The sequence below is a fragment of the Python bivittatus genome, unplaced genomic scaffold (assembly GCF_059951505.1).
Source record: "Python bivittatus isolate LINGU-HERP-01145 unplaced genomic scaffold, Pbiv_v1 ctg000400_np1212, whole genome shotgun sequence".
Classification (NCBI taxonomy): domain Eukaryota; kingdom Metazoa; phylum Chordata; class Lepidosauria; order Squamata; family Pythonidae; genus Python; species Python bivittatus.
This window is the reverse complement of record NW_028277073.1, coordinates 37,679-326,036: the sequence shown is the minus strand read 5'-3', so window position 1 is coordinate 326,036 and position 288,358 is coordinate 37,679. Positions and strand designations below refer to the sequence as shown.

General features: G+C 40.2%; 3 protein-coding genes and 1 non-coding gene across 9 annotated transcripts; 1 reads left to right on the top strand and 3 right to left on the bottom strand.

Moving 5' to 3' along the window:
- Nucleotides 1-21,559: 21,559 nt before the first annotated feature.
- Nucleotides 21,560-40,867, bottom strand: FBXL15 (F-box and leucine rich repeat protein 15). Of its 2 annotated transcripts, XM_088144265.1 has the most exons (5): nucleotides 40,803-40,867; nucleotides 40,037-40,196; nucleotides 38,264-38,766; nucleotides 38,144-38,190; nucleotides 30,172-30,310 (listed from the first exon to the last, which is right to left on the bottom strand). In XM_088144265.1, the coding sequence occupies exons 1-4, from the start codon at nucleotides 40,826-40,828 to the stop codon at nucleotides 38,169-38,171; spliced, it is 711 nt and encodes a 236-aa protein (XP_088000391.1). In that variant the 5' UTR covers nucleotides 40,829-40,867; the 3' UTR covers nucleotides 30,172-30,310; nucleotides 38,144-38,168. The 2 variants fall into 2 exon arrangements, with proteins under 2 accessions (XP_088000390.1, XP_088000391.1); XM_088144264.1 differs by lacking the exon at nucleotides 38,144-38,190 and having other exon boundaries at nucleotides 21,560-30,310.
- A 44,455-nt stretch (nucleotides 40,868-85,322) lies between these two features.
- Nucleotides 85,323-210,111, top strand: LOC103062811 (PH and SEC7 domain-containing protein 1). Its single transcript, XM_088144263.1, has 16 exons — nucleotides 85,323-86,273; nucleotides 86,384-86,486; nucleotides 88,939-89,413; nucleotides 93,425-93,868; nucleotides 116,575-116,772; nucleotides 117,181-117,264; nucleotides 127,397-127,509; nucleotides 128,785-128,843; nucleotides 130,016-130,105; nucleotides 177,089-177,132; nucleotides 190,910-191,088; nucleotides 196,583-196,653; nucleotides 198,911-199,068; nucleotides 203,588-203,732; nucleotides 204,105-204,248; nucleotides 205,394-210,111. The coding sequence occupies exons 1-16, from the start codon at nucleotides 85,335-85,337 to the stop codon at nucleotides 205,616-205,618; spliced, it is 3,471 nt and encodes a 1,156-aa protein (XP_088000389.1). The 5' UTR covers nucleotides 85,323-85,334; the 3' UTR covers nucleotides 205,619-210,111.
- On the bottom strand, nucleotides 99,403-99,588 carry LOC112541742 (U2 spliceosomal RNA). The gene has a single exon (XR_003085705.1). It is a non-coding gene; the product is annotated as a U2 spliceosomal RNA (small nuclear RNA).
- Nucleotides 210,112-210,267: 156 nt separating the features above from the next.
- NFKB2 (nuclear factor kappa B subunit 2) lies at nucleotides 210,268-262,756 on the bottom strand. 5 transcript variants are annotated; one of them, XM_088144258.1, is made up of 23 exons: nucleotides 262,465-262,756; nucleotides 261,739-261,802; nucleotides 260,778-260,856; nucleotides 260,547-260,587; nucleotides 260,330-260,428; nucleotides 258,283-258,434; nucleotides 253,262-253,368; nucleotides 251,853-252,014; nucleotides 250,251-250,355; nucleotides 248,577-248,662; nucleotides 243,644-243,782; nucleotides 243,433-243,552; nucleotides 233,999-234,184; nucleotides 232,083-232,224; nucleotides 226,666-226,780; nucleotides 224,825-225,032; nucleotides 224,408-224,577; nucleotides 217,376-217,478; nucleotides 214,289-214,521; nucleotides 213,963-214,041; nucleotides 211,913-212,085; nucleotides 211,725-211,836; nucleotides 210,268-211,644 (listed from the first exon to the last, which is right to left on the bottom strand). In XM_088144258.1, exons 2-23 carry the CDS (start codon nucleotides 261,760-261,762, stop codon nucleotides 211,508-211,510), a joined length of 2,772 nt encoding a protein of 923 aa, XP_088000384.1. In that variant the 5' UTR covers nucleotides 261,763-261,802; nucleotides 262,465-262,756; the 3' UTR covers nucleotides 210,268-211,507. The 5 variants fall into 5 exon arrangements, with proteins under 5 accessions (XP_088000384.1, XP_088000387.1, XP_088000386.1 ...); XM_088144261.1 differs by having other exon boundaries at nucleotides 251,853-252,011; nucleotides 262,465-262,755; XM_088144260.1 differs by having other exon boundaries at nucleotides 262,213-262,520.
- Between the last annotated feature and the right edge of the window lie 25,602 nt (nucleotides 262,757-288,358).

The following is a 288,358-nucleotide window of genomic DNA, read 5'->3' as shown; positions in this document are numbered from 1 at the left end:
CATTGACAATCTAGCATCAGCATCATTTGGGATTCTCAAGTAAGCTGCAGGGTGGAAAAACATCCTCTTAATTCCTGGCACATGTGATTCACTTCCTTGTTTGTGTGCAGGCTCACTTCTCTTATTTCCATAAGCACCATAGCTACCAATGCTCAAACCAACACTTAGACAACCCTCTCTTTTATTTATACACACACACATGTACATACACACATGTACACACACACGTACATACATACATACATACATACTCCACCCCCAAAGAGGATAAGTTCCAAATAGATCACCATCCTCTTGGCCTTCCTTTTCTGCAGATCTCCAGGAGTTTAGGAAGCAGCTTTTCACCAACTGGTTCTATTGTGGGATGGGAAACAAAGGCTAAAGACCTGGATTTAAGCTTAATAACAAGAAGTGCCTTCATGCAGAAAACCACCACAGAAAGAATGCCCTCTGATATGCACCAAAGGGGGAAGGGAGAGAAAAATCTTTCAAAATAACTAATTAAAGTTGTTTTAGCCTCTCTCACACGCTTCTAAGGGCACCTAATCTCACAGGGGCAGTGGCATATGGAACAATGGTCCCTCAACCCCCATTCCTCTGTGCCCCCAACCACTGTCTCAGAGGTTTTAAAACAAGAGCCACTTTAAGTTAATGAGCTCTCAGATGAAGAGAATAAGTCTCTAATGAACGCTGATGGTCACACATTCCCTGATTCAGTGAATAGGATCCTGCCAAATCCATGACTGTCAGAAAGTTTCATTCATAAAATCCACATGCCAGAAAAGTAGGAAGGTTGCAGGGGTGGGGAACTGCGGATTGTGAGGATAGGTGGTGTCAGCATGGAATGAGTTGGTGAAGAAGCAGCATATCCACATGATCAGCAGTAGCCAAACCCCAGGATTCTTGGATCCCACTCCTTGTTCTTTTGTCTAGTGGCCAATTAGGAATAATCCCCCCATCCCCACCATCAACAATTGTTGGAATAATCAGTAAGTATTTGAGTTATGTGTTTCCCGTATAATGCCAAAGATGGTGACAGTGGAAAGGAAGGGCAGGGAAGAATATGAAGACTATCCTCTAAGAAATAAATGTGGGGATTCTATAGTTTACCAACAAATGACTTCAAGAGGAATAGAAGCCACATTTTTAGGGATTTCAGAAGATAAAAGAGGGAACTCTGACATAGCACAATCCATGTCAGACTAAAAATGAAGAGCTCTTAAAATGGTTCCAAAATAGCTTGAATTAATGCTGAGCTGAACATTCTCACATAAGAACTCTGCTGCCTTCACAGAATAGCAATATCTTTGGGTTGTCTTAGAAAAAGCAGAGCCTTAAGCAGATTATTAAACCACACATTTGTGAGTGGTTGAACAGGAATACAAGAAGACTCAGCAGCGGTTTATCAGACACTGGTCATTCCAGAGATGGAAGTCCTATAGATGCTACTTTGCTGTTCTGCCTGGCCTGCTACATCAGTAACCCAGCAGACAAAACTGGGAGAGAGGAGCCCACCCTCCTCTCCCAGCCAGGCATGTGCAATTCATGCCAGGCCAGTATTTTCATTCAGGATTAAGACTTGGTAACAGATTTTCCCAGCAAGAGACATGGCATTAAAAAGTATATCTGTCAAGTTAGAAGTTATTACTTCACCTTTTGGATTTTATGCTCAATCTAATGGTATATAAATTATCACATCACTCTAATTAACATTAGAGTAATATGTTGGGGGAGGTTTTAGCAGCATGCAAATACTTGAGAAAATTCCTTGGAAAAAATGCATGAGAAAAGAGAACTAGATCATTCAAACTAGAACAAGGAATGGGGAAACAGAGGTTTAAATTCCTGCTCAATGGTGGAGCTCACTGAATTATACTGGCCAGCCACTATCTTTCTGTAACCTACCCCATAGTTGTTTAGAAGGTAAAATGGAAAAGGAAGAACCATGTGCATTACCTTGACTTCCTTTACATTTCAAGAAAATATTTAAATGTATTAAATAAATAATATGGATTGCTATTGACCAAAATGCAGCATAAATATGTAAACTGCATGACACAAGAAAAGGACAGAGCATTATATGCTTTTGGAAATATATTAGGTATGTAGGCCTGAAGAATGGATACAAGTGACAGCAGAGAAAAAGAAAAAATGTATAACAAAGAAGTGGTATGAAATGGAGGAAATGACTGATGAGAATGAAGATTTGCTATGCCGTACATCCTTTATATTCAGCAAATGAAAAGGAATTGTCATTTTAGCTGTGTGTTTTAAGAGCTCTTGTTCAATTCAAGAGATTCTTCTTTATAGAAGCAAGTGCTCTTAAGTGCTCAGAGGAGACAAAGACCTGTTTATTTGGATGGAGTGTGCTTTGGACAAGATGTCCTGGCGCCTGCAATAGTTCTTAATGTCAAGTACCTCTTAAATCAACCATAGTTTTGACAGAACCGCCAGCAAAGGATCAACATAGTTTAGGAATCAGACAAACATGTGTATGTCTCTTTGCATTGATAAATGCACTTAAAATCCTTCCATTCTGATGCAGAGATTAAATATCCACAGAACATTCAGTATCTAATATATATTTGTCTATACAGTATATGATATCCAATAGGGTTGACATCAAGACAAATGACAGTCAACAGGATTTGATACTTGTTTACCAACCGGCAATATCTGATATGTGATAACTGAAGGTATTCAGTGATTGACTTTGGGCATCTTATATCCAACTTCATTTTGATTATTTAAAACAATGGAATTTAATATTGATTTTCATAATTAGTAGGATGTTCTCATTTGCTCTCTTTTTATTTATAGAAATTACTTACATTATTTGATAATAAGATAATATTATTTGTTCATCTTCTATATTTAATATTAAACTTTCATTGTATTAAACCATTTTTAGGATATCAGGAGCTGTGTACCAGTAATGGAGTATACACACATGCACCCATCTGACCAGGACATTGTGATACTTGAAATGGTTCCTTCAAGGCACTGCCAGCTCTTCAGTCCTTAAATTATTTTGTCCAGCAGCCTCTTTTTTCAAGGGGCAAGGCAAGGGGTAGATAAAACCAGCTGTGATGCTAACTAAAAGTACCAATCTCCTTTGCAGTAGCAGTACAGTTTATTAATTAATTAATTAATTAATTAATTTGTATAGCTGCTCATGTTACATATGTGACTCAACCATATTAAAAATACTATTAAAAACCCAATGAAACACAAAACATAATCATAATTAGCAGTAAATACAATCAATACTTCCGATTCAGTACAACCATCAGAGAGGCTCACTACTACCACCAGACCTCACGTAGCCCTTGCCTTTTGTATCAGAAGACAAAGGAAGCCTGAAAATGGTGGTACCAGGGAACAGAAGGCTTTAAGTAGGGAGAGGAGAGACCTGGCAAGCTGAGGTTCTCTGTCCCTGATAGTAATAGCAAGATCAACAGCCAAAATATATGCAAAGTATTAGGGAATTCCACTTGAATCTTGGAAGTGTTTGGGATCATAGCATCACAAAATTGGAAAGGACCTTAAAGGTTATCTAGTCCAACTCACTGCTCAGAGTAGGATCTGCTCCAGCAGGGTTTTTCAGACTTTTTCAGGCTAAGGAACATGTTCCTTTTTTTCTTTTTTTAATTCCTGGAATCCTGATCAAGAGGCAAAATTCTAGTGATAGAAAATTGGCTGCATGGGAGTGAACATTATATATATATATATCATCAAGTTCCATTATATATCATCACGTTCCAATGGGACCCTAGGGCTCCATGGAACACAGTCTGAAAAAAACTTGCACTACAGCATCTCTGACAGATGATTATCCAGCTTTTGTTTGGATATGGGGATGACTATCCAGCTTCAGGAAAAATTAACTCACCAGTACACGTGTAGCCTATTCAACAGGCTGAGAGAACGTACAGTCAGGAAATTCTTTTCAATGTCTATTCTGAAGCTACCTCTTGTAGTTTTAACCCACTGGTTTTGATCTTGCTTTCTGGGGCAACAGAAAATAAGTCCACTCCATGATCACTGTGACATCCCTTCAGATATTTGAAGACTGCTATCTTATCTCCACCAAGCTTATCTGGATACATCAGCTAAGCATATCCAGATCCTTGAACTGGTTCTCCAGAGCCCTCACCTTCTTGGCAGCCCTTCTCTGAACTTGCTCCAATTTTTCACTGTGCTTTTTGAACTATGGTGCCTAGAACAGTATTTGAGGTGGGATCTGATCAGGGAAGAGCAGAGCAGGACAATTGCTTCCTAGAGCTTGACAGTAATCTGCCAACATACACCACATTTATGCAATAAGTAGTTGATAACTTTATAGCTCTTTAAAACAACCCTTGTTGCTCAACAATCATATTTCACTGAATGTTTAAATACTTCAGTTTCTTTAAAAATATTATGTAGAATTGTTGCAGTGATAAATGCAGTAGATAGACAAACAATAAAATAACCGCATCTGAGGTACACTCACTGACCACAAAGTAGTGATGAGAATGGGGAGACATAAAATCCAGGGCAATCATCAATCAGAAGGAAAATGCAACTAGCCTGATTCAGTGACATGAATCAGGTAGAGAAAAGACATTTTCTGATCAGCTGCCAAATAATGAGTAAGAAAGTTGTCAGATGAAATTTCATTAATATTTATGGGAGAAAAGGGAAAAACACAAAGAAGGAATAGCTAGTATCACATTCTATGATGCCGTGCTATTCAAGAAAGATTGACTGCAATAAAATAATTCCTACATAGAACATTTGCAGTCTAAGTTGTACTTTAAGTTGCTAGGAATCATGTTCTGTTTAAAGCAATAACTGCAGCACTAAATGCTCTTGAACATGAAGTGGAAATATACAGTACATCTCAAAAAGTCAAGAATATCTGATTAGGTAAATGTACATGCAGTATTAGAAGGGAAGGAGTAAGGACAGGTGACCAATCGTCATTTATCCAGAAATATTCTCATAATGGTTAATAATAAGCACCTAACCAAGAGACTGCCTAAATTCTCAAATTCTAGATTTCCAACCCTTACAGTCTATGATTCTATGGATGCATGTAAGAGAAGTGGGGTTGCCATTAGTTGGGGATGCTGTAATGGTGGATTTCTGCACTGGCCAGGCAACAATTTTCTTCAAAGCCCTTCCAACCCCTTATGTGATTCTATTATTTCCATTTTAACTCTAGTATCTTCCATCAATATAATTAATTTTTGAGTTTTATGTTTGGAGCTAAATAAGGTGATTGGCATGCTAAGTTAAAGCAAACAGAAAGGCAGAATGTCTGTCATGTTTTTAATAAGACTAATGCTCCTCACTCAGCAACTGAGATTTTGGTCCTGATCCCTCTTTTTCCTTTTGCCGCTTCCATTCTATTTATGTCTGCAACTCTTATCTCTATCTTTTATTGGTGTAGGTAGCCATCCTAATGTAGCTTAGATGATAAGCATTATCAGTCAAATAAATATAAATACAATAAGAATTAGCAAGAATATCTAACAAATCTGAAGCAGTAGCTTTATGGACAGACAAAACCTAGTGTTTCAGACCTGAACTTCAGATGCGACAGAAGTCTATGAAGGAAACTAGCATATGTAGGAAGTTAGACTCAGACTTATTTTGTAGATCTGAAGTTATTTTTGGCACTGATGCAGATTCCCAAAGCTTAATCTGCCAGTTCTCTAATGAAGGAATTGACTGTAGTTTCCAGTGAGTAGTGAAGAGTAACCTAGCAGCAATTTTATATGAAGACGCATATACTTTGTAGGAATGTAGGGCTTAAGTAGATTTAAAAGAAAAACACCTAAAACAAAAAGTCAATGTTTAAAATTTACTTCAGTCTTTGATTAATCATATTCCCGAATTGCTAAGATTTATGATATTGCCACCAGATAGGGAAAAATAATCTAAACTTATTATGGCATTTCCAGTAGTTTTTTTTTTAACATATCCATTTTGGCAATCAACACCTACCAAAATAAAAAAATATCTTATACCAAGTTCATTTATGTGTAGTATTCACAGAGAATTTCATTTTTGCCTTCCCTTGATGTTCCCATTGCTGCCTATCAATTGTCTTGTTTAAATTCTGCATCCAACAGATGTTCTGATTTTTGTGTTATTAGCATTTCAAATTCAGTCAAATCTCTAAGAATGGCGTCTTGTTTTTGTAGCTTCCTTTGAACCATATTTCAAGATACTGAAACCAGTGAGGCTTTTCTGATCATTCCAAAGAGAGAGTCTCAAAAAATTCCATATTTATTGTATTAAAATTGTTTGTTTTATTAAAGGTTAAATCTTGCAATCTGAATGAAGTATAATCTCTCCACTAATAAAACTTTAGGATATTTCCCTTTATGCAAATAAATAATTAATATTGAAGGAAGAGGTTATAAACACAGATTTCTCCTTTTTTTATATTTATCCTATACTTTTAATAAATTATTTATAATAGAATGGTCTCTTATGCACTAAAGACTTCTATTTGTATCACACCAGAGAGAGTTATGCAGGTCTTCTAGGAGTCCTGCTCCTTCTTTGGGAGTGAAATAACCCTCTGGTAATATAACCCATTCTATGTTCCAGGTCAAACAGCTAGCTTGATAGTATAACTTTAAATTTGGTAAGGCCAATTCACCTCACCTTTTTGCATTTTGTAGAATTCTGAATTTGGTCTTTTATTTGACCAAATGAAATTACTAGCCTTTGCAATTCATTCAATGTCTTTTCTTCAATTCTTATTGGGAACATTTGGAATACAACATTGATCATTGTGAAATATTTGTTTGTATTGTCAATATTTACCCTAGCCAGGATACTTTTCTCTTTTTCCAGTTTACTATATTAGGCATTATATTTTTCTAGATCTGTAAATATGTTCTATTTATATTTATTAAGAGTTTTCATATGACAAAAGACAAACCAAAAGAAAAACAAAGAAAAACAAAGAAAAACAAAGAAAAAGAAAAAAGTGCAAGAAAAAAGAAAAAGGAAACTAAAGTTAAGAAATATAGAAGTTACTGTACTTCTGACCTTATTTCAACAGATTATTTTCAACACATTCTTATTGTCCCTCCTCCCTTACCCCCTCGTTTAATCCACAACTTTCTTCATCTTCAAATCCATGAGTCATTCATATTTTTCTTCTTTCAGCAAAAAATCCATATAAGGTTTCCAGTCTTTCAAAAAAGTAGCTATTGTTTGTTCTCTGACGAAACAGTCAGTTTTGCCATTTCTGCAAGTTCATTATTCTTCCCTCTGTAAATAATTATTTTTGAATAAGTGTTTACTTATTTACTTTTATCACTTGATCAGTTTCACAAGTTTAACAATACCTGTTTGTTTCAAACATCATTTTTCCTCTTTAGGTAGATTCTATGTAAATATCTGTATCTTGTTCTTGTTAACCTGGTATCCTGATACCATATGTACTGAATAATTGTATTATTCCATAGTCAATTCTAAGGAATCCGTTGGGCAAGTGACAATGAAAATCAACAGCATATATTTTTAATTTATGCTGTGGATTATCAGAGTCAGATCTTCAAGTTTGGCCCAGTCAAGAAACAGTAGAGATTGCAAGAATGTTCTTTATTGTAGTATGGAAGGATAACAGAATCTCAAAAGCCTATCCAGGATTCTCTCTGTCAAACAAAATCAAGGCAGGGTCATTTTGAGTTTCTTTCTCAGGAATGTGTAATCTCTTCAAGTCCCCCCTTAATAGTTCACTCCATCCTTCCCCAGCTGTACATTCCTTTACAACCAGTTTGACAAACAAACAAACAAACAAAGAAGGAGAAAGGCCTTCTTATGCCTTGTCTTGTGCCTTTCATGATCATATATTTTTATGATAGAAGTCAATTTACAATTATTCTTGGCTTCTTGTTCATTGTAAATGCTCTTTATCCATGAAGAAACCTTTGAGTCCTAAATCATCTTTAGTCATGAATATAAAAGACCATTCCAAATTATCAAAAGCTTTTTTCATATCAAGAAAAATCATAGGTGTTTCTTATTTTTATTATTGTTAATGACATTCAAAATATATCTGGTATTATCTCTCCTGTACCTCTTTGGGACAAAACCTGTCTGATCAGGGTGCATATAAGTGAAATGCCTATATTTTATGTTTCCAGCAACCTGCTTTCATGGAATATCTTCTTGAAAAAGTTGGCACTGAGTGATGCTTCATTTCATTCCCCAAGCATTCCACAGAGAGTACTTTTCTCTAAACAGCTTTCACGTTCACACACATTCTTTTATATACTATTTTTTCATACTCGAACTCTAGAATACAGACTGTATCTCATTCTACCTCTTTTTACATATTTTACATTCAGGTTTAAGGAATATTTTTGCTCAGTTTATATTAGATGCAAGCTTTTATACTTACAATTTTTATTTCTAGAATCTCACCAGAAAGAATGGTGGTTGACTGAAGCCACGAGGGATGGCAGAGGTCAGTATCCATACCCCCATATGGGCATGACCATACCACATGAAAGATTGCGACTTGGAGTAAATGGTAAAGAGAATAACTCTATAAATGAAATATATAAGTGTCTGTGAAAGTAAGAGAAAGGGAAAGGAGAATATCTGGATACTGGGATTAGTCTTATTTGACTATTATCACATGTACTTCAGTTGAGTGATGGCATCACAGTGGGTTTAATATTTCCAGCGACCTAGAAAGGTACTGTCAGAACCTGCATCAACCAACAATTGTTAATTTACAAAGCATAGCAGTCAATGGGAATTTGATTGATTTGCTTCTGCCAATTGTGACTAGGGAGGGGGGCTAGTAGTTAATGGTTGTAATAGGAGTCGTAATGGGAGATGGTGAGGAGCTTAACCTTATATGGGCAATGAGGCCGGACCTGATTGCAGGCAAGGCCAGTGGGGGCCTGATGGCCAGGAAGGAGCCATGTATCCGTGGGAGGAAGGAAAGAGGTCACCACCAGGTGAAAAGGAATTGAGGCACCAGGGCAACAAGGGGAGGGGGGATAAATAGAGGGAAGTTTACCAAGGCTTTAGTTTTAGCAATGTTTTGTTTTAAGCTGCATGTACCAGGCCTGGTTTCATGAGAATTCTTCTGAATTGGGGTTTGGACTTTGTGGACTTGACAGGTACCATGCAAGATATGATGATATAGCTAAAAATTGTAAGACATTTTTGACTTGGAGGGGAAAATTAAGTTGCTTCCTGATTTGGTGCAGGGCATATGTTTATTATTATATACAAAATAGGTTGTGTCCAAACATAACCTTGATTTTGCAGTCTGTTGTGACTTTTCTGTTTCCTGTTGCTTTTTGAACTAGATTTTCATTTTTTATTTAGCCCCTCCCCACATTTGATACATACCAGCAAGGTGGATCTAGACATGGTATATTTGAATTTTTAAGTGTTTGTCCTGGAACACTTCAGCCACTGTTTCAAATCCTGTTACCCTGTTAATGACCTTGTCTCCAACACAGGGACAGTTATGAACACAACTGTTCTATACAACCATTATATCAATTACAAAAGTTACAACCTGTCATGGTTTAGGGCCTGGGTATCTTTGGGATAAATGAATCCCAGTATCCAGATATTCTCCTTTCCCTTTCTCTTACTTTCATAGACACTTATATATTTCATTTATAAAGTTATTCTCTTTACCATTTACTCCAAGTCGCAATCTTTCATGTGGTATGGTCATGCCCATATGGGGGAATGGATACTGACCATTGCCATCCCTCGTGGCTTCAGTCAACCACCATTCTTTCTGGTGAGATTCTAGAAATAAAAATTGTAAGTATAAAAGCTTGCATCTAATATAAACTGAGCAACAATTCTACCACATTCTGCACCAAATGTTCCATAACTGGACAGCATCTACATCGAGCCCTACTTGTGTGTGAGGTACCACAATAGTGGTGTTTTTCTTTTTCTTTTTCTTTTTTATAATTTGAAGTTTTTAATAAACATAGTAAAAACTAATAAAAACCAAACTAGAAAAAAATGAAAAATAAAAGTTCATAAGATGACAAAAAAACAAAAACAAAAGGAAAAGAAAAAAAGTAGAAGAGAAAAGGAAAAGGAAAAGGCAACAAAGACAGTAATAAAGAAGGGCTTCCAACCTTCATCACACTGAGCATAAGCTAATATACTAACTTTTCACCCTTTTTTAAAGTTACAGATTAAAAAAATCTCTTCTCTCCATAGCCTAATTTTTATCTATATACAATCCAGAAATCGTCATCTTTTCAGTCCTGGTTCAGCAAAAAGTCCATTAGGGGTTACCAGAAGTATCAAACAAATAATTTATCCCTGATCAAATAGTCCAACTTTATATTCCTTCTTGCTCTTCACAGTCTTAACCTTTAAATAATTCCACTACAGGATTTGATCTTCTGTCAACCTTTAGCATTCAAGAGGAGTCTTCAAAGCTCCCCTCAAACTACTTTGTAAATCCCATAAAGAGACATCGTCCAGGATTTCTTGTTGCAGCTGTTCCATATTCAGATCCTTTTCTTGATTTGTCTTTTGCATTCCCATTTTGGTGATCTCAATTTTCTTGTCTTCCATGCCTTCAAACTCTATAATATAGACATTATAGAGTTTGGTAAAAGATTTTAAAAAATTTTTCATCATCTTCTAAAAATTTGTCCATTGACATCTGTATCCTTTCTGAGATTTTAGTGATTAATGTCAGTCCATTTATCAAAAAACTCTTTAAGATAAGAAAAGGTTATAGTTGGCTTAGCCATTTTAACTCTTTTCTGCCTGGTCCTTTAGTTCCCTCTAGTGTCCATTTGCAACCTTCATTATTATTATTATTATTATTATTATTATTATTATTATTATTATTATTATTATTATTTGCTTTTTGCCAGTTGTATATTATTTTAAATTCTTAAGTCTCTGTTAAAAATTTCTTAAATCCAAAGAAGAAGGTAAAACTCACCAGATGTCAAATTAAGCTCACCATTTTGGAGGTCTCTAATATCCATAAAGTGGTTAAATTGAACATTCCCACTTTGAAAGTGAGATCAGCTTACTTAGTTTCCTTATTAAAGGCTTTACCATTGCTCAGAGCAAAGATGTTGTCTCCCTTGGCTCCTGGCACTCACACCTGCAGGAGACTGCTGTTTTATGCTCTCCTCACAAGGAGCTCCCATTTAGAGCACTCATGGGTGATCTCCTGGTCTCTCCTTTTCCAGAGAGTTTCAAAGGATCAATCTATTCACCAATCTTTCATTCTTCACAGTGGCCACTGTCTCTGCTCATTCGTGGAAATGTCTTCAGTCAGCCATGACTCACAGTGGAAACCAATAGTGGTTCTGAAATATAATTCTGAATATAATTATAAATATATTTATATTTATATAATTATATATAATTATATCTGAAATATAATTCTTCTTAGTGAACACATGAATAAATCAAAGTGTAAAGTGTATTTAATGTGTGAGCCCATAATACACACCAAAATAAAGTATTGTTATTGTGGGTGAAATTAGAGACACTAGAAAAGTCATGTGGTTTTGACAACCTGCAGCACTACTCCAATATTTTTAAGTCCAAGGTTATTCTACAATTATACATGGTAACAAAGTTTAAAAAGTAAGAAATCACTGCGTGTATTGTATACCTGAACCTTTGTTTCTCTTTTTTTTTTAATGCCTTAAAAAACAATACTTTCTTGTCTATTCATTTTTTTTTCCTTTGGACAGTTAAACAATATATCACTTGCTGGCCCTATTTGGCTGGATATCTTATGATGATGATGATGATGATGATGATGATGATGATGATGATGATGATGATGATGATTCTCTTGAACTTGCTTTTTTCCCATCTTTGTTTCTTTTCACAGAAAACCTATTAAAATTACTTTCTCTACTACATTTTAAAATCATTATACTGGAGGTCCCCTTAGTTTTTGAACTAGAACTGAAGAGTTTAAAAATGCTAATGAGCTCAAATCAAAAAGGAATCCAAAACTTTCATATCATGGTTGTTCAAGGGAGTAATTTCCCTACATATAGGAATTGTTTTGCTGTTAATATTTGAATTTACCCTATGGCTGGTTGGCTCAATGAATGGACCTCGCTAGTAACAACATGGCCTAGGGGGACATCCAGTGTTCAGATAGGGCAATGCCCTTCCTTGGAAATTATTAGTAGCAGAAATAATACTGCAGTACCAAAGGGGGAAGGCTTATATTAAATGAAAATTTTAGTCACATTCCCCATCTCTCTTTCTCTCTCTCTCTCTCTCTCTCTCACACACACACACACACACACAATTTGTATCATTAGCAGTTGTTCACACACTCTGTAAAAAGTGTGAAGCCATTAAAAGACAGACCAGAAGAAAGAGAGTAGGCAATCAAACAAATTCGCCTTCTTCCTAATGTACTCTATTAATAGGTGGCATATCTATCCACACAGAATCACAGAAGGTGTGAACTGAAGGTCATATAATTTAACCTGCTACTCAGTGCAGAAATCCATTAAAACATTCCTGAAAGTTACTCTGTTCCCTTTTGAACAGCTGTTCTAGACAGGCTGTTCTACTGCTTAACAGCCCCTTCTGATCAAAATACCTCTCCCAAGATTCAGCCTCAATCTGCTTTCTTTTAATTTCAACGTGTTGGTCCTTCTTCTGCTATTAATTTAAACAGGTCTAGCCCTTCTTACACATTACAGCTTTTTATATATTTGTTCACCTGCTTTCATATCCCTCCTCAATCTTCTCTTTTGTACATATTATTAATGAAATTGCAGAAACATGTCAGAAAATATTCTGAATGCCTGGGTAATATGAATGTTCTGCATCTTCAACCAGCATCCCCTATGTTATCATGTGGCCCCAGAAGTATCATCTCATTTACTAATCAGGAGTAGATAACCTGGAGCCCTTCAAATGATTTGACTAAAAATCACAAAATCTGTTACCATTAGCCATGCTGGGGTTAATGACAGCTGAAGTGCAAAAGACCAGAAGTGCATCAGATTGCCAATGCCTATCCTACATGATCCCTGATTGGCTGGTCACACTGTGATTAAACTATTTCAAGTGAAACACTCCAACAGCAGCAAAGGAAGGGGAGCAGGAGCAGGAGCAGGAGCAGGAGCAGGAGCAGGAGCAGGAGCAGGAGCAGGAGCAGGAGCAGGAGCAGGAGCAGGAGCAGGAGCAGGCAGAGTTATTGTGAACATTGGCCGAAAACCTCAAGTCCTTCATCCAAAATTTATTTTCACACATACTGAAGTATAGCACTAGTAATATGATGGGAACTTGACCAGAATCTTTATATAAAATCCATAATCTCAAAAATATTGACTGGATAAAATTTTGGAAGGAAAGGAACATCAGGCATTAAAACAATTACTGCCATGGTGGAAATCTAATATTTACTACAGCATCAGGACTGCATGCTTCATTAGAAAGAGCAGCCCTGGCTACTGTAATCTTTGGTCACCATATTCCATACTCCGTTTTCTTTACTGCGAAGAAACTGGAGGCAATGGGCTCTTTCCATATTTTTTTTCAGCTTCCAAGTTGGCCTTAACTATTATTAACTAACACCTTATGTTGCAGAATAGGCAGAAGGCTGGAGGTCTCAAACCCGTTCCTCCCAGACACCTCTGAGTCCCGCACCCTTGCTCTGCCTTCTACTTTGGGTTAGTACCTTAGTAATTCCTGCCTACACCACCTACCTTCCACAGAGCACCTCACTGTGCATCCTGTGCCTAACTCCCATACAGGAGACAGAGAGGGCTCTCATAGTCTTTTTTGGTGACTAAAAGGGAAAATGGAAACGATAAAATAATTTCTACGATACAGCAATGTAGCATAGAGACATGTGGCTAGAGGGTTCAGCCTTTATCTCCCCTCCCTCTATGGGAGATAAACCAATCTCACAGAAGAGAAAATCAAATTTTATTGGAAAAAGAAAGATAAGCTATATAAACCCATGTTATTTTGCATTAAATAATAAAAGGCAAATATTCAATGTTTTAAAAAAGATAATTTATATAGTTGCCTAATGTCACAGGGAAACAACAGCTTATTATTTGGTTAAAAAGAGAACTGTACATAAAAAAGTTGGTAATGCTCCTGCTAGACCACAAGACAGTGATGGCCAGCTACAACCAAAAGCTCCCAGCTCAAGATCTCATAGAGCACAAGAAGATTGTAAGGAAAATTTATCATCTAAATTTACTAACAGCAAAATCAAAAACACAATTCCTAATCAGGTACAAAGAAATAAAAGACTTTAGCACAACACTGTAAAAGAAGACTAAACTTAATGCAGCATTTCTAGCTTAAGAGTTTTTACATATTTTTTCAGAGACAGTCTTTTCCCAAAAGAGATACTCCCTTTGCCTCAATTATTCCCAGACTTTGCACTTCCTGGAGATTCCAATAAGCTAATTCAGGAGCTTATTGAGGAGAAAGCTGGCACCCAGTCCCTTCCCCAGCCTTGGTCTTGAACTTCTGCCTTTGTGTTTTCGAATAAAACATTAAAGCTGAATCATTATCCTTGATTCATTACATTTATTTGATCAATGATTTTCTCAGTGCTTGATGTAAAAATAATGTCCTCAGGAGATACTGTTGGAGATTGCACCATCTCTTTGCACCTGTGAATTTTTTAACCATTAGGCATATAGCAAAAGATAGATAAGGGGAAGAGTCTTCACAAGGATTATGAGAAAATGTTATCTGGCTTTTTTGGGGGGTGGTCTGGGGAAGAGAACTGAATTCTGATGAGACCTAGCCTAGATTGAAATATATTAATATTATATATCAGACACTTGCATTCTAACCTTGCAGAACTTGAAGCAATCCAAGATATCTAAAAGCAATAGAGATGAAAGAAGTCCAGAGATTTTAGGAAATAGTAAACTACCTGGCAAACTATTGCAAAGATCTTGCCAAACCATGCCAACTGGTTGCACAAGAAAGTTGAGTGGTAATAGTAAAAAAAAAAAAAAATCATTTGATTTAATTAAGGACACAATTCAAATTATATAGTATTACGTCCGGGACAGCAAATTGTGTTACAGATTGACACTTCAAAGACAGGATTAAAGGTTGCCTTGCTTTTATAACAGCAACCTATCTTATATTCCAGTATAGTATTAAGATAGAATTAAATGAAATTATGCATAAATTGAAAAAGAACCATGGCTGAACATTGTTTGGCATGGAAAGCTTCCATCAGCTTGCATGTGGCCAGACATTATAAATCTAATAACAATGTAAGCATCTGGAACCATTATGTGAAAATCATTCTTGAGTCCCACCTGCTGAGGCTTTGATCTGGTATTTGACACTGGCTGCTATACTTACAAGTAAACTTAAACATCACTTGCTATGAAAGAGTTGATTTTCAGATAATGGTCTGCAATTCTTACTAGCAGAGTTCAAGATCTTCTGGACATTGTGGGAATCTTAGCATCATTGCAGGCAATAAGAAAGCAGAGTTAGTTGTCAAGATATCAGCCCTTTGGGTTAGACCAGATCAGGAAACAGCTCCACTGGAAGACTAGAACTATGCTTTGTTACTTTATTATCCAGTAACAGAATCTTGCAAGTCTGATTTTGCTTTACGTCTCTTCCCCCATATATCCCATAGAATCAGGGAGAAGCCTGTCTGAGTCTCTTCCGAATACTATCTTGTTTCCCAGGACTTAAGAAATGTTTTGGCCCTCTTTACTTATATAACAGTTCTTGCCTATTTCCCTCAAGGTCATCTCCCTAATTTTCTTCATAAAAAGGCCAAGAGAACATTGGAGAAAGCTAAGAAATCTGATTAGCTATCCTTGACCCCTGGGCTATATCATCACCATGTTAAACTCAGAATCCTGCTAAAGGATGAAGGGTCAATGAAGTAACCCCTTGCTGCCCATCCAAGCTAATCTGCTACTGGCAAGCAGTGGAGGGGAGAGACAGGCACAACACCCATCAGCACTTTTAGAGAGTAAAACCACCTACGGCCTCAGCAAATCTTGGCTCTATATTCGGACAGTGTTGAGCAGTGATTCTATTTCAGGTGGTGTTTTTCCATGCAGCTTCAGATTGTTCATATAAAGGAGGTGGGATAGCTTGGCAGATGATTTGGATGTTTGATAGCCAGGGCCTGACTTGTTCAATATTGTTGACAGAGGAATCAGTTGCAGTGATAAACAGTAGTGGTGATAGTGAGTCTCCTTGAAAGATTCCTCTCTTGATATTAGCCTCTCCCAGTCTGTTACCATTGACCACCAACTGTGTCTTCCATTGTGCCACTGATCTTTGCACAAGGCTTCTGAGGTTTCTACTGAGTCCTGTTATTTCTAGGCACTTGATTATCCAATCATGTGGCAGGGAGTTGAATGTGTTGTTGTTATACAAAGAAATAATGGAAAAATAATACAAATACAAGTTTAATGGAATATAGAAATAGATAACATAGGTAAAAAACCAAATATCAACAGCAAAATGTAGACTGACAGTCAACAAATATGAAATATGACTAATATACACTAGTACATTATTTGAAAGCTTATAATACTATAAAACATTTCATATACCTTTGTAACCAAATATGTGTCTATTAAACTTTAAAGATAGTTAGCACAACTGAAGTCATTAAAGGGGAAAGAAAGAAAGAAAGAAAGAAAGAAAGAAAGAAAGAAAGAAAGAAAGAAAGAAAGAAAGAAAGAAAGAAAGAAAGAGAAACTATAGGTGATAAATAATACATTAAGAGAACATTGTAAATTATGTGTAGCTTATATGTCAAGTTAGAATATAAGCCCACATTGTACACTCTAAAACCTGAATGTAGGTTGTGGCACAATTCCATGTATAAAATTATAGTTAAAAATGCTTTCCAAATAAAATTGAATTCTACATCAGATTTACTTTTGAAATAATGAAATTATTCTAAACATTGAAGCATATTCCCACAATTTGGTTGGCCAATCTTCCATAGAGGGAATCAAATATATTTTCCAATTAAAAAAATACAAAATTATTGCAGTCATTAATATGCACAATGCCTGAAATACAGTTCAATGTATTTTGAAGGCATGTATAGTTTAGTGAAGTTTAATAAAAATATATTGGGATGAAATAGGATTACAACTATCAGAATTTGGTCCATTCTACAATGGATTTTTTTTCCAGTCTCCACCAAGCAAATTTCTTATGATTTCGTCTTGGTAGACATTCAGTAATGAATCAAGAAGGGAGAAATCTGGACTTATTCTTCTCCTGCATTTGTCCCAAGTATTCAATAAGTTTGTTTCTGTGTGTACCAAACCAATTATATATACGAAGCCCCTCTGAAGACCAGCCCCTCCCACAAAAGTGATGGAACCATAAGTAAATATAATCCATTCTAAATTCATATTAAACAGCTATCATGATTGTACAATCTGAATTTGAACCCACTAGACTACTTTGTTCTTTTGAATCCTGTAAATTCTTAAATTTAATTCTTGGCCTTTTATTAAACCATATACAATTCATTATTTGTTTGTGCCAGTCATTTCATGTTTTACTTTCAATAAAAACTGGGATCATTTGAAATACAAAATTTGATCCCGGTAGAATATTTATTTTAACCACTGGAATTCAGTCTAACCATAACAAATTTAATTTCTTCCATCTAGAAATATCTGTTATGTATTTCCCAAGTTGGTAAATAATTATCCTTGAATAGATTTTTATTGTTTCTTGTAAAAAAAAAACCCTAAATATCTGAGCTTCTTAGCAGTAATATTAAAGCCTTTTAGATGGTAGACAAATTGCTTTTCATCGAATTCCATGTTAGCATTTGAATTTTCTCTTTAGTGATTTGGTAGCCTGACATCAAACCATATTGTTGCATACATTCCATCAATACTATTAAGGAGATTCTAGGTTGAACAATTGTAATTATAATATCATCAGCAAGAGGCTACAATTTATGTTCTGTGCTTGACTCCTAATTTGACTCCTAAGATTCTGTTTCCTTGACATATCTGAATTTTCAATACAGGTAGTCCTTGCTTAGCGACCATTTGTTCAGTGACCATTTGAAGTTACAACAGTGCTGAACGAGGAGACTTATGGCTGGTCCTCAAAGTTCTGGCTGTCGCAGCGTTCCCACAGTCACATGATTGTGATTTGAGCACTTGGCAACCGGTGCACAATTACAAAGTTCGCAGCATCCCACAGTCATGTGATCACCATTTGTGACTTTCACTGTTGGCTTCCAACAAGCAAAGTCAATGGGAAGCCAGCAGGAAGTCTCAAGTCACAGTCACATGATGTTGCACTTAATGACCATGCGCAATTTGCTTAACAACCACAACCAGAACTGCTGTCATAAGTCAGCGTGGTCACATGATTTTTCACTTTATGATTATATTACTTAGTGACAGAGTTCCCAGGGTCAATTACAGTTGTTAACCAAGGTCTACCTGTAGTTCTAATGCTAGTAAAAATAGAAAATGAGAGAGGACATCCTTGTCTTGTTTCTTCAATACTTGCATTTATTTGTACCTTCGAGTCAGTATTGATGCCTGGCAACTGCCTAGGCAAGTCCGTGCAGTTTTCTTGACAAAATTTCAGAAGTGGCTTGCCGCTGCCTTCTTCTTCCTAGGTCTGAGAGAGAGTGATTGGCCCAAGGTTACCCAGCCGGCTTTGTGCCTAAAGGCAGGACTAGAATTCATGTTCTCCTGGTTTCTAGCCTCATGCTTTAACCACACCACCAAACTGGCTCTTGTAAAGTCCACATCTCAGTAAATGCATTTACCTCCCAATTTTAGCCTTTTGTTCTTTATTTAATACTCTGTAGCCATGCAAAAAAATTTGGGCTGCAACCCATTTTTTTGAGAACTACAAACAAAAAGTCCACTTTAAGTTGTCAAAAGCCTTTTCAGCTTCAAGAGAAATCATGGCTATTTTTTTATCTTTCTGATTTATCTTATCTTACATTTAGAATATATCTAATATTATTTCTCATATATCTCTTCAGGACAAAGCCCAGTGTTTTTCCATTTTCGAAATTGAAGAGTTAACATTTGACCCAAGTATCCTGGTAACTCTTCATCCTCCACCAAGTGAAAAGATCACTTACATGTGGAAGTGGTCTAAATGATCCTTCCAGGGTCTTTTGTAGCTCTGTAAGATTTAGTTATAAGATTGGAGTTTAGTTGAGGGAAAGTTAACGGAACCAGTACGAACTTCTGAAAAAGATCTTGATTGCTCTTGCAGAGTGGTCAAGCACTCCGCTTTTGGAATAAAAATGTTTCTTCTGAATTGAATGGAAAGAGCTATTTGGGGAATCACAATTTAATCAAGTCTTCTGCCAAGGTGTATAATTTTTAGGTATATTGTCAGAGGATACTTCCACACTCCCACTCCTTCCATCCCCCAGTTCCTTGAATGCTATTTACAGCTGATCCTCAATCTGCGTCACTGTCATAATCCTCAAATGGTTGAGAACATCATGAACCAATCAGTGTTCTCTCCAAGTAACCAACTAGATAGTACTGAAAATGGTATTTAATCAGTGTCCCCCACCTCCACCATATTTATGTATTTTTCTGGCAATTTCTTTAAAAAAATATGGGGAAAAAAGCAATTGGGGAGATCTGCAAATTCACCCAGGCACTATCCTTCTATTGCAGTTTAAAGAGCTGTGAAATCACAGCCACAATGGCTGACCTTCTATGGAGAGAAGCTGGGGGCCAGGAAGCGAGGTGACTTAAGACTTCCTGTCAATGGGAAAGTGACCTTTCCCACAAGTTGTCCAGTATAGCAAAAGGAAAATCATTCTAATTGCACATTTCAAATACACTGCAACTAATGCTCAACCACTGCTGACACTGTGGGATCACAGCAGCTGGCTTTAAACTGGCACCAATCACTGTGTTGAAGTACCCAGGCTGAAGAAAGGGTATTTATTTTGAATTCTTTTTTTTTTTTATAATGTTTTTTTTATTTTTACAACAAACACAAAACAAACATGAACAAACAAAAACATAAAAAGGCATAAAAAAGCATCTTCCATTTTATACCGTGTGTCAACCAGTTAAACTCGTTGGTGCCCCTTTCATAATCTTAAATTCTCATATCATCTATTCAAAAATATACTTGTATACTTATCAATTAACAATTATTAATCATTCATAGCTAATCTATAAAATCATATATTACAAAAAATTTTAACTTTCAATAGGATTAGTAATACATCTCCATCTATCTATTATATGTGTATATATATAATAATTAATATCAAATTTCTATTATAAAATTTCCTAATCTATTACATTACTATATTTTCTCATCTAATCATTAATAAAAACAAATCCCGTGTCATATAAAATTGCTTATCTTCTTACTCTAATTTCAAATCTCAATTTAACTCATCTCTGCACATTCCATAATTTTGAATAACTTCCTCCTGCATAAGTACTTTTTAATTTTTCCAATTCTTAAGAGTTACAATTCTAACCAATATCAGTTACAGTATCAATTACAATTCTAACCAAGTTACAGTTCTAACCAGATTTCACTACATGTTATACAATTTTTAACTATATATCTCAGATTTATACTTTATTCCAGCGCTTGCATAATTTTGAGTTCACCCTTTTCATTCAATGTCCCAAAATATCTGGCTGTTCATCCCTTTTTCTATATTATTGGATAAGAGAAAGCAATAATAAGTGTCCTTTTGAACATTCTGCTTTTGGAAGCTTCTGTCAGTTCCATCATTGTTGTATTCCCCTGATTTTCTCTTTAAACATCTGCAATAGTTTCTTTCAATATTGTTTTACTTCTTCTTTTTGTACATTCTCTTAGTACGATTTTCCATTATAATCTTGTATAATCTTTTTCTCACCCTCAGTGCCAAGAACAAATCTGTCTCTCTTCATTTATCAGTTGATTAACCCTTTTAATTCTCAGTTTATAGGCCTCACAATAATTCCGTTTAATGTTTCTGATTTCTTGTACTATTTCTTCCTTTTCCAATGATCCCGTTTTATGTTTAATTAAGTCCATTTTAGCTTTAATATCTTTTTCTTTTTTTTTCTTTTTTTTTTGAGAGTTTCTGCAGCTCTTCTTCCAATTTTTTATAGTCATCCTCAATAGTTTAAAGATCTTTTTCTGCATTGTGTTTCTCGTATAGTCTATTATCTTGATAAACCTTCATTGAGTCAAAGGATTCTTTATCTTTGTTCTTGCCAAAAATAAGAGAAAAAAGAAGCAAAAGGAGAGAAAAAAAAGAAGTAAAAATAAAAAGAAATGTAAAAGAAGTAAAAGGCTAAGCCTCTTTAAAAAAAAAAATCCATCTGGGGGAATAGAAAGCAAAGCAGAGCTTCTAGCAGAAAAAAGAGCTACTGCCACTAATCAAGGCTCTTGTGACTGGCTCAAACTTTCCATCTTAATGTTTTCAAAGTCGCTTTCAACTCCACTTTCTTGTTTATAGTTACGGATGGCACCTGTATAAACATGCACATCCCACTATCTTTTTAGAAAGCACAGGGTCTTTGAGCGTGCGTCACAATGAAAAAAAAAAAGCACTAATTCGCGCCTCTAAATGGCAGTGCAACTTTCTTTCATTTACTTTCTCTTAACTCCACTTTCCCCATTTCAAAGTCAAAAAGATATAAATTTCTTATAACAATAAAAAAATCTTAGTAAAAAAAAAGGCTTAAAATATAAAGTTATTGAGTATTAAAAAGAGAAAGCCAATCCAGTTAAAAATATATTTTTTTAAAAGAAAAACATCTTGTCAATTCCACTAAAAAGGGAAAGTTGAAAAGAAAAATTTTCTCCCCCTTCTTTTTTTTAATAGGGTTCAATCTCGCCGCTTAATCCACTTTTCTTCACTTTTAAAAATCTCTTTAAGTTACTTAAGGTGTTCTCTAAGAATAGTTGAATAGTAAAAGTCCATCTCACCCAGTTGACACCCTTCTCTTCCATCTTCCTTTGGAGCTGTCCCGGCTTTCGCAGCCATTTTTGGCTGCCTCTCCTCCACCGGCTTCAAGAGCTTCTCCCCGGATCGATCTGGGACTTGCGGCGTCCCTGAGATCCGCGGGACGCGCCCTTTGCGTTCGCCATCTCTACGGGACGGCTTAGGTCCATCGGGACCGTCCGGGCGAGGAGATATCGGCTGCCATCCTGGGAGCCCAGGATCGCCCGCCGTATCGCCGCGACGCCAGCTCCGCCCTCTCCGGTATTTATTTTGAATTCTGAAGAGTCTTGGCTGACATGTAGAAAGAGGATAAGGAGTTTTCCTCCCTCTTTCAAAACCCTAGTACCAAAGGTTGAACAGTAAGCTGATCAGAAGATTTAGAACAGAAAAAACAGTCATTCTTCATACAACACATAATTTACCTGTGGAATTCATTAACACAACTAACTTAGATAGTTTAAAAGGGGATTAGATAATTTCAGCATTGGAGCAGCATCACAGAAAAATACCCACAGTTACTCCAACAATGGACTTCCAGTGCCCCCATTGTGCTAGACTCTGCACTTCCAGACTGGGACTGCAGAGCCACCTCTGTGTCCATAGTTGAACTGCACAACAGGGTTGTCTTCAAACCCAAAGGACTACCATAGACAGACAGATGATAGATGGATAGATAGATAGATAGATAGATAGATAGATAGATAGATAGATAGATAGATAGATAGATAGATAGATAGATAAATTTAATGGAAGACAGGACTATCAAAAATTAATTCCCTTTCAGGAGAAAGTTGCCACAAATACCAGTTGCACAGAAAAAACAGTGGGAGAGGAGTGTGAATGATCTGTTTGTGAGCACCCTAGTGCACCCTAGATTAACCCTGTGAGAAACAAAATGCTGGACTAAGGACTTTTTTTGTATTACAGCCTTAAGTTGATTGACTCCCATGCATAAATCACATGGAAATGAAGTCACCTTGAGAAATCTCTTTCTGGATTTTAACCCCTTTCTCTGCTTTCACCATAGTGATGGCCTGGTGTTCCAAACCATACTTTCCTATTGGGGGGCTTCGCTCTCTTTTCCCCCTATCCCAACCATGCCAGGAAAACAAGCATCAATCACTTTCCTTTCTATGGACAGGTCTTTGCTGATATATGATTTCTGAAAAATGCTCTAGCTTCCCCATGATTTTCTGGCTTTCTTTTTATTCAACTTTTATCTTAATGGAATTGTTCAGGCCCTTTCCAAATGTGAATTCCCCTCCTCCACCAAATCAGAGGCTAAATTCCACATGCCTCTACACTGATGATACAGCTATTCTCTCCCTCATCCAAACTGGACTCCATTGCAGCCTCTGGGCTCTGGCTGAATACTGCCAAACAGAGGAACTGGAAATCAATTATATGAAAACAAAGGTGTTGCTTTTCACCAAGTAACATAGCCAGTATACATGGGAAATCAATAGCCAATTGATAAGAGAAAATATGGGAGGAGGGGCGCTGTGTATGCTGCCTTGAGCACCTGTACAAAAGGCAAGTTATAAATATATCAAATCAATCAATCAATCAATCAATCAATCAACAAATTAAGAAAACAAAAAAATTGCAATTCCAAATTTTAGCTGCTCATAATGGTTGGCATCATTTTCTGTTTTAGTTTTTATCTTCATTGCCTTGACTGTCACAATACTGCAGATGACATAATGCTAACACCAAGAATCGAGTAGTTTCATCCACCTTTATAAACCTAACCAGATGTTTTCAGCTCTTTTAAAAACAAGGACATTAGAGGTAAGTGTTTAGCATTTAGGGCTTTTTCTAGAATATGGAGTATTTCATACTTCAGGAATATTCAGGAATACCTGAAGTAGCAGAACAGGACTTCTATGATAATTTTCTATCTTACTACATCAGCCTCCTATAGTCATAAGTAGGTGCCAAGATTGTTGGCTTGACAGGCTGGAAGCTGTTTTCTAGGCTGCTTCTCACAATATGAATTAGTGCAATCAGGACAACACTGATAGGAAGTTTCATATTTTTGCATCAGTCCTTGTAGTCACGTGACTCGGGGATTGGGTTGGTTTGCTTTACATAGAAGAAATGGTGCACAATTTCTTCTGAGCTAAGGACTATACTCATGGTCAAATTCCTGTAGATCCAGTTAGACCTAATCCACAGGCACATTCTGCCTCTCACCTAGATAAGGCCACTCAGATAAAATTGAGATGCTTTTTAAGAGCTACAGTGGAAAGCATATTAGAACAAATAGAACTCCACAAACCTAGCTAAGGAAAAAAAAAAAAAGACCAAGCTCCACAATGCCATGGTTACATGATGTCAGACTTCTCTCTGACAACTAGGCAAAAATATCTGCCGACAGTAATTGGGAGTCAGGTGGTATACACATTTAATTAAATCATCATCATCATCATCATCATCATCATCATCATCATCATCATCATCATCATCATCCCAGGACACAATGAGTCAGGTAAGTTGATTCACTGCAGCAAAGTTGAGTCACTGTGAAAGAATTTCAATGATTGCTATATATCAAATGCAAGCCCTATTTACAATGAAAGCAAGGTTCAAGCTCTTACACCTCATTTTCCCACCTTTGCAATGTAATGGTGGGAGCAATAGTTTCCTCTTGTCTCTTGTTTTAGGAGTGGATTGACTTGGTTACAGGCTATTCACTTGTGACCATGTGAGAACTTGCTTTCACACTCCACTTTAAACTTTCTCAAGATCTAGATCCAGGCTAAATTCATTCTCTAGCTCCTCACTAAGTAGCTTATGGTGTCCTAATCTTAGAATGATGTCATGAGAAACCCCTTTTATTGTTTTATGTTAATATTTTTATTTTATTTTGCTTTATTTTGTTCTTGTTTACTTCTTATACATATACATTTTAACTGGCAGGTCTTTATGATGGTTTTATTGCTCTTATTGTATTTGAGCCTGTTTTATGTGTTATTTTCGGTTATTGTCACTACTTTTCTGGTCATTAACCATACATACATACATACTATATTGAACAGATGAACTTAAGACCTCTCTTGCCATTTTTCCAGATGAATTCTATTTCCCTTTCAACTATTTTCAACCTTTGGCTTTAGGTGGACTCAAGCCAAGTAAGTGCAGTTTTGCAATGGTAAGTCACTTACAAGAATCTGAGCATAGCTCCTCATTTAGGATTTCCAAACACTCTCTCTCTCCAGCTGTACAATAGCCTCAGTATCTAAATATCTTGGATGTAATACTGTATATGTAAATGTGAGAGAGAGAAATGTCAGTGATCATGAGAGAATTCATTCAGATGAGTGGATTTTGTGCTGTGGGAGTGTGGGTTATTGGATTAGGATATCATCTAGAATATGTGAGAGAAATAAGTGAACTCTAAGTATGGTGCACTCAAACCCTACATCTGCTATATAGTCAGATTCTTGGGCCAATTATTTGCCTTGACAAAAAGGCAAACTTATGAGGCTCAATTGTTTTGTGATTGGTCATAATCATCCTGTCAGTCATTTTCCCTTAGAAAGGATATGCATTCCACCAAAAAATGGTGAAAAACTGGTTAAAAGAGCAGGGTTAGCTCGAGTCTGTCAGAAATGTAATTAGGAAATACCTATTGATCATGAATGAGTTCAAGAGCTAGTGCATCCAAGGATACCAATGGCTGGACCTCTCCCCATTATCTTTATGTAATCCTAAAGAATGAGTAAAGTGCCAGGTAATTGGAAGACAGATGTTAATTCTACTTTCAAGAAAAGGGAAGAGGAGGATCTGGGAAAACAAAAGATCAGTTGACTGATTTCTGGGAGGATTCTAGAGGAAATCAAATATATTGATCTCTAAGCATCTTGAAAACAATGTAGTAAACTACAGGCAGCCCTCACTTAACAACTGCCCTGTTTAGCAACGGTTGTTATGATGGCGCTGAAAAAGTAGCTTTACAAGTGGTCCTCGCATTTTCAACCATTGTGGTGTCCCTGTGGTCATATGATCAAGATTCAAGCACTTCGCAACAGGTGGGTGTTTACACCAACTGCAGCGTCCCAGTCACATGATCACCATTTACACGCTTCATAGCCAGCTTCCGACGAGCAGTCAGTGGAAAAGCTGGCAGTAAAATCAGAAGTCACGGTCACATGTTTCACTTAACGATTGCAGGTGACTTGCTTAATGACCACAGAGGAAGTGATATTGTAAGTCCATCAGAGTCACATGTTATCTCGCTTAATGACCATGTCACTTAGCAATGGCGTTACTGGTCCCAATTGGTTGTTAAGCGAGGACTACCTAGACTAGAAATCAACTCATCTTTGTCAAGAAGGGCTGTGATCCTTTGTGGATTGTGGGAAGGGTGATGATATATATTGATTTCAGCAAACCATCACAAAGAAAGACAATGTTAGAGAGCCATCTGTAGGAGAAGCTTGGATCTGGATTACTGTACCAAGCAGCGGGTAGGTCTTAATGGCCTAAACAGACTTTTTCAATGCTATGATTCAAGTATCCTATCATATTCTAATTAATAAGCTTTTTAAAGTGTGGTCTGAATGGCAAAACAATTGTAAATTTTAAAACTAAAACTAAAAAATAAGTACTCAACAATATCTCCTCTTCAAATTGGAGTAAGAAATAAAGTAGAATGCAACAGGATACTACACTTCAGTATTTTTAGTAAATACCTTGATGAAGAGGTGGAAGATATATTTACCAAATTTGCAGTGACATAAAAAAAGGCTGGGTAAGCTAAAACCCTAGAAGAAAGAAATCAAAATTCAGTATGATCTTGATAAGTTTTATAATGGGCTGAAAAGTAAAAAAAAATTAATAGAGACAAATATATAAAGTTTTTCACTTAGGAAAAAGTAAACAAATGCTCAGGCAAAGAATGGGGGAACCCAATGATAACAGCACATGTGAAAGGTATCTTGGAATTACAGTTGATCACAACATGAATGTATGTCAACGGTATCACATGGCTGCAAAGAAGCAAATGTAATTTTATGCTCCATCAATAGAAATTCATTTTCATAATCACTGCAGTCAAAGTCCTCCTCAAGCATTATGTCCAGTTCTCAACATCCCACTTTAAGACAGACTCAAACAAATTGGAATATGTTCATAAAACAAGAATGATCAAGGGATGAAAACTTAAATATTGCAAAAAGAGATTGAGGGGACTGGGTATATTTAGCTGTTGGAAAAGATAACTTGGAAGGAGGATATGATAGCATTCTTCAAGTATTCAACAAGGTGCCAAACCAAAGATGAACTGATCTTAATCACTGCAGAATGTAGGTCACAGATCAATGATATTAAATTACAGGAAAACAAATTTACCTAATGATAAAAGTAGTTCAATACTGGAAGATATTACTAACAGAAATTAAAAATTCCTATTGGCAGAATACTTTGAACAGAAACAACATCCATCAATCTGAAATCCCTTGATTCCTGTACTGAGTATGGGGTTGAATTCAGGGACCTACACATTCCTTTCAAATTCTTACAATTCTATGATCTTGTGAATTTTGATGCTCTCAACATTCTAAATGAACCAATTGGACCCAAAAGTTTGGAAATATTAGTACGTGAAGGTGGATAACAAAGAGGAACAGAAAGCACACAAGCACACATTCTGAAAGGAGGCTGCTGAAGTTTATTATCTAGCCTTGCCTAAATATTAACAATTATTTACAGTCATGCAAGGCTGAGAAGAAAAACCGTAGCAGAAATCCTGCAAATGTAGACAAAATACACTAAAGCAGATTTATTAGATGAGTATAATGGCATAAATTATACTTGTAGCCCACAGCTCTAGCTCTGCCAGCAGAGACTCAGTAACAGCACTGCATTTTACCGGGACTGTTCATTTCTACCAACAGCAGAGAACAACTTTACTAGGCAGGTTTTTTTTTAATTTCCAAGGGATATTTGTTTACTTCACAATGAATTCTCCTAAGCAACAAGATCAAACAGTACTATATTTAAACTTAATTTAAACAAGTTTGCTTTCTAATGATTTTTTAAATTATGTGATTCAATTTAGCCTTTCAGACAATCCCTAATCCTTAAAGGAAGTTAATATCTCTAAAAATTAATCTGATCTAACATACCCTAACTTATCAAATTCCACTTGCATGAATTGTACCCATGATCACCAACCTCTGGGAATTATAACTGCAAAGAAGATAACATTAAGCAAGGTAACATATGTAGTTTAACAAGCTGCAACTATCTGAAGAAAAATCCTTCTTTATAGTGCAATATATCCTTCTCATAAGAAAGAGTGTGCAGTTCTACATTTAGAATTATTATAGTACTCATCAAACAAGCAGCAGCACACAAAAATTCTGTCTAAACTGAATTAGATACTGCAGGTTTGGGGCAAAGACAATATATGTATTCTATTAAGTTCCCATTTTTTTGAGAACTGAAATACATACTCTTTTTTTGTACAGTATTAAAATTGGAAGCACATCTCATGCACGTTTGGATTGCACAACTGTATTCCACAGTACCAACTTTATGCCTCTTGATAAGGTGAGAGAAGTAAATTTTGCTTGTAACTGACAGATTCAGTCACTCTTACTAGATATTCTGACTACCAATTTCCCAACCGTAATACAGAGATGGATCAGCCATGTTAACATAGTTGACTTTGCACATACTTTGAGACTTATTATAATGAACTCTTTCTGGTTACAATCCACAAAATTGGTGGTGACAAACAGGTTAGTTCAAAAGGAGAAAAAGGAGAATGCAATAAAGAGAAGGATATAACATAGATCAGTATTAAGCCAGACAGGAAAAACAAGCTCCACTGAGTTATCTGACTTCATCCTGTGCATTCTCAAGGAAGCACTTGATTTACTAGTTACTGGCCAAGAACTGGGACATTAAACTCCTTAGTTATCTAAGACATTAGGATTTCCAGTTAGTCTATATATACAATCTTTAAAACTCATCTTCTGCATACAGAAGACCTACAACTGTTAACAGAATATTTTTGCTGATCTACAAGGCTTTATACATAATTTAACCATATTCATCTAACATTACTATGAAGTATGCCTTTTTTTCGGAAAGGAACTTTCCAATAGTTTTCCGTCCATTTGAATATTAGTTACAGTAATTTTATCCATACACATAATTACCATCTTTGTCTTTCAAAGGGGACAATTTTGTGGATGTCATTATAATCCTCTGGCACCAGAAAACATCTGTTCTGTAACAGTGACCATGTCTAGGTTCAAAAACTAAGCAGCAGGGATATGCAGAACATTTTAAACTGAACTGTCTTGAAACAACAGATTGTTTCATACATGGAACACAACTGTTTTGAGCTTGAAATACTTCCAAATTACTTAGAGTAGGTACTTCTCATTCAAGGCAAGATGCTTCATAGTTGAAACAGCATGTTTCAAAGGAGGAACAGTTCAATTTGAAATGTTTTCCAGAGGTCTACTAAGCAGGGTTAATACTTGGATCACCAGTGAATATTAGGGGTATAGATAAGAATGCAAAGTCAAGAATGTCCCAAAGGAAAATGGCAAACCACCTCCATAGTGCTGCTAATAAAAGTGCACATTATGTCCACACAGTCACCAAGATTTCAAGCTTGATTTAAAGGTGTCTTTCCTTTTAACTCTGAAAGGAAGAACAGAGTTAAACTACAAAACTAAAAGAAAGCAGCAACTCCAAACAGGTGCAGTAGTATTCCTCAAGTATTCAGTTCAACCAACAGGAAGGTGATAGTGTTGCTCATCTCTTGGCCTCCAATGAGTTTTGATTATCTCCCCACAGTATTTCCAAACTGATTTGTCAAGATCCATATGAAAAGGTAGCTGGGTAACAGGTTCAACAATGCCATGGCTTGGAGCTACTTTACAGTATCAAGTTCAAATCAATCTCTAGAATATCTTTAATAATAGATTTGTAGACCAATTAATGAGAAGCATCATAATGCAAGCTGGAAATTATACTTTTCATGAGAATGCATATTGTTTTTCCAATACAGGCTTTCACATGAGGAATAGCTCAAAACAGGCTCAGTTCACAATGATAAAGATGAAATCTTTGACTTTTAAACTTCTTTGTAGGATTACTCAGAGGCAGGCTCCAGTATCTTCTTTTCATTAGATCTGAAGATTAATAAATGGGGCAAAGCCCACTACATCCTGTAAGAGAACTAGGGCACGTTGCAATGGAGGTTCAACATCCAACTCCACTCCACGACTACGTAATATGCTCAGGCTGGATTCCACAACATCATGACAGTGCTTCACCTTCAAAGCACGCAGCTTAGGGCAGTACTCTGCCAAGGTCCTACCAAAAGAGAACATACAAAACATCAAGAACAGAGTCATCTACCAGGAGCTACTCTTTCTATTTGGAAATGAATAGTGCGGAGTCTGTATGCAGCCAATTCCTGGCATTTCCTACTGTATCTGGAATGGGCATACAGCCTTTACATACCTCCCATTTTGGGAACAAAATGGCCAATTTTGGGTTGCACAATTTTTCAGCCCTACCCTGCTAATGTTGGAATGGGCAAAGGAGCTCTCAAGGAAGCAAAGTGCTCCCATTTCTCAAAAAATTCATGAAAACCTCCAAGCCTTCCAAGAATGACCACTTCCCCTTTCCTTTGAATGGCCAGAACTGCCTCTTTGGTTTCAGTATCTACAAATAACCAGCATACAGTGGGGCAAAAAAGTATTTAGTCAGCCACCAATTGTGCAAGTTCTCCCACTTAAAAAGATGAGAGAGGCCTGTAATTTTCATCATAGGTATACCTCAACTATGAGAGACAAAATGGGGGAAAAAATCCAGAAAATCACAGTCTGATTTTTAAAGAATTTATTTGCAAATCATGGTGGATAAGTATTTGGTCATCTACAAACAAGCAAGATGTCTGGCTCTCACAGACCTGTAACTACTTCTTTAAGAGGCTCCTCTGTCCTCCATTCATTACCTGTAGTAATGGCACCTGTTTGACCTTGTTATCAGTATAAAAGACACCTGTCCACAACCTCAAACAGTCACACTCCAAACTCCACTATGGCCAAGACCAAAGAGCTGTCGAAGGACACCAGAAACAAAATTGTAGACCTGCACCAGGCTGGGAAGACTGAATCTGCAATAGGCAAGCAGCTGGGTGTGAAGAAATCAACTGTGGGAACAATAATTAGAAAATGGAAGACATATAAGACCACTGATAATCTCCCTCGATCTGGGGCTCCATGCAAGATCTCACCCTGTGGGGTCAAAATGATCACAAGAACAGTGAGCAAAAATCCCAGAACCACATGGGGGGACCTAGTGAATGACCTGCAGAGAGCTGGGACCAAAGTAACAAAGGCTTACTCCATGCAAGGGAGGGATAATCTCCCTCGATCTGGGGCTCCATGCAAGATCTCACCCCGTGGGGTCAAAATGATCACAAGAACAGTGAGCAAAAATCCCAGAACCACATGGGGGGACCTAGTGAATGACCTGCAAAGAGCTGGGACCATCAGTAACACACTACGCCACCAGGGACTCAAATCCTGCAGTTCCAGAAGTGTCCCCCTGCTTAAGCCAGTACATGTCTGGGCCCGTCTGAAGTTTGCTAGAGAGCATTTGGATGATCCAGAAGAGGATTGGGAGAATGTCATATGGTCAGATGAAACCAAAGTAGAATGTTTTGGTCTAAACTGAACTTGTTGTGTTTGGAGGAGAGAGAATGCTGAGTTGCATCCAAAGAACACCATACCTATTGTGAAGCATGGGGGTGGAAACATCATGCTTTGGGGCTGTTTCTCTGCAAAGGGACCAGGACGATGGATCCGTGTAAAGGAAAGAATGAATGGGGCCATGTATCGTGAGATTTTGAGTGAACACCTCCTTCCATCAGCAAGGGCACTGAAGATGAAATGTGGCTGGGTCTTTCAGCATGACAATGATCCGAAGCACACCGCCAGGCAACGAAGGAGTGGCTTCATAAGAAGCATTTCAAGGTCCTGGAGTGGCCTAGCCAGTCTCCAGATCTCAACCCCATGGAAAACCTTTGGAGGGAGTTGAAAGTCCGTATTGCCCAGTGACAGCCCCAAAACATCACTGCTCTAGAGGAGATCTGCATGGAGGAATGGGCCAAAATACCAGCAACAGTGTGTGAAAACCTTGTGAAGACTTACAGAAAAGTTTGACCTCTGTCATTGCCAACAAAGGATATATAACAAAGTATTGAGATGAACTTTTGATATTGACCAAATACTTATTTTCCACCATGATTTGCAAATAAATTCTTTAAAAATCAGACAATGTGATTTTCTGGATTTTTTTCCCCATTTTGTCTCTCATAGTTGAGGTATACCTATGATGAAAATTATAGGCCTCTCTCATCTTTTAAGTGGGAGAACTTGCACAATTGGTGGCTGACTAAATACTTTTTTGCCCCACTGTAGTTCAAAAGGTATTACAAAAACAAGTTGGAATTCTCAGATTTGACTGAATTTGAAAAACCTGTAATACAAAACTCAGAACATCTGTTGGGGCTCATAAGTTGTTACTGGAACAGAATTCAAAAACTAAACTTTGTCTGATTAAATGGATGTAGAATTTAAACTGGACAATTGATATGCTGCAATGGAAATGTAAATGGAAGACAAATATCAAATTTACTGTGAATAGTATACTCAGAGATATACTCAGCAATAATGAGGTTGAATCATTTGTCTACATAGTAGTTAGCAATAATGTTATAAAGCTCAACAAGTCTCGAAGATGATTTATTACAAAAGGAAAATGTCCCTTTCCTGCCAGTTGTTTATCTGCTAAGCATTACCAAATCTTATATCCCTACAAAATATATGGAGTTGTGTTATATACAATAGTACCAAGATACTTTATGCCTTTTACTGGAAATCATACATAATTCATTCTTTAAAAGAATGGCAGACCACTTTGTGGGAATATGCATCAATGTCAAAAATAATTCATATTGGAAAAACAAGTCTGACACAGAATTCAATTTAAATCATTTATGGATATTAATTCTGCAAGTTTTGGCAACAACTTGGTCCCCACAAGGAGCTGCAGATTCAGTGATGCGCCATATGGGGCAACTTAGGGAACATATTTGTTCCTATAAATTATTATTTTAACAAATATTTAATAACACAACAATTAAGAAAGAAGGGGAAAAAACCAGAAAAAAATAAAAGGAGATTTGCATACTGGATAAAATAGTCTTAATTATTACTGAAATCAGATCAGTGATCAGTAATTATCAAAAGTAGTCAATGTAATAAGAATCATCAATTAAAATAAAGGTTTCTATCAAATAAAAAAATCCATTCTTCTTATGACAAGACAGATCTATTTTTAAAATCTTACATTAAGAGAAATTCAAACTTTGGATGTGATATACAGTACTGTGCAAAAGTTTTAGGCCGGTGTGAAAAAATGCTGTAAAGTAAGAATGCTTTCAAAAATATATATTGTAATTGTTTATGTTTATCAATTTACAAAATGCAAAGTGAGCAAACAGAAGAGAAATCCAAATCAAATCAATATTTGGTGCCTTCAAAACAGCACCAATTCTTACACTTGCACACTTTGTACACTTGCACAAAGTCAGGGATCTTGCAGGATTAGAGTCAGGTGTATGATTAACCAATTATACCAAGCAGGTGCTAATGATCATCAATTTCATATATAGGTTGAAACACAGCCATTAACTGAAACAGAAACAGCTGTGTAGGAGGCTTAAAACTGGGTGAGGAAAAGCCAAATGCTGCTACTACAGTGAGGTTGTGGAGGATGGTTTCATGTCACAGGTCATACACCATGGCAAGACTTAGTACAGCAACAAGACACAAGGTTATTATACTGCATCAGCAAGCTCTGCATCTGCCAGGCAAAAATTGCAAAGCAGACTGGGGTTTCAAGATATGCCGTTTAAGCTCTTTTGAAGAAGCACAAAGAAATGGGCAACGTTGAGGACTGTAAATGTGGTGGTCAGCCAAGGAAACTTAATGCAGCAGATGAAAGACACATCATGCTTACTTCCCTTCGACATCGGAACATGTCCAGTAGTACCATCAGCACAGAACTGGTGGAAACCAGTGGGACCCAGGTACACCCATCTACTGTCCGGAGAAGTCTGGCCAGAAGTGGTCTTCATGGAAGAATTGCGGCCAAAAAGCCATACCTCCGATGTGGAAACAAGGCTAAGTGACTCAACTATGCATGAAAACATAGGAACTGGGGTGCAGAAAAATGGCAGCAGGTGCTCTGGACTGGTGAGTCAAAATCTGAAAGATTTGGCTGTAGCAGGAGGCAGTTTGTTTGCCGAAGGGCTGGAGAGCGGTACAATAATGAGTGTCTGCAGGCAACAGTGAAGCATGGTAGCGGTTCCTTGCACATTTGGGGCTGCATTTCTACAAATGGAGTTGGAGATTTGGTCAGGATCAGTGGTGTCCTCAATGCTGAGAAATACAGGCAGATACTTACCCATCATGCCATACCATCAGGGAGGCGTGTGATCGGCCCCAAATTTATTCTGCAGCAGGACAACGACCCCAAACATACAGCCAATGTCATTAAGAACTATCTTCAGCGTAAAGAACAAGGAGGAGTTCTGGAAGTGATGGTTTGGCCCCCACAGAGCCCTGATCTCAGCATCATTGACTCTGTCTGGGATTACATGAAGAGACAGAAGGATTTGAGGCAGCCTATGTCCACAGGAGATCTGTGGTTAGTTCTGCAAGATGTTTGGAACAACCTACCTGCCGAGTTCCTTCAAAAACTGTGTGCAAGTGTACCTAAAAGAACTGATGCTGTTTTGAAGGCAAAGGGTGGTCACATCAAATATTGATTTGATTTGGGTTTTTCTTCTGTTCTTTGCATTTTGTAAATTGATAAACAAACAATTACAATATAGTACTGTACTGTATATGACATCCAAAGTTTGAATTTCTCTTAATGTAAGATTTTAAAAATAGATCCGTCTTGTCATAAGAAGAATGGATTTTTTTATTTGATAGAAACTTTTATTTTAATCGATGATTATTACACTGACTACTTTTGATAATTATTGATCACTGATCTGATTTCAATAATAATTAAGACTATTTTATCCAGTATGCAAATCTTTTTATTTTTTTCTGGGTTTTTTTCCCTTCTTTCTTAATTGTTATTAAATATTTGTTAAAATAAAAATAATTTATAGAAACAAATATGTTCCCTAAGTTGCCCCATATGGTGCATCACTGAATCTGCAGCTCCTTGTGGGGACCAAATTGTTGCCAAAACTTGCTCGTCACTGTATGAGAGGATCAAAAACAGGTTGGGAGAAGCTCTTCAAAACCCCAAAGAACTGCTGCAAATCAGAGCAGATAATCTGAACTAGATTGGCCAACAGTTGATCTGTTAGAAGGCAGTACCACAGACTTAGCAAATCAATAGAGCTGAAGCAGTTTGGTACAGAAATAAGACAGTTTGCTTACGTTTGATTAAAACAAGTAGAAACTTCTAATGTAAAAAAAAAGTTTTAGGACAAGCAGTGCTATGTTCTATTCAACATGAGTAAGGGACAGAGGCTGTTCTTCACCACAACTACTGTGGTGAACTGTGCCTAAACTTTCCAAGCTCCAGCTGAGTTTTATTTTTAATAAATACCTTTTTTCTTTTATCAGTTTAAAATAAAGTAGGAAATCAATACAATCAGAGAAATACCGACACATTATCATTCAGCAGAAATCCCTGCTAGAGGAACTGGACCAAATGTTAAACACCAAAATATAAGTCCCATCACTGCAAACAATCAAGCAGGCCTATAGACCCATTTGTCTTTTCTTAAATAAGGATCTTCTCAGGGTGCAGTATATATACCATCTATATAAACTACTGCAAATTTACTGTACTAAATGGACGTTATAATTAGTGGTGTTGTTGGTTCTGGATTTCAGTATTCATTTTAATAATATTCCATTTGTACTGATTTTAAATTGTGAATGTTACTGCACACCTCCTAGTTTAGGAAGCACACAACCTGCAAGATTAAGACAATTTTATCCTAACCTCTAGGAGTAGCCCCACCCAAATGTTTCTCCAAATACCAATAACAACTCACACTCAACTTATTCCTGCTTCAGATTAGCACCCGAACTGGAATTCCTGACGTTTGCTATGAGATCAAGGAACTATCTCTGACTTCCCTCCCATCCATGCCCTCTTTGTATTCTTTGTTTCAGTCATTTCTGCAGCTCACTGGTTTTCACCGCTTACTGTTTATACTTCTCCCATTTTCTTCCTTGCTCTTTATGTCTGCACACCTATGTGATGTGCATGGAAGAAAGACAGTAGTGCCTGAGGTGTATATATAGCTTTCTTTCAATGCACCTTTTCCCCAAAACTGATTGTTTATTTTTTTATTTGTAACTGGGCCTCTGTATAATTGAAGGATTCTCCTATTGCTGGCTAATTTTTATTTTTTGTGCCTTCAAGTCTGTGTTGACTCCTGGCACCTACCTGGACAAGTCCCTGCAGTCTCCTCGGCGAGCTTTCGAAAGTGGTTTGCCCTTGCCTGCTTCTTAGGGCCAAGAGACAATGACTGACCCAAGGTCATCCAGCTGGCTTCATGCCTAAGGTGGGACTAGAACTCATGGTCTCCTGATTTCTAGACTGATGTCTTAACCACTATACCAAACTGGCTCTCTTGCTGGAAAGGTGGAAGAGGAGGAACGCAGAGTGCAGGAATTACAGTAATTACAAATGTGGGCAATGCAGACAATTATTTTCCCAGTACCCCATGGTCATCACAAGGAAGCGTAGAGACTGCTGGTCAAAGAGGCTTCCCCCCAGGCTTGGGCTTCCTCAGTGTATATACTTGGAAATCCCTGCTTAGTGGTTGCAGAAAACTAGGAATCTAGAAGCTGTTTGCTTAGAGAGTTATGGGGGAGGGGGTTTCCTTGAACAGGATCTATAATAAGCAAACAGGTGTACATACATATGTATGGTGGGGAAGAGTAAAATTGCTTAACTATACAAAAGTAATGAACATAATATTTAGTATTACACAGAGATTTTTTAATTTAAATGTTTTTCATAGCCATACTCATTTTCTACAATGCAGTCCCTAGCACACCACACAAACATTAATATAGTCCATGGTCCAACCAAAGTTGCACATTCTTAGTTTAAAAATTATGAGCTTCCCCAACCAGGACAACTGCCAAGTATACATCAGAGTATCATATGCCTTTTCAAAAGTTTCTTATCCAGCAAGTAATCTTTTCATGTAATTAATCAGAATGACCAAAATCCTTTCCAATAGTTACACCCACTCCTCATTTAGTGAAAACCTCAGTTAGCAACCATTCACAAATCTGACAGTAATAAAAAAATCATTTTCTGACCAATGTACACATTTACAACCAAATTTCATCTGCCTGACAACGCATGACAGAGTAAGAGTAATGTTGGCATAGCTGTATGAGATAACTTTATCTGAATGAGACGGCAGCAACCAGTGATCTTTGCAGAGTCTGTGTGCCATGTATTCACTTAGCGACCATTTCACTTAATGACCTGGTCACTGGAATGGAATTTGGTCACTAAACAAGGAGCGGGTATACAGGTAGTCCCCAGTTTAAGAATGAGTTCCATTCCCAAGGTCTGTCTTTAAGTCAAATTTATATGTAAGCTGGAATAATATTATTGTATAATACTGTATAAGTAGTATTGTGTAATTAACTTGAACCATTGTGTATTTAACTCAAATTTTGTACAATAGACTCTGTTCTAAACTATGGGTTGTCCTTAAACCTGGAGTTCTTAACCTGGGGACTACCTGTACTCATTTTCTGGTCAAAAGAAGAAATTTCCCAGGGTTTTTGTTTGTTTTCTCTTGGTTAAGCATTTAAAATAGGGATAAGTCTGTTCCAAAGTTTAAACCATTAACATTACTCTTAAAATAACTGAACACCACATGCCAATTCTTGGTGTTCTAATACCAAATTCTGATCACAGAGTCAGAAGGAGTTCTGTCACTGCAAAATATTTAGAGGCTACGTGGTTGTAGTAGCCACCTACCCCATATCAACCTAAAACTGAATAGATCAAGGCTCCATCTTCATTCAGCCAGGACACCCATCACAATCTATCAGCCTAACCTACCTCATAAGACTGTTGAGAGGACAAGTCATGTCTGCCATCCTGAGGCCCTTGAAGAAAAGATGAAATATAAATGTACTGCAAGCAAAAGAACAATATTTTTGCTCTACATACGCAGATTACCTAATGGAGTTGTTCTTAACTCGGAGGCAGCCCGTGAGGTCCAAGTGCTCCAGATCAGAACAAGCTTTGGCAATCTCTTCTATGGCCATATCACCAACATTTGCATTAACAGCCAGTGAAAGTGATTTTAATCTGTTGCATCTTTGAGCAAGATAGCAAATGGCTTCATCTTTCAGTTGCCGGCAGGCAGTAAGATCTAGGGATTCAAGCTCTTTACAGTGATCAGCGAGGCTCCGCAAGGAAAGTCCGTCCACCCATTCACAATGGGCCAAAGAAAGTTGGCGTAAATTGGGGCAGCCCAAAGAGATAGCCACCAAAGCATGGCGGCTCAGCTCTATGCAGCCATTCAATTTGATCTGTTGCAACTGATGGTTTTGACTAATCACAGGAAGCAGCTCCTTGTCAGATAACCAGTCAGAGCAGTTTTGCAAGGCTAGTTGCTGCAGCACTTTATTATCTCTTAATAGGAAACAGAATGCAGCTTTTGGAATATGAGATCCAACCTATTTGTAGGCAAGAAAACAAATCATTATATCCTATTCTGTATTTTTGCACTCCCTGTATAACAATATAGGAAAAAAATGGAATCAATCCAAATCATCTTAGCATTACAGAGCTATCTCAAAAAGATTATTACAAATTTCGCCCTATAAAGAGAATGCTATTCTAGTTCTTTTTGCTGTTCTAATAAAATTAATAAATACAAATTGGTATTGAAAGTTGGAGTGTAAATTTCAAAGAAGTAGAGCAAAACAAAAAGATGAAACAAATATTACCATCCTTTACCAGTGATAAACTGAGTCATACAAGACTTGGGATAGAACTGATATGGAAGAAAAAAGCAGACATCTGCAACCACTATATTTGACAGTATGACATTAAAAATGACTAAGAAACTATATTAGAGAGACCATATATGGCCACTTAACAAAATGTTAAGTGAAGGGACATGGAAGAGAAATTTCCATTAACTTTCATAAAAATGTAAAGTTCAGCTCTACCAATTACAATGGGATTTTTTTTTTTGCCACTGTATTTTCTGTTGTCATTCTTCTACAATTATGTCATACTTGGACAACCTTTGTCACTAAAGATATGCTCCAAGCAATGCAAAATCTTTTCTTCTCCAATTATTTTTAAACTTTATTTCAACCAAGTTGTCTCTTAAAAGAATCTACAATTCTTTATTGATTTTGCTGGTAGTTGCATGAAGCTGTAAGAGAGCAAATTATCTAAAGACAGAATTCAACATAAATTCTAGTAACTCCAAGAATATTTTTGGGCTCCAAAGTGCCCCAGAACATAAACCAGGCAACTGGCTTTATCCCAATGCTTAGTTTTAAGATATGCCCAACTTACAAGGAAAAAAACCCACTATTCTTTTTTTCAGAATAAAAAAGTTAAAATAACTTGAGGGAATAGAGGTGAGGTATAACCTCTTTTCAGGTTATTATAAAGCTGACTTTCAACCTATGTTTTAATTGAAAACTTCAACAGAAACCGAAGACTATCTGATTTATTCTTCTCAACTAAATTGCTTACTTTGCATCAGTGTTTGTATTTTGGATTTCCTAATAAAATCACTGCTAAATTTTAAAAGGCTTAACAACCAGGGATGTTAATTCAGCAAGTAAATTATCTCTCATTTAATGTTTCATCATTTCTGATATTAATCTGAAAACCACCTGAATTGAAATTTGAGTTTATTACAATTTAACAACTAACCTTATGCACTCTAGAGATCTGAATGAGAGGACATATTATTTCTAATACCTGACTAGAATCAAAATGGCGCATGTTGGTAACATAAAGCTGGATTAGATTTCGGAATGCCTTGCTGACTCTCTGCAGACTCAAGAGCTGTCTCAGAGGAAGATACGAAAGAACATGAGGGAACAAGATGTCTTCCCAAGGCAAATCCAAGAAATGTTTTCTGGAATAAAAAGCAAAAACAATCAAGACAGCTGTTACACCAAAAGACAGAGTGAAGGAGACCGACTACCCTGCTTTCAAAAAGCCAAGCAAGTCTTTTGATCTTTCGGCATCACAGATCAACCGGCCGTCACATCAGTTTCTGCAGCATGCAGTCCCGTCCCGGAGCTACTCCGTTACACTCCTTTCCTTCTTGCACAGGCACTAAATCCAAGGAATGCTCTGCAGAACAGAACGAAACCGCCCTCAAGCCGAGCCCCAAATCATGCTTTCCTCCGGTGGCGCAGGAGAGGCGAGCGAGCGAGCGACGCCCCTCCCCAAACCGGCTTCGGCCGTCCAACAGCCAAACCAGGGAAGGCCACACTCTGCGCCTCCATGCATCGAGGCAAGGATTGAACGGAGGCCGCACTTGGGCACCAATGGCGGACCCAAGCCGGAGGGAGAACCTGGAAGGCGCCGTCGGCGCAAGGCCAGCCCCGCTTAGCGCCACAGAAGCGGAGGGGTGGACAAAGCGACATCGCCGCCGCCGCCGCCTTGCTACTCCAGCGCCCACCCAACCGCGGGCGCTCCTGCGCAGCCCAGCCTGCCTGCCTGCTCCTTCCCGGACCTTGGCCCCGCCGAAAGGGCCGCCATCCTCCGCACCGGCCGCCGCCGCCGCTGCTTTCCGCGGAAATGACGTTAGGCAGAAGGCGGAAACGGGGGCGATGGGGAAGTCCGTAGAGATAGGAAAGGGTAGAGGTAAGAGGCTGACAATGCCGCGCGGCCGAGATACTCGTAGCAAAGCCCGCGGAACACTAGCTGCTCGGATGCATGGAGCCAGTTCTGAAACGAAGCCGGTTGGGGTCAAGGAAGGCAACCGGCGGCGTTGTCCGTAACTCAGAACGGAAGGCTGAGCTTCGAAAGACTGGAGATTTGCTGGAGATGGAGCAAAACGATTCGCTGCCCTCAGGATGGAAGGCGGGCAGCGGCTGGTATGGTGACCCTTCAGAGTAGAAGTAGAACGGGGCTTTGAGTCGAAGGATCGGTCAGAACTGAATCAAGATCCGTGGAATGAAGCCAAAATCTGAATAAACTGGAGCCTTGAAAACAAACACATCTCCCTGTTACCTGGGATCCACTTGAAACCACTACCAAACATCTACAGGTGAAACTCGAAAAATTAGAATATCGTGCAAATGTTCATTTATGTCAGTAAGGCAACTCAAAAGGTGAAACTAATATATGAGATAGACGCATTACATGCAAAGCGAGATATGTCAAGCCTTACTTTGGTATAATTGTGATGATTATGGCGTACAGCTTATGAAAACCCCAAATTCACAATCTCAGAAAATTAGAATAGTGTGAAAAGGTTTGATATTCTAGGCTCAAAGTGTCCCACTCTAATCAGCTAATGAATCCATAACAGCTGCAAAGGGTTCCTGAGCCTTTAAATGGTCGCTCAGGCTGGTTCAGTAGGAATCACAAGCATGGGAAAGACTGCTGACCTGACAGTTGTGCAGAAAACCATCATTGACACCCTCCATAAGGAGGGAAAGCCCCAAAAGGTAATTGCAAAAGAAGTTGGATGTTCCCAAAGTGCTGTATCAAAGCACATCAATAGAAGGTTATGTGGAAGGGAAAAGTGTGGAAGAAAAAGGTGCACAAGCAGCAGGGATGACCGCAGCCTGGAGAGGATTGTCAGGAAAAGGCCATTCAAAAGTGTTGGGGACTTTCACAAGGAGTGGACTGAGGCTGGAGTTAGTGCATCAAGAGCCACCACACACAGACGGATCCTGGACATGGGCTTCAAATGTTGTATTCCTCTTGTCAAGCCGCTCCTGAACAACAAACAACGTCAGAAGCGTCTTACCTGGGCTACAGAAAAAAAGAACTGGTCTGTTGCCCAGGGGTCCAAAGTCCTCTTTTCTGATGAGAGCAACTTTTGCATCTCATTTGGGAACCAAGGACCCAGAGTCTGGAGGAAGAATGGAGAGGCACACAATGCACGATGCTTGAAGTCCAGTGTGAAGTTTCCACAGTCTGTGTTGATTTGGGGAGCCATGTCATCTGCTGGTGTTGGTCCACTGTGCCTCATTAAGTCCAGGGTCAACGCAGCCGCCTACCAAGGGGTTTTGGAGCACTTCATGCTTCCTTCCACAGAAAAGCTTTATGGGGATGCTGACTTCATTTTCCAGCAGGACTTGGCACCTGCCCACACTGCCAAAAGTACCAAAACCTGGTTCAATGACCATGGGATTACTGTGCTTGATTGGCCAGCAAACTCGCCTGACCTGAGCCCCATAGAGAATCTATGGGGCATTGCCAAGAGAAAGATGAGGGACATGAGACCGAACAATGCAGCGGAGCTGAAGGCCGCTATTGAAGCATCCTGGTCTTCCATAACACCTCAGCAGTGCCGCAGGCTGATAGCATCCATGCCACGCCGCATTGCGGCAGTCATTGGTGCAAAAGGGGCCCAGACCAAGTACTGAGTGCATATGCATGCTTATACTTTGCAGAGGTCCGATATTGTTCTATTTCCAATCCTTGTGTTATTGATGTCATGTAATATTCTAATTTTCTGAGATTGTGAATTTGGGGTTTTCATCAGCTGTATGCCATAATCATCACAATTATACCAAAGTAAGGCTTGACATATCTCGCTCTGCATGTAATGCGTCTATCTCATATATTGGTTTCACCTTTTGAGTTGCCTTACTGACATAAATGAACATCTGCACGATATTCTAATTTTTCGAGTTTCACCTGTATATGCACTCTATATTATGGATCTAGCCACTACACGCCTGCAGAATGTGAATCCGAAGCTCAGGTCCTTCTGATTTTGCGGGACTGTTACATGACAGCACGTGAAATCATCAAATCACAACATCCGTTTGTCTACGTGCAACATGCCATACAATAAACTGCCACAATAACAGATTCAACAACTTTGGCCTCACTTGAGTTTGCTTAAATTAGCTCTCTTACAGGCTCCTAAACTGCAGTCACCTCATTCCCCAGGGGCATTACAGTGGCCAGCTAGGGCTCCATTTCCCTTTCGAGGGAAAGTAGATGCACAGTAGGAGTTAAATTCTGCGTTTTTTCTCCTCAGATCAGACCTACACCCTTTTTACCTCTCCTTTTGTTAATAATGTACTCAAATAGATCTTTTTTGCTATTTTTGATATCTCACTAGATTGAGTTTTTGCCTTTCATTATAGTTTCTGAAGACTGCCTTGTATTCTTGTTTTGTTTCCATCCTATAAGCGTCCCTTCTGCATTTTAAAGAACACTGCATCTGCCCACACTGTCTTCTTGGGATTTCTCTAATTTTTAGTTCTTGTAGGATTTATTTTTGGTTGCACCTTCAGTTATCTCATTTCACAGGATTTCCCATCCTTTCTGGACATTTTTCTCTTTCAGGAAACATTGGATCTGACTCTTCTCAATTTCTCTCCCCCAAGACGTCACAAATTCAATAATAACATTATCAGTTTTTCCCAAGGCATCAGTCACTTTCACTACTTCAATCAACTCTTTTCTGCCCAGGATAGCAGACCCCCTTGTTCTGTCTTCCACCTTCTGACAAATGAAGTTGTCAGTGACAGAGGACAAGAATTGGATATTTTCTGCCTGCCCAGGCACTGTATAAATAAGCAAAACTCCCACATTGGTATCACTTTTGTTTTTCTTTCCTTTTAGTCTTGGCTTGGCACTTTGATACCTGCAGGACTGCTTACTCCAGGCAGAGATTAGGCCACTCTTCGTTGAGATTTTGAAAATTGCTAAAGGTGGAGTTGTTTTGGAGATCCTTCCCTTGATTTTATGATGCCATATTTAATTCTAAAGTTCTGATTTTACTTGTGTGATGCTGTTTTTACTGCATAATATACATAGATGTTTTAAATTGTTTTATTATATTCTATGTAAGCTGCCAAGAATCTTTTTGATTTGCGTTGGGGTAGAAATGTATTTAATCAATAGATAAATATTCTCCTTGACAGGTTTTTATAGAATATTCCTTTAATTAACTGTGTTTTGAGCAGCTCTATATTTTGAATGTTTTACATGTTCTTTTTCTCTTTTGTAATAAAGTTGATTTTAATTTATGCCATACTTTTGATCCAGCTCCCCAAAGAGTTGGGGTAATTTCCTTATAGTTTATAGCTATAAACTAACAAGGACCAGGAGATGATGCTACAGAAACTATTCACTTTTCCCATCTTTTTTCTTTCTGTTTGCCATAAGGCAAACAGGATGTGAGATATCTACCTGTCATACACCAGGTAAAGGCATCCCACTGATGGTCCTGGGAATATTACATGTTCCGTGAGGGAAGATGCAATCTGAATGTCTCCGCAAAAGGAATTAAATGAAGATGATGTTAAATGAAGATGTTACCTAGCCAGGTAATGAAACATTTGCAAGCAAACAACCAAGCTTAGAGATCACCAAGGACTCCACAGTTCAACCGTGAGCTGCAGAGATTCTCTTCTATTGGAATTACATGAATTAGCCTCCACTGAGCTCAAAACTAACCATTTCACTGCAGTGTTGCAAAAGGTGCTTCCCTCAGCAGGGAAACCTCTTGTCACTCCACCAAAAACAGACTCTCCCACTCTGAAAGGCAAGATAGGATCATAATAGGGCAGGGAGGTGCAAATATGGGCATGCCTTTCTGGTACAGCAGAAAGTCTGTAAAGAGTTACCAGAGCTTTATAAAAACATGTCTTATTTTAACCTTGATCAAACAAACCAACTCTATTTCTTCCTTTTACTTCTAACAATCTTAATCTTTAATTCATTCAGATGTTGTCATAGGATTTGGTCTCTCTTCAATTTTTCTTTTTCCCCTTGCTGAGGCTTCTTCGAGGCTTTATCAAACCTCTTTTGTAAATCCAGTAAAAAGTCATTATCCAGGTCATTGCCTTGATTTGTCATTTGTATTTCCACTTTGATTTTCAAAGCTTTAACCAGCTTCTTTTGTATATCCAGTAAAAAGTCCTTATCAGGGTCATTCTCTTGGTTTGTCATTTCTATTTCTGCCTTAACTGCCTCCTCTATCTTGTAATCTACACTTCTTTATTATCCAGTATTTCTGGTTCTAGTATTTCTGCATCAGATTTAACATCTTTCGAACATAGTCTATCCATAGAAGCAGACATCATTGCTGGCATTTCTGATATTGTAGCTACTAATGTCTGGTCCCATTCTTCGAACATCTCCTGAAGTATTTCTAATTTTGTGTCATTTTGTAAATCCCCATACTAATCAAAAACCAAACACATTTACACTTTTTTTTTCCTTTTCTACCTGGAATCTTTAGTTCCCTCTAGTGTCCAATTTCTGAAATCATAAAGTCTCCAATTTCAGTTTTGATTTAAGATAGACAGAACATTCTGGTTCCCACAAAATGTTATTTTATTTAATTAAAATTAAATTAATTTATGTAATTATAGTAAAAGTCTCAATGTTCCAAAATTGTCCGGACCTTTAATTCATTTATAACTTTCTTAAATCAAAATCTTATTTAGCTTTTTGCTGTTTAATTCCAATTCTTTAAATTCTTAAACTTATAATTAATTTTTCTTTTGTTCAAGAAGAAAGGTAAACTCACCAGGTGGTTTTTCAAAGTCTCATTCTGAAGATCTCTAATAGCCTTAGAATAGTAAATAAGCAATTTCCAAAATGATTAGAAAGTGAGGATTGCGAAGTCAGTGTTCTTCAAAAGGCTGTGCCGTGGTTGTGAGCATGATAGCTGATCCCTTCGTCTCCTGGCTCTCAAACCTCCAGAGACTGCTATCTTGTGGTCTCCTCGTGAGGAACAGCTGTCCAGAGCACATGTAAATGATTTCCCATCCTCTCTTTATCTGGAGAGGTTCTGAAGAACCGGTCTACTCACCAGTTCGTCTTTTTCCATAGCCATCATCTCCATCTCTGTAAGAGACATCTTTAGTTCGCCATACCTCCACCAGAAGTCAGGAACAATAAAAAACCATGCAAGTTTTGACAACAAATTGAAACCTTCTGACATACAGATTAAAAAAAAAAAATCTCCAACCCCCAAAAGAATATTCTGTAGCTGGTCACCATAGAGACCAGCTGACTCAAATTATTTGACAAAAGATAAAATAAGGAATAATTGTTGGGACTTCATCTGAATATAATTCAGTCCAATTGTGGCAGTCCCAGAACCTAATGGAAAGATTTATAGGATTATTAATTATAGAATTCTGAACCAAGCATCAAAAGCTTATGCAGCACAGTTAATCAGTTCTGCAGCTATCCTAGACAGTATGCCAAACAGGTGATAGAAAACAACTTCTGATTTAGCTAATGGCTTCTGGGGAATTCCAGTTATCAACAAAAGTCAACCACTAGCAGCATTCACCTTTTATGACTAGCAGTATGTCTACACAGTTTTACCCCAACTCTCCACAAGTTTTTTCTTTAATATTCAGGAAATATTAAATGATTAACCAGACACCATAAGTATGTCGATTAAATTTTTATTACAGCAGAAACTATGCCAGAATTGCTTGCTAATGTTAATATACAGTAAGAGAATTTTCCCAGGGGTACATTTGAACCAAAGTCCAGGACACATTTACATTGAAGCACAGATTGGTTTATTGGCAGCACTTGAGGCAAGAGCAGGTCTAAAGAGGGTAGAGGCTACAATACTTTTTATGGATTTATGTAAATTAGAGTACAGACATGATTGGATAGAGCAGCAAGGTATTTGGGTATGTAAAGGATAATACAGATTTCCTCTATATCCTCAAGTCATAGGTACAAACTCTTCCCCCCTCCCCCCAACCTCATTCATCTACTAACCAGACTAAAAAGACTAGCCCTGAAGCAAAGATTTTTCCTCTAACATCTTTTCATCCTTGACTAAATCAAGCCAAAGACTCTCCCATAAGCACCTTTTTCCATTCCTAATCAAATCAAGGCAATGACTTCCTTGAATCAGTGCAAGGCCTGGTAACACACTCTTTCCAGTACCATTTGCTAAAATAATTCCTTGGCTTTGAAGTTAAATCTCAAGGCTCTGTTACCAACTTTGAGTTAAAATAAAAGCTGTTTAATGAGCCACCAAAGACCAAAAGGCAACTCCAAAGCATTCTAAGATCACCTGATTTCAGCCAAAACTGGTACCCAGTTATGCCTTAAAGGTACAGCCTCTTGACAATTTTCTAAAAACCAAAGGAGACCAAAGGACCACCTGGAATGATCAACACCCGCAACTGCTAAAATAATTACTGTCAGAAATTAACTGTTCAGCCTCTCACAGTCAGAAATCCCTTGAAGCCACTGACAGTGAGGCTTAAAGTAGCATTCACTACATCACTTGAAAACAGCCAAGCTACTAGATGATCTTTCTCATATGTATACAATTACATAACAAAAATTTATCTTTGTGGACAAAATGCTAGCAGCTACTTGCTATGTACTCCCTAAAGTCAAGGCACTGAAAAAGGCATACATATATATCGCTATCCCCAAGATGTCTGCAGTAACCAGAGCTGCTCTTCCACAAGCTCAGCTAATAAACCTGAGTTGAGTACAGTGGTTCTCAGAATTCCAAGGGACTATGTGCATTTTTATTACGATCTGTCACTGATGCCCAGTGATGCAGACTCAATTCCTATGCCCTTAGCCCTCACATCTCCCATGGAACTCAATCTAGAGGAGATGAATTGTTTAATTTACACAGGCAAACGTGCTATTTACTCCTCTGTGCCCTCATCTTATGTATAATGCTGCTGCTTTTATCCTCAGACACATCCAATGGCCAGTTCATACAAACTGAACATAAACCTTTTGCCTAGGAGACCTTAATGCTCAGCCATATATGACCTATATATGTAGGTCATAGCCAAAGAGCTCCTGCCAACCAAACTGTTTTAATTTGCATTGACTCCACGATCCTATTGAACCACAGGATTCAATAATATCTGGATTCTTGGGTGGCATCCACATGGAAGGACTCTGAAGGTCAGCCCATCAGTCAAAGAGCCCATTGGAAAGTAATAGCTGACTTGAAGGAAACAGCCCAAGATGTGGGGCACCCATGTCCATGTCCTCCAAACAAAAGGTCTTCATGCTTCTGGCAATAATGCTGCAGATGAATAAGCCAAACAAACTGTAGCTATCCAAGATGCTGAAAATCATGCAGCTCTTCATGCAAAAAAACCTGTGCTGTGACAGATGACATGAAGGCGCAAAAAGCCTACTCAAAATATTGTTAGGATTTTTTAGCTTCCTCCATAGAAACAGAAACTTCTTTTAATGATAAGGGTAAACCAGTTACAAGCAATTATATATGCATAATGCAACATTATGATGTTCAAACTGATATGAACTATAATGTCCCTACCATTGCTTTCTTTAATTTGTGAACAGTGTAATTGGCCAAGAATGAGGAACACTGTCAGTACATTTGTCACATCTTATCTTACTAACACACAGCTCCTCTATAGTGTACATCCATGTAAAACCAAGAAGTAAACTGAGACCAGCTGATCAAAAGCAATAACCACTATTATTCAAAACTTTAATGCACAAATTACTTAGTCTTACTCAGAGCCAGCTGTTATTAAATTATTTCATTTCAATCCAAACCAACAACTTAAGCCTCCCATCCTATCTCCAACTACTATCAAGATGGAGGACCCTGTTTCTCTGCTTTTCCATAGGATGGAGACATAATCCTGCTCCAAAACTTCACCACAATCTCTCTGGATCCATTCTGGTCCAAACCCTATTGAGTCCTAATTCACCAGGTTACAGTCAGCTGGAGACTTTTGCCCGAGAAGTGTGGAGAAAATGCACCTCATGCATGTCAGAGACATCAAATTAGTTCCCACCCAATGGACACAATCACCTGTGTGCACCACCTCAGAGCTTCTGCAAATGGAAGACTTCACATTCTTTTGACTCCAGTCCCAGACCAGCACCCTCCAGTGCATGCAGAAAACATCCTACTGCTCCACACGTATTCTACTCAAGGATTGCTGCTCCCAGCAAATCTCCTCATCCAAGATCAGCCAATCCTCCAGCCCCACCACCGCTGACAGTTCTCACTATCTTGTTACACACAACCTTTGAACCATACATTGATGATGAAACTGAGACTTTTCATTCTAGGCATGACACCCCAGCTAGGTTTCTTACACCTGACTGCCTAGCTCTTTTCTGGTTTTGCATAAAACTAATGAGAAAAATCTCTTGTGGTCTTTCTGATTTTATTTGGATTCTTTTAGCTCCTTTTATAAAATTTTCTGCTTCCCATTGGTGAAAATGTGGCTTGCCTCGTGCAATTTGTCTTTGTGGAAGAGTAGACTGCTTGACAAAATTGCAGGCACCTGTGCTGCCTTCTTTCCCTATCATTTGAGCCTCTCCCCCAGCTTCAGGATGGCAGAGGTGCCAATAAAGCAGCAACCTTGACACAGGTGTGGGAGGAGAAGGGAGGTATGGCATGTTTTTGGAGCTCTGCAGCCACCAGCAAATGGAAAAGTTCAGCAGCCAGAGGAAAGAAGGTGTTTTTCCTTCAGAGGGAGTGGATGGTCCAGAGGAAAAAGAAGGATAAAGATCCAGCAAGGCAAAGCACAATGTAGAAAGGTGCAAGAGCTCTACATGCTGTCATTAACAGAGAAGAAAAAAGAAGAAATCCCAGAGGAAAAAAGATAGAATAGGCTCTATAAGAAAGAAACGTTGATGTATAATAGTAGTAATATAGAGCATAATACATTAGTAATAGAATATAGGACAGAGATAATAGGAAGTCTGATGATAAGTGGGCTACTGGAACAAACCATACATGAGACTATCTGAAAATAAATACAAAGATGGAACTAAGAAAAATAACTTTTATGTTTACATTATTTTATATTTAATTCTTGCTTGCTGAATTGTGCTGACTTATCTGAAAAACCTGGACCATCTACCTCTTGTTCTCTGCCAAATGAGATAGAAAGGGAAATTCTCTTTGCGTACCTCTGCCGGACTGATAGTATTTCACCCTGCTCCCTGATAGCTGGCAAAATAGAAGAAAAGAATTCCTGAGGAGTATAATTTATGTCTGAGTGTTCAATTTTTGCTGCCCTTATCTGTGGATGCAAACTGTTGTTAATGATGGGGACCTGACTGAAATGTCTCCACTATAATAGAATCAGAGTGGATAGTAGAATAAGAACAGGAACCCCTCTTTCTATATCATGGCAGAATGTTTTGGTTGAAAATGGATGGAGAAATTTTAAGACATACAAATGCTGATGAAACATGGCCTAAAGAGGCCCTCTCTCGATCCAGCTAGCTTATACAACTACTAGCCAAGCTCCAAGCTCCCCTTTAAGTAGGGTTTCAGTTGCAGAGGATTTTTAATGGGTTTCAGGCCAAGGCATGGGACAGAAACAGCATTGTTTATCTTGATGGATTACGTTTGTTGCAACATGGAAGGAGGGAGCACACCCTTTCTGATCCTATTAGAACACTCAGAAGCATTTTATGCTTCCCCAGTACCTGTGAGAGTTGGGAATTGGAGATACTATTTTGCAGTTGAGTGCTTCAGTCGGGAGCCAGTGGTTGCTCCAAAGTGGGGTACCAATTCCAGGCTTACCTGGATCAGAATGCCCTGTCTACAGTGATTTATGTCCTTGTAGCCTCCTGTTTAGACTGCTGCAATGCATTCTACATGGAGCTACCTTTGAAATTCCAAAATACAGTGCCAAACTAGTGATAGCAGATTCTTTTTTTTTAAATTATTTTATTACAAAAAAGGAAAAAATACATAAAAGTGCTTTAACATAAAAGTGAAAAAGTTCAATGAAAAAAAGTTAATATATCATTAGAATCGGTAATGATTGAGTGCGGATAAAAAAAAATAGTACACAGTTCCAATTTTATATATGCTTATCTAATACAAATATTATTCAAGTACATATATATTTCTAATAGAGTTATAGGAGCATCCTGTTTTTAACCCAGTGTATTTTGTATAAATGACTCCCATATTTCATTATATTTGTCCATACAAAGTCTACGTCTACAGGCAATCTGATCATAGGTAGTAAGTTGTCAGGTTCAGCCCAAAGAATTCCACGAGACAGTACAGATACAGTTCTGTTGCATTTATTAGCTTCAGCCTCTCAGACAGAATCTCTCCAGACTGAATCTAAACTTCCCAAGCCAGCCAGCCAAAACACCATGATTTACTTAGGGTGGTGCCAGTCTCATCTTCTTAACCTTCCCACACTCCTGCTGGGGGCTAAGGAAATGCTTATCTCCCCGAGCACAGCCTTCATCAAACCATTCCATCACAAGGGCATTGTAAAAACATATGTTTTAAAGAAGCATTGTCCTTATTACATCTTCAACAAAATGCGGTTTTTGACAGTCCTTTTCTATACATACATAGTGGAGTCCAATAAATTCTAAATATTTTTTGTTGTATAAATCATAATTTAAGATCTGTTGACACTCTTGGTATAGAAGTTAAGACAGTCTCCCATTGTCTAGGCAATATAGAAACCTCTAATTCTTTTTTCCACTCATCCCTTAACATCTGCATATCATATTGATTTATTGATAACAAATATCTATACTAGTATAGATACCAACGAATAGTAGGTTTTTTAGTTTTCAAGGATTTAACAGGTTGTTCTAATATCTCAGTTGTCTCAGAAGCTGAAAATGCTGCTGGTCCAAACAATGTTGTTAACAAATGTTGTAATTGTAAATATTGCCATTGGGTTACATCTGGTTGATGATATTTATCTCTTACGTTAAAAATTCAGCTTCATAATCTATCAGTTGATCCAAAGTCAATATCCCTGCTTCCATCCAATTTTTCCATATCACCATCTTTTCCAAATTTTTAAAGTTGGGTTTCCCCTTAAAGACAGCTTGGCATGGGAAAAAGGGTCTTTTTTTTTTTTTTTATTAGACATTACACTCCATAGCTTTCTAACTGATGAAATTGTTTCCAGAGATATTAGAGTTTTAGCGTATTTTGATCCTAATACTGCCATCCAACCAAAGGTGCTATATATGTATATTCCAAAGTTGCCCAAATTGGAAAATTAACACCACTTGTTAGCTTCCAGTATTTAATACTTGACAATATGTAAGTATGATGATATAGCTCCAGATTTGGAAGACCAGATCCTCCCTCATTAATTGATAATTGTATTTTCTGTAAAGGTATTCTCAGAATTGAAAAAACCCATAGAAATTTTCTAAGCAAAGAATTTATTTTCTGAATATATTTTCCAGATATAAAAACTGGAATTCCTCTCAGAATATAAATAAATCTGGGAATAATATTCATTTTGAGAGTGTTCACCTTTCCCCAAAGGTGAGATTTAATGACTCCCATCTATTGATATCTGAAGAAGCCTCTCTATGTATTTTATTTATATTACATGTTGCTAACCAAGTTATATCCTTTGGTATAGTCATAACTAAGTATTTAATAGATTTCATACAAATACAGAACTGATATTCCTTAAATGAATGGGTAAGCAAGTTTTCACCTACTGGCATCAATTCCAATTTGGACCAGTTAATAGAGTGTCCTGCTATTTTACTAAAGGCATCTACCATTTGCATCAACACTGGAATAGTAGTATGAGGTTTAGAAATAAACAAAAGAATATCATCTACAAATAAAACCAATGCATGTTCAACTGAAAACTAGAGGTAGCAGATTCAGCCAAATACTTATGCTACAGTTACTGTACTGGTTACTGGGTCTAATTCAAAGTGTTGGTTGTCACCTTTAAAGCCCTGTGTGGCTTCGCTCTCAGATACTTACAGGACCCTCTCTCTAATTAGAATCTGGCCCATCCTGTGTGTTCTTGCAAGAAGGAATTATGGATTGCACCAATCTGAATCAAACCCAATAACATGCCTGTTCCGTAGCTGCTCCCACGCTGCGGGCCACCTTGCCTCCTGAAATATAGAATGCTCTGAATTTCCTCATCTTTCACAAATCACTTAACACCTGGCTGTTCTGTCAACTATAAATATGGTTCAAAATGACTGGCTTCACTAATCTTAGATTGACTTAGAACTAGGAGGCTTGAGTGAAAATATTTATCTTCTTTTTCTTCTGTAAGAATAATATCTTTTTGATGTCACTCCCTAGACCAACTGTTGAAAATTAATATTTGTATTAATGTTTGTTTGTTGGACAAAATGGAAATATCTGCTTTCTATCTTAAAAATATATTTAACAGATTTCTGTTAAAAGCATATGTAATACATATAGTGTTTGTATTCCAAATATGTTATATTTTACTAATAATGTATTTATGTACAGTTTAAGTTTTGGAAATGCACATGTCTAAATCTCTTTTCTCTATTGTTTGAAAAGAAGGTCCGATGCTGTAAAGAACAATACTGTATAGGTACCTGGAATGTAAGAACTATGAACCAAGGCAAGCTGGATGTGGTCAAACATGAGATGACAAGATTGAACATCGACATCTTGGGAATCAGCGAACTGAAATGGACGGGAATGGGTGAATTTAATTCGGGTGACCATTATATCTACTACTGTGGGCAAGAAACTCTTAGAAGAAATGGAGTTGCACTCATAGTCAATAGGAGAGTGGGAAAGGCAGTAATGGGGTACAACCTCAAAAACGACAGAATGATCTCAGTGCGTATCCAAGGCAAACCATTCAACATCACAGTCATCCAAGTCTATGCCCCAACCACTGATGCTGAAGAAGCTGAAGTTGACCGCTTCTATGAAGACCTACAACACCTTCTAGAACTAGCACCAAAAAAAGATGTCCTTTTCATCATAGGGGATTGGAATGCTAAAGTAGGAAGTCAAGGAGTAATCGGAATAACAGGCAAGTTTGGCCTTGGAGTACAAAATGAAGCAGGGCAAAGGCTAATAGAGTTCTGTCAAGAGAACAAGCTAGTCATAGCAAACACTCTTTTCCAACAACACAAGAGACGACTCTACACATGGACATCACCAGATGGTCAATACCAAAACCAGATTGATTATATACTTTGCAGCCAAAGATGGAGAAGCTCTATACAGACAGCAAAAACAAGACCAGGAGCTGACTGTGGCTCAGATCATGAGCTTCTTACTGCAAAATTTAGGCTTAAATTGAAGAATGTAGGGAAAACCACTAGACCACTCAGGTATGACTTAGATCATATTCCTTGTGAGTACACAGTGAAGGTGATGAATAGATTTAGGGGATTAGATTTGGTAGACAGAGTGCCTGAAGAACTATGGACGGAGGTCCGTAACATTGTACAGGAGGCAGCAACTAAAACGATCCCAAAGAAAAAGAAATGCAAGAAAGCAAAATGGCTGTCTGATGAGGCTTTACAAATAGCTGTGGAAAGAAGGAATGCGAAAAGCAAGGGTGAAAGGGAAAGATATAAGCAACTGAATGCAGATTTCCAGAGAATAGCAAGGAGAGATAAGAAGGCCTTCTTAAATGAACAATGCAAAGAAATTGAGGAAAACAATAGAATGGGGAAGACTAGAGATCTCTACAAGAAAATTGGAGATATGTAAGGAACGTTTAGTGCAAAGATGGGCATGATAAAGGACAAAAAAGGCAGGGACCTAACAGAAGCAGAAGAGATTAAGAAGAGGTGGCAAGAATACACAGAAGAACTATACAAGAAAGATCTTAATGTCCCTGATGTCCACGCTGGTGTGATCACTGACCTTGAGCCAGACATCCTAGAGAGTGAAGTCAAGTGGGCCTTAGGAAGCATTGCTAACAACAAAGCTAGTGGAGATGACAGTATTCCAGCTGAGTTATTTAAAATACTAAAAGATGATGGTGTTAAAGTGCTGCACTCAATATGCCAGCAAGTTTGGAAAACGCAACCGTGGCCACGGGATTGGAAAAGGTCAGTTTATGTTCCAATTCCAAAGAAGGGCAATGCCAAAGAATGCTCAAACTATCGCACAATTGCACTCATTTCACATGCTAGCAAGGTTATGCTGAAAATCCTACAAGCTAGGCTTCAGCAATACATGAACTGAGAACTACCGGATGTACAAGCTGGGTTTCGAAGAGGCAGAGGAACTAGAGATCAAATCGCCAACATTCGCTGGGTCATGGAGAAAGCACGAGAGTTCCAGAAAAATATCTACTTCTGCTTCATTGACTATGCAAAAGCCTTTGATTGTGTGGATCACAACAAACTCTGGCAAATTCTTAAAGAGATGGGAGTACCAGACCACCTTACCTGTCTCCTGAGAAATCTGTATGCGGGCCAAGAAGCAACAGTTAGAACCGGTCATGGAACAACCGATTGGTTCAAAATAGGGAAAGGTGTACGACAAGGCTGTATACTGTCACCCTGCTTATTTAACCTATATGCAGAGTACATCATGAGAAATGCCAGGCTGGAAGAATCACAAGCTGGAATTAAGATTGCAGGGAGAATCATCAACAACCTCAGATATGCGGACGATACCACCCTAATGGCAGAAAGTGAAGAAGAACTAAAGAGCCTCTTGATGAGGGTGAAAGAGGAGAGTGCAAAAGCTGGCTTGAAACTCAACATTAAAAAAACTAAGATCATGGCATCTGGACCCATCAATTCCTGGCAAATAGAAGGGGTAGAAATGGAAGCAGTAACAGACTTCATTTATTTGGGCTCCAAGATCATCACAGACGGAGACTGCAGCCATGAAATTAAAAGACGCTTGCTCCTTGGGAGGAAAGCTATGGCAAACCTAGATAGCATATTAAAAAGCAGAGACATCACCTTGCCGACAAAGATCCGCATAGTCAAAGCTATGGTTTTTCCAGTAGTAATGTATGGCTGTGAGAGCTGGACCATAAAAAAGGCCGAGCGCCGAAGAATTGATGCCTTTGAACTGTGGTGCTGGAGAAGACTCTTGAGAGTCCCCTGGACTGCTAGGAGGTCAAACCAGTCAATCTTAAAGGAAATCAACCCTGATTGCTCATTGGAAGGATCGATAATGAAGCTCAAGCTCAGATATTTTGGTCACCTAATGCAAAGAGAGATCTCTTTGGAGAAGACCCTGATGCTGGGAAAGATTGAAGGCAAAAGGAGAAGAGGACGGCAGAGGATGAGATGGTTAGATAGCATCACTGAAGCAATGAGCATGAAACTGAGCAAACTCAGGGAGGCAGTGAAGGACAGGAAGGCCTGGCGCAATATGGTTCATGGGGTCACGAAGAGTCGGACACGACTTAACGACTAAACAACAACAACAAGTCTTTCTTTTTCATTCTATATACTTTTTGTTCCTCCTTGTTTGTTTATTAGTGGACGCAGATTGGTTTCTTGTTTGAGCATGGCCCAAATTATTAAGAACTGTATAACATAATACCAAATCTTAAGTCTGCTTTGATAGCAAATCAACAGCTGTTTGCAGTTCTTTCAGTAAATGTTTTATGTAGTAGTACCATGTTACTGCATTTTACTGTAACTGCATTTTACTGTAACACTTCTGATCATGCATAAATATGGCTCCAAATCCAGTAGATTACAGTAATGGCAATTATCAATGGTTTCTGTGGCTAAGATAACTCTATTCACGAATAGCTACCTCAAATGAAGTGGTAAAAGATGTCACTGCAGCCATATACACCTCATATGTTTTTCATAACAGAAAAACAATGAGTAAAATAGGATCTAAAAAAAGAACATATATAATAAAATAACACAAAAATAGTATAATAAATAGTGATGAATAAATGACTTTCCAAATTTAATTAATGGTATGATGTATTATACAGATGGTAATACAAATCTGGGCGACTTGAGAAGATATTTTTGAGTCCTTGTCTGAAAGAAGTAACAATAATTAGAAATAATGATCCCTGCCCAGAAATTTCTTCAAGATCAGATAAATGAAGGTCTGTCTAGAGTCCTTATATAGGGAACAGCAAAGTAGCACATGGCTTAGAGTTTTTACTGGACCATCACCACATGGACCTAACTGGAGAGACATGGGAGTACCCTTAAAATGCCCAAAAAGGACTGCTGAGGGCAATGTATCCAGCTTGGCTAAAGTGAAAGCTTTACAAAATTCCAGAATCGTGATGGATGATAAATAAGAGGCTGGAGTGATCCCTTTCAGAAGAATATGATAAATAATGGGGTGTGACACCTTGCTTAAATTTGTTTGGAGATCTATATCCCAAATACATTGTTTGAGGGCAGTTCTAGCATTGTCAAAACCTAAGGAGCACAGACTTTCCATTGAGAAGCCCAGTAAATGAATTTTATCTGGGGCTTTTTAAAGCCATGATTATTTAAAATGATCTCTAAGTACTAATGGGGCCAAACCTACAGGAAGTAGGATTAACTTCAGCCAAAAGGTTATAAGAAGAAAGTTATAAGGATGCTCTAGCATCCAGCGAAACTATACCTGTCTCTACATGTAATATAGCATTTTTGATACTTTTTGGAACCATCAATATGGCTCTAATAAATTTATTTTGAATAGTTCCAAGAATATTAAACTTTGCAGATGAGCAAATTTGGGAGCCATAAAGAAGCTGAGGAACTGCCTTATCTTGGAAAACCTTTCAAGCTGCAGAGATACAATGGGCTCCCTTTTTGTGGCAAAATCTTAGGATAGCTGTAGAGGTATGCTGTACGGCATTCATCTGGTTAAAAAAAAAAAAAAAAAGAGCACTCCAGGATAGAGAAACATGAAACTGTACTCCAAGATATTTATAGGTATGCACCTGCTCAGTTTGAGTCCCATTTACTTGCCATTTTGTGAATTTTATGACTATGTTGGGCAAAAACTAAAACGTTGGTTTACTGATAGTTTATTGATAATTGTTGTTCTGTACAGAACAGAGCTAGCGCCCTGAGTGCTTTTCTCATTCCCACCTGTGAAGCAGACATAATAACCACATTGTCTGGAATCTCACAATCAGCTAAAATAGGTGGGTAATGGGCTGAAACAAGAAGCACTTGGATTATTGGATTTAGATATAGATAAAAAAGTAATGGAGCTAACATGCAACCTTGTCTTACACCTCTATAAGTTGGGACTGCTTAGATAGATGTCCCCAAGGAGTATATTTAATTCTCAGGGAGATATTTGAATAAAGCGGCTGAATACATAGGAGCAGCCTTTTATCAATAGTGGAATGTCTCTCCCTTGGTGTAAGGTCAAAAGCTGACTTACACCTGTCTTACACCTCTATAAGTTGGGACTGCTTAGATAGATGTCCCCAAGGAGTATATTTAATTCTCAGGGAGATATTTGAATAAAGTGGCTGAATACATAGGAGCAGCCTTTTATCAATAGTGGAATGTCTCTCCCTTGGTGTAAGGTCAAAAGCTGACTTAAAATCAACAAAAGTTGCAAAAAGGGAACCTCGAGGGGGCACAGAATATTTTTCTGCCAAATGATGGAGAACCAAACAATGATTTAATGGTGATCATTCCCCTCTAAATCCAGCCTATTCTTCAGCAATATTTTCATTTTGTACCCAACCACCAATTTTGGTTATAAAAATCTGGCATAGAGTTTACTTATTGTGTTTAATAAACTAATAGGCCTATAAGTTGTAGGGTGAAGTCTATTTCCTTTATTTTTGTATAACAGTATGACAATAGCCTGATTCCAATCAGATGGAAATTGGCCTGTTAATGTGTGTGAATAGTGGTCAGAACTGGAGCCCACCAACCTTTGTTTTCCCTTATTAATTCTGGGGGAATGAAATCACCTCCAGATGCTTTATCTGGTTTTAATTGTGCAATAATATATTTAACCTCAGCTATAGACACAGTGGCCAATCTGGGAGGTCATTATAAGAGGGAATCACATCTGAGATTACAGCAGTTTCCCTTTTAAAGATGTTACAGAAGTCTCCCATTTATCCACAGATACACATGCATGATAGGGCCAAAACGTCTATAAGGGACTGATTGATTAAGCACCAGAACCAAGTGGAATTCTTAAGTTTTGCTGCTGAAATTAAGTTCCTCCAATTATCTCTTATAGCTTGCCTTTTCTTTATTTTCAAAAAGTCTTTATAATTTTTTTTTCTGAACCTTAAGTAATTTAAAAGCACTGAAGGAATTTTCCTGAAGAAAGGAATTTATTGCATTTAAGAGAACCTTTTCAGCCTTGATGCTATCATTACCATACCAAGGTTTGGACCTTTTATGTGTATAAGCAGCACTGTCTGTTGAAAATCTTGCCAGGAGACTTAGAGATTAACAATAATTGACCGAAACATTGACACTGCTTGTTCATACGAATTAGCTGAGCACATTGTGATGTGCATTTGAAGCAGGGGCTCTGACATCAAAATCCCAGACAAAACTTTACCCAGACCTTGAGACCATTTATTCTGTACTCACCCTTTGTTGTAATTTCAATAAGGCAGTGGGCTACTTCTAATGATTCAAGATTTGTTTTAGAATCAAAAAGACAGATTAGTGGAAAGTGGTCACTATCAGGGTGAGTTCCAATAGAAGTAAGCTACAAGATGAACATAGTTCCAGGAAATCATGGTATAATCAACCACACTGGTCCCATTAGGGTGCCAGAAAGTAAACTCCCCTTTTATATCACCCCTGACAGTGCCATTAAGTATAACTACATCTAAACTGTCCACAAGTTGAACCAAACAAAATCCTGAAATGTTACAGTGTTGGTCTTTAGATTGTCTGGCCAGTAAGTAGTCCACATCAGTTGTAGGGGGCATTGGCCATTTAAAATAAGCTTGCAAAAGGGCATCGGACTGGCCAATACACATGTTAAAGTCACAAGCAATGACTTTATGCTTTGGGTAATGTCTGGGTACTGATATAACACATTCATGTAAGTATCAAATTGATCCCACAATTTATTTATTTCCCTATGTGTCAGGCCCGGCCCAAGAACAATGGTGAAACAGTCTAGTCGAGTATAGTTCCTTTATTGCTTACACCTTATAGACAGCATCTTGCCAAACTAAATCTGTACTACAGCAACTAATGGATACACCCTGGAAGATTCTAGGGAGTAGCTATCCTGAACCTCTTTCACTTCCCACACTCCCCTTGAGGACTGCTTTGTCTCTTATCTTCTTTCCCCTCCGAGTAGCCTTGATCTCCCACATTACTCTCCTCCTGGTAGATACATTCCATCACACTATGCTCATGTACTGGGGGAAAATATAGACAGACAAGTAAGACAGAGTAGGACTTAAATCTGAGCAGAAGGGCTAGAGCCACATTTAAGCAGGACTGCAACATAAGTACTGGAACATTAAGTTTGATAGAAACCATAGAACTCAAGCCATATTGGATAATGCATTCAGAATATAGGGAATATATCCAGGTATTGATAAATCCTCCATAGTTATGTTTCTTGAAACTTAAGAATATCAAAAATATATTCCGTAAATGAAGCATCTGAGATCTTTGCTTTCCAGCCTGCAACATTCCAGAAGTGGATAGAGATCCCCCCTTCTGTAAAATAGAGTGAGAGTCTAAGGGTACTATCAATGGATCAGCTGGACATACAGAAACTTTCATCAATATAGGTAAAGGGTATTTGAGATGTGTTCTACACCCTCTAATGTTTGGAATGGGGCTAGAGTCGAAGTTTCATCTGGTGTTGCTTGTTATAACACCACTTGGGTTGGTGGGGGGGATAACTTCCAGTTGGATGATTTCAGAACTTCCAGTAGCAGTATCCACATTTGAATTTTGGGGAGGAAGACTAGTAGGCTCTAAGAGGTGTAATAAAAGGTCATCACGTGGAGACAGTCTAGGATCTAGAGAGCATGGTTCAGCATCTGCTCGTGGTATGGAGAATATCTCCTCCTTAATAGTTAGCATGGCCTGGCACTCTCCAGCAGGCTCCCCATCTGCCCAATAAGGGCTAGAACAATATTATTTGGAGAGCAATCGCCAACCATTCCATTGTCTGCTGGAGGACAGCAATTAGTGTCTGTGTTTGGAGACTCAGGGTCAATAAGTAGCTTGGCTGTAGCAACTGTAACAATTAAGTTTTTCTTAAGGTTTTCCAGCTTATATATTATATTATCTTGTTGATTTGTTGATTCCTAGGCAGAAAACCAAAAACACTGATAAGGCCAACTCCAGTTGAATCTGACACATCTTCATTTAGTGTTTTCCACACCTTGCTTTTTCAAGGCCAGGTGAGGGGGAGAAGACGACTTGCTGAGATCTGGTAAAATTTTGAAACAGTTATAGAATCTAGGTGAGACAGAGCTGAACAGAGAATTAATTTTTACTTCACACAAGACTCTGGTGGGAAAAAATTGAAATGATGCTGAGTATAATTTGTTCAAAAGAAACAGACCCAACAAAAGAGGAGGAGGAGTTGCATTGTATGTAAAGAATTACTACATCTGTACAGAAATACATGATGCCAAGGATGAAAGCCTTCTTGAAAGTATTTGGGTGAATATTAGGGGGGAAAATGACATTGCTATAGGTGTGTACTACACACCACCCAACCGAGCAGAGGAAATAGATGAACTTTTTGTAAATCAGTTAGTTGAGGTGTACAGGAAACACACCACTATAGTAATAGAGGACTTTAACTACCCTGACATCAACTAGGAAACAAACTGCAGCAAGTGGGAGATTGAACAGGTTCCTGACATGCCTAGCTGACAACTTTTTTTATATATAATATTTTATTGAGATTTTAAAGATACATATTTAAAAGTTAGAAATGAAAAGGAAAATTTGAAATACAAAATATAAAGAGAAGGAAAAGAAAAAGTGAGGTAAAGTAAAAGAAGAAAAGATATGAAAAACAGATAACTTCCAACCTACCTCTGATCTTAGGAATAATAAGAGTATCATAAGTGCTAGTTTTTAATACATTAAATAGGAATAATTCTTTGTCTAAACATATCCCATTACATTTATAATCTAATCTTCAAATCCCCATGTAAGCTTCACCCCACCTGCATTTTGCAAATAGTCCATCAATGGTTTCCATTCTTTAAGGTAATAGTTGTCTGAGTTTTCTTTTAATAAGCAAGTCAGTTTATCATTTTCTGCCATTTCCATCAGTTTTAACAACCATTCTTGTATTGTTGGTAGTGTCTGGGTTTTCCAAAATTGTGCATAAAGAAGTCTTGCTCCAGTAATCATATGCTGAGTAATTCTAATAAGATGTTTTCCTATTTGAAAATCCATTATCCCCAACAGGAATAGTTCTGGTTTAAAGGGAATCTGTATTTGTAGTATGCTCTGCATCAACGTTTGTATTTGAGTCCAAAATTTCTTTGCAATTTTACATGTCCACCACAAATGGTAAAATGACCCCTCTTGTTGGTTACATTTCCAACAAACAGTGTCCCATACATTTTTGATAGTCTTTGGGGTGTCATATATCATCAATACATCATTTTATAGAAATTTTCTTTCAAGTTATAACATAAAGTAAATTCTAATCCTTTAGACCACATATTTTCCCATTTGCTACATATGTATATTATGACCAATAATTTTTGCCCATTTAATCATGCATTCTTTGACTTGTTCTTCAACCATTTCCTCTCTCAACAATAATTTGTACATTTTGCTATTAAATGTTCATCTGTTTCACATAATTGAATTTCAAATTCCGATTTATTCTGTTCAAATCCAAATTCTTTTTTTATCAGTTTTAAATTTTTCTTTGTATTGCATATAAGAAAGCCATTGAAAGGTATATCCTTCTAAAACCAAGTGTTCTTTTGATTTAATTTTATATTATCCTTGTTCTTTTTCTAATAAGTCTTGATATCTCATCCATTTATTTTTATCTCTTGTTTCAGTTCTATAGAAGGCTTCTTGTGTAGAGGTCCACATCGGCATCTTAGGGCATAAAAGTGGTCTACATTTAGTCCAAACTTTTAATAGAGATCTTCTAATATAGTGATTTTTAAAGTCCACATTAACTTTAACTTTATCATACCACAAATATCCATGCCATCCAAATCTCAAATTGTGACCTTCCAAGTTTAGCCTAGCTGACAACTTTATCATCCAAAAGATGGAGGAGGGAACTAGAGGGTCAGCTATACTGGACTTGATACTTACTAATAGGGATGAAGTGACTGAGGGAGTGGAAGTTGTAGGAACTTTGGGAGAGAGTGACCATGTCATACTAGGATTCACCACAATGCAGGCAAGGGTAACTGAACAAAGTCAGACTAGTGTTCTAGATTTTAAGAGAGCTGACCAACAAATTTCCTATTCAGCAAGTAAGAAGGATCTTGCTGGATGCAAATCCTAGAGGGAAAAATGGTTCAGGATGCTTGGGAAACTCTGAAAAATGAGATAAAGGGCCAAAAAAAAAAACAATACCACAGAGAAAGAAAAACAAGAGACACCTGATGAGACCAGCATGGTTGCACAAAGAGGTCTCTGGTGACCTGAGGGACAAAAAGGACAAGTATAAAAATGGAAAGAGAGGCTTGTAACTACAGCAGAATACCTGCAAATAGCCCAAATCTGCAAGGACAGAATCAGGAAGGCTAAGGCTCAGAATGAACTAAGACTTGCAACAAATGCCAAAAATAAGAAAACAAGTTTCTTTCGATATGTAAGGAGCAAGATGAAAATCAAGGTTGGTCCACTAGTGGGAGAAGATGGCAAGAAGGTGAGGGCAGCAGGGAGAAGGTGGAACTGCTTAATTCCGTTTTTTGCATTTGTCTTTACGCAAAAGGAAAAAATAGTCCAACCTGTCAAAAGCAGCACCGTGAGAGACAGAAGAGGGATGCAGGTCAAAATAGGTAAGGAATTGGTTAGAGAACACCTAACAAGTTCAGGTCTCCTGGAGTGGATGGTTTACACCCCAGGGTACTGAAGGGGCTGGCAGATGTGATCTCAGAACCACTGAATGAAATCTTTGAGAGCTCATGGAGCATAGGGGAATTGCCAGAGGACTGGAAAAGAGCAGATGTAATTCCAATCTTTAAAAAGGGGGGGAAAGTGGATCCAAGAAACTACAGACCAATCAGCTTGACATCAATACCTGGGAAAATCCTGGAAAAGGTAATCAAGCAGGGGGTTTGTGAGTACCTAGAAATGAACAAAGTGATTACTAGAAGCCAGCATGTGTTTGTTAAGAATAGGTCATGCCAAACAAATCTTATTGCCTTCTTTGATAAAGTGACTAAAGTAGTGGACAAGGAAATGCTGTGGATATAGTATACTTAGATTTTAGTAAGGCATTTGATAAACTAGACCACAGCCTACTTCTTGGTGAGATAGAACAATGTGGGAAAGACAGTACCGCTACCAGATGGATTTGCAGTTGGCTGACCAACCACACTCAGCATGTAGTCCTTAATGGAACTATATCTTCATGGAGGGAAGTATGCAGTGGGGTACCTCAAGGTTCTGTCTTGGGCCCAGTGCTCTTCAACATCTTCATAAATGACCTAGATTGGGGTTTGAAGGGGTGCTCATCAAATTTGTGGATGACACAAAGCTGGGGGGAATTGCTAACACTTTGGAAGATAGATTCAAGATTCAGAAGGATCTTGACAGACTTGAGCATTGGGCCCTATCCAATGAAATGCAGTTCAGTGTGTCAGGTTCAGCCTGCACCGCACACCTAGGAACTTGCCCAGCCGCACTTTAGTCAATTTCACCGCTCGAGCGCTAGCGCAGAAAGAGGAAGTGCAAAACCGCAAGCTAATGAATGGCCCACCTGGCACCACTTCACTAATCTGGAGCGGATGCGTTGTGTTAAGCCAGAGGGCCGCGGGCACTATAGACCAGTGTTTCTCAACCTTGGCAACTTTAAGATATGTGGACTTCAACTCCCAGGATTGGGAGTTGGCTGGGGAATCCTGGGAGTTGAAGTCCACACATCTTAAAGTTGCTAAGGTTGAGAAACACTGCTATAGACAAAGGAGAGAGCCCCGGAATTGAGGAAGAGAACAGCGCGCGAGGGGAGCTCCCGGCTGGGCGCGCGACAGAAGCCCCAACGAAGGCAACGACCACGCCACAGGCAACAACAATCAAAGAAACAAGAGAACTGGGCTGAACCTGCCATTCCAGTAGAAGGGGGGGGGGATTACAGGGGGCAATCTGCAATCTAATTTGTAATATGTAACCTAGCAACGGGGCCCGCGGGGGGATTGAGACAACTATAAAGGAGCAATGTAAATGTGCCAAGCCAGTCCTGGCTTTGCTTGTGACTGCTACGTTACGCATGAGTAAACCTCTTTTGTGAACCACACATGTGTCACGGGAGTTTCTCTGTCGAACGGGGCAAACCTTACACAGTGGAGAGAAAAGTAAAGTCCTGCACTTAGGCAGGAAAAACCAGATGCACGGGTACAGGATAGGCAGTACCTGGCTCAACAGTAGTGCCTATGAGAGGGAACTTGGTGTCCTGGTGGCCCACCACTTAAGTATGAGTCAGCAGTGTGCTGCAGCTGTCAAAAAAAGCCAATGCAGTCCTGAACTGCATCAACAGGATAGTATCAAGATCATGGGAAATGACAGTACCACTCTATACTGCACTGGTGAGGCCACATCTGGAATACAGCATCCAGTTCTGGTCACCACAATATAAAAAAGATGCTGAGAAAGGGTCCAGAGAAGAGCAACAAAGATGATAAGGGGTCTGGAGGCTAAATCCTATGAAGAACAGCTAAAGGAACTAGATATGTTTAGCTTAATGAAGAGAAGACTGAGGGGAGACATGATAGCAATTGAACAACAATAACAATTGAAGGGCTGCTACAGGAAAGAGGGCATCAATTTATTCTCCATAGCACCTGAGAGTAGAACAAGAAGCCATGGGTGGAAGCTCATCAGAGGGAGATCCAACCTGGAAATAAGGAGGAATTTCCTGATAGTAAGAACTATTAAGCAGTGGAACAGCTTGCCTCCCAGAGTTGTGAGTGCTCCATTTGTCTGAGGTGGTATGAGGACTACTGCCTGGGCAGTAAGTTGAACTAGAAGACCTCCAAGGTCCCTTCCAACCCTATGATTCTATGATCTCATCTTGAATAGCGATAGTAGGCTGATTAAAAGACAACAAAATCTGTTTTCAGTTTTGAGCACTTGGAAGCCATTCAACAGTACATAAATCTATGTGTCTGTGGTGACAGTGAAAAAGTTGTCCTACGGAAGTTGCAATTGCCCTCTTAGAATCCCAACATCCAATATTGAGACTGTTCAGGGAGATATAGAACAATCTGTTGTGTTTGAAGTGAACAATTTAACTTGCAGGGAATTACTTCTTTTGTATCCAAAGAGGCTTTAGTATGTATGAAGCCCCCACTCTTTGCCTTGTCAGAGAATAAAGGTTTATTAATATATTTATTTGACCATTGCACAGTTTTGTCAGTTTGTCTTACTTTAATGGCTTGCCCTTTATCAGAGTGCATGTCAGGAATATGTGGCCTACCCAGAGCTTCTGCATAAGTCTTAATGGAAATGGTAGGTCCAGCTTTATATTTTTGAATAAAAACCTCAAAAACTTTTTTCAGCATTTCCAGATCATATTTTAGAGCTGACAGCTGCTCAAATAATGAGATAACAGTTTGTGCTGCAAAAAGGCATTGTTTTGCCATAAGCTCCATTGAATTTTCCCATGGGAGCCTCTCCATATTCTGATTTTACATCTTATTTTTAAGCTTATTTTTATTTCCGTTGAAGTTAGCAGGTGAACTAGCATGTTGTACTGGAGACACACAGTGAGAGACCAGAAGAGAATCCAGATTCTCATTCAGGAAATTGCTCAATGAGGACTCATAGTAAAAGATCTAACAGCTGTTGCTTTTCTTGTTCTGTCTAAAAGTCCCATTCAAGAGATTCAAGGGCTGAAAATTTGTTAAAGGTGGAAGGGAAGTTTGTTTTCCTTATAGATTCCTTTCATATAAAATGTTCTATCTTTGGTTGTTTAGCAGGCTTTAATGAAAAAAGGGAGCCCAGACTGATGCCATGATGTTTCTTTCTGTTTCCCATATTGTACAAATCTACTCAGAATTTTTTGCCTCCTTTTTCATCTTACCCAAAAAAGTTATGATTAAATTTAACAAGGTCTAATACGTCTAATAAAAATCTAATAAGTCTGTTGTAGCTTACTATACTTATTTTAACTAAAAATTATCTAAAAAGAAACAAAAGAAGCTAGAATATGCTGTTTGAAAGTAACATAAAACTGAAAGCACAGGAGCTTAGAAAAACGCATGTTCCTGGACTGATGCCTTGTCCCCATCCCCAAACCACATTACTGAAATTCAAGTCAATTAAGACTATGTTTGCACTACATGCTGAAGCACAAACTAGCCAGCTGCACAACATATGTTGTTGAATTTAGTATATTTATTAATTTATGGTAATGTATTGTATGGTTCCAGAAAATTGGTTTGAGTAAACCACAGGTTGGCATGTCATATTTCCCAAGCACAGCTTTCCTCAACATTTGATATAGTAGATAATAGTATTGTCTCCCTACGTTTATAGTACCATAATTATTTTCAAAGCTTTAAATATTTTAAAAATATCAAATATGCAAATGAGAAAGTAATTCTACTATCTGCTACAGTAGAACAGGCGTAATTGTTTGGGTTCTTGCAATAATATGCAATCGTATTCCAAAACAACATGGAAAGAGTAGAGAGAAGCACTTTTTAAATACTGGGGAAATATTGTCTAAGACAGAAGAGAGAGAAAGAGAGAGAGAGAGAGAGAAGATAGGCTGCATATTAAGACTGCCTTGAGATACACATGTATTAGAAAGTAATAACAGGTGGTGGAGCTGTTCCTTCAGCACCATGTTACATTTTCCGAATCAAAATCCCAAGGCTGGTTCTTGCTCTGCTTTATATATCTAGGTATGTATGCACAACAAGTATAACTTTCAGTCTGTACACACACTGAGAGAAGCACCACCAGTTGCTTCCAGGAATATAGTGAAGCTTTTTAGGGACAATGACATTTACATTTTAAGATAAATCAACACAGTTTCTAAGGAAAGGACATTCACCACAGAGATGTGATTTTAGTGTCATCCTTTTGCAGTTCATGATTTGACTCTACATCATTGTGAAAGAAGAAAAGTTGCTTATTAGAACACAGTTAAGATCATGAAGCATCTAGTGACATGTTCCCCAATGATGGACTTGTGTAGGTATTAAATATACATAGATGTACAGGGACAGCAAAAGATAGCCAACTGTACTGAGTCTGTCAGCAAAATCATTTTCAGGGCAGCACAGCTTTCTGTCTCTACAACATGGCTGCAATGAAGATACAATGTGTGCAGTTCTGTCTTTCCATCACATGCCCACTTCTTCAATGAAACTGCCATTTGTGCAAGTCAGTAAGAACAGAATCTAGTTTCCCCTCTTGCTAATTGCCTGGTAAAAATTTGTCTGTTTATTTTAAAGGTGAACATGCTAATTTTATATTTACATAATATCCATCTAAATTAATCAGAAAACCACAGAAAACCTTTATCTCTAGTAGCGGTTTGCATATTTGTGTATTCTTACATCAGAAATAAAAGAGCATCCATCAGGCACAGACAATACACATAAGCAGATGAGCTCCATTTTCCAACATACATCCTGGATCAGAAGATTTGCTCATCCATGGCATTAAAAGACAAACTGCTTCAAGTAATGCTGCTCGTAGTGTTCTTCACCCACACCGCACCTCTCTTTTGCGTCTCTACCTGGGAATGCGGACTTTCTCAATCACCTGAATATTATCTCAGGCTACTAATATAATCTAATATAACCAATTTGCCCCGTGGGTACATTTTGAATTTTGAGAATGTATTGTAGACACTCCCACAAAATGGCTGCCACAAAGGGGTGATGGATTCACAGAGCAAGTGTTTTGGGGTCACAGCCAGTCACAATACACCCACATACAAGAAAGCAAACCTTTTAGCCTTGCTAAACAGGACTGGCTGATGAACAGCCAATAGCATTCTCTCTGCCCTCCTATGCTGCCAGCACCTGCCTCGGGGCTTTCCCCAGGAGTAATAACTGGTCAGGAGTAGCCACATGAATTCCTCTCTCCAAGCTGGGAGGGAAAGTTCAAGAAAGTTCACATGCCGTTGCCTGGTGACAAATCAAGCTGGATAAACGAATTATCTGTCCCGAGCGACAGGCTCCCTTTAGACAATTTCAGCTCCCAGAGACTACCTAGACATATCAATGACATCCACGATGTTTTTTGGGGAATAGTCTGTAAGTGGTTTGCTATGGCCTTCTTGGGAGAATCTTGGGGGGGGGCACTTCCGGATCGATCTGCAGCCCCGATGGTCTCCCATCCAAGTACCAGCTACGTCTGACCCTAAGTTTATTGGAGATCTGCTAGCTGTGACAACGGCCAGAATCAAATCGTTTAAAACGGGGCTCGGATTGGGAAAAGCCGCGTCGCGGGATCCGTGGGCGAAGTCAAAGCTGCCAGGACAATGGTGCTGATGGAAACACCAAATCGGGGAAAGGCAGACGAGTTTGCTGCCGCTTCTGCACTGATGCGAAACACGTTTCCCCAAGATTAAACGCTACAGGATTTTTACAGCAAAAATTATAAAACAGCGGATAAACAAACTGTCCACATGCGTGTCCAGTACGGATGCGACGATCCGTACTCCAGGCCTGGCCACGGACGCCAATCCTGCGGCCAGTCTGCCGGCCGCTTCTCCCATTACCTCGCGCTCCTGAGGGTCCTTCGGGAGCCGAGCCCAGCACTCCCCGCCGATGTATTTGTATCCCTGACCCAGGAAGAGGCCCGCCGCCCCACCCAGCTGCGGGTCTCCGCGGGCCCAAGGCGAGGAGAGAGCCGCCCGCCCCTCCCGACAGCGGCGCCCCTTCGGCTTGCCATGGATCGCGCGGCGGGGGGGTGGGCGAACGAGCGGGCGCGCGCGCGCGCGCCCCGGGTGTCACCGGCTTCCCTCGCCGCCTTGGGGAGTCTTCAGCCGCTGGGGGCCTGCCGCAATCTGAGCGCAGCGTTACCGGCAGCTGCGGCAGCTTTTCTGTTGGGCGGGGAGGGGCGGAGCCGTAGCTGCTGGCCGGGGCTCGCGGAGGAAGGAGGCAGCCAAGCTGCGGCGTCCACGGGTGAGTAGAGCCAGCGCGAGCCGGGCAAAGGCAGGGACAAAGGCGGGGGCTTCCCCGTGCAGGCTGGGGTCCAGGCTCCAGAGCCAGGCTGGGGGAGCGGGAGGAGGGCGGTCCCCAGCCCAGGCGAATATAAGCGGACTTTCACTGGGGGGGGGGGAAGAGGCAGACAGAGGAGGCTCCTCCGATAAGGGTCGCTGGGCGTCTGGCTCCGAAGGCTCCCGTGTATGCGACACCCTGCCCCGCCCCGCCCCGAGAGGCGAGAACACGGCCTTCCGCCTTTCCTTTGTGGAAGGTGCCGAGCGGCCGCCGAAATGCAGCCCCTGAAGGCGGCAGCGGCGGCGGAGTGGCTCAGTGCTTCGTGCGCCGCGGAAGGAGAGGCCGGGGCATCGGTAGAAGAGAAATCAGGTGGCAGCAAGAAAAAGTTTGCCCGAGCTGCCGGAGGAGAAGGGGGGAACCCAGCTCAGTCTCGCCCACCCCCCAACCTTCACCTGCCAATCTGAGGACGCCGCGCGCCGGGCGCTCCCGGGGGCGCCCCTTCTGCCCGACGTCGGGGCGGTAAGCAGCTCCAGAACCCCGAGAGATGCAGCGTGGCTTCCTTACGGAATCCTCCCCGCTGCCGGTCGTTGCCTGGTGACTTTGCATGCGGTGGAGAGACCCTCTCGAACTTGCTAGTTCTCCTTCGGCTCAAACGGCTTTTTCTCTGAATGGAAGATGAAAGTGCAGCAAGGTTCCATTCCCAGTCCCAGGAGCTGCAACAGAAATGAAGGATGCAGAAAAAAGGACACGACTTGACGCAAGAGTCTATTGTAGAAAAGCAGATAAAGATGCTTCTCTTCCCCCACTAGCTAGTGAATTCAGGAAAAACAAAAAACCCCAAAACTGTACTTTTACAGTAAGGAATGAAAATACACTGAATTCAATGAATTCACATACAGTGCTTTAAAAATCAAGGTAGCCTATTTGACAAATGGAGCACAGGACAATTTGCTGATCAGTAAAGTTTTGCATTCTGAGGAGAGGAGGGAGCTAAGCCCTCTGAGCTGGAATGTAAGAACACCAAGAAACACAGTTGCTGATTCTCCTTGTAACATGAAGTGCTGGTGCACCTTCATGGTAGGTCCAAATAAAAGGTAGGCATTTCCACCGTTCACCCTTGACTCTGTCTAGTGGATTGCACTGTGTAGTTATGGTGGATTTCCATGTTTAGGAATGCTGAAGGCAGAATTAAAGAGACAACTGTTAAGGCCAGTCTTACTGACTATTCAATTGCTATATGAGCCCCTAATGAGCTCAGGTTTTATCTGCAATAATGGATACAAGTCATTCTTTGTCTCCTAACCTAAAATTGACAAAAATCACTTGACAGAGGTAGTACAGGCTTCCCCTTCTGCTTTTACTCATGAGGTACAGGGGCTCCGAACTTGTTTACTGTGTATTTGATCTACCAGGAAATTGTTCTTTGCTGATCCAGATGGATGTCACATCTATTCAGAGCTGATCCATTGTGAGGATCAGCTGATTCTGCTCTAATAGGCAGCAAGGGGAGGGTAGAGAACTGCAAATATAATTCTTAGTGTACTAAGAGTGAAGCTACAAAACTAGGCAGCAAGGCAAAGAGACTATGTTTACAGAAAGCTCTGGGGAACTATGTTCTGCCTTTTTCTGTGTTTGTTCTAGTCAATAAAATAATGAAATTTTATTGCATCATGATGAAGTTGATGCGCTACATAAACCAGCCAGTTAGTGAGATATGATATGTTGGTTTGCAGGGCAGTCTCTAGGTTAGACATCCTAGCTTGCACAGAATAGTGTGAGCATGCCTGGTTGGGCATTGGTTGCATTTGTGGCATACTGCCTAAATGTGACTAGTACTGTGTCCTTAATGTTAGCAAGAAATACTGTGTTTTTCCATGGGCACGACTAAGGATGGTCATCTAGTGTACTCTATCTTACTAAAAAGCATTGTGTGAAAGTCTCAGTTGACAAAGCCATGATTAAAAGAGTGGTTTTGATTGAAGTAGACAGCTGTTTTGGAAATGTATAAAATGTGCTAACCAAGGAGCCTCCAGCAAAATGAATGGAGTAAGTAAAAGTATTAAATAATATCAGATGAAACTGAAATAGGGAATGCTGGAGGAAGAATTTCAGGGATTTTAATGTGAATGATATCTCAAAGAGTAGAACTGAAATTAATGATATAAATATCAGTATCTAAGAGTGATGAAATGGAAGTCATACATTCTGAGAATGTTAAAAATTGATAAAGTTGCAGGTAAATAGAGACGTTTTAAAATAGAGATATGGTTGGTTATGAAGTGGCAGTGCAACTTCTTTACCACATGTATGCAGATTGCATTTGTCCTGACAACTGGAAAAATGCTATAACATTTTCCATGCACAAAGGGAGAAACAACAAACGTCCAATATGTTTATTAAGTGTACCTGTGAAAATATTTGGCAGAATTCTAATTGAAAGAGTATGAGCAAATTTTCAAAAGTGCTGTGCAGTCTTTAATGGATATGGAGGGCAACTTTTTGCCATTGAGAAATATATGAATATGAGAAAGTTTATTGCATATTTGTTGATTTGTTGTTACAAGTATATGCTAAAATTGATCATTTTAATTGTGGATTTGTTGAATATTGTGTGTGAATATGGAATTAAAGATTGGTTGCTGAATGCAATGAAGGTGATACACAATGGAAGGAAAACAATATGGAGAATAAATCAAATGTTTAGCAAGGGATTCTCCATCGAGTAAACTCTGCCCAAATAACTTATGGGATATTAGGGGGCTGGGGTGAAAGCCTTCTATCTCAGATGACTAGACAATCAATAAACTGGTAGAACTTCCTTCTTCAAGAAAAATAAAGGCAAGGATTTAACTGATTGTACTATTATAACAATCAAGTTAAAGGGGAGGTCTGAAAAATACTAGAGCTAATGCTAAGCATTGGCTCAGCTGGTGATCCTTCCTCTGGAAAGTAGCCAATGAACTACTAAGGTTAGCCTACACCAAATAAAAACATTCTTGCCCAAACAGATAAGAGCGTTTAAGGCAACATAAGGAGGAAAAGTGTACTCTTGAAGTGGAGCAAGAGGTTGCCTTCAGAATGAGCAGAAGATCACTAGTGGGTGACATCTTCTGTTTCTGCCCTCCAAAAATGTTTGCCAGCCAGTTATGACAACCGGGAAGAGGTAAATCTGGATCTGCTTTTAGACGATGCCATGTTGTTGGCAGAGAACCCAAATGACTGCTAGATAAATTGTATGATGCAATATTGAGTATGCATCTGAAAATTATCATATCAAAGACTAAGGTAGGTGTTTCACAAGGAAAATGGAGTGAAATATTGCAAGTTATATATAAATGGGAAGAAAATAGAGCAAGTAAGTTAATTTGTGTATCTTGGTAGAATATTTATTAAATATAGAACCATTCTACCTTTTTAAGACATGCAAAAGAAGGTATTGGGAACTGTGTCCTCTTTTTTGAAAAATTAATATTTGTTAAAAGAAGTGAAAGCTGAATATGTCAGAACAAACATAAAAGTAAATTGAATTCATTTTTGAACAGGTCTTACTGTTAGGATTTGTTTGTTTTGGATGTACAACCAAAATCTACTTCCTTGTAATTTAAACTCAGTATTTAAATTCCGGACCAGTTTTGAACAATTCTGTCCCCTCTTCTTTGTAACAGCCCTTCTTCACTTTCTTGAAATCTCCCACATACTTCCCTTCTCCAGACTGAATTTGTAATTCATAAGTTTTTCATCTTGTTATTTTTGTTTAAACATTCTTGAGTTTGTCAATACCCTTCCTAAAATACAGTGTCCAGAATGGCTGTTGATGTAGCCTTGGTATGCATTTCCTCTTTTTGTAGCTGAATTGTGCTGTTGGCTCATGTTCAGCTTCTGAGCCACCAAGACATCCAAATCCTTTTTCCATTATGCATTTGGCATAATTCTTTTTGCATTTTTGCAGTATGGTCCCTCCACCCCTGTCCATCCTACACTTGTACTGTACTATATCCTATACCACATTTTTCCACCCAAATGTAGGACTTTGCTTCTCCCTATTGAAATTTATATTGCTGGTTTCTGCCCATTGTTCCAATCTGTCAAGGTCCTCCTGAATCTTGATACTGTCCTCTAAACATGTTTGCTAGTCCCATATCTTGTCATCTGCAAATTTGATAATCATATTTTGTAACTCCTCATCCAAGCCATTTATAAGTATGTTAAACAGCACAGAATGAATTCCAGCGCTACACAACTCTTAGTGATTACACATATCTTCCATTTCCTATACATTCTTAGCTCAGTTGAAAAAAACTCTATGCATCCATGATGGTTTCCTGAGCCGCTCTCTATTTTATGTGACTGCACTTCTGGTAGATTATATCTGAGAAGTTTTCAATCCTGAAACTATCTTCCACTTTCTCTTTTTGTAGTATTTTGAACCATAATATGATGTAGCCATTTTCATCCAAAGTTCCCACTTCTTTCCTTCAAGCATCTTGTCTGTGTTGCTTAGGATCAAATCTGGGAGAGTCAATCTCCTTGTCTCTTTTTCAATCATCTGGGAAATGAAACAAAAACACTAAGGAACTTTGGGGAACTTGACAGAGCTGGTTTTTCAATAGTTGTCTGAGAAGTTGAAGTCTCTTATTATTACTATGTCTCTCCTCCCTGAAAGGTCTGTAGCCTGGTCCAGGGGGGCATTAATAGTCTGCCTGATTTGGTGATCTATAGCACATCCACATTATTTTCTCTTCCTTGCATTAGTACCCTCTTTAGTGGACTCTTATGCTCAGATTTCTGAATCAAAAGACATATATGCACTTTGTTTATATATAGTGAGATTCTTCTGCTGCTTTTGTCTGTCCTATGACTTCTGAATATATTATATAGCCTTCAATCCTTGCATTCCATTCATGAGTTTTATCCCACTCAGTTTCAATAATACCTACTAAAACATATTCACCTTCCTGCATTGAGACTTCTGGTTCTTTCCGTTTGTTCCCCATACTCTGTCCTTTTGTACAGACACCTTAGAAGAGTGAACGGATTGAGAGGAAGGGTAAAACCAAGAAAGTCATGGTTGAAATGAGTTGATGAGATCTTCTGAAGTTTAAAAGACATAAGATGAAGAAGCATATGGATGTGGAAGCAGAAAAAAAGTATAATTAATGGTGTTGGTGTACATTAGATTTATATATACAGTGTGTGTGTGTGTGTGTGTGTGTGTGTATATATAAAGACTTTGTGTGTGTATGTATCCTGTCTTTAATTTATTTTGCTCATTGCTTCTTATACTTTTTTGCACTTTGCATAATGTTGGTCATCCTGAAAAGGAATAGTGTAATATATATATACAGTGTAATATATATACAGTCAGGTCCAGAAATATTGGGACATCGACACAATTCTAACATCTTTGGCTCTATACACCACCACAATGGATTTGGAATGAAACAAACACAATGTGCCTTAACTGCAGCTTGTCAGCTTTAATTTGAGGGTATGTACATCCAACTCAGGTGAACGGTGTAGGAATTACAAGAGTTTGCATATGTGCCTCCCACTTGTTAAGGGACCAAAAGTAATGGGACAATTGGCTTCTCAGCTGTTCCATGGCCAGGTGTGTGATATTCCCTCAGTACCCCAATTACAATGTGCAGATAAAAGGCCCAGAGTTCATTTCAAGTGTGCTATTTGCATTTGGAATCTGTTGCTGTCAACTCTCAAGATGAGATCCATAGAGCTGTCACTATTAGTGAAGCAAGCCATCGTTAGGCTGAAGAAACAAAACAAACCCATCAGAGAGGTAGCAAGAACATTAGGCGTGGCCAAAACAACTGTTTGGAACATTCTCAAAAAGAAGGAACACACCGGTGAGCTCAGCAACACCAAAAGACCCGGGAGACAACAGAAAACAAATGTGGTGGATGACCGAAGAATCCTTTCCCTGGTGAAGAAAACACCCTTCACAACAGTTGGCCAGATCAAGAACACTCTCCAGGAAGTAGGTGTATGTGTGTCAAAGTCAACAATCAAAAGAAGACTTCACCAGAGTGAATACAGAGGGTTCACCACAAGATGTAAACCATTGGTGAGCCTCAAAAACAGGAAGGCCAGATTAGAGTTTGCCAAACGACATTTAAAAAAGCCTTCACAGTTCTGGAACAACATCCTATGGACAGATGAGACCAAGATCAACTTGTACCAGAGTGATGGGAAGAGAAGAGTATGGAGAAGGAAAGGAACTGCTCATGATCCTAAGCATACCACCTCATCAGTGAAGCATGGTGGTGGTAGTGTCATGGCGTGGGCATGTATGGCTGCCAATGGAACTGGTTCTCTTGTATTTATTGATGATGTGACTGCTGACAAAAGCAGCAGGATGAATTCTGCAGTGTTTCGGGCAATATTATCTGCTCACATTCAGCCAAATGCTGCAGAACTCATTGGACGGCGCTTCACAGTACAGATGGACAATGACCCAAAGCATACTGCAAAAGCAACCAAAAAGTTTTTGAAGGGACAGAAGTGGAATGTTATGCAATGGCCAAGTCAATCACCTGACCTGAATCCCATTGAGCATGCATTTCACTTGCTGAAGACAAAACTGAAGGGAAAATGCCCCAAGAACAAGCAGGAACTGAAGACAGTTGCAGTAGAGGCCTGGCAGAGCATCACCAGGGATGAAACCCAGCGTCTGGTGATGTCTATGAGTTCCAGGCTTCAGGCTGTGATTGACTGCAACGGATTTGCAACCAAGTATTAAAAAGGGAAAGTTTGATTTATGATTATTATTCTGTCCCATTACTTTTGGTCCCTTAACAGGTGGGAGGCACATATGCAAACTGTTGTAATTCCTACACCGTTCACCTGAGTTGGATGTACATACCCTCAAATTAAAGCTGACAGTCTGCAGTTAACGCACATTGTGTTTGTTTCATTCCAAATCCATTGTGGTGGTGTATAGAGCCAAAGATGTTAGAATTGTGTCAATGTCCCAATATTTCTGGACCTGACTGTATATGCATGCATGCATGTATGAAATTTGATTGTACTTTTTCCCTTGTTTTAGAGAACATGTCCAAGATTTGAAGACATTTTTTAAATCTTCCCTGTATTTTCTGTATGATGATGTGTACAGTAGTGGTTAACATTTCTATGTGGAGATTACACATAAAAGGGCAGAGGAGGGTGACATTTCAACTTTAATTTTTGGAAAATAAAAGGCTATGGTTATGTTTTATTAATATATAATGCAATTAAATATTACCATAGTGGACAAGGTATTATCAGACTTTAGAAGAATTTGAATAATTTTCTGGGGGTAGACTGCTGGTATGTTAGCATTTATCAAGAGTAAGATTGGCCATTAAAACTAAAGTGGACTGAGCAAGTGGCAATCATTTGGGAGTCTAAATGACCCTAGGATTCAACTAGGTTTGAAGATAAAACCACTTGCCATAAAATGACCAGCCATCTGTTCATGTACAATGTCAACTAATTAAGCAAGCCTTTTTTTTAGATTTAAAAAAATGTGTATGCTATGCTTGGTTAGAGCATGGGGTTCACACATGAAAGAATGTAAAATCATTACCAGTGTTGCAGCTGGTGATAAATAAAAGTATGTTACTTTGATGTAATGTAAGTATTGTGCAGTATTACTTCTTTGGACTATTGCAGCAGTTCTTCAGTTTATATCTCAATTATTTCAAAATAAAATCATGTTACACATACGCAGGATAATATTGAAGTAGGCTCAAGAGAGTGTCCCATGCCATGAATTTTCCTTGTTTATAGTCATGTACTGCATGAAAATCTTGCATGCTACTGTCATAAATCCCCCACACTCTCTTCCTCTCTGTCTTATTCTTACATACATACTCTAAGTAGCAATCATTCTGTGCTTTAGCTGCAGCCTCAACTTTTTTTTTTTGCCTTCTTCCATTGTTTTTATTGCCATGTTCAAAGCAGATGGAAAATGGGGGGAGGGGTGTCTTTTGCTTCTCACCTCCACCAAAACTGGCAGGGCAAGCTATTATATATAAAGAAGCAGCAAATCCCACATTCACTCCCACTGCTGATGTTACCTAGTTGGGTAATGAAATGTCTGCAAGCAAACAGCCAAGCGCAGACAGCACCAAGAACTCCACAGTTCAACCCTGAGCTACGGATATTTTTCTTCTATTGGAACTTTTGCTTCTCTGTTGATAAGCTTTCTATGCCATAAATATTAACAGATCTCAACCCCTGCAGTAATATGCCCACTGATGTACAGGTAGTCCCCGGGTTAAGAATGCCCGATTTACTGTGACCCATAGTTAAGAATGGACCCTATTGTAGCAAAATTAAAAAATACACAATGATTCAAGTTAAACACACAATACTACTTATGCAGTATTACACAATAATATTGTTTTGGCTTACATACAAGTTCAACTTAAGGACAGACCTTGGGAATGGAACTCGTTCTTAAACTGGGGACTACCTGTAGTATTTAGCACTGTCTTATGGCAGATGCTGATAAAGCATATTACTACTGTGTCATAATCCATTACTCATTCTGTGCTGAACAATGAGAATTATAGGTCCTTATTTTAAGAAAGCCTTTTAAGCTCCAGCAGATTTTTATGACATCTGTCACGCAGATTTCCGCAGAGGAACCCTGTCTCAGGAGTTTCTCCTGCAGAGACCATGTTAAAATGAATGTGGGTAAGGGTATTGCTGGAACCTACTAAAAGTACTGTGCATCTTTTAGGAGAATGGATGTCAGACTTTTTGCTGAGGCTGAGAAACAAAGAGTATCACTGAAACACAAACAATCAGCAGGTTTATCAAATAAACAGTCTCTTAATCCATCACGCAAACACTTAGGGAAAGAGATTTAAAAGCTTCTTAGAGGCCACACCTTAATTCACTCACTAATAAAGGAGGACTAGAGGGATCCTATTCTCAAGATTCTGTACTCTAACCAATAATTCTTGGCATTAGAATTTGCTGAAGAAAGTCTGTATGAATCTTGCTTCCTTCATTGTGGTCTACAGTTAAGGAGTTTGACAAAGAAGTATGTGTTGGGTTTTTCCTTCTCAGGCCACTTGCCTGGGAAGCCTATGCTGGACCTCCAACTCTTCATGGAGCAAAATAAACATTCTATAATGCATCGTTACTCCATGCATTACTCAGAAATTCCTCAAAGTGTGGCATTTCTAATGGAGAGTCTCAAATCTAAGAATTAATCACTTGTTATAAAATGAATTTTAAAAGGCTATCTCATTTGTCATGCTTCGGACAAATACATTTTTGCTAGTCCTTGTGAAATACAACTTATCTCATGTCAGAAATCCATCACCTAAATAATTAAATCATGGTCCCAGAAGCCAAATCTTTCCTGTCAACACCATTGGTGCAGCTAGTCACTGACTTGCAGAATTCCTCTTTACCCTCCAATCTGCTTCCATGGTCTAGAAAGATAGATGAGAATACCACCTGAATATCTATGCTGTTATGTTCCTTCTGAGTTTTTCAAAATCCATGGTCACAGTTGTAGCTGTTCTATGTAGTATCATTTCTCCCCATATGTATAGCAGGAAAGGATTGATTAATTTATTAAAATTCTAGGCTGCCCAACTCTCCCCAACTTTGGTAATCTTCACAAAGGACAGCAATTCCATAACCAAAGCACAAGTAACAACTGACCCAAGCACAAAGTGCAAAGAATAAATGAACAGAAACATATTTCTGCATCTCCTTCCAGCTGAAATGGGCCCATCAATCCAACTTAACTCAAAGCTTGAAGAAAAAAAAACAAAACAGGTTTTTAAAGAGCACTTGAAGTGGGCAAGGTGGGGGAGACAAATATCTGGAAGGATGTTGTTTAAAAAGGTAGACACAGTGATAAAGAAGGTTTGCTTCCTGGTTCTCTCTATGATGTTGTTTAATCTATGGGATTTGAAGCAAGCTACATAAATCTGTCAGAGCATGAGGATGGGTGGACACTATTGGAAGTAAGCGGTTCCTATGCTACCCAGGGCTTTCTAAGAGGTAATAACCAGCATTTTGAATTGCACCTGGAAGCCAGCTGGTAACCAGTGCAGCTCACATAGCACAGATGTTATATGGGCATAGTGAGGCTTGCCCATCTTTGCTTATGACATTGTATTCTAAACCAGGTACAGCTTCCAAGTGGTCTTCAAGGGCAAGAGGAAAGGATAATAGTGGATTTAATAAGTCTTGGAAGCTATCCTTACATCTGGCAGACAGAAGATTTCAAGAGCCAGTAGAGCTAGTCCTTGACTTAGGAGCATTCAGTTAGCAACCGTTCAAAGTTACAACAGTGCTGAAAAAAGTGACTGATGACTGATTCTTGCACTTACAACCATCGCAGCATCCCTGGGGTCATGTGATCAAAATTCGGGCATTTGGCAACCAGCATGACTTTACCGTGGTTGCAGCATCCCAGGATCACATGATTACTATTTGCAACATTCCCAGCCAGCTTCTGACAAGCAAAATCAGTGAACTATGTGATTCACTTAATGACCGTGTGATTCACTTAACAGCCATGGTGATTCGCTTAACAACCAGCACAAAAAATGTGATAAAATCAGATGTGGTCATATGATGCCTAGCTTAATGACCGCAACATTTAACAATGAATTTTCCAGTTCCTATTGTGGTCATAAGTCGAGGACTACCTGTAGATTCAGTCAGCATACATTTGTTTCAGTTATCTTAGTAGAGTCAACAACTACCATAACTCTTCTTATTGGTCTTTTTATAGGACATAGTAGCATCTTGTCTGCTATTTAGGGATCGACCATCCCAGCTCCCTCTCTTTTTCTTCCCATGAATGCTTAGGTCCTATTTCACCAGTAGGTCTTGAAAAGTATTTTTGAGTTCCAGTTTTCAGGATATCTGCTGTTGCTTTTATTTCTAATTGTTATTCTCATTCACTGGATTTGCTCCCCTGCCTGTCTTCCTTATGAGCAGTTACTTTTTAAAAAAAATACAGCCATATTTCTTCAAACTTATAAATCTTTATCTTTTCATAGTTGAAATATGGTCATTCACTGCTCAATTCCTTTGACTTTTTCTTCAAGGACTGCTACAAGCTTCTAATTGCTGCAAAACTATGCCAAGTTGTTTTCAAGCAGCAAAACAAAGATATCAGAAGCATTTTGAGTCACAATTGCAGACTCCTGTCCATTCATCTTTACTTTTGCTTCCTAGAGGATCAGTAGTAGAAAGGCTTTTACTTATTTCTTCTTCTCAGGCTTGCATGTTAGTCAAGTACATAGTCTTGACCAAGAGGAAACAATTGTTAGAAGCTCTCACATAAACTGCCCACTGAGATGCCCTCACTCTCCCTATTCACTAGCCCAGGCAATCTCACTTGCTGAAACCTGGCTGCCATATATTTCCGAGTGCATCCATCATCTTCTTTCAAGGCTGCATTTCTAGAGACAAGCTTCAATATTGGACGTAGAAAGATAGCTTCACTCTATCTGAGATTATTGCTGTTGCTGGATGAGTGTTAAAAAGGTAAAATCTCCTTTAAGATGAGCTCCACTCACTTATGACACAGAAATGTTTAGCCATTATCTTCTTCTGGGACTTCTTTTTCAACCTCCCATTCTAGTGTATCACCCTCATAATTTCTGGTAGTTTCCCAACTGAAGGATACCATTTGTTCAAAAGGAACAGAGGGGAAGGGGAGGACCGTGTGTTAAAAAAATAACCCTTCCTGATCAGAAAGCTAATAAATTAACTTGGCAATGGTAGAGAGAACATGTGATAAAAATAAGGGAAGAACAAACAAAAAGAATATTGTTGGTGTCTACACTTGCTTACCCAACCAAGGGGAAAATGTAGAGAATATCTTCCAAAAGCAAACTTCAGATTCTTTGAACTAATCAGGAAAGTATAGTGGTGGATTATTTTAATTACCCTGACATCTACTGGGAGATACTTGGCTAAGAATTCTCCCTTCAGGAAGTTCATTACTTGTCTTGCTTACAACTTTTTCTTTAAAAGGGTAGCAGAAGTCTCAAGATATTCAGCTAACCTTGACTTGATACTAATCAGTGAGGAAGACTTAACTGAGGAAGTGGAAGAATTAGGAACAGTGGGAGAAAGTGACCATGTAATCCTCAAATTTTTTATTTTCAGGGAAACTAAAACTGGGCATTATATGTATCTTGGTTCTCAAAAAAGCAAGACTTTAATAGACTCAGAGCAATGATAAGTAGAATCCCATGGCAGAAAGATACGACAGGAAGAGGAGCTGAAGTTCAGAGGCTAAGTGGAAGTTTCTAAAGAAGGAGATACTAAAAGCATAATTGCAAACAATTCCAGTGAGGAGGAAAAAAATGCAGGAGCATAGAAGAAGCCAATACTGAAAGCTAATTTAAGAACTGAAAACAAAATTGAAAACAAAAAAAAATCTGGGAAATGGAAAGGCAGACAGATCATAAAAGTAGAGTACACATACATAATTTGGAACAGTACAGTTCATGTCATGAAATTAAAACTCAGAATGAGATTAACAAAGGACTAAGAATAACATAGTTTTATTTCAATATATTCAGAATAAAAGGAAAAGAATCACTATACAAACTGTTTAGCGAAGATGGCAAAATACTAATAGGTAACAAAAGACATAGTTGTTTATGTTCTATTTTTATTCATTTTCTAACCAAATTGAAGAAAACGAATTGAAACTTGAGTTTGAGAGATACCTCTATCATTCAATTAACCTAAAGTACTAAAAGAATTAGCTAATGGCCTAGCCAATTTCTTATGTGTTATCATTGAGCAGTCCTGGAGAGCTGGTGAAGTACCTGATGACTGGAGGAGAACAAAACTCCCTATCTTCAAAAAGGAGAAAGGAAGATCTAGGAAACTGCAGACCAGTCTATCTACCTGGAAGGTTTTCGAACAGAGTATACAGATTATTCTGTAAGCACTTTGAAAACCATGTAGTACCTAGCAGAAGTCAGCATGGATTTGTCAAGAACAAATCTTACCAAACAAACCTTATTTTATTTAATCTGGGTATCTGTCTTCATAGATTATGAAAAATGCTGTGTATATTTTGACTTCAGTAAAGCATTTGATAAAGTACTCCATGAGATGTGTGCACGTCCTGGGAATGTGGTAGGTTGGCTTATCTCTTGGTCTCTGAGCCTTCCTCCAAAATAATACACCCTCTCACTATCCTAGGGAGATACCATCTACTTTTCCCCATAGAAATCATCTCCGTCACTCACGGGAATTCCTCAGTTGTAGGTAGGTGGTGACCTCCTTCCCCCCCTTTTTTTTTGTATCTTAACTGAGTAGGTATGCCCGTGCATATGCTAAACTCCTTTTAGAATGAAAATGCTGATTCAATACCAAGTCTATTTTGTATATCAAGGAAATAAGCATGATTTGGAAGAAGAAAAGAGAAAGGAAAAAACACCCCAATGATTTCTAAAGGGATTGTCCCAGTTTGCCATTCCTTCAGAGAGAAATACACTTGCAAGCATGCACAGAACAGAACAGGGGCAAAATTCCTTTTCAAATCTAGCTTCCACTAATTCCTAGATTACTATATATTTCCTGAATCTCCAGTCCCAGATTCCTGCAGATTAGAGTTTGTTTTTCTGCTCTTTGTTATGAAAAAAGGCCCAGAACAAAAATAAAACAGACTTGCTCCTTCCTCATTTTAAAAGTAATTTTCAGAAATAGGAATCATGGGATTTTGACTTTTGAGTTGTCCTACAGTCTTTGTTTAATACAGGAAAAGACCAGTGCTATACCCCTAGGAAACCAATGACTGGGATCAATACCAATCTGGCCTATTTTTGTTTGTTTAAACCATGTATTTGCCTAGGAATCATTTGGAATTTCACATAACAATCCTTCCTTTTTTTGAAAATGTATACTTGGAGCCAAAGCCTAATTGTATTTAGACAACATATGCTGATTAGTAAGCTAATAAAGTGTGAGGAGGAGTGGCATGACAATTGTGGATACCTACCTGGCTCAGAAATGATTCAAAACACTCATCAATGGTTCCTCATCAAATTGGAAACAAGTATCAGTCACAGGTCCTTTACATTTCAGTACTGTAATATAATTAATGTCTTAATGAGATGGAGGGAATCCTTACCACATTTGGAAATGCCCAAAATTGGGTGAGATACTTAAGAGAAGGCAAAAATAAAAACTTCATATGTTAGAGAAATGGTAACAAGATTAAATTTAACAGAGACAAGTTCTTCATTTAGGAAACCAAAGTCAAACACACTGGTATAGAATAGGGAGTTTCTGGTTTGGTAATGACAGTTGCAAAAATGATCTAGGAATATCAGTATATTACAAACTGAATAAGAGTCAGTAGTGTTGTACGGCTACAAAAAATGAAATGAAATGTAAGGCTACATCAGCAGAAGTATAATTTCTAATAACAGGAAGTAATTATTCCATTTTATTCTGTTTTGGACAGATCCCACCTCACTGCACTCTTCAAATACCTGCAAGAATGCCACAGAGAAGATCAAGACCTGTTCTCTCTCGTTCCAGAACATAGAACACAGAATAATGGATTTCAGTTAACAGGAAGGCAGATTGTGACAGAATGCTAGGAAAAAAATTCTAACAGTAAGAGTAGTTTGACAATGGAACTAATTATTCAGAGAGGGGGTGGATGTATTCATTGGGTACGCAGCTGTCTGGATTGTTTTAATTCGGATTCCTGCACTGACCATAGGTTGGGCTTGATGGTGTAAATGATTCCTTCCAATTCAATATTTCTATAATTTTGTGCTATTAGTGAGAAATAAACCAGAGAAGGGTTCCCCCCCCCCCCAATAAAACTCAGCATTGAAATGAATATCAAAGGAGACGTATTTTTTGCCCTTGTTTCTGTGGTTTGGTGTGCTGTGTAACAAAATGTTTCTGAGACCTTGATCTCTTTTTCTGTATTTCAGGGCCATGTAATGCTGCTACTTCTCTTAGATTTACCAACTCCCCATTTGGAAAATTGCTTCTACTCTTTCTCCTTTTCCTTTTTTGCTCTAACTCATTCTTCCAAGATGGCCCATGATGGAGCAGTCATGTGCTTCCATCCTAACCACGCTATGTCATGTCAGCACTATGTTCAAGAAATGGAGAAGATACCACAGCTTTCTCCTGCCAAGAATGTGGTACCTGCTTCTTTTAACCCTAATCACAGTGACTCACCCAGTGTTGGCAGGATTCATTTACTCCGCAAGGGACTGACTCCAGAACCCTTGCGATCCCAGCTGGGCATATATAATAGCACTGGCTCCCTAACCCAGAAGATAACAAAGATGAGTAATCTTGGAAGTGCCAGCTGCCCTATCTCAGGAAGAGTGACAGCTCCATGTACTCCATTAAGAAACAGGTATCCAAACTCCCCATGTCCCTCAGGCAACCAAGTTCCCCTGGCAGTCCCAGTCACCGGTGGTCAAAGTTCTGTAGTGACCTTTCGCTTTATTGAGAAGGCTAATGTGAAAACTTTAAATGGCTTCCCACTGATAGAGTCCAGGAAAGAAAATGGTTTGAGCAGAAGTTTGGAATCTGAAGAGGCCTTCCACTTTGAGTCCAACAAGCAAAGAAGCTATAACATGAATGTTCAGACACAATATTCCTTACAGCACAAAGTCACAGCATCCCTGAATCCTGTTGTTTTGGATAACAGAGCAAGCTTCAAAGTCCAGACAGATAAATCCTCTTTGACCATTACAGATGAACAAGAGCCAGTGGTTCTCAGCAGTAGGCAGGAGCATCTTGGCTTTAAGCCGAAGCCAGAGATATCTGCTTCAGATCCTCTTCTTGCTGGAAACAGGTTCCTTTTAAATGCACAGCCATCTTTGTGTTGGAGTAATGGAAGCCAACTTTCTCTTGGTGCCAGCTGCCCTTCCAATTCCCTCACCAGTGGGATGAGCAGCCTGTCTAATGATCTCTTGTGGCATCGAAGGCACCCACAGAGCAGGGAGTCACAGTACCAGGTACTTAGTAAGATCAAATATTTTCTTGCCAGAAATGTTATCTAAGCCTAGGCAACGGAGATCTCACATCTAGGGATCCTCCCAAATAAAAGTCTCTGTCCTTTCTACAGGGAAACTTGTGGGCATATTCACAAGAAAGCTCTGTCCATGCCCAGCGTGTTGCCAAGGCCAAGTGGGAATTTTTCTATGGCTCAATGGAACCTTCCAAGACAGGTAACCCACATACCAGTAGTGTATTATGACAAATATTTCTTTATGATCCACCACCTGAAACAATGTTCTGAGCTTACGTTTGCTATAGATAATGCAAGTATTGTGGAACGCCAATGTACTTGTACATTTTGAAAATGCAAAACAGAAAGAACACTGTCTTGTATAGTATTCTAAAAATAAAAACAGGATCTCTTGCTGCGTAACTCAGCAAGAAATAATGACCTGAAATTCAGTAGCAAAACCCCCCAGAAACATCAAATGCATGAGTAAAAAATAAGGTATTTAGCTGTACTATTGTTGAAAAGGATCGTCATTCAATTCATGGCTGCAGCTGCAATTAACTATAGTAGTATTTATTTTTTTACCTGAGATCCGTAGATGATCTTTCTATTGAACATGTCCAAGCCCTGTGTTAAGCAAAGGTTGCTATATGTGGCATGATCCAGCCAAAGCTAATCTCAACTTAAATTATGTTAAATAGGGCAGCTCAATATACAGTACTATGCAAAAGTTTTAGGCTGGTGTGAAAAAATGCTGTAAAGTAAGAATGCTTTCAAAAATATATATTGTATTTGTTTATGTTTATCAATTTATAAAATGCAAAGTGAGCAAACAGAAAAAAAACCCAAATCAAATCAATATTTGGTGTGACCACCCTTTGCCTTCAAAACAGCATCAATTCTTCTAGGTACACTTGCACACAGTTTTTGAAGGAACTCGGCAGGTAGGTTGTTCCAAACATCTTGCAGAACTAACCACAGATCTCCTGCGGATGTAGGCTGCCTCAGATTCTTCTGTCTCTTCATGTAATCCCAGATAGACTCGATGATGCTGAGATCAGGGCTCTGTGGGGGCCAAACCATCACTTCCAGGGCTCCTTGTTCTTTACGCTGAAGATAGTTCTTAATGACATTGGCTGTATGTTTGGGGTCATTGTCCTGCTGCAGAATAAATTTGGGGCCGATCACACGCCTCCCTGATGGTATGGCATGATGGGTAAGTATCTGCCTGTATTTCTCAGCATTGAGGACACCACTGATCCTGACCAAATCTCCAACTCCATTTGTAGAAATGCAGCCCCAAATGTGCAAGGAACCGCTACCATGCTTCACTGTTGCCTGCAGACACTCATTATTGTACCGCTCTCCAGCCCTTCGGCAAACAAACTGCCTCCTGCTACAGCCAAATCTTTCAGATTTTGACTCACCAGTCCAGAGCACCTGCTGCCATTTTTCTGCACCCCAGTTCCTATGTTTTCATGCATAGTTGAGTCACTTAGCCTTGTTTCCACATCGGAGGTATGGCTTTTTGGCCGCAATTCTTCCATGAAGACCACTTCTGGCCAGACTTCTCCGGACAGTAGATGGGTGTACCTGGGTCCCACCGGTTTCCACCAGTTCTGTGCTGATGGTACTGCTGGACATCTTCCGATGTTGAAGGGAAGTAAGCATGATGTGTCTTTCATCTGCTGCATTAAGTTTCCTTGGCCAACCACCGTGTCTATGGTCCTCAACGTTGCCCATTTCTTTGTGCTTCTTCAAAAGAGCTTGAACAGCATATCTTGAACTTGCTTTGCAATTTTTGCCTGGGAGAGACTTTGCTGATGCAATACTGCATCTAACCACCTTATGTCTTGTTGCTGTGCTCAGCCTTGCCATGGTGTATGACCTGTGACATGAAACCATCTTCCACAACCTCACCATAGTAGCAGAGTTTGGCTGTTCCTCACCCAGTTTTAAGCCTCCTACACAGCTGTTTCTGTTTCAGTTAATGACTGTGTTTCAACCTACATATGAAATTGATGATCATTAGCACCTGCTTGGTATAATTGGTTAATCATACACCTGACTCTAATCCTGCAAGATCCCTGACTTTGTGCAAGTGTACAAAGTATGCAAGTGTAAGAACCAATGCTGGTTTGAAGCCATATTGATTTGATTTGGGTTTTTCTTCTGTTTGCTCACTTTGCATTTTGTAAATTGATAAACATAAACAATTACAATATATATTTTTGAAAGCATTCTTACTTTACAGCATTTTTTCACACCTGCTAAAACTTTGCCACAGTACTGTATATTTGAATCATTCAGTTAAAATCAGTGTTGTTTTAACCAGGGTATTATGGGTTACATACTGTTAACAGTGGTTTTCATCTTTGTATAATGCCCAGAGTCACTGGTGTGAAACAGGTGGCTCTATAAATCATATACATAAGTAAATGACATGTTGGGAGCTGTCTGCTGCCTGTTAGCTACCTATAATATATTATAAATAGACACTTCTAAAGAAAGTATAAACTTAACATGTATACTTTAATAACTTAGGCTTTGTGCTGACAATGATTAGTAGTGATGATATAGATGTACTGGGCAAATGCCATACATAAAGAGCCAGAATCACTTAGGAACTGATAAGTCCATTTTGTTTGTAATGTGGAATTTCTGTATTCTAGGGATGCCATCTCAGAATGCACTTGATCCTTCACCTCAGCTCCTTGGGAAATCCACCCTCTCAGTGCAACAAAAACCAGATCAGATGAGGCCAGAACACAGTCTGTGTCATGTAGAGGTAGAAATTGAGATGACTCCATCAGGTAGTACAAAACTTGGAAACTATGAAACTGGAATAATCCGCAGAACAGTGAAGTATTCAGAGACTGATCTGGACTCTGTCCCCTTGAGATGCTACCATGAAACAAATATTGATGATATTTTGGCTGAGAAAGAAGAAGTGGATTCAGCCATTGAGAGCCAAAAGGACAGTGAGAGCAATCTTAGTTCCATGGGAGTCCCAAGGAAAGGAAACATCATTCCAAATGAACTCTGTATTCACCATGCCATGGAAGAGGATGGCAAATATTTAGACAACAAGAATCAGGGCAATAAAGATGATGAAATATTTGAAGCCACGGTACATCACCAGGAGAGGTGAGGATTTCTCCAGAGTAGTCAATAGAGTGCCACCAATGCTAACTGTTTATTTCTTTGGCAGAGGCCTAATTTACATAATAGCATAACATTTCAATGCAATTTTTCATTAGAGCAATTGAGCACTGGTTTCCTGCAATCAACTGGAAGCAGGAGCTATAACAGTTGTTCCACACAGTAACTAGTCTTCTTCCTCCCCCCCCCCCCCCAGGAGTTCAAAGCAATATACATACACTGAAAAAGGAAAATATAAGTATAGCCTTTAGCTGTATGACCAATTAAAAACTCTTTTATTCACTCAAAAAATACTACTCAATACAATAAATATTTTGGTACTGTGGCATTGTTTGCCTTGCATGTGCAAAAGTGAACAGACATAACAAAACTGGACTGCATGGAGGCCAGTATATTTCCCAAGGAAGACAGTTCCATAGTTTGGATACTACATTTAAAATATAATTTTTCATCTTCTCCCAATACAATTTTTGCCCTAGACCAAGGTCCGAGGGCTAGCCAGAGTCCCATAAGAAAGCTGGGCTAGTGTCTTAGCTTGAAAGAGCTTAACTGTGGCTAGCATATAAGATCCACCTTTGGAGTGAAGAAATTTAAGAATCATGTTGTGGCATATTCACAGCAGCTTTCCTTGAGCCACGGGCATGCTGAACTGCTCCTAGATCATTTGAAACAGGTCACCTGTTCTATGTTGCAACTGTTAAAGGCCCATGAGCAGGGGGTTTGGCCTCTTGACAAATGCCATGGTCTTAGATTTTTGTTAATTTATTGAAAAGCCAAAGTAGTATTGGGCAAGTGTTCTCAAAGGTCTTTTAAGGCCTGCTGGTGTTCTGGACAGGGTGATGCTGCAATCTCTTAACTTGAGAGGAATGGAAATACAAATCTTATCATACCACTGATACTTTATAGGGTGGGCAGCCACAATTGAAGAAAGCTGGTCTTGGAAATAACCAGCTTCTGAAATCTAAAAACATTTATAAATCACAACCAGCATCTTGAATTGCACTCAGAAACCAACTGGTATCTTGTCCATCTTGTGAAGGAGAGAGAAACAAAAGGTTACCTTTGTGGGAGTTTATTATGACTGTTCCTGACAGAAGATATTTAATCAAATAAGAATACATGTCAGTCACTAGAAACTATATGAATTGTGTCAGAAAAGCTGAAGTTTAAAATGAGCTGAGGATTATAAACAGAAAAAAAAAAGTTTTTCAGATGTATGTACCTACACCAAAAGCAGGAAGAAACATGGAGATTTTCTAACCTATAACATACGGATACAAAAACACAAATAATTTTTACTCAGGAGGATTAATCAGTAGTCCTACTAAATTTCCAAGTGCTCACAGGTCTATTTAATCTTTATATACCTAGAGGCAGTCCCATTCAAAATTGTCGTCTTCATTTCTCTGGTGACTTCATTTATCTCCTGCTGCAACCATTAGGCTGGAAATGCTTAGTTTAAGAAATAAGAGGAGATGTAAAGAGGAATGCCAGGTACTCTGTCTGGGTATGGGGACTTGTTATCAGTGAATGGTCAATGGTGTGATGACTAGAAAGCAATTATCAAAAGGACAGCAGCCTATTGAACCACTCTGTAATGAAAGCCTCATTTTACTGCAAGTATAGTTACATTCTTGTTTTGTTTTTACACTGAGCTAAGAGCAAGCTGAAACTGTGGAGGTAATGCTCTGAAAATCTTACCATCCCCTTTGCTTTTCTCAGCTGGGGTTTCACAAGACATCACAAGGGGTTGCATGAGAAATTGTGATTGGAAAACAAACAAACATTGGTGTTTGGACTTCTTTATAATTTTTAATTACTTTTTAATTAATAATAAAAAATTAATAACAAAAAACCATTAAGTGCTATTACAAAAAAGTGACAAAAATACAACAAAGGAAATAAAAACTTGGCATACTATATCATTATAACAGTAAATAGTTACAAATATATATATATATATATAATGCAAATATTATTTAGATGCATAAATATTTCCAACACATTTATGTGACTATCATTTTTTTTTAACTTACTGTCTATAAATGAGTCCCATATTTCATTATACTTGTCCATACAAAGTCTATGTTTATAGGCAATCTGCTTATAAATGGCAAGTGCAATCAGGTCTTCAATTCATTGAATAAATGGAGCCATATATTTATTCTTTCCAAAGCTGCAATGTCAGACTTTTGGCCATAGTAAGGGCACGGAGACTCCTTTTATGTTGTCCAGATGTCAAATTCTGTGTACTAGGTATATAGTTTAAAAGAATATTATCCTCTGAAAATTTTAGCTTTTGTTGCACAATCATATTTATATAGTCTACTACTTTCTCCCAAAACTTAGGACATATGCTTTAAAGAGGTATTGTTCTTATTCCATCTCCAACAAAATGCTGTTTTTGACAATCCCTTTCTATACAGATGTAGTGGAGTCCAATAAACTCTAAATATTATTTTTTGTTGTATAAGTTGTAGCTTAAGGTCCATTGACACTCTTGCTCTAGAAGTTAAGACACTCTCCCATTGTCTTGGCAACATAGAAACCTCTATTTTTTTTTTCCATTCATCCCTTAACATCTGCATATCAAATTTATTGATAACAAATATCTATAAAAGCTAATAGTACTTTTTTTAGTTCTAAAGGATTTAACAAGTTGTTCTAGTATCTCGGCTGTCTCGGAAGCTGAAAATGCTGGTGGTCCAAACAATGTTGTTAACAAATGTTGTAGCTGTAGATATTGCCATCTGGATACATCTAATAGATGATATTTATCTCTTAACACAGCATATGTTAAAAAATCATCTTCATCATCTATCAATGGGTCCTGAGTCAATATTCCTGCTTCCATCCATCTTTTCCATATCACCATCTTTTTCCCAATTTTTAATGTTGGGTTTCCCCATAACGTCAATTTGGCATACGAAAAAGGAAGGAACCTTTTTTTAATTAGACGTTGCATTCCATAGCTTTCTAACTGACATAACATTGCTGTTTGAACTTAGTGTGCTGCACAACACTAGAATTCACAGTGGTGAGAATTTTTATGTACAACTCAGCTGCTTGACCTGGATGGTGTAGGTTAGAAATGAATTGTATTGTGAAGTTTTTGTATTTTTTGCTATTTTTATGCAGGGGTTCCTTGAGGCCTGAAAACAAGGTTGAGAAAGGCTAATCTAACCTCTCTTTGGCTGGTGTGGGTCTTCCGGGCTGTGTGGCCGTGGTCTTGAAGTTTTGTTTCCTAACATTTCGCCAGCACCTGTGACCGGCATCTTCAGAGTGCAGGAGCACAGACAGGAGCAGTTCTCTCTGTGCCCAGGGTGATGTGACCCTTTTTGTGGGTATTTATAGAGATCTGAGTGGGGGGGAAGGAAGGGGGGGAGATTGGGGGTGTGTGGGTGGGGTTGGGTTACTGAGTGGCTGCTTGTTTTGGTGTCAGAATCTGTGTGTATCTTCCTGGGGATTAGGCAGGGTTTTTTCTTCTATTGAATTGTTAATGAGGGGCTGCTGGGGGTGATTAGCAAGTTCATTGTGTGAACTGTTCACATGTCCTGGTGGTTGAGCTGAGTTCGTTGACCTTTTGCAGGCTGTATTTTTCAGGATTGGTAGCCAGGTTTTGTTGATTTTTAGACTCTCCTCTTTTTTATTGAAGCTATGCTGGTGTTTGTGAATCTCAATGGCTTCCCAGTATAGCCTGGGAACCCACACACCCCCAATCTCCCCCCCCCTTCCTTCTCCCCCACTCAGATCTCTATAAATACCCACAAAAAGGGTCACATCACCCTGGGCACAGAGAGAACCGCTCCTGTCTGTGTTCCTGCACTCTGAAGATGCCGGTCACAGGTGCTGGCGAAACGTTAGGAAACAAAACTTCAAGACCACGGCCACACAGCCCAGAAGACCCACACCAGCCATCGTATGCCGGCTGTGAAAGCCTTCGACAATACATTAACCTCTCTTTCTTTTCTCTTTACCACTGCACATCAGCACCAGGATCATCAACAGAAATTCTCAGTTACTCAAGTCTCCTGTGCCCTTCCTCTTTGGGCAGAGCCTATCCAAGGACGGTATGGATTCATTCAGCAGGCATTTTGAGAGCATAATGGAGTCACATCGAGCCAAAGGAACCTCTTATACCAGCCTAGATTCCATTGATATCCTGTCCTCCCCAACTCATACGCAAAGTGGAACTGTCTTCACCTTTGATCTTCCTACTTTTACCCCAGAAATTCAGGAGGAAATTCAAGACAGTGCTAAACTCACTGAGCAGAATTTTGCCCCTCTAGCTCTTCTGGAGCCAGATTCTGGAACCAGTTCTGCCACAGATGTTCCTTGGGCTGAACAGGAAGAGGAAGCAAGACAAAAATGGAAAAGTAGCTTGCAGAGTCCCTGCCATTCAGAGGACAGTTTAGGAATTCCTCTGACCTCCATCATAAGGTGAGTGAATAAGATTAATTCCAGATAGTGCATATCTAGTGAAATGTCTTGTGATTGTTTAACTGATCATCTTTCTGTTTTGGATATGTGTTGTCGGACAGAAATTGCTCAAAAATGTGGACTTACTGGCATTCTTTTCCAGTGTTAACTGATCTGTGCAACTAGTGAGAAGGATGAAAAGTATATGTGGCAATCAGAATATTTAATGTTATTTCTACAGTTAGAAGGTGGAGAAAATGTTGCAAATAAAATGGAGGCCTTTTTCCTCTCTGTCATTTAGACATGACCAGGGTAAAACCCAGCTCCTTTCTTTGCCTAATCCTATCAGACCCAAATTGACTCTCCCTGCCCACAGGCAAAGGCCCCTGCAATCCCATTGAAAACAAAGAATAGAAGTCTCCCTCACACCCAAGGGCAGCCCTAACAGGGGAGTTGCAACACAGAGAAATCCCGAGGTTCATCTTCAATCAGGTTGATGACTTCAGCATTCCAGCTCCTTTAACAATGGACTTCCTCAGCTCTGCTGCCTTTCTGCAAGGGTGACAGAAGTAATCCCAGGGACCTGCCTAGCTTCCCCAAAAGTTACCAGCAAATCAGATCCCTTTGATTTATGCTTGTAGCCATCAACTTCTATGAAAATTTTTGCTTTCCCATTGTTTGGGGTCCCTCTTTCTTGTAAAGCAGGCATTAAATGATGTTGCAATAAACATGGTTTCTTCTCCTTAGTGTTGTGCTCTGTACTTCTGAATTTTCCATGACAAGACATGGATCTTTACTATTCTGAAAGTCACTCTTTCTGAAGGGGGGCTGTGTGCTCTGCTTCAAAATAATTAGTGCTCTGTTGATTTTTTTCCTGATAACCAATTTTCTCTATGGAAATTACTATTTCAAAAGTGAGAAAAAATCTACAGAATAACCCAACCTTTCACCATTTCAGTTCTTTTCCCCAATAATTTTTATAACAACAGTAGTTCTCCTGATCTTAAGGTGTCCTTATTCCATTTTTGTAATTTATAAAATATTGCTTGTTTCCTTGCTTCTTCTTGCTGTTGGCATATATGCTTTGTAAAAGCATCTACTGTGCCTGATTTTTAAAAAATTAACCATTTTAGAAATCCCATCTCTTCAGATATTTTCATATTTTTAGACATTTGCAGAAAGTATCTAAATTGAAAAGGAATGTTCAAAAAATGCAAACATATGTTAAATTGTTCCCTTACCTTTTCAGCGCAGCACAAAAAATCCTTCAATTCTTATGTAAATGAAAGTAACACTTTGAATTAAACATCAGCTATGCAGATGTTAACTGTATATCTGTGGATTCCTCAATTCAGTTGCTGAAAAGCAAAAAAGAAGAGGTAACATTTGACAAATGTATGTCTCAAAGGGAATTTCTTTCTGTTCTGGCTAGCAGCTGAGAGATTGGCAGAAAGATATTTAAAAAAAGGTTTTAAAAAACATTTGTTGTAGTTTTGATCCTCCTATGAGCATGTACTGTATGCTTGTTCTCTGAGAATAGATTTAAGAAATATTGTGTACATAGTTATCAGCTAGATAAATAAGTTATGTACTTAGCATATTTGGGCTGAGTTCTTCTGTATTATCTTCTTAATTTAGGGTGGAAATTGTTCTTCTGGATAGCACTTCTGTGTGTTCCATAGTTATTCACTTTCCATAGAATGATTACTGTCAGCTTAAATCAAATAGGTAATACAAATATGAATAGGTAATGATAACTGTGCAGGATGAAATCTAACTTCTCAACACTAGCAGCATGACCATTCAAATACATGTACTATTTCCATTCTGTGATTTATCTGATACAAAATTGGGTTCTCTAGATTTTATCGTTCAGCCTAAGTTGAATACTCCTGTACTGTTGTAATGATGAACTGGGGGTAAGGATGTGGGGAGGGGGTTCCATGTATTGTTTTGGGTTTCTGGAATAAGGATAAGATATAAATACTATGGTAAATAAATAAATAAATAGTAAAGGAATAAAGAATATTTGCCACTTCTCTTGACAAAGTTTTCCAAAAAAAGTTAAAAATGCTTCCAGATTAGGCTTGTATTGTATAATCTTCCTGCCCCTTTCACAGAATTTTAATGTAGGAGACCCAAATATGTTCCATTTTGTTGTATTCCTACTGTTTCTTTTATTTCTACCAGGAAAAAAGAAACATCTTTTAACTGGTAATGCTAAGTCATTTACTAGGAAATATCCCAATATATACAACACCCTCCCCTGCCATAATAGGGTTACTACCTCTTTGGGTTTGGCCTGGAAAGTCTGGGTTTCCATCTCTTGTATCTGGGTTTGATATTATAGTCTACAGAACCCACCAATTATGTGATGAAGCTAGAATCTCCCTCTCACTGCAGGACACCATCTTTTCCCCACACACATGCACCTACAAGAAACCAGAAGGAACTAGACTCTCTCACTACTCAAAGCAGAATAGCTCTGGAGGACAGTGCCAAAGGATCAGAGGAGAGGGCACAGCCACATTACTATAAAGTAGGTTGATCCCACTCCCTAGGGGTCATCTGATATCTATCTATCTATCTATCTATCTATCTATCTATCTATCTATCTATCTATCTACCTACCTACCTACCTACCTACCTACCTACCTACCTATCTCACTTTTATATTTAAAGGGCTGCCCAATGCATAGCAATTCTGGGCAAGCTACAGACTGAAAATGAAACCCTGGTATATTAAATTGATTTTTAAAAAGTTGATCATAATTGTCATACCACAAACATGCTGAACATAATCCAGTGCAGGGGGACACATATCCCAACCTAACCCAGAGCCTGGAGAAAAAGCCGGTTCTTAAAGGATAGCAGGGTTGGGGCCATTTGATTTCCAGGGAGATGCTATTCCAAAGAGCAGATGCTATGACAGGGAAGATACACCTCCTGTTAGATGGCATTGCTTAATAGATGGGACATGGAGCATGCCCATTCTGTCAGATCTTATGGAATGTGCAAAAATAATGGGCGAAAAACAGTCTCTCAGATAGCCATGCAATATTCCATGAAGGGCTTTGTAGATGACAGCCAGTATCTTGAATTGTACCCAGAAGCTCACCCTGAAAACCAACATAGCTCATACAGCAGATGTACCAGATATACATATAATACATACATACATACATACATAGTGTGTGCATGTACGTGTGTGTGTGTGTATGTGGGGTATGTATATGTATGTGTGTACGCGCGCATATGTGTGTGTATATGTGGGGTATGTGTCTGTATGTGTCTGTACGTAAGTGGGATAAATATATAACATACCAGATATACATATAGGTATACTGAAATAAGCCCATCATTGCTCACATGACTAGATTCTGGACTAGCTGTAACTTCTGAGACACTTTGGACTACTGACAATGGTCTGTGAAATGTCATATTATATCCATGACAAAAACATGTGTCAGGATAAAACTGCATATGCTTCCTAAGCCCCTACACAGCTGAGGCTGCCTCAAGGCTGCCACAGGTGTGGGCTGGTGATCCAGTGAAACAACATCACAGGAACACAGCAGGAAAAAGAGGCTGCCACGGCATGACTGGATTAGATTCAAGCGAAGAAAAGCGCTCAAAATACAGAAGTGTATCTACTGCTTGAGGAAAGGGTAGGAGCCTTTCAGTAGCAATAGGGAGTTTCTGTATTACAAAATGTTGCAATGTATGAGATACAACAGTTATATAAAAGGAAATATGAAATGAAAAGCTGAGTTTTTGGTTGCATTTTAGGGTTGCCAGGTGAAGGTGGTAACTCTGACTATAAATTATAAATTAGGAATTCTGTGATTAGTCTAGACAAAATTTCCTTTTACAAAAATCAGCAATGGAGGGCTCTAACACAAACAATAACTATCACACCCAGAATGGGGAATTAACACCCTCCCTCATCAATTTTTGACTAAAATATCCTCTTGAACAAAACTTACAAATATTGTTTATAATATTATAAAAACAGTAAAAAGGGCACCAAGTATATGTATAAACCATGGGCATATGATACATCAAGCATCTACAATCAGGCTATGTTGGCTCTACTGGCCAGCAATTCCAAGTATACTGCTCCAGGAGAAGCCTATGGAAGAGAGATAAATATACATCTTTCAAATCTTCTAACATTCAGACTAGTGCACAATTATATCCTCTGGCCTAGTGGTACAATTGTTTTAATATCTTCATTTGAATCAAAGAGACAGATTAGGCCTGTAGTTTGCATACCATCAACCCTTCTGCTTAACAATATCCCTGACCAAGTGGTCTTATGCCTGATGCTGGAAATTCCATGACAAAGCTGTGGTGAGTGGACCAGCTTGGACTTTACAACCTTCATGACTACCACAGTGGTATCTTAATTAGGTACTGGTCCAAAAATCATAGCACAGGACTTATCCTTCAGGTACAGTGGTACCTCGGGTTACGAACTTAATCTGTTCCGTGACTCCGGTCGCAACTCGAATTGGTCGCAACCCGAGGCAAATTTCCCCCATAAGATTGAATGTAAATATGGTTAATCTGTTCTGAAACATATGCATTTTATTTTTAAACCACAAAAACCTGAAAAAAAGTACAGTACAGCACAGTATGAAGAGAGAGAATGGGGTGGGGAGGCAGTTATTGTTTGGAGGGAGAGTCCCCCTCCAAAAGGACATCGGGGAGATCTCCTTCAGGGGTTTCCTCTCTTCTTTGCCTCTTAGCTGCAGGCTCAGTTCTGGGGAAAAACCTGTCTAAAGTCAGTTGTTTTTTCCTGCGCTGCATAACCCTCCGGAAATGAGAGAACATGTTATCGTTCATCATCATTATTCTTGCCAAGCCTGCTCTGCATTTTCTTTGGAGCCATGCTGACAAGCACACCAAAAAACTTCCAAAACGCCACAAAACACACCACAAGCCTCACCGAACGTCTCCTTGCTACCGCGATCTCGCCCACAGGAAGCCGCAACCGCGTGGCAGCAGGGAAAATGGCCGCGGATCCGGTTCGTAACCTGAGGTAAATTTTTGCAGCCGGAGCTGGTTGTAACCCAAAAAATTCGTTAACAGAGGCGTTCGTAACCCAAGGTACCACTGTAGCATTTCCCTTAAGGGATGGTTACAGAAAACCCATATTCAATTTCAGACTATTTCCCATTAAAATTTGGCTTATTGTACAAGAAGAGATCTATTAAAATTATCCATCCTCAGAAAGACTTGTGGAATCTAATAGATTACTGAATGCTTTGGATGATTTTTTAGTAACTAGTCTTGCTGATCTTGTTGAGTCTCTGATCTTAGTATGGAATAGTGAGATCCAGTGGGCCATGAACATGATTGCTTATGAGTTCTCTTTTTGATGTTCTGAAATATGAGTTGCTTTATGATTTACCAGTGAGCTCTGAGCAATGAAACAGATTGGATGATAGCTAGCACCATAGGCAGAGAACCATAGTCAGAGAACTGGCGAGTCTGATGAAAATAGTAGTCTCCAGATGTTTTAACCACAATTTCCATCAGCCTCACCCAACATGGCATTAGATGCAGTTGATATGATTGGAAATCCAACATATTTGGAAAGCATTAGTCTGGAGAAAAGCAGGCTAATGTGGGTTATTTGCTAAGCACTTTGTATATCAAATCCAGTATAACTGAACTTACCACTGATAAGAACAGATACTACACTTGATCTTAGCCAAAAAAGGCTGAGGTGCACTAAAGGCCAGTTGAGCCTGAAATCTTCCACTTATATCTGTCACCATCTTGCCTTTTACTTTAGCTCTTGAGTGAAGAGATAGTTTCAGAGAATGCAGAACAAGTGCATTTTCAAAAAGATGCAGCTAATCACCTGTTTATTTGACCCATGGTCAAAAGGCCAAAGAAAAATTAGAGGAATGGTCGATTTGGCCCAGGAGGTGGTGAATGTCTTATCGAACAGTTCTCATTGTTCAAAGATTATGAGACCAGTTTTTAACAATCCCTTTTTAAACTGAGCCAACCCCTGATTACACACATCATTTTTGAAACAGTAGACTTGAATTATAACAGACTTGGCAGCACAGATTCAGGCATTCCTGTGTGCTGGAAACTCTCTCATCAATTTCACTCTAGCTTCTTGTCCAGCTTTTAGATTGAAACTAACTAACCTGAATGACATTTTCAATTTGCTGGCCAACCACGCCCATTCCACCATATCCCCCCCCCCCATTTGATTCCTTCCTATTTTCTTTTTCAAGCTATAGTAAAACAAGCACATTTATTTAAGAACAGAGTTGGGAAAATATGAGATGGGAATGTGATTAAATTGAAGACAGATATGTCCTCAGAAATAAAACAAACTAGACAATCCTGTGACCTGTTGGGTCATCCTTTGAGAGAAAGGTGGTGCTAAATTTAATGAACATTAACTTTTAGGCTGACCATATTTTTTTACCCCAATTCTGGATGGTCCTGTGATCATCTAAGAAGAGTATATATCATAAATAGAAAAATAATTGTAGTGGCAAACGAACTTCAGTAATAAGTCAATATTTCTTTCCTAAATAGATAATCAGAATGACCATGGGTAGGCAAAAAAGCAGTGGGAGTGGGAGTGACTTCTGACTTTCTGCTGGCTTCCCCATTGATTTTGCTTGTGGGAAGCTGGCAGGGCCCATCAGAAAGCACGATCATGCAACCGCGGGGACACTGCAACGGCCACAACTTTGCAAATAAAACTGGTCTGAACATTGTGGAAATTTCAATTCTACAGGAGTAATGGGTCCCAGATTTTTTATGCATTTTTTAATTAGCGGATTTTAGGTACCTTGATTCAAAAATTGTTGCAGTATAATGCACCATTTGGGCTAACGTGAGGGTACAAACAGTTAAACACAATGAGTTTTAGTAGTATATAGATTAGAAATCCAAAACTTTCTGTCTCTTTTGTGTGTTCTAATTCTAAATGAGAAGTATAGAGTGACTATACCCCAGAACCCTACAGTTCTGTGAGAGGTCACTAGGGGTTCCCTGGGAGATCATGATTTATTTTAAAAAAGCGGAGACCAAAGAAAACCTCCAACACTGGGTTGGCCCACCAGAGCACGTGCAGACCCTGGGCAGGGGCAGGGATTGCACATGTGCGTGCAAGCAGGGAGGTGAGGAGTGAGGAGAGAGCAGCAGGTGGCGAGAGAGTGCATGAGAGACACACCACCAGGACCTCCATGCCAGGGCTCTCCTTGCCGGCACGTGCCTGCCTTTCTGCAGGTGCCCGCCTGCCTTTGTGCAGATGCACTTTCTGCCTTTCTGCAGGCACCCGCCTGTCTTTCGGCAGGTGCAGCAACCTAGGGGGGCTCTGTCTCAGGGTGGGCACAGGATATCCAGGGCTGGGCTGACCTGGGTACCAGTGGCAGCAGAAGCCATTCATGGCAGGAGGGGGGGGAGGAGGCAGGGGAAATGGAAAATGGTGGTGGTGTGAAGGCTTTGGCATCAGGGTGTCAAAATTTCAGGAGAGGTTGAGGAGTCCAAATATTGAGGGGAGGAATATTGGAGGTTGCAAGGCTTCAGCCCCCTTCTAGTTTTGCAAAGGGGTCCTTGGGAGAGGAGGTGGAATGGGGGGGTGAGAAAGGAGAAGCTGGATTTGAGGAATGAGGTACTGGTGGTGCAGGGAGAGGGCAGGAGGCCGTAGGCCGACTCAGTGTGCCAGAATCATCTACTTCCCTGTGATGCATTTTGCAGTTATCATTCATGACAGTTTGAGATATTGTTCAAAAACTGTACACACTCTTAAAAATAGCCCAAAATAGCCCAAAAAATGCAACCTGCAAAGGCCAAACATTTCCCACAACTCATCTCCAAAACTCAAGTTTGCCCCAGAATCGAGTATTTGTGCAGCAAAAAACAAGCACAGGTTTCACATTAAAGAGGTAAGTTTCAGGCTGTATTTTTAGTTTAAGAACACTGTTAATGCATATATTCTGGTGTACACATGAAACGAATATAATAATTTTGTAACTTCTGGCCTATATTTGAGCCTGTATATGCAGGGGTTCCCTGAGGCCTGAAAAATATTTCGAGGGTTCCTCCAGGGTCAAAAGGTTGAGAAAGGCTGATCTAAGGTAAGTCTGGAAGAAATATGCCTATATAGTTGTAGATAACTTGAAGCCCCAGATCCCTTTTTGCAGTCCATAGAATCACTTCTGACTGCATTTAGTGAAAATATGTGGTATTTCCTGCTATGTGGAGAGGGAAAACACTCAAAGCTAAAGTAAGTTTAATGTAACTTTTTAAAAAACTTCTTCATGGCCCTGCTCACTTTGCATCATCCTTCTACCTCAAAAACAATAGCTTGTAAACATCAAATAGCCTAACTGCAGCTGCAGAGGAAGCAGAAGTTGAACAGTTCTGTGGTGCTCTGCAACACCTTGTCAATGCAACACATGCCTCCTCAAAGATGCCATGCTAATTATAGGAAAATAGAATGTTAAAGTTGGAAGTAAAATAGCACCTGGAATGACAGGAAGATTTGTCCTCGGTGTAGAAGATGAACCAAGACAATAGAGTTCTGCCAAGACAACTGAATGTTTATTAAAACATAGCGCACAACTTTACAGTGCATATGGACTTCACCAAATGGATAACTCTGAAATCATACTGATTAAACTTTACAAGCAAAAATGGAGAAACTATAGCGATAATCAGTCCAACAAGTTATGATTTCAACATTTCATATGTTTATGCAGTGAAATAAATAGATTTGATGGTTTAGAATTGATCTGAGAATGGCTAAATAATTCTACATTGAAACTAATGTTATAATTAATGAAGTTAACAAAAATATCCTGAATGTAAAAATGGCTATCTGCTGACAAATTGAAAATAGCTGAAGATAAGTGGAAAATAAAGGGCAACAGAAACACAGCCAGGAGGATTTATCCAACTAAATGCTGAGTGCCAGAGAAGAGTAAAAATAGACACAGATTTATATCTAAATCAACAATGCAAAGAAATTAAAGATAACAATAAAATGGGAAGGACAGGAACTTTATTTAAGAAAACTACAGAAATCAAGGGAAATTTTTATGCAAAGGTGGACATGTTAAAAGTCAAAGCAAAGATCTGCTGAAATAAGATACAAAGAAGTGATGGTGTAAATTTACATAAGAACTGTTAAAAAAACCAAAATAAATGATACATTTGTAGGTTAGATCACTGAACTGGAGCAAAACATTCTGGAAAGTGAAGTTAATAGGTGCTAAGGAAGATATTACTAATACCAAAGCTGTAGAAATTGAAGAGATGCAGCAGAACTATTTAAAACCTTGTAAGAATGATGCGTTTAGAGTCCTATATATGGTTTATAAGTAGATATGGAAAACACAACTGTAGCCAAGGGATTGGAAAAGATCTATTTACAGTAGTGCTTAAACATTTGTGAACCCTTTTGAATTTTCAATATTTCTGCATAAATATGACCTAAAATGTGATCCGTTCTTCACATATATCCTAAAACTAGATAAAGGCAACCCACTTAAACAAATGAATAAAAAACATTATACTTGTTCATTTATTTATTCAGGAAAATGAGCCAAAGCTACCTAATTGTGTATGGCAAAAGTATGTGAACCTCTAGGATTATCAGTTCATTTGAAGGGGAAAGTAGAGTAAGGTGTTTCAATCAGTGGGATGATAATCAGGTGTGAGTGTGGGAGGTCCTGCCTTATTTAAAGAACAGAATTCTGAGTATTCACTATCAGGAACTAAAGGCCTCTTTTGCATTGGTGAATGTCAGTGTTCATGAGACTACCATCAGGAGAACACTGAAAACAATGGTGTGCATAGCAGGGTTGCAAGGAGAAAGCCACTACTCTCCAAAAAAAAGATTGTTGCCCATCTACAGTTTCTGAAAGATCTTGTGGATAAGCTGGAAGACTACTGGAAGAATGTTCTGTGGATGGATGAGACCAAAATAGAACTTTTTGGCCTGAATGAAAACCGTTATGTTTGGTGAAAGACAAACATTGCATTTCAGCATAAAAACCTTATCCCATCTGTGAAACATGGTGGCGGCAGTATCATGTTTGGGCCTGCTTTGCTGCTTCTGGACCAGGACGGCTTGCCATAATTGATGGAACTATGAATTCTGAGTTGTATCAGCAAATTCTACAGGAAAATGTCAGGATATCTGTCCGTGAACTGAAGCTCAAGAGAAAGTGGGTCATGCAGCAAGACAACAACCCAAAACACACAAGTTGTACAACCAAAGAATGATTAAAGCAGAAGAAAGTTAATGTTTTGGAATGGCCAAGTCAAACTCCTAATCTTAATCCTATAGAAATGTTGTGGAAGGACCTGAAGTGGGCAGTTCATACAAGGAAGCCCACCAACATTCCTGAATTGAAGCTGTTCTGTAAGGAGGAATGGGCTAAAATTCACCCAAGCCAATGTGCAGGACTGATCAACAGTTATTGAAAAACTTATTTAAGTTGTAGTTATTGCTGCCCAAGAGGGACACACCAGTTACTGAAAGCAAAGGTTCACATACTTTTGCCACACACAATTAGGTAGCTCTGGCTAATTTTCCTCAACAAATAAATTAACAAGTATAATGTTTCTGACTCATTTGTTTAATTGGGTTCTCTTTATCTAGTTTTAGGACTTCTGAGGGGAACAGATCACATTTTAGGTCATATTTATGCAGAAATATTAAAAATTCAAAAGGGTTCACAAACCTTTAAGCACCACTGTATATTCCAATGCAAAAGAATGTTCAGATTATTAAGCAGTTGTACTTATCTCACATGCTAGGAAAATAATGCTCAAGATCTTGTAATAGAGACTTCCAATACATGGAATGAGCTAGATTCAGAAGAGCAGTGACATCCAAGTTCACACTGTTAATATCCACTGGATAATGAAAAAGGGGATGGAGTTCCAAAAGACATCTGTTTTTGCCTTATTGGTTATACAATGGCTTTTGGATATGTAGGCCACAACAAATTTTGGATTGCCCTTGAAAATATGGGTGTACAGGCCATTTCATCTGTCTGTTGAAGAACTGTTGACAACTGGAAAATAACAATTACAATGGAACATGGACCAACTAAATGGTTCAAAACAGGGAAAGGTATATATATTGTTATAGAGTTTTATATAGTTATATATTGCCATCTTAATTATTTTATTTTAATTTAATTTATATGTCAAATATATCATGAGAAATAATGGACAAGAAGAAATAGAAATTGGAATGAATATTGCTGAAAGAAATATCAACAACTCAGATATGCTGATGACTGGAAGCAAGAAAGACCTAAGGAATCTCTTACTGAAAGTCAAAAACCAGAGTGCAAAAGCTGGGCTGGTGCTGAATATTAAAAAAAAAATCCACCCACACAATTATGTTGACAGTGCCAACCCAATGCAAATAGGTGGAGAAGGGGTTGAAATAAGTTCAAAAATCCATTGGGGTGGTAGTTATATCTATAGTTTCTACTTTGGAGAAACACAATGATAGATGTAGACCCTGTATACCCTGATTTTCAGGGGTATAACATAAGGTTGTGAAAGCAAAGCTGAAAGAAGAAAAATGGAGGTATTTGAACTGTAGAAAATACTGTAGAAAATTGTTGAGAATACTGGACTGCAAGAAGAACAACTCAAACCAAAACTCAATGAAGTAAAATCAGACTGCTCACTGGAGGCATCAATAGTGAAGCTGGAGCTTAAATATTTTTGAAAGATTAAATAATGCAAAGGCAAGAATAATTGGAGAAGAATCTGATGCTTGAGAAAATTAAAAGGAAGTTTTAAAAAAGATCCTTACAGAAAATAGGTGGTTAGACACTGAGGACACCACCATGAGCTTCAAGCACTCAGTTAAGCAGTTACTAACAGACTATAATAATGAAATGATGTCAATCCACTAAACAATCAGAAGTAAGAGAACAGCAATCACTGTACCACTGCTTTTGCCTGCTTTCTTTGTGTGATGGAGCATGGCTCACACCATTGACTGTGTCAGAAAGGCAGGGAAAATTAATGAAATTGGATTTGGGTATGGAAATATAATCTGAAGCAGATTTAAGAATTAATATATTCATGGAGTAGAAATATGAAAAACTCAGTTGTAATTATTTGAAGGTTCCAGCCAAGAAATTGCTTTGCCATTCTCTGTCCCCTTTCCCCCATCATTTATTTCTTTTTATCCAGTAGGTGGCACCTGTTGCTTATTAAATTTCCTTGCTGGGGCAAAGAGCAGATGAAGATTAAGACTTTATGAGCTGCTGCTTCAGTGCAATTTAATTCTAACTGATTGCACAATCTTGTTTAAAAATATGGAGGGCAATCTGCAAAACAGAGATGGAAACCTCAAACCACAACCTGCAGGGAAAGATCTTAGTTGCATAACAGAAATATCAGAAATCAGTGAAAGTTACCAAGTGAGCAAAATAGAATGTGCTGTCACTAAAATATGACAGGTGTACCAAACAAAAATGCAATTTTGTTAAGGAGGGAGTTCTTAAGGATTCTGAGTAGATGCTTAATGAGTGTTTTTCTGCAAAGGTTCAAATGGTTCGGAATGCTAGGTGAACCTCTTTGTAATTCATGATTCGATTACAGAATCCATCAAGAAATGGGCTTAATAACGATACAAGAGGAACTTCTGTATGACACAATTTGTTCTGCAAAGTAAGATGTCAAAAAACAACATCCTAAAATCTATACACTTGCCTCCAGGATTGTGATTCCCTTATCTTCTTGTTCTTAGCACTGAACTCATGGATGCATGGACTCTTTGGGAGTCTTTGTTCCTATTTTCAACATGTCTCTATATCTACTATACTTTCTCCTATGGTCTTCAGTGGCTCCTACTTTCGGTCAGGGAAAATAAACAGAGTGCACCCTGTCAATGGGCATCTTGCCATTTAATTAATAAACATGGATTAGTAAGGAGAAATGGCTTATGCTAGCTACTTCCTCCTGTTTCTGCCTACCTTAACAGTGGGTGGTATAGCAACAAAGAGAAGAAAGGGAGGGAAGCCTAGCAACGGGTTGACTTCAGATTTCTAAGAAAGACTATAGGAACATGGTAGCTGAATGCGGGCAAGTGATAGTATGGGAAAGGAAAGGGAACCCCACTGAGCTGTGAGATGAAAACAACAGAATTGGTCTTTCTTGTTCTTTAGAATGAAACTGGCATTTCTCCATTGGTGTATTTTCATAGGTGAAAATAACACAAGAATTAGCATAGAGTAACTGGAATCATGTCTTCTAAATATTGGTCAGTTGGAAGAATATAATAGTGAAGCTATCACTATGGCAATAGGGATATATGTATGTCAAGCCAGGTTCAAGATTAAAGTCAGGGGAGGCTTTTCTACAAAACAATGTTGATGCTTAATTTTAAACCAGGAATAGGTCACCTGTAGCCTGCTAGAAGCTATTGGACAGCAATTTCCATCATCCCTTACCACTGGCCATGATGACTGGGACTGCTGGGAATTGTAGTTGAAGAATATCTGGATGCCCTGTCCTTGTTTTAAAATACCTGCTATGAGTAGGTAAACATTCTTATCACAAAAAGATGTACTCCAAATACCTAGATTTAGCTAAGATTGTTTGGTTTTTGCAAACAAAAGTAAAGAATAAATAGGCCTCAGATGGGGATGTTAGAGCAAGCAGTTCTAGTGGTCTGCCATACATCTCCTGGCAGAAAATAAAGAAATAACTTAATTCCATTAAATACTGTTTGTGACTTGTAGATACATAAATACTTTTTCTACAAACATAGATCAGCACAAAAAGGGATATAACCAATTTGCAACCCATCCAGTAAGAAGTCAAAACATTATAAAATCATTATAAAACAGTAGAAACAAGACTACAATTAATATGAAAAACTATGTAAATACAGTAACTAGTGTGGTGAAAAATATAGAGTATAAAAAGGCAACTGACTAGCTCAAACTAATTTAGCAAATCACAAAATTAATCAGATTGCTGTAAGGCTGAAAATAATATAAACTGGCAGCTATGCAAATATCAATATGGCATAATTGCCTATTGCAAACTTTTCAGATGTGGCAGTGTTTATGTTCCACATATGAAGCCTAAGAATATTAGAAAATCCAGATTGGATGAGTCCAATCATTGGTCCATTCTTATATTACAGTGTGCCAAAGGATTTGTGAGAAATTGAGAGAACCACAGAAGGAAATAGTTTTTAATTAATTGTTAATTGCTAGAAGAATGGTTATAGGCAGACTGGCAAGATGGCATACAGTATTTAGAGTTAATAAGGTAACTAAACTTACTAATGTTATTGTAACACATCTCTCTAACTTGTTTTCACAGCGCTTACTCTTTTACTGGAACTGCTAGAAGTTTTAGATAATCTCTTTACCCTCTAAGTAATAATGCTGCATTCATGTGTAAGGTGCTATTGAACAGCCCGTGCGTCTTTTGCCCACAAGCCATCTTCTCTTCTCTGACACATATCAAAGTGACATATGAAATTGCATTCACAGTAATTGCTCACATAGCTAATATCATCCCCTTCTCATCCCACTAATCTCAATGCCTGAAATCTAATTCTCCATGTACTAGACAGCCTATCATTAATTATATTTCTCCATAACATAAGAGCAGTAGCTATCATTTTATTATAACAGTTATATCTCTGTTCTCCAGACAGTAGCCTAGCTGGGTATTTGCACGTTAGTCAGCACCCCCAATTTGCATATTGACCAAAATGAATTGTGATACAGCATAAACTTGCTCTCTTGCTTTCAATATTTGGAACTTTCAAACATTTCAGACTCAACAAACAATTCAAACAGAACCAACAATAATAAATAACTCAATTGAGCATCATAGCTGTTAACACAGAATGATATAACACAGATGTTAACTACTTTACATGCAATACATTTTCATCAGTGATTTTTTCCCAGTGTTTTATAATGGCAGGCAAATAAACTGACACAATATGAGAGTAAATTTACTGTTATTTGCCAGAAGCGTTTCTAAATTCCTCTTGTTTAACCAGTTTAAATACTACTCCTATTTTTTTAAAATCTAAGTACTCAGAAGAAGGCATTAACAAATAACAAACCCCTTTTGTACTGTTGCAAAGAAAACTACATAGATATGATACAAAGAGTTGAGCTTGACTTGAAGGAGTCTTTATTGTTAAGCTTAGATGAAAACGCAGGAGAAGGTTTAGAAACCTGTAAGCAAATTTTCCAACTCTTACCATTTTTACTGCTGCTAGAAGAGCCACCTCCACATGCTGCTGCAGATCCAAGCTGGCCCTGGCTATTTTCTCCACTGGCCAGATGATCCTTCCCGTCAGGAAACTGATCACTAATTCTGTCCTGTTATTAATTGCACATTAATTATTAATTAATTAATCTCCCTGTCCATTTATTAATTCCCTGCTCACATGACTGCCAGGGATAGATCACTAGTTTCCCACTAATAACAGTAGCAAATCTGCAATGGATTGCACAAAAGCATGGGAACGAGGGGAGAGAGAACTGAGGTGTGTGTGAACCTGGTGTGCATGTGCATATGATTGTGCATGTGAAAGGGTGGCTTCCAACTTTCTCTGACTTTGAAAACCATACGGCCCTTGGGACTCAAAAGATTGTCCACCAATGTTCTTACACAAACTCTTCTTTTATGTTGTTTTTTGCTACCCTTGGCAACAAAGAATTATAAAGATACTTCATACAAATGACTTGTCTATTTTTCAAGTCAAGTTATAAGTAAAGTGATCACTTAGAAACAAGCGTTAGAGAATCTACCTATTAATAGGTATTTAATTATTAAATTAATACTTATTCATTTATTTAATGTAATTATTAAATTAATACATTTAATTGTTAAAATGAATTAACATACATCCTTGCTTCACCCCTTTCTTCTAGGTTTTCTCTAATAGCAGTCATGTTTTCTTTAAAAATCCTGACTTGCACCTCGCAAAGGCTGCCTGTGTATCTACACAAAGACCTACTCCACAGGGATAATATGGTTGATCCAAACAATTACCACTGGGTGTGTCCCAAGATCTAACTGCTACTTCAATAATAGATAGATACAGAATGGAGCTTCGAACTTACACAAATATATATTGATGTGTGTTGCATACTCCCATTGTTTTGAGGTCCTTTTTAATTTTTTTCTTTCATAATCCCCATAACCCAGGGATATCTGAAAAGATCGCCTGGCTTTCCTGCTACCACCATTCCTTATCTCGGAATTCTTGTCTATATTTTAATCCATCTCTCTCTCTCTCTTGTTAATGTTTAAAAAAGAAAACAAATTAGCTTTTATTAAATATCTTACAATGGGAGAAAAACAACTTATCTTAATATTACAGTGTATCTATAGGCTGCCAATCCTTGCCTTGCCTAGCATTAAATATATTCATAAACCTGTCATTGTAACAGATGGAGGTTTTTAAGGATGCTAAGTTTCCCTTGCCCCCCTCTTCCATTTTCCAAAGTCCTTCTCTCTTCACCTTCCCCTCCCTCTGGAATATACATTGGGAGGATGTTCCCTGCATTGCTGTGCTTTGATTAATAGTTCTAATTCCAAAGCCTCACAAGACATAATCTAGCTATTATATCCTACAGCCTCTAAAAACACTTTTCCTCCTCATGAATTAAACTGTCAGCCACTTTGTTAATGTTGCTTGATTCAAATTTAGTAGTCACCGGACATCAGATAAAATCATGTGGGTTCAGCTTACCATCTGTGAGCTAAACTAAAAACAATTTTTAAATTTATTTAATAAAGGCAGTAGGACATAAGAAGGCTTTCCTCACAAAGATATATTTAAATATTAATATTCAACATTATCATCTCACTCCACAGATGGATGGTATCCCTGAGGATAGGGAACCATCCTTCTAATCACACTATGTTTTCTCCTTTTTTGATTATGTGCCATCAAATTGTTGTCAACTCTTCAGCAACCTCATAGATAAGATTAGATGACAATCTGTTCCTAACCTGATCTTTCAGGTCTTCCAAGGGTGAATACATTAGCAATTTACATCTGTTCTGTAGTCAGCACCTGGCCATGTCTTTGAGGCTATAATTGAGTTCCTCCACCTCCTTTTAGATATAACTAGGCAACCCGTGACCCACTGGGTCATCGTTTCAGAGATATTTCGTTGCCTAAACAGAAAAACAGAGTGACCAAGAGCAAAAGAGCAGTGGGAGTGTGAGCAACTTGCGACTTGCTGCCGGCTTCCCCACTGACTTTCCTTGTGAGAAGCTGGCAGGGAGCGTCAGAAATCTTCCTGCCTGCCTGCCTCTCTCCTCCCTCCCTCTCTCCTCCCTCCCTTCCCACATAGGATATAGGCTTATGCCACTTGCCCTCCCCTCATGACCCTCAGAGAGCCCTGATAAAGCCGCCTCCTCCTCCTCGGCTGACCCATGGAACTGCCTGTCATTTTGCTGGGGGGAGGTGGAACAAAGGGAGCTACGGCCATGAGGAAAACTGCACCCCCACTCCTCATTCCAGCATGTGCCCAAGAGCCCGCTCCCTCAAGGAAGAGGGCTCACCCATTGACTGCCAGCGCCCCACAGCCAGACCTATCTTACCAGCAGGCATCCAACTCACTCCCTCATCCTTCTCTCAACACCCACAGCCATTAAGAGAGTTCAAATTTCTGCCTCGTTTCCAAGGCACCCATTCACCACTTGCCCATGGGGGCTTGCTGCAAGCCAACTGGGTGCAGGGGACAGAGGAAGGTGGGATTTGGGCTGACCACAGTGGTGCAGCAGCACAGTGATACTGAAGCAGCCACAAATTTCACAAATTTCAATCCCATGGGAGTAATGGGTCCCAGATTTTGGACACATTCTGTAAGTTAGCCCATTTGAGGTACCTTGGTTCAAAAATTGTTGGCCTATGATGCACCATTTTGCCCAGTTAAGATTACAGACACAAGAGTTTTAGTAATAAATAGATATAATCAATTTGATTTCTATATACCCCATTTAGTGATGTCCAGGTATACAAGCATCATTTCGGTTGTTTGAAGACAGTGTCAGCTATCAAGAAATCATGAAGTGGCAGAAACTGATAAGTTGGTTTCCTGCTTAATTTCAATTTCCTAAGCCATGCAATCCAACTACATTTTCCTCTTTCATGTTTCCAAGTTTGACATCTAGCCACATCATAAACACTTTTTTTTTTGGTGTGTTCAAGTCAGTGTTGACTCCTCGCAACAGCTTGGACAAGTCCCTAGAGTTTTCTTGGCAAGATTTTGGAAGTGGCCTCACCCACAGTTCTCCAAATCACACACACCATTCTCACGATGCTTCAGAAAGCCTTTGGAAAGGTTTCAGAAGCCTTCCGAAATATCATGAGTACAGCATGCGCTATTTGGAGAACAGTACAAGCAGCCTTGGCCAGCAGCTGCCTCGCATCGGGCCAGCCAGGCGTGCCTCATCAGCAGCAGGAGGAAGACGACGGTGAAGGACAGCTGGATGTGGCATGGCCTGTAGAGCACAGGGCAGCAGGGAAAGCTGGGGCTTTGTGCTGTAGCACTGGGGTGGCTGGCCATGGTGCAGGGCTTGAGGCGGCACTCCTTGGCAGTGGTGGCACTGGGACTGAAGTAGAGACCCAGGGGCAGTGGAGGCCAGCTGAAACTGAAGGCCCCAAGTCTCTACTTCAGCTCCAGTGCTGCCACTGCTAAGGAGTGACACTGTGCAGGGCAGCCAAAAGGGCAGATGTGGGGGGGGAGTGAGAGGCAGGTGGGAGGAGCTGAAGAGGAGGCAGAGAAGGAAGTCCTTTATCTTACCAAGGCTTGGGGCTGGGAGGAACAAGTAGGGAATGGCTTGGATCAGGGTGGGTCCTTACTTAATGACCAGTGGGATTCGGCTAACAACAGCAACAGGGACTGCCGCAATTGCCATCACTAAGTGATGCAGTCGCATAACTTTGTGTTTTACACATACTTAGTGACAGAAATTCCGTTCCCAATTACCATCGTAACTCATGCACCACCTGTATATTTATTACAGATAACGTTGCTTCAATCAGTGAGACTCTAAGTCGCTCACAGCAGCAATACAATACATAATAAAACAATAATCACCAACATTGCAAAATATAATGATTATAAACAAATAAAAAATAATGCTCTAATCATAAAATCATTATGCCATAGATCATCAGAACTTAAAAACTGATATACACTCAGATATCCAGCCATGAATTCCTCCGTTGTGGAGTCCTTGGGGTTCTCTGAGCTTGGTTGTTTTCTTGCAAACGTTTCATTACCTGGCTGGGTAACATCTTCAGTGCTAGAATGGAGTAGGGTTTACTCTCTGTTTATATACAGTGGCTTGCCCTGCCAGTGTGTGTATGTGTGTGTGTTTTTCTCTGGTTGTTCCTTGAGTAGGGTATTATTTACTGCTTGATTGTATGTTTGGTGATAATCTCTGCTTATCTGGGTGATGATTGCTGGTGAGGAGATGTTCTGGTCTTTTATTTCCTTTTTATTGTGTCTTTTGAATAGTGTGTAGATGTTGTTTATCTCTATGTGCCTGTTGATGGCTGCCTTGTCTGAATACCAAACTTCCAGGAATTCCCTCACATTTTTGTATTTAGCTTCCTCCATTCTCAAACACTCTTAGAAACAACCAGTTCTTTAGCAGTTTTCCAAATGTTGCAAGTGAGAGTGTAGATCTGGAGGGGGCATCCACATGAAGGGAGCTCTTGCAGCGAATGTTCATCTCCTCTTCTATTGTACCTCGTGAAGAGTGAGACCTTTCAGCAAGGACTCTCTTCAGGCAGACCTTGGTCAGCAGATTCTACTTAGAGTAGATGGCCTGAGAGATAGCCAGACCCAAGCTGTGTAGGCAGTCACCAACAGCTCGAATTGCATCTGGAAACAAACTGGCAACCAGTACAGTGCAAAATTGCTATTTTATGACAATATCAGGTTGACCTTGTTAACAATGCAGGCCACTGCATGTTACATTAGTTGCAGCTTCTTGGTGGCCTTCAAGGGCAATCCCATGTGGAATGCATGACAGCAGTCCACCCATGAGCAAGGGCAAGAGTGAGCACAGCCAATGCCTTCTGTTCTAGGAATGACTGCAACTCATATGTTAGGCAAAGTTAGGCAAAGGGCTTCCTAGCCAGAGTTTCCATCTGCTCTCCCAGTTTTGTTGGTTTTCATTCAGACCTCCATTTATGTAGAGCACCATAAATGCTAAGGACTATAAAAACTGAAATGCCTGAATGAACAAGTGGAAATAGCCTAGAAGGAACGAAGTGGTAGCCTACAGATTGTACACTGTACTCTTGCTCTGCTGCCACTTGTTAGAGCCACTTCTTTTAATGTTTAATACTCCCATATTGCTACCTGTTCTTTCCTCACTATCTTTTGATAATTCACAGAAAGTAGATTTACACAGGGATACCCTACTGGGAAAAAATGTTTCTAAGCCCTAATTAGTAGAAGGATATCATGTTTTCCAACCTTAGAGAGGGTTACCCCCCCCCTTTTTTTTTGCTGCTTTAACAGCTCAATAATTTGCATAGGCCCTGGTCAGCATACACAGCACTTCTTCTCCTGCCCCCAATAATCCCTTTTCCTTTTTAAGCAGTTATAAGTACAATTACAAATTTACCTCTTTCTCTAAAGTTACATGTCTCTCTTCTTTCTACAATCTATCCTGTCTAATCTTCAAAACCATACATCATAAGTTCATTTTTTTCTGTTTTCTGCAAAAAGTCCATAAGGGGTTTCCAGTGAGCAATAAACATAGATATTATCTTTTCTCTAATCAAAGAAGTCAATTTGGCCATATAACGATTTTTTTTTCTCTTTTGAGGAGCATTTGCTCCATTTATATTCCACATTAAGCATTTGTAATCCATAATCAAGCCAAAATTTTTAAAAAGTTGATACTTTTAGTGCCTAGTTCAGTATTATCCCTTTCAGTTTCCTGTTGCACCTGCAAGTTTTTGTGTAGACTCATCTGACACCTTTGTTTGAAACTCCTGCAATTCCTCTTTAAATTTTTCTAGAAATCCCTCGCCTTCTGGACAGAATTCAGTCGAAACCTCTGCTGCTTAAAAATAAAAATTGCATCTTCCAATTTATCCCATCAAAGTGGAATCTCTTTTTGTTTTAATCTATCAGTCAAAAAAGAATACTGTTTTCTCTTATGCAGGATTCTAATAGAAATTTCTTTAAGAAGAATTGCATCTGTATTATCAATCTTCAGTCTTGTATTAAAATGCTGCTGCAAAACTTGACCTCTTGCCTTCTTCCTAACAAAATGTACCAAGACATCCCTTGGAACATTTCTTATTCTTGCAAATCTTGTATTTATTCTACATATCTTATCAATTTCTGCTTTGTATCCTCATCTCAATCCAAAAAAATTGCTAAAGCTTTAATAATTTTTTCTCTTAATATCTTCACCAGAACCCTCTGGAACTGCTCTAAATCTCAAACAAAATTTTGTCTGAGTTCCAGTAGTGCCAAATTACCTAATTCTCTTTCCAATTCTCTGTCCATAACTCCGTCTTACTCTCCAGAATTTCACCTTCTTGACTTCTTCTTTCATCTCCTCGTTCATCTTTAAATGTCTTTGATCCATTCTTTTTTCAAAAGCTGTCAATTTAGTATCCAATAATTTAGTGGATACTAGTGTCAAGTGATTCAGCTAACCTATTGCCCAATTCCTCAAACATTTTCTGAAGTAAATCTGGTGTAACTCTTTGCAGGTTGCTCTGGCGATCCTCTCTTCCCCTCTGCTATTTTTGTTGCTTTTCTGGTGGTTGCCATTGTAATATTGTAACCCCAAAGTGAAAGTGTCTCAATTATAAGGGCAAGAGTAAAAGGCAAGTGTTCTTGTTTTGTTTCGTTTCGTCTTCCTATGCCTTTAATACTTTGATCTCAAATGGCACTCCATACTTATAATCAGCATCAGTTTGGTTTATATTACCTTTATCTTTTGTTTTGTAAAATCCACCAATTGTCTGCACTCTTTAATAGTAAACAAAAAACATTCCCACAAAGGTCCAGTTCATTTGTCTATTTTAATTCCAATTCATTCAAAAGCACTTTCACTCACACACACACAAATTCAAAAAAGCTGTCCCCTTTATTCATTTGAAACTTTCTTATATCCACTTCTTGTTGAGCTTTTTGCCAAAAGTTTTTAAATCTTTAACCCTTCCCCCCCCTTTTTTTCCTTTTTAGTCCAGAAAGAATGTTGACTCACCAAGTGGAATTCTCTTATGCTACCTCTCAGAAAATCTCTCTTTAGCTGTAAATTAATTACATCCAAGAGTGTTTAAGAAAGTGGAGCTTGTGCAAACCTTGTGTCCATATAGGCTGCATCACGGCTGTGAGCTTGATTGAAATCCCTCGACTCCCAGCTGCTCAATTCACAAGTCGACTGCAAAAGCCTCAATACCTGCGGTCATGAGGAGCAGCTGTCCGGAATGCAAGTGGGTGATCTCACGATCTCACCTGTATCCAGAAAGACAGCGATGGCCAGAATTTGATCTCCATTGCAATGCCATCCCCACTCCTTCACGGATGTGTAGTCCACTATAGATCCTCACCCAGAAGCACTAACATATCCCTCTTCTCATAGAAACAACATGTTATGGAAAACTGGATAAAAAGTGACTAGATAGCAAGGCTAATATGACAACGTCTGTGTTTTTGTTCTAGCAAGCATCATCTCAGTCAGCTGGTCTCTGACTCGGATTCTGAAGTGGACAGCACAGAGCAACTAGCCCTGGGTAGTACTGACACTCTTTCTAGTGGGCATAATGCTGATCTAGAGGCTGCTAAGCGCCTGGCAAAAAGGCTGTACAACTTGGATGGTTTCAAAAAAGCAGATGTAGCTCGTCACCTGGGAAAGAAGTAAGTATGTGTGGATATTAAGAGAAGACTGTTCATCCAGATTTTACTCACTCTGTAAAGAAATATGGCTGCCTGCTACGCTACTGCATTGCTCCCTTGAGAGGAAGGAATTATGGCTATAATAGGTAAGTCACAGCCTTCATAATGGAAACAACAGAGGAAGCTTTTGTTTGGTTTTACAAACATTCTTGGGATGGTAGTATTTTTGCTGTGGCCCATATAGCTTATGTCAAAGGGATGGCTTATCCTCTCTTTCCACTAGCTTGGCAGCAACATTCCCACAACTGCACATGTTCTATGGCCACTACAGTCTGGGGGCCTTTCCTGGCCCATACTGCCTGTCATGATCTCTTCTCCAGTTTTTATCTCTCTCATATAACAAGTCTGTAAATGAGATGTTTCTCTCATTTCTAGTAATGATTTCAGTAAGATGGTGGCAGGGGAGTACCTCAAGTTCTTTGAATTCACTGGAATGAGCCTGGATCAAGCTCTTAGGTAAGTGTCCAAGCAGGGACCTCTGCAATCTTCACAAAGGTTGAGTTTAATACAAGTTCAGAGGAAAATTAAACTAGCTGTAGCAGTCAACTGTTTCCAAGTTTAGCATTTATTTACATTTATCCAGTAAGACTATCATATGATTTTGTGTATTTCTTTAGCCATGGTAATTCACCAGCATTTCCTTAATCTATTTATGCTGCCTACAGATAGTCCTCAACTTACAATGGCAACTGGGACTGGAATTTCCATCACTAAGCGATGCGGTGATAAAGTACGACTGCATTGCTTAACAATGGCAATCCTTCCAGTCCCATTGCCATCATTAACTGAATCCCACGGTAGTTAGTGAGGCAACTTCCTGCCAGCTTCCCACAACCAAAGTCAGTGGGGAAGCTGGCAGGAAGTTGCAAGTCCCAGGCCCGCAGACAGATAAGTGGCTGCTGCTAGGTGGGGGAGGGAGCAAGGGGGTGCGTGGCAGTGAGAGGGAGGGTTGGGGAGGGTGCATGAGGGTGGGTTGGGGAGGGTGCACAAGGGGGTGAGGGAGTGCACAAGAAGCACCACGTGGGTCAGGCAGGGCATGAGGGTGTGCAGCACAGGTCAGAGAGGGTGCATGGAGGTATGAAGAAGGGTTGGGGAAGGTGTGAGGGACTGCAGTGCAAGTTGGGTAGGGTGTGCGGGGGAGTGAGGGGATGTACAAGGGTGCGAGGGTCAGGTAGGGTGCGCAGGGATGCACGAGTGGCTGCCACAGCACAAGCACAGAGGGGTTGTGGGAGGCTTCCCGATTAGCTTTCTGGGGAAGCTGGCAGAGAAGGTTGCAAATGGCAATCATGTGATTGTGGGGTGCTTGGCAACTGGTTGTAAGTGTGAATGGGTTGCAAAGATTGCGATCACATGACTGTGGGGATGCTGGGACAGCCAAACACCAAGGACTGGTCATAGCCACCATTTGTTCAATGCCGTCATAACTTCAAACGGTCACTGAATGAATGTACATGAGTCAAGGACTACCTGTATTTAAAATTGCCAAAACAGGGAGGTGGGGAGATGATGATGGTGATTAAAGTTATATGCCACTCGATTCCCAGCAGCTCTAGCACAAGTGTGTGAAAACTTCAGTCTTCCTAGATCTATGTTATTTTTGTCAGAGCACATTGTCTACTAATATTAAAATATTGTTTCCATAGTTAAACAGTTGTAATATACATACATTTATTGATTACCAAGACAAATCAGAGAAACAAACATTTAAAACTTAGCTTCAGGATAAAAGAGAAATCAGAACTTAAACCAAATGAAAAGCATAATTAAAACCTCCAAACTAAAATAAAAGTAAAAGTAAAGTAACGAATTGTTAAAAAGAAACAATCATTCTCTCCAAATACAAATCTTTATATTTTATGATTTTATATGGCAGTCCACCTCAGTCAAAACCAAATGTTATTTTCTTAGCTGATAGGAGCTGCATCCACAGGAATTTGCCATTTTGGTCCAAATGACGAAAGCAACATTGTAATGTCACAAGCAAGCTCTAACCCTTTGGGACATGCATGTGACATCACAACACATATAAAAAAGGGGGTAAGGCTTGTGTTTTGATGTCATAACACTTCTGATGTCAGTCTGATCAAGAATTTCTTCCATTGCTTGTCCCCTGCAAAACAGTTTTTCTCAAGCTGGTTTCATCATAGTGTCCAAGCGTCCAAACGAAAGCTTTACTGAAAGCATATTTCATGTTGAATGCTATATACTTTTCAATTTGAAAACCATAGGTATATGAAAACTTAAATCACTTAGGGCCAAAACAATGTCACTTACATAAAAGGTTTTTAAAAAGGATCTGAAATATAAACTTGATGCACTCCTTTAGTTTGTAGGAATTTTTAATTTTCCCATTACAATCTGTATATGCCCTTGTATACACCCTGAAGAATGTTTCTTTATATAGAACACTGATTAATAGCAGGAGTCTCAAATCTTATTTAACCATTTTTCTCCACAAACAGCCCCTAACTATAGAATCAAAGGCTGGTTCTCTGGGTAGCTCTGTCAGAAGCATTCAATACCAGTAATCCTTGTATGCTGCCTAGAGTCACCTGTGTGAGATGGGCAGCTATATAAAACATATCAGTAAATAAAATTGACCTTTGAAGCCAAAAGAACAGGAGGACCAATATTGCAGACACTGCCAGTTAAGTTTCTGAGTACAGTTCAAAGTGCTGATTTTGACCTATTTGGCTTGGGTCCATATTACTTATAGGACCATCTCTCCAAACAGAGCCTGCTCACTCTATGTGATCTCCCATAAAGTGATCCTTCAGGCCTTTTCGCCTCATTAGTAGGATTTATCTGTGATGGCTTTCTCATTTTGGAACATTCTATTCCTGAAGGTCCAGATGGCCCCCACGCTTTTAGAGTTCAGGAGGACAGTGATGACTGGCTGTTCTGTTGGGGTTTAGGAGATGGAGGAATCTACGTATCAAGGGGAGGGGGTATACTCTCTACTGATTTTTGCAAAATAAGAGTATATATGTGATTGAATACAGGAGCAAGTATTTGATTGGATATATATCACAGCAAGTATTTTGACTGAATATAACATATCATGTGCCTAGTATGGTCAGTGAGGACATTGGGATTTAACTATGAGGTAATGTGGCAGGACTACAGAGACAATGGGGGATTGAAAGAATAAAGAGGCAGGATCTCATGATCATTGTTTCTTTCTAGGGAGTCACTTTGTTTTGCTTTCTCAGAGCTCACTTCACAGTATCTTTTCCTAGTTAATCAGCATTCTATGGCCTTCTAAATGTTTTATGGCTGAGCTGAGTTTTAGTTTCCCTGAAAAAGTACATTTAGATTAGGGGATTTTAGCTTGACCCCCCAAATTCTCCTTCAGAATTAAGCTTTAACTTGCCTCTTTGAGAGAAGGGGTAATCCTGCCAGCTCTGAAAGAGGCGGTGGTACACTCTTTCCTCAAGAGGCCATCCCTGGATCCAGCCGATCTAGACAACCTTTGCCCAGCCTTTTCTTTTTAGGGAAGGTCGTTGAGGAGGTGGTTGGGCTCCAGCTTCAGAGTGTCCTAGAGGAAGTGGATTATCTGGACCCTTTTCATTCATGATTCAGAACTAGGTATAATACAGAGATGGCTTTGGTCATGCTTGTCTATGACCTATGACAAGCTGGGGGGGGGGGGCGGTGCATCCATCCTGGCTGTCACTGATTTCTCAGCAGTCTTTGATACCATCAACCATAGTATCCTTCTGGACTGGCTAAGGGGGTTGGAGGTGGGAGGCACTGTTTTGCTGTGGTTCTCCTTCCTCCAAGGCCGGTTCCACTTGGCGTTGGTGGGAGGGGAATGGTAGGGCCCTAGACCCCTGCCTTTTAGGGTGCCTCGGTGCTCTGCCCTCTCCCTCTTCTTCTTAACCTCTAGATGAAGTCACTGGGGGAGATCATCTGTTGGTTTGGGGTCAGGTATCATCAATATGCAATAGCATCCAAGTGAAACTGTCAAGGTTCTTTCCCAGTGTCTGGAGGCTGTGAAGGTCTGATGGGGAAGAACAAGTTGCAGCTCAACCCTGCTAAGACTGACTGGCTATGGGTTTTGGGTCCCCCAGATCTGAGAGTTGCAGAGTTTCCATCTGATTTTGTTTGGGGTGGCATTACACCATTCAGACATGGTGTGTAATCTGGAGGTTCTCCTGGACTCATAGCTCCTGCTCAAAGAGCAGGTGGCAGCTGTGGCCAAAGGAGTCTTTGCACCACTATGTCTTCTGTGCCAGTTATGCCCATTCCTAGACTGGGAGGCCCTGCTCATGATCACTCATGCCTTCATTATCTCCTGGCTGGACTACTGCAATACACTCTACATGGGGCTGCCCTTGAAAACCATCCAGAAGCCTCGATTGGTCCAGAATACAGCAGCACAGGTATTGTGGGTGCATCTCATTATGCTCATGTAACACTGCTACTCCACAAGCTGCACCGGCCCCCGATAGGCTTCCAGGTACAATTCAAGATGCTGGTGATTACCTTTAAAGTCCTCCATGGTATAAGACCGGGTTACTTGAGGGGCTGCCTTCTCCCAAGAACATCTGCCCACTCCACATAGGGCATGCTCCAGGTTCCTTCTTTTAAGTTTTGTCATCTTATGGGACCTAGGAAGCATGCCTTTTCTGTGGTTGCCTCTGCTCTGGAATGATGTCCCCCCGATATACAACAGGCCCCAACTCTCCTCGCCTTTAGGAAATCCCTTAAGGCTTGGCTTTTCTCCCAGGCATTAGGGGTCGGTTGAATGGGAGTCCCTCCCCCCAAGGTTGTCTTGTTGTGTGTTTTGTTGCCATTTTACATTTTGTATTTATATACTGTTTATTTGTTGTTAGTTTTTTTTCTTTTTGATTTATTGTGTTTATATTATATGCCACTCAGAGTCACACAGTCTGAGTTGGGCAGCCTTATAAATCTTGAAATAAATAAATAAAATCTAGCAAAAACTGGCTGTGGGTGCACCAATCTTTCAGACTTTCCCTCTCTAATTCTGAACGGAATTGTACTTCCCAAGATGGAATTGGTACAGTTTGGGAATCTTCCAGGACTCTCAACTCTTGCTTGCAGACGGCAGCTACAGCCAGGAAGGCTTTCACATAGATTTGTTTTAGGTGCCAGCTGCAACCCTGGGCTAAGAGGCACTTCTCATGGTCACTCCTGTGTTGATTACTTCAAATGTGGATTACTGCAATGTGCCTCTTGAAGACCATCTGGAAGCTTCAGCTGGTCCAGAGTATGATGACAATAGTTATGGACATGCCACAGTATCCCTATTTAACAGTGCTGCTTTGCAAACTACACTGGTTAACAGTAGGTGTCTAGGTGCAATTTAAGTGGCTAGTCATAGGGCCTAGTTACTTGAGGCACCATCTCTCTCCTGTTGTTTCTGCCCATCCTGTAAGATCAGACAGATTTGGCATGCTCTGGGTCCCACCCATTGAATAATGCAATCTGTGTGACCCAGGATGGTATTTTTTCTATTGTGACATCTGCTCTTTGTAACAGCACCCCCCCCCAAAAAAAAAAAAGATTCAGGCTCTCTTTTAAATGAATGTTGAAGACCTGAATCTTACTCTAGGTTTTGGATTGGTGGGATGTGGGCGCCCTGTATGAGGGATTTTATGTCTGTTCCATTGGGATGGCTATCTTCCTTTTTTTGTTATCTGGAGTTGTTCTATTTCTTTTATTTTAAATTTTTATGCCATTTTATGCCATCAAGAAGTTGGGTGGCTTTGGAAATGTGATAAGAAGCAAACAAACAAGTCTCCTGCCATTCCTTGACATTGTTGTATCTTGTTTACTAACTGAGTTAATGAATTGGTCAACATTACTTTGAAGGTGTTATATTGCAGATAATCCATCTGGTCCTGGGGATTTATTCACTTTTAACTTCTGTATTCCTTGCTTTGTCTCATCTTCTGTAATTGGCTTATTAAGTAATTCCTTTTGCTGATCTTAATTTTTTTAATATGTGCTGTATCCACTATTCTATAGTCTTCACTTTTTATGCTGTATCTTGCATTGGGTTCTGCTTGTGCCTTGATTCTAATTATTTCAAATCATTCAACAGTATATATTTTTTGTTTTGTGAGGCTTTCTCTCTATTCAATGCAAAATAAATAAATAAATAATCCTCTTGTAAACATTTTACTAGGTTCTGATACTCTAAATAAAGAAACATCAGGAATTGAGTTAGTTTGAAAGAAACTCTAATTCAGATTGTCACTTCAGTTTGATATCTTCTTGTAATATTGGGCCATTCAATCCCCATCTTTCTGAATGGGATTCCTCTGGGCAATTTTACAATTATTGCATTATGATCTGCATTAAGTGCTGCAACCTCCACTTTTGTAAATTTAAGTAATAGTGAATTACACCTCCGGCATGGATCTTTTCTTAAATAAGTTTTATAAGAAAGGGAAAAATAAAAACTGTATATTTTTTCTCTAAAGGATATTTATATCTCCACTCATTTAAGAGAGAAAATAATGACATATAATCCACAACATTTTTGGCAATTTGCCAGAACTCCTTTTGTATTAACCAGATTTATCAGGATTTGAAGGGGGGGAAATCAAAACATCTCCTTCTGCAATTTCAATGAGTGAAGAAAAATTCATACAATTTTGTTCTATTATCACTTGGAACATAAACTGAAGCAATTGTAATTTTTCCTTGCTGAGTTTGATGCCATAGTAGTAAAAATCTCCCTACTTCATCTTGAATCTTTTTTTCCAAGTTTTATGAATTCCTAATGTCTTTTGCTACTCCATGCTACAGCCCTGGATTTTAATGGTAAATGTATATATTAAATTTATAGGCTTATGCCACCCATCTCATACGCATGACTCTGGGAGGCTCACAATTAAAAAAGAATAAGAACAATGACCTAAAAATAGCAGCCAAGAAGATTCATAAATACTCATACAAGCCATGACAGAGGCTCGCCCATGTTATCAGGGTCCCAGGCTCAATGGCAAAGCCTGGTTTTTAGCGCCTTATGAAAGGCCAGCAGAGTCAGGGCAAGTCTAATTTCTGGGGGGATGATGTTCCAGAGGGTGGGCACCATGCCAGAAAAGGCTTTTGTGAAGCTTTCTCCTGGCTCCTAGGTCCTGACAGATGATACTCTCTCACAAATGGGACCCAGAGCATGCCTCTCCTGCCAGATCTAACAGGATGAGTAGACACAACTGGGGAGAGACGGTCCTGTAAGAAACCCAGCCCCAAACCATGAAGGCTTTAAAAATAACCACCAGCACCTTAAATTGCACCTGAAAGCATATTGGTACCCAATGCAGCTTGTGGAATGGAGATGTCACATGTGTCAAATGACCAGCACCCATAACTGCTTGTGCCGCCCCATTTTGCACCAGCTGAAGCCTCTGAAATCTCTTCAAGGGTAGCCTCATGTAGAGTGCATTTTAGTAATCCATTTAGGAGGTGAATAAGGCATGAGTGACTGTGAGCAGAGCCCCCCAGTCCAGAAACAGGCACAACTGGCACACAACATGAAGCAGTGCAAAGGCCCCCCTGGTCATGACTGCCACCAGCTCATCAAGGAGGAGCTGCAAGTGCAGAAGGACCACCAGATTGTGCACAGGATCTCTCTGGGGCATTGCAACCCCATCCAGAACAACAAATGGAAGGTCCCCAGAACCAGAGGGTCCTAAAACCCTAAACCACTCAGTCTTCTTAGGGTTGAGCCAAAGCCTTTTGTTCCCCATCCAGACCTCCACACCCTCCAGATACTGAGACAGAATCTCCACAGCATCACTCAGATAGCCCAGGGTAGAGATGTATAACTAGGTTATTATCTGCATACTGGTGATACCTCACCCCAAACTAATAGATGACCTCACCCAATGGCTCCATGTAACTGTTACACAGGAGAGGAGAGAGCAGTGAGCCCTATGGCACTCCACATAGAGGGCATGGATTGGATCTCTTCTCCCCATCAACACCAACTGGAACCAAACTCGGAGGAAGGAGGAGAATCAGGATGACATGGTGCTACCCACCCCCAGGTCCTGAAGCTGGTCCAGAAGAATACCATGATTTGAAAGCCCCTGAGAGGTCAAGAAGAGCAAGGACGGATGCACCAGCCCCGTCCCACTCCCACCAGAGACCATCCAAAAGTGTGATCAATGCAACCTCGGTCCCATACCCAAGCCTGAATCCTGACTGAAAAGGGTCCAGATAATCTGCTTCTTCCAGAGTTCTTTGAAGATGCTGCACAACTACATTCTCCACAACCTTCTCCAAAAAGGGAAGGTTGGAAACTGGATGAAAATTGTCCAGTACCATTAGGTCCAGCGATGGCCTCTTGAGGAGGGGGCAGACCACCACCTCCTCAAGAGATGGAGGAACCCCCTCTCTCAAAGAGGAATTAACCACTGCCAAGACCCAATCACACATCACCTACCAGGTGTCCTTAGCCAGCCAGGAAGGACATGCATTGAAAACAGAGGTGGCTAATCTAACAGTTGCAAGTACCCTGTCCACTTCCTCAGGTACAACAAGATCAAACGCCTCCCTCATAACCAAGTTAGACCTTGCCCCAATCACCTCCATAGGACCTGCTACAAGGCGAGAGTTCAATGTAGCACAAGTCCGATTTACTTTATCTGTCAGACATCTAGCAAACTCCTCAGCACCTTGTAGGTAGACCTCTGAGCAACCCCCTCCCAAGAGGGCTTGGATGACCTGAAACAAGGTTGCTGGGCAGTTATCTGCAGACGCAATAAGGGTGGAGAAATATTGATGCTTCGCTGCCCTTATGCCACAGGGTAGGTGTAATGGTATGGAGGAATGACCTTGAAAGACAGGAGGAAGAGCACAGACTGGGCAACTGTCATGTAAAAGATATCTCAGTTCACAGAAGGGGGTATAGGGTATGGGAAGCATTTCAGAAAGGATCTTCCCTAGTTTTCTGGAGAATAAAAGGAGAGGAGGGTAGAAATACTTTCAGTCTTGAAAGATTCTGTTAATATAACCTTACAATAAAGTTAGTACTCATAGTTGTGCTTCTTGTCTGGACTATCCTGAAGGGCTAATAGTAGGCCCTAATAGCGGCTTTAACCTGTGTTCAATCAGATTCACACTGTGGCGCTCTCCAGTAGCGCTCCAAGCATCTCTTCACCCACTTCATTTTCCTCAACTCTTCCATAAATCAAGGGGGGTTCCGGGATCCTGGGTGCAAAGAGGTCCCTCAAGCACAATCCAATCCAGAGCCTCCGCCACCCTTTCATTCCAGGTGGCTCAGTTGGACTGAGCAGCAAACCCTCAGGAACAATTCCAAGCTCCCTCTGGAACCCAATCAGGTCCATCAGTTGCCTGGGATGGACCAATCTAATAGGTCCTGCCTCTCTGTGGTAGACAGCAGTGCCAGAGAACTGTAGGGCCATCAGAAAGTAATCTGACCATGACAGGAAAAACAGAAACCTTTTTATCAAACCTTAATTTGATATACCCCACCTTATTACTTCGGGATGTATTCAAGGCAGCTATTTGTACTCCTTGAAATAATACATATATAGAAAACAGTAATCCTATAATGTTCACACCATATTCTGTGATGCAGTTTTCTAATTAAAAAACAAGTACAAAAATGTCTACATTAGGAAAACAAGTATACAAAAATGCATTAAAATACATTTTTAGGAAGTGGCACATATAAAAGCATAGAAAGCATAGGGCTTGCAAATATGGTCTTCTGTTTCAATGTGAAATATGTTCATTTATGTAAAGCATTTTACCCCATTGTTCAGTTTAAACACCTCGCAAAGGAGCTTACAGATCAGTTTAAAAAACAAGGTGCAAGGTAGTTCTGTAGTTCTCTAGCCTGAATGCACTTCACAAAAGAAACAAGGTGGGGAAAAAATGAGCAGCACAGTCCTGGGATTCTTTCTCTTTCTCTTTAATGCTGAATTGTATGATTCAGGAGGGAGGAGGGGACTTAGAACAGAGTGCCGTAGCAATAACACGCCCAGCTACTTTCCCCATAGATGTGCAATGGGAGATTATTTCCTGGATTTTTTTTTAACCAGAGCTGCTGGCTGGATCTGGCCAATTTTCGAACTGAATCTTTCTTTTGCCAGTTTCTCTTACCATGCAGCAAATCTGATTCTGTTTTCAGAGAATTATTCTGTGGCAGTCTACTTTTACATATTTTCTTTCCAATATTCCATTGGATTGGAAAAAATAAAAGGGATGGAATGGAAATAAATTCTCAATATTACAAGGTTCTTATAACAACTAGTAGGGTTGGAAACAGTTCAGGAACAGATTATTATTCCAGAATCAGATTTTAAAATGACTATCCTGATTCTAGACCATTGTGTCTGTGCTGCAGTGACTCCCTGCCACATTGCTGGGCACGATGAGATGGTAGAGCTTGCTCATGGCCTGGGTGAAGGTGTTTTGGAATTGTAACCTTTGACTGGGAGCTGTTGCTGTGGCGTTGACAGAGTTGCTGGGACCTACCGACTAAGACAGAAAAGCTTCATGGTTCCAGAGTGAAAGCAGGAAGTCCTAGAGCAGTGGATAGTATACTTGAGAAATAGCCATGTCTTCCTTTTCTCTTTAGGTCTTTTCTGAAGGAGCTGGCCCTCATGGGAGAAACTCAAGAGCGGGAGCGGGTCCTAGCTCATTTTTCACAACGTTATTATGAGTGCAATCCCAAAGCCATCTCTTCTGAGGGTGAGATAAAATAAGTTAAAATAAAATAAATGGACAAGGCTTTTCAGCTTATTAGTTCTCACTGTGAACATCTTCTACTCCATTCAGGCAGAACACTTTTACTGCTTTCACTAGAGCGCTAGCACTCAGGCCCAGCACCTGTGCGTGCAACTTTGGTTAGGGTGGGATTAAGCACTGCAAAGAATGCCTCCCCACACAAGTTCAAGAAGTTTTGCCTGGTAGAACACAGATCTGGGTGGCCTGGACCCCAGCGATTTTTTGTAAGGTGCTAAAACCTGGGTTTTCTCTTATGCACTGGACCAGGAAGTTAAGTGGGCTTGGTTTTAGCAGAGTAATTGGTGCAGATACATGAGCTGCCCTGGGCATGTGCTTTAATTTCTACTGGTGATTTTGTTGCTGTTTGTTTTTTAACTGGATGTTAGTTACCCGGAGTCACATGGCAACTAGACAGTCATACAAATTGATTGACCAATTAAATAAATAAATAAATAAATGGAAGGCTGGAGGCCCATAAGTAAAATGCTGGTAAAGGAGAAAGCAAGATGGAGGGTCTTGCTTTCGCCTACAGTTAGCACCATCTATCATGGCAATTCTCTACTTCTGGTTGTGAGGGAGATGCATGAGGAGGAAGCCGGACTCTAAAACTTTTTCCTAGACTTGCTTTCTTTTGCACCCTGCTCTATTCATAGGAAGACTTTAAGCATTCCCCTGACATCTGCTGAATAATTTTAGTATTAAAGCTAGAAACATCTTACTACATTATGTCCACTTCCTTCAAAAGAGAACACTGGAAATTTATAATGCCTTTAATGTTTGCAAGAGTCACAGCATACAAGCAGACCGTAAGTGGTGTCAAAAGGCACTTTTACAAGGCATCTCTGCATTAGATCCCAGGGCCCCATCATTCCAGTAATGCTTTGTAGGTAAGAACAGTCACGCACATTTTGGGAAAATTTAAAAAGGCAATGTCTAACTCACTATTAATACTAATGAAACATTCTAAGCATTAGCCATCATTTCTTAGAAACTATTTTGTGGAGTACAAAAACTCATATTGCTTTTCTTCTAAATATTCATTGCAACAGTGAACTATCTGTGTATAGCCATAACAGGCTTTTAACAGTTTACTTCCATTTTTCTGTACATGCATAGAAGATATATTTTTAAACAATAGATTTTTTTTTTTGTCCAGTGAGGATCATATGGTAGAAATTAATAATAAGTACAATAAAAAGTGCCTGGGCTAATTCTCTCTCTTTGGTGCTTGTGCTACAGATGGAGCCCACACTCTGGCTTGTGCCTTGATGCTCTTAAATACAGACCTTCATGGACACGTAAGTGCTTCCTGTCCTTTAGCTCATCCAACCTGGCACCTTTGAGATGAGTTTAGTGAAAAAGGAAAAAGGAAACTGGCTGCTAGATAGATCTGTTCTCTCCAGCAGCCAAGAGAAATGGCCATGGAGACCCAGAATCCCATGGCTGGATGGGAAGGGGCGCTTCTTCGTAGACCATTTTGAGCCCTGCAGATTGCCAGCCCCCTCTGGCTTCTCCTGCGGTCAGAATATTCACATGGAGGACTTGCTCTATTTCTCATGGCAAACACTATTTTCCTGCCGAAAGATAAAGGCTTTGCTGCGAGGACATATAATGATCAGTAAGCAACTACTTGGTGCTGGGTTGGGGGGCTGAATAGATTATAGAAAAGGATGGCAAAGCCTGCACTGGGGAAAATCTTAAGCATAACAAATAAAGATCTGCAACACTTTTTTTTCTAAAATAATGGGCAAGTGCTATTTTGTTCCATTTTGCGAAGTGCCTTTTAGCCTTTTTCCATGAGTGGGTAGGCTTTCTGAAAGACCCATGTATACTATGTGCTTATATGTGTTTGAATAAAAATAGGGGTATATTGTTCTGCTGCTGAGTAAGCTTTGCTTCTCTCTGCCTTTGTTCTTGAAATAACATTTGTAGACTGCATTCACACAACATTTTTTAACCTGGATTCACCCATTTTCTGGGTTCACATTATGCAATGACCAAACAGACTGGGTTTGCACAATAGCCTAACCCACAATAACACCCAAGGTTAACACTAACCAACCTGAGTACTGTATGTACATATGAATTGCTAGAGCCTTATTTTTCCTGGTTAAGTATGTTTTGTGAACACAGTCATAGACTTTCTGCATCCAACATAATAAGCCCTGATGCCCGAAATGACCTTCCAATATCCATTTTTAATAACCAATTATTTTAATTTTTGAAATATTTTATGCTATGAAAACATTTCATTCATTCAGATCTAAACTGCTGTCAGAGAAAGGAGTTCCACCAAGCTATCATTAATTGTCCTTGATACAGCTCTATCCTCACATTTGCTTTTTTTTAGAAAGCCACACAACCCACTGTCATATTTTGTGATACATTTTTTCCAGAAATCTTAATTGAAACAGTCTTGTTAAACTTATGATCTAGTCTCCCTTCCTCTTTCCTCTCTTCCTCTTTATAGAACATTGGGAAGCGAATGTCTTGCTCAGATTTCATTGGGAACCTGGAAGGACTCAATCAAGGTAGTGATTTCCCTCGAGAACTACTCAAGGTAAATCCAACTACAACTCTTCCTGGAAACACAGTGCAGTATAAGAAAAGCCTTTGAAAAGTGTTTGCTTGTCACTTTTACTAAGCCAGTTCCCTAGATCTGGCAAGTCCAAGAGGGTTTTTTTTTTATTCCGGAGAGTTCATTGGAATAAGAATTAATCCATCTTGAACTACACCATTTTCAAGAAGAGACCTACTTGCAGCCATATTTATGCTAGCTCCATTTTCTTCTAGCAAAGGTCCTACTGTGTGTGGGTGTATTGTGTGCATGTGCATTAAGAAATGTTTGTGTAGGTATATATACTATGTGTGTGTGTATATATAGAGATATACAGATAGATGTATATAGATATACATATATAGATATAAGTCAGTGTAGATAGATTGATATAGATAGATAGATGTAGACTGATTGATTGATATACTGTAGATAAGTGTAAGTGAACAGAGGTTTTGTGTGCATTTTGGGGAAAGTTACAAATGTGCTTCCACAGGTGTGTAGGGGTACTTGTACAGGTAGGTTGCATGTATATTCAAATTGAATATATCCTGAAAGGCTGCTTTTGTACCTCAGGTTTCCTTAAGTGAAAAACTGCCTACACCCAAGGTGCAGGGCAAGGCAGATTCACACTCCTCTACCTTAATGGCACTACTTATTCCCCATGAAGCTTGTAGGAGATAAAATGTTCCAAATTTCAGGGTAGCTATAAAAAGTGGAAGATATTTTTGTGTGCAATTATTTCTTTTTTGTTACATGCTGAAGGTCTATTTTTAAAAAATAACAAAACAAAAGATCAGCTTCCTTGTTTAAGTTCTTTTGGAAAATATATCCATAATGTCTCTGGAAAGGTCATGATATCGCTATGTAATTTCAACAGGGCAACCTTTGTGCAGTAACTCTCTTGTCTATCTAAACGTTTAATGATTCCTTCCACAAAGATTAGTATTATTTTGTGGAGAGCTTTTGGAATTTCCCCCAAACCTCTAACCAAATAAGTTCAGCACCTGTATTCTTAGAGGCCATTCATATTTAAGATCTAGGAGGTCCAGTTAAAATGTTGTCCTGGTTTGGGATTAAATCAGTATCTTATATTGATTGATGAAGAATTGTAACCCTGTTTTATTGGTCTTGCTGTTTTTTAAATTTAAAAATTTATAAACCACCCATTTCCATTTTGAGTCTCAAGACAACTTACAAATATCAATATATAACAAAATCCAAGTGAGTCAGTTAGGTTCCATCGAACTGGGTTCCAATCCTACTGATTGCATGCACAAATACATGCCATCCTGACCTGTTGTAATAACTTGCAGCTTTTCCAAGGACATTCCAGTAATCTCTTTGATCTTATGCACCCACCTTATCTGCCTTGAATCCCCATCTACTGCCCTCACCTTACCAAAAAGGACCATCACTCACTTATATCATGTGTTCCAAATGTGTGAGTTTCTGTTTGTTGATCATCACTTCAAGGGAGCAACTAACTTTTGATTTGGTCCAGTGATGATCATGTCATGGTACTGCTTTCAAATCCATAGTTCAAAGGTGTCTTTCAAAGCGATACATTGTGGAAATACAGTGGTACCTCTACTTACGAACTTAATCCGTTCCGTGACTCTGATCGCAAGTCGAGTTGGTCGCAAGTCGAAGTAAATTTTCCCATAAGGTTCAATGTAATTACCGTCAATCCGTTCCGGCGTCCGCGGACCACACGTCGGGGGGGAAAAACGGCCTCTGACCACGCGGCAGGGCGGAAAAATGGCCGCGGACCACGTGTCAGGGGCGGAAAAACGGCCACGGACCACGTGGAACGGGTGGAAAAATGGCCGCGGACCACGTGGAACGGGTGGAAAATGGCCGTGGACCACGTGGAACGGGCGGAAAAATGGCCGTGGACCACGTGGAACGGGCGGAAAATGGTTCGTAAGTAGAGGTGAGTTCGTAAGTAGAGGTAAATTTTTGGGGCCGGAGCTAATCGTATCTCGAAAATTTCGTAAGTAGGGGCATTCGTAAGTAGAGGTACCACTGTACCATTAAGTATTCATCATTGATCTTTGTTGTCATAGAAATATTTTTATAATTATCTAATTAATAAGATTTGTAATTGCCTTCCTCCCTAGAATTAATCCCCTTTTTACTTCTGCAAGATTCTACCCATCTTTATTCTAGAGCACCAAAAATAAAATGATCATCTTCTTCACCATCAGCTATGACTAAGTACACAGACCTTTGTCTCCTTAATATTTTATATTAACACAAAATTTTGACATTCCTTATTTTCATAGCAACCTCTTCTAAGTTTTCTTTACTTTCAGCTAACAAAGTGGTGTTACCTGCATAATTTAACATTTTGAGCTCCAGTTTTGATTCCAGCTTTCATCCTCTTCAGTTCAGCCATTTGTATATTTGCTTTATAAAGTCAACAGATATGTAGACCAATATGCATCCTTGTAAAGATTTATCAGAATAATAATCCAATATTCTGGAAAACACCCTAGTCTTAATACATTCCACATTCTTGCAAGACCTATACAGTCAAGGTTTTGCTTTACAGTGAAAAAAGATACATTTTCCTTGCATTTTATTTTCTTCATGATTCAATTGGCATTTGTCTCTTGATGTATGGCTCAATTTTTTGTGAGATCTTCAGCAAAATTATGCCTGTGTGAAGTAAAATAGCTTATTAATTTTCATATTCCCTCACGTTTCCTTTTTTGGCATGGCATATACACACTTCTTTTCTAATCACAGTCTTTGTTGACATACAGCTGTTAATATTTTCTCCTGAAGCTTTAAACAATTGTGCACCTGGTGCTTTCCTCTTTGACAGCTGCTCTATTGTCTCCCATCTCTCTCTTTCTAGTGGAGTTATTGAATAGTTTCTCTCTCTGGGAATGTTCCTTACATTCTATAATCCTATTTTTAAAAGGGTTCAGTATAGCCTTTCCATCTCTCTTTACCTCATTACTCATGATCATAATTGTTAGTTTTACTTTGGTTGATGTTAAAAGTATATCTTTTTCCTTTTCTTGCCATATTCTTCTATTAGTTAAATTCTTGGTTGAGACAGCTTTCCTTGTCCTTTCTTGCTGTATCCCAAAAGTATGCATTGTCATACGTTCTTCCTATTACCCAAGGCATTCATCCTCCTTTCTCTGCCTAGCTAACAAGCTTTCTTGGGGTTCTCTGAGTTTGGTTGTTTTCTTGCAAACATTTCATTACCCGGCTAGGTAACATCTTCAGTGCTAGAATGGAGTGGTGTTTGCTCTCTGTATATAAGCTCTCTGTATATAAACAGAGAGCAAACCCCACTCCATTGTAGCAATGAAGATGTTACCAAGTCAGGTAACAAAATGTTTGCAAGAAAACAACCAAGCTCAGAGAACCCAAGGACTCCACAGTTCAACCCTGAGCTACATATATTCTCTTCTATTGGTAACAAGCTTTCCCTAATAACTTGCACTGAAAACTACTTAGATCTTTTAATCTTTAAAACTGTGAGTTTTTTTTTCCTATCATTTTTTGCAATGATTCTTTTCTATTACCATTGCTCCTCAGGTTCACCTTAACCTACTAACTTCCAGGATCCTTCATTTCTCCAACTTTTGCATTCCAGTCACCAGTCACCCATATTCTTAGTTGAATATGCATTTAACACTCCTGCAATTTGCCAGAACTCCTCAATGGCTTTTGCCATTGTATTTGTAGTAGGTGCATCTACTCCCCTTTTATCCTAACCAGCAAGGTTCTCTCTTAGATACACATACTCCCATTGGAGCAATTAAAGGTCACTGGAGAATTGAAGACTTCCCACATCAAAGTGATAGTAACACACCATTAAAACCTAAAAAAAAAAAAAAAAAAATCTACAGGGCATAGAAAAAGGACATTTTAAAAAACACACCTGAACTGTAATAGGAAGGAAGCCAGCCTGAATTCCAATGACAAATTGTTTCCACCCAAAGTGGAAAAAGCAGAATTAATTCTTTAAGTTAGTGAAAAGGTTGAGGTTGGCAATGGAGGAACCAACAGTTCCTATGTAAGAGAGGACCATTATGTAAACTTATCTCAGTTTCCAAGGCTATCAAATGAACCATCAAGTATCTGTTAAGTGGGAAAGACAGGAAGAAGAAATTTAGAGCTTAAATGCTGCAGCACAGATATATGAAGGTTCTGCAGTAGTCAATCAACTGTTATGTTAAGGCTTCATTCTTGCTTGCACTAAATATTCTAAAGTAGCAGAGTTGCATCCGGGAGTTTCTGCCTATCCGGCAGATTAAGGTTTAAGTGGCTTGAATGTTCTTGTGATCTACTTTCATTCACTAACAAACACTCATCAAATCCTCAGATGGGAACTCTGCACTGTTTTCCATCCATTTTTGTTAAAGTAGATATATGTTTATTATTTGATCTCACTTTTCCTCCAGGAGCTCAAGGTGGCATACAGAGCACTCCCTCCTCAAACGTTCCGTTCCCCATAACAACAATCTAGTGAAATAGTCAAACTGAGAGAGTGACAACTCAAAGTCACCCACTGAGTTTTTATGGCTGAAAGTGGACCTGGTTCTTCCTGCCCCTAGTGTAGTACCTTAACCACTGCTTCATGTTGTGGAATTGGTCTCAGGAGAAAGAATTATACAGCTCCATCTTTTCCCCAGTCCTTTTTACAATCTATATGAACTCAGACTAAATAAATTAATTATTTTGGAATCTAGATTATTTAATATGTTGATGATAGCCAAATCTTTTTCCTCACAAAATCTAAGAAAAGCTGTCCTTTCTAACTTCAGTGTTTAAATGCTATTACGAGTAAAAATGAACAAAATCAAGCTGAATCCTACTAGTGGGAATCATGCAAGAGATTCCTAAAAAGCATGTCTGTTTGCTCTAGAGTTCATATGCAAGTGTTTTTGTATCCAAGTCTTGAGTGTTCAGGTTGCAACTGTTCACCCTTAATAATTGAAACATTAACTGGTTCTTGCCATAATTATCCATGCCTTAGAAATTCTAGGGACACTCTTTAATAATATTTTACTATAAACTCCAGTTATTCTTTGGACTTCCTGTGACCAGCATAGTTCCAGTACAGTTTTAAGGTGCTTGAGGGGGGGTGCCTTCGAGTCAGTATTGACTCCTGGCAACTGTCTGGACAAGTCCCTGCAGTTTTCTTGGCAAGATTTCAGAAGTGGTTTACCCTTACCTTCCTCCTAGGGCTGAAAGAGACTGGCCCAAGGTCACCCAGCTGGCTTTGTGCCTAAGGCAGGACTAGAACTCACTCTCCCATTTTCTAGCCTGGTGCTTTAACCACTGCAGTACACCAAACTGGCTCTCTTAAGGTACATACCATTACCTTTAAATATCAGCTCTGCCTAGGCCCAGCATATTTATTATTACCTTCTCTTCCCCAGGAGTGTCCTCATCTAAGATTTTTTGAGTTTCATATTCATTTCTTCCTCCCAAGAGCTGGCCAGAAGAGGGTCCTTCTCTGTGGTACTATGATTGCACTGAAAGATTTCTTCAGGGATGCTAATTACGCTGTTTTTATTGTTAAAACTTATTTACTGTCTCGGATATTACAGTATTTACTTTCTAGCTGCAAGTGATGAGTTTCAGACTCTCTGATTCCTGTGCAAGTGTTGCTTCTGATATTTTTTTATTCTGTATTTTATTAATCATCCTCAGCGTTTTATAAATATGAGCTATATATTTTAATGCTAAGCAAAACAAATTTCAAATGTTAGTGCCATACCACGGGTTTATTAAATAGTGTGACTGCAGCTGATGGTGGTCTGTTAGAAGTGACTGAAATAGTGCTATTCTCTTCCATTCTCTCAGATGCAAGCTGGAGGGGCAGCTACTGTCCCACCCCTGGAAAATAAAACAATACAAGGCTTACTCTCTGTTCCCTTATTAGTTGAGAAAGCAGGTTTAAGCACGTCTCTAAGCTGATCAGATTTGCAGTTGTTCCCTGTATTTTACTGCAGGTAGGAGACTGATCACACATGTCCATTCTCAATTCTATTTGACCCTGAGCAACTAACTAGTTAAGCCCACAGGAGTGCTTCTGCTCTGAGGTTTTAGGGTGCCAGGCTTCATTCATTCACTTTATAGCATGCTGCCATCCCGCATTTGTTCATCATTCTTCTTTCTTTTCTCCAATTTTAGGAAATAAAATTATTTTCCAAATTGTAGCATAAAATCTCTACATAGGTATAAATGTATTTAGTGTTACTTTATCATTTTTTAACAGGTAAAATTATATTGGTAGTGCCATACAGGTAGTCCTCATTAAATGACCATTCATTCAGTGACTGTTTGAAGTTACAACAGCGCTGAACAAATCATACTTACACCCAGTCCTTGAAGGCATAGCTGTTGCAATGCCCCCACAGTCATGTAATCAAAATTCCAGTGCTTGGCAGCCCACCCACAACCGCAGCATGCGCTTCAACTCTTCCCACCTGTCTATATCCCCCCATCTCTGCCCTTTTGGCTGCCTACCCCTGCCGCCCCAGCTGAACTTTGCCGTCTTCTTCATCCTGCTGCTGTGCCTGGCCGGGGCGGCTGCTGGCCCTTTGTGAGGCCTCAAACGGCTTCAGGGAGGCTGCATAGAGGCCTCATGAGGCTTCGGGGAGGCCTCGCAAGGGAGGGTAGAAGAAGTATGAGGTCCTGGCCTAATGCCTACAACCAGGACTGCTGGAACTGCTGTTGCTAAGTGGTGCAGTCACGTGATGTTTCATCTAACAACACTTAGCAACAGAAATTCCGGTCCCAATTAGCGTTGTTAAGCAAGGACTACCCGTACTAGGAAAATGAATCAAGCACACATTCATTGAAAGCTGCTTTTAAATCATTACTGTTTTACAGTGTGATTAACAATTATAACATAAAAGGCTGTATTTAAAGTAAATAAATAAAATATGTTACTTCTCTTTTTTAAAAAAAGTCAGGAAAGCAAGTGTCAGGTTCAACCCCTGATACCTATAGGTACATATCCATGTTGTTTCCTTAACCGCTTGTATTTTTGGATGTTTTGCAAGTTCCCACTCTAACTTAGAGTCCTGGTGGTCCCCCATCCTAACTTCAGGCAAGGTGCTTAGACTGCCAACCTAGCTTAAGAGTAATATAATGTACAGAGTATCAAATGATACTATTTAGAGTAATTAGGACACATTCACTGATATGGATAGAACAAGGCAAGATAAAAAGTATTCAGTTGCCATTGAAGATCCTTAACTATAACATTTATTCTCAAAATTATATTAACATATGTATTGATCTGAAATCAAAACAAAGCTGTAACAGAACAGGACCAAATCATTTGAGTTAAAGAACCTTCACATTTCTTATACTATCAACATAAGAAATCTGACTAACAGATTCTATTTCAGTAAATAACTGTTCGTCATTAGCCTGAATTCCTTCATTGTTTTTATTGCTTCAAATGATAAGCAAATAACTTCTCAGCATTCTTTCTGAATCCCAATATTTCTGATTAATACATTTCAAAGAGACCTCAAATTGTTCTGAATGTAAAAGCCCCAATTTAAACTTTGTTGCTCAGTATGAGTCATCTGTGGCATTTCTGGCAAATAATAAAAGTCAGTCCTTAACCATCTGTTCCAACTATATAAAATTAAGAATTTCTAGGTATGTTTTTTGCTGAGGCAAAAACAATAATATATCACCTAATGAATAACTTAAATGTGCCTCAGAGAGTTAGAGTATTAGTTGAACCCTGACTGATTTCAAAAAATCCGTCTTAATATGCTGCATAAAAAAGAGAGTCTTTAAGGAGAGAAATATTTAAGTACCATCTGGAATTAGATGATGTATAATTTTTTATTTTTGACAATGATGTTACAAGAGCATGATATGAAATTACAATGGGGCCTAATGAAGAGTCCATAACTTCATCCACTAAAAGAGGGGAAATTAAAAAATAATCAGATCTAAAACAACTGATGTGCATGTGAAAAAAAGTACGTTCTCTATGTTTTAGATTTCAAAAGTGCCAAAAATTATTAAATTGAACATATTTGCTTGTAATATGTTCCAGTTTTGAGAAAAAGTATTTTTTCAAGCACTTCTGCCTGAGAATCTTGAATTTTATTAAAATCATTAACACAGATTTCATGATAGTTTGCAGAATATAGTTTTGCAGAACCACTATGAAATATTTTAGAGGTCTTTCTTAATAGGGCCATAAAACTAATAAGGAAAATAGTGAAAGCAGCTATAAAAAATAATGCATCCTTTATTGTCACAGTGTTCCAAGCAGATCTGAGCCCAGGTACAAATTAGCATCCCAGTTATTGACACTGACTATGCTCATACAACATATTTAGCCATAATCCGTTTCACTTGGTTTGAGTTATTATGTTGTATTTTGCCATTTGTGATTTATTCAAAAAACCATGGTTAAGCAAACCACGGCTTAATGAAGTATATAAACCAAGTCAAACTCACTATTTAACACTGTAACACCCCTTTGCTATTACTGAGACAGGCACTGGCCGTGTGAACTATCTGCTTCCACTAGTATATAAGCAACTGTGGGTGGGAATAGGCGGTTTCATTTAATATTTTAGAGGACTTAATTATGGGAGTGCACAGAGAATTCTGGGATCCTATTGAAGCAACTTACTGTGTGGATGTGAGGTTACAAGTAACTGACGAAAAGGAACCAGAAGAAGAAAACAGTAATTGGAGTGATCTATCTACTCCCCACTACCAATTTACCATCACAATACTGAAGGTTTGCTAGCATTACCTGCATGGGTACATCTGTGCGAAATCCATACTGGGAAGAGAACCAAGTGAACAACTGACATAGGAAAGGTTGTGCTCAGTTCAAATAGCTGAAGTAGATTTCTTCCTCAGCTGATGTGCTATTAGTATCATTTCTTTTTGCTATGCAGTTGATTTATACTTTATACTAAAGTTGGATAAATCATACAGCTTTTTATCACTAATGTCCCAGACATTTTCACCCAAATCTCCTGTTATATGGATTCTGAAGAAATAGTTATCCTCAAAGCAGAAGGACTTTTTGAAGAGAAGACAATTGGCTTTTCAGTGATTCCAGTAGGCATCACTGAAAGCCTGTTTGTTTGCAAATATTCAGACCTCTCACCCCATTAGATTTCACACACATCAAAACACCTAGATTTTTCTAAAATCTATAAAACTTTCCTGTCTTCTGTCCTTGCCATTTCTTTCCCAGCTGTGGATAGTCACAGTTAAGAGGACCTGTACCTGGTTGAAGCTTTCTGTGTTTCTGTGTTGATGACATATTGTTGACATATATTGGGTTGGTTAGTTTAATATTATGTCTAGATTCATATACCACTCTAAGCCATGATTTCTTTTAACCTTTTTTTAACAAGGCATAGTTGTTCACACGTATTGCTAAGTCATAGACCAGTCTATCTTAAGACTTTGCTCTGGTGATTTTCTTTTTTGATTTTGATCTAACATCATAGCATGGAACTTGACTCTCTTTCATGAATTATCTTGAGTAGTTTTTCTTGCAGATTCTAAGGGCTTGACTTTCAGAAGTGTTTGGCTTCTTCAGATTTTAATACTGCATGCCCACCATTATAACTTGGATCTACTCAAGAAACACATCAATTACACATTTCTCCATGTATAATCATATCTTTCCATCATACTGTTAAGTCAAACAGTAAGCCAAGTTATGTACAGGTAGTCCTTGCTTACTGACCACTTGTTCAGCAACCATTCAAAGTTATGACGGTGCTGAACAAGACTTACAACTGGCCCTTGAAGTTATGGCTGTTGCAGCATCCCCGCAATCACAATTCGGGTGCTTGGCAACCAGTGCACATTTATAACAGTTGCAGCATCCCACAGTCACATGATTGCCATTTGCGACCTTCACAGCCAGCTTCCAACAAGCAAAGTCAATGGGGAAGCTGATAGGAAGTCGCATTCATGTGATGTCGTGCTCAGTGACCTGCAGTGATTTGCTTAACCACCACAGCCAGAACTGATGAACTGATGTCATAAGTTGGGCATGGTCACACAACCTGTCACTTTACAACTGTGTTGCTTAGTGATGGAGTTGCTGATCCCAACTACAGTCAGTTAAGGGAGGACTACTTGTATTACAAAAGGATGCATGGGCTAAATTTCCACTGATAAAGTCCAACTGAAAAAGTGTTAGGTAACATCACAACACATTGCATGGTTTCCAGTGCAAGTCAATGAAACTCAGTTTTTAGGAATACCAAGCACATGCAAACTGGATGTTTTGTGACTGGTTCCAGAGATCAAATATTGTTTTTCATTCTGTTCAATAAGCAGTGCTAATCTGCTTTTAAAACTTTAACACATTAACAGTTTCTTATGTTGACATCTCAAATTATGAATTAAGTTAAAGTACTGATTATGTTTTGTTTTTGTTTTCCATTTCCATCTTTTGGCATACTTTGTTCTTTGAGAACTCTAGGTTTACCAGAAGGAAAAAATTGTAACCCCTCAGTGATGTTATTTAGGGTTTTTTAGAAATATACAATCTTTGAGCAACCAAAAGGTTACTAGTCTTTGGAAACAAACTGCATGTATAATTCCTAAATTAGTCTGATCAATTCCACATTATTGGAATCACTTTTATTTGCCAGAATCTCTTTACTTACATTGGCTTCACACATTAGACTAATCCATGATTTGTTTTAACTGTGGTTTGAGTGGTTATTATAGTGGTCTGTAACAAACATAATATTTATAAGCCACAGTAAATTAGATTCATGCCTCACATTAAAATCCAAACCAAGCAAAATATATTGCTTAAATGCAATGCTGAACACTGTTAGTGAATAGACCTTAACTCACTTAGATTGGAAAACATGCTTAGACAACCTCAGAAATGACAATGCACTTTTGTTTCCAAGGTTTAGGCTAATTCTCCAGGTTGAGAATTAGAAAAGGAACTATGTGTTTTCTTTGATACTTGAAAAGCCCCCTTTGGAGCTTTTGCACAGCTGTGGGAGTTTTGTAGCTAGAACTTGGATAAACAGCAGAAAAATATTATTGAGTGTATTGATATTAGAAAAAACAAATCCCCAATGCTATCTGTACAAATTCTAATATAAAAATCAACTACTATAGTTTCCTCAAAAATAACACAGCATGACCCTAAACATCCAAACAAAGTGACAAAATGAATGTCCCCTAAATGGCAGGTATTACCTGCATATCCATTTAGAATTAAAATAAACTACTGTATTCCAAATAGTAATCTTCTGGCCCTTTTCAAGACCCCACAAGCATAATTTCAACCATTTTGTGAGTGGCAAAAAAGTGATTCCCCACTTACCCACGGACACATTTACTACATACGACGTTCCTAGATGCAAAGTGGTTGCCATGGAGACAAGTTAATTAACAACCGCTTCTTGCTTTATCACCACATAGTACTATTTTAAAATGGGAGGGGGGCGGTTAATATTCATGTAATGCGCACCCCACAGCACGATCCTGTCATTTGTGAAGGTTTTTCTCTCCCCTGCTTAATGCTGCGTTATACACTCGTCCCTCCCACGCTGGCGTGCATCTTGACCATTTATTTATTAAAACGAGGAATTGTCAGGGTGTGGGAACAGAATAGGAGCCTGCTGCACATCGGATTCGAAACAATACCTGGCAGTTCGACTATTCCGAAACTAGAATAAAAAGCATGGGTTTGGCGCAGGTCGAAGGCCTTTAGAGCTAAGCGACTACCTCCCCCGCCGGGTTGCTTTGTCCCAATACAGCCCCTTTTCCTTCGCCGTCCAGGTCAGTTCCCGATGCAGCACGTGCAGCGCCGCGCCGCCGCCCTTCCTCGCTCCCGGCCCTCCCCTCCGCCGATTCGCCCTTTCCCACCGCCCCGCCCTTTCTGCGTTCTAGCAAGCGCCAGAGCGCGCTTCTCGCGTAGAACGGCTTCCCAGCCGCCCCCTGAGCTGCTGCGGAGGAGGAGGAGGAGGAGGGAAACGGGAGCGAGTCCGTACGTGGTTGGCCCCCGGAGCTCGGTTTTTCGATAACGCCAAGCAGGAGCGCTGCGCCTGGGAGACGAGCTTGGCGCCTTTCCGGACGGCTGCTGCGGGGAAGCGCGCTTGCAACAGGCAGCCAGCCGCTTGGTCAGCTCCACCTCGGCCAAGATGATCGGTGTTAACAGCATCAACAGCAGCGGCAGCGCTGGCCGCCTCCGGGCGCGCTCCATGTGCTCGGTGCGTTACGGGCGCAACTGCCGCGGCGTGGAGACCTTCTGCTACGGCTGGCCGCAGCGCTCGCGGACCCTCAAACCCGTCCTCTACACAGATCTGGTAGTCAACCGCCTGCAGAGCCGCCGAAAGAAAAAGCCGGTAAGATGCAAGGGAGAGGGCTGTGGTGCTGCAGGTTTCCGGCGGCGCTCTGACGTTACCTTCTCTTGCGGAGAAAGGTGGACGTCTTAGGACAAGAGGGCGGTAGGCCGCTCTGGGCTGGGGTTATGAGCAAAGCCTTCCTCGCCACTTGGTATTAGACTTCTTTCCAGCAATGCCCTGGCGAGTTGGGCTCGGCTGCGCTTTTGCTGGGTCACAAAGGGAGATTCTCCCAAGGGGGCTCAAAGCTGGTTGTACATTTGCAGGCTCTTCGGTGCACGAAATGCACACGGCCCGAATCTTTGCCCATTAATTACCGCGGGCCAGTGTGCACAGAATGGCAGCTTTTCTCACGGCTCTCCTCCTCCATCATTGTCGGTAGTCTGGTAGGGTGCGTACTCTGTGTGTGTGTCGTCCGGCAGCAGATACAGCCCTATACAGCTCCCGTCAAGATTCGTAGCAGCGAGTATTATTTCTGAGGTCTATTTATTCAGAGCACTTAATGAGTAGATGGCAGCGCCTAGCTTATCAAAAAAAGTTAAGTAGACCAGACCTCATTAATACTTGGAGGGGAGATCAACAGTGAATCCCAGGGCCTAGGTTAGACTGGGAAGTCCAAAAAAAGAAAAAAAAAGTCCTGAAAGAAAGCAGTGTCAACTACTTCCATGAAGAAAATTACACAGCTGACATTTAATTTTTTTTAAAACAATCATATGGTCACCTCACCAGGACATGCAGTTGCAGTACTTTGTGTAATGGATTGTTGTACATTTCTCTGATACAGATTATGACTTAAATCAACCCAAAATCAGATTTAAAAACATTATTTAAAGAAATTGCCATTTTATAAATTACACATTTCCTGAAAAATTCCAGCATTCTAAATTGGTTACTAAAGAACAATTTAAAAACATCTTTTAATTGGTAATGCTAAGTCATATGCTTGGAAACATCCCAATATATACTGCAACTCACATGTATGCTACAGTGAACACAATCTCCCCATCCTTTTGTTCTACACAATGTTGGTAACTTGAAAGAGTGATGACTAAAATGAATAGATTTCAGTTTCACACTTCTGGGCAGATGCAAAGACAGACAAGGGTCACAACTGAATATATAAAGGTATCCTGTATGTATTTTGGATTGAGAGAGCGTATGGTAGCAAAGAAAGACATTAGCTGATTTTTTTCTTCCATGGTAACTAATTCATGGGGACCATAATGCTGTCTTAAGAAAAAAAATATATGAGCAGTGAATTCTGCATTCTTTCTCTCTCTGGCTGGGACTGCATAAAGATTTGGATGTGCTCTACTGAATTCAACCACTCTAGTGAGTGGACTCTACTGGGTTCAACCAGCCACTCAGAAAAAGAGAGCACATCCAAATCTTTATGCAGTCCCAGCCAGAGAAAGAAAGAATGCAGAATTCACTGCTTATATATTTTTTTTCTTAAGACAGCATTATGGTGTCCTCTGCATATACCTGTCAGGCCACCCAAAAAGAGACTACACAGTTGAATAGTTAGCAGTGGCAGGTGCTCCTCCAAGAAGAGTGTTATCCCCAAAGGCGGGGGGGGGGGGCATCTCACAAGTCAATGGAGTCTTCAAGTCAGGGGAGAGAGCAGGTGATTTCTTGTCAAGCAAGAATAATAATTATTTGCCCAGTTCCGTTTGCCAGTTGGAGAAAAAGGGTGAGGAACTCTATAATATACAGAGGAGGTAGATAGGCCTTTCCATGACTAAACTTCTATTCTGTACCACTTAGAGATGAATGAACGGGTGGAGGTGACTGCAGCACTGAGCCAATTCTCCCTGCTCTGGAAGCCTCCTCCAGAGCCAGGAAAAAAAGAGCTCCTGGAGGGCATGTTTCAGGGGCCGGAAAGAGGTCCTTTCCTTATTTCTTTCAAGTTGAGCTGTAAGGGAAGGGAAAACTGTCTACTGTTTTGTCTTTCCTCATATCTTGTCTTCTTTTCTTTCAATAAGCAAGTGGTAATGTTAATATTTTTATTTATTATTCTTAATTGTGCCCTGCCTATATTGAGAACAGAGTTATAGCTCTCAACAGTCTTATGCTTGCTGATTTCATGAAGAAATGCAGCAACATTGGGTTTTACTTTGGTATTGCATTCTTTTCTTAGTTAAGGATTTGGGAGTACTTCTAATCATTATCTGGCTTTTTATTTACAATATGGAATAATTTTTGGTCATGCTAAGGAATAAAAAAACCCTTCAGGGGTGTTGAACTCTGGATCATTCTGGGTGTGAAATAATTGAAGTTTCAGGAGTCCCATCATTCTGCTGAAACTCAGAAACACTTGGCATCCATTGCACCTCGGTAGAACCTGAAGTTACCTGAAATATTCCCCAGTAGTATTTGGCATCTATCACTTCGAATTGGTCCTGAAAATTTATTCAGAGTCAGTGAGTATATTACAATACCTGTAGTAGCACAATATGTAAATAATATCCAATATATTTACCTGACATATTTGTACTAACTGAAGTTTCTGGGTAATGAGGCAGCACCTCATGTAACGCCCTGCAGTGTTGTCTAAGTGAGAATTAAGAGGATATAGCTAAAAGCACATAATCATTTGGGGTGCCTATAATTCCTTCCCCCTCCCACAGATACAAGAGGCTGAAAAGAGGAATAGCAGGGGAGGTAAAGCCTGTCCTTTCCTTTGAAAGAACTGCTTCTTTCTGTCAGTCATTTCTCGTGCTCTGTGAGCGATGGCATAATCACTCTGCAAACTTAGACTTTTTCATATTCTCTGTATCATTAGCAGTTCTTTGCTAACCTATCCATCCCAAATTGAGAGTGATCAGAAATGATGGATAAAGATTTGATTGTGGGCCATCAAGTTGGTGTTGACTATTTATTTATCATATTTATATAGCTGCCCATCTCACCCAAGGTGACTCTGGGCGGCATACAACAATTTAAAAAATAAATACATAAGAACAACTACATATAAAAAACTGTAAAAACACACAGAACAGGAGGGTATAAAACTAATAAGGGAGCCATCGTAAAATCTCCCTGGTCCCTTGGGACCCCTAGGCCTGATCACATAACCAGATCTTGAGGGACTTACGGAATGTTAAAAGACCACATAGATAGATTGTCTCCATGATTATCTGCCCTAATGTGGTCCTTCAAGTCTTCCAGTGGTGGAGCCATTGTCACTATAACAGTCCATCCACCTTGCTGCTTGCCATTGTCTTTTCTTTCCTTCCACCTTTCCCAGCATTAGAGTTTTCTCCAGAGCGCTAGATTTTCACATAATGTGTCTGAAATATGATAATTTGAGCCTGGTCCTTTGTGCTCCAAGGGAAAACTCTGGGTTGATTTGTTTGATGATCCATTTCTTTGTTTTCTTGCCTGTCCACAGTATTCTCAGGAGTGTTCTCCAACACCGAAGTTCAAAAACGTCAGTACTTCTTCTGTCTGCTTCAACTTTCACTTCCATAGAGTATCAAAGGGAATAACATTGCCCACACTATTCTGATCTCTGTAGATATAGATGCATTACAGCATCTGAATATCTTTTCCAGGGCTTTCGTGGCTGCTGTACCAACTTCTAGTCTGTGGCGTATTTCTTGACTGCTTGCTCCTGTTGATGATTGATCCTAAAAGTGTAAAGTGATGCACATTGGTGCCAAAAATCCTAATTACTCATACAAGCTAATGCAATTGGAGCTAACAGATGAGGAAAGAGATCTTGGAGTAATGGTAAACAGCTCAATGAAAGTGTTGACACAGTGTGCATCTGCTATAAAAAAGGCCAACAGCACGTTAGGGATAATAAAATAGAGATACCAATTATTTATGTATTTATTTATTAAATTTATATGCCACCCATCTCCCCCAGAGGGCAACCAATAACATAATGCCCTTATATAAATTAATAACATGACTGTATCTGGAACATTGTGTAGTTCTGCTCGCTGCACCTCAAAAAGGATATGATGGAGCTAGAAAAGGTTCAGAGAAGAGCAACTAAGATGATCAAGGGGCTGGAGCAGTGTCTGTATGAAGAAAGGTTATGACATTTTGGGCTTTTTGGTCTGAAAAGGAGGCAAATGAGGGAACATTATTGAGATGTACAGAATTATGCATGGTGTGGATAAAGTAAACAAGGAGAATTTCCCCTTCCCAAACTGCAGTACTAGAACCAATTTCTGAAGGTCTGACCTTGTTAGCCTGTTGAAGGCTCTGAAAACCTGACTGTTCCTCCAGGCTTTTGGGCCAGGCAGTTAGGTGAGTTCTGTTGAAGTTGGTGATGTGGTTTTGTTTTGGAGGTTATTGTTAATTAGGGCATCATGAGTTTGTACTTTTATTATGGTTTTAATCTTCGTATGTTGCCCAGAATCACTGCTGGGTGGCTCTATAAATTGTATACATAAATAAATAAATAGTCTAAGGGATTAGTAGACCTCCTTGTGCAGTTGGTTGGCCACTATGAGAACAGACTGCTAGACTGGACAGGCCAGGGGTCCCAACCAGCAGAGCACTGTGTACATTCTTACATTCTAAAAGGTAGAAGGTATCTACAACTTCAGTATCTTCATTGACAGTTCTAAGGCTGGTTGTTGAATTTTCTTTATATTTAATTTTAGTCCCATCTTTTCACTATGCTCCTTGACTTTAATTACTAGAGCTTGCAGATCCTTTGCATTTTCATCTATCAGTGGTGTCATCAGCATAACTCAGGTTACTGATGTTTTGATGTTTCTTCCTCCACTTTTAAAACCACACTCATCTTCTTCCAATCCAGCTTCCCTTAATATATATTCAGCATATAGGTTGAATAAATAAGGGGAGAGTATACATCCTTGTCTCACTCCTTTGCCAGTCTGCTTCACCATATTGTGTCCATAAATATGACTTCCTGACCTGGATATAGGTTTCACATGAGGACTACAAGATATTTCTGGGATTCCCATTTTTCTAACCACATTCCACAGCTATGTGGCATAAAGTTACTATACAGGTGAAACTCGAAAAATTAGAATATCGTGCAAATGTTCATTTATGTCAGGAAGGCAACTCAAAAGGTGAAACCAATATATGAGATAGACGCATTACATGCAAAGCGAGATATGTCAAGCCTTACTTTGGTATAATTGTGATGATTATGGCGAACAGCTTATGAAAACCCCAAATTCACAATCTCAGAAAATTAGAATATTACATGACATCAATAACACAAGGATTGGAAATAGAACAATATCGGACCTCTGCAAAGTATAAGCATGCATATGAACTCAGTACTTGATTTGGGCCCCTTTTGCAGCAATGACTGCCGCAATACGGCGTGGCATGGATGCTATCAGCCTGTGGCACTGCTGAGGTGTTATGGAAGACCAGGATGTTTCAATAGTGGCCTTCAGCTCCGCTGCATTGTCCGGTCTCATGTCCCTCCTCTTTCTCTTGGCAATGCCCCATAGATTCTCTATGGGGTCAGGTCAGGCGAGTTTGCTGGCCAATCAAGCACAGTAATCCCATGGTCACTGAACCAGGTTTTGGTACTTTTGGCAGTGTGGGCAGGTGCCAGGTCCTGCTGGAAAATGAAGTCAGGATCCCCATAAAGCTCGTCTGCGGAAGGAAGCATGAAGTGCTCCAAAATCTCCTGGTAGACGGCTGCATTGACCCTGGACTTAATGAAGCACAGTGGACCAACACCAGCAGATGACATGGCTCCCCAAATCAACACAGACTGTGGAAACTTCACACTGGCTTCAAGCATCGTGCATTGTGTGCCTCTCCATTCTTCCTCCAGACTCTGGGTCCTTGGTTCCCAAATGAGATGCAAAAGTTGCTCTCATCAGAAAAGAGGACTTTGGACCCCTGGGCAACAGACCAGTTCTTTTTTTCTGTAGCCCAGGTAAGACGCTTCTGACGTCATTTGTTGTTTAGGAGCGGCCTGACAAGAGGAATACAACATTTGAAGCCCATGTCCAGGATCCGTCTGTGTGTGGTGGCTCTTGATGCACTAACTCCAGCCTCAGTCCACTCCTTGTGAAAGTCCCCAACATTTTTGAATGGCCTTTTCCTGACAATCCTCTCCAGGCTGCGGTCATCCCTGCTGCTTGTGCACCTTTTTCTACCACACTTTTCCCTTCCACATAACCTTCTATTGATGTGCTTTGATACAGCACTTTGGGAACATCCAACTTCTTTTGCAATTATCTTTTGGGGCTTTCCCTCCTTATGGAGGGTGTCAATGATGGTTTTCTGCACAACTGTCAGGTCAGCAGTCTTTCCCATGCTTGTGATTCCTACTGAACCAGCCTGAGCGACCATTTAAAGGCTCAGGAACCCTTTGGAGGTGTTATGGATTCATTGGCTGATTAGAGCGGGACACTTTGAGCCTAGAATATTGAACCTTTGCACACTATTCTAATTTTCTGAGATTGTGAATTTGGGGTTTTCATAAGCTGTACGCCATAATCATCACAATTATACCAAAGTAAGGCTTGACATATCTCGCTCTGCATGTAATGCGTCTATCTCATATATTGGTTTCACCTTTTGAGTTGCCTTCCTGACATAAATGAACATTTGCACGATATTCTAATTTTTCGAGTTTCACCTGTACTCATAAAGTCAAGGAAATGGATTAATGAATGGCAAATCTATATGGGGAGAAAGAGTTTCTTCTTTTTCAATAGAATACTTTATCCTGCTTTCATACAGAAGTTGTTAGATGTAAGTTTGTATCTCTATAAGCTGCTTGCTAAGTCAGAGTAATTTTCTTTAGCCCATTATATGTGTTTTCGAGATATACTCATTGTATCAGAGATTTGGAAGGAACCCAAGGGGTCATCAAGTCGAACCCCCTGCACACTGCAGGATTCACTACACTATCCCCAATAGATGACTATCCAGCCTCTTTTTGAAAACCTCCAGTAAAGTGGGGGGTGGGGGAGGAGACCACTCCATACAATAATCTGTTTCACTGATTGACAGTTCTTACTGTCAAGAAATTCTTCCTAATGTCTAATCTGTATCTACATATTTGAGGTTTAATCCTAATAGTTCTAGTCTTACTCTCTGGAGCAAGTGAGAATAAGTCCACACTTTTACACTGTGAGAGCCCTTCATATATTTGAAAACAGCTATCATGTCCCCTCTCAACCTTCTCTTCTGCAAGCTAAACATACCTAGATCTTTAAACTGTTCCTTGTAGGACTTGGTTTCCAGTCCTTTTACCATCTTGGTAGCCTTTCTCTGGAGTAGCTCCAGTTTATCACTGTCTTTTTTAAACTGGGGTGTACAGAGTTGAACATAGTACTTCAAGATTATTCCATTATTTATAGAATTCAAAATGTGTTGCATGGTTTGGAAAAAGTCATTTTTGATAATACTAACAAATTGTATGTTCTTTCACATGAGATGAATTCTCTTACAAGTTCCTCTTGTCATAATAGCAATACTTCACTTTCTGGTGTAATTTTTCTCATAACCCAAACTCATTGAAGTGAAAAAAAAAATGAAGCCTTAGTGTTTGCAAACAGGGCAACTTCTCTTATTTTGATCAGCGACTCTTTTCTCTGGGTAAAAGATGCATCCACTGAAATTTTTCTTCAAGGTTTAAAATATGTTAGGGAAAGGATTAATTAAAAGTACAGTGGTACCTCTACTTACGAACTTAATCCGTTCCGTGACTCTGATTGCAAGTCGAGTTGGTTGCAAGTCGAGGTAAATTTTCCCATAAGGTTCAATGTAAATACGGTTAATCCGTTCCGCCCTCCGAATTTGGTCGCACCCTGAAGCAAATTTTCCCATAAGGTTCAATGTAATTACCATTAATCCGTTCTGGCGTCCGTGGACCATGCGTCAGGCGGCAAAGCGCCCGTGCGCCGCGTGTCAGGGGCAGAAAAGCGCGCGCTGCGTGGCGGGGCGGCAAAACGCCTGCGCACCGCGCATCAGGGGTGGAAAAGCGCCCACGTGCCGTGCGTCAGGGGCATGGCGGGGCGGCAAAATGCCTGGGTGCCGCACAGCGGGGCAGAAAAACGCCCGCGGACCATGTGTCAGGGGCAGAAAAATGGCCGCAGACCACGTGTCAGGATGGAAAAATGGCCGCAGACCATGTGTCAGGGTGGAAAAATGGCCGTACCTTGAGGTGGAGTTCACACATCGAGGTAAATTTTTGGGGCCGGAGCTGGTCGTATCTCGAAAATTTCGTAAGTAGGGGCGTTCATAAGTAAAGGTACCATTGTACAGGGTCTGTGGATGGTCCACCTTTGTATGAAATTAATATCAAAAGTGTGTTCATTTCATCTGTGAAATTTAACTATTCATTTTTGGGGCAGGGATGAAGCTTTCAGAGAAATTGCTTAAACATGTTCTAGTGAAAAATTAAAACTAAAATACAAGGAAGATTCATGTCTTCTGAATCTAAGAGAACAATCGTCTTGGCTCCTTTTGTCTTTGCCAATTCTATAGATCAAGGAAATTTAAATATCCCTGTTCAGGACTGACCTAAACTACCAGATCCAAACAACCTATTGTTTAACAAGAAAATTTATGCTCAGATAAATTAAGAGTCAGTTATTCCTCTGGCTGGCCACAATTATTTCTGTAGAAGGGAAGAATCAACTGTTGTGTGAGTCAGTGAAACAATTATGCCTTAATATCTTTCCTCTCTCAAGTTGTCAGGGTCAAAAAAATATTTAAAAGCACTATAGAATTTTGTCAGTCATAGAGCATTATATCCCTATAGAATCAATACCATCACTAAAGATGTGGTGGCATTTTCTGGATTAAAAAGGAATGAAAACAGTATTAGATATTAGGCATCTCAAGAATCTCCTGAAGACAGCGAGAAAACAAATATCCTTAATATATTTTCTGTTTTATTTCCTGAATGAATTTCACACAGATATATTTCCATATACCATCCACAATAAGTATATAGGTAGTCCCCACTTAACAACCACAATAGGGACTGGAAAATTGGTCATTAAGCAGGGTGGTCATTAAGTGAGTCACCACATGACTGGACCCAATTTTATGACCATTTTATGATGGTCGTTAAGCAAATCACTATGATCATTAAGCAAATCATGTGGTTATTAATCAAATCACATGGTTGTTAAGTGAATCCAGCTTCCCCAATGGACGTTTTTGCCAGAATTCACTTAACCATGTGACCATCGTAAAAAAGGTTGCAAATTGCAATCACATGATCATGCCAGGTGTGATGGTTTGTGACAGTCTTAAGTGCAAGTACAGGTCATAAAGCACTTTTTCCAAGGCCATTGTAACTTTGAACTGTCGTTAAACGAATGGTTGTTAAGCGAGGACTACCTGTATTCTGTTCTCCCAGTACTGGCCAAATCCAAACATCTAAAGGGTCACTGATCATCATCCCTAACCTTGTTGTTGCTTAGCATCAGTACATCACACTGATGAACTTCTAATCTGGCTTTTGTGGCTAGAATATGTACAAATAGTTAACTAATCTATTTCTAGAAGAAATTCATTTTTGTCTAGATATGGATAACTTCATGATTGATATTCTTTCATTATTATTATTATTATTAGCCTGCTTACAGGAGAAAGTGCTCATGAGTTGCCATTGACAAAGCCAAGGAATTCATCTTTGTTCCTCAGCATTTCTAAGATTGTGACATCAGTACTTCTCTAGTTCCTGAACCAGGGCTCTGTAATCTCTTCAGTATTTTCTGTTTCAGTTTCACATACCCACTACATTAAAGTAAAATAAAAGATTGAAGTCCTTCTGTCTTTGAGGGAGTGAATCATCAACAAACATCTTGTCCTAAGTTTTGTTTCCATATGGTATTGGTCAGATGTCTGACAGGACCAGGCAGTATGGGGCTAGAACAGATAGGAAAGTATTTCACAGAAGATTTTTTTTCAGAATTTAAAGCAATTCACTTGAAACCTTTGGTTTTCAAAGACAGCTAAAACATCCAGATTACATCAGGAGGCAGAAGATTATAGTCACAGTGGAATAAAAGTGAGAAGTTCACAACCTTTAGATGGATATACTGAGAGAATAGAGTTCTTCTCTCAAAAGTCTTACAAATTTGTGCACAGGCATGGAATCCCTCTAGTATATCTCTGATTAGTATCACAGATTGTGCTGAATCTTGGTTTATTTAGCAATAGTATGTTGACTAAACCACAGTTGGCTGCTTTCACATGTTTTTCTGGTGTCATATTCCAATGGTACATCATTTTATAAAAGTTCTCTTTTAAATTGTAACATAATGTAAATTTCAGTCCTTTCAACCACATATTTTCCCATTGATCCATCTGTACATTATAGCTAAAGTTTTTAGACCATTTTATCATGCACTCTTTAACTTGTTCTTCTTCTGTCTCAAATCTCAGTAAAATCTTATACATTTTAGCAGTGGCATGTTCATCATTAGCACATAATTCAGTTTCAAATTCTGTCGTATGTTGTTCAGTTCCAAATGTCCTTTTATCTACTTTAAATCTTTCAACTGTACATATAAGAACCGTTGAAAACTAAATACTTCCTCAATCAATTGTTCTTTTGACTTCATCTTATATTCTCCATGTTCCTGTTCTAACAACTCACAGTATGTCAACCATTTCTCTTTGCCTGCTGTTTCGTTTCTATAAAATGCTTCTTGTGCTGAGATCCACAAAGGCATTTTCAGGCACAACCTGGGTTTGTATCTATTCCATATTCTCAACATGGCACTTCTTACATAATGATTTTTAAAATCTACATTAATCTTAACTTTATCGTACCACAAAAAACCATTCCACCCAAATCTCAGGTCATGCTTTTCTAGTTCTAAAATCCTCTTATTTCTCAGTAACACCCATTCTTTTATCCAAACCAATACAGTTTAAAATCCAGCAGTCCCAATCCCCCTTGTTCTGTTGCATCTTGAACAATTTTAAATTCGACTCTTGTTATTTTTTTCCCATGCCATATAAACCTAAATAGATCTTTCTACCATTGCTTAAATGGTACATCAGTTGTTAAAATAGGTATTGTTTGAAACAAAAACATCATTCTAGCTAATACATTAATTTTTATCACAGAAATTCTCCCCAACAATGACAATAGTAATTTTTCCCGTCTTAACATGCCCTTCTTAATTTCATTCCATACCTTAACATAATTATTTTGAAATAACATACAATTCATATTGTTCATGGTAATAGCAGGTATTTTACTTTTTTCTCAATCTGAAAACCAATTTTTGCAATCAGGTCTTTTTGATCTCCCATTTTCATATTTTTTGTCAACATCTTTTTTTATTATTAATTTTGAATACAGCCAATGCACCAAATTCCTTTAACTTTTCCATTAATATCTCTATTCCTTCCATTGGATTTTCCAAAATTAGAACCAAATCATCTACAAATGCCCTTAATTTGTATGCCTCTTTTTAAACCTGCACCTTAGCAATTCTCTTATCTTGTCTTATGTCTCTATTAATACTCTATTCAATACTTTTAGAGATAGAATGAACAAAAGTGGAGATAAAGGGCATCGGCACAGAGTGTGACATTTGATGTCACAGCAGTCTTTACATCTATAAACCCAGAACTAGCAAAAGAATCCATGTCAGCAATACTACACAACACACCCGACCTAACCAAATACACCCAGATCGAAATACCCAGGATCATAGACCTCATCAACCTCTGCCTCATTACCTATTTTCAGTTTGATGGACAAATGTACCAACAAATCAGAGGCACACCTATGGAATCACCACTTGCAGGACTCATAGCAAAGACTATAATGCAACGCCTAGAAACTATAGCACCTCCACGCATACAACCGTAAGTATGAATCCGGTATGTAGATGACACCTTTGTTATAATAAAAAAGGAACAACTAAAGAAGACACATGAAACTATCAACAACATCTTCAAAGGAATAAAATTCATCAGAAAGGAAGAAAACAACAACATGCTACCCTTTCTGGATATCCTCATCAACAGAGGAAACAATAGCAAATTAGAAACTCAAGTCTATTGGAAAACAACCCACACTAACCAAGTACTCCATTACCAAAGTAACAACTCAATGTCCCACAAGAGCAGCTGTGTAAGAACATTATTTAAACAAACACAGATGCACTGCAGCAACCCAGAACAGCAGAAAAAGGAACCATCTATATAACATTTTCCAACAAAATGGATATCCATGCAACTTTATCAAAAAGTGCCTGACCACTCAACCTACTACAACACAACTAACACAAGCTATGAAAAGGATAACACATCAGAAATGTCTGAGAAACTACCAATAGACTATTGCAACCACATGGCATCTCTGTAGCACACAAACCAACTAAAGCTCTCCAAAACATCTTAAGTAAACCAAAAGATCCAGTAGCCGAAGAAGAAAAACAGGAGTCATCTACAGCATACAGTGTCAGGACTGTAACAACCACTATGTAGGACAGACAGGCCTAGCACTGCGCATCCATGAACACCAACTAGCAGTTAGAAGACACGATGAAAACTCCTTAATCTCACAACACATGGACAGACATAACCATAGTTTCAACTGGGAAACTGTCAGCATTTTAGACCAAGCTAAATCCAAAAATGTGAGGGAATTCCTGGAAGCTTGGTATTCAAAAGAGACAATAAAAAGGAAGCAAAAGACCAGAACATCTCCTCACCAGCAATTATCACCCAGATAAGCAGAGATTAACACCAAGATTATTACCAGACATACAATTAAGCAGTAAACAATACCCCAGGGGAACTACCGGTGGGGGGGGGGGGACACTAACACAGGCAGGGCATGCCACTGTATCTAAACAGAGAATAAACTCCACTCCATTTTAGCACTGAAGATGTTACCTAGCTGGGTAATGAAACATTTGCAAGAAAACAACCAAGCTCAGAGAACCCCAAGAACTCCACAGTTCAACCCTGAGCTACAGATATTCCCTTCTGTTGGTACAGAGTGAAATTTCATCAGTGTGTGCATGACACTTAGTTGCACATCTCTGTCCCAGGCCGCCCAAGTGATGTTGTCAGTCTGCTTTCCCAGTGCCTGGAGGCTCCATGGGTCTGGAAGGGGAGGAACCAACTTCAACTCAACCCTGACCAGACTGAATGGGTTTTAGGGCTAGCCATATCTGGTGATTTTCCATCTTTAACTCTGGCTAGGATTACACACATACTTCTTGGGTGCCAGTTGCATCCATTCCTAGTTTAGGAGGCACTGATCACACACACTCATGTCTTTGTCACATCCCAATTGGTTTATCGCAGTGGACTGCCCTTGAAAATTCATCTGATCCAGAATGTGGCAGCATGTGCTGTATTGGGTTCACCACTGTTATGGCCTTGCTGGACTTGTCTTCTGATAAGGATGAGGAAGAGGAGGAAGTAGACCCAGGGGCTGCTAGGGATAATAGTCTTGAAGGGGGTGATTGCAGGAGAATTGAAGCTAATACCTCCACTCTGGCTGAGGTAGATCGAGCAAGCCTCCAGGACTCCCTGCCTGCACCCATTGACAGCCTCTAAGATTCTGAGGTTCACCCACCCAGTCCCAAGCAGAAACGTGCTTTAAAGATATAACAACAGAGGGCTAGGTTCCACAGATCATATAGACTGGCCAAGAACCAGGCTGGCAGGTGAATAATGTACCTCAGCTGTGCATGTGGGTGGTGGCTCAGCGTCGCTTATTTACTGGCCTCTTTCCTTAAGAAAAAACACTGAGAACAACTTTTCAGGTCTCAGCTCTGTTGTGTCTACTTTGTGGTGCCGGGCTTTGAACTCTGGATTCTACCTCACCATGTGTCTTGCCTTTCCCTTTGACTTATAGCTTGTTTATCAGATTCTTGGTCTTGATCTGTACTAGGTTACAGTTGCCATCTTTAACTTTAGATGAAAAGGACTTTTTGCCTCTAAAAGTTCTGCCTATGTTTGCATATCTCTGGACTGTGGCAGGCATCCAGCTTGCTATCTTGCTGGCTAGTAGCCAGCAGTGCCAACACAGAAAAGCCATAGTACACCACATAACACCTCTGCTACATGAGGTGCGTTGGCTCCCAGTAAGCTTTTAGATGCAATACAAAGTGCTAGTTGTCACCTTTAAAGCCCTACATGGCATAGGACCAGATTATTGTGGGACTACCTCTCTCTAATAATGTGGCAGAGTGGGCATGTTGTAGGTCCCCTCAGTGAGGTAATATCACCTGGTAATGCCTAGGAAGTGGGCCTTCTCTATTATGACACCTGTTCTATGGAACAGCCTCCCCCAGGTATACAGACAACCCCAACCTTATGGCATTTCAGAAGGCTGTGAAGACCTGGCTCTTCCTCCACACATTGGGGCCGTGCTGTTAATTCCTGAATCCTGCTAGATGACACTGCTTAATCAATGGGACCCAAAGTGTTCCCACTCTGCCCAATCTCACCAGACAGACAGAGGCAGCTGTAACAGGTGATCTTTCAAGTAACTTGGTCCTAAACCATGAAGGGCTTAGGTTGATTTGTTTGATTATTTATTTGTTTGGGTTTTTTTGGCCGTCCCAGTTCTCTCCAAGTTCAAAAGTGTCAGTACTGTGATATCCTGCTTCTTTAAAGTCCAACTTTTGCTTCTATAGAGTATCACAAGGACCACCATTGCTTGCGTTATTCTGATCTTTGTAGGTACTGACATGTCATGGCATCTGAATATCTTTTCCAAGGCCGTCATGGCTGCCCTACCAAGCATTAATCTGCAGTGTATTTCTTCATTGCTTGTTCTTTTACTGTTACTGTTTAGGATTATGGTTAATCCTAAAAAGCAGGAGCTATTTCTAACTTCAGTATCTTCATTGTTAAGGCTGATTGTTGTACCTGTTGTCATTAGTTTGGTCTTCTTTATTATTTAATTTTAGTCCCCCCCCCTTTTTTTTTATTGTGCTCCTTCATTTTTATCACTACAGCTTGCAGATTCTTTGCATTTTCAGTGTTCCCTCTCTCTAGGGTCAACAGAAAATAGGTAGAAAGGTTGCAATAACACAAGTCAGCTGACATTTTTTTTCCCCCATCTTGATGAAGAGCCACCAAGGAGGATTAATGGGGCCACTGAACTGTTAGAAAATGAGAGTTTAAGCCAGTAAGAATTGGCAAACACAGACTCTTGCCTCCAGTGGGATCATATGTGAATTTTAATTAATGTGGATTAAAACATTTGAAAAGCACCATGGAATGCACAAGAGTGCTTGTAAAAGCCTAGACAAAAGTCCTTGTAGATGTGTACCTGTGCACCATCCTTGAGTGAGATAGGCAGTGACTGAATTTGAAATATAAATAAATAAATAAATAAATACCGCTGTTTTGGCTTTTAAAAGCTTAATGGCAACAAATATGTGGTTGCCCCCTTTGAAGTGGAAAAGACCCCAAATTGCCTTGGCAGAATTGTTGGCTTTTGTATAAATGGCTTTAATTTGCCAAACTTCAGAGCCTGGGAAAATAACATCAAGCTGGAACTTGTTAAATTTTGGAATAGCCATTGGTGTTTGTAGTAACTAAGTCTTCCTGAGAAAACCATAATTTTGGGCTTAGAGTGATTGATTGTACGGGTAGTCCTTGCTTGATGACGCTAACTGGGACCAGAATTTCTGTTATTAAGCAAAATGGCCACTAGGCAAAATATCATGTGACAGCACTGCTTAGTGATGACAGTTCTGGTAGTCCCAGTTGCAGTTGTTAGCCCCCGCCATCATTAGGTGAGGATCTCACACTTCTGCCCTGTGCAAACTGCCAACTCCATCCCACTGCCTCCTCCCAAGCCAGGCCTGGTGAGTTCCCTTTGGCACACGAGGCTCTGCCACCCTGCATCTCCACCCTTTTGGCTATCTTGCGCTCTACTGCCACCTCCTACCCCTGCTGCCCCTGCAGCTGTAGCTGACCTTCACCATCTTCCTCCTCCCGCTGCTGATGAGGTGCACCTGGCTAAGGCAGCTGCTGGCCCTTTGCCAGGCCTTATGCCCTGCCCCCACCTCTCCCACCGCCCCCGGCATCACAGATGACTAGCAACTGCCTCAGTTGGGCACACCTCATCAGTAGCAGGAGGAAGAAAATAGCGAAGGTCAACTGGGGGGCAGCAGAGGTGGCGGAGTGCAAGGCACAAGGTGTTGTGAAGGGTCAGCAGCTGCCCTGGCCGAGTACGCCTTGTCAGTAGTGGAACGAAGAAGATGGTGATGGTCATCTGGGGGCAGCGGGGGTTGCAGGGAGTGGGGGTGCAAGGCAGAGTGCAGGGCAGGAGGGTGGCGGGAAGAGGAGTGCAGGGGCAGGAGCAGTGGAATTCAGGGTGGCTAAAAGGGCAGAGATGGGGAGAGATAGCCAGGTTGGGAGTTGAAGCACAAACTGTCGTCATAAATGCAGGCAGGCTGCCCAGCACCCACATTTTCATCACTTGACCACAGGGGCGCTGCAACTGCCAGAACTTTGAGTCATAATTACCATTCATTCAGTGCTGTCATAACTTTGAGTGGTCGTTAAGCTATAAGCCTTTTCTTCTTACAGAATTCTGCTATGGCCCACAGACTTCTCCTGAGACCCAACTGTGTGTGAGAGAGAGACAATTGATACACCATCAGCATACAGGAGTACTGCCAAATCCCTGTCACTAAATCTAGGAAGGTGGAATTCCTTTTTGGTTAAGGCAGCTGCCACTGAACTAACATGGAACAAGGAAGCTAGAACACTGGATAGTGCAGTTCTTCGGGATCGGAATAGTTATAGATTAGATCTAACTACTAGGCATTTGGAGTGTATTATTAATATGTATGAAAAGGGATACCAAGATGGGCGAATGAATCAGCATTTCCCTTCAGTAACTCTTGTGGTATTAGGCCACATTGAGGGCTTTCCCTCTGTTTAGTTGCTTTATTAGTTTAAAAATCCATGGAAATATTCACATGGAGATGACAAATAGAAGGGGGGAGCTATGAAGTGTGTTGTAGAACTCTTCCCATCTGACAGTTGATATCCTAATTTCCAAGCACTGTTTCTCCTCACACAATGAGCAAGCAACTAGCTTCCAAAATAGAACAGTATGCTTATTCTCAACCTGAAAAAGGCACTCCCAATTTGCTTGAGCAAAAGCTTGGGTTTTTTTTAATTAGTTTTTATAAAAAAAATTCTGAATACTTAACTGATTTCTGATGAGTGGGTAATTACTTAATCTGTCATTAATCCTGCCTTGACTCAAAGGAGCAGATGCGCACATGCATACACACACACAAACACACGTACCTCATAAACTCTGTTTTTTCTTACTGAGTTTTATCCTTTGCACCTGGGAGATTTCTCTGTGGAAGTTTGGAGGCTATTAGCTTTTCATTTCAGATTTTTGGATGAAAAAATGAGAGAACTAAATACATTCAAATATAGCAATAATGGGTAATATTTCTACAGTTCAAATTGCCCACACAGTGACTGGAGAAATTGATGCTTGTAGAAATAATTGACAGGCAGAAACTTCGACCTGGTCCAGTTTTGGCACATACAATATATTTGCAACTGACAAGAAGCAATCATGCAGAATTCTTTCCACTCTATGTCACAGCTTTCTTATATGTTCCCATTGTGTTGGGCAAACACAGAACATAAGAATATCAGTAGTGCCCTCTTGGATCAGACCCCTGGCCTATCTAGTCCAGCAGTCTGTTCTCATTATGGCCAACCAACTGCACAAGGAAGCCCGCTAGTCTCCCAGGAGAAGGCCTTTAGAGGCAGTTACACTGCCATCAAGGCTAATAATACTTTTTGTCTGTCCTGAATTTTCCAGGATACACTTTCATTGGGTGACTTCAAGTTCAAGAAGATTCCAGATGCCCACTGGATGATTCCAGATGTCCAGTGGAGGCAAGGATTTTTTTTTCCATCTCAAAAGTGTCAACCGCACATTTGCAGGCTTCCCACCCTCTCATTCCCTCTCTATGACACAGCTCTCTCAATCCTCTTTCATACCAAAGAACAACAATTTGCAGATTTGGGGGAGAAGAGGAAGCAACCTTACTGCTAACTTGAAGCCAGGAGCCAGATCCTAGCAATGACGCAATATCCCATGTCTACTCAGGATTTAGCCACATTGAAGGAGTTTCTAGACAATAAGCTAAAGAAAGGTTTATTGGCCTTTTAAACCGCCAGTGTCTATATCCGTATTTTTCACCCCTAGGGAGATAATTCTTTTAGAACAGTGGATGACTGTAGACTCCTGAATAGTGTACAGGTGGTCCTCGATCTACAACCATTTGTTCAGTGACCATTCAAAGCTACGGTGGGTATGACAGGTCCTTGGAGTTCCGGCCACCCAGCATCCTCATGGTCACTTGATTGTGATCTGGGTGCTTGACAACGGGCTCACATTTATGACCAGTTGCAGTCCCCCTCAATCATATGATTGCCATTTGCAGCCTTCCCTGCTGGCTTCCCCAGAAAGTCAATGGAGAAGCCAACAGGGAAAGTTGCAAGTCACTGAGTTAAGTCTCCCCCACCTGCACACCCATTCCCAACCACTTGTGCACCCTCTTGTACCCTGACCTGTGCCGTGCCTCTCGCATACCCCCTCACACCCTGAAAGAGGGTGATGAATGCCTTTTGAATTGCTTAATCTGTCTCAGTCTTCTCCAGATTCATAAATGAAATATTTTCTGATATTTTGGATAAATATGTAGTGGTATACTTTGATGACCTACTGATTTCTTTTGGAAGACCCCTCTTTGCACGGGACTTGTGTTAAGACTGTCTTAAAGCAACTCCACAAACACTTTTTGCTAGGGTGGAAAAATGCGCAAAGTCTGTACTCTCATGGTAAGCACCTAGAAATAAGAAGAATGACCAGTGTTTTCTGGGCTTTACAAATTTTACCGAAGGTTCTTCCCTAATTTTTCAACGCACATAAGACCACTTTCTCAGTTTTACAGAAAGGACATATGTTCAAATGGTCTACTCAAGACCAAGCACTTTTTCAGGACTTGAAAATCCTTTTCCCAGTCCCTGCTCAGACATCCAGACCTCTCTCATCAGATACAAGATTAAGAACTGTTCTCCAGGCATTGAAGGCAGGGGGTGGTGGAATGGCGAGGGAGAACTCTTGTTTTCTGCATTTTATTTCAAATTTCCACATTGTTTCTTCCAGCTGAAAGATTATGACATTTTTAATAAAAAGTTGTTTATTATAAAAGCAGTGCTCCAGCAGTGGAGATATTTCTTGGTGGGAGCAATCCATCCAGTGAAAGAATGCACTGATCATTAGAATTTGGACCAACTGCAGAAAGCATAATCAATCTCTCAGGCCTCATCAGATTAGGCGGGCACAATTTTTCTCTTGTTTCAATTTTTATATTCCTGGCTCAGAGAACAAACTCCTAGAAGCACTGCCACTTTGAGAGATAAATCAATATCATAAGAAATAAACAAAATCAAACTTTTTTAAAGAAAAGTAACCCAAAAGATATAATTTACAAAAATAAAGCAGTGCTTTCCACAGAGCAGAGACTAGCAATGCTAGTCTACTATCTAATGAACAAGACTTTCAGCTGGTAAGAAATTAATACAGAGAAGATGAATCTTCTGGAAACAGACTGAAGTTATGCAGGACTTCCTATTTGCATAAGAAATAGAAATAAGGGAAAATAAGGCTTATAGCACATTCACGCAACAAAATAAATCAGAGGTCTACCACAGATTCCTGGCTAAAAACATCTACCTATTTCTCTTTTTTTAAAATAATTTTTATTAAAGAAGTTTTTTACAAAATTAAAAGGTAAAGTTGAAACAATATAGGAAATCAAGTAAGAAAGAAAGATAAAGAAAAAGGTGTTAAAAACAATAGAAAGCAAAGAGAAAGAAAAAGAAAACAAAAAAGAAGCAACTCCCGATCTTCTTTACAACAGATATACAGTGGTACCTCTACTTACGAACTTAATCCGTTCCATGACTCTGGTCACAAGTTGAGTTGGTCGCAAGTCAAGGTAAATTTTCCCATAAGGTTCAATGTAAATAAGGTTAATCTGTTCCGCCCTCCGAATTTGGTCGCACCACGAGGCAAATATCCCCATAAGGTTCAGTGTAAATACGGCTAACCCGCCCTCCGAATTTGGTCGCAAGTCGAGGCACTTTTCCCCCATAAGGTTCAATGTAAATACATACGGTTAAACAGTTCTGAAACATATGCATTTTATTTTTAAACCACAAAAACATGAAAAAAAGCACAGTATGAAGAGGGAGCACGGGGTGGGGAGGCAGTTATTGTTTGGAGGGAGAGTCCCCCTCCAAAAGGACATCGGGGAGATCTCCTTCAGGGGTTTCCTCTCTTCTTTGCCTCTTAGCTGCAGGCTCAGTTCTGGGGAAAAACCTGTCTAAAGTCAGTTTTTTCCTGCGCTGCATAACCCTCCGGAAATGAGAGAACACGTCGTTCATCATGTTCAATGCTCTGGTTGTCACAGTTCTGTTGGGGTGGTGCTTCTCAATGAAATCCTGGCACTCATTCCATTTCCGCATGATGGATTTTATCGCATCACTGCTCACCTCCTCCCCCTCCTCCTCTTCCTCAGTGGAATGCTCCTCTGAAGCTGAGCAAATTCTTCTGTGGTCAGCTCCTCCTTATGGTCCTCAACAAGCTCCTCTGTGTCTGCATCATCCACAACCAGACCCACGCTCTTGCCCATGGACACAATCTCCTCCACTACCTCTGCATCAGACCCTTCAAACTCACGTTCAGCGACACATTCTGGCCACAGTTTCCTCCAGGCTGAGTTTAAGGTCCGGCAGGTGACATCTCCCCAGGCTTTCTCAATGAGGCTGATGCAGTGGAGGACATTGAAATGTTTCTTCCAAAACTCTTTCAGAGTCAAGGATGTTTCCTCAGTGACATTGAAACACCTGGTGAAGAGCACCTTTGTGTAGAGCTTCTTAAAGTTGCAGATCACTTGCTGGTCCATGGACTGCAGAAGAGGTATCATGTTGGGGGGGAGGAACTTCACCTTTATGAAATCATACTCGGTGTCCATGTCATCCACCAAGGCTGGAGGGTGTGCCGGGGCATTGTCCATCAGGAGAAGGCACCTTTCAGGCAGCTGGTTGTCAGATAGGTATTTTTTAATGCAGGGTGCGAACACCTCGTGCAGCCATTCCATGAACAACTGCCTTGTGACCCATGCTCTCGCATTGGCCCTCCACATGACAGGCAGTCTGGCCTTGTTCACATTGTGTTCCCTGAATGCACGAGGGGTCTGGGAATGGTACATGAGCAGCGGCTTAATCTTCAGGTCGCCGCTTGCGTTCGCACACAGCAAAAGGGTCAATCTGTCCTTCATGGGCTTGTGCCCTGGCAGTGCCTTTTCCTCCTGCGTGATGTAGGTTCTGTTTGGCATCTTCTTCCAGAAGAGCCCTGTCTTGTCACAGTTGAACACTTGCTGAGCGACGTATCCTTCCGCCTTCATGAAGTCCTCAAAGTCTTTCTGGTAGGCTTCTGCAGCAGCCTTGTCAGAACTGGAAGCCTCACCATGTCTTGCCACACTGTGGATGCCACTTCTCTTTTGGAATTTCTCAAACCAGCCTCTGCTGGCTTTAAATTCCTCACTTGCTGTGCTGGTAGAGGGGTTTTCCCGCAGTAAATCACTGTGCAGCTTCCTGGCTTTTTCACAGATGATAGCTTCACTCACGCTATCACCTGCCAGCTGTTTCTCATTCAGCCACACCAACAACAGCTTTTCCACCTCTTCCACCACTTGTGTCCTCTTCCTCGTTAAGATTGTCACTCCTTTTGCCACATCAGCTCCTCTGATGGCATCTTTATTCTTCAGAATAGTGAGATGGTCGACTTCGCCATCTTGTACTCTGAGGCCAGATCAGTCACACGAATACCACGATCGTGCTTTTCTATAATGTCCTTCTTAAGTTCGATCGTCACTTTTTTCTTCAAAGCCTTATTCTTGCCAAGCCTGCTCTGCATTTTCTTTGGAGCCATCCTGACAAGCACACCAAACACCTTCCAAAACCTTCCAAAACACCACAAAACACACCACAAGCTCGCCGAATGTCTCCTTGCTACCACGATCTCGCCCACAGGAAGCCGCGACCGCGTGGCAGCAGGGAAAATGGCTGCAGATCCGGTTCGTAAGTCGAGGCAAGTTAGTAAGTAAAGGTAAATTTTTGGTGCCGGAGCTGGTCATATCTCGAAATTTTCGTATGTAGGGGCATTCGTAAGTAGAGGTACCACTGTACTTGAAACTGTTTCCCCTCTTCTGTATTATATGACATGCTGCCCTTCTCCCTATATTCAACCCTTATTAATTGGTAAATCCAGAAATCACCAGTTCATTTTTATCCATTTCCGACAAAAAGTCCAGGAAGGATTTCCAGTTTTTTTTTTTTTATAATTCTTGTTCCCTCCCTAATCAAACAAGTCAATTTAGCCATTTCTGCAAGTTCCATTCCTCTGTTGTGGGTATTTCTGTACCCTTCCATCTTTGTGCATATAATACCCTTGCTGCGGTTACCATATACAAAACCAATTGATGAGTATTTTCTAATTGACTATCCATAATTCTTAATAAGAAAAATTCTGAATGTTGATTTTTTAAAACTCTGTGCATTGTCATATGCATTTGTGTCCAGTATTTTTTTGCTTTTTCACAAGTCCACCATGCATGGTAAAATGTCCCTTCACACTTTTTACATTTCCAACAATTAGAAGTATCTTTATACATAATTTCTCTGGTGATATATACCAATACTACATCATTTTATAAAAATTATTGGCAGTAGTAAGTGTCAGAAACCTCGCAATTATTATCCATTGGGCCTAGCTTGCTTGCTTCGGTTCTGCAATTACGGGGGTGGGGGTGGGGAGAGAAATAGAAAAACCATTAGAAGCAGATGCTATGTTATCTAATCTCAAGAATGCCAAGGTTGTATCAGTGTGAGACCAGGAAAAACCAGAAAGAAGGACTATGGGCTAGGAAGGGGGGAGTGAAGGGAAATGGGCTTAAGAAAAGATTGGCGCATGTGGGCTTTTTAGTTTCAGCAATGCTTTGAGGCTGTACACTTCTTAATAAAAGAACTTTACTTTGGACTTACTGAAGTCTCAATGAAAGCATCTTTATTGGGAGCTGAGTAGTGCAGGAACTACTGCTGAAACTCAAAACTGGTTGCATTTCTACCTGAGGCGGAAGCCTAACAAGGAGAACCTACGGCGATAGACTCGAGGCACCGCCGAGCATCAAGATGGAGGAGGAGATCGAGGAATATGGAGCTACTGGCAGAGTGGAGGAAGAGATCGGCAGGCTATCGAGACCCAGGGCTCAGCTGACTCTAGGGGCTGATAAAGAACGGTGACGGGGCCAGGTGTGGAGGCTGTCCCAAGAGTCAGCAAGATACCGAGGCATGTTCTTAGGGAAGGATTCCAAGGAGTGATGGTCCCTGGCCGCGGGTGGAGTAGAGTCCACACAGGTTGATGTCCTAGAGGGGTCCATGAGCCATATGCAAGCTGACGTTACCACCGTTAAAGGCAAATTGCGGGCATTGGGAGAGTTGGTGAGGAGATCGCTGATGATCCGCGATCGAGGTCCTGGTGCTGGGAGCGCCCTTCCCGATATGTATGGAGAGTGTGAAGAGCGTGTAGAAGAAGAGGAGCCAGTTGGTGATGGGGAAGAGGGGCCCCTTTCGATCCAACCAGCTCAACCCCAGGCGGACCCACTGAAATGCTAGGGTCTTATGGTGAATTACGGCAGCGACCCGAAAGAGCTGGTGAGTTTCCTTGTGCACATAACCATCTGCATGGAGAACTGCGGCCAGCTATTCCCAAACGATGCGCAGAGGGTGGCATATGTGTCTTGTGCTCTAGTGGGACCAGCAGCAGAATGGCTAATTGAGATGCACGAGGCTAGAGTGCCAGAGCTTGTTAACCTCAACCAATTCATGTGAGCGCTATGCAGACGATTTGAGGATCCTGGTGCTGGAATAAAAGTGAGAACCACTTTGGAAAACCTAAAGCAGGGTAATCGTTCCGTGTTGGACTATGCCCTGCGGTTCCACAGCCTGGCGGGAAAACTTTGCGATTGGCCCAAGCAGTTTAAGGTGCACTGTTTCCAAAAAGGGTTACGACCAGAGTTGTGGCAGCTGACATACTCCCGAGCAAATCCGCGGGTGGTAGCGGAGTGGATCACCCATGCTGTAATGGTGGAAGCTGACTGGATGGCCGTAAACCCCCATAGCCAAAAGGTTGCCAACGCACTGGGGACCTTATCGCGGAGACCCAGCAGCCAGGGGAAAGAAGGTCGCGAGCAGCGAACTGGCAAGCACAGCTGTTTCAAATGTGGAGAGCTGGGTTATTTCTCAGTGGACTGCCCTAAACCCCCTGCACCATGAGCACCAACCAAGAGCAAGCCTCCAGGGAAGCTGCCAAAAGGTTCCGGCCCCGGGAAGAAAGGGGTCATGGCTGAGGGAGCAGACAAGGAATTCCAACACCCAGTGGTGTTTGAAAAGGGCTCTTCCCAGGAGGAATCCCAGTCGGGAAATGCCAGCCACCTACCCTAAAGCATGCCTGGGGGCAGGTAGGTGAAAAGCGGTGTGATGAGGAAGCCGAGTCGGATGAGGATGATGATGGGTTGAGTGTTATGACAGGGTGAAATTGAGGGCCCTGGGAACTCCCCGCAAAGCACATTTAACGGGCTTAATAGACTCGGGATGCACCCGTTGCTTAATTAATCCAGTTCTAGTGAATGGATTTGGACTGAAGCTGCGGAAATTGAGAACCCCCATTGTGTTTAATCAGCTAGATGGGTCACCTGCTGGCAGGGGGGCAGTGCAGTATCTCACTGAAGAGCTCGAACTGAGAGTGGGGACTCACTGGAAGACTCTGAAATGCCTGGTGGCCCCAATTGTCACTCATCCATTGATTTTGGGACTGTCCTGGCTTAAGCGCTGAAATCCCAAGGTGGACTGGGAAATGGGTAGTCTGGTGTTTAAAGATGGAATTTATACCCCCTCAACCGAAACCCAGGAAGACGCCCAGCTGGTGGCGTTAGGGATGGCGAAATCAAGAACGCCCCAACCCAGCTTAGCTGAGATTCAGGACTTGATCCTGGAGCAGTACCGGGATTTGGTGGCCGTGTTTAGCGAGACAGAGTCCGACCAACTACCCCCACATCGGCCAACGAACTGTGCCATTGAGATTGAACCTGGAGCGAAATTTCCTAAACAGAAAACCTATTCCATGACACCAAAAGAGCTAGCAGCTTTGAGATAGTTCTTGGATAAGAACCTGGCGAGGGGTTTCATCTAGCTGGCAAGATCCTCGAAGTCCAGCCCCCGTGCTATTCAGGGAGAAGAAAGATGGAACCCTGAGACTGTGTACAGACTATCGGGGGTTAAATGCCATTTGCAAGGAGAATAAATACCCCCTTCCACTTACGAAAGACTTGTTGGATCAATTGTCGAAGGGCAAGATTTTTACAAAACTGGACTTAAGGGACGCTTATTTCAGGGTGCGAATCAGGAGGGGGATGAATGGAAGATAGCATTCAGCTGCCCCCTGGGGTGTTTCCAATACCAGGTCATGCTGTTCGGGTTGTTGGGGCCCCTGGGGGTGTTTATACAATTGATAAATGAAGTGTTACATGAATTTTTGTACCGGGGGGGGGAGTTGGTATACTTGGATGATACTTTGATTTACTCTGAAACAATGGAGGAGCACATGACATTGGTGAGACAGGTGTTACAAAAACTGCTTGATGCTCAATTGTATGCCAAACTTTCCAAATGTGAATTTCACAAGAATCAGGTGGACTATTTCGGGTATTGCATTTCACAGAAGGGAAATGAGATGGATCCAGTCGAAGTGCGAGATGTAATAGGGTGGGAAGCACTCAAGACCCGCAGCCAGCTGCAGAGCTTCTTGGGGTTTGCAAATTTCTACTGTCAGTTTATCCCTAACTTTGCCCAAGTCTCTTTGCCTTTAACGGACTTACTGAAAACAAAGGGGAAAGACAAACCCAAAGCACAAAAACCGGGGGTGCCTCTGAATTGGACTGTGAGGCTGCCTTCGATCAGTTGAAAACCCTGTTTACTAAAGAGCCAATTCTCAAACATCCCAATCCCGAGAAACCATTTGTAATTCAAGCCGACGCCTCGGACGGAGCTATTGCAGCGGTTTTGCTGCAAGAAACAGAGGAGGGAAGTCTGAAGCCCTGTGCTTACATCTCTCAGAAATTTACTGAAACTGAAAGGCATTGGTTAGTTTGGGAGAAGGAAGCGTTTACAGTGTGTTGGGCACTTCTAACATGGAGGCATTTTCTAGAATGGTCACCTCATCAATTTGAAGTTTGGACTGATCAAAAGAACTTAGAGGCTTTAAAAGCTCCCAGAAAATTAACCCCCAAAGAAGTGAGGTGGGCTAGTTTTTAGCCACTTCAATTTCGCCTTGAAATATATTCCAGGAGGGAAGAACTTTCTAGCAAATGCCCTCTCCAGGATGCCACAGCATAACAGCCAGTGGGAGGAGGTAGTAGCCCCGGTCATTCCAGACCCTCACTCAGGACTGGTGACTATAACCCGATCTCAGGCCAACCAGCAAAAGAATGAACTAGACGAAAATTTATTAACTAAACTAAATTGTGAGGTTGAGAAAGATGACTGGTTCCAGAAAAACAAAGATTCTTTGATATTTGACAAGGGGGCTTGGTGGCTAGGGGACAAATTGTACGTGCCTGAGGTGGCTTAGAAAGACATTTTGGAGCGTGGCCATGACAGCAAAGCGGTGGGACATTTTGGATTTGTAAAGACTTTGCATTTGCTTAGGAGGCAATTTTGGTGGCCATCAATGAGGAAAGACATAGCAGAGTATGTAGCCACCTGCCCCACATGTGCCATGGCTAAAAACTGCTTGGGGAAACCGATGGGACTACTGCAGCCAGTGGCAGCCCCTGACAGACCCTGGAAACAAATTGCCATGGATTTTGTTGTGGAATTACCTGAAAGCAACAAGAAGACAGTGATTTTGGTAATGACAGACTTGTTTTCAAAACAAGCACATTTTGTTCCCTGCTCATCTATTCCGTCAGCAGCAAAGCTGGCTAAGATGTTTATTCAGCACATCTACCGAGCTCATGGGGTCCCTGATAGGATAATCAGCGATAGGTGGGGCCCAGTTCACCTCAAAGTTTTGGAGAACGTTTGTGAAACTAATTGAGTCAAGCCAAGCTCTGAGTTCAAGTCATCATCTGGAGACGGACGGATCCAGTGAACGTCTGAACTCAGTTGTAGAGCAATATTTAAGATGCTTTGTCAACTACCAGCAAGATAATTGGGCTGAGCTCCTATCATTTGCCTACAACAACTCCATGCACCACAGCACTGGCTTCATCCCATTTAAAGTAGCTATGGTACTTTGTGCCCTTCCCTGAATTACCTGAAAAACCTACTGAAGTAGCATCAGCCGATGAATGGGTTCAACAAATGACAGATCTTTGGCCAATAATTAACACTGCCTTACAAGAAGCTAGCAAGGACTATAAAAAATATGCAGATCGCAAAGGGTCCCCTGAAAAACCATGGAAAGTGGGAGATAAGGTGTACGTCTCCACAAAACACCTCAAATCTACCCAGCCATCAAAGAAATTGGCACCCAGATACTTGGACCTTACCCCTTAGAGGAGGTCATCAACAAAGTCTCTTTCTGACTGAAACTCCCAAAGAACCTTAGACAAGTACATCCTGTATTTCATTGCAACCACCTGAAACCATACAAAGAATCACCTAAATGGCACCCCACCCAACCAACACTTGATCCTATCATGATAGAAGGGGAGCAACACTTCAAAGTCAAAGAAATCCTAGACGCTAGGAAGCACAGAGGAAGATTGCAGTTTTTGGTTCAATGGAAACATTGTCCCAAATCCTACTATGAATGGGTAGAGGAAAAACATGTGAAAACTCCGAAGCTAATTAAGGACTTTTATAAATGTTATCCAGACAAACCTAAGTGAATACGTACGTATGTACGTATGTACATACATACATACATACATACATACATACATACAGCTTAATGTAACTCATTTCAATTGTTCTATATTGTTGTTGTTTTGTTTTACAGGCCTTCACTCCAAGCACCTGAACCAATCCTTTTTCCAGAGGGAGAGCATATCAGAAACCTCGCAATTATTATCCATTGTGCCTAGCTGCTTGCTTCGGTTCTGCCATTACAAGAAGGGGGGGGGGGCAGGGAGGAGAGAAACAGAAGAAGAAACCATTAGAGGCAGATGCTATGTTACCTGTTCTCAGGAATGCCAAGGTCATACCAGCGTGAGACCAGGAAAAACCAGAAAGAAGGACTATGGGCTGGGAAGGGGGGAGTGAAGGGAAAGGGGCTTAAGAAAAGATTGGCATGCACAGGCTTTTTAGTTTCAGCAATGCTTTGAGGCTGTACACTTCTTCTTAATAAAAGAACTTTACTTTGGACTCACTGAAGTCTCAATGAAAGCATCTTTATTGGGAGCTGAATAGTGCAGGTTCTCACAGTAAGAGAGTGGCCTTGGTGAACTGAGTTGGGGAGTCCTGTCTAATCAATTGCAGTGAGATGTGGGGTTAGTGTGTCTGGTCAGAGCCTCCCAGAGGGTGAGTTCTGCTTGGAGCCTGTTTGGTGCCCCGGAAGAGAGAGACAATACTGTGGTTGGTCTGGGGACAATCATAGACTATCTGGAACATTTAATACTTTAAGAGAAAGAACTAATTTGTACTGTCTTCTCCCATGTAAAAGATATGAAACAGCAGATGGGAGATTTTTTCCTCAGCCAGGAGCCTAATGAGAAGAGGCTCATAGCGGGTTGGAGAAGGGAACAAATTGGTTTTTTTGAGGATTTGGGGTAAATTGTTGGAATGTTGTGTCATAGAATACTGGGAAATTAAGTTTGGACTTACCAGACTGGTTGGGTGGCTGTGCCAGAAATAGGCTAGCAGTTGAAAGCAGGGGTGAGTGTTGTAATTAGGGGTTGTTTGGTGAGTGCTGGTTGTAGAATCTGAGGTTGTGAGTGTTAATATTAGTTTGTGCTAAGTGGTTCTGTGGTTTGATGGCATTGGAGAATATCAGAATAATTGCAGGTAGCTGGTTGTTGGGGGCCAGCCCCTGTTGGGGAAAAAAGCCAGCATAATCTCAGTTGTGATGGGCCAGGAGAGGTTTAGTATCGGGCAGACTGTTCCAAAATAAGGAAAATCAGCAGCTTGATGTTGATATCTACGTCCAGCCTGGTCATCCCAGAGCAAAGTCTTGGTGGTTGGATTGTTGGTGAACTTGGGCTCTAGTTATTGCTGATTAAAGCCAGATTTGTTCATAATAACACTAGGCTCTTTCATGATTTGGTTGTGTTACAAAGACCTGGTTAGGCAAAGGTAATATTCTTGGAAATCTGCCCATGGGCCCAAGGCCAGGAAGGTGTCATTGATATTTAGGTATAATGTGTTTGTGACCAGGGACACTGTTCCTAAGATAGGAGAATATGAGCCTTGCATATTAAATTAGGGTGAACAAGTTGAACAAGCTGAATATCCTTCTAGGATATGCTGCCCAGTTGGTTCTCTTTCCAGGCTCAATGTCTCTTGCTGATGTTGGAGAACCCATGCCTTCTCATCTGAGTGATAGCCATCTCCATAACCTGGAGGCCAAGTCTGCAAAATCCATGGCGTTCACTGCCTCCATGATGACCATGGGCTAATCCCAGGTAATCTCTGCCCAACACATGCAGGCAATCAACACTAGATCTCATGTTTGCTTAAAAGAAGTTATGTGATGATTTGGATATAAAGGGCACTACATCTAATCCATTGCTGTAGTCAGAGCATTTCCTGGTCCAATTAAAAATAAGTGCTACCTGGGATCTCTGCAGGGCAATACCCATTAGGAGGAGTCACTCCAGGTATCTGATGGATCCAGAGGGTTGCCATTGGGTGCTTTAGGAGTTTTCCAGTATTCTGATAAGCATTTCTGGCAACTGGAGACTACCTGGGCAAAACTGCACATGTGACCTCTTTCTGTCTACTGATTCCAGGTGCCCTTTGATTTACTGAGGTACTCCAGGAGATGAAGCACCAGAAAAAACACCTAGAGCACTATTGGGGAAAGACTAAAAGTGAACCCAAGCCAGTATAGGTACAAGCTCCCATAGCTATGAGAGAGGTGAAAAGTCACTACTTTATTGTGTTGGTGGCTGCTGGCTGGCTACTTTATTTAGGACAGTAAATTCTCTCTTAAGGAAGGATGATTAGGAAGAGTTCCCACTGGGCAGCTGTGATTGGTTTTGCTCAGCAATTTGCTGACAATTCACTCAGATTCATTGAAGCCTGGAGTCCTGGGCAGAGTCTCATGTGATTGGGGTATTGGCTAGCTTTGTTACCTGGTGTTCTTTTTGACCTTGTACTCTGAGGAAGTGAATAGGGTGCTCTTTAATACTTGCCACTTACTGGCTTGAGCCATGACTTCTTGTGCCCAAGATGGGGTTGAAAGAGATCTGATTATCTAGAATCAAGAGGATATTAACACTTCTATTTTGGAGGGGGTGATGTTGGCAGCTTGAAAGAGATGGTGGTACCCCCCCCCCTCCTGAAAAGTCAGTCCTGGACCCAGCAGTGTTTTATAACCATCACCAAGTCTCCAACCTTCTATGTTTAGGGAAAGTTGTTAAGCACGTTGTGTGAATTCAGCTATAGAGCATCCTAGAGGAACTAGATTAGCTGGACTCTTTTCAGCCATGGACATGGGACAGAGACAGCATTGGTTACTCTAGGTGATGGTCCTTGTTAGCACCTTGATGAGGATAGGGTACCCTTCTTGGTCCTATTAGACCCCATGGCAGCTATTGATACTGTCAATTGTGGTATCCTCTTAGTCTGCCTGCAGTAGTTGGTGTTTGGGAGCACTATTCTGCAGAACAGAACAGAACAATCTCATTGGGTGGTTTCTGTCAGTGGTAATGGGGGAGTTTGGCCCAGTGGCCTATCTCCTGTGGGGCCAAAGTATTCAGTCCTCTCCCCTTTACTGTTCAACTTTTATATGAAGGCACTGGGAGAAGTCATCCAGTGCTTTAGGATGTGTTACAATCAGTAGCCATATAGTCAGCTTAATGTTGCAAGATGACATTAACTGTTTGTCTGTCATGGTTCTCTGACAACTCCGGTATTGTTTTTTGGGGTAGCATTGTTCTGAGGGAGTAGCTCAGTGATTTGGGGGTCTTCCTGGACTTGCTATGTTTTTATAACCTTTGCCAAGCTTTGGCTGGTGCCAGCTGAGGACCTGACTACATGGACTCATGCTGTTATCTCCACATGGTTAGACATCTGCAATGCACTTTCTATTGAGCTGTCTTTGAAGACCACTAGGAAACTACAACTGATCCAAAATGCAGCCTTATTGACCATTACTAATTACTATGCTCATTTATTTACATACATCTGCAGGTACATCTTGCATACAGGATTTGTTCTTTTCCATATACCAGCTTTCTCAAGTCTGAAGTCTTTCAAATGTTTTGGACTACAACTTTTATTATTTCCCAGAATTGCAATTAAAAAATTGCAATTGAAAATCTGGAGAATCCTCCTACTTTTTCATATTGATAATATAGAAATATATTCCAGTTAGCCCCTTTTGTGTGAGACTGGGATTTGAACAGTTAAATTGAATGAATCTGCTAAGAGCACCATATGAATCTTTGATAAGCTGGCAGCAAACAGCTGTCTGTCTTGGCAAGATTCAGCCCATTCTTTGGGTTCTTCTGATTGATTGATTATGTGCCAACAAGTCATTTTCGACTCTTAGCAACCACATAGATAGACTTTCTCCATGATGATCTGTCCCTAACCTGGTCTTTTGAGTCTTCCAACGGTACCTTCATCACCATTGTAACTGAGTCCGTCCACCTTGCTGCTGGATATCTTCCTCTTTAGATTCTTCTGGGGAAGAAATATTGAAGGTCCACCCCAATGAAGTGAAGTAGGTGGGAGCCTAACAATGTACCTTCTTGGTTGCTGCCTCCTCACTTGGGAACACTTTCTCTCCTGAGGTTTAGAGTACCCCTAATGTCCTGAGTTTTAGGAAGGCCCTTAAGGCCCGGCTCTTTGGCTATTTGGACGTTAATGATGACAGAGCTGCCTTTAGTTTTTATTTTCTTTTATAGGTCAGTGTGATTTTGTAGTATTATTGTAAATAGCCTTGAGTCCAAGAAAGTAGATGATACAAGTAGTCTTTGCTTAATGACTGTTTGTTTAATGACTGTTTGAAATTACAGCAGCCTTGGAAAGGATGCTTTATGGCCCATGAAGCATTTCCAGATGTCGTAAAACATTGCACTGCCACCCCCCCCCCATGGTCACATAGCTACATTTTGGGTGCTTGGCAACTGGCTCTGATTTACGACCAGTTGCCAAGCGCCCCGCAATCATGTGATCGCCATTTTCAATCTTCTCTGCTGGCTTCCCCATTGGAAGCCGTCAGGGAAGGTTGCAAGAGGAGATGCAGTGGTGGGCAGTTTTGGAGCTCAGATCTTCAGGATTTGAGGTCCCTGCCTTCACACTGCTGCGAGGTTTCCCCTCCCCTTTCAGCGGTGTGAAGGCAGGGACCTGAAATCCTGGAGATTTGATATTCATGACTGCCCAGTGCTGAAGGTGGAGGGGAAACCTCCCAGCGCTGGGCAGTTACAGAGTTCAGGAATTGAGCTCCATGACTGCCCAACACTGGGGGGCTTCTCCTCCCCTTTCAGCACTGGGGAGTCATGGACCTCAAATCTTCAGGTGCTCCATTCATTGCTGAGAGAGGGGAGGAGAAAGAAAAAGCGAAAGAGCTTGTCTGCTGAAGGATTTCAGCTCTGCATAGAGCTGAAATCCTTCAGCAGACAGCTCTTTCACTCCGTCCACTTAATAACCTAGGAGATCGCTTAATAACCACAATCGGGAGTGCCCAGATTGCAGTTGTTGAGCAAAGCAGTCACGTGGGCGTCTTATTTAATGTCTGCTTTGCTCAACGACTGAGATTCCAGTCCCGGTTGTGGTCGTTAGGCAAGGACTACCTGTATATAAAACCTTATATAAATAAAATCAGGGCTGTGGTGATCAAATGAGAAGCAGCATCTTAGCAGAAGAGTTTGTGGTTATGAAGGTACTTAGGAGGCTCTTGCTTTCCTATTTTTTCCCCTACTGTTTGAAAAATAAAATGAAAATCCAAGTGACGTAATTGGGCCTTGGATTCTGTTCGACCCATCCATTGGGGAGGGAGGGGGTATGAAAATTTTAAAAGTCAATTGGAATACCTGGAGCCTGCTTATTTTTGCAGCGCTACTCTAGGCAGTTATCTTTGTACCTGGAGTAGGGAGACAGTTAATCCTCTGTTCCATAACTGACTAAGGTTGAATAGTAGGAGAATTGGTTTAATCCAGAACTAACAAGACCTCTTTGACCCCACTGTTGACCAGTTTGGCAAGTTCACATGACCCACTAATCAGCAAAGTATGTTGTATGAGAAAGGCTGTTGTGTGTTGCTTATTAAAGAGAGGAGCCACTCCAATCTTTTGTCTGGACCCTAAAAAAAACTGGAGCTAATCCAGAGTAAAGAATTCATGAAGCTTCTGCCAGTTAACTTTGCTGAATGACTAGGACTACAGAAATCCAGAGAATCACTAGATAGCAATGTGGAACTAAATCTAAATCAGATCTGGTAGGCCCAGAGCAGGGGTCCCCACACTCTTCAGCTTATCAGGTCCTTCATGGAGTTTTAGATTGTTCATCTATCCCCAAACATTTATTATATGAAAATAATTTAATAAATACTACTTTAACTAATAGTAAATCATGATAATAATAATAGACATTGCAATACCTGGAGACAGCAGAATAGAAGAGAAAGAACTGGAGGAAATCACAAAATATAAAGACCTGCAAATAGAAGTAGAATGACTATGGCAAAAGAAAGCAAAGATAGTACCAATAGTAATAGGCGCCTTAGGTGCAGTCCCCAAACACCTAGAGCACCACTTGACCATCGGCATTGACAAAATCACCATCAGTCAATTGCAAAAGGCAGCTTTACTTGGAACAGCTTATATCCAGTGACGATACCTTTAACACCATCAAGCAACAACATTTGCCTATCCCGGGTCCTTAGAAAGGACTCGATAGGTGGATAAAAATGCCAGATCCGGCCTAAACATCTGGCTGACCGCAACCAACAACAACAACAACAACAACAATAATGACAACTCAAGGGCACTCTCCCTGGTGGCTGACCATCCAACCCTGGGTAACACTATCTCACTGCTACCCACTTCACTTTCAGGACTAGCAACTGATGTGGAGCTCTACAGAGACCCCAAAAGATTAATTGACCCCAATTGACCTTCCATCATTTATCAACCACCTATTGACCACCAGACAATTACTGACCCCCTTTTGACCCCCAGATATTTATCAACCACTTCGATAGCCCCATCAATTCTTTGGGGAACCCTGCCTTAGAGTAATTCAAATTCTAGCATTATAGGAACATGGTGAGAAAAATAACATTTACTGTATCCATTGTACTAGAAACACTGTAGTTATATAACTCCTAATAACATAAATAATCTTATTTCTTTTACCTCTGCAGGCTGTATATAGTTCTATCAAGAATGAAAAGCTACAATGGGCCATGTGAGTACCCCTATTTAATGCCTATAGTAAAAACTGCATTCCTTTTCTTAGAATGTTTTAGTCTTGCCTTTTCCTTTGAGCTTTCTACTGGTTTATTTTCAGCATAAATCCAGGATGCCTCACAATGAAAATAAAATGTGCTGCTCTCTGCTTTACATCTTGTTGTAGACCCCTGCTCCAGTTGGATGTAATTGCGGAGTGGATCATAATTCCTTTGAACAAATCAGGTGGTTTATTAAGAATTTTTAATATCTATCATTCATATTTCCCTCTTGATAAAAGCCCTATCCATACAGCCTCTTTGATGCAACGTGAAGACATCCCTTTTTCTCATTGTCAGCCTATTGTTAAGGCAATCTAAAGATGGCTTTCAGTGTTCAGGTGCGGGAGTGAAGTTTTCCATGTTTTGCCGGCCCAAGATATTCCATGTAGACAATCTAGGACACATGGAGGAGATTGCTTGGGATGATGCAGAGAAGGTGAGCAATCTCTTCAGCTTCAGTTGGTCTGATAGGTCTGCTGCAAGACTGCCACTGTCCCTCCATTTGCTGCCTCTCTTTCTGTTCTGCTATGCTGTTTTGGCTGCAAGGGAGGCTGGAATCCCCAGCTTCCACAGCCACCTTGTGGGTTTATTTTCCTTCTGGTGAGTTGACCAATCAATCTAAAGTGATCACTGCCTCTGCTACTCAACCCAGAGTACCCAACAGATGGATACTGCATATACACTTCTTCTACTCTTGTATACCAGTTCTGTTCATGTGACATTGTGGTACAGGGAGTCCGGAGAGGCCCCATGAACATTCATGTAGAGACTGCATCTAGGTTCCACAGATTTGGGTAACCAGTACATTGCATTCAAGTGAGATAAATCCTTTGTTGCCAATTAGTGGTTGTTAGATTAGTAGGTCAACACTCCTTTGGGGGAAAAAAAATTGATTGGACAGAGCACCCAGGCTATACAAACACTGTCCTGGCACACATTCTGTATAGTGATTGGTGGTGGCTGAAACTTTTGTGTCTCAGCCAAGAAAACCACCAATGGTTTCCCATATATTTCCCAGATTGACCCCGAACCTGCTGGCTTTTCACAAGGCCCTGAAGATGTGGTTTTGCCAACGGGCTTGAGTCATGGGAGTGTGGTGGAGCCAGTGCAGTGGCTGTACTGATTGTTTTGATGAGTGGCATATTGGGCTGTTAGTTTAAGTATTTGATGATTTTTTTTAGTGTGTGTGTGTGTTTGTGTGTAGTTTTTAAATTATTGTATTCTTTTTTGTTTTTAGATTTGTTTTAATTATTTCTAAGCCACTCAGAGTCATATATATATAAGATGGGCAGCTATATAAATTTCAATAACTAAATAGTTAAATAAAGAAATGCAGTCCATTGGTACAGACAGTGGCCCAGGAGGGTCTTATTCCAGATGCATGGTAAAGGGTGGGCAACAGGAGTCCATCCCACCTCCAGGACAGGAGGAAAGCACAGCAAAAGTGACTGCTGTGTGCGGATGAGCCCATTGAAAGCTGAATTGTCTAGTGTAAGGGACTTTGTCAAGAGTTCAATATAAGATGGGTAGATAAGGAATTGAAAAAGTTTAGTGAAGAGTTTGATTTGTCTTAATGGCACTGTATTTACATGTATGTGTAAATCTTCCTGTTTAGATTTAGGAAGAGTTTCCAAATATTGTGTCTCATTGAGTCTGGGAAGTTTTCCAAGATCAGCATGGGAAGTAATTTTCCTGTGTATTTCTTGTGGAGATGTGAGAATTTCTGATGAAGTAAAGAATGTTCAAAAAGGCAGACTGGGATTTCATTAGAAGAGCATGTGCAGATTATATTAGACTTTAAATTTCCAAAGAAATTTTCACAACACTTGATATGTGATAAAGTTATTGCAGCTAATCAGACTATAACTACAAAAAAGGCAAGAGAAGCACAATATATTCCAGCAGCAAACTATATTCAGCTAAGGTTCATGTGCAGTTACTGTTCAGTGCCCAGCTGGGGACTTACATTTCCTTTACGCCTCTTGAAAGGGTCCAGTCTAAATTACTAAGGAAATTCCAGGTAGCGCCTTGCATTCCAAATGCAGTATTAAGGAGGGAGGCAGGGCTGTCTAAAGTCAAAACAGGTATGTAGATTTGCATCATAGCATACTGATTGAAGTTACTGGGGTTTTTTTTGATGTACTCGTGATATACTCTTGTTACATGCATACTTTTCAAGTTTCTTCTCCAGCACAGCTGTTTAAGTCCTGCTGTTAACTTATCCTATAAGCAGTACTTAGACATAAGTAAAGCATTTGGTAAAGTTGACCATAGCCTCCTTTTTGATAAAATGGAACAGTGAAGGATGGATGGTCCCCATTACCAGATGGAAGGAAGTATGCAGTGGAGTACCCCAGAGTTTTCTTCTGGCTTTGTGCTCTTCAAAACTTTCATAAGTGACATAGACAGTGGGATAGAAGGGATGCTCATCATAGAAGATGATGAAGTTTGCAGATGACATAAAGGAGGAGGAGGGGGATTGCTAACACATCAGAAGACAGAATCAAGGTTTTAAAGGATCTTGGTAGACTTGAATATTGGGACCATAATATCTCCACTCCAGGCTAACTAAGTGATACTATGGAGGTCCTGTCTTAGTGCCTGGAGGCTGTGGGGGTTTGGATGGGCAACAGCAGCCTTCAGCTTAACCCAAGCAAGACTGAGTGGCTTTGGGTGTTGGGCCCCCCTGTTTCAGGGTCTTTCCCATCTCTTGTTCTGGATGAGGTTTTACTACCCCAGACAGATCCTGGGTGCAATCTGGGGGTCCTTCTGGGCTCACAGCTTCTATTTGAAGAACAGGTTGCGGCCGTGGCCAGGAGGGCCCTTGTACAAGTATGTGTTATGTGCCAGTTGTGCCTGTTTCCTAGACTGGGAGGCTCTGCTGGTGGTCACTCACGCTTTAGTCACCTCCCATTTGGATTACTGTAATGTGCTGTACCTGGAACTGCCCTTGAAGAGTATTCGGAAGCTTCAGCTGGTTCAGAAAGTGGTTGTGTGGGTAGTTATGTGTGCTCCACAATCTGCACGTGTTACATCTCTGCTCTGTGAGCTGCATTGGCAGCCAGCTTGCTTCTGGGTTCAATTCCAGCTGCTGGTAATGACATATAGAGCCCTACATGGAATGGGACTAGGTTACTTGAGGGACTGCCTCTCCCCAATTACATCTATTCATCCCATCAAGTCCAGCAGGAGGGGCACATTGTGGGTCCTGTCAGCCAGGAAGTGTTGTCTGGTGGGACCCAGAAACACATCCTTTTGTGCCATGGCACCCACCCTGCGCAACATCATCACCCCTTGGAGATGAGATTGGCCCCAGCTCTGCTGGCTTTTTGTAAGACCCTAAAGACATGGTTTTGTCAACAAGCATGGGGACATAAGATTGTGGTGGAGCTGGTGCGGTGGCTATACTGATTGTTTTGATGAATGGAATTATGGGCTATGAGTTTTATGTATTTTATGATAATTGTGTGTGTATTGTTTTTAAATTGTTGAATTGTTTTTTTCTGTTTTTATATTTGTTTTAATTATTTATAAGGTGCTCAGAGTCATATATATGAGATGGGCAGCTATATACATTTGAATAATAAATGAACAAACAAATAAATAAATAAAGCAAATTATATTGGAATTAAAAAGAAGTGAAATTCCTTTGAAACTTTGAGATACCACAACTGAAATTTTACCAGATATATCTCTGGATATACTTAGAAAGAAGAGGAAATTGAGATATTTGACAATTGTTCTGCAAGACAAAAATATTACATATAAGTTTTTGTGGATGCAGGCAAAGGTTTAGTTTATTTTGTCAATGATGTTAACAAGTTGCTTGAGTCTGTATCTGTAGCAGAACAAGAGAATGAAGACAGAGATTTGACCCAAGGACAAAAATTAGATCACACACATGGCCGCACCCAGAGCTCCAAGGACCCTGTCTACTTCCTGTGAACTAACATCCCAGATAACATCACAAGACTGTTCCTCAGTCACCTCCATAGGACTTACCCAGCTGTAGCTCCAAGCAAATTTGAATGATTTTATCCCCCAGTTACTGAGAATAGTCCTAATAGCAACCCTGTAGATGCTGCACCGATCCATCCTGACCTAAAAGGGACTGGATCACCCTGAACAGGGCTGCTAGCCAATACTTGAATGCAATAAGAGTGGAGTAAAAAGCCTTTTTTGCCACCCTTATCACCACAAGGTGATAACAGAGTCTCTCTGCAAAGACAGTCTGCTCTAGAAAGTAGTTGCTGGGTAACAGACAACTTTGGATGTGCAGTTAAAGATCATGAAATAGCAGTGTAATATATCAGGAAAGGCTATGACCCTGCCCAGCAGGACAATTTGGCTAGGTGGTCTTCCTCAGCCAGTCCATTCAATAGGAAAAGGTCCTGTTGGTGCTGTAATCATAAAAGAGTCTCCCATAATAACTTTCGTATTCCCTTTATTATCTTGTGTAAAGCAGAAGGGGGATGCTGGCATCTGGAGGCTATGGGTGAAATTTAGAGTGTATAGATCTACCATTGATTTCAACCCTGACATTAAGTCCCTGCCCCCCCCCCAAAATAACGAATGCATTGGAGCATTGGGAGATGAGATTCTTCATAAATCCTGCTAATTTCTCCCATACTTCTTTATCCATGTCTTTGTAAGGGAGGAATATGAGCAGGGAGGAACCATGAGCAGCAAGGACAGACCTCCTAAGGACATTTGCAGGGCATTGCATCGTTTTCTAGATTTTCATTTCCTTAGAGTCTTTTAATGTGGCTTTATATTAATATACTCACTTCCCTGCTTAGCCTACCCTGTCTTTTCTCTGGTACAGCTTTTAATGTGAAGGTTTTGTATCTAAGCAATTTTGGGTCCTCTGTTAACCAAGTTTGTTAGAGAAATATTATATCATAGTTAGAGATAAAGGTGATGAAATTTGAGTACAAAATTTTAGAGTTCCAACCAGCTACATTCCACAAGACTATGGTAAGGTGGACCTTAGTAAGTGATTAACAGTTCAGATCACTTCTAGTGTTTGGTTTTATTTTGACAGACATTCATGCAAGGTTTGGCTCCCACAGGGGAAGTGACTCCTGAGAGCCACTCTCATGAGGCTTATCTGTGCCGATTGATCCTCAATTATCTGTGTGTGTTTTTGATAGTCAAATTGTTGCTTATCAGCTGACTGGTATTGATTATGTGAACATGATTTTTGGCATCCTCATCTAGCTCCTGCACTGATTAATTTGCATTTGCTGGAGGATGCAATTGAGGGATTACAAATGGGTGAGATATGGGTGTTAGCAGTATGGTAAGCCTCTTCCTCAAGATTTTTATTTCTGAAGGCCCTGGCAATTAGTGTTTTGTCAAAAGACAAATAGGAAGAAGTCAAGTTAGCCCTGGGAGCCCTTGGTTGGTATTTTGCATATCTTAAGTTACTCAGGACAGTAGAAGCAGCACTCACAGTTTGTTTCTAGAACTTACCCCAACTGTCTTGAACAGTTGGTAAAACCAGATTGATTAGTGGTTTAGCTGTTATGCATGTTGTTGCCAGCATTTCTGTCAGGTCATCCAGTCAGCTTGATCTAAGTCTGGCAAAACACTAAAGGGATTCCAGGGATTCATCTGTAGGTTCCCTTGCTGCAGATAGCACAGTTTGCTTCGGCTTTTTCTTCTCAAGGGCGTGGTTGGCAAGGCAGTCTTGGAGTTATCTCCAAGGGTTTTAAAGTGACAGTCTTCTCTTGGGCAAATTGAATTAAGAGTGGTCTGCCTTCCTCTTACCGAAATACAGTAAGTGTATGGGTAATATTAAAAAGATGTCCAGAAAAGACTTCATTTTAAGTGGCATACCATGGATTGCTTAAATGTCACAGAATTCACTTGCAGTCTCTTCTAGATGGAGGCCATTCAGCTTTCAATAAATCTATCTGTTGCTTTTCACCGTATAATAGCTGACTTATAGACAGAGTAACTGCTTTCTTAGGTCCCCAACATCCTCTGTTTGCTTTTTTGTTAAAGATGTAGGGTGATCTGGTTAGTCTGTAAATAGTATTTGCCATTATCTTGGCTTTCACTTTTTCACCAAATTGGCAATTTGGCACTCTCTGTTCATTTCTTTCCCTCTTGCTAAGTTTGGAGGTGGAGTTTTATAAGTTGTTGGTTTTCAATCTCTGCTTGTAAATTCCACTCCAAGAGATCATATCTATCTGGATGGCAAAGGAGTTGTAGTACTTACAGAAGATGGCTGCTTGTTAAAAATCTGTCAATTTTCTGCTATTTTATAGGTTTGGATGAAAGCAGTGTTGCAGGCTGTGTATGCTGTCTCTTCTTCCTTTTCCCCATGTTGCAGATTTTCAGAAGATCTTGTAATGTGTAATACTGAATACCTGTTGGGCTTAATTTACAAATTATTAATGACTCAGTATCTGAAGAGGTCGAAGTTTACATAGTCAAATGGATGCAGAACTTGAATAGACTACTGCAATGCGCTCTACATGGGCCTACCCTTGAAGAGTATCCAGAAGCTACAGCTGGTCCAGAATGCAGCCGTGAGGGCTATTTTTGGAGCCCCAAGAAGGACCCACATAACACCATTGCTCCACGAGCTGCATTGGGTACCAGTTTGCTTCCAGGTCCAATTCAAGGTGTTAGTTATCACCTTTAAAGCCCTACATGGCATGGGACCAGGTTACCTGAGGGACCGCCTGTTCCCCATGACTTCAACCCATCCCACCCAATCACACAGAGAGAGCATGCTCCAGACCCCCTCAGTAAAAGAGCTCCGACTAGCGGGGTCCAGAAGGTAGGCCTTCTCTGCTGTAGCCCCCCGCCCTTTGGAATATCTTGCCCCCAGCAGTGAGATTGGCCCCCTCACTCCTGGCCTTCCAGAGGGATTTGAAGACCTGGCTCTGTCACTTGGCCTGGGGTGGGGAGGGAAGACATCAAGTGCGGGGATGGCTAGCCTCTTAGAGCCCTAGCGTCTGCATCTCTGAACCTTCAGCCTCTTGGACTCTTTCTTTTTTAGTAATGTTTTGTACAGGTTTTAGGTTTTATGTAATTGTATATGTATTTATTGCTTTAATGAGCTATGAGCCACCCAGAGTTCCCCATTAGCAGGGGATGGGTGGGGGATATATTTAATAATAAATACAATACAATACAATACAATACAATACAATACAATACAGTAGTAGAGAATCAGAATTTCAAGGAAAGAAAAATATTAAATTGACTCTAAATATTATACTCAGAGAAAATTGGTGTAAGATATTTTATAATTAGTATATTACCCCAGTCCTGATTGCTAATATGGAAAACTTTTTTTCTAAAAAAAAAAAATTTGTTAAAATGTAACAAATAGGTTGGATCATTTTTCTATATGTGATGGCAGTGCTATAAAATCCAACAGTTCTGAAAAATAGAGGACTAGAGTTAGTCCTCGCTTAACGACCATTCATTCAGCAACTGTTCAAAATTACAATGGCTCTGAAAACATAGGCTTATGACTCATGCCTGAAGATATGGCTGTTGCAGCGCCCCTGCAGTCACCTGATCAAAATTTGGGCACTTGGCAGCCTGCCCATACTTACAACTGCAGGGGTGCTGCAATCCCCCTACCCACCTATCTCCCCCCCCATCTATGCCCTTTTGGCCACCCCGCACAGTGGCACTTGGCAGCAGTGCTGGGGCTGGGGCAGAACCAGTGACCCGAGGCCTTCAGCGGTCTCAGCCAGCTGCCACTGCCCCCAGGCCTTGACTTCAGCCCCAGCACCGCCGCTGCCACTGAGAAATGCCACCTCATGCCCCACACTGCTGGCCTTTGCCACCTCATGCCATTTCCCAAGCTGCACCGCTCCTTCCTTCCCTGGAGCTGGCATCCCATCATCCCATCCCTTCCCAAAACCATGTGTCCCACACCTTCTGCAAGCCAAGCCTCTCCTTCCTTCCCTGGAGCCGTCGTCCCATCGTCCCATTCCTTCCTGAAGCCATGCACCCCACACCTGCTGCGAGGCACCAGGTGCGAGCTGGCATCCCATCATCCCATCCCTTCCCAAAACCATGTGTCCCACACCTTCTGCAAGCCAAGCCTCTCCTTCCTTCTCTGAAGCCAGCGTCCCATTCTTGCGAGACCTGGGAAGACCAGAAGGTTCCGAAGGATTGCAAGAATGGGACGCCGGCTTGCAGAAGTTATGTCATTTGCTGATGTTATTGTGCTAACAGTTGCTCAACCCAGAGTTTCCTAAAAACACTGATGGAACATATACAGCCCTGTGGTTCAGTATCAAGCTGCTAAATCAATAAAGAGAAAACTCAGGTGTCAATGTGGAACTTGGCAGAAAATGAAAAGCAACTTGTGTGTTGATTAACCAGCTTTAAAATTATTGGTAAAATGGTCACATGTTTAGGATACTTTTTACAAAAAACAACAAAGATTTATTCAGGAATAATTATTTACTAATCTGGAAATATATAGATTATTAACATTAGTGTGTCAGGAAACTGGAAAGGGCTGATACCCAAGGAAGCAAAGTTAAATGAAAGCCATTAACTAGTTGCACAGTGCTCTTTAACTTGCTTACTACTTTACTCTGTTTATTTTTTAAAAATCATTTCCCTATTTAAGCAAGAAAAGGAGTATATTTTCATACCTTACAGGAAGAATCCTAGTATTCTATTAGTTCTATAATTCTTGTTAATGTAGATGAAATTAAAAGTGATTTTACAGCAAGAGCATTTACTCAAATAATACAAACACATTCAGAACCAGTGAACAACTGAAAATAATTTCTTACAAATTATACCACTACAAGGACAGGATGCTCCTCTGTTACTATTTAGAGCTCTAGTAAGTTAGGCTTCAGGAAGTTCTGTTTGTCTATCCTCCAAGGCTTCCGGATCTCCACCGGTCACTCAGCTTTCTGTGATGACTCAGTCATGTGACTGTTGGGAAATTTCTCTTTAGAGAAGTCTTTAACTTTGGGGGGTACTTGATGGATTCAGTTTCAGGTTCCTGAGTTAGGATTCCTCACAGTTCCTCCTGGGTCTCCCAGAAATAACCCTCTGGAGGAGGAGGAAGCTGAAAGTATTGTATTGTGCCAAACAACTACGAAAATGTTCTAGAATGACCGATCTTGTTATCTACATCAAGGGATATATGACTCAGTCTGTTATATATATGTTCACTTTCATTTTGTCTACTCTTTTGCTTTATTTTAAAGGAGAGAATGATGCATAACCTCTATTATGGGATTATATACACCTTTTTTCCCTAACAGGTGATGTGTTTAACAGAACAATCTATAACATAAAAGAAAGGCTTTTGGAAGTCAATATCTGGTCATTGGATGTCCATTTCTATTACTTTTAACACTGTTTTGAAATTAGATTTTATTTGTTTATATTTATGTTGATTTATCAGTTTGTTGTATGGTTGAAGAGTATGGCAGTATAAAAATATAGTAAACAAAAACACTCTTGTTTTATGTAACATTCTATACTATCATTTTAGGTGACAGTTTTGAGCCAGAAATGATGGACACTTGTGAACCACAGGTAGTCCTCGACTTACAACCACAAATGGAACTGGAACTTCCATCGCTAAACAATGTGGTTGTTAAGTGAGTCATGCCCGTTTTTATGACTTTTTTTGCCACGGTTGTTTTATATTTATTTATTTATTTATTTATTTATTTATTTATTTATCAAATTTGTCACCACGCATCTCGTTAAAAACCAGCTTTGGGCAATTTACAGAGAAGATAAAGTCAATTAAAATACAATATAAAAACAGTTTTAAATAATAAATTCCAAGAATTGATGGAATTGGTGAGTAGCTCAGGGAGTGTCATCAGGGCCCCAGCCACCCCCAGGATTGATTAGAGTTCTTATCACCCCACGCAAGCTGGCAGAGCCAGGTCTTTAGTCCTTTCTGGAAAGCCGGAAGGTAGGGGCCCGCCACACCTCTGGGGGGAGAATATTCCAAGGGGTAGGGGCAACAGCAGAGAAGGCTCTCCTCCTGGGCCCTGCCAGCTGACATTCTCTCTGACAGGGTCTGCAACATGCCCTCTCTGCCTGACTGGGTGGGATGAGTTGATGTGATGGGGGTGAGACAATCCCTCAGGTAACCTGGACCCATGCCATATAGGGCTTTAAAGGTGATAACCAACATCATGAATTGGACCTGGAAGCAAACTGGCACCCAGTGCAGCTCCCGCAGTAAAGGTGTTATACATGCCATCCTTGGGGCACCCAAGATTGTCCGCACGGCCGCATTTTGAATCCGCTATAGCTTTTGGGTACTCTTCAAGGGTTTCCCCATGTAGAGTGCAATAGTTTTAACCAAGAGATGACCAGGGCATGCGTGACTGACCGGAGAGCTTCCTGACCCAAGAAAGGGCATAACTGGTGCACCATACGAAAGTGGGCAAAGGCCCTCCTGGCCACAACTGCCACCTGCTCCTCAGGCAGGAATTGTGAGTCCAGGAGGACTCCCAGATTATGCACCGGGTCTGTCTGGGGCAGTGCAACCCCGTTCAAAACCAAAGATAGTAAATTCTCAGATACATAGGGGCCTCCAATCCACAGCCACTCCATCTTACCAGGGTTCAGCTGAAGCCTGTTGCACCCCATCCAGACCCCCACAGCCTCCAGGCTCCGCAAAAGGGTGGTCATGGCATCATTCAATTCACCCAGGATGGAGATGTATAACTGGGTATCATCTGCATATTGATAATACCTCATCCCATGGTGGCGGATGATCTCACCCAGCAGTTTCATGTAGATGTTAAAAAGGAATGGAGAGAGTACTAAACCCTGTGGCACCCCACAGTGGAGAGGCCATGGGCTGGACCTCTCACTCCCAATCCAACACCGATTGGGATCGACCTTGGAGGAAGGAAGAGAATCATTACAAAACTGTGCTGCCCACTCCGAACTCCCTAAGTCAGCCCAAAAGGATACCATGGTCAATGGTATCGAAAGCCTCTGAGAGGTCAAGAAGAGCAAGGATGGATGCATTACCCCCATCCCACTCCTACCAGAGATTATTCATTAGTGTGACCAATGCCGTTTTAGTCCTGAATCCGGGCCTGAAACCTGACTGAAAAGGGTCCAGATAATCCGTTTCCTCCAGGATACACTGGAGCTGCAATGCCACCACCTTCTCAACCACCTTCCCTAAAATGGGGAGGTGGGGGACTGGACGAAAATTGTCCAATATGGTGGGGTCCAGTAATGGCTTCTTGAGGAGGGCATGCACTAGCACCTCTTTAAAGGGAGCTGGGAACACTCCTTCCCTCAAGGATGAATTCACCATCGCCTGGACCCACCCACATGTCACCTCCTGAGCCTTAACCAGCCAGGAGGGACACAGATCTAGTTGACAAGTGGTGGCATTGACCATCTGGAGGGCCCTTTCCACTTCCTCGGGTTCACAGATAACAGGGTAAGTCCATACCTTGGGCATCTCCATAGACCATGCCCCACACTTGGCATCCAACTGGGACTGGATGTGAGTGATTTTATCCTCCTGATGTCCAGAAAAATCCTCTGAGCAGCCCTGTAAATGGGCCACTGGGCCCAGATTGGGTGATCCTAAACAGGGCCGCTTGGCATTCTGCAGGTGCAATAAGAGTGGAGAAATATTAAGCAAATCACACAGTCATTAAGCGAATCCAGCTTCCCCCATTGACTTTGCTTGTCGAAAGCCCCCTGGGGAGTTCACAAATGGTTATCATGTGACCCCAGGACACTGCAACCATTGTAAATACATGCTAGTTGCCAAGTGCCCAAATGTTGATCACATGACTATGGGAACGTTGCAACGGTTGTAAGTGCAAGGACCGGTCATAAGCCACTTTTTTCAGCGCCATCATAACTTTGAACAGTCATTAAACAAATGGTTGTAAGTTGAGGACTACCCGTACATGTATTACTATTGTCCCCAATATGATAGAGTCCATACTGGTAGATTGCGCTGTTTTGCTCTTTTAAAAACCATAATGGATCCCTTATATTGTTATCTCAGCCATACTACACAAACATGAAACTGTTAAGGAAGGTTGTTCCTTTGGAAGAAGAAACCAAGGAAGGTTGTTCAAATTAATTGGGCTTCAACCTCCAGAAAATCTCAGTGCATTGGACTAGGTTGAGCAGTAAAAAAACATCCTGGAAAAAAGTAATGCCAAATCAAGGAGATTCTGTCTTTACTCATCAGTATGCTGGTGACATCCAGCCTGTTTTTTAATTTTTGGAGTTTTGTGGTTTTTGTTTGTTTCAATCTGAAACAGTTCAATTCAAACTCTCATCTGCATTCTTGGTTTCCAGTACTTCTGGGATTGATAATTCTAATTTGGAAACCTGACAGAGTAACAAATTTTTAGTTATGATGGTAGGTAGACATAGCCTGGTGTGTTTTGTAATCTCTTAAAACTACATGTATGTCCATGAAGTAACAAGACTTGACTTGAGGGAGACTACCTTTTTGTGTGAGGGATATGCAGTACATCATCCCACATTGAAACGTGATCCATAAGAAAAAAGAAGCATTATTAGCTGAGCATGCATGCATGCATGCATGCATGCATGCATTTATTTATTTATTTATTTATTTAGTATGCCGCCCTTCTTCCCCAATGCATGGCTCTGGGCAGCTCACAATTAAAACCAAAAACCCAAGCCATTAAAAAACAATACCATATAAATAATTAAAATTAATTAATCAATTAAAATCCAACAACCCTCTACATAAATACTAAAAAACATTCAAGATGACGGGGGGGCAAGGTCAATTACCCCACAGGCCACTTCCACTGGTGGGAGCCCCCATCCGGCCCCCAGGCCTTCTGGCATAGCCAGGTTTTCATGCCTTTCCTGAAGGTCATGAGAGTGGGGGCACACCACACCTCGGGAGGTAGATTGTTCCACAGAGCGGGGGCCACCACAGGAGGTATTGATGTTAAGGAACTTCACAGCTTCTCTCCTTAACAAATATTCAGTGTAGCATCAGAGTTGAGCAAGACATTTCACTACCCTTTTTATGTGTGTTCTTTTCCTCCCTTCAGGCCAAGTACTAATAATTTTATTCTTTAAAATGAAACAAATTGCACCCCTTGATTCACTGTATTAGATCAGTTTGTAATTTTTTTCTTGTTTTTAATGTGAAAGTTCCAACGTTTCATAATATTTTTAATCCTTTTAAAATTTCTGTGTATTCTTTTGAACAAGAATATGATTCTACTTCAAGAAAACACCTTAGAAATAAAGCTAGAAAGTACTACTCCTTCCACCCCTTCTGCTGATGTTACATTAAAGAATTATCATGCTATGATGCTTGAATGATATCTAGTACTACAAAAGTATTAAAGTGATACAGAAAAAGGGGATATTGTTCCTCTTGCTGTTTAAAAATAATTATCTGTACGTAACCTCTGTAGAATGAAGTCCAGTCAAGATGGCAGTATCAGGTGCCTGTTCTGTCCTGTTGTCTATACATCAACTGCCTGTTTTGTTCATGGCCTTTCCCCCATATAATAACAATCTCCCATCTTACTGAGAAAATCAGAGGTAACCTGGGACTTTGGATTCCAGCCATATATAGTTCCTGTTCCTCAAAAGACACTGCACTAAACAGGTTTCCGATTTGTGCTTCTCAGTCTCCAGTGCTTCAAAGCCTTGGATGAATATTGATGGTATATGTCAAATAGTTGGAAGAGGTGAATCTCTGATGCTTCTTTGCCCCTCTAGAGATGAAGAAGAGCTGCGAAAGTCCCTTTCAGAACTGGCAGACCCCAACTCAAAGTCCATCAAACGCATCAGCAGCTGCAGCAACCCTTTCTTGGACTTCTCACAGGATCCCAGCATTGCTATGTACAAGCACGGTCTTCTGGTGCGCAAGAGCCATGCTGAGCCAGATTGCAAAAAGAGTACGTGTGACAGTAGTAGCATGTGTGTGAGTGGAGGGAGAGGAGCAGGAGGGCATTGGGGGTGCTCACTCTTTCTTGGAGGTTCCAAAAAGGATAATTCCTCTTTGCCAGGCTGAATTATAAAACTTGGAATGCAAGAAAGGAGGGGTTTATTTTACAGGGGTCAGCTTTTAATCCTTTAGTTGCTTCAAGGCAGAATTCCTTCATCTAGGAAATACATTGTGGGCTGTGAAATCTTTTAAGTTTTGCCAAGGCAGTCAGGAAGTTTGAGATTAATTTCAAAAACCTGACAGTAAGGAGGCAATGATTATATATTCCCAGTAGGATTATCTGTTGAAGTTTCCATGAGAATCAGATGAAAAACATACATAGTACAGGAATGACCATTGGCCACTCTAGACAATATTTACATGCATTTCTAATTCCTCTAAACTTAATTAGAAAACATTGTTTCAACTGCCCATCACAAGGCGCTCTGTTTGAAGATTTAGTTCCATATATTTCTCATTCTGTTTTCTTTTAAGTGGTTAAAACTGGTTTACTGATTTCCACATGAAACAAAATTATGCTGCCCTGTGGTAGTTGTAATCACGATAACATAGGTCTTATACACCAGCATAGGATTATTAACAGTTTTAATATTCAGATATTGGATGGTCTTCTATTGACTTAGCAGTTAGTTTTCTTTTTTCCAGATCCTCCAGTCTATCATTTACTTTTTACTTCTTCACCCCCATAGTGGTTGGGGGCCTATGGCCTCCTGGCCACACCTGACCTTTTTTTTTTTTTTTACTACAAATTGTGATGCAAGAAAAGAACAGCAGCCCCTTTCTCAATGAACAGGAATCTAAGTAGGATGCAGCAGCAGACACACGTACAAAGAGAAGGGGGAGAGTGAGACAAAGGAAGCTATAAAGGAAGAAAGGAGAAAGACAGAGAAGAAAATATCATGTTTATCAGACCCATTTCCTGATTTTAGTCTCTCCTCTTCTTGATTTTGGCCACCTCTTTTTCCCTGGCACTTGGGAATGTGGCTTTTCTGACATTGTGCGGCATTCTGTTTCCACAAACATGGTTGATACCTGCACTTCAGGACTGCGACTTAATCTCACATTTCTCTAGGGATAGGAAGAAGACTCTTGAAGCAGGTAGCACTTAGCAGATGTAATATAGGTTAGGAGAATATAAAGCTGGAGCCTTTCCTTAGATGAACAGTGCCACAAATAGTTGCACATATTGGTGTAGATCACAAGGCTATACCATGCCATGGAGTTTCATGAAATTAATATTTCAAGACTATTGCCAAATTCCCCTTCATGGATCACTGCCTTGTCGTGGCGAAGGGGCTTGCGTAACTCAGTGAAGCCATGAGCTATACCGTGCAGGGCCACCCAAGACGGACAGGTCATGACAGAGAGTTCTGACAAAATGTGGTCCACTGGAGAAGGAAATGGCAACCCACTCCAGTATCCTTGCCAAGAAAACCCCATGGACAATGTTAAAAGGCTAAAAGATATGATGCCGGAAGATGAGCCCCTCAGGTCGGAAGGTGTCCAATATGCTACTGGGGAAGAGCGGAGGGCATTTCCAAGTAGCTCCAGAAAGAGTGAAGCGGCTGGGCCAAAGCCGAAAGGACGTTCAGCTGTGGATGTATCTGGAAGCGAAAAGAAGGTCCGATGCTGTAAAGAACAATATTGTATAGGTACCTGGAATGTAAGATCTATGAACCAAGGCAAGCTGGATGTGGTCAAACATGAGATGACAAGATTGAACGTCGACATCTTGGGAATCAGCGAACTGAAATGGACGGGAATGGGTGAATTTAATTCGGGTGACCATTATATCTACTACTGTGGGCAAGAAACCCTTAGAAGAAATGGAGTTGCACTCATAGTGAATAAGAGAGTGGGAAAGGCAGTAATGGGGTACAACCTCAAAAACGACAGAATGATCTCAGTGCGTATCCAAGGCAAACCATTCAATATCACAGTCATCCAAGTCTATGCCCCAACCACTGATGCTGAAGAAGCTGAAGTTGACCACTTCTATGAAGACCTACAACACCTTCTAGAACTGGCACCAAAAAAAGATGTCCTTTTCATCATAGGGGATTGGAATGCTAAAGTAGGAAGTCAAGGAGTAATCAGAATAACAGGCAAATTTGGCCTTGGAGTACAAAATGAAGCAGGGCAAAGGCTAATAGAGTTCTGTCAAGAGAACAAGCTAGTCATAGCAAACACTCTTTTCCAACAACACAAGAGACGACTCTACACATGGACATCACCAGATGGTCAATACTGAAACCAGATTGATTATATACTTTGCAGCCAAAGATGGAGAAGCTCTATACAGACAGCAAAAACAAGACCAGGAGCTGACTGTGGCTCAGATCATGAGCTTCTTACTGCAAAATTTAGGCTTAAATTGAAGAATGTAGGGAAAACCACTAGACCACTCAGGTATGACTTAGATCATATTCCTTGTGAGTACACAGTGAAGGTGATGAATAGATTTAGAGGATTAGATTTGGTAGACAGAGTACCTGAAGAACTATGGACGGAGGTCCGTAACATTGTACAGGAGGCAGCAACTAAAACCATCCCAAAGAAAAAGAAATGCAAGAAAGCAAAATGGCTGTCTGATGAGGCTTTACAAATAGCTGTGGAAAGAAGGAATGCGAAAAGCAAGGGTGAAAGGGAAAGATATAAGCAACTGAATGCAGATTTCCAGAGAATAGCCAGGAGAGATAAGAAGGCCTTCTTAAATGAACAATGCAAAGAAATTGAGGAAAACAATAGAATGGGGAAGACTAGAGATCTCTACAAGAAAATTGGAGATATGAAAGGAACGTTTAGTGCAAAGATGGGCATGATAAAGGACAAAAAAAGCAGGGACCTAACAGAAGCAGAAGAGATTAAGAAGAGGTGGCAAGAATACACAGAAGGACTATACAAGAAAGATCTTAATGACCCTGATGTCCACGCTGGTGTGATCACTGACCTTGAGCCAGACATCCTAGAGAGTGAAGTCAAGTGGGCCTTAGGAAGCATTGCTAACAACAAAGCTAGTGGAGATGACAGTATTCCAGCTGAGTTATTTAAAATACTAAAAGATGATGGTGTTAAAGTGCTGCACTCAATATGCCAGCAAGTTTGGAAAACGCAACAGTGGCCACGGGATTGGAAAAGGTCAGTTTACGTTCCAATTCCAAAGAAAGGCAACGCCAAAGAATGCTCAAACTATCGCACAATTGCACTCATTTCACATGCTAGCAAGGTTATGCTCAAAATCCTACAAGCTAGGCTTCAGCAATACATGAACCGAGAACTACCGGATGTACAAGCTGGGTTTCGAAGAGGCAGAGGAACTAGAGATCAAATCGCCAACATTCGCTGGATCATGGAGAAAGCACGAGAGTTCCAGAAAAATATCTACTTCTGCTTCATTGACTATGCAAAAGCCTTTGATTGTGTGGATCACAACAAACTGTGGCAAATTCTTAAAGAGATGGGAATACCAGACCACCTTACCTGTCTCCTGAGAAATCTGTATGCGGGCCAAGAAGCAACAGTTAGAACCGGTCATGGAACAACCGATTGGTTCAAAATAGGGAAAGGTGTACGACAAGGCTGTATACTGTCACCCTGCTTATTTAACCTATATGCAGAGTACATCATGAGAAATGCCAGGCTGGAAGAATCACAAGCCGGAATTAAGATTGCAGGGAGAGTCATCAACAACCTCAGATATGCGGACGATACCACCCTAATGGCAGAAAGTGAAGAAGAACTAAAGAGCCTCTTGATGAGGGTGAAAGAGGAGAGTGCAAAAGCTGGCTTGAAACTCAACATTAAAAAACTAAGATCATGGCATCTGGACCCATCAATTCCTGGCAAATAGAAGGGGTAGAAATGGAAGCAGTAACAGACTTCATTTATTTGGGCTCCAAGATCACCGCAGATGGAGACTGCAGCCATGAAATTAAAAGACGCTTGCTCCTTGGGAGGAAAGCTATGGCAAGCCTAGATAGCATATTAAAAAGCAGAGACATCACCTTGCCGACAAAGATCCGCATAGTCAAAGCTATGGTTTTTCCAGTAGTAATGTATGGCTGTGAGAGCTGGACCATAAAAAGGCTGAGCGCCGAAGAATTGATGCCTTTGAACTGTGGTGCTGGAGAAGACTCTTGAGAGTCCCCTGGACTGCTAGGAGGTCAAACCAGTCAATCTTAAAGGAAATCAACCCTGATTGCTCATTGGAAGGATCGATAATGAAGCTCAAGCTCAGATCTTTTGGCCACCTAATGCGAAGAGAGATCTCTTTGGAGAAGACCCTGATGCTGGGAAAGATTGAAGGCAAAAGGAGAAGAGGACGGCAGAGGATGAGATGGTTAGATAGCATCACTGAAGCAATGAGCATGAAACTGAGCAAACTCAGGGAGGCAGTGAAGGACAGGAAGGCCTGGCGCAATATGGTTCATGGGGTCACGAAGAGTCGGACACGACTTAACGACTAAACAACAACAATTGCCAAATTATTCTGGACATAACATTATTTGATCAAAACAATAAAAAGAATAGGACAACAACTTTATTTATTTATTTATACAATTTATATGGCCGCCCAACTCACTCACGGTGACTCCAGATGGCTTACAAGAATAAAAATCCAGAACACAATAGCATGCTCTGGTTTCTTCTCAAATCATATCAATCTCCCATGGAGATTGTTAAACATACTAAGGATTCCAACTTTCAAGTTACCTAGAACTCAGAAAAGAATCTTTTTGTGGGATGGGCATAGTCTATGGAGGAAAGTTTTATTGCAGAGTGTTAGTTTTGCATTGAATACAGATAACAACTTAAGGCAGTGCAACATTTTCAGGGAGAGCAGTAGGAGGAAAAGAGTTCTGAAAAGGAAGGGGATAAATGTCATCTACTAAGTGATAGCATTCTCCCATTTACTGGCTGGAAAGGGAGTAGGTTCAAGATGAGAATCCTTTTTTCCTTCAAGTTTATCTGGAATGTGGTATATTCTCTTTTTTTTTTTTTCCTATCTGTTCCACCAAACAGTAAGTACAAAGTCTTAAGCAACTATCTTTTGCAAGTGTCATAGCTCTAGAATACAGTAAGAGTGGACAGGCTGCAGACATATTTTTCCCTGGCACCAAAAAAGACCATTCAGGGCTATTCATATATCAGCAGAATTTATCATGTTTCCCAAGACAGACAGACTGACAGATTTTTTTATCCCACCTTTATTATTTTTATAAATAACTCAAGGCAGCACGCGAACATACCTAATACTCCTTCTTCCTCACAACAACAACCCTGTGAGGTAAGTTGGGCTGAGAGAGAGAGACTGGCCCAAAGTCACCCAGCCAGCTTTCATGCCTAAGGTGGGACTAGAACTCACCGTCTCCTGGTTTTTAGCCTGGTGCCTTAACCACTAGACCAAACTGGCTCTTTTACTGACTTTCTCTTTTGCTTGACAGCTCCAAGAGGAAAACGGGGGTGGAAGACTTTCCATGGGATACTAAAGGGAATGATCTTGTATCTACAGAAGGTATCTTTCCCTCTCCCTCTCCCTCTCCCTCTCCTCCCCCCCCCCCACACTTTCATGTCATAAGGAATGGGATCTCCTTAGTTGTATGCCCAATTACGTATGTTAAAAATCAGGACATACTCAGTTTGCTTAAAATATTTATACATTGCAGTATTTATATACATTTTGCTCTAGAAAACAATGTATAAATTAAAGATAATAAAGCACTTTTCAAATTATACTGTAAAGAAATCTGCTGCTAATCTCTAAAGTAGGCCCCTGTTAAAATGCTGACATACATTCCCGCACGGTATTCTTTCTTTCATTCATTCTTCTATAGTTTGGTTGCATATGACTGAATTGCCATATGCCAGATTTGGAAGATGCAAGCAATGAATTGTGCACTCCAGGATCTTATTCTGCCTATTTTAATCTATGGAATACAGCATTTTCATTTTTAGAAGTCTTGAAACATACTTCCTGTTTCTTTAACATCAAACCCTAACATAAGACTGAGTCTACTGAATCAGGACCCATGCTGCCCCAGGCTTGTGGCAGTGCTGAAACTCAAAACTAATTGCCCTTTATGCACCTCTGCTCCACTAATTTTAAACTCATCCAAATGACTTCCACAGGTTAATTATGCTCTGTGGGAAGAAGTGCTGTTTTTTGTCTGTTCTAAATCTCTTTCTAATCATTTCAAATCATTAGATGACTCTGGATACTGTTTTTAAGAGAGGGAGAAAAACTGTTACTTTCTCCATGCCATGCATGGTTTTATCTACCCAGATTATGAAAGGGAACTTCTTGAGTTCCCTTTTTTGCAGCCTAAATTCCAAAGATTCTAGTATTTTCTCACAAGGAAAATGTCTAGTTGCCCTCTTCTCTGTTTTTTTTTCAGCTCTGTTATATCAATTTTCAAATGTGGCAGCTAGAACTACACACAGGACATGAACTTACTACAGATTTGTATAAGAGAACTACAGCATTGCCAGTTTTATTTTCATTCCTAATGCTCTTTAGAATACAGTTTATCTTTTCATAGCTGTTGCACGCTGATTTAACATCTTATGACCTCTGTGTCTTTTTCCCAGCTCTGATCTTACAGGTTTTTTAATTTAAGTTTTTTGCCCCATGTGCATCACCTACACTTACTCATTTATTATTTGGTTAACTTATTCATCTAGTTTAAGGAGGCCATTCTGGAACTGTAATGGTATGTGGGAGACAGGAGAAAGATCCACAGCCAGGGCATTGGTTGGATAAGAGGTAGCTTAGCCTGCAGAAGGAATGGGGACGTGGTAAATGTCTCAGAAGGGACCCTCCCTAGTTTCTTGGACTGTAAAGGCAAGGGGGGAGAAATGTACTTTCAGACTTGCAAGTTTCTGTTAATGTAACTTTACAATAAAGTAGAGCTAGTACTTCTGGGTGTAATACCTCACAAGGCTGACAGGACCTCTTCATGATCCCCTCAAATTATATCTTGCAATTTGGACTGGCAACTCTGTTGCTAAGTGACATGATCATAAAGCAGAACTGACTTATGATGTCAGTTCTGGCTGTGGTCCTTAAGCGAATTACCACAGGTGGTTAACCACAATGTCACGTGATTGCGACTTGCAATTTCCTGCCACCTTCTCCATTGACGTTGCTTGTTGGAAGCCAGCTGTGAAGGTTGCAAATGGTGATCATGTGACCATGGGATGCTGCAACTGTCATAAATGTGTGCCATTGCCAAATCATGATCACGTGACAATGGAGATGCTGTGATGGCTGCAACCTGAAGGACCGGTTGTAAGTCTCCTTGTTCAACACTGTTGTAACTTCAAATGGTTGCTGAACAAGTGGTTGGTAAGCAAGGACTACCTGTACTGCAGAACACTGGCCTAAGTCAATACCATGGCAGGGAAGATAAGGATAAAAATAGAGTCCATACAGTGAGCTATACTTCATGCCTGAAGATGACCTTACATTCCTTCAATTTTTTAGAATTTTGTAAAGACACATATCTCATTTTAAAAGATAAATATCAAACAAACAAAAGCATGCACATCTTTGAAATGACAGGATATATATATGATTGATATATGCAGCATGTTAGAATGATATGCTTGGTTTGTATGATTTTTTCTTTAAATTCTGAAGTTTCAGAGTGGAGAATTGCTGACACTTTGCCAGTGGGAGGGTTTGCTGGAGATCATGGAAAATAACAGAAAGCAGCAGTAGGACCAATAAGGAAAGAGACGTAACAGACACCTATCTTCTACCTGCATTTCAGGAGGAATATAAACCTGGCCAGGCCCCGGCTGAGGAAGACCTGAAAAATGCCATCAGCATCCATCATTCGCTGGCCACCCAAGCATCAGATTACAACAAGAGACCCAGCGTTTTCTACCTCAGGACAGCCGACTGGAGAGTCTTCCTCTTCCAAGCCCAGTAAGCAGCAGGGCACCTCTAACAGGGAGGGAAAATGGGTTTAGTTGAGAATTTGCTTCTGCTTTTCTCAGATTCTTTAGCCACTGTGTGTACCAGCGCTCCATTTGCTTCAGCAACTTCACCAAACTGACCTAGCCAAATTAATCATTGCTTGCCTTTTTTTTTTATGGCTTGTTATCAAGTTTGTCTTAGGCTACTGAAGAACAGCCTATAGTTTCTAGTAATGTCTCAATCTTGCTGTAGCTCTTCAGGGAATAGTTATGTATTTGCATATTATACTATCCCATGCTATAGCTTATCAGTGAATTACCAGGTTTATGCCAAAAAATTCTTCTCTAAAATGAACTGCTTCTACAGATGGCTTTGCTCTTTGTCTTTGTGGAAACAAGAGCCTATGAATTGTCCAGGAATATCTGGAGTCCCTGCTTTGAATAACATGCTAGACAAACTGTGGCGGAGTCATCCATAGTCTTTTCACAGAAGTAGCTAGTAGCTGTGACTACATTCATTTGTGGTTTAAATTATACTATGGCTTAGCCCTGGTATAATTTACCCCTTACCCTGCCCAAGCCTCTTCCCAAAAGTATTATTTACAAACCACTGGAAAGGGCAGAGAGTGCATTACTGTCTTGGCTCTGACTCTGGCTAAGTAACTATACTTGCTTTGAAAATGCTTCCAATAAGCGTTGCCATTTATGGGAAGTAGACACTTCCCCTTTAAAATAAAGTCTGGATAGATATTCTGGCCCTAGTGATAGGCTCTGGTATAATTGATCCTATCTTGAAAAATTAAGACAGGTTTTGGGGATAATTTTTGCTATCATTGCTATCAGTAATGAGATTTCACTGAAAAATGCTTTATTTATGTAAAAAGAAAGATATAAATGTAGCAGTCCATTTGAAACTACAGAGTTCATCATCTGCTACTCCTTAACACTCCATGATTAGAAATATTTGCACTGAGCCTTGTGTGAGACACGCTGCCATTTTCACCCCCATTTGCCAACATACTGTAAATACTTCTAAATGTGTGGGACTTTTAATAGGCCAGTTGAGATCATTTTGAGATATTAAATGAGGTGCTTAATTTTTGCATATTAGCCCCCGCCTCCCCAGTAAATCCCAGGCCATTGTAACAGTAACATTCACAAACATAACAAAAAAGAATACGGAAACATTTAACATTGTTAAATGCTGTTTCCATGGATTCATAAATAACAGCATGGGATAGCAGTTGGATAGCAGAAGATTCAAAGACCCATCAGATTTTAGAAAACACAAATTCATTCCTGTTACTGAGAAAATCAAACAGAAACCCAGAAGAGGTTTTGGGTAAATAGGAGGATGTTATAGGGAATTAGGATGCCTCCTGCTAGGGCAGCTGAACTGCTGCTGTTTTTTTGAGGCTGAGGGATTTGCATACATTTGCTGCTTCATAAGGATGGATTTCTGTTGTTCACTCTGCAGAAAATTGTGCAGACAATCAGAATATCTGAAATAAACATCACTCATAATGAGAAAATAGAAGATCCCTCCTCAGACTTCTTCCCCATCTCTACCCCCCTCCTCAAATTAGAAGCAGACCCACAGCCAAGCTACCGTGGAGAAGGAAGAGAAGCTACTGTGGAGAAGGAAGTACATCCACTAGATTGCAAATCGTAGTGTAAATCTCCAAGTTCTGGGTTCTTGGAGGGAAGTGAATTTCTGCCTCCCACTATTGGTCTCCATTTCAGACAAGGGAATTTCTCCTTTATGAATGGTACAGCTAACTCCACTGTAGAATATTTTAAACAGAATCACTTCCTCTACATCAGAGCCATAGATACTTCTTTTGGTTCCCATCCAGCTCATTCTCCTTCCTGACTTCCTGAAAGAATGATTTAAAATACTGTAAATTTAAACATACAAAAAGTTATATAAATACTTACAGTAATAGTGAAAGATAAATGAAGACTGAAAAGTTGAAAATGACTGGAAATTGGAAGATAGATAGATAGATAGATAGATAGATAGATAGATAGATAGATAGATAGATAGATAGATAGATAGATATAGATACAGTGGGGCAAAAAAGTATTTAGTCAGCCACCAATTGTGCAAGTTCTCCCACTTAAAAGATGAGAGAGGCCTGTAATTTTCATCATAGGTATACCTCAACTATGAGAGACAAAATGGGGAAAAAAATCCAGAAAATCACATTGTCTGATTTTTAAAGAATTTATTTGCAAATCATGGTGGAAAATAAGTATTTGGTCAATATCAAAAGTTCATCTCAATACTTTGTTATATATCCTTTGTTGGCAATGACAGAGGTCAAACGTTTTCTGTAAGTCTTCACAAGGTTTTCACACACTGTTGCTGGTATTTTGGCCCATTCCTCCATGCAGATCTCCTCTAGAGCAGTGATGTTTTGGGGCTGTCGCTGGGCAACACGGACTTTCAACTCCCTCCAAAGGTTTTCCATGGGTTTGAGATCTGGAGACTGGCTAGGCCACTCCAGGACCTTGAAATGCTTCTTACGAAGCCACTCCTTTATTGCCCGGGCAGTGTGTTTGGGATCATTGTCATGCTGGAAGACCCAGCCACATTTCATCTTCAATGCCCTTGCTGATGGAAGGAGGTGTTCACTCAAAATCTCACGATACATGGCCCCATTCATTCTTTCCTTTACACGTCCTGGTCCCTTTGCAGAAAAACAGCCCCAAAGCATGATGTTTCCACCCCCATGCTTCACAGTAGGTATGGTGTTCTTTGGATGCAACTCAGCATTCTCTCTCCTCCAAACACGACGAGTTGAGTTTAGACCAAAACGTTCTACTTTGGTTTCATCTGACCATATGACATTCTCCCAATCCTCTTCTGGATCATCCAAATGCTCTCTAGCAAACTTCAGACGGGCCCAGACATGTACTGGCTTAAGCAGGGGGACACGTCTGGCACTGCAGGAGTCCCTGGCGGCGTAGTGTGTTACTGATGGTAGCCTTTGTTACTTTGGTCCCAGCTCTCTGCAGGTCATTCACTAGGTCCCCCCGTGTGGTTCTGGGATTTTTGCTCACTGTTCTTGTGATCATTTTGACCCCACGGGGTGAGATCTTGCGTGGAGCCCCAGATCAAGAGAGATTATCAGTGGTCTTGTATGTCTTCCATTTTCTAATTATTGCTCCCACAGTTGATTTCTTCACACCCAGCTGCTTGCCTATTGCAGATTCAGTCTTCCCAGCCTGGTGCAGGTCTACAATTTTGTTTCTGGTGTCCTTCGACAGCTCTTTGGTCTTGGCCATAGTGGAGTTTGGAGTGTGACTGTTTGAGGTTGTGGACAGGTGTCTTTTATACTGATAACAAGGTCAAACAGGTGCCATTACTACAGGTAACGAGTGGAGGACAGAGGAGCCTCTTAAAGAAGTAGTTACAGGTCTGTGAGAGCCAGACATCTTGCTTGTTTGTAGGTGACCAAATACTTATTTTCCACCATGATTTGCAAATAAATTCTTTAAAAATCAGACAATGTGATTTTCTGGATTTTTTCCCCCATTTTGTCTTTCATAGTTGAGGTATACCTATGATGAAAATTACAGGCCTCTCTCATCTTTTTAAGTGGGAGAACTTGCACAATTGGTGGCTGACTAAATACTTTTTTGCCCCACTGTAGATAGATATGAAAATCAGACAAATTAGAGAAAACGATTGAATTAGAAGAGACATTGGATAGAGAATTTTAAAAATTGTTTATTTGTAAACATTCTAACTCTTCATTGCTAAAACAATTCCAGATCAGTCACTTAAAAGGAACTGAATGAAGGACCTAACAGTTAACAGTAACTGAATAAAATCCAGCAGGTCAAATTTTACAGCTGTTTATTAGAAGGATCTGTTAATTGCTTAGGCAGCTCAAAACAGGTAGTATCAGGAAAAGAAGAAGAAACACACAGAGCTAAGCAGTGGTTAGGTTTTGTTTACCACTGAACACAGCCTTCCCCGTTACTTCCTTCCTTTTCTGACTGTTCCAAACAAAAATCATTTTAAAGAAGAAGCACTGCGTCTCTTTCGTATTCCTTAAAATTCCAGGTCTGTGAACAAAAACTGTATAAAGGTCCACATTCAGACCCAGGTCCATTCAGAATGTTACCATTTTTCCCAGATCACTGCAACAGTAGCCAAAGCAACCTTACATCTATTTGGTAGCAACATACTAGCATAAAATATATTGTTTTGCCACCTCTTACTCATATTAGAATATCATGTGAATTTTGATTTCAGTTCTTCCCCTTCATTTAGCAGCATTTTAAACATTTCTAAATTTTATTTTTAAACATGCAGTCTTTAAGAATCACAGTATGCATGGTGGGAGGTTGGGATTGTTTTATGGGTTTCAACAGAGGACTGGAAATTTCTTTTGTGTACATTTGCATGGGGATAAGTTAGTTTTTAAAAAGAAACAATCTTGACAAGCTGTCTTGGTCCATGTATTGCAAAGTACAGTTAGAGAATGATATCTCTTTACTTTTACATCTTATTCCAGGAACACAGAACAAATGCATTCCTGGATCACACGAATTAATGTGGTAGCAGCCATGTTCTCTGCACCACCATTTCCAGCTGCCATTGGGTCCCAAAAAAAATTCACTCGCCCATTACTGCCCAGTTCTACCACAAGACTATCACAGGTAAGTGGGGCATCTTTATTCTTCATACTTTATTGAATCTAGAATTATTGTGAAAGAACTGGAGAACAATTAATAGTGGGATTAAGATAATAAGATTCTGATGCAAAAAGGGTCATAGAAATAATGAAACTTCCAGAATTGAATGAACTGCCTTGAAATTGGCAAGTGGGAGTTGTGTGTCCATGTATCTGTACAAAAATTTAGATTCAGTGAGGATTCTAAAAAAAGCACAGAGCTGAAGAAATTGGTAACACTGCCTCAGAGAGAAAATAGGACAGTGAAGGCAAGTTGTGAATGCCAGTTGGGGCTGATTTCTGTTTGGAGGTGCAACAATAGAGATCAAGAGCAGCATTTTCCTCCATTCTTCCATAGGAAGAGCAACTGAAGAGTCATGAAATCAAATTTAAAGCCATGGCAGCAGAGCTTTTGGAGCATCGTTCCTCCCTTCCTGAGAAGAAGCTGAAAGGCAAGGAGTATGAGGAACTGAAGCAGAAAGAGGAGTATCTGATATTTGAAGTAAGTAGGAGGCGGTAAAGGGACAGATCTGTTTCCAAAGAGAATTTGCTAAGCTGTGTTGGAGATGGTAGCAGAAGGTTAACAGAAAAGAGAGGCAGGGAAGATGTTTCCATTTGAGTAGCCCTTCATCAGGACTGATCTAAGGCCAGCAACACACATACTGGAAGCTGAAACTCAAAACATTTGGAGAGAGCAGTTGGTGGATGCTGCCCTACTGGAACTAATCAAGGTCCCAGTTCCTTCATAAATGCTTGCAGAAGACCCTGAAGGAAAGTATGAAGGCAACAGTTCTCCCATTGTTTGCCCTTCGGCCTACTGCTATTCTGGGGTACTAACTCTACATATGGAGGTGTCCTTTGGTTGCCTTAGAAGGGTAACTTTTGACCATCCAAATTCCCATGAGTCTCAGTATGGCCAAAGTTAGGAGATAATGGAGTTGCAGTCCAACAGTAGCTAGAGAACAGTAGCTACAGATACCCAAGTCTTGGCTCACACCCTGCGTAAATTTATCTAATGCACCTTAAGTCAGTGTTTCTCAACCATAGCAACTTTAAGATTTGTGGACCAACTCCCACAATTCTCCAGCCAGCACTGCCTTAAGTCATCTAACTACCAGTAAACCATATGGGAATTGTTTGTTCTGTTCATTCTACATATAAACACTTTCCTTGGCTTTCATGATCCTGCTGTAGCTGGATTTAGACTAATTAATCAGATTTTAGTCCTGTTGAAAATCAGTGGGTTAATGACATAATTAACTTCATTTTGTTAATTTAAATGGGAATAAAATAAGTCTTTAGGATTCAAAGCAACATCCTTACTATGGAATGAGTTGAGGATACAGATCTGATATCCTCCAGATATTTTGGATTTCAATTCCCCTAATCTAAAATCAGCATGGCCAGTGGTGAGACATTGTGGGAGTTGTATCTAAAATATCCAGAGGGCACCATGTTACCTTCAAAGTCCATGTTGCTTCTAGAACCACATCTCTAGGAATTTTAAACATAATGTCATTTTATTCAGTTCTGAGAAGTTCTGAGATTTTTACTTTCATGTTACTCCTTGCTTTTTCTATAGTCCATAGCTATCATTAAGACATCAGCCAAATGGGCCACCAACCTGTTGCTTCTTGCTTTCTGCAGAAATTACGCTATGGCATTTATGCTACACTAATGCGCACCAAACTGAAGACTGGTTCTGAGGATCTGGCAGCTTTGGAAGTTACCTTATTTGATACAGTGGATGGCACAGAAGACAGCTTCAAGGAGTCCCAGTCCAGCCTTTCCCTGAACCAGGAGCCAGCTGGCACAAGTTCCAAGATGAAACGCAGCCATCAGCAAGCTACTAGTAACCAGCAAAAATCATAAGTGATCCTTCTTTGCAAAGAAAATGGCATTCCTGTCCTAGAAATTTGCAAGTCGTCATTCCTCATGGTCAGGAGTCACACAATAGAAGACATTGTTAATGGGCCCAATTCTGTATCAACTTCACCAGTGGAAAGACCTGTCATGACTGCAGTCCTACTGTATACAGCCTTCCCAGTATTATCAGACTATGGCTTATGGGTGAAAGAACAAAAATCCACAATTAAGTAACAGGACTGCATTCTTAATCAGTGCTTCGCTATATCAACGTTTTCCATCTCTTGCAAAACCAAGAGTAGGGGAGAGGAAGAAAGGAGACTACTTCCCTACCTTTTCTTACATTTTTTGTGATATATTTTACATTTTTAGTACCTGATAATGCTGAATCACACTGGAATAGAAAAAGTAATTTTGACATTGCATAAGATAGACAGTTATTACATTCAGTGAATACGTTTGCGTAGCGTTTTGGGGGCAGAGACTCCTGCTCTTCCTTGCAGATACAGCACTGCACTTTCAGCCTGCAGGGGCAACTTCTTCATGGAAGCCCAATTCTTTCACCACCAGCAGCTCTCCTGGAGTAGCTGAATTATTTTTTCACCAGCATAAGCTGGATCATGACTTATCCTGATAATTGTTCAGCTCTTACAAAACTGGGCAGAGGTTGTATATGCTTCAAGGGGACCAGCACTAACAGGTAAAATCAGGGACAGTGGATACCTCCCAAGTGGCAGCTGGACAATGCCATAATAGGGTAATCCATCAGCACATATTTGTCTAACTGTTCTCTTCCACAGCAGAAAACCATAGGCAGTGGGCCTGCTGGTCTTAGGCCTAATTAGGTTCTGCCCTTCATGAGTAACCAGAACAAAATCTATTGATTATGTAATAGAAAGAAACGTTGGCCGTTCTATCACTTAAGCCTGGTGGGGGCATATTCGGAGGAGAGATGGGGGCATTCCAAACTTCCAGAAGCGTTCCCAATTCCCAAACCATTGGTTGCATAGGTGGTATGGTCATAACGCCTATATAGATAGCCTGGTTCTTTAACTTGTAATTTCAAAAGGCTTTAAGGCATGGCTCAAAGCTTGATCACTGTTATGTATGCAGTGAAAGAAAAAAGGACCCAGCTGATGATCAGGACAGAAGTATAAGCAAGATTAAATTCTGCAGATGTGGAATACCAGGCTACCTATATGATGGGAGTATTGCAGGGTAATACCTGAGAGACAAACACCACTCCCAGAGATCCAGCACTGAATCTCTAAATATGTCAAATTTCTTCTGTTCTAAGCAGACTGTAAAAAAAGCCAATTGTACAGTTTCTTTTTCAGCTACTGAAGTAAACCAGCTCAAGCATCTATAGTGATCCAGTTGTCCCTCAAACTCTTTCTGTATTACAGAAACAGGATAAAGAATGTCATTGTGAGTGCCATAAACCAGGATCAGCAACTTCTGTTGCCTGGTTCATACAGATAACTGATCACCTCAATATAAATGAACCCAAAGCACCATATTTTTCTCAACAGCCTTCTGGGTGTTGGAAGGAAACCTGGCTTAGATGCTGGACTATGCAGATACAAGCATTTGTTCTGAAATGGCCATTAAGGAAAAGCTGCCTAATAAACATCAAAAGTGTGGCAATTCCTGGAAAGAGAATTCCCATTCCTTCTCAAGGTACCAGCAATGTAACCCAGGAATTAGGTCTTTTACAAATAAAAAGATCTGGTTGTTTACTTGTAACTGTGGTCACTTCTGCGTTCACACACACAGCTTCGTCATTACATGGAAGTGTCATCAGGAGCCTTTAACACCAAGGATTTAGTGTTGTTGTTGAAGGCAGCCATTGTCTCCACATATTCCTGTGTGTGATTCTCACCTCCCCCCAGATGATCTTAAAACTGCCACAGATGCCAAGGAGAATTAGCCTCAGCCTGTAAAGGTAAGCATGAGGGGAAAGAGAGAGAGTTATGTGAACATTCAGATAACCAACCTGATACAGAGGGCAATCATGGTCTCTGTACATCACACAAGTGGATAGCACTTGTGTAAAAAAGTTTCCCATATACTACATCTGTTCTGCCTCAAAATTTATGTGGTAGTAATTAACTGAAGATGGCTGGCTGAGACAAGGCTGCAGTTTAAAGGAGAAATCTGTAAGAGGAAGCTGCTGCTCTCATGGAATGTGCTCTGACTCCCATAGGTGATGGTTTCCATGCTAGTTCATGGGAAGATACTATCACCATTGGGAACCATTCTGCAAATTGTTGGGTAATAAGAGGGAGGCTTGTATGGGAGCCAGCTGAGCAGAATCCTTCCTGTCCAGGAAGCTATGTGATCCACATAAAAGGTGAACACTCTTCAGGCATCAAACAAGTGGAGATGTAAATCAAAGATGGGAAGCAAATGTAACAAAAAGATTTTGTTAAATGTAACAAAAAGAAACTGATCTCACCGCAGATAGAAAAGTACTGTTTCGTTGTGACCTAAATCCTTGTGGAACATTAAGTAGAGGGAGGTCTACTTTAGAGGTCCTCTACATGACAAGCTAAAATTGTTGCCGAGTCTTACGTTGAGCAGGCAGTTACGTTGAGCATATCATCCCAATCAAATGGAAGGTCTGGTGTATACTCTGTTGACAGATGTACCAGATGGGAGATGGTGGTTGAGCAAAAACACACCTGATGTTGGAAGACAGGATTTTCATTAGCGTACAAGTTGCAGTTTGTCGTATGCTTTGCTGTTATCAGTCTGCTGATTCAATAAACGATAGTATGCCTTTGCAAAGAAATCAGCAGTTTTTCACTGCTGCCTTCTACTAATAGCGCCAGTATTGAGCAGCTCATGTCTGGCAATTCACAATATGAATGCATGCTGTCACTCCTTGTCCACAGGAGCAGAGTGTCTACACCCAGGATCTACTTTGAGCAGCTTCACAGTGGAGATTTGAAGTGCATGTTGGAAATTGCTGGCACCTTCCTGCACTTTCTATAGGTGCTTTGATGTTCATAAAGAATGTTGCTATGGTTCCTCTGCTGTCTTCAGAAGAGACAATAAAGCTGACATTCTTCCCAAAAGGATAGAACAAACCATTTTGAATATGATGCAACTAAAATGTTTGTTGGGCTTATAAATTGCTCCAATCAGTAGACAATAAAACTAGTCTCAAATTCAAAGCAAGGTGTTCCCAAAATCAAAACATTTTGCAACATATTTAGTATGAAGTATGTGAATAACTCTGGAAATAATTTGTGTTTGGGAATGAACAAATGATTTTCTGAGGAACAAGGCCTCCTTTTGGACCTAGCCCCGTTCCCAAGAGGACAATTTCCAAATCTAGCCATCAGATTCCTGATGTATTTGTGCAGTGATTTTTCTAATTTCTATTTTTTTTAAAAAAATAAACATTTAACTAATTTTCTAATGGCTACACAAGGGCGGGCTTGAGCTGGAATATAAAAAAGGATGCTGCTATTGTATTTTCTATCAAATGAACCAAGGGAGTTGGAACCATCAAGGAATGTGTCTTTCCAAATGCGTCTTCATTCTGCCCTTCTGCTTGAAGAAATAAAAGACTGACCAGATATTGTGGAAGATCTTCAAGGTGAAAAGATGCTGCTTTTATTTGTTTAAATTTATTGGCTGCCCAACTCCAGTGTTGGACCAATCAGATTCACAGGGTCTGAACCTTGGGCAACTAAGTAACTTAGAGGAGATAAATGGGAGCAAGAAAATTCAAGATGATCCCTGTTGGCACTGTCATTTATAACTAAAATGCAAATTTTAAATTAATTAAACTGACATTGCTAGTACTCTTTGATGTAGAACACTCCCAAGCATATGACACAAAAGGAATGCCCATTTGTGGGAAACAAATTCGTTCCACAACTATACAGTTCTAGAACAGCAATCATATGGCTCTAAATTTTGCTATCCATGGGAAGAGCAGGCCACCATACATCCTCCAAGCTCTCCTAAATGAAGAGAAACCTGGATTTAACAAAAGGAAAAGCTACTAAATGCAAAGTTTCTTCAGCCTCACTCCAAGGAGCATTTGATTAATGATGATGCTTACAATTGCAGTGAAAAAGATAAGGAGAGAAGTAGGAACTGCATCTAGGAAACAAGTCTTCAGCTCTGTAAAATTCCTCTGTGGGTATAGAATCCACCTATGTGGTACAATGGGGACTACAACCAATAATAATCTTTCAAATTAAAAACTAAAGTTATAAAAAAGCAGAAAAGAGCCACTGAAAATAAGCAATAAAGAATAGAATAGGATATTGAGCTTTATAATAAATCCACAATACAATTTTAATTTTTTTTTTAATTTATAGATCAAATGGCAGGGAGGGGGGTTAATGGGGGAAAAGAATTCTACAAGGTTCCACAATTAAAATATAACAGGGTGACCATTAATCAGACTAATAATCAAAATGGTAAGTCAGTACAGAGACAATTAAGAGGGAAGCAAGCTACTTCTTTTTAAAGGGGTTATAGTGGCTTTGGAAGGAATAAAGCTAGAGGAGGTAAGAAATGCTAACAGAAAACAGCCTACTAAATGCAGTTAGAATTAAGGTGAGGACAAAGTATTTTCTATGTTAGAAGCCTGGCTGAAGCAGTTTTGTGAAGGGTGAAAAAATACAATAAGAGAGGTAGAAAATTTTTATTCAGCACAGCACATCTCTGATTCTGCATGCAAAATAATGTACAATTATTATTTCCATACATCTTACAAAAGTAATCTGGCTTTACATGTTAATTATTTTTAGTCACATAGAATGTTATTAATACAAGAAACTGGCAATTACCTTCACTATCCTACAATCTTATGTTCATTTCAACCAAATTTTAAAGGCACTCAAACATGAGGAAGTTTTGCCAGCCCTACATTATTATGCCAACACACACTTCTGACTAGGGAAATTATTATGCCAACACATACTTCTGACTAGGGAAACTTTTTAAATGTTAAAAATTTCATTCTGGCAGAGCTTTGTTTTTGCTGCAACATCTTGCTCTCTCTCTACCTTTTCCTTTCCCAAATCAAAACACTGCTAAAGAGAACCACTGTGAGCAACAAAGTAAGAGATACTATGCAATTTTGCATTTTTTCCTAGTCATGAAATTTATAATTTTCTGAACAAAGAAGATTTATATGCCAGAAGAAATTGAAAATAATTATTTCGAACTCTGAGCTACTATTAGCAAAGACTGTTAGTCTTTCTTATTGGGGGAAGTGGCATCACTGGAATGGTATGCATACAGGTTTATTTTATGTAATCAATGAATATAGCCACCTTACTTGGCACACAACTCAGGGCAGCCTACATCACCAATAAAGAGTAAATTGAGTTAAAAATCTCCTCATCAAATGCACTTTGCAATAGAAAGCTTCATTGAAGAGGGAATGTAGAAGAAAGCAGTTATCTGGGACCAAAATGTTGGGTGGGGGTGTGCGGTCTGTGGAAGCTGATTACTGATAAAAGCATTCCAATGAACAGTAATGTTTGTGCTGATAGTTATTAAAGCTGTATTTCAAAGAATGTTCAAATTAATTTGTAATATTCCAATCTGCATGGATTATTGAAATCCAATTTTTTTCATCAGGCAGCTTCCACTGTCAAGAAAGTCCTCACCATAAGGTGAAGGGAGTTAAAAATTCCAGAATGTGAGCAGGCCTGGGCCAGAGCTTGATAAAAGGTATTGAAATAAGAGAAACCACATTTCTCTACATTTATGGGGCCTTGGCCAATATAGGCAGCAAACTGGCGATGAAAAATGAGAGTGACCCACACTGTACAACAATTCTCTGCTGATGACAGTATCCTGGACCCTGAGAGGCACATGCCACAAGCAACCAAGTCATTTTCTCCTGATGCTTGTCTAGTATCAGTGCACTTGCTCCTGCTGGTTGTGAGGCAAGGAAGAAGGTGGTTCCAGCAATGGGGCAGGTTGCAACTTCCCAAGTAGAGCTGCTGGCTCCTCTTCCACTGACTGACTGCCATAAGCACTGTCTTCCTTCAGCTCTGAGACAGAGAGAAAAGGTAATCACTATCTTTTACTGTTCCTGTTCACTTGTAGCTTTGCTCATACTCTGCATTGTTACCTGCACTTTGTAGCTTGTCAAAAGTCTCTGGTCTCTGTAGTAACCTCACGCCCTCTGTCAGTCCCATAGAGTCAAGTGCTTCCAACAGACCTTCAAGACTACCACCAGCAATCTGAGGAAAATCAGAAATTAAAGGGGAACTCAAGGAATGGGATGACAGTGGGAACATGTCAGGGAGGATTACTGACCTCATAGCTGAGTAGGAGTCTTCTGCTGGGGGAAACTGTGTCTTTGTACGTCTCCACTAAGCTGCAGAGACCTAATTTCTTGGCCAATTCTGCCCAATTTGCCCCTTGGCAGCCCTGGTTCAAGAGCTTCTCTAGACTCTGAAGAACATCATTACTCAGAAATAGGATGCTTCCTGATACAAAGAGAGATTGGAGGTGGAGAATGAGAAATACTTCCTATTTGAAAAAATCAGAAACACTGCTAGTTGCAATTTCCCATTTCTATGCAAGAGGATACAGTCAGGTCCAGAAATATTGGGACATCAACACAATTCTAACATCTTTGGCTCTATACACCACAATGGATTTGGAATGAAACAAACACAATGTGCCTTAACTGCAGACTGTCAGCTTTAATTTGAGGGTATGTACATCCAACTCAGGTGAACGGTGTAGGAATTACAACAGTTTGCATAAGTGCCTCCCGCTTGTTAAGGGACCAAAAGTAATGGGACAATTGGCTTCTCAGCTGTTCCATGGCCAGGTGTGTGATATCCCCTCAGTACCCCAATTACAATGTGCAGATAAAAGGCCCAGAGTTCATTTCAAGTGTGCTATTTGCATTTGGAATCTGTTGCTGTCAACTCTCAAGATGAGATCCAAAGAGCTGTCACTATCAGTGAAGCAAGCCATCATTAGGCTGAAGAAACAAAACAAACCCATCAGAGAGATAGTGAGAACATTAGGCGTGGCCAAAACAACTTTGGAACATTCTCAAAAAGAAGGAATGCACCGGTGAGTTCAGCAACACCAAAAGACCCAGGAGACAACGGAAAACAACTGTGGATGACCGAAGAATTCGTTCCCTGGTGAAGAAAACACCCTTCACAACAGTTGGCCAGATCAAGAACACTCTCCAGGAGGTAGGTGTATGTGTGTCAAAGTCAACAATCAAAAGAAGACTTCACCAGAGTGAATACAGAGGGTTCACCACAAGATGTAAACCATTGGTGAGCCTCAAAAACAGGAAGGCCAGATTAGAGTTTGCCAAACGACATCTAAAAAAGCCTTCACAGTTCTGGAACAACATCCTATGGACAGATGAGACCAAGATCAACTTGTACCAGAGTGATGGGAAGAGAAGAGTATGGAGAAGGAAAGGAACTGTTCATGATCCTAAGCATACCACCTCATCAGTGAAGCATGGTGGTGGTAGTGTCATGGTGTGGGCATGTATGGCTGCCAATGGAACTGGTTCTCTTGTATTTATTGATGATGTGACTGCAGACAAAAGCAGCAGGATGAATTCTGCAGTGTTTTGGGCAATATTATCTGCTCACATTCAGCCAAATGCTGCAGAACTCATTGGACGGCACTTCACAGAACAGATGGACAATGACCCAAAGCATACTGCAAAAGCAACCAAAGAGTTTTTGAAGGGACAGAAGTGGAATGTTATGCAATGGCCAAGTCAATCACCTGACCTGAATCCCATTGAGCATGCATTTCACTTGCTGAAGACAAAACTGAAGGGAAAATGCCCCAAGAACAAGCAGGAACTGAAGACAGTTGCAGTAGAGGCCTGGCAGAGCATCACCAGGGATGAAACCCAGCGTCTGGTGATGTCTATGTTCAGATGAAGTTCCAGACTTCAGGCTGTGATTGACTGCAACGGATTTGCAACCAAGTATTAAAAAGGGAAAGTTTGATTTATGATTATTATTCTGTCCCATTACTTTTGGTCCCTTAACAAGTGAGAGGCACATATGCAAACTCTTGTAATTCCTACAACGTTCACCTGAGTTGGATGTACATACCCTCAAATTAAAGCTGACAGTCTGCAGTTAACGCACATTGTGTTTGTTTCATTCCAAATCCATTGTGGTGGTGTATAGAGCCAAAGATGTTAGAATTGTGTTGATGTCCCAATATTTCTGGACCTGACTGTATATCCAAAATAACACTGTGCCCTCTCCATAGCCAGAAGCAAGTAGATACCCAAAATGACTTGGTACATATCAAGTCACGCAAGCTGATTAGTTTGTAGTGGGATTCTGCCAGATTTACCCACCTTGCCTAGACACAGAAGAGGTACCAGCCTGCTTCCTTCCAACACCTTGTTTTGAAGCTTGTAGTAGTATCTCTCTTACCTACAAAGAAAGAAAGTGGATCTTAAATATTCCTACTGGTTACCCTTTAGCAAGATAAGGCCTGCTAAAAGGAGGATATCTTGTATGGGGAAACTCTAACAGTACATGGGTCCATCTCACCATAAATGTGATGTAAAAAGCACATGGAGAGCAATCAGACGTTCTTAACAGATGTGAGTGGTAACTGAATTGCTTCACTGCTCCAACACACTGGCTGAATCTCCTCACCCCTCCAGCCATTACCTACCTTCTGGCTACAGGTCAAATCAAATGCGGTATGTCCCCGGCCCTGATATGTTTCCTGTGCATTGGACTGCTCGTTCTCCAATTCAGCAATACAATCCAGGCCTTGCTCAGTCAGTTCATCACAAGTCTCTCCCAGTTCTGTGACCCTTTCCTCTTCCTCCAGCTCAACATCACTGCTTGGTTGGGATGAGGGGGCTAAGATAGGCTCATCATTTTCACATAGAACATCTGCTCCTGGGAAAAGAAATACAGAGCAGTCAGAATATTGCTAAAATGGAGCAAAAATTAAGATTAACTTAACATGCTTTTTAGCAAAACTATAGAAGAAAGCTCTAATTATCACAAACTTCAGCTCTGGGGATTACCAGTCAAAAGGCCAATACTGCCAACATTGCAAAAACCAAACCACTCATAATCTCTAGAGTATATTCTCAATTCCATCTTCATTTAAGAAAAAAAAAATCATTGTCCATTTTTTTTCTATACAACATACCCCATCAAGGGTTATGCAGAACAAATTTATTGAAGCATCACGTATAGACTCATTAAGCTCCCAGAGTCGCTAGCAGTCAGGGTGCATATAAATTTAATAAATTATTTTTAGTATTATAATCAGTTGAGTCTGCAAGGTACATCTGAAATTGAATGCACAGCAGGATAGGTCTACATGAAGCCATTCAGCCTGTTTCAAGGGAAATCTAAAAAAGGACCAAAGGGGTGAGTCCAAAATGTAATTCTATACTAGACTCAAAAATTATAAAAGAAACAAATCATGCTGGACTGGAAAGAAAGAACAGGACAGGAAAGAAAAAAGACAAACCTTCACAGCTCCAATCTACTTGGCAAAAATGGGAAGGGGAGAAACAAATCCTAGCATGCAAGAGAAGAATATATACAGGTGAAACTCGACAAATTAGAATATTGTGCAAATGTTCATTTATGTCAGTAAGGCAACTCAAAAGGTGAAACCAATATATGAGATAGACGCATTACATGCAGAGCGAGATATGTCAAGCCTTACTTTGGTATAATTGTGATGATTATGGCGTACAGCTTATGAAAACCCCAAATTCACAATCTCAGAAAATTAGAATGTTACATGACATCAATAACACAAGGATTGGAAATAGAACAATATCGGACCTCTGCAAAGTATAAGCATGCATATGCACTCAGTACTTGGTCTGGGCCCCTTTTGCAGCAATGACTGCCGCAATGCAGCGTGGCATGGATGCTATCAGCCTGTGGCACTGCTGAGGTGTTATGGAAGACCAGGATGCTTCAATAGCGGCCTTCAGCTCCGCTGCATTGTTCGGTCTCATGTCCCTCATCTTTCTCTTGGCAATGCCCCATAGATTCTCTATGGGGCTCAGGTCAGGCGAGTTTGCTGGCCAATCAAGCACAGTAATCCCATGGTCATTGAACCAGGTTTTGGTACTTTTGGCAGTGTGGGCAGGTGCCAGGTCCTGCTGGAAAATGAAGTCAGCATCCCCATAAAGCTCATCTGTGGAAGGAAGCATGAAGTGCTCCAAAACCACCTGGTAGACGGCTGCGTTGACCCTGGACTTAATGAGGCACAGTGGACCAACACCAGCAGATGACATGGCTCCCCAAATCAACACAGACTGTGGAAACTTCACACTGGACTTCAAGCATCGTGCATTGTGTGCCTCTCCATTCTTCCTCCAGACTCTGGGTCCTTGGTTCCCAAATGAGATGCAAAGGTTGCTCTCATCAGAAAAGAGGACTTTGGACCCCTGGGCAACAGACCAGTTCTTTTTTTCTGTAGCCCAGGTAAGACGCTTCTGACGTCGTTTGTTGTTTAGGAGCGGCCTGACAAGAGGAATACAACATTTGAAGCCCATGTCCAGGATCCGTCTGTGTGTGGTGGCTCTTGATGCACTAACTCCAGCCTCAGTCCACTCCTTGTGAAAGTCCCCAACACTTTTGAATGGCCTTTTCCTGACAATCCTCTCCAGGCTGCGGTCATCCCTGCTGCTTGTGCACCTTTTTCTTCCACACTTTTCCCTTCCACATAACCTTCTATTGATGTGCTTTGATACAGCACATTGGGAACATCCAACTTCTTTTGCAATTACCTTTTGGGGCTTTCCCTCCTTATGGAGGGTGTCAATGATGGTTTTCTGCACAACTGTCAGGTCAGCAGTCTTTCCCATGCTTGTGATTCCCACTGAACCAGCCTGAGTGACCATTTAAAGGCTCAGGAACCCTTTGCAGGTGTTATGGATTCATTAGCTGATTAGAGTGGGACACTTTGAGCCTAGAATATCGAACCTTTTCACACTATTCTAATTTTCTGAGATTGTGAATTTGGGGTTTTCATAAGCTGTACGCCATAATCATCACAATTATACCAAAGTAAGGCTTGACATATCTCGCTTTGCATGTAATGCATCTATCTCATATATTGGTTTCACCTTTTGAGTTGCCTGACATAAATGAACATTTGCACGATATTCTAATTTTTCGAGTTTCACCTGTAGATCCAAAAACTTATAATTCAGGGACTGCACACAATATCCCCTCCTGAGGCAGGATTCCCCCCAACCCCCAATTCAGACAGTATTCACCTAATCCATCTCAGATGGAGGCAATACAGCTGCAGGGTCAGAGCACCTGTTAGATGGGAAATGCATCCCTGTAGCTGACATAAACTGGACACACTTGACAAAAATCTTCAGCCATAGTTAGTTCCTCTTAATCGCATGGAAATATATCCTAAACCAGAGGTAGACACTCTGACTCCCCCTAAATGCTCTGAACTATAGCAGCCAAAACTATCCAGAGAGCACCATTACCCTGTAATTGGTCCAAATATATATGGTATTTCAACACATATTTTGTGATGTACATTTAATAGATATCTATTAAATAAACTATAAAGTGGGTGTGAGGGGAGAGGAGATTCATGCAGTTAGGTGGGAACCAATGGAAAGTTTTAAAACTAGAACACTAACAAAACAAAAAAAATCGAAGAAGATGTGTGCCCCTCCCTTTCTCTCCAAACAAACCCACTATTTCTCAGAGGAAGCTAAATTACTCAGGATGTATTGAAGAAATGCATTACCTGCACTGATTAGCATCTTTGTAAGAATTGGAGAACCCAATCCTGCTGCCAAGTGAAGGGGTGTATTTCCAGCAGATGTCTGAGCATTCACATCAGCCCCCAGCTTGTAAAACAAAAGATACAGAGTGAATGGGAGATAAAAGCCAACCTTTCCCATCTGTGCAAAAGGATTTTAAATCCCAAGAGTCTACAAGTGTCAAAGTAGATGCAACATATAGGACCTTGAAAACTCATGTCTTGTACATATAAGAAAATTTCTGCTTTCACAGTGTCTACCATAATCTTTCCCAATAGGATTTCAGCTCTCACCACCTCCAGCCAGCATTGATGACAGACAATAATCCAACATAACCAGAGAGTAGCAGACTGGAAAAGGCTGTGCTAATAGTTAACAGCCTGTCTCACAAATGCCAGTTTATTTCCTTTACCTCATTTTAATATCTGCAATACCGAATGAAACCAAAATAATCATTCCTAAAAGCTTAATAAGTATACTTCTTTAATAAATACAAATGGTGCAATCAAATGGAAACCTACTGAAAGGGCAAATAAGTCTAACATGCATAATTAAAACTACATAAATTACAAAATTTTGTTCTACACTTGTTTCCATCCTCAGTAGCTGAGCAATCTTCAGCAAACAGCAAGCCTGTCAAATTGGTAAAACAATCTTAGGTCAGAACTGATTAAAAGCACTGTCTTAGGAATGAGGATGGAGTCAGGGTGGCAAAGTGGAAACACCTTTCTATTAATCCTTCCTGGTATTTTAAAAAAAATATTTATTAGTTATTTTGCTTTATTTCACTGGATCTGAAATATATATAAAAATAAATAGTTTTACACTTTACTGCATAAGAAAATACAATGGGAAGAAGGAAATCTGCAGATTTCAGATAGTTTCATATAGTTAGCTTTTATCCTTTGCTGATGTCAGCTCTACGAGATAGTCTAGATCAAGAAACAGACACCATGTAGGCCTACTACTACTGATATTAGAATTACTATAGTAACAGAATCTTCCAAGACTGAATATGCTTCCCTTCTTCCCACCTTTATCTTCATGTGAATTAGGGGGGCACCTGGTTTCATAAATCTCTATCTTGGTATGGGCTTAAGCCATGTTTATGTGATCTTTGCCTTGGCTGATCCCTCTCTCCATCAAGATCATCCTCTATACTATCTGCAGCTGGCTGTTATTTTATCTACACAGATAAAATATAGTTTTACACTTTACTGCATAAGAAAATACAATGGGAAGAAGAAAAAAACAACAGAAAGTGAACTCTGGTGTGCAGATATTAAACTGTCCAAGTAACAAAAAATCAACTTCAGAAGAGAAATGTTGATGATGTAAGTAATAATCCCAATATTAACAGTTAAAAGAAACTTTTTTTGAATATTTGGCCACTTGTTAGACAAATACAATGTGCTGGAATGGGATATGCAAAGTGAGAGTAGCAGCAAAATTCTCCACCTTCTGCTATGAGGAAATAAAGAGTCCCAGGGCTCTCCAGATACAATAGTTCCTTCCCTTGAGGCAGCTGCACTCAGCACAAAAGGCTGCCAGGAAGAAACCCTTAAAAATGGCAGCATTACTTTAGTTTTAGGACTTTGGTGGGGAACAGATCACATTTTAGTCATATTTATGCAGAAATACTGAAAATTTACAAACTTTTAAGTACTATTTTAAGTTGCCTTGCTTTCCATCCCCTTAAGCTAGTCCATAAATATATCAATCAAGGGATTGCTGTATGCCAATGATGTAGCAAATTTTGTCCTTAACCCTGTTGGCCTTAAAAGAGCTTTGCATTCACTGCTTTCTTAGTGCAAAGGAGAAATTAATAATAAATGTTGCCAAAACCAAGATACCTTCTCTAAACATTCAAACCAATGAATCTGGCAGTTATGCAAACACACCATTGAGTAGGCTAAAACTTTAAACTATTTAGGAATGGCTTTCCAAGCTTCTGAAAGCCAAAATGCTGACCTGATTTTATTATTTATATTGTTATTTTTATCACTATGCCTTTGAATCAGTCTTGACTCCTAGCAACTGCTGGACTAGTCCCTCCAGTTTTTTTGAAAGTGGTTTGCAAATGCCTTCTTCCTAGGGCTGAGAGTGATTGGTCCAAAATCCCAGGTGGGAACTATAGAACTCAGTCTCCCACTTTCAAGCCTAGCACCTTTAAACCTCTACAGGTAGTCCTTGCTTAACAACCCTAACCCAGCAGCACAGCATGAAGCTGCAGCCATCGTAGCCACCACAGCCTAGCAGCACGATGTGAAGGGCCAGGCTGGGGAAGCATGAAGCCTTAGCCGCCCAAGCCCAGCAGCAGGGCGTGAAGCTCGAGCCACCCTAACCCAGCACAGCCCAGCAGCGTGAAGCCCCAGCTGCAGCCATCGTCACTGCCCTGACTTCAAGGCCCCTGCCGCCCTGCACTCCACCTCCCCAGCTGACCTTCACCATCTTCTTGCTCCCTCTGCTGACAAGGTGTGCCCAGCCTGGCCCTTTGCGAGGCAGTTGCTGGCCACACAAGGCCTTCTTCCTCACAAGGAAACTGCCACGCACAATCTCAGGAACAAGGCCTCACAGTGCCAGCAGCTGCCTCATGAAGGGCCAGGCTGAGGACACTTCATCAGCAGTGAGTGCAAAAAGACAGCAAAGGTTAGCTGGGGGCGGCAGAGCCAGCAAAACACAGGGCAACCAAAAGGGCAAAGGTGAGAGGTAGATGGGGGGGGAGTTGAAGCGCCCCTACAGTCGTAAGTGTGGGCAGGCTGCCAAGAGCCTGAATCTTGATTACTTGACTCCAGGGGCACTGCAAGGGCCATAACTTTGGGGACCAGGCGTAATTACCATTTGTTCATTGCCCTGTAACTTTGAACGATTGCTGAACGAATGGTCATTAAGCGAGGACTATCTGTATATCAAACTGGCTATATATCAAAATGCACAGAAATCAGCCTGTTATCCAAGCTTAGCATTTTGCTCTAAGTGCATAGTTTATACCTCCTGCAATTATTTGCAGCTAAAGCCCAAACTGTACAGAGCTCAACTAGGACTTTATAATAACATAATTATAATTATAATTCTAGACAGAGTGCAAACCAAGTATCTAAGAAATATTTTCCAGGCTACCTATGGTGTTCCAAACATGATCCACTGGGAGTATCCTTATGAAAAAAACTTTAGACAAAGAGGGTCAGTTGGAATCTGCTGATCACTCCCAGATGTATTTATAAACTATTTTCTGATTTCAAACCAGCCCCTTATCTATACAGTATCAACTGTCAACCCTTAAATTTAGAAGAGCTCTAACTCCAGCCCATTTTAATGCACTCTCCATAGCAGGTTTGGAGGGGGAATGTAAGAACATTCCCTTTCCATCACAGTGCTGCCTTATGGCATGGATGCCATAGAAAATATGATCTATATTCTTCTTTATTGACAATTCTACAGGGTGGATAGTTAAAGATATAAAGTCCTAGTTGAGCTCTGTACAGTTTGGGCTTTAGCTGCAAATAACTGCAGGAAGTATAAACTATGCACTTTGACCAAAATGCTAAGCTTGGGTAACTCAGGCTGATTTCTGTGCATTTTGATATATAGCCAGTTTGATCCACAGGTAGTCCTCGCTTAATGACCATTCATTCAGCAATTGTTCGAAGTTACAGGGCAATGAACGAATGGTAGTTACACCTGGTCCCCAAAGTTATGGCCTTTGCAGTGCCCCCGTGGTCACATTAGTAATTCCAAACTCATGTTCACTTGATCACCACTCTTTTATCCAAATTTCCAGGGCACTCTGATAGGTTTTATTTATACTACTTACTAGGCAACAAAGATAGCCTTCCCAAAATGTAGCAAAATTCTCCTACATCTTGTGTAAACTCTGCCCATAGATGGATAGTAATAGTTGGTGATGTAGTTTAGGTGCTTACTTGATTATTTCATGGTTCATGACCACTTTAAAGTAATTCATGCATTCATAGCCATTTGAGCTAAAGACTGACAAAGACCACGTCCATAAATTTGCATTCTATTGATTTATTTCAGCTCTTTAACCTGTTAGTTTTATTGCTATTACTTTTTATATACACTATATTATAGTGGGAGCTTATATTATAGTTCCTATATTTTCAATATTAGTATTAAATTTTGACTTACAGATTTTAGTGATAACTTGCATTAGCAAGTTTTATTTTAGCTATTATTCCATAGTTAATAATCTTACAATTAAAATTGTAAGTTATAAGATCTTGTAACTTGTGTTAGCAGGTTTTATTTTTTGCTATTATTCCATAGTTTTTATATATTAACATTTATAGCACATACTTTTTACTGCACTGTATTACAGTGTAGCTTCCATAATGTTAACATTTTAATATAACTGTAATTTTATACCTTGTGTTAATAATTCTAAATTTTACTTATTTTTCCACAGGTAGGCTTCCACAATAACATGTTTGTAATTCGTCACTGAACGTTATCTTATGCTGGTCAATGGCTGAAAAATTATTACTGATATATGCTAGGAAGAAAAATAAACAAAATCTGGAAGTAAAAGAGAGGCATCCCTTGGATACATTTCAAAAAGATTTTAATTTTCATGGCTATATTAACTCCCTAACTTGTGTAGCAGACTTTCCCATTAAAACTGGAAGGAATATAAAGATCAAAATAAGCTTCTGCTCCAGGCTCCTCTCTCCATTGATTGGCTTCATGAGGATAATTTGCCCTGTTAATGATTTCAGAGGTCTCATCACACTTATACTAAGACTCTTCTATTCTCTTCTAAAGGGTAGACTACAAAACATAAAGGTGGAATTGCTTGGAGTTTTAATGGGGAGGTCTGTAACAAAACATGAAGAATTAGGAGAGAAGTAGTCTTATCTATTCTTCCAGGCCATGGAAGAAGACTGGGAAGCAAAAGAAAAATGTTGCATGTTATAACTGGCTACACAAATGGTATCAACAGGCAACCTCCCTAAAGTAAAGATTTCAGGTAAAGACTCGTATACCATTGAAGGAAAGTAAAAATTAAATAGGTCTATTACATTTCTGTAATAGCTCCTTTTATTTCTATGATTCTATAAAATGCTGCAACTGCACAAGGAAAACACTACTGGGAAGTTTTGCATACTTTTTGGAAACTCTGCAGCTAGGGCTGCAGCAGTGCAGTTATGTCTTTACTTGATAATTATACTTTTGAGCAAGAACTGTGGGAGGGATTCCATTTATGTGTAGCCTTTTTAATGCTAAATAAAATTAAATTTTCACCATATTTCAGTCTCACAAAAATTTTATGTCTCAATCCTGTGCATAAAATTACTTTGGAAGAACTTCCAAGAGGCAGTTTGTTTCCATTACTCAATTTTTTTCCAATAAAATTGTAATGTGAAATGTAAGTGAAGTTCAATTTGACTATAAATTATATATAAAAGTGCCTGCATTAACTTTTGTTGAAATTCACAATTCTCTATTAACTGTGACAGGTTTAATATAAATTATTTTAGGGGTGTTACTTAGCTTGTAATCCTAAGACCTCTTTTCTAGAAGTGGGCTTTACTTCTGTGTAAAATAACAAAATCACGTCCAAATTGTCTTTGAAAATATAAGCTGTCTTGCAGTGGGACTGCAAGACCCTGAATTCTTTCAACACTGACTAACCCCATCCCCCTACTGAACCCATTTCTATAACTTTCAAAAACCTTACATTTCAAGTCACTTTTTGACATGTCAAGTGTGCCTATGGACCCAAAAAGCGTGATGACCTTTACTTTAGATATTGGCTAGTTCTTGGCCTTCTTCTAAATTTCTTTTTCTCAGCCTCATGACTACTGTAATATTTCTCTTTCCACTTTCTTTTTTATCCTAAATATTGGACCATTCTCTCAAATTTGTATTGTCTCTCTCTTGGGAAGTTATGAGTTTAGGCTTGTATTCCCCCTTGTTGGCTTGTGTTATTCTTTCCATAAAAACTGAGATGGCATCACTGCTCCAGTCATGCTCTTTCTGACCCACAAGCTCTGAGGAAGCACTGTGTGGAGGCTGAACTTGGCAGACAGAACTATGCCCAAGATACGCTTGTGAACTATGTCTAAACCTTATCAATCATAGGGCATTCGCCCTGCAAATCGTAAATCACTGTCATCAATGTGTAGTGGGACATTGAGAAGGAAGGCCAGCCCAAAAGACTTTATCTAAGACTCTGGAAAGCTGCTGGTCAGAAGATAATACTTGGCCAAGTTGAACAAGCTCTCTTAAATTGATATAAAGAACTTAATATATATGTTCAACAAGATCAAGTTCCTTTATCTGTACAATACGGGGACTAAACTCACATACAATCCTTTATTTATTTCCTTCTTCTCAAGACTAAACCGTAAATGTTCAAGAGGGAACATAAAGAGTCAAGAAACCCTGTGTAAACCGTTAGTGCATTCTCTCCTTTCCCAGGATTACAAAATAGCAACTATGATCTCTACCTTGTTCCTGGGTGAAGGATCACTTGTTTATAGTGATCTTCCAGTACAGGTTGTCCTCACTTAACGACCATTTGTTTAACGACAGTTTGAAGTTATGACAGCCTCAGAAAAAGTGCTTTACTACCTGTACTCACACTTATGACCATTGCAGTCAAATCACGCCCGCAGCCACATGATCACGATTCGCTACCTTTTTTACAACGGTCCTAAAGTGAATCACTGTGGTCATTAAGTGAATCATGGTCATTAAGCAAATCACATGGTTAAGCGAATTCCAGCAAAAAAGTCCACTGGGGAAGCTGGATTCACTCAATGACCATGTGATTCACTTAACAACCACAGTGATTCGCTTTACAACCATAGTGATTTATGACCAGATTGGGTCTGGTCATGTGGCAATTTGCTTAACAACCACCCCACTTAATGATGAATTTTCCAATCCCTATTGTGGTCGTTAAGTGAGGACTACCTGTACTATAACAGAACAGTTATCTATTGCAGAATAAAATGCTCTCACGCCCCATCAATAGCCTCACCCCCACTCACCTTCTTCATCAAACATATAGCCATGTTAATGTTATCCATTTCAACAGCTAGATGTAAAGGTGTCCGTCCACTCTGCCGTTCTGCTGCATTCACATTCGCTCCTTTCTCAACCAGCAACTCAAGACAGGCTGGTTTTGTGCACTTCACAGCAAGATGCACAGGGAAAAGGCCTGAAGCAACAGTAGTAATTGTAATTGTACAATGAGACTACAGCTCTTGCAGCAGGACTGGGAGGCTCATCCTACAACCCCAAACCAGGGCTGAAGCACCAATTATAATAGAGGATTGAATAATATTCTCACCTCCTCCTCCTCCTCCTTTCTGCCTCTCACAGCCACCTCTCCTTCAACACCTAATTTGATTCCAATGGCCGTGTGACAAGAGACCCAGGTTTCTTACAATTCCCATATTACTCACCAAAATAGTTAGGTATCTCAAGAAGAGAGTGAGTCTGGGAACCCAAGTGGCAGAGGAGAGTCTTCAACATCTCTTCGTCATCCAAATGCACAGCCAAATGCACAACTGAGTTGCCATAGCGATCCAGCAAAGTTGGGTCTGCTCCAGCCTGAAGTAAGAAACCAGCCACCCTGGGCTGATGAGTGATCACAGCCAGGTGTAATGGTGTCTAAGAAAAGAGAGGACAGGATTAAGTTCCATCAAAAGAACAGAGCAGAATTCTACTTATATTTGCTCAACTACAAAATGTACGCACAACCCAGGAATCAAATTACACAGAGAGCTGTACTTATGTTCAAGTGAATGCCAGTACATCTTCCTATCAGATCTACTCCAGAATCCATGCTATGTACACACACCCCTCTCTCACTACTGTGAGGGAGTAAAGTTGGGGTTGGTGTCTGTGCTTGGGAAAAGTAGCTGCAGCCAGGCAGAAATGCTTCTCACCCCATTTCCCTAACTCAAACATTACTGACAAGCATCCAAGCCAGTGTTCCAGCTGCCTGTGATAATTGAGCCACACGCTGGCATTTTCAAGGACGTGCCAACATCCAGGAGCAGCCTGACCCCAAACCCAGGCTCTTAGCTTAGAAAAGCAAATGCCAAGACAGAGTGGAGTGAGTATGTAGGAGAAAAGGAGACAAGAAAATAGCAAGCATGCGAAGAAGTGGGAGGCGATGTCTGGAGACTGACAGTTATTACATCCAGATAAGAGGACTATCAGTCAACTACCAGGACGAATATGGAAAGCATATCCTGGTTGGTTTCCTGCCTAGAGAGCTCAGCCAGAGTGCTCAAAAGCAACACTGCTTAAGAGTAGAGCTTGGACTGGAGCTGGACAGCAACTAGACAAGGAACAACCACACTGAGGCAGCACCTCATCCCAACTAGTGCAAGAGCTTTTGGAAAAAGGCAAAGGTTGTATGCTACTTTATAGACTTCGAGACTCTTGTTTGAACTGAGTATTAAAAACTGAGTATGAAGGACTGTCAGGATTTTCTTTCTCATGGGAAAGGATTCATCCCGTTATCTTTACAACAATAACAAATAATATTTTGACTACAGAGATCATGTGAAAAACACCTGTTATTGTGTGTTGTGTATTGTGCTATTTACTGCCACCTATTGGCATGTGTATGCTAGTTACCCAGTGGGGGTGGCATAGAGCTATAATACAAGGAGAGGAAAATGTTCAGCCTCTCTGAGTAGTTAGTTGTTTTACTGTTAGCCACTATGTAAGTTTTATGGGCTATGTAGTTGTAACAAAGTACCAAGTAGTGTACCTCTTCTCTAAGGGTTTGTAGCTAGAGATTTTGTTAAGCTTGTGTTGTTAATAAGTCTTGGATGCTACATTACATGAGAAGATGTGTTTTTCTTTATATTTTGTATGATATTTGCATTTTATGGAATTTTGCATTTTTATCAATAAACACCAGTTAGTATATATTTTCTGACTGGATTTCTTTGGGAAACAAGAAATGGACATTGCATTGTGTTTGCTTTCATGGCTAATATTTTCCTGGAGTTTTTGCTGCGCTCTGCACAAACAGAAGTGTTTGTGATTATCACTCTGCCCAACAAGGACTAAGTATTAAAGACATATTTACATGGCAATAGCAACTTGCAAGTCCTAAATGGGTGAGTGGTCCCAAAGCAATAGCCTGTTGTTGGGGAAGGTGTGTGCTGCAAGAAAGCACTGGATAAAGATTTGCTACACTGTGGTGTGTCCAGCCCTTGGAAAGCAAAGAACCCCCATAACCACAAATGGGCTACCATTGAATTTGAGACACTACCTATTATACCTGCTGCAGGTGATTGGTGATGTTGATGATCTGTTGATTAGGGATGCTTACAGCCACTTGGACCAGCTGCACAATCACAGCTGTCTGCTCATGAATAATAGCTAAGTGCAAAGGCCTGTGGGGGGAAAAACATGGATTTAAAAACAAGGAGATGTAGCTCCTAATTGTGATAGCAATGCTAGTCAACAAACAGAAGTGAGAATGTGAGAGCCCTGCATCTTCCAACTTGCCAAAAAACTGTGGCTGGCATCTTCAGAGGTAAAAGTGGTCTGCTCTGTAGCATACTTCATGGCAGCTGCCAGCCAATGGAGCAGAAACTGACTGAACTCATGTTTGTAACAGAACTAATCTCTAACTGGACCAAGCTATCAGAATTCTGGAAAGCCAGTTCCTGGTTGATTCTTCAACTAGGTGAATTTGTAAGTGGTCTGATTTAAAGAAGTTCCAAAGGAGCAAATTTTTTATTGATCTTTCTTTGAACACACTGCTGCTTATTATTTTTCAGGTGAGACTGCTATAGATTCCATATGGTGTTGGTTAATTAAGGGCTGTTTTATTTTGGTGTGATGTAAAGCTGGAAACCAGGCTCTATTAACCTTCAGAGAGACTTCTACAAAACGTAGTTATTAACACTCAATTAAAAGAACATGAAAGATAGTCAGCTAGAACTGCTTGAAAAATCCATGGTAGCACTGCTACATAATGGGCACAAAATTCATTTTAAAGACACACAAATGCTAACAATCATGTCAAATCATCATGCACAACTACACAGAAGGCTACTGAGATTTATAAACATCCCAATAATTTTCACAAGAGGGGAGAGAGTTATATACCATCCATAGAACATTTTATACCAATTTTTCCTCAGGTTATGACTTGGTGTAAATTTTATTGATTTTTTTCCAAATATCTTCCCATTGTTCCAATGTTATTAGTTTTTAAAATGTTGCATCCATTTTATCATGCAGTGTTTTATTTGTTCTGTCTCTGTATTATATTTCAGTAACAATTTACAGTCATGTGAAAAAGTAAGTACATCTCATGTAAAGCTTTTTTTTCTTTTTTTAACATATATGGACATATTAATATTTCATCATTCTATATAAAGATAAAGGTGATATAATTGAACAAAAACTATGAAAATGGACTTTGCAATCATTTATTCAACATAAAATTAACAGATATTCCATTTCCTTCTATGAAAAAAGTACTCTAATACCTGACATGGCCCCCTTTAGCAGAAACAACCTCACATAGGTGTTTCTTATAGCTGTCTACCAGCCTCTGACATAAACCGGAATTCTTTCAGCTGTGTGATGTTTGAGGGCTTTCTTGAATGCACAGCTGTTTCAAATCATCCCACAACATCTTGATGGAATTCAGATATGGGCTTTGACTTGGCCGTTCCAGAACCCTCCATTTCTTTTCTTTTCTTTTCTTTTTTTTTTTGAGCTATTCATTGGTGTATTTACTGGAACGTTCAGGGTAGTTGTCATATTGCAAGGTCCACTTTTAGTTAAGCTTCAATCTTCTCGCAAATGGTGTCACATTATCCTCAAGCACCCTCTGGTACAATTTTTAGTGGATTTTATGATGGTGAGCTGCTCAGTCCCAGATGCAGCAAAGCAGCCCAAACCCTAACATTTCCACCACCATGATTTACAGTTGGTATCAGGTTCCTCTGGTGAAATGCTGTCTATGGTTTTTGCCAAACATGTCTGTGGTCAAATAACTCTATCTCTGCCTTGTTTGTCCAGAGCACACTGTTCCAGAAGTCCTGGTCTTTGCCTAAATGTTTTATGAGCAAACTTTAGTCTTATTGATGTTCTTTTGTCCTGGCACCCCATGTAGATCTAATTTATGCAGCTTCTTTCTGATTCATGCACTTTGACATCAATAGTGGCGAGAGTTACCTGTAGGTCATGTGATGAAATTCTGAAGTTCTTAGAGACTTCTTTCAGCATCTTGCATCTGCTCTCAGGATGAACTTGCTGGGACAGCCTGGCCTGAGCAAGCTGGCTGTTGTTTGAAATCTTCTCTGCTGTAGTTGATCTTCCAGATGTCCAGTTGTTTGGTGATCTTTTTAAATCCCTCCCCACACTCAGAGGCATCTATAACCTTCTTTCTGATGGCCTCAGAGAGCTCTTTCGATCTAGGCATGGTAATACCACACACTTCAACAATAAAGAGCAAATCAAACTGAATGTCTGAAGTTTCAGTAAGACACGTTACTCCTAGATCCTCTCTAAGGATGTTCTAATCATTTGAACTTGATCTGGTGCACCGATTCTAATTTTAGCCATCTGAGGCTGTGATAAATGTAGATGTGTAGTACTTGCTTTTTCCACATATGAAATGTGCAATTATGTTTATTTAAATTACACCAAGGAGTACAAAATGTAAATGGTGCATGGTATCTATTATATCCTCTTTATCAATATTGTTGAAATGAATATCAAATATCTGTATGTTGAAATATGTTTAAAAAGTCAAAAATTTCAATGGGGTGTGCTTAATTTTTTCACAAGACTGTATAAATCTATCCTTTAAGTGATCTAGGTTCTGTATAAATGTGTAAGTTGTTGAACTTAGCAGTGCTTTCAAATTTTCAACAAACTTTGTCTTTTAGTATATCCTTTCAAATCCTTGTCTTCCTCTGTTTCTTTATACCATAGATGAAGTCCATTAGCTAAGTCTGCTCCTTCTATGCTTGGTATTCTGCTGTTAGGAAATTTCATCCATTTTGTTATCCATGACAGACAGCTTTCCATAAAATATAGTCTAAGACTGGGGAAAACTAGTCTACCTCTCTCTTGTGTCTTGCAAACTGAAGCTTCCAGATACTTTTCAAGGGCAGTTCCATGTAGACTCCATTACAGTAGTCAAGATAGGAGGTGACTAGGGCGTGGATGACTGTGAGCAGGGCCTATTGGTCCAGGAAAGGGTGTAACTGGCACACTATCCAGACTTTTTGTCTTTCTTATCAATAATTAAGTCTGGGGTGTTGTGTGGCATGTGCTTGTCTGTTTGAATTCTAAAGTCCCAGAGCACTTTACCTTCTTCATTTTCTGTTACTTTGTCTGTTTTGTGGTCCCACCAGTTCTTGCTTGCAGGCAAATGGTATTTCTTGAAGATATTCCAATGCATTATTGTTGCTACTTTGTCATGCCGTTGTTTGTAGTCAGTCTGTGCAATATTCCTGCAGCAGCTAACTAGGTGGTCTACTGTTTCTTCAGCTTCTTTGCAGAGGTGGCATTTGCTATCTGTTGCTGTCTTCTCAATTCTGACTTTGTGTACACTTGTTCTTAAGGCTTGGTCTTGTGCAGCCAGAATTAGCCCCTCTGTCTCTTTCTTCAACTTTCCCACTCTTAGCCATTGTCAGGTCTTGTTGTTATCTGCTTTGCCTGCTAGTTTTGTTGTGTACTGGCCATGTAATACTTTGCCTTGCCAGGACTCTTTTCTATTCTTCATTTGGTCTTTCTTGTAGGCCAGTTTGGTTTCTTTAGTGTTCAGTAAGCCTTCATGGTGTACTAGCTTCAGTACATCTTCTTCACTGTCCTTCAGATATTCTTGCAATGCCCTTTTTTCTTCAACTGTTGTTGTTGTTATCCCACCTTTATTTATGTATTTATCTCTCTCTCTTCACACACACAAGAAGTTTCGTTCTTGGGGGGTTAAATGCTTGTTACTATTATGTTTATATTTTTTTTTCTTTTTTTTTTTCATTAGTTTTGTATTCAGAAAAGGAGCCAAAACCTTTTATGACTTTCATCAACTGTCATATAGAGCTTTCTGGTTGTTAGTACTACGTTGTCTGCATAACATTTCATCCTGTAACCCTCTCCTTAAATTTTGACCCCAATTATCTACTTATTTTTTAGATCCTTTTGGCCAAAACTTCAGGGCAATTAGAAATTATAAAGAGGAAGGAGGACACCCTTGCCTTGTGCCTTTGCTAACTGAAAAGCTTGTAGAGAATGTTCCATTTGTTGTAACCTTTGCTATTGATATATGCTCTCCACCCAGGTTTTAAATTCTTCTGCAGGATTCATTTTAAGACTTCTAGTAAAAAGGTCAATTCCAAATTGTCAAAGGAATCTAGGAATATCACTGCTGCCTTCTTTTTCTTAATACTGATGAGTTTATGATAAATCTGTTATCTTTCATCTTCCTTTCTGGAATATAATCTGTCCAATCTGTGTATATAATTTCAGAAATGCACTTCCTCATGCGTTCAGCTAATATGGTAGTAAATACCTTATAATCAACGTTCAGTAAAGAAATTGGTCTATATGATTGAGGTTTCTTCAGGTCATTCTCTTCTTTGCGTATTAACATTATACATGCCTCTTCCCATGTCTATGGTATTGTTTTTGTTGGTTTAATTTTATCCATCATCTTTAATAGTGGTTCCACCAGTTCCTTGCCTAGCTTTTTCTAATATATAGGGCTGCCAGCCTACCTGAGTCTGATGTCTTATTACTTTTTATTTTTTTTATTGCTTCTTTATTGTTAAAGATTTGGTTAATATTGTCTATGATCTTCAATAAATTCTCTAGGTATTTGATTTAAATTTTCAAATTTCCTTCAATTTTATGCCTGTAATATAGTACATTTAAGAAACCATGAGTTCTTCTATTATTTCCTATCTTGTATATAGCAAATTGTTCCCTTTTCCTATCACTGTTATCCTCCTTTCTTTCTCTTTTCTAATTTGGTATGACAGAAATTTCCCTGGTTTGTTTGGGTTTTCAAAATTATTTTAACATATTTTATCTTCTTATGAAGTTCTACCATTCCCATAATTGTTGTTTAACTTTATTTAGCCATCTCAGTTCTTATCATCCTGGATTGGTTTTATGAATCAGTTCTAATTTCTTTATTTTTAATTGTGATTTCCATCTATATTCTTCTTTTCTGGTTTGCTGCAAGCTTCATTAGGATTCCTCTCGTATAAGCTTTATTTGCCTTCCATGTGTTTTTTTTCTGACATACCTGGACTCATGTTTATTTTTAAAAAGCATTTTAGTTGTTTTTCTTGCTGCTTTTTATTTAATAAAAAATACACACACATACACATGCTCCCTACTACTACATTGGAGAGGCCATAGTTACACCATCGTAAGCATGATATCACATATTTCAGAAGAAAGAAAAAATATCTTGCTAGGTGGGGTTGTAGAATTCCGTTCTCACAGGGTTTGTTGAAACCAGGGACTAAAGAATTATTTTCCATGTAGGACTTTCTAGCTAAGTTACAGCCTTGTCTTTAGCACCAAGCTGACAGAAATTTGGCACTGAAAAGCTTATCCCCATAATGAGGAAAAGACTAGAACAGTGCCAAGAAATTTGAAGACTAATTCTCTCCAAATGATCTGAGACCAGGAGCCCTGATCTTTCCGAAGTATACTTACGTATCTCCATTCTCATCCTGAGAAGCAGCTAGGTGTCTTTGAACAGCCAATAACATACGTGGGTCAGCAGTAACTGCATAATCCAGAAGAGCCTGGGCACTGCGCCGAGCAAGCATTAGCATCCATGAACTGCATTCCTGAGCTAAGTAAAATGGGGAAAGGCAAAATATCAACGCAAGCAATGCAAGCACAAAATTGTTCTTCTTACAATTCATCTCCATTCATCACTCTATTTTATTTTTTTTAATTTATACATCACATTTATATAGCCACCCATCTCATGCAAAGCAACTCTGGGTGGTATAGGACAATTAAAATAAAATAACAATGAATAAAAACAGGCATTATAAAAAGATAACAAATTATTATTAAAATAAAAACATTTTCACAGATTTTAAAAATTCTTCAGTACATCTTCACCTTCTTATGCCTTGTTCTTAAAAAGAGAAGGATGTTCAATTTAGTGTAGTAGAACAAATGTTTTGTATGCTGATGGCATGTAATGAGAAAGATTTCAGAGACCCCTGCCATTCAAAGCAGGTAATGTTGGGTGAAATTTGCCTTGACCTAAGGCCACTTCCAAATGCCTGATCCTAGATAATAAGTTTGGTGAGGTAGCAGCATGGGCTTGCCAGCAGACTCAAGAAGTTCAATTATCTGCAGTTGGGCTGCTGTGTCAAGGGCTGTTCCATTACTTTCCACTAACTTGCAGTTGATACAGAAGAGGAAGTTAGAAAGCTAGGAAAGAATTTACACTTTGGAGTCCTTGGAGTTCTCTGAACTTGGTTGTTTTCTTGCAAATGTTTCATTACCCAGCTAGGTAACATCTTCAGAGCAAGAAAACCACCAAGTTCAGAGAACCCCAAGGACTCCACAGTTCAACCCTGAGCTACACATATTCGCTTCTATTGGTAATTAACACTTTGGCAGGCATGAAAAGGAATTACTATAGACCTCTATATGTTTTACATCTCTATATACCCATTTATTGTTTGGAAATAAAAGTGAGAATTCCAGGGAGTTCCTGTATACTTTGACGAAGTACCAGCCTCTGAGAGAAAAACAAAACAAGGTGTGGTACCCAAAAAAGTCTGATTTTTGCAGAAATAAAAGACTAACATATTTCTGAATGTAAATCACAAATATTTTGAATCAGATAAGAGAAAAACAAAGCTTCCAAGTAGACCACTCCCCTCCTCTGGTCTATGGGCAGATCCTCTAGTACTTGAACATCCCTTTTCTCAAAATGAGTTATCAATAAACAGTAACTGAATTCACACATATTGTGGTAGACTAGTTTTTTTTACCATGGTTTATACTATAAATCTCAATTAGTTGAGTTAATGAAACACACTAAACCAGAAGCCTCGGTTTAAAAACTCATAATAACTGAGCTCACATATGTTAAGCCAAAACTATTTGATAACTTAAAATTAAATATAAGCCAAATCAGTATTGTTCAAAAAGATAAGGACAGCCTTTTGAAAGTGGGTAACATCTTCAACAGCACTTTCTACTATTGCACTTTTTTCTCACCATGGAGTATCAATTGTCAATACAGATCAAATGCGCTCATACTGAAGCTGGTCTGTGAACTATATCTATTTCAGAAACTCAGAATACAAAAACTATTCTGAAATTCTGAAGGCTTGGTTTATTTGTACATCATTCTGAAATTCTGTGACATTTGCTGCTTATATGAAAGTTTAACTAAAAATCCACAGGGTATTAAAGGAATAAATTTGTAATCATACTTAATTCCTGTAACTAAGGAGAGTTACGGATATGACTGTGGAGTAGAGAAAGACCATTTAATACCATACAGTAAATTATGTACACATGGAAATCTCAACAACATAAGCTGACTTCAGGATGCTTCTCGCACTCAGAAAAAAATAGCAACTCCCCAGCCCTACCATGCCGCAGCAGTTCAACATAATCACTGCCATCTTCTGAGGGATGATGGTCACTGTCTTCCAGCCTAGCAGTTCTGGGCATCTGGATGCCTCTTCCACCTTGGTAGCTGCCCACAGGATGGGATCCGGATAGGTAGATGCTGTTGTTATATGGACTATACCCTGAAGAATGCCAGGGACTCCCAGCTAGAAGAGCAGAACAAAAACAAAAGCCATGCAATTTTAGACTATTCATGTCTAAAAAGAGAACATTTTAGCTATTCATAATCACATGGGTTGTTGCTGCAAGTACTATGCCTAAAAAGTCAACTCTTTTGCAAGCTTTGTATAATTGCAAAATGTTCACATGCTTTGTAAGGGCACTGTGGCCACAATGTATGACAATTCATAAGGGAACAGTAACCACTACTCAGCCTAAGATATTAAGCTATCATACCCTATTTACTTCAGGCTGATCATTAATGTATATGAACTGCTTACCTTCTTGGCTACTGGAGTCCTTTGAGTGGCTATCTGAGAATCCCCAGGTATGGTAACACCCTTGAAAGCCTCTCAGGAATTTCTAGAGGTTGCAGATTTCTTGGCAGGAGCCTTGCCCCCCTTACATACCAGGTATACTAGGCATGCTAGCTCCTTTGAATTTCTATCAGTTCTTATAACTGCCACAATGAATCCAAGAAATAAACTGAGGTCACTTAATACCAGACAGAGGATTAAAAATACAGTCAGGACCAGAAATATTGGAACAAGGATAACTGTTTTGGCATTTGGCCTCTGTACACCACCACACTGAAGTTGAAAGGAAACACGCCCAGATGGGAGCGAAGTCAGGACTTTCAGCTGTAATTCAAGGAGGTTGACCAAAATGGGGCACTAACCATTCAGGAAGTACAGCATAAAAACAATCCTAAAAATAAATTCCAAGAGGATAGAAAATTGGCAAGTAATTCCAGTGAGCATCATCAAGGGACTAACCACCCCCAGCAGTGGGTAGAGCCCATATCACCCCATGCACACTGACAGAGCCAGGTCTTTAAAACTTTTCAGACAGCCAGGAGGGTAGGGCCCCACCACACCTCTGGGGGGAGAATATTCCAAAGGGTGGGGGCAACGGCAGAGAAGGGTCTCTTCCTGGGCCCCACCAGCTGACGTTCCCTTGCTGATGGGATCTGCAACATGCCCTCTCCACCTGACCAGGTGGGATAGGTTGATATAATGGGGATGAGACAATCCCTCAGGTAACCTGGACCCATGCCATGTAGGGCTTTAAAGGTGATAACCAACACCTTGAATTGGAGCCGGAAGCAAACTGGCACCCAATGCAGCTCACGCAGCAAAGGTGTTACATGTGCCATCTTTGAGGCACCTATTATCCATGCAGCTGCATTTTGAACCAGCTGTAGTTTCCAGATACTCTTCAAGGATAGCCCCATGTAGAGCGCATTGCAATAGTCTGAGAGTTGACCAGAGCATGAGTGACTGTTTGGAGAGCCTCCAGTTCCAAGAAGGGGGTGCAAAGGTGGGCAAAGGCCCTTCTGGCCATGACTGCCACCTGCTCTTTGAGCAGTAGTCGCGAGTCCAGGAGGACCCCCAGATTATGCACTGGGTCTGTTTGGGGCAGCGCGACCCCATCCAAAACCAAAGATGGTAAGTTCTCAGATACAGAGGGGCCTCCAATCCACAGCCACTCCATCTTACCAGGGTTCAGGTGAAGCCTGTTGTTCCCCATCCAAGCCCCCACAGCCTCCAGGCACCACAAAAGGGTGGTCACGGCATCACTCAAGTCACCCAGGATAGAGATGTATAACTGGGTATCATCTGCATATTGATGATACCTCAGCCCACGGTGACAGATGATCTCACCCAGCGGTTTCATGTAGATGCTAAGAGCAGAGAGAGTAACAAGCCCTGTGGCACGCCACAATGAAGGGGCTGTGGGCTGGAACTCTCGCTCCCAATCAACACCGGTTGTGATCAACCTTGGAGGAAGGAAGAGAACCAGTTCAGAAATATACCATCCCCTCCAACTCCCTAAGTTGACCCAAAAGGACGAAAGCCGCTGAGAGGTCAGGAAGAGGAAGGATGGTTGCACTCCCTCCATCCCACTCCCTCCAGAGATCATCCATGAGTGCGATCAATGGCAGTTCCATCCCAAATCCAGGCCTGAAACCTGACTAGGAGGGATCCAGATAATCTGTTTCCTCCAGGATACTCTGGAGTTGCAACGCCACCATCTTCCTTAAAAAGGGGAGGTGGGAGACTGGGCAAAAATTGTCCTGTATGGTGGGGTCCAGTGATGGCTTCTTGAGGAGGGAAGCACCAGCACCTCCTCAAGGCCCTCAAGGCCACTGGAAACACTCCCTCCTGCAAGGATGAATTCACTATTGCCCGGACCCACCCACGTCACCTCCCGAGTAGCCTTAACCAGCCAGGAAGGACATGGATCTAGATGGCAAGTGGTGGCATTGACCATTTGGAGGACCCTGTCCACTTCCTCGGGTTCAACAGGATCAAACTGTTCCTAGATAACAGGGCAAGTCCGTACCCTGGGCATCTCTACAGACCATGCTGCATGCTTGGTATCCAACTGGGACTGGATGTGAGCAATTTTATCCTCCAGATGCCCAGAAGCTCCTCTGCACGCCCCTGTAAATGGGCCACTGGGTCCCCCTTTCCCAAAAGAGATTGGGTGATCTTAAACAAGCCCACTGGGCAGCATTCTGCAGATGCAATAAAAGCAGAGAAATGTAGACGTTTCACCACTCTTACTGCCGTAAGGTAGGCCTTAATCGCAGCTCTATTACCTGAAGGAGGGATCGGTGTTCCTATGACGACTAAGAAAGGACTGCTCTTCCAAGGACAGAGCAGAGAACAGTATTGGTTTAAAATAGAGAGCTGGGCTCAAATAGCTTCCTAGCATAATTCAGTAACTGATGCTGTGGAATAATCCAAATTCAAAGATAGCAGGGAAGCTGTTGTATTAGAAATCCTGAGCCAAAACAGTTGATTTATAATGGTTGTTTTAAAGACCAGGACATATGTTCTAACTATGACTTACTCATAGCATCTACTTGGCAATATTTATACTGTAATTAAAGAATATACTGTACTAACAAAACAATAAAGTCCAAATCCCTAGCAGCTCCAGAGCTACCTGGAACCTTAAGATTCCTATGAGACTCTGAATTTGAAGTGAAAACAACAATTCAATTTTACATGGAATTAAAAACAGGATGAAGGTTGCCATTCACAGAAATATGGAATGAGGAATTGGAATATCTTGGAAAATCAATGAGTCCAAGTTTAAGTAATATAAAATATACTTATGATTTACGAATAAAGTCAATTCATCAGAAAATATTTTGTCTGTATTGGACTCTCTAAAGACTGTTTTAAAAGGGTTGGAGTTTAGATTTTTTGCACTGGCATTGTAAGAAAATTGAGGTCTCTTTAATTCATGTGATTTGCTTTTGTTCAGCCATAGTTCTATTTTGGTTTCAAGTTGTAGTATATGTTAACACAATTCTGGGAAAAGATAAAAAATATGTAAATGTACTGTTAAATTACAGTCCCAAAATATGGAATTTGTTATTTTACAAAGGGCGTTGGTTTTATTGAGTCTGGCTTGGCAAAGAGATTAATTTTATGTAAATGGAAAGAAGCTTATCATCTTGATGTTAAGGAATAGATTCAAGCTATATTTTTTATTATCATTTTTTGAAATGTCTTTACATTCTAAAAATGAGAAGATGAAGTAATATCCTTCTACATAGTTTAGATTTAATGATTAAGGATAGAATTAATTTTAAACTGATACTACATTAGTCTTACTTTTTCTTAATTAGTTTCTTTTTCTTCTTTTATGTTTAGCTTAGTTTAATCATTGTAATGCATGTAGTTTTTTCCTGTAGAATAACTGATGTACTATATTGTTTGTTTGCAGTTGTTATATTTCATCAATAAAAATTTAAAAATACCTTTAGAGGCACACATACTCTGAAAACAAATCAACTGATTTCTGAATGGAAGATATGGGAAAATGCCTTTGTAACTTGAACATGGCATCTACGGCTATGTCACACAGAACAGGAAGACAATATCCATCAAGATCCTATGAAAACAGGATAAGGCTCCTTCTGAAAGGCAGCTAGCCTTTGATCAAGGTAGGAATTAATCAGAAAGGAGAAAAATAAAGTTGTTGCAGACTGCATTTGCATGCTATACCTGCACTCTATTTAGGGTACTCTCAATACTGAATAAGCCATCTTCAAAGAAAGATAGATCCTCGGTCCTAACCTTGGTGTCCATCCTAAGTCACACAAGGCAGAAGAAAGTATGTGAGATCATCATGACCATAGCTACTAAATCAGCTGCATGATGAGCTATATTCACCTCCTGTTTAACAAATTATGCTGTTTCTGTCTGGAAAACCTGGACAATCTGACATTTTTCAATTGGCAGGTATCATAAAAATAAGGATATTTTCTCCCATTAAAATATATTATCATATGTGCTTGATAATTGGCTTTAGTTATTTGTCAGATTTATATTCCAACTTTTGTTCTGGAGCACAACAAATTGTACATACCTCTCCTTCCTCCTAGGTTGGGTTGAGAGAGAACGACTAACCCAAAGTCAACCAGTGATAGTCCATGGACAAGAGTGGAGTAGAACTTGAGTCTCCCCAGTCCTACTCCAATACTTTAATCAATATGCCACAGTGGTTTTCAATACGGAGAAAGAGTGCTCCTGAAGAATATAACTTTCAAATGAGACCTGCCCAACTTTCCGTTCTATTTATCCAGTGTGGCGTAGAGGTTAAAATATATTTATTTTATTTATTTATTAAATTTCTCCCCTGCCCATCTCCCCCCAGCAGGGGACTCTGGGCGACTCACACAAAACATTAAAATCATAAATATATATAAATACATAAAACATCAAAATTTTAAAAACATTACTAAAAAAGGAAAAGGAGAGTCCAAGAAGATGAAGAATCTGGGGTTGAAGACAGCAGGCCTCTATGGGGCTAGCCATCCCCATGCTTGAAGTATTCCCTTGTGAGACTAGGCTGAAGCTGCCATAACCTAAAGATGAAGCAGGCATGCAAGAAAAGAGGACAAAAGCCAGGAAACTTATCTATGAGATCCCTTCAAGGAGGTAGATAAGAAGGAAGCAAGTTGTTAAGGAAAAAACAAAGGACCTGAACCAGAAAAAGGAAGTTGGGCCTGAGCACATGGAAACCCTCACCCCAATCCCATCCACTTGTAAATCAACCCAGCAAGGACTTTTGGGGATAAAAGAGGTCCCAAAGCCCATCCACTCGGGAGTCATCTGAGTCATCTGAGTCATCTTTGGATCCAGACTTGGCCCACTTGTAAATCAACCCAGCAAGGACTTTTGGGGATAAAAGGGGTCCCAAAGCCCACCCACTCGGGAGTCGTCTGAGTCATCTGAGTCATCTTTGGATCCAGACTTGGCGGCTTCTGTCCCTCTAGCTAGTGCCTGGCAGCCTAGTTGGGAAGGACGTGGGTAAGTGTGGATGAGCGTGCGTGTGTGTGTATGAGAAAGGGCAAATGTACCTTGCAACCAGTAAAGTTTTGCTGTTACTTTAAATTCACTGGGTCTCCGTGTATTACAAAGAACCTCTTGTGCCTCAGTGTTCGGTTGGAAGTGATTTGAGGTGCATCCCTAATTATTTTCTGGCTGTTGACCAGGGCTGTGTGTCTGTCTGCTCCAGCCGCACCTATCTGGAAAACCCAGGTAGAGAGCAAGGGGGGCTGACAAGATCCGCATGCCTCAACAGGCTGCGAGTGTGTGAGTTAGTGACCATAAGCTGAACCTGGGAGCAGCGTGTGTAACACCCTCCCAACCCTAGGCCAAGTGACAGAACCAAGTCTTCAAAGCCTTTCAGAAGGCCAGGAGTGAGGGGGCCAATCACACTTCTGGGGGCAGAATGTTCCAAAGAGCGGGGGCTACTGCAGAGAAGGCCCGCCTTCTGGACCCCGCTAATCGGAGTTCTTTTACTGAGGGGGTCTGAAGCATGCCCTCTCTGTGTCATCAGGTGGAACAGATTGAAGTTATGGGGGAGAGGCAGTCCCTTAGGTAACCTGGTCCCATGCTATGTAGGGCTTTAAAGGTGACAATCAATACCTTGAATTGGACCCGGAAACAAACTGTTACCCAATGCAGCTTGCGGAGCAGCGGTGTTACATGGGCCCTCCTTGGGGCTCCAAAAATAGCCTGCATGGCTGCATTCTGGACCACCTGTAGCTTCCGGATACTCTTCAAGGGTAGCCCCATGTAGAGTGCATTGCAGTAGTCTATCTGGGAGATAACAAGGGCGTGAGTGACTGTTCGAAGGGCATCCCGATCCAGGAAAGGGTGTAATTGATGCACAACCTGAAGTTGTGCAAAGGCCCTCCTTGCCATGGCTGCCATCTGCTCTTCAAGCAGGAGCTGTGAGTCTAGGAGGACCCCCAGATTACGCACTGGGTCTGTCTCGGGCAGTGCTACCCCATCCAAAATATTGGAGTAGGACTGCAGAGACCCAAGTTCTACTCTTACTCATTGAAACTCACTGGCTAAGCCAATCACATTAGTGGCAACAGGCATGGCAAAACCTGATGCTGTGAAGGGCCCACAACTAGAGAGGCCAGAAACTTTTCTTTGACTTTTTTGCTCTGATTATGACAGTTTTTTAAAAATCTTTTCGTGACTTTCCTGGTACTTGTGGCAATGTGGTGGAGCTTTCAGGATTCCCACTGGGAGACTTGATTCTTGAACATCAATTTCTCAAACATGTAGGAACTCTGGATATAGACAAAGTAGTGTCAGAGTCTGCTATTCCAAGAGCCTGTGCCCAAAGAGTGACTCACAAAAGGACAAAAATTGGCAACGAGCCTGTTCAGTAACCATCTGGAAGTGGTTACAAGAGTCTAATTCATGGCCTTCCCCAAGACCAAAAGAGTTTTGTGTATATTTGAGGGGGGAAGTCTGCAGCTTACACTGGAAGTGCTCCTGGAGAACCAGTCTGCCATCTTCAGCAGGGGTGGAGGCGAGCCTAGCACTGACAGCCTACTCACAGGCTCTTTGCTCTCTCAGCCCAGCCTTCCTCCTGCAAGGCTTCATGAAGGGACAGCAGCTTCCAATGCAAGCTGCAGAGCACACACTGTGCCTCCAAGGAAGCCCTCATCCCTCTGCTTTCTCCAGTTCTGCCACCAACCAGAACAGTGCCTCCCACACAGCTGCCATCTTTGCCCAGGGAGCCACTGCTGCCTTTCCTGCCTTGCCCGGCAATAGAACGTGCCGCAACTCACTGGCTACTCCCACTGCACTCTCCACATCCTACATGCTATCACTCTTTGCACTTGCAATGGAAGACAGGGCTCCTCTGCCCATACCACTGCCCTGCCTCCTCTACCAGCTCCATCCCACTGCCTCTTCCCCTCCTGGGCCTTCGGCAGACGAGACTTGGCTACATGCAAACCAGGGCTGCACCCTTACCCAGCACCTGGATCCTGGGCCAGCAGCAGGAGGAATAAAACAGCGAAAGTCAGCTGAGGGAAGAGGAGTGCAATGTGGCCAAAGGGGCAGAGATGGGGAGGAGACAGGCAGGTGGGAGGAGTTGAAGCAGAAGCAGTTCACGCAGGGTAGAAGAACATGACAGTGGGACACAGTGACGATCATAAATGCAGGCCAGTTGCCAAGCCCCCAAACTTTGATCATGTGACCGTGGGAGCATTCCAATGGCTGGAACTTTGAGGACTGGTTGTAACTATCATTCATTCAGTGACGTCGTAACTTTGAATAGTCACTGAATGAATGAACATAACTCAAGGACCATCTTTGATGAAAAAAGCAAATTAGAATGATCAATGATGGAAATAAATGTGCTATCACTGCAGTGATTGAAAACAAACTGAAGGGAACAACCACTAGTTACACATGGAAAAGTGGTGCTCCCACCACTGCAAACTTCAGAAGATTCTGAATGGGCTCTGGCTCAGGCATGTAATCCATTTTTATTTCAGGAAAGCATCTGGCAAAATAACTTGTGACATTATCATTAGCAGGCCAGTTACAACTGAACTGATGGTATAATGATTAAATGGATAGATATAGATATATGGATATGGATATACAGATCACATTTATACACCATTCAAAAGAGACAATAAAAAAGCTAAGAAGGAAACAAAAAAACCAGAACGCATTCTCTCCAGCAACCAACATCACACAAATAATTAAGGAGAAAACAATACCCTAATCAAGGAACTACAAAGGAGAAAACCACATTCCCACCAACACTGGCAGGGCAAGCTACTGTATATGAACAGGGAGCAAACCCCACACTTGCTAGCACTGATGATGTTACCTAGTCAGGTAATAAAACGTCTGCAAGCAAACAACCAAGCTCAGAGAGCACCAAGGACTCCACAGATATAGATATATAGATATAAATCATACTCAACAAGTGCTCATAAACATTTCTTCAGTATACCAAGAGTGAAGTACTAATTGTGATGCAATGTACTCCTCAAAATTTTTATTTAATAACTTGGATGAAGTGGAGGGAATGCTTATCAAATTGGTAGAAGACATAAAATAGGGTAGAATAGATAATCTTGGAGATTTGGAGAAGCACCAGACAACATGAGGAAGTGGAAATATTACCCCAACCTTTAAAAAGGGGTATACATCCATTATTCTCATATTACCTGAGAATATTCTAGAGCGAATCATTGATCTGTAAGCACTCTGAAAGCAATTTAATAATTACCAAAAATAAGTACAGCTTTCTCAAGAAATTACCTTATTTCACTTTTGATCAGATAATTGTCCTAATAGACTGTGAAAGTGGTGTAAATATGAGACATAATATTCACTCTGAGCCATTGGCAATAGAATGGCATAGAAATGCATGTTAGTTTATAAATAAATGAACAACTTGATTTCAGCAAAATATCTGACATCTCATGACATTCTTACTAGCAAACTATTGAAAAGGGGGTGGATGACATGAGAAGCTGTCACAAAAATCACTTTCCCAACCCAATAACCAAAATTAAACAGCTAGTATTTGTATTTTGTATTTTTAAAGAAAATACTGAGCATTGTAATAGAAGCAATGAGGCAGCTTAACAATAAATAGTAGAGATGTACAAAAAATTTCAAGTTCATTGAATGGGACATTTCAAGGTTGCTCCAACCTCACCACAAGTTTGGAGCAGACCAGAAAAGCAGAGCAGCATGAGAACACTTTTGTGAAGGTTCAAGGTTAAAAAGATGTTTCAACTAAAACAGTCTGAACGTCACTTGAACTGTTTCGCACGCCTACAATAAAAAAGCCTTTGATTTCAAATTAAATAGCAACAGATTATCTAAAAACTAGAGTTAAAACATACAAAGTCCTATCAAGTATTAACATTTACCTCCACCAGGACCAAATCCACCAGCTCCACCACCAGCGCCTCCCATAGGTGCACCGCCACCAAAGTGCTGGGGGAACTGAGGTAAGGTCTTCTTACGCTTCCTTTCTACTTCTTCCTTATCTGCAGCCAAGAATATAGAAGAATAATCAGTGATGCGCCCCACCATACTGTTAAACATCAGAAGTAGCACATCACCTGGAGTGCCTTGTACCTTCTACCACTGGGTAGTATGTAAACTGCTTGGAGTCACTCACGTCACCCCCTCGCTTGCGCTTCAACTGAAGGAACACAGTGACTGGACGATCTATCTTTGTCTTGTGATAAGGCGGAGTACGGAACACAATGGCATACTGCAAGAACACAAGACATGGGTGGAGTGTAAGCAGATGAGTCACATACCCTGCAGCTGTATAATCTCTTAAACTGTTCACCCTTTTCTCTATGTGCGGTAATAAGAACAGAAAGATCAGTTTACAGATAGTCCTTGTTTAATGATCCTAACTGGAACCAGCAACTCTGCCTCTAAGTAAAGGGGTCACTAAATGGGAAATCACATGACCGAGACTGCTATCTGCTGGAAAGAGACAAGACTACTCAGTTTCACGGCTTTGGCTTTTGTTTACCTCCTAACCACTCCTCCACCCTTTGGAATGCTCCTATGCCTTACTGTCTTGTACACATAGAAAGCAATGTAATCATGCCACAGCCCGGGGCCAGGAACCACAGGTGTACTCTGCAAACAGCTTACTCTCTTGAAATCCTTTTGTCACCAAGCTCTCCGGTCTGCAAGGGGGGGAGGGGAAGCAAGCAGGCAATCTCTACTTTGCCTGACCCTTTTCTGCCACTGGTGCAATCACATTGCTTTCAATATGTAGAAGAGCAAACAGCTTACTCTCTTGAAATCTCTTCCTCTCCAATCTCTCTGCTCTGTGTGGGGGGGAGGGTCAGGAAAAGGAAAGATTGCCTACTTGCTTTTTTACTCCTCCCCCACACACACACCAGAGACCTTGGAGAGAAAAGGATTTCAAGAGAGCTGCTGTAAGCTGTTTCTGTAGCATGCCCACAGCTCCCAGCCTTGGGCTGCCAGTGCGACTGCACTGTTTTCAATATGTATAAGAGCAAACAGCTTACTCTCTTGCAATCCCTTTCTCTCCAATCTCTCTGTTCTGCAAAGGGGGGAAAAAGAAAAAAAAAAACAGGCACAGGACAACGTGTACTGACTATAACAGCAATCATGTCGTAAATGGGCAGTAAAAGTTTTTTTTTCCAGCACCATTGTAACTTTGAATGGTCGTTGAAGAAATGGTCAGTAAGTGAGGACTACCTGTACTCATTTTTTAAAATCTATACACTTATCTACAAAGGTCAAGTATTTTATCAAAATACTGCAGGTGACTAATAGGACAGTATTTTAAACAATCTAATACTTAAGATATTGAATCCAAAAACGGATAAAGTGCAAAGAAATTCTCAATGTGTAGAAAAGGTTTTCAAAGTAAGGGGTATTAAAGGTTTCTGAATTTTTGTAAGCTGTCTAGAGCTACTGGAGTGGATGTCATATAAATTTATAAACCAAACAAACAAATAGCTAAATAATCCTTGAGAACTTCCTGAATAGGAAAATCAACTATATTGGTGCTATATCCACAGAGCAATATATCTGCACCATTCTTGCTTCTGAAAATGAAGGAACATACTAATAGAATGGAGATACACAAAAGAAAAGGTGCTTCCACCTGGGTCATTTGCAGCTAATAAACATATTGCAAGGCCTAAACAAGTTTGGCTCAGAGTTTATCTTCTGAACAGTTTTACTGGATAATCTCCATATGGCACCCTATCTATCCAAAAGGAAGGTCACCCTGAATTTTAGAAGATTCCTCAAAAGAATGAATAGACAGAATAATCATTAGAAACACAGACAAAATTCCTATGCAATGATCAGTTGAACTTATTAACCAGGACTGTAAAACCCAACTTAAACAAATCCTGGAGATTCTCAATCTAATAAATATATTCATGTAACACACACGTATATGGATTTTCCATGTACAGTCATGTGAAAAAGAAAGTACACCCTCTTTGAGTTCTATGGTTTTACATATCAGGACATAATAAAAATCATCTGGTCCTTAGCAGTTCTCAAAAGCAGGTAAATACAACCTCAGATGAACAATAACATGTTACACCATGTCATCATTTATTTTACAAAAAGAAAGCCAAAATGGAGAAGCCATGTGTGAAAAACTAAGTGCACCTTATGATTCAATAGCTTGTAGAACCACCTTTAGCAGCAATAACTTGAAGTAATCATTTTCTGTATGACTTTATCAGTCTCTCACATTGTTGTGGACGAATTTTGGCCCACTCTTCTTTACAACATTGCTTCAGTTCATTGAGGTTTGTGGGCATTTGTTTATGCACAGCTCTCTTGAAGTCCTGCCACAGCATTTCAATCGGGTCGAGGTCTGGACTTTGACTGGGCCATTGCAACACCTTGATTCTTTTCTTTTTCAGCCATTCTGTTGTAGATTTGCTGGTGGGCTTGGGATCATTGTCCTGTCGCGTGACCCAATGTCAGCCAAGCTTTAGCTGTCAGACAGATGGCCTCACATTTGAGTCTAGAATACTTTGGTATACAGAGGAGTTCATGGTCGACTCAATGACTCCAAGGTGCCCAGGTCCTGTGGCTGCAAAACAAGCCCAAATCATTATCCCTCCACCACTGTGCTTGATGGTTGGTATGAGATGTTTGTGCTGATATGCTGTGTTTGGCTTTTGCCAAATATGGCGCTGTGCATTATGGCCAAACATCTCCACTTTGGTTTCGTCTGTCCAAAGGACAGTGTTCCAGAAGTCTTGTGATTTGTTCAGATGCAACTTTGCAAACTGAAGCGTGCTGCCATGTTCTTTTTAGAGAGAAGAGGCTTTCTCCTGGCAACCCTTCCAAACCAACCATCCTTGTTCAGTCTTTTTCTAATTGTACTATCATGAACTTTAACATTTAACATGCTGAGGCCTGTAGAGTCTGAGATGTAACTCTTGGATTTTTTGCAATTTCTCTGAGCATTGCAGTGTCAGACTTTGAGGTGAATTTGCTGGGACGTCCACTCCTGGGAAGATTGGCAACTGTCTTGAATGTTTTCCACTTGTGAATAATCTTCCTCACTGTAGAATGAGGGACTTTAAATTGTTTGGAAATGGCCTTATAACCCTTTTCAGATTGATGGGCAGCAACAACTGCTTCTCTAAGATCACTGCTGATGTCTTTACTCTTTGGCATTGTGTTAACACACACCTCAATGCTCGAGACCAGCAAACTCCTAAAACTTCAGCTGTTATAGAGGTAGTCACACTTGCTGATGATCAATTGATCAAGGGCATTTGATTAGCAGCACCTGGCTGCTACTTAGCCTCTCCGTACCTATGGAAGCACTTATTCATGCAAGGCAGGCTCAGTGTCCACCTCTTGATCCTTGCTCATCAACTAACAGAATGGCTGATTAGGACCACACCAATCAAGACCTTTTTAATTCCTTCTTGAGAGAGGGAGCGGTAAAAACCTTTTTTGAAGAAGCAGGAATCTTTAAAAAATGTGTTAAGTCCAGAAATAGTGAAAAAGTACAGGCCTGTTGCTCACATTCCCATTTTGGGTAAGGTTCTCAAGAAAGTGGTTGCCTACCAACTTCAGTTTAGAAGAAACTGCTTCTCTAAACTAATTTTATACCTTATGGGATTATCTTTGCCTAGAGAAATAAGGAGGTTAAATTTTGCTGATTCTCCTGGAGTTTTCAGCAGCTTTTAGTATCACTGATCATGACATCCTTCTGGAAGAACTATCAGAATTAAGTATGGAAAACACTGCTTTACAATTATTCTATTTCTATCTGACTGACCATTTCCAGAGGTCAGGGCTGGGAATTTATAATTTCATGGAAGTTGTAATTACTGCCTATTGTTTCCTCAGATTCAATTTTACACCCCACCCCCAATATTATTTAATGACCTATATAAATAACATAAGGCTTTAGGCTGAGCTATAATCTCCCAATTATATTAGCCCTCACCCAGTTAATTACTATGCTCAGTGGAAGGCTAATAAATGGAAGTTCAATCCAAACAAGAGGAGTGTACTGTTAGTGGGGGGCCTCTCTATCCGGGGGAGTGCTGCTCAATCTGTTCTGGAGGGTGCTGCTGCCTCCAGGAAAGTTCAGGCACCAGTTTTTAGTGATCTCTTTTATCAGTCACTGTCACAGGACTCTAACAGTGCCTTTTATCATTTTAGAATAATATACTATCCACAACCCTTTCTAGGCAAGGGTTGTGGATAGTATATTTGGCCTAGGCAACCCTTTCTAGGCCAAATAGTAATTTCGTGGTTGAATTACTGCAATGCAATGCATACATTGAAGATAGTTCATGACCACGTAATCCACAATAGAGCTGCAGGATTACTATCTGGGACTAGACAATATAATTAAGTCACACCACTGTTTCATCAGCTGCACTGGCTATTAGTTATTTTTGAGACCATTTCAATATTTTATTACTGCTTTCTAAAGTCATAAACAATTTGGGGACACAGCACCCCATAGCATATTAAGGAATGTTACCTCCTATATGTACCCTTTATCTTCAGAAGCCTCCCACCTCAAATTATCCCATCAAATTAAATTAAGTGGTTAGCTGCAAAGGAGAAAGTCATCTCAATTCTGGGCCCTCTTTATTGAACACATTCCCCACTAGTATAACTAGTGCCCACTCTGATGTCCCTTCACCATTCTTCCACCAAGAAAGGTTTCAATATTTCACTTCTACAAGGTATTCTACAGTTCTGTAGTCAACTTACTTCCAAGTTCCGTATGACAGTGGATTTTATTTGCTCGTACACTATTTAAAAATTGCATTTTGTTTTTCTCAATGATCTACTATTTTTCTGAGTTTAGTATTTTAGTAATTTTAATGTGTTTAGTAATTTTGTAATCCATCCAGAAATTCAGAATATTGAATTAGAGTGTAATAAAATAAAATGTATTTGACCTACTGCAATACAAAAAGTCACTCTACAGACTCAAAACTACAGATCTTTGATAAGTCTTTAGTCAGCCACTCAAACTGGCTCTCATGACTGAATCAATCAATACCTGTTTGTGCACATCTGTGGGGGAGAAATCTCCAAAGGCCTGCCAACCATTCTCATCATCTTCATAAAAACGCACCTCGATATCATCTAGCAGAGGAGGTAAAAAATGGTAACATCAGACTATTAATACTTGTTGCAACCCTACTTTTGTCCCATTCACTACATTCTAAATCAAGACAGACTTTTTCTCTTAAGTTAAGAAAAATATAGTGGTGGACTAGATGAGGGCAAAAAAATGAACCAAATCTGATAAGTCAAAAGCAGTGCACTTATGCCATTATCTTGTACAGGAATTAAGGACATTGACTGCACTGGATGAGGTTGTACCTCCTCCTCTGATGGAGCAAACATGCAGTTTGATGGACTTCTTGAACTACTGTTTTCCATACTGGTGCAAGTGTCTTGCATAGCAAGAACTGTTTTTTCCCTGCACCAACTCATTTGGTAACAATGGTTGTCCCTAACAAGGAACAGTTTGCCAAAATAATGCTTGAACTGGTAATATCCAAACTGAATTACCACAATGTGTTTTACATGGGGTAGCATTTGAAATTGCTCAGAAACTACAGTTCATGTTGAGTCCCTTGGTAATAAAAAAAAAAATTACATTAGGTTCTAAAGAAACAGCACTGGCAGCAAATCTATTACTGAGTAACTACAATGTTTTGTGTTAATCTAAAAAGCCCTCCATACCTTAAAACCACAGATTAAAATCTGACAAGGGTGTCCACTCAGAAGTACCACATTGGTCAAGAATTGTTTATGCAGCAATCTGAAGGAGAACATGCATGGTAGAGGTAAAATAAGATATTTTCTTATCACTAGCTGCTGGCACCAGGCCTTGTGTTTGCTCTAAACACTTATTTGCTTGCATGTGCTTTTCATTGAATCTGTACTACCATCTCTCTTGCTGGTCTTGTTGCCTAGGCTTAATTACTTTATTATGTTGTAGTTTTTATAACTATATTTGGTTTTATATATTTAACAATTGTTTTATTCTATTGTAGTTGTAGACTTTAATCTGCTTTTCTCATTTATTTTATTTTATTATATTATACACTCCATTTGGGATTATGCTTATCAATAAAAAGTAGAAAATTGGTTGATGCTAATTACTATTCCAGACCAATATAATATGTTATGAAACTAAAGTCAAAAACATGCAGTCTTAAAATCTGGAAAGAGGAGGGTGCTATCCCAAATTCTACTAAAAATTATTTTATTGCAGCCTGATACATTTTGGAAATGGATTTCTTTCTCAAGGACAAGGACAGTCAAATGCATATGTTTCTAAAAAATAACATTTTTGTATTTGCTTGTTTAGATTAACTATTGGAGGCATGAATGTTGCTGAAATAAGCATGAAAGTGAGTATTAACAAGGATTATTAACATTCTTAAAACATATGTTTCCTTCATATTGTTCAAAAAAATGAAATGAAGATTGCCACAAAGATAACATGAAGCACTGAATTTATTATACCTACTAAAATATCTGTACTTTCTCTTCAGATACCTACAGAACATTTAGTGGCAGGGTAACACTTATTAAAACTATAACAAAATTAACCTGCATCATATGCAAAACCTTACCTCAATGCATATAGAAGTGAAAGAAGAATGCATAAATAAATAAATAAGCAAGCAAGCAAACCAGGATTAGATACAGTGTTTACCTTTCTGAACTTTATCACACAGCAGATATACTTCATCTCCACCTCGCACTGAGCCTGCAGTCTTATCCATCCGAGATATCTTTAGGTTGGAAGCTCCAGGAGACTCTGTAGAAAAAAAAAAGTCAGGGATGTGTAAAATTGCTTCTGGAACAATTGTACAAATATGAAAACACACTAGATCATCGTAAAGCTCAGATTTGTAAGTTTTGGCTTATCGTAGTAAACTGTGAAGAATATAGAAAATTAGGAGAAAGAGCTACATTTCAATTTGTGGCAAGCTCTGGAAACATCCAGAAGGAAGCAAAAAATATCCTACTGATTCCAAGGGTTTTAAAATAAAGCATTAAAAAATCTGAACTTTTCTGTCAGATCTCTGACATGAAGGTCATGGTAGAGGAACCTCTCATTTAAGGCCCGAAAGAAAAAGATTTACGGTCACAAGCTACCATTTGTGGCATCATTTATTCTCCAGCTTACAAATTCTCCCCAAAAGAGATGGAACCACTTAAGACCCTTTTCTATCTGAGTTTTCTATACTAATTACAGGCCTGGACTTCTCAGACTGCACACCTGCAGATGTGATCATTCAGACAGATACAAGATGACCTGCCTTGCACATATACCTTATTCAACAAAAGGAAAAAGGGAAGCCGCAGGGTTTCAATTACCTTCCAGCAAAGTTGGTAGAAACATTACAAACCTGATGTTTCACTGGGAAAAAAGAGGGAAGCTACAAGGCATCCTCTTTTTTCCTGATGAAGACATCCTATTCCTTCTCATTCCCCTGCAACATGGCAATTGAGACAGCCTGGATCATGGGGCAGCAGGAAAGCTGAAAGCATAGATAGGCAACCTTTTTCAGCACTTCAAAAATTATTATAATTACAGGTAATCCTTGTTCAGTGACCACTTGTTCAGTGACCATTCGAAGTTACAACGGTGCTGAACAAGGAGTTATAACTGCTCCTCACAGTCGCGACCATCACACCATCCCCGTAGTGACATGATCATGATTTGGATGCTTGGCAAGGTTGAAATTTCTCACTCTATTTTTTAGGAATCTGGGAGTTATGAAAATAGCTTCTGGAAGGTATAACATGCATTTTATATCTTAAACTGTCAAAAAATATAAAACACCGAACTATTTTGCCACCAAATTTTGGAAATATGAAATGGGAGCCTCCAGAGGTCACAAAAATGGGGCTGCATTTAACCCAGAGTTCCCCATGCTGGGGGTGGTGGTGGAGAAAATACATAGTATCTATGATATTCAGGGGACCAAAAATGGGTCAGAGCCATATGAGAAGACAGGCAAACTCCTCTCAAAAATATGTTATTTTTACCTTCATGGCAGATAGAAAAATCATCATAACTTGGTATATGCCAAAATCTAGCTTTTTGTCAACATTTTACAGCAGCATTATAGCAAGGCTGTAAAATACATGTATCCTGGAAAGTACTCACAAATGTACATGTACAATCCTGTCAAATTATGATAACTGCCAAGTCTCAAATGTAGGCCTCCTTGCAAACCAGATATACATTATAGTAGACACTCCTAAATCATATAAAACATGGCTATGGATCAAAAGTTAGACTCACTGCTATCATGAATGGGGTCAGAAATAACTGGCTTTAATGCTAAAGTGAAGTTTCCACTACTATCGCGAAGATAGGCACTGAAGCGCAAACGAACGATGCTGAGATCCATTGTCTTCTTCAACTCCTTTGCCTCTTGTTCAATCAACTCTTGTTCAGATTCTGCTAAAACAGATGCTAAGTTATAAATCTGACAAACAGTCCAGCATCCCGTATCAAGCAAAACTTCCTCTGGATACCAAACTCACACATAAATGTTCATTTTAATATTTTGAAAATTAATCTAAAGGAAATATTTACATTCTCCCAACTCTCTCAATCTCTGATGAGCATTTTTCAACAATTTGCAAACTCTAATATTCATACTTCTTCCACATATAATATAGAGCTGATAGTGAACTACTTCAGTCTGAATTAAAGACAGACAGACAGAATGTATTTTTATTGGTCAATGACTGAAATAAAGTTCTGTCTGTCTGAATTAATATAACCTACAATTTTAAGTACAGTAGATTCCAGTTCCTGATAAAAACTCAAAATCAGTTTTTTGAGTGTTCACAGAGCTTACCAGAACATTTTCAACCCTCCTGCAAAATAAGGTTGCTGTAAGATCCCCAACTGAAGAGGAGCTAAGGCCAAGGAGAAATGTTTTGCTCTGAAATACAGTTTTATTTGCTATTCCTGTTTACGGGACAAACTCATGAAAGAAAAGAAAAATGCACTTTACAAAAGCTCAATAGTACCACTCTTTAATATTAGCTTGAGCACTAGAAATTGTCGCTGGGGCTGAGCTCTAATACGCCGTTTTCTTTTTACCTCCAGTCCTGTGCTTTCCTTCATTCCATTCCATTCCATTCCATTCCATTCCATTCCATTCCATTCCATTCCATTCCATTCATTCCTTAGCTAATTTCAATCTTCCATTTTTCCTTTCCTGTACTGGGTCCATCAGGTATCCCAGGCTTCAAACCCACATGGAAGTAGAACTTCCTAAGTTAGATAACCTTCTCTCAAATGTATATACTACTCATATCGGTAAAGCAATCAATATCGCACATTTCTACCCAAGGAACACTCAGTTTCACTTTGAACAAGTATAGACAATTTCTTCAGATCACACTATAGAACCCCTTGTGCGTATGAGAACTTGTGAAGAACACCTGACAGGTAAATGTTTTATGATCAGTGTTTCTATTCCATGCAAGATCCAAAAGGGGACTGGTAACTAGTGAAGAATATGTAAGTAATAAATGCACAGATAGTCTCAGTTTACTCATTTCTGCCTACAGTACAAGCACCCATTCTATCTAGGGTCTTAGGATAAAAGTGAAAGAAGACCAAGACCGTATCTAGAATCTGTTTTATAAATTCCTAGAATTATCCCCGTGCTTTTCTTTTCTGTTCAAAGTCACCTGCTAGAGGCTGCACTCTGTTTCGCATCTTCTGCTTCTGCAGTTTGTCCTTGATGACCTCCATCATGTTTTTCTTAGTCACATGGAGCACACCTAGGTTATTAAATCTGATAAAAGACAAATTACCCTCTACTACAATAACAATCATAATGTCTGCATAGGCAGCAACCTGCTCAAATTCCAGACGCTATTGTAGTACTGAGATGAGCATATTAAAAAACAAGGTAAATCACTGAAGATGAAAGACCAAGATAGACAAATAAGGCATATAAATTAAATAAATAAATAAATAAATGTAAAAACTAGGCTATCATTATTGATGGAAACATGTATGTCATACAGTAGCCAACCAAAGTTACTGGGGAGCTAAAAAGCATCGACAGGAGAGCTTTACTGCCCCATCTCTTTAAAACCATGTGGGTGATTCCGTAATTTAACTGTGGACTGTGCAAATGATGGGCTTACTTTTATTGATCCTATATCTCCCCTTATTTAATTTCAGTGAATGATCAGGGGTTCAAAAATTGGGACAGGGATAATGTTCCACACTAGGAAGGATTTTATATATCTTTGTCATGTTTCTAGTCTAAGTTAAAAGGTTCAAAGCACAGTAGTCTTTGTTCAAAGGGGAGCTACTCAAGCCTCCTAATCTTTTTGATTGCCATTTTCTGCATCTTTTTCCACTCTATTTTTTTTTTAGTTATAGTGACCAAACTATACTAGTAGCTTTATTTGCTTCTTAATAATATTTTAATAGCAGCTGCAAACCAGCTGACATCTTCATTTACCATGATCCAGAGTCTTTGTGCTAATTAGTCACTGCCAGTTCAGACAGGTTAATGTATATGTTAAATTTTAATGTCAGGCACCTACATTTCTCTTGCCCCCCTCAAACAAGTAAACATGCCAAAGATTTCCAATTTGCATAATATCCATTACAAAATGTGGATTTTCTGATGTTTGCTTAAACTATTTGAATTTTGACAGAGTATGTCAAGATTTGCAAGAACCAATAGGTTGCTAAAAGCCACCTGCAGATGGCCCAAAGGACCAGAAACTATAGCAAAATTCTCCATTAGACCATCAAAACTGGAACACTGAACATAAATGTTCCTTTTCTTCAGATATAGAGAAACCATGCATGAAGAGTCTTTCTAAAGATGGAATATGTATTGATCACCTGATTTATACTGTTTAAAGGAGAAACACCTTCCCTTTTAGTTTTAATCACCATACAAAACTCACTGAGAATATATACTATGCAAAAGACCCAAGAGAGTATATCAAGGCCATTAAGAAATGACTATATAGAACCCAACATGTTTGGGGCAATTCCTTTTCAGTAAGCTACTAAAACAAAACCATATAAACAGCCTACGCAGCTTTATCTCTGGACCATGATACTGATCCAAGTGACTTGCCTAACAGAATCTCCTGTTTACTGAACAAATAAAGTATTAGAAAAAAGAAAAGAGTTATTAAATCCAGTGAGGAAAAAAAAGTTTAATTCTTACTTTTTGTAAAAAAATCAGCATTATATGTATTGTAAGCATCAAAAACATTAGAAATAGAAACATATCAATCATTATTTATAGATTAAAAGAAATATAATTACACTTGCTCATTTTAACTTAAAGCCCTGTACTGTAATGCCAGTAACCCACTTATAGATATTTTAAAGGGGTTTCAAAGTTGTCTAATTTAAGTTTTTTATGTTTATTGTGTTAATTTGTAATACCTGCGAAAACAGAGGCAGTCTTCCTTTATTTTATTTTTCATAGGTGTAGATTAATAGAATACTTTCAATCAAAAGGAAGTCATGCCCCACAACACAAAATCAGTTGTGCTCCATATATGTCCTTGTGTTTCATATCTGCATATTTGATTTGTGCTAATGAGAATACAAGTTTTTTTTCCTTGTTTGGTAATGAAAAATAAAGAATATTTTGAGCTTATTTTCCAACTTGCCAAGAAAAGAATACACACACATATATATTAGAAGTCTCTCAGAAAAAAAAAATTACTGCTACATGTTTCTGAAAAAAAAATCTCAAATACAGGTAGTCCTCAGGTTATGATGGTAATTGGGATCATGATTGCCGTTGCTAAGCAATGCGATTGTAAAGCGCAATGTCATGTGACTACATCATTTAGAGACAACAATCCCAGCAGTCCTGGTTGCCATCATAACCCCAAGACGTATGGGTCATTAAGCTGGAAGCAGTGGGAGTCCCAGGTAAGGAGTACAGGGGTGCCGTGGGGGGGTGAAGGAGGCCAAGGAGGCCCTGGGAGGGCTGGAGCAGGCTGCATGTGAATTGGGGGAGGCCTTGAGAGGGAGTGGATGGCACAAGTGCAGGAAGGCCGGGGGTGGACAGTGCGGCACAAGTGCAGGAAGGACAGGGGATAGATGGTGCAGCGCAACTGCAGGAAGGCCAGAAGGTGGACAGCACAGAGGGACATGAGCACAGGAAGGCTGAGGGGACTTACCAGAGCGACTTGCAACCTTCCCTGCTGACTTCCCTATTGACTTTGCTTGTGGGAAGCCAGCAGGGAAGATCACAAAGGACAATTACACAAGGGCGGGACACTGCAACCACAAGCGCAAGCCGGTTGTCAAGCACCCGAATCGCGATCACGTGACTAAGGGGTGCTGAGACAGCTGCAACTTCAAGGACCAGTCATAAGTACCACTCATACTGCACCGTTGCAACTCTGAACAGTCGCTGAACAAGTGGTCAGTAAGCGAGGACTACCTGTACTGAGATACATCTTTAGTAAGCCAATTTGAAAACTAATCTACTTCCTAACCAAAAAAAAAATAAATGAATCAGTATGTCTTAGCGTGCAATATCTACAGTATGAAGAAAAGGAGCATGCAATAAAGTTTACTTTGCTTCTTCTCCTTCCTTTAATATTTGGGAGCATAATCCTTTAATTAGGATTTTAAAACCTATGTTCCTAGCATTTCATACCCGACCAAGATCAATCTTGTACTTCTAATTTCTGCCAACTCCCTTCTGAGTTCACTCAGAAGTCCTCACTCATACAGATTAGGCCATGAATTTAAGAAAGCAGAAATGTACAAGTCAAAGACTGCATGATTAAATGGAAGCAAAATGTGAATACAGGTAGTCCTTGTTTAGGAACTGCAATTGGTTCCGGCAACATGGTTGCTAAGCAACATTGTCACTAAGTGAACCACATAACTGAGAGAAAGCGAGAGAAAGAAGCTGTGAAGATTGCTGGTTGCTGCCATCTCATTTAAGATAAAGTTCTCTTGTGCAGCAATGCCATTGTTACTATCACTCCGGCTTGCATTGTTGTCAGGAGCAGAAATTTAAAGTGCACGCATGGGGAAGAAACTGATTTTTTTACTACTGTGTAGTGTAGTAGTACTGTTTACTACCACTGTATTTGCAAACCATCACTATTTGAGAGAGTTGCTAAATGAGGATTACCTGTAGGTCAACTGATATGTAACAATGGGAACATCAATGGAAGATAAATATTCAATTTACCATGAACATTATACTCAGAGAAAACTGGTACAAGATTATTTTTTGATAGAATATTACTTTATTGCCAAACATTTTCATTCAAAAAATTTCTGGAAATGAAGTAATCAGATTGAAACATATCTAGCAGAAATGTCACAAAGCCCAGCAATTCTGGAAGATGATTCACCTTACAATGAAAGAGATTTTAAATAATGACTTTCCTTTCCTGCCATCTGCTTTTCTATGAAATATCACTAAGCCTTTTAAGTTAGCTTTGTATATGTTAGCAGCCGCTAAGATACTTTATGCTTCCCAGTGGAAATTACACTTAATTTTTTCATTAAAGGATGGCAGACTAAGCTCAATATCAAAAATAACTTCATATTTAAAAAATAAATCTGATACTAACTTTACCTTGGAAACTATTTACAGATTATAATTCTGGACATAAAACTCTGTGATATCCAAAATTCAGGTTTCTCTTAAAATAAGATTTTAAAAAACCAAGTTCTGTCTGACTGGTCATAAAATTAATGGCAGTTTCAGATTAGCTAGAAATTCTTGTTAATTCTTATTATTTGATTGATGATTGTTATTACTGTGGTTGCTTTTGTTAACAATAATAATTTGAGGTTTATTTTATTATTTATATAATACAATTATTATTTTTATTATTAATCTTTGATTCAAACTGCCAAATTGATATATGGTTGTTTAATAAATTGTATTAATGTTACTAATAGAATAAATATGTTTTTCTTTTTTCTTAACATTCTGTAAATTCCTAACTAATTTTTAGTTTGTAAATCCCTCTCTTTTTGTTCTGCTTTTTTTTCTTGGTGCTGTTCTTAAGTATCTAAAAATAAATAAAATATTAAAAAATGTGTAATTTTCTGTTCAGTAAGTATCACTTTTACATTCCATAATACTACAGGTAGTCTTCATTTAGCAACCACAATTGGGAGTGGCAACTCAGTCATTAAGCGAAGTGATCACTAAATGAAACTGTGACTATGCTTATGATCTTACTTCAGTTTTCCTTTGCTTTACAGACCTGCAGAGGTCATAAATGCAAGGACTGGTCGTAAAGTTATTTTTTCACCACCTTTGTAACTATGAATAGTCGCTACACAAGGTAGTCGCTAAACGAGGACTATCTGTAAACTGTGGTATCTAGCCCACTACCTACTCAACCTGGAGGCTACGAGTGAGGCTTAAAAGAGAGAACACCTAATTATTAAAGCTTGCCCCCAAAAACATGTGTTTCAATATATAGAACAAACTTGCACACTGTTTGTGCACACCTTCTCAAACAAGGAAAACACCAGGTAGCACCTGGAATTATTCATTTGTGCTGAATTTTCCCTGCCAGGACAAATGGCAGGAAGCTTGAGGTTTCATTAGATAAGAAGGTACTGCAATCCATTTGCTCAATTTAACTAAGAGAAAGAAACATACTATAATGAAACAGGTCTTGCCTTCTGAACCCCACGTTCATTCCTCCATCACATAAATCATACATACTGTGCAGTCATGTCCTTTGGGCCCACCATCACAATGCAGTTGCCAGCTTCGTTACACTGCTTTCCGACAAGACTGTGTGCATGCACTTGTGGAGGATCGGTGTGAGTCACCAAATCTACTTCTATCCTAGCCAGTCCAATGTAATTAGAGATCTGCCAATAAAAGTATACAAAATGACATCAAGGGGTCCTTCCATAAAGACCATCTTTCTATGAAACATCCATTCTTCAAATGGTCATGGAGTTTTAAAAAGAAATATTCCCCTATGTAAGCTTTACTGGGTTAATTTGTACTCATTATATATGCTTTCTTCTGGCACTGCTTAAGGAGCCTGGAAGCCTTCTCTTCTGTTTCTGATTAAATGTAACTTGCTAAGTTTCATTAACAGAAATAGACTACAATAGTCTTAAAAATGGTTGGAAACAAAAGCCAGTTTTGGAACATGGTTTATAAAGCTTATCTATAGCCACTAATAACAATTAAGACCATATGATACCACTGATCATCTTTGCATACTGTATAGCAAACAGCCATGAATCTTGGCTTATTAAGCCATAATATGAACAAGCAGCATACTCATGATTCTGCCTTTGTGCAAAGAGGTAAACAACAAGATAAAAACAGCACAACATCAATTCCCAAAGTCGGATTTAGTGTGCCTCAAAACATCAAAGCTAGTTTTAAACACAGCTATTTTGACTGATAAATATTGGCTTGTTTGGGTGCAATAAACATCCTGGTTTATTTGGCTTGTTTATCTGCTTGCATTAAGTGAAAATAAAATGGGTTATATACAGAATCATGTGACTTGTTCACTCTGTTTAAATCCATACATTGCACTAAACCAAAATGCACGTTTCTTGCTTTTAGCTTAACCTAACATACAATTATGTTTTAACCAGAATTTTTAAGCTTCTTTTAAACACAGTTCCTGTTTCACTCTACACAGATAGTTTTGAGGCATTTTCTGACCCAAATAACCCAGACCGGAATACAATTTTTTTAAAAAAATGTATTATAATTTGAATTTAAAAATTATTCTAACTTAAAATTATTATTTAGATCCCACACCAAAAGGTCCAAGATTAATTGATTCAACATTTTTAAATTCACTTAGAATTCTGAATGCAAGGTACAGGTTCCAAAGGGGATTTCTAAATGCCTTCTATAAGTAAGCATAAAATATACCATGATATAAGGGTTTCAAGTCACACCAAGATGTGAAAGTATGCACTCAAGATGCATATTAGAGTTGTTCAGTTAGCCTCTTTTGCTCAAGTTCCTACTATTTTCCACTCTCTTCCACAAATATTATTCTCTAATTAACCTTTCACCAACTTCCACTCTTCCTTTTTATTCCTGGGCTCCCTCTGTCCATAGTATTATGCCCAGCCTAGCCCAGAATTAATTGTAGCCAAATCAAAATTTTCTATTCCTCCAAACAAATGTTCAGTTGCTCTGGAATCAAAAGTCTGGGGGAATAGAAAGATTTAAGCCCCTTCACTCATTCTACCAAAGAGAAGGCAGTAACATTGCAAGAACAGAAACATTTACTTCAGGCAGCTATCTATAACAACCAGGCATTACATTATGAAAACTTAAGGTGTTGGAAACAGGCAACAAAAATTAATCAGAAAGACCAAACAATATTTGTACCAAATAATATGACTAATAACAAAATTATATTTTTTGTTTTTTTTTATCCCGCCTTTATTATTTTTATAAATAACTCAAGGCAGCACACGAACATACCTAATACTCCTTCTTCCTCCTATTTTCCTCACAACAACAACCCTGTGAGGTGAGTTGGGCTGAGAGAGAGAGACTGGCCCAAAGTCACCCAGCTGGCTTTCATGCCTAAGGTGGGACTAGAACTCACCATCTCCTGGTTTCTAGCCTGATGCCTTAACCACTAAACCAAACTGGCTCTTAAAAGAAAATAAAGTAAATTTAAGATTTTTAAAGACAGAAAAAGCAATGCAGATTACAGACTCATTTTTTAAGGTTTCTTCATACAATGTGATAAATAAATGAACGTGATGCTTACCTTAACAGTGGGATAAGTCTTGTGCCCCTTTTCACTAGATGCTCCAGGCAGCCCACCATGTGAGGGCCCTTCACAGCCATAACGGAACCGGAAACCTCGCTGCCAAAAATGGTAATTAAAGCAAAGCCATTCCATCAGAGAAAACTAAACTACTAGGAAAAACTTTGCCTATGACAGGATATAGTTGGGGAATCCAGCATCCTTAGAAAATCCTTACCTGCTTTGGCTGTTCAATTATAGTGAGAAATGGGCCTTCAACTGGTAAAAACAAACAAACAAGAAGATATACAGAGTATCCCAATATTAAATAAACATATAAGCACACGTAATACAGTTTAAGTGGAAATTATGAACAAAACACATGAAAACAACAGAAAATTGGCTCCTCCCCTCAGTTGTCTATAGTTCTACATCCCTGAGGAGACATAACTTACAAAAAGTTCCTTACCTGTCTCCATAAGCAGCTCTTTCTGCTCAATCAAATGAGCACCAAACTGAAAATCGTCATAGTCTATCCCATCTAAGCACTGCATACAAAAAAGGATCAAGAAGAAAGGAAGCCTTAAGTCCCAGATGACTGAAAGCATTAGCGCAGCATTATAAAGATTCTAGATAGGGTAGATAGTCAATAGGAATGAAGTCTACATTAAGTCTTTACTACTAATGACAATTAAATGAAAACATTGAGAACAACAAGCAACTTATCTAGGCAAGTGTTTCCTGAGCATCTGAGGCAAAGAACACTCCCATCTAACACCCTACACTGGTGAAGAAAGCCTACAATTCACTTAAACTTTAAATATTGTACACTGCCTACACTCTTTGGAGTTGGGCAACCCCAAAATCCAATAAATACCTAAATAAGACCCTTAGATAAGCTTCTCAGGACATACTTCTCATCTGGAAGGAGGCAAATATGAGAATGGTATCTCCACTGAGTAGAATAAATTGTCTGGAGTAAAGAAAAGAAACAGGTATTTGCTCCTATACAAGACTAACTGATCCATCATTGCTTAAGCCTCACCTCATTTCACGTATAAAATCAGGCATTTTTTATGTTGGTAGAAGGTTGTATTACTTAAAGAACACAAACCCTGCCCTTTTTTTTTTTTTTTTTGGTGGCACATAGTCACCTAGCAGTTTCTTCTGAAAGGATTGCTGTGGAATGTCTATTTGCTTGTCTTGGGCCCAACAAATAACAAACGCAGAGAGGACAACTTTTGTTTTTTTGTTTTAAGCCTTCCAAAGTACATTATCCAAAAAGAGAATGCAGCTTTGCAAACTTGGGACTAGAGACTAGGCTTGAACCTTGCCCAGGAGGAGGCCCGGGTTTCAACCAGATCCCAGTTCAAAATAAACTGGGGGGAGGGGGGAGACCTTCCAGGCAACGGGGGACTGTTAAGACTCACCGCGGGGTAGCCTTCGCCATCCATGGAGGATCCAGCTGATAATCACGGAACTGGCAATCCGGCCCTGCGGAAGAAACAGAAGAGACAAGCGCTGCCGCCGCCGCCGCCGCCGCCAAATGAAGCGCAGGCGGAAACGGGGCGGGCAAGATAACACGGCTGGAAAGTCCCTAGAAGCCCGGCGAAGCCCAAGAGAGGGAGGAGGGAGAGAAGGAAAGAAGGCAGGCTCTGCTCGCTTCCCTCGCGGCTTCTCGGCCGCGGCAGCGCAGCTTGTTCCGCCTTCCCGCCACCCTCTTCACCTCCAGGCTCCCTTGTGGGGCGGGCAAAGGAAAGCGCTGCCCGAGGGGCGCCGTCGGGGAAGGGAGAAGCACGGCGAGTCCTCCTGGGAGCGCGGGGGACCCGAAGGCCGCCTCTTTTCTCCGGCAAGCGAGGCCGAGTTTGCTCCGCCTGCTGATCCTGGCGTGGGCGGAAACCCACCGTGCCCCGCCACGCTGAGACTGTGACCGGCGTCAGATCCGCACGTGCTTAGTTACTACGTTCGGGGATTTCAGGAGGGCCGCTGAGTGGGAGGGACGGCGAGGGGGGAGGAGGAGGAGGAGATGATCCGCTTCCCCCGGGGAAATGGAAGCACGGGGAGGGCGTCTCTGCGGAGAAACCCAAACACGGTGCCAAAGGCCGGGAGAAAACGGCAGGACGGAAGAAGGCCCGGCCGCCGCTGCCGCCACTCACCACCCGTCGGATCCCAAGCAGCTCTGCCGCGCCGAGGCCGGACTTCTCCGGCCTCGCTAAGCTCCGCCCGTCCCTTCTGGAGGGGTTTACCGCTGTCAGCTGATCTCTGGAGGGCAGGACTCCGGCGGGAGGAGGCGGCGGATGGCGACCCTCGCCGAGAGCCCCGCAGGTTTCCGAGAAGGACTTGAGCGGCGACCCTGAAGAGCCCTCCCGTGGGCCTCGCCTCCTGAAGTGGGGCTGGCACCGGGAGAAATCGGAGGAAGTGGCAGGGACGCCGTGCTTGCCCCCCTCCCCTGTCCAGCGAAGAGACCCCTCCGTTGCCTTTTTTACCTCCAATCCAAGACCAGAACAAGAGCGGCTTAAAAGAAGAAAGACTGGTTTAAATTATAAGTCTTAAAGAGAATTTTTATAAAATGTTACGTTGGTACATGTCACCGGAGAAATTGTCTAGAATGTTATAAAGGTTCTTCAAATTTATGCTGGAAGTGTAATCAACAAGAAGGAACATTTTATAATGCTTGGTGGACGTGTAAAAAAGCCAGAAAAGTTTAGACAGAATTACATATTCAAATGTACATTTTCAAATACAGAAGCTTTTAAAGATTAATGTACAATTGAAACCAGAGACTTTTGTTTTGGGACTGATGGATAAACAGTTGGAAAAAAACCATGGAACTTTGTTTTTGTATACAATAACTGCAGCAAGACTACTATATGCACAAAGGTGGAAAGATTCGACTTTACCCACAGTGGAGGAATGGATGGTGAAGATGATGGAACTTGCTGAGATGGCCAAATTGACAGCTTTAATTAGAGACAGGACATTGTCTAAGTAACGCTGATTGGAAACCCCTTGTTGGCTTTTTTGGGAAACAGAAAAAAATGAAATTATGATATATGGTTTTGATGATTAGAAAAAAATAGATTACAGAAAAAATGTAAACAATGTAATCAGAGAGTAAGAGGTCAATTTACATTTATACTTATAACTGCTGTAAAAAAATCGGAAGTCTCTTCTTTATTTTTTTTTCTTCTCTTTGATTTCTGCACTTTTGTCTTTATTATTTTTCTTATTGGTTTCCTTTTTCTTCTTTTTTCATTCTAAATATTAGTTCTTGTTATTTTTTATCCTTTGTTTTAAAATTCTAATAAAGTTATTTAAAAAAAAATAAAAGAATGACTGGCAGGGGAAGGGAGAAATGGATTCTGGTCCAAGTGAGAAAAAAAACATGTTCAGAGTTGCCTACATCCACATATGCTATTCCTGCACTTTGAAAAAAAAAAAAAACAGTTCTGGAATCTATGCACAAGTTCAATTGTCTCCCTGTTAAATCCGTTCCTAGGAAAAGATGGGCTGTCAAGTAGATGGTTATTCAGGATGGATCCTCATCCTGTTTGCTCCACTACAGATATGGGCTGTTGATCATTTCTACAGGGCGGGAAAGCATGGCATCCTTGTGAACCACCACCACTGCCTCAGCCTATAGTTTCCTGTTACACATCAAAGTAGAGTTTTCTGACATGCTGGCTCAAATAGTGCTGTCCAGTTGCCTACTGTGTGCAGTGCAAGGAATACTACTTTTCTTCCAGTCACTGGCATGGCTTCTGAAGGGACTAGACTGGTTAAACTGTCAAGTTTCACCCTGGAATTGTTTTTTGCAAACTTGCCTTCACTGAACACATGAAGCACAGTGCTGTTACACTGCAGCACATTGGTGTAGTGGTACTGTAGGCATGTGACCTCAACCAGCATGTCACAACATATAAGCACATACCTGGGGTCTCCTCCTCCACCAGCTCCTTTGCTTCTGGCTTCTGTGGAGTGGTGCGAGGCAGGTGTTGCTGCTCTGCCAGAGACCAGGAACAAGTACTTGGGTGCAGCACCTATATGCATAGAGCACTTTGGTTGTTCCATGGAGCATTATGTACCCTGGTAAAATAAAAAATCCACAGGAAACAATGAGAAAGGATGAGTTAGCAAAGAATAGCACAATGAAAGAGAAACTTTCCTCAAATAGACTAAATGTAGAAAACTAAGCTGTCTATGTGACCATAAGAAGGAAAAGTATTTGGTGCTTGTTCTCAAGGAACCTCATGGTTGAGTCCTCAAGAAGTGGAGTTCAACCCTGGACTAGCACCCTGGAGGAACTACAGGAACTACAGAGTTCCATGGTGGGTTCCACTACAGTGGGAGGAACAAGGTTCTGCTCAGAAGGCCAAGACTGAAGTAAAACCTGTACACGGGAAGCAGAGGTAAGAATTGTCAATATGTTTATTGTTGTGACTGTCAGATTCAGCCAGCATGGCAAGGCAAGGCGAATGCCACTGCTCAGCTTCGCCTAGTCAATTTCACTGCCCCAGGCACTAGCAGCGAAAAAGGGGAAGTTAACAAACCGTGAACTGATTGCTGACAGGTGGCGGCAGTTAACTCCAGCGGAGCGGATATGCTGTATCATCTCCGGCTTCCCTCGAGCGCTGCAGACAAAGGGAAGCGCAGCAATCAGCGCGCGATTGAGAACTCCCCGCGATTGAGAACTCCCGGCTTTATGCGCAACAGGAAAACCCAACAAAGGCAACAACCATGCAACCAATAGATGGCAATCAAGAAGACAAAAGAACCAGACTGAATCTGCCATTTGGGCGAGAGGGGATTACTGCGGGTAATCGGTAACTAAGCAACGGGGTAAAGCACAGGAACGGGGAAACTATAAAACATCATGTAAGTTATGCCACAACAACCCTGGCTTTGTCTGTACCTACCTACGTTACACTCTAGTAAACTTCTTTGCTGAACTTGTGTGTCACGAGAGTTTCTTTGGAGCTGAACAGGGTAAACCTTACAATGACCACACGTAACAATAGTATGTAGGATTTTTTAAAAAGTAATAATAAAAAGATAGGAAAGAAATTACAGCAACAAAGAAAACTCATGAAAGAGAATTAAGATGAAACCAATACTAAAATTGAGAGCTTAAAAATTTCTAAGTTTAAAAAAAAAACATGGCAAAGGAAACCTGACTACTAACAGTTGGAATCACATCTGCATGGAAGTAGTTCAGTCATTCAGCATCTTAGCCCTTAAGTTTATCATCAATATTCCCCCCCCCCCCCCATTTCATTGTAGATAGGGCAGGAGAGGATTAATACCCCAAAGGTAGAGATACTGTTGTACTGGACATTAACAAAATCTCACTTCATGATATGCAGTGGTCTGAAAGTGGAGATATCTTCCTCAATGAGGCATTAGTAATGTCAATCAGATCTTAGGAGAGGCTTTCATGTTTCTTATAATGGTAGTACCAAGATGAAAAGTTTGAAGGCTGTACTGCAATAGCATCTCTACAGGCATCTTGTCTGAAAAGGTTAACTCTGAAGTTTTCACTATTCCAAGAACTAAATTCCCCTAAAGGGGGCAAGGAAAACAATTACAGACAGGAGATAGGATCCATTGGTTTCCACCTATATAATACAAGAAACAAAGTTTAACTAAGTAGGGATCTTGGAGGCTTTCCAGTTGCTTCAAGTACCTTAGCAGTGCAAGATACATTCTAAGGGAGATAAACCCTACTCCTAAGATAGGCAGCAAGAGTGCCCTGAGAGAAGCTCAGAATTTTCCTTAGGAAACTGTTTTGAGCTACTTCCTAACTGGGCAGTGGCTTTTTCCTCCTATCCTCAGATCTCAGTCTCATATAACAACTGAGCTACCACCTCAGCACAATATATTCCTGTTAGTTGCCATTAACTGACCACCTGTGTTTGATACTGTTTCTGCTGTGACCACTACCTCTGTCTGGTTTATCTTCAATCTTCCCCTTTCACAATAGTTGGGCAATCTGGTCAGCAATCTTCTAAGGCCAATCTCAGTGCAGGAAATAAGAGCCAAGTCATTAGCATACATTAGGATTGAGATTTTACATCCACCGAGGGAGGGGAAGAAAACTCATAGTGACTTCATAGCCACTATAACATAAAATGTATATTTGGGGTGAGTAGAGAGCCCTATTTTACACCTCTGTCCAATGACATGAGATCTGAAAACAGAAACATAATGATGCAGCCTGTAGTGGTCTATGGAATATTACCACACTGGGTAGAAATATCCTTGAGAATGTTTCCAATAGCACGTATTGGCAGCATCCTGTATGGGCAGTTCTCTGCAGCAGAGAGCACCACTGCCCAGCCATGCTATTTAACTGGTCCACCCTAGGCAACTAATGGACCCCACTGGGTTTCAGAGGGAGGTTGGGGTTGCTCCTGAAAGTCTGGTTCACAGTCCAACTGAAGCCTGATTCACTGCTTGGAATGAGAGGGCGACTGAGACTCTAAATTGGATCATGGCTACGTGGCCTCTCTCCTCTCATGGATCCCATGGCTCCTCTTGGTTTACCAAGGAGCTGGGGAAGATGAATCATGAGAAGAGATATCTAGAGTGTCCCTGGAGAATGACAAGGAAAGAATCTAACCAAGCATGAGTTAGAACTGCTGTCAAGGCCTACCTCCTGATGGTAAAAGCAGCAAAACATTCGTATTTTTGTGTCTTATTGCATCAGCAGATAGCCACCCAGCAGCCCTGTTTGGAGTATTCCAGCTCCTCCTCCTCTTTCTTCAGGGTCACTCTGAAGAATATTCTAGGCATCTGTCAGATAGTCACTTGAATTCACTCCAAGTTGGACTCAAGCCACAGAGGCCTGTGAAAGTGATGGAGGCTCAATCTGGTCTGGTTATCTAGGATGAGTTTGATCTTGTTGGGCCCAATTAAGCAGACAGGGTGCTTGGAACTGTTAGCTCAGCCACCTGTATGCTGGGCCCATGTTAGATAGGGATTCCCAGCAGATGACATACAGCTGGATCTTGGTGAATTCATCCTTGAGAGAACGGATGATCCTGCTTCTGCGTAAAGAGGCAGTGATTAACTCCCTCCTCAGGAAGCCATCACTGGATCCAATCATCTTGGATAACTTTTGTCCCATTTCCAATCTTTCTTTTATAGGGGAAGTTTTGAGAAGATGTTTGTGTGGCAACTTCAGAAAAATCCTGGAGAAAATGGATTATCTGGACCCTTATCAGTTGGGTTTCAGACCTGGGTACAGGACCAAAACAGCACTGATCGCACTTGTGACCTCTGGCAGGAGCAAGATTGGGATGGTATGTCCATCCAGGTTCTTCTTCTTTTTTTTTTTTTAATATTTTTTTATTTTTACAACAAACACAAAACATACATGAACAAACAAAACCATAGAAAGGCATAAAAAAAAGCATCTTCCATTTTATACCGTGTGTCAACCAGTTACCAACTCGTTGGTACCCCTTTCATAATCTTAAATTCTCATATCATCTATTCAAAATATACTTGTATACTTATCAATTATCAATTATTAATCATTCATAGCTAATCTATAGAATCATTTATTACAAGAAATTTTGACTTTCAATAGGATTAGTAATACATTTTCATCTATCGATTATATGTGTATATATATATAATTAATATCAAATTTCTATTATAAAATTTCCTAATCCATTACATTACTATATTTTCTCATCCAATCATTAATAAAAACAAGTTACTTATCTTCTTACTCTAATTTCAAATCTCAATTTAACTCATCTCTGCACATTCCATAATTTTCAATAACTTCCTCCTGCATAAGTACTTTTTGATTTTTCCAATTCTTAAAAGTTACAGTTCTAACCAGTATCAGTTACAATATCAGTTACAGTTCTAACCGGGTTACAGTTCTAACCAGATTCTTCACTACATGTTTCAACAAAAATATCTCTAGTTTAAAATCTATATGTTACTATATTCAACCATGTATAAATTTTAGTCTAATCTCTTAAAACATTTACAATCAAATACAATTTTTAACTATATATCTCAGATTTATACTTTATTCCAGCGCTTGCATAATTTTGAGTTCACCCTTTTCATTCAATATCCCAAAATATCTAGCTGTTTATTCCTTTTTCTATATTATTGGATAAGAGAAAGCAATAATAAATGTCCTTTCAAACATTCTGCTTTTTGAAGCTTCTGTCAGTTCCATCATTGTTGTATTCCCCTCGTTTTTTCTTTAAACATCTGAAGTAGTTTCTTTCAATATTGTTTTACTTCTTCTTTTTGTGCATTCTCTTAGTACGATTTTCCATTATAATCTTGTATAATCTTTTTCTCACCCTCAGTGCCAAGAACAAGTCTGTCCCTCTTCATTTATCAGTTGATTAACCCTTTTAATTCTCAGTTTATAAGCCTCACAATAATTCTGTTTAATGTTTCTGATTTCTTGTGCTATTTCTTCCTTTTCCATTGATCCTGTTTTATGTTTAATTAAGTCCATTTTAGCTTTAATATCTTTTTTTCTTTTTTCTTTTTTTTGCGGGAATTTCTGCAGCTCTTCTTCCAGTTTTTTATAGTCATCCTCAATAGTTTAAAGATCTTTTTCTGCATTGTGTTTCTCGTATAGTTTATTATATTGATAAACCTTCATTGAGTCAAAGGATTCTTTATCTTTGTTCTTGCCAAAAATAAGAAAAAAAAAAAAAAGCAAGAGGAGAAAAAAAAAAAGAAGAGGAGGGAAAAGACTAAGTCTCTTTAAAAAAATCCAACTGAGGGGGGAATGGAGAGCAAAGCAGAGCTTCTAGCAGAAAGAAGAGCTACTGCCACTAATCAGGGCTCTTGTGACTAGCTCAAACTTTCCATCTTGATATTTTCAAAATCGCTTTCAACTCCACTTTCTTGTTTATAGTTACGGATGGCACCTGTATAAACATGCACATCCCACTATCTTTTTAGAAAGCACAGGGTCCTTGAGCATGCGTCACAATAGAAGAAAAAAAGCACTATGTCGAGCCTCTAGATGGCAGTGCAACTTTCTTTCATTTACTTTCTCTTAACTCCACTTTCCCCATTTCAAAATCAAAAAGTATAAATTTCTTATAACAATAAAGAAATCTTAGTCAAAAAAAAGGCTTAAGATAAAGAGTTATTGAGTATTAAAAAGAAAAAGCCAATCCAGTTAAAAATATATTTTTTTTAAGAGAAAAACATCTTGCCAATTCCACTAAGAAGGGAAAGTTGAAAAGAAAAAATTTTTCCCCCCCTTTTTTTATAAGGCTCGATCTCGCCGCTTAATCCACTTTTCTTCACTTTTAAAAATCTCTTTAAGTTACTTAAGGTGTTCTCTAAGAATAGTTGAATAGTAAAAGTCCATCTCACCCAGTTGACACCCTTCTCTTCCTTCTTCCTTTGGAGCTGTCCCGGCTTTCGCAGCCATTTTGGCTGCCTCTCCTCCGCCGGCTTCAAGAGCTTCTCCCGGGATCAATCTGGGACTTGCGGCGTCCCTGAGATCCGCGGGACGCGCCCTTTGCGATCGCCATCTCTACGGGACGGCTTAGGTCCATCGGGACCGTCCGGGGGAGGAGATATCGGCTGCAATCCTGGGAGCCCAGGATCGCCCGCCGTATCGCTGCGACGCCAGCTCCGCCCTCCCCATCCAGGTTCTTCTTGATAACTTAGTAGCTTTCAATAACATCAATCATCCTTCTGGACTGGCTCCTTGAATTCGGAGTGGGAAAGTATTGTTTTGCACTGGTTCTCCTTCTTGCTTTGCCTTTTGTAATGTAAAATAAAAATTTAAATAATTTAATTAAGTTTTGTTAGTATACCATATAGTTAAATTTATTTGTATACATATTTATGCTTGGTCATCCTAGATGGATGGATGGATGGATGGATAGATGGATGGATACGTAAATATTTATTCACTAAAATTCTTGTAAATACTCTTTACCCTAGGTTTGCAGAGCAATATAAGCACTATATTCACTTGTTAATTTATGTGTATGTTTGACCTTGTTCCTATCCATTCTCATCCTCCAACACACCCATACCAAGGCCCAGCAGTTTTATAAAACCCAGTTTGTCCCTATTCTGACATGCTTAACTTAGCCATTTACCCAATTTAATTTCTTTACTGGTAGTTCTGGCCATGTACAATGATGTTGCCAGGTCAAAATCCACCATCTGATGAAGGAAAAAATCCCCATGGTTTCTCCAAGAAGTGCCTGATGTTGTATGAATCCTCCCACTTAGGACCACTGGGAAAACTTGGTGACTTTTCCTACTGGCCAGGCAGAGTAGCAGGCATGGCTTGGCCCTGCAGCCAGTTAGTTTTGGAAGGAATGTTCTCTGTTGCCAGGCTTTAGGTTTTATAATGAGGAGGCTTGGATTTTTAGCAGCTCTTTCTGTCCAGATCTCCCTTCCTCCCTTCCTCCCTTCCTCCCTTCCTCCTTTCCTTCCTTCCTTCCTTCCTTCCTTCCTTCCTTCCTTCCTTCCTTCCTTCCTTCCTTCCTTCCTCCCTCCCTCCCTCCCTCCCTCCCTCCCTCCCTCCCTCCCTCCCTCCCCTTCCTTCCTTCCTTCCTTCCTTCCTTCCTTCCTTCCTTCCTTCCTTCCTTCCTTCCTTCCTTCCTTCCTTCCTTCCTTCCTTCCTTCCTTCCACCATCTCACAACATTGACTCTGGGTGATGTACAAGGATTGACAACAGTTATAAGCAATGACTTATGATGCCCAAAATAAAAAACACATCTCACTCAGAAAAATCACATCAATAGCAAAGCTCACCTAACCTCCTGGCCCAAATGCCTGCAGAAGCAATCAGGTCTAGAGCCTTACAAAAGGCTAATAGCGTGGGAGCCATGCAGATCTCTGGGAGAAATGCTTTTATTTTTCTTAGATCATGACACATATGATCAGGTAGAGGTAGTTTAATTCTGTTTGAGTTTAAATTCACCCCTTGGGGCTTGCTAACTGGGTCAATTAATATTTTTCAATACTGCCTCAATACACTATTCCTGGAGGTAGAGCAATTGGCAACTGCCGATAAGAGTTTTCTACCATCCCACTCTGTGATCAAAAAACCTCCTAGGTATTTTAGCCAGGAGCTAAGCTAAGAAAGCGTGGCTAGAGGAGGCTAGGAACCCTGGCTGCTTTTTTCATTAACATCCAGCACCAACACAGAAGTGGCTTTGTAAGCTGACCATCCCACACAGACTGTAATTGTTTTATTTCATATGCGCAGACCCTCACATTGCTAGCTGAAGTTATGAAAGCCCCTCTGCAACACTAACAGTTCCTCCAGATTGGAAATATTGCAATTGTAACTGTTAATTCAGATTGAGTTACTGCTTCATCACACCAGATTAGAATCATACAATCATAGGGTTGGAAGGGACCTTGGAGGTCTTCTAGTCCAACCCCCTGCCCAAGGCAGAAGTCCTCATACCATCTCGGACAAATGGAGCACCCACAGCTCCGGGAGGCAAGCTGTTCCACTGCTTAATAGTTCTCACTATCAGGAAATTCCTCCATATTTCCAGGTTGGATCTCCATCTGACGAGCTTCCACCCATGGCTTCTTGTCCTATCCTCAGGTGCTATGGAGAATAAATCAACATCTTCCCTGCAGCAGCCCTTCAGGTATTGGTAGACTGCTATCATGTCTCCCCTCAGTCTTCTTTTCATTAAGCTAAGCATACCTAGTTCCTTTAGCCATTCTCTATAAGATTTAGCTTCCAGGCCCCTTATCATCTCTGCACTCTTTCTAGGGCCTCAGCATCTTTTTTGTATTGTGCTAACCAGAACTGGATGCAGTATTCCAAATGTGGCCTCACCAGTGCGGTAGAGTCACTTCCCTTGATCTTGATACTATCCCTCTGTTGCTACAACCCAGGACTGCATTGGCTTTTTTGACAGCTGCAGCACACTGCTGACTCATACTTGTGGTCCACCAGCACACCTAGATCCCTCTCATAGGGACTACTGTTGAGCCAGGTACTGCCTATCCTGTACCTGTGCATCTGGTTTTTCCTGCCTAAGTGCAGGACCTTACTTTTCTCTCCACTGAACTGCATGTCATTGGATAGGGTCCAATGTTCAAGTCTGTCTAGATCCTTCTGAATCTTGAATCTATCTTCTGAAATGTTAGCAATTCCCCCTGCCTTTGTGATCTGCAAATTTGATGAGTGCCCCTTAAATCCCCAATCCAGGTCATTTATCTTGAAGAGCACTGGGCCCAAGACACAACCTTGATGTACCCCACTGCATACTTCCCTCCACCTAGATCTACAGTAGTTCCATTAAGGACCACAAGCTGAGTCAGCCAATTGCAAATCCATCTGGTAGTGGTACTATCTTTCTCACATTGTTCTATCTCATCAAGAAGTAGGCTGTGGTCTAGTTTATCAAATGCCTTACTAAAATCTAAGTATACTATATCCACAGCATTTCCTTGGTCCACTAATTTAGTCACTTTATCAAAGAAGGCAATAAGATTTGTCTGGCATGACCTGTTCTTAACAAACCCATGCTGGCTTCTAATAATCATCTTGTTCATTTCTAGATGCTCACAAACTCACTGCTTGATTACCTTTTCCAGGATTTTCCCAGGTCAATGGGATGTTGTCAAGCTGATTGGTCTGTAGTTTCCTGGATCCACTTTCCCCCTCTTTTTAAAGATTGGAATTACATCTGCTCTTTTCCAGTCCTCTGGCAATTCCCCTATGCTCCACGAGCTCTCAAAGATTTCATTCAATGGTTCTGAGATCACATCTGCCAGCCCCTTCAGGGCCCTGGGGTATAAACCATCCACTCCAGGAGACTGGACTTGTTAGGTGTTCTCTAACCAATTCCTTACCTATTTTGACCTGCATCCCTCTTCTGTCTCTCACGGTGCTGCTTTTGACAGGTTGGACTATTTTTTCCTTTTGCGTAAAGACAAATGCAAAAAACGGAATTAAGCAGTTCCACCTTCTCCCTGCTGCCCTCACCTTCTTGCCATCTTCTCCCACTAGTGGACCAAACTTGATTTTCATCTTGCTCCTTACATATCAAAAGAAACTTGTTTTGTTATTTTGGGCATTTGTTGCAAGTCTTAGTTCATTCTGAGCCTTAGCCTTCCTGACTCTGTCCTTGCAGATTTGGGCTATTTGCAGGTATTCTGCTGTAGTTACAAGCCTCTCTTTCCATTTTTATAGTTGTCCTTTTTGTCCCTCAGCTTACCAGAGACCTCTTTGTGCAACCACGCTGGTCTCATCAGGTGTCTCTTGTTTTTCTTTCTCTGTGGTATTGTTTTTGTTTTATTATCTTGTTTTTCAGAGTTTCCCAAGCATCCTGGACTGTTTTTCCCTCTAGGATTTCCATCCATGGGATCCTTCCTATTCCTTTTCTTAGTTAGTTGAAGTCAGCTCTCTTAAAATCTTAAAATCTTAAAATCTAGAATGCTAGTCTGACTTCATTCAATTACCCTTGCCTGCATTGTGGTGAATCCTAGTATGACATGGTCACTCTCTCCCAAAGTTCCTACAAGTTCCACTCTCTGAACCACTTCATCCCTATTAGTAAATATCAAGTTCAATATAGCTGACCCTCTAGTTCCCTCCTCCACATTTTGGATGATAAAGTTGTCAGCTAGGCATATTAGGAACCTGTTTGATCTCTCACTTGCCACAGAGTTTCTTTCCAAGTTGATGTCAGGGTAGTTAAAGTCCCCCATTACTACAGTTTTGTCCATTAATATTCACCCAAATACTTTCAAGAAGCCTTTCGTCCTTGGTATCATGTATTTCTGTGCAGGTGTAGTAATTCTTTACATACAATGCAACTCCCCCTCCTCTTTCGTTGGGTCTGTTTCTTTTGAACAAATTATATCCAGCTGGACACCAATTCATCTTGTACACAATCTTAAGAGTTTTCTATATCAGAGATCTGCACCTTACAAAAGTAATGCTATATTTCATTTTCCCAGCCATTGCACTGGTGCTATAGACTCAATTTAGTAAAAAATGGTACTAAAGCAATCTTACTGAAATTTGTTCTTTGGATCACAGTTCAGGCAAAGAGAGATTCATGAAACCACATGGTTTTTCTGATTCTCCCTGCTAGGTAGAACAAGAATCATTAGCTGTTTTTCAGATCTGCTATTTGATTGACCTGGAAACGTTACCAGTTAAAGCTGAATTTTCCATTAACTATAATAGAGATCACTGGAATTGCTAACATGAGGGAAATCAATTATATTCCGTCAAACTACATAAGTCTTTTACACTGTATTTGCATAAAAAAATCTGAACTCTCATTGCATTCCTAAAGTAACACTATAGTTCTTTCCCGTTCTTTGAACCAACTACTTTCATTAATCTCTTTTTCACTTAAAAGTGATCAAAAGAACAAATATGACAAAACATCACTTTATTACGCAAACTCAAGACATGGAGTCCACTCAGAATTACAAACAAGGAGAAAGTCATCTACAGAGTTACTTTAGCATCCAATAAGGGTTCAGAATTGTCATCCAAAGGTAGGCTATCAAACTTGTCCACATTGACGCAACATCAAAGATTGCATTGGGGCTGTTAGCAACCCCAATATTCCATATTATACTGAAGGCAGAATTCAACTTTGAGCACTTAAGTTTCTAGGTCAAACACCAAATTTGAAAAACAGCTGGTGATTCCTATTCTATCTGACAAGAAGAGTAGAGAATACCACACAGTTTCATGAATCTCTCTTTACCTTAAAAATGACCATAAAACAAATTGAACAAACATCGCTTTATTACTGCATAACACCAAATAGAGTCCATACCATCAAGGGAATCAAGGGAAAGGAAACTGCACCATAACTTTAGCAATCCAAAGAGAATTCTGAATTGTCATACAAAAGCAGTCTATGATATTGCCCAGTTTGACACAACATCAAAGATTGTTGGCATACCCAATGACGCCTCTTATAGGGAATGCAGAATTCAAGTTTAAGCACTAAAGTTTCAACGTCAGTCAAACACTAGATTTCTAAAACAGTTTGTGATTCTTCTTCTACCTAGCAAGGAGAATCAGGAAAACCATGTGGTTTCATGATTCTCTCTTTGCCTGGACTGTGGTCCAAAGAACAAATTTTTGAAATGCTTTATTACAGCATGTCACCAAATGGATTCCACCACTCAAGCACAAAACAGGGGAAAGTGAACTACAGCATTCCTTTAGCAATCCAAAGAGAGTTCAGAATTGTCATAAACGTACAGTCTATGACACTTGCCCCATTTGACTAAACATCAAAGGCAGGCCTCACCGTAGGATACCCAGTCACACCTATTATAGTGAATGCAGAATTCAATGTAAAACACTAAAGTTTCCAGGTCAGTCAAACACCAGAATTGAAAAACAGCTGGTGTTTCTTGCTCTACCTGGCAAGGAGAATCATGAAGACCCTGTGGTTTCATTAATCTCTCTTTGCCTGAACAGTGAAACAAAGAACAATTTTGAGAAACATCGCTTTATTACAGCATGTCACCAAATGTGATTCATTAGCAGAAGCAGAAACAAGAGGAACGTGAACTATAGCATTAATTTCGTAATGCAGAGATTTTTCATATAAAAACTTACCATTCTGAACAAGTTGAATAGGTTTCCAGCTTGACATTGTTGTGTTCCAAAGATCTATTCTTTCTTTTCTTTTACTTGTTTTTGAAAAACAGAAAAAAAAACAGTGGAGGATTCCGAGAGGGTGTTTTCTTTTCTAGTGCTTTGGCGCCCTCTTGTGGTGAGAGGAAAATAAGACAATGCAGTTTGAAAACCACAAAATTTGATAGACCGAAGTCTTGATGGTATGAAAGGGAGAGAGAACAAAAGGAGTCCAGTCTGGTTCTGAAAGAAACAATAACATCACAGTAAAAACAATAAATAAAAGTATGTGTGATTGAAAATGTGAATTAGGAATTTTCACCATTAATCCTGAAAGTTTGCCACACTGTGCAATTCCAGCTTTGAAAAACAGCAGTTGATCAACAAAACAATGTTGACTTAAGCATGATCAAAAGAACAAATTTGAGAAACTTCCATTAATTTATGAATGTCACAAAGTGGAGTCCACAGCAAAACTGCAGATAAGGGGAAAGTGAAGTACTGTGTTACTTTAGCAATCGAATGAGAATTGAGGATCGTCATCTAAATACACATTATGACACTTATATAGTTTGACGCAACATCATTGAGAGGCCTCATGTTAGCAACCCCCATGATATCTGTAACAGTGAACGCAGAATTCAAGTGTAAGCCCTAAATGTATTGTCAAAGGCTTTCACAGCCAGAATACGATGGCTGGTGTGGGTCTTCCGGGCTGTGTGGCCGTGCTCTGGAAGTTTTGTTTCCTAACGTTTCGCCAGCATCTGTGACCGGCATCTTCAGAGGGCAGGAGCACAGACAGTCACAGATGCTAGCGAAAGGTTCACTGTTACAGATATCATATCTGTACATACTTCTATTTATTGTTTTTACTGTGATGTTATTGTTTCTTTCAGAACCAGACTGGACTCCTTTTGTTCTCTCTCCCTTTCATACCATCAAGACTTCGGTCTATCAAATTTTGTGGTTTTCAAACTGCATTGTCTTATTTTCCTCTCACCACAAGAGGGCGCCAAAGCACTAGAAAAGCAAACACCCCCTCGGAATCCTCCACTGTTTTTTTTCTGTTTTTCAAAAACAAGTAAAAGAAAAGAAAGAATAGATCTTTGGAACACAACAATGTCAAGCTGGAAACCTATTCAACTTGTTCAGAATGGTAAGTTTTTATATGAAAAATCTCTGCATTACGAAATTAATGCTATAGTTCACGTTCCTCTTGTTTCTGCTTCTGCTAATGAATCACATTTGGTGACATGCTGTAATAAAGCGATGTTTCTCAAAATTGTTCTTTGTTTCACTGTTCAGGCAAAGAGATTAATGAAACCACACGGTTTTCATGATTCTCCTTGCTAGAATCACTAGCTGTTTTTCCAGTCTGGTGTTGGACTAAGTTGGAAAGTTGAGTGCTTAAACTTGAATTCTGCATTTGCTACAATGGGGCCTTATTGGGTATGCAAAGATGAGGCCTGCCTTTGACATTTAGTCAAACGGGGCAAGTGTCATAGACTGCATTTTTATTGCAATTCTGAAGTCATTGGACTGCTAAAGGAATGCTGCAGCTGCCTTTGCCCTGTTTTGTGCTTGAGTGGTGGAGTCCTATTGGTAAAATACTGCAATAAAGCATTGCTTTTCAGATTTGTTCTTTGGACCACAGTCCAGGCAAAGAGAGAATCATGAAACCACATGGTTTTCCTGATTCTCCTTCCTAGATAGAATAAGAATCACTAGCTGTTTTTCCAATCAGGTGTTTGACTGACCTGGAAAGTGGAGTGCTTTTACTTAAATTCTGCATTCACTACAACAGGCCTGTTTGGGTATGCCGAGACCTGCCTTAGATGTTCAGTCACACAGAGCAAGTGTCATAGACTACATTTTTATGGCAATTTGGAAGTCTCATTGGAGTGATAAAGGAATGCTGTTGGTGACTTTCCCATGTTTTGTGCTTGACTGCTTGAGCCTTTTGTTTACAAGCTGCAATAAAGCAATGTTTTTCAGATCTGTTCTTTGGACCAAAGTCCAGGCAAAGAGGGAATCATGAAACCACGTACTTTTCCTGATCCTCCTTCCTAGGTAGAACAAGAATCACTAGCTGTTTTTCGAATCTGGTGTTTGACTGAGTTGGAAAGCGGAGTATTAAAACCTGAATTCTGCATTCCCGAAAATGGGCCTCATTCGGTACGATAAAATGAGGCCTGCCTTTCATGTTTAGTCAAACTAGCGTCATAGACTGCATTTTTGTGACAATTCAGAAGCGTCATTCGACTGCTAAACAACTGCTGTCAGTGATTTTCCCATATTTTGTGCTTGAGTGGTGGAGTCCTATTGGTAAAATGCTGCGATAAAGCAATGTTTTTAGATTTGTACTTTGGCCCGCAGTCTAGTTCAACTGGAAACGTATTGTGTAGTTCCCTATTCACTACTTTTGATTTCATTGGTGGAGCCCATTTGGGCATATGCGGTAATGGGCCGTTTCTTCCAAATTTATTCTTGGGATCACACTGAAGGAAACAAGCTTCATGAAACCATGATGTTTTTCTGATTCTACTATGTAGGGAAAACATGAATCCAAAGTTGTTTTTCAACTCTCATGTTGGTCTGAGCCGCGAACCTCACATCTGAAAGTGCAGTTTCGCCATTGCAAGAATAGGCCATTTGAGCAATTGCGGTAAAAGGCCGTTTCTTCCACATTTCTTCTTGGGATCACTCTTCAGAAAAGGAGAGATTCATTAAACCATGATGTTTTTCTGATTCTACTACCTCGGGAGAACATGAATCATCAGCTCTTTTTCAAATCTGGTGTTTGTCTGAGCCGGGAACCTCAGTTGTGAAAAGGGTAGTTTCACCATTGCTGGAATAGGCCATTTGAGCAATTGCGGTAATGGGCCGTTTCTTCCACATTTCTTCTTGGGATCACTCTTCAGGCCAGGAGAGATTCATGAAACCATGATGTTTTTCTGATTCTACTACCTAGGGAGAACATGAAACATCTGCTCTTTTTCAAATCTGGTGGTTGTCTCAGCCGAGAACCTCAGGTCTGAAAGTGCAGTTTCGCCATTGCTAGAATAGGCCATTTGAGCAATTGCGGTAATAGGCCGTTTCTTCCAAACTATGTCTTGGGATCACTCTTTAGGCAAGGAGAGATTCATGAAACCATGATGTTTTTCTGATTCTACTACCTTGGGATAACATGAATCATCAGTTCTTTTTCAAATCTTGTGTTTGCCTGAGCCAGGAACCTCAGTTGTGAAACGGTAGTTTCACCATTGCTGGAATAGGCCATTTGAGCAATTGCGGTAATGGGCCGTTTCTTCCACATTTCTTCTTGGGATCACTCTTCAGGCCAGGAGAGATTCATGAAACCACGATGTTTTTCTGATTCTACTAACTAGGGAGAACATGAAACATCTGCTCTTTTTCAAATCTGGTGGTTGTCTCAGCCGAGAACCTCAGGTCTGAAAGTGCAGTTTCGCCATTGCTAGAATAGGCCATTTGAGCAATTGCGGTAATAGGCCGTTTCTTCCCCATTTCTTCTTGGGATCACTCTTTAGGTGAGCAGAGATTCATGAAACCGTGATATTTTTCTGATTCTACTACCTAGGGAGAACATGAATCATCAGCTCTTTTTCAAATCTGGTGTTTGTCTGAGCCGGGAACCTGAGTTGTGAAAGGGCAGTTTTGCCATTGGAAGAATAGGCCATTTGAGCAATTGCGGTAATAGGCCGTTTCTTCTATTTTACTTCTTGGGATCACTCTTCAGGCAAGGAGAGATTCATGAAACCACGATGTTTTTCTGATTCTACTACCTCGGGAGAACATGAATCAGCAGCTCTTTTTCAAATCTGGTGTTTCTCTGAGCCGGGAACCTCAGTTGTGAAAGGGCAGTTTCGCCATTGCTAGAATAGGCCATTTGATCAATTGCGGTAATAGGCCGTTTCTTCCAAATTACTTCCTGCGATCACTCTTCAGGCAAGGAGAGATTCATGAAACCATCATATTTTTCTGATTCTACTACCTCGGGAGAACATGAATCATCAGCTCTTTTTCAAATCTGGTGTTTGTCTGAGCCGGGAACCTCAGTTGTGAAAGGGCAGTTTCGCCATTGCTAGAATAGGCCATTTGAGCAATTGCGGTAATAGGCTGTTTCTTCCAAATTACTTCTTGGGATCACTCTTCAGGCAAGGAGAGATTCATGAAACCATGATGTTTTTCTGATTCTACTGCCTCGGGAGAACATGAATGGTCAGCTCTTTTTCAAATCTGGTGTTTGTCTGAGCCGGGAACCTCAGTTGTGAAAGGGCAGTTTTGCCATTGCTAGAATAGGCCATTTCAGCAATTGCGGTAATAGGCTGTTTCTTCTACATTTCTTCTTGGGATCACTCTTCAGGCAAGGAGAGATTCATGAAACCATGATGTTTTTCTGATTCTACTACCTCGGGAGAACATGCCTTTTCACAACTCAGGTTCCCGGCTCAGACAAACACCAGATTTGAAAAAGAGCTGATGCTTCATGTTCTCCTGAGGTAGTAGAATCAGAAAAACATCGTGGTTTCATGAATCTCTCCTTGCCTGAAGAGTGATCCCAAGAAGTAAAATAGAAGAAACGGCCTATTACCGCAATTGCTCAAATGGCCTATTCTTGCAATGGCAAAACTGCCCTTTCACAACTCAGGTTCCCGGCTCAGACAAACACCAGATTTGAAAAAGAGCTGATGATTCATGTTCTCCCGAGGTAGTAGAATCAGAAAAACATCGTGGTTTCATGAATCTCTCCTTGCCTGAAGAGTGATCCCAAGAAGTAAATTAGAAGAAACGGCCTATTACCGCAATTGCTCAAATGGCCTATTCTTGCAATGGCAAAACTGCCCTTTCACAACTCAGGTTCCCGGCTCAGACAAACACCAGATTTGAAAAAGAGCTGATGATTCATGTTCTCCCGAGGTAGTAGAATCAGAAAAACATCGTGGTTTCATGAATCTCTCCTTGCCTGAAGAGTGATCCCAAGAAGTAAAATAGAAGAAACGGCCTATTACCGCAATTGCTCAAATGGCCTATTCTTGCAATGGCAAAACTGCCCTTTCACAACTCAGGTTCCCGGCTCAGACAAACACCAGATTTGAAAAAGAGCTGATGATTCATGTTCTCCCGAGGTAGTAGAATCAGAAAAACATCGTGGTTTCATGAATCTCTCCTTGCCTGAAGAGTGATCCCAAGAAGTAAAACAGAAGAAACGGCCCGTTACCGCAATTGCTCAAATGGCCTATTCTTACAATGGCAAAACTGCCCTTTCAGAACTCAGGTTCCCGGCTCGGACAAACACCAGATTTGAAAAAGAGCTGATGATTCATGTTCTCCCGAGGTAGTAGAATCAGAAAAACATCGTGGTTTCATGAATCTCTCCTTGCCTGAAGAGTGATCCCAAGAAGTAAAATAGAAGAAACGGCCTATTACCGCAATTGCTCAAATGGCCTATTCTTGCAATGGCAAAACTGCCCTTTCACAACTCAGGTTCCCGGCTCAGACAAACACCAGATTTGAAAAAGAGCTGATGATTCATGTTCTCCCGAGGTAGTAGAATCAGAAAAACATCGTGGTTTCATGAATCTCTCCTTGCCTGAAGAGTGATCCCAAGAAGTAAAATAGAAGAAACGGCCTATTACCGCAATTGCTCAAATGGCCTATTCTTGCAATGGCAAAACTGCCCTTTCACAACTCAGGTTCCCGGCTCAGACAAACACCAGATTTGAAAAAGAGCTGATGATTCATGTTCTCCCGAGGTAGTAGAATCAGAAAAACATCGTGGTTTCATGAATCTCTCCTTGCCTGAAGAGTGATCCCAAGAAGTAAAATAGAAGAAACGGCCTATTACCGCAATTGCTCAAATGGCCTATTCTTGCAATGGCAAAACTGCCCTTTCACAACTCAGGTTCCCGGCTCAGACAAACACCAGATTTGAAAAAGAGCTGATGATTCATGTTCTCCCGAGGTAGTAGAATCAGAAAAACATCGTGGTTTCATGAATCTCTCCTTGCCTGAAGAGTGATCCCAAGAAGTAAAATAGAAGAAACGGCCTATTACCGCAATTGCTCAAATGGCCTATTCTTGCAATGGCAAAACTGCCCTTTCACAACTCAGGTTCCCGGCTCAGACAAACACCAGATTTGAAAAAGAGCTGATGATTCATGTTCTCCCGAGGTAGTAGAATCAGAAAAACATCGTGGTTTCATGAATCTCTCCTTGCCTGAAGAGTGATCCCAAGAAGTAAAATAGAAGAAACGGCCTATTACCGCAATTGCTCAAATGGCCTATTCTTACAATGGGAAAACTGCCCTTTCACAACTCAGGTTCCCGGCTCAGACAAACACCAGATTTGAAAAAGAGCTGATGATTCATGTTCTCCCGAGGTAGTAGAATCAGAAAAACATCGTGGTTTCATGAATCTCTCCTTGCCTGAAGAGTGATCCCAAGAAGTAAAATAGAAGAAACGGCCTATTACCGCAATTGCTCAAATGGCCTATTCTTGCAATGGCAAAACTGCCCTTTCACAACTCAGGTTCCCGGCTCAGACAAACACCAGATTTGAAAAAGAGCTGATGATTCATGTTCTCCCGAGGTAGTAGAATCAGAAAAACATCGTGGTTTCATGAATCTCTCCTTGCCTGAAGAGTGATCCCAAGAAGTAAAATAGAAGAAACGGCCTATTACCGCAATTGCTCAAATGGCCTATTCTTGCAATGGCAAAACTGCCCTTTCACAACTCAGGTTCCCGGCTCAGACAAACACCAGATTTGAAAAAGAGCTGATGATTCATGTTCTCCCGAGGTAGTAGAATCAGAAAAACATCGTGGTTTCATGAATCTCTCCTTGCCTGAAGAGTGATCCCAAGAAGTAAAATAGAAGAAACGGCCTATTACCGCAATTGCTCAAATGGCCTATTCTTACAATGGGAAAACTGCCCTTTCACAACTCAGGTTCCCGGCTCAGACAAACACCAGATTTGAAAAAGAGCTGATGATTCATGTTCTCCCGAGGTAGTAGAATCAGAAAAACATCGTGGTTTCATGAATCTCTCCTTGCCTGAAGAGTGATCCCAAGAAGTAAAATAGAAGAAACGGCCTATTACCGCAATTGCTCAAATGGCCTATTCTTGCAATGGCAAAACTGCCCTTTCACAACTCAGGTTCCCGGCTCAGACAAACACCAGATTTGAAAAAGAGCTGATGATTCATGTTCTCCCGAGGTAGTAGAATCAGAAAAACATCGTGGTTTCATGAATCTCTCCTTGCCTGAAGAGTGATCCCAAGAAGTAAAATAGAAGAAACGGCCTATTACCGCAATTGCTCAAATGGCCTATTCTTGCAATGGCAAAACTGCCCTTTCACAACTCAGGTTCCCGGCTCAGACAAACACCAGATTTGAAAAAGAGCTGATGATTCATGTTCTCCCGAGGTAGTAGAATCAGAAAAACATCGTGGTTTCATGAATCTCTCCTTGCCTGAAGAGTGATCCCAAGAAGTAAAATAGAAGAAACGGCCTATTACCGCAATTGCTCAAATGGCCTATTCTTGCAATGGCAAAACTGCCCTTTCACAACTCAGGTTCCCGGCTCAGACAAACACCAGATTTGAAAAGAGCTGATGATTCATGTTCTCCCGAGGTAGTAGAATCAGAAAAACATCGTGGTTTCATGAATCTCTCCTTGCCTGAAGAGTGATCCCAAGAAGTAAAATAGAAGAAACGGCCTATTACCGCAATTGCTCAAATGGCCTATTCTTGCAATGGCAAAACTGCCCTTTCACAACTCAGGTTCCCGGCTCAGACAAACACCAGATTTGAAAAAGAGCTGATGATTCATGTTCTCCCGAGGTAGTAGAATCAGAAAAACATCGTGGTTTCATGAATCTCTCCTTGCCTGAAGAGTGATCCCAAGAAGTAAAATAGAAGAAACGGCCTATTACCGCAATTGCTCAAATGGCCTATTCTTGCAATGGCAAAACTGCCCTTTCACAACTCAGGTTCCCGGCTCAGACAAACACCAGATTTGAAAAAGAGCTGATGATTCATGTTCTCCCGAGGTAGTAGAATCAGAAAAACATCGTGGTTTCATGAATCTCTCCTTGCCTGAAGAGTGATCCCAAGAAGTAAAATAGAAGAAACGGCCTATTACCGCAATTGCTCAAATGGCCTATTCTTACAATGGGAAAACTGCCCTTTCACAACTCAGGTTCCCGGCTCAGACAAACACCAGATTTGAAAAAGAGCTGATGATTCATGTTCTCCCGAGGTAGTAGAATCAGAAAAACATCGTGGTTTCATGAATCTCTCCTTGCCTGAAGAGTGATCCCAAGAAGTAAAATAGAAGAAACGGCCTATTACCGCAATTGCTCAAATGGCCTATTCTTACAATGGGAAAACTGCCCTTTCACAACTCAGGTTCCCGGCTCAGACAAACACCAGATTTGAAAAAGAGCTGATGATTCATGTTCTCCCGAGGTAGTAGAATCAGAAAAACATCGTGGTTTCATGAATCTCTCCTTGCCTGAAGAGTGATCCCAAGAAGTAAAATAGAAGAAACGGCCTATTACCGCAATTGCTCAAATGGCCTATTCTTGCAATGGCAAAACTGCCCTTTCACAACTCAGGTTCCCGGCTCAGACAAACACCAGATTTGAAAAAGAGCTGATGATTCATGTTCTCCCGAGGTAGTAGAATCAGAAAAACATCGTGGTTTCATGAATCTCTCCTTGCCTGAAGAGTGATCCCAAGAAGTAAAATAGAAGAAACGGCCTATTACCGCAATTGCTCAAATGGCCTATTCTTGCAATGGCAAAACTGCCCTTTCACAACTCAGGTTCCCGGCTCAGACAAACACCAGATTTGAAAAGAGCTGATGATTCATGTTCTCCCGAGGTAGTAGAATCAGAAAAACATCGTGGTTTCATGAATCTCTCCTTGCCTGAAGAGTGATCCCAAGAAGTAAAATAGAAGAAACGGCCTATTACCGCAATTGCTCAAATGGCCTATTCTTGCAATGGCAAAACTGCCCTTTCACAACTCAGGTTCCCGGCTCAGACAAACACCAGATTTGAAAAGAGCTGATGATTCATGTTCTCCCGAGGTAGTAGAATCAGAAAAACATCGTGGTTTCATGAATCTCTCCTTGCCTGAAGAGTGATCCCAAGAAGTAAAATAGAAGAAACGGCCTATTACCGCAATTGCTCAAATGGCCTATTCTTGCAATGGCAAAACTGCCCTTTCACAACTCAGGTTCCCGGCTCAGACAAACACCAGATTTGAAAAAGAGCTGATGATTCATGTTCTCCCGAGGTAGTAGAATCAGAAAAACATCGTGGTTTCATGAATCTCTCCTTGCCTGAAGAGTGATCCCAAGAAGTAAAATAGAAGAAACGGCCTATTACCGCAATTGCTCAAATGGCCTATTCTTGCAATGGCAAAACTGCCCTTTCACAACTCAGGTTCCCGGCTCAGACAAACACCAGATTTGAAAAAGAGCTGATGATTCATGTTCTCCCGAGGTAGTAGAATCAGAAAAACATCGTGGTTTCATGAATCTCTCCTTGCCTGAAGAGTGATCCCAAGAAGTAAAATAGAAGAAACGGCCTATTACCGCAATTGCTCAAATGGCCTATTCTTGCAATGGCAAAACTGCCCTTTCACAACTCAGGTTCCCGGCTCAGACAAACACCAGATTTGAAAAAGAGCTGATGATTCATGTTCTCCCGAGGTAGTAGAATCAGAAAAACATCGTGGTTTCATGAATCTCTCCTTGCCTGAAGAGTGATCCCAAGAAGTAAAATAGAAGAAACGGCCTATTACCGCAATTGCTCAAATGGCCTATTCTTGCAATGGCAAAACTGCCCTTTCACAACTCAGGTTCCCGGCTCAGACAAACACCAGATTTGAAAAAGAGCTGATGATTCATGTTCTCCCGAGGTAGTAGAATCAGAAAAACATCGTGGTTTCATGAATCTCTCCTTGCCTGAAGAGTGATCCCAAGAAGTAAAATAGAAGAAACGGCCTATTACCGCAATTGCTCAAATGGCCTATTCTTGCAATGGCAAAACTGCCCTTTCACAACTCAGGTTCCCGGCTCAGACAAACACCAGATTTGAAAAAGAGCTGATGATTCATGTTCTCCCGAGGTAGTAGAATCAGAAAAACATCGTGGTTTCATGAATCTCTCCTTGCCTGAAGAGTGATCCCAAGAAGTAAAATAGAAGAAACGGCCTATTACCGCAATTGCTCAAATGGCCTATTCTTGCAATGGCAAAACTGCCCTTTCACAACTCAGGTTCCCGGCTCAGACAAACACCAGATTTGAAAAAGAGCTGATGATTCATGTTCTCCCGAGGTAGTAGAATCAGAAAAACATCGTGGTTTCATGAATCTCTCCTTGCCTGAAGAGTGATCCCAAGAAGTAAAATAGAAGAAACGGCCTATTACCGCAATTGCTCAAATGGCCTATTCTTGCAATGGCAAAACTGCCCTTTCACAACTCAGGTTCCCGGCTCAGACAAACACCAGATTTGAAAAGAGCTGATGATTCATGTTCTCCCGAGGTAGTAGAATCAGAAAAACATCGTGGTTTCATGAATCTCTCCTTGCCTGAAGAGTGATCCCAAGAAGTAAAATAGAAGAAACGGCCTATTACCGCAATTGCTCAAATGGCCTATTCTTGCAATGGCAAAACTGCCCTTTCACAACTCAGGTTCCCGGCTCAGACAAACACCAGATTTGAAAAAGAGCTGATGATTCATGTTCTCCCGAGGTAGTAGAATCAGAAAAACATCGTGGTTTCATGAATCTCTCCTTGCCTGAAGAGTGATCCCAAGAAGTAAAATAGAAGAAACGGCCTATTACCGCAATTGCTCAAATGGCCTATTCTTGCAATGGCAAAACTGCCCTTTCACAACTCAGGTTCCCGGCTCAGACAAACACCAGATTTGAAAAGAGCTGATGATTCATGTTCTCCCGAGGTAGTAGAATCAGAAAAACATCGTGGTTTCATGAATCTCTCCTTGCCTGAAGAGTGATCCCAAGAAGTAAAATAGAAGAAACGGCCTATTACCGCAATTGCTCAAATGGCCTATTCTTGCAATGGCAAAACTGCCCTTTCACAACTCAGGTTCCCGGCTCAGACAAACACCAGATTTGAAAAAGAGCTGATGATTCATGTTCTCCCGAGGTAGTAGAATCAGAAAAACATCGTGGTTTCATGAATCTCTCCTTGCCTGAAGAGTGATCCCAAGAAGTAAAATAGAAGAAACGGCCTATTACCGCAATTGCTCAAATGGCCTATTCTTGCAATGGCAAAACTGCCCTTTCACAACTCAGGTTCCCGGCTCAGACAAACACCAGATTTGAAAAAGAGCTGATGATTCATGTTCTCCCGAGGTAGTAGAATCAGAAAAACATCGTGGTTTCATGAATCTCTCCTTGCCTGAAGAGTGATCCCAAGAAGTAAAATAGAAGAAACGGCCTATTACCGCAATTGCTCAAATGGCCTATTCTTGCAATGGCAAAACTGCCCTTTCACAACTCAGGTTCCCGGCTCAGACAAACACCAGATTTGAAAAAGAGCTGATGATTCATGTTCTCCCGAGGTAGTAGAATCAGAAAAACATCGTGGTTTCATGAATCTCTCCTTGCCTGAAGAGTGATCCCAAGAAGTAAAATAGAAGAAACGGCCTATTACCGCAATTGCTCAAATGGCCTATTCTTGCAATGGCAAAACTGCCCTTTCACAACTCAGGTTCCCGGCTCAGACAAACACCAGATTTGAAAAAGAGCTGATGATTCATGTTCTCCCGAGGTAGTAGAATCAGAAAAACATCGTGGTTTCATGAATCTCTCCTTGCCTGAAGAGTGATCCCAAGAAGTAAAATAGAAGAAACGGCCTATTACCGCAATTGCTCAAATGGCCTATTCTTGCAATGGCAAAACTGCCCTTTCACAACTCAGGTTCCCGGCTCAGACAAACACCAGATTTGAAAAAGAGCTGATGATTCATGTTCTCCCGAGGTAGTAGAATCAGAAAAACATCGTGGTTTCATGAATCTCTCCTTGCCTGAAGAGTGATCCCAAGAAGTAAAATAGAAGAAACGGCCTATTACCGCAATTGCTCAAATGGCCTATTCTTGCAATGGCAAAACTGCCCTTTCACAACTCAGGTTCCCGGCTCAGACAAACACCAGATTTGAAAAAGAGCTGATGATTCATGTTCTCCCGAGGTAGTAGAATCAGAAAAACATCGTGGTTTCATGAATCTCTCCTTGCCTGAAGAGTGATCCCAAGAAGTAAAATAGAAGAAACGGCCTATTACCGCAATTGCTCAAATGGCCTATTCTTGCAATGGCAAAACTGCCCTTTCACAACTCAGGTTCCCGGCTCAGACAAACACCAGATTTGAAAAGAGCTGATG

Coding starts and splice junctions, on each gene's coding strand:
- NFKB2 (XM_088144258.1), bottom strand. CDS start 261,762: ATGGATGGCGAAGGCTACCCCGCG. Junction 258,435..260,329: donor AGACTTATCCCACTGTTAAG/GTAAGCATCACG, acceptor TTTTATTGGCAG/ATCTCTAATTACATTGGACT. Junction 214,522..217,375: donor AAAGATGCTAATCAGTGCAG/GTAATGCATTTC, acceptor TTCTTTTCCCAG/GAGCAGATGTTCTATGTGAA.
- FBXL15 (XM_088144264.1), bottom strand. CDS start 40,828: ATGGCGGCCCTTTCGGCGGGGCCAAG. Junction 38,767..40,036: donor GCCATTTTGATTCTAGTCAG/GTATTAGAAATA, acceptor GCCTACAAATAG/GTTGGATCTCATATTCCAAA. Junction 30,311..38,263: donor GTTAAGAACAACTCCATTAG/GTAATCTGCGTA, acceptor CTCTTTTGGTAG/GACCTTGGCAGAGTACTGCC.
- LOC103062811 (XM_088144263.1), top strand. CDS start 85,335: ATGGCCCATGATGGAGCAGTCATGTGCTTCCATCCTAACCACGCTATG. Junction 116,773..117,180: donor CGTCACCTGGGAAAGAAGTA/AGTATGTGTGGA, acceptor TTCTCTCATTTC/TAGTAATGATTTCAGTAAGA. Junction 127,510..128,784: donor CAAAGCCATCTCTTCTGAGG/GTGAGATAAAAT, acceptor CTTGTGCTACAG/ATGGAGCCCACACTCTGGCT.